The 287168-nt window shown below is 50.4% G+C and overlaps 2 protein-coding genes across 5 annotated transcripts; one reads left to right on the plus strand and one right to left on the minus strand.

The window, feature by feature from the left end:
* Nucleotides 1-255: 255 nt before the first annotated feature.
* Nucleotides 256-30673, plus strand: LOC141476587 (mothers against decapentaplegic homolog 7-like). The gene is given in 6 exon segments (XM_074165352.1): nucleotides 256-318; nucleotides 320-589; nucleotides 591-798; nucleotides 2198-2251; nucleotides 7497-7571; nucleotides 30135-30673. Coding segments are annotated over 6 exon segments (1209 nt in total).
* A 29374-nt stretch (nucleotides 30674-60047) lies between these two features.
* On the minus strand, nucleotides 60048-195622 carry LOC141476625 (CBP80/20-dependent translation initiation factor-like). Of its 4 annotated transcripts, none has more exons than XM_074165403.1 (12): nucleotides 195431-195622; nucleotides 189948-190031; nucleotides 178103-178225; nucleotides 171056-171129; nucleotides 169924-170028; nucleotides 166279-166354; nucleotides 135122-135198; nucleotides 105900-106341; nucleotides 103377-103706; nucleotides 79671-79826; nucleotides 62990-63043; nucleotides 60048-60573 (listed from the first exon to the last, which is right to left on the minus strand). In XM_074165403.1, exons 1-12 carry the CDS (start codon nucleotides 195608-195610, stop codon nucleotides 60358-60360), a joined length of 1917 nt encoding a protein of 638 aa, XP_074021504.1. In that variant the 5' UTR covers nucleotides 195611-195622; the 3' UTR covers nucleotides 60048-60357. The 4 variants fall into 4 exon arrangements, with proteins under 4 accessions (XP_074021504.1, XP_074021503.1, XP_074021502.1 ...); XM_074165402.1 differs by lacking the exon at nucleotides 178103-178225 and adding an exon at nucleotides 183674-183680 and having other exon boundaries at nucleotides 103377-103676; nucleotides 189967-190031; nucleotides 195431-195610; XM_074165401.1 differs by lacking the exon at nucleotides 178103-178225 and adding an exon at nucleotides 183674-183680 and having other exon boundaries at nucleotides 189967-190031; nucleotides 195431-195610.
* Nucleotides 195623-287168: the final 91546 nt, after the last annotated feature.

Below are 287168 nucleotides of genomic sequence, written 5' to 3' on the forward strand. Positions count from 1 at the left end.
CCCATCCCTCCGCCCCCCCCTCCCTCCGCGGGAGGCGGCGGGACCCGCGGCCCCCAGCGCGGAGACTGGCGCATGCCACAGCCCGCCTCGGCCCCGCCGCCGCCGCCGCCGCCTTCCCCCCGCCCGCCCGCCGCCGCCCGCCGCTGCCCCCCGCCGCCGCCGCTGCCGCCGCTGCCGCGTCCCGGCTCCCGGCCCCTTCATGCGCGGCGGACGACATGCCCGTTTTGTAGCCGGGGGCCCCTCCTCTCGTCCCGCATGTTCAGGACCAAACGCTCGGTGCTCGTTCGGCGGCTCTGGCGGAGCCGTGCGCCCGGCGGCGGGCGGCGAGGAGGAGGAGGAGGAGGCGGCGGCGGCTGTTGAAGCCGGCGCGGTGGCGGCGGCGGCCGAGGCCCGGGCTCACGTCTGCGGCGGCGGCGGCGGCGGGGGGCGCGGGTGCTGCTGCCCGGGCAAGGCGGGCCGCGGCGGCCGGGCTTCCGCGGGCGCGGAGGCGGAACTGAAGGCGCTGACCCACGCCGTGTTGAAGCGGCTGAAGGAGCGGCAGCTGGAAGGTTTGCTGCACGCCGTGGAGTCCCGCGGCGGAGCGCGGACCCCCCTGCCTGCTGCTGCCCGCCAAGGCCGACTCCCGGCTGGGCCAGCACTGGTACCCGCTGCCGGTGCTGCTCTGCAAGGTGTTCCGTTGGCCCGACCTCCGGCACTGCTCCGAAGTCAAGCGGTTATGTGGCTGTGAATCCTACGGCAAGGCTCACCCCGAGCTCGTCTGCTGCAACCCGCACCACCTCAGCCGGCTCTGCGAGCTCGGTAAGGCGGCGGCGGGAGGTGGGATGGATGGGGGGGGGGGGGGGGGGTGAGGGGACATACACACACACACACACACACCCCTCGGGGATACCGGGGGATGCGGGGGGATAGACACCCCGGGTTACCGAGGGATGCAGGGGGGGATACGCACCCCGGGATACCGGGGGATGCGGGGGGATAGACAACCCGGGATACCGGGGGGATGCAGGGGGGGATACGCACCCCAGGATACCGGGGGATGCAGGGGGATACGCACCCCGGGATACCGGGGGATGCAGGGGGGGATACGCACCCCAGGATACCGGGGGATGCAGGGGGGGATACGCACCCCGGGATACCGGGGGATGCGGGGGGATAGACACCCCGGGTTACCGAGGGATGCAGGGGGGGATACGCACCCCGGGATACCGGGGGATGCGGGGGGATAGACACCCCGGGTTACCGAGGGATGCAGGGGGGGATACGCACCCCGGGATACCGGGGGATGCAGGGGGGGATACGCACCCCGGGATACCGGGGGATGCGGGGGGATAGACAACCCGGGATACAGGGGGATGCGGGGGGATAGACAACCCGGGATGCCGGGGGATGCGGGGGGGGATACGCACCCCGGGATACCGGGGGATGCAGGGGGGGATACGCACCCCGGGATACCGGGGGATGCGGGGGGATAGACAACCCGGGATACTGGGGGATGCGGGGGGATAGACACCCCGGGATACCGAGGGATGCAGGGGGGGATACGCACCCCGGGATACCGAGGGATGCAGGGGGGGATACGCACCCCGGGATACCGGGGGATGCGGGGGGATGCTCGCCCACTCAACTTCCCCAACTCCCCTCCAACCCCCCCCCCCCCCCAAAAAAAAAAAAAAAAACCCAAACTTAACAGCGCTGTGCTTAACGTAGTATTTTTTTGATTAGGGGAGGGGGTGCACACACACACACACACCCCCCCACCTCCCCACCCCACCCCCTCCTCCCCTCTCCCATCCTCCGCCGCCCCCCTTCCCCGGTGCCTCCCCCGCCGGTGCCGGGGGATTAGGGGCCGCCTGGCGCGGCCGGCCCCCGTCCCCGCCGCTCCGCGGCTCCGCCGAGCCAAGGAGGCCCCGATCAGACAGCCCGAGCGGCAGATAGCAGGGAGACTGGCGCCAGACGGCCCCTTTTGTTTATCTGACAGCTAAATATCAAGGCAATCACCGCCTCGCTGCCCTGCCTCCAACCCCCAGAGCTAAGACAAACAGTTTTGCTAAAAGAATGCCACTGTTATCATAAGTTCCTATCTTTTTTTTTTTTTTTCCTTTTCTTTTCTTTTTTTTTTTTCTTTTTTTTTTTCCTTTCTTTCCCTTTTCTCATGGCTCTGCCTTTATTTTCTCTCTACTTTTTTTCTAATTTCCAGAGTCTCCCCCTCCGCCCTACTCCAGATATCCGATGGATTTTCTCAAACCAACCGGTAAGTGGACTTTTTCAATGCAGACTGCGGGGGGGTTTATTTATTTATTTATTATTATTATTATTATTTTATTTTATTTTATTTTTTTTTTAAAAAAAAAGGCCCTTTCTCAGGGGAAACGTCTCCTGCCTTTGTCACGCCGGGATGCGTTTCGCTTTTTGGGCTGTTCGCGTGCTTCTTTGTGCCTTCTGATACCCCCCCGGGTGAATGAAGATGTGATTTATCTTAGGCTCCAGAAAGTAGGATTTGAAAACTCTGGCAGGAAACTCTTGGGAGGGATTGGGATGTGGCCGCAGGCCTTTGCTGCTCCGTTCCTTTGGAAAGCTAGGAAAACCGTGCTTGTAAATGGCCCCGCTCTTCCACCCTTGGATGAATTTGTAGGGATTTAAGGTTGGGAGCCGGCGTCTCCCTGATGGCTGGGAATCCCAGCGGGCAACTGGGAGTTGGGAGAAACCTTGCTGTGTTTTTATAGGAGCCTGACCCCCGCCTTGTCAGGTTGAAAAACTCAGGAAAAGGGGTTGAAAAAACTTAGGAAAAGGGGTTGAAAAAACTTAGGAAAAGGGGTTGAAAAAACTTAGGAAAAGGGGTTGAAAAGTTTGTTGGGTTTTTTTTTCTCCCCCCTTTTTTTGTTGTTGTTCTTTTAGCACCGCTCTCTGTGCCTGTTGCTTGTAATTGAATGTCAGGGGTGCCAGGGGAGAAGCCCATTTGAGGCTGGCACCAGTTCTCTTTGCGGTCGTCTGCATAAACTCTGGGTTGGCAGCGAGCTCGCCGGGTGGGAGATAAATCGGGCTGGAAGACGGAGGAGAGGTGGGGAGAATGGGAAACGGTGGGGGGGACGACTTGAGCTCAGTCTTCAGAAGCTCAGGGAGGAGCAGCTCCCGGCTCCCCCCAGGATTTTGGGGATGGGGAGGGTTGGCTGGAGCGCGGTGGTGTCTGTGGTCGTGTCCCTTGGTCACAGCAAGCAGGGAGGCAAAGGATTTCTGAAGGCTGATACCAAGTCCCTTTTTTATTTTTTTAATTATGATTATTTTTTTAGGCCGAAAGAGCAGTTTCTGTAAAATTGCACCTCTTCGGTTTCTCAGGACTAAAAGAACCCCTCAAACTTGGAAGTTGCTTCGGAGACGTTGGGGTACCATTGTGGGGTCCCATCCTGCCATCGGAGGCTGGATTGGTTTTTCCTCCCCCCCCCCCTTAAGAGTAAACACCGATAACTCTTTTTTTATGCCTTGTGGAAATAAGCAAAGCTGTTTTGACAAACAAGCGGGTTGCAAAGCACGAAATATTTTGCCTCGGCCTGAAAAAACAGGAGATAAAGGCTCAGGAATGAAAGAGGGATATCGGGAGCGGGGTTCAGCGTATCCCGAGCACGTGCCGGGATGCAGAAGGGTCGGGCCATAATAAGACTCTTGAGGGTCTGCTGGGTCGCCAAGTTGTGTGCCTTTGGGTGAGATGGGCATCGTTTCGACTCCGTCCCTCCGGTGCTCCCCTATAAAAGTTGATATTTCTGCCTTTTTTTGGTTTTTGGGGTTTTTTGGGCTTTTCTTTCTACCCCACGGTGATGCCGGCGTGGGATGCAGAGGGGTTTGGGTGGAAGGGTTAAAACCTTGCCTTCGGTTTCCCGTAAAGATGTTAGGATAAATCTATTAGCAGGGTTTAAACATCCAATCTGCCTCTGCCAGGACCTCATTTTCAGTTAGCCGAGTGATATATTTATTCATTAGCAAGTGTTGACATAAGGTAGCAAAATGTGTGTAAACAGAAAAGCCGCAGAACATGAATGTGCCATTTCGAAAGGAAAAGTTATTCCTATCGGCCAATAGGAAGTGATTAACGCTGCCCATCGGAAACGCAAGAAACAACTGGGTTACTCACCAAAAAGTCGTCCTTTTTTTTTTTTTTTTTTTTTTTTTTTGGTGGGTTCCCCCCCCCCCCCATTTAAAAGAAAAAAAAAAAAAAAATCACTTTGGCAGCTGAACTCTTGACTAACGGGGCCGCGACAGGCGCGAGAGCGGAGCCTGGAAGTCTGTTGTTGCAGGTGGGTTTTGCAAGCTCAGGGTTTCTCGGCGTTTCCTCTGCGGAGGGACCGAGGGTTTCCCGTCTCCCGGCATTGGTGCCATCTCCTGCGGCGTTTTCCCAGCTGGATACTCCGGGATTGCTCGCCAGGGGCTGGCTAGATGGGGGAGAGGGACGGTGGGTGATGATGGGAAGGCGCGAAGCCGCCTGACTGGCTGATGAGCCACGGGACCTTGGGTGGGAATGGTCCCTCCGTTTAGATTTGGGCAACCGCGTCTGCCCATGGAGCTGGGAACGTGCATCCAGCAGGAAACTTCTGCTTTTCCATCGGGTGGTCATAAAAATATTGAAGCATTTAGTGCTACGTCTTCGAAGTGCTTCATATGGACAGGAATGCCTGGACCAGTACGGGCTCTGGCAGTGGTCGCCAGTGCCCATGATCATAGAACCATCGAATGGTTTGGATTGGAAGGGACCATTAAAGGCCATCTAGTCCAACCCTCCTGCTATCAGCAGGGACGCTTCAACAAGACCGGGTTGCTCAGAGCCTCGTCCAACCTGGCCTGGAATGTTTCCAGGGATGGGGCACCTCTCTGGGCAACCTGGGCCAGTGTCTCACCACCCTCACAGGAAATAATTTCTTCCTTATATCTAATCTTAATCTCTTCCCTATTTTAGTTTAGAACCATTATGATGGGGATTACATTTTCTGGGGAGGTGATGGAGGCTGAGACGGGCTGTGTCGCTGGCTGGAGGAAAGCGGGGATGGATGGACAGGGAGCTGGAGATCTGCTGTAGGCAATGAAATGTCCCATCAGACTGCGTGTTGGTAGGATCGATCTGGTATTTGTGCACTCACCGTAGAGCGGAAAGATCCGCCCTTGACAGCCCAGTTACCTGTAGAAGGCTCTTCAGTCCAGGCTGGCTTGTTTGTTCATCAAGGAGAGGACTTTTCCCTCTTCCTTAACGTGGGATGGTTGCAGGGATGGGCGATGGTGGCTTGTGCAGGGCTGGGCTCACCCTGCAATCCTGGAGGCGTGTGGGAACTTAGCATCCCCTATTCCTGTGTTGGAAGTGAGATGGATAGTAGTGTCCCCAGATCATTCGAGCAGATATTTTGACCCATCATTAAGTGGGACAAGGAGCTGCAAGTGGCTGTGCCCATCATGCTTCTGGGTGGCTGGTCATGGTGGTGCTGGAGTACGAGAGTGCATGAACCCTACGGAGATGTCGTTGCAGAGCCCGAATGCCCTCCTGTGGCATCGGGGAAGTTGGAGGTTTGGCACCTTCCAGGAACTTTTCGGCACCTCGCAAGGTTGGGCTGGTGGCCACCAGGGATAATTGTCTGTCTCTGTGATGGTTTTATATTGCAGGAGGGCAGTTTTGGGAGGAGATTCACACCCAGTAGGCTTGGGTAAACCTCTGATATTGTGACCACTTGGTGCTGAAAATAAAATGAGCCCAAGTATCCCCTATTAGCGAGAACCCTTGTCAGATCTGGGAGTGATGGGAAGAGCGCAAGGATGAAACCGGTCATGTGTAGTGCACAGAGCTCAGGAGGGTCCCACTTTTGGGCTTATCCCACACCTGACCATCATGCTTGGTCTAGAGTTGAGGTGCATCAGCTTTATGTCTTCTTAATGAGACTTCAGAAGGTAATTAATTGATGAAGGGAACTGGCTGTTGGATGATGGGACACGGGAAGGGAGCTGATGGCTGTGAAGAAGTCATGAAAGCCCATCACCCCATTGTGATCGTGCATTTTAAGTCGGGATAGGATTCTGTCCCATCATCCTGTCTGATGCGCTAACAGAGGATCTGGTCACGTATGATCCATCGAGTAAGACAACGCGGAAAAGGGCAAATTATGTCCTTTATCCCACAGGGACTCACCAGGGAGCTGTAACTGGGGGCAGACGGAGCCCAGCACAGGGCAGGGTGGTCCAGCCTCCGTTCAGAAAGCATCTGCAGCCCAACCAGTTGAAGAAGCCATCTCAGGGGAAGGGGGGCAGGGGGAATCTTCTCTCTGGAGTAGAAAGGGTTAAAAAAAAAAAAAAAGAAAAGAAAAAGCATAATTCTTTAAATCATAGAAAGCCCGAAAAGGCATTTAGAGAGCGTATCGTATACAGTATTTCACAAGTAAGTCTATTTCCTGTCTCCCCTATTGTTTTTGGTTTGATTAAGTGTATCCTGTTAAACTGTATATTCCTGTTAGGCCTTCTACTTTACTCTGATAAAATGAGGTTGTGCAGACAGGGATTTCTTTTTCGCTGGCATTTCAGGGATGAAATCTGGAAAACTGACTTCTATCACTAGGGAGAAAATGACCCTGTGTCTCCTGGTGGTGGCCCTTGAGCAAAGTGATGTCATCAGGGAGCCCAATGAAACCCAAAGTCCCCGAGAATCTGCTGAGGACCAGAAGTTTGTGTGAACTTCGTGGATCTTTTCAGGTGTGGAGAGTCCTGGAGCTTGTCTCCCACGTGGCAGTGGCCAAAAAGCTGGAGTTTGCCTGTAGGACCAGGGGATTGGTAGTGGCTCCTGGCTGTTGTCACCTGGAGGAGCAGGCTTGGGATGGAAAGGTCCAAACCTTGAGGTTGAACACCTCCATGAATCAGGAGAAACCTCTTAACGGGGTGGCCAGTCTTCCCTTGCCGTTGGCCTTTGGTGGTGCATGGAGGAGCGGATCCAGGAGGTGTCCCAGGAGGTGACAGCGAGGTGTAAGATCTGCCAGCAGCTGGCGGTGACAAAAATTGAGCTGGGGAACGCAAACGTAGACCGGTTGCCGCAAAAGGGCGGTGATGAGACATTTCCCTTTCGGTTCCCATTTCGGTGACCTACGGGTGTCGACTAAATTTGGGTGCGCAAAGCCACGATTTAAGCGTTTTTTGGGAGCTCGCTTACATCACGACGACGACAACCTTGATCTCGTTACCCGGTGACTGGGCCAGAGAGGTGGCAGCCAGTCTGTAATTTTTGCCGGTCTATAATCAGCGTTGGCTGGCGATGAAGCGCAGCGCGCAGCCTTGATTGAGGCGACGAGTTAGGGTGGATGCTTCTTGATGAACTACCGTCTCTGTGCGGACAATTAGTAATCGCTTCCTGCTAAACCCTTTGGAATGCGTGTTCTGCTCGCGGCGATGCCGGGAGCCTGCGAAGAACCGCCTATATACTGATTTTTTTTTTTTTTCTTCTTTCTTTTTTTTTTTTTTTTTTCTCTTTTCCTCCACTCCAGCAGATTGTCCAGACTCTGTGCCTTCCTCCACTGAAACAGGGGGAACTAATTGTCTAGCCCCTGGGGGGCTTTCAGGTAAGACATCTTCTCGTTGCTCTCTTGATTTTGGCCGCGAGTTGCGTTGACCCAGGGTCCCGGCGGAAAGGCGAAGTGATGCTGGGGGAGTTTTGGGGATGCGAGTTGTTGAGAAGAGGCGTGCTCGAAGGGGGAATTAGGTTTCGTTTCGGTAGCAGCCGCGTACCTCTCGTGCAGAGGATGTGTTGAAATCCCAGGCGAGGTTCTCCATCCCCGAAAGCCCGTATTTCCTTTGAATTCCAGCCTCACGCTCCATTAATTTTCGGAGCGAGGCAGGAAGAGGCGTGTTTGGGGAAGGCGAAGCGATGTCGGCCACCCGTTCGTTCGGATGCATGGATTATCGGAGCAGGTGCGGTTGTGCTTTGCAGAAGGATTTGGCGTCAAGCTCTCCTTGACTTGCCGGTGGTGGTGGTGGTGGTGGCACCTCTTGTCTCTGGGACGAGAGCCGTGCTTGGGCTTTGCTTCTGGTAGGGCAGCCAGCATCCGACATCTCATGCTTGAGGCTTGTGGTGCCTCGGGGAGGAAAGGTCACCCCGTTTTTTGCAGGAGATGTTGCAGAGGGAGTTGGACTCGATGATCTTCATGGGTCCCTTCATTGAGATATTGATATAACTTGAGATATTCTGCAATTCCCCTCATTTTCCCGTTTCCCATCTCCTTCAGCTTCCAGGTGCTGTTACAGGATGGGGGTTCAGAGGGTGGTTTCCTCACCCCTCTTGGGCTTTTCATAGAATCATAGAACGGTTTGGATATGGAAGAGACCTTTAAAGGTCATCTAGTCCAGATCCCAACACCTTTCCCAAGGTGTGATGCCTCCAGCACCTCCTCTCCTACCCTGGACTGGCCAACTCCGTGGCTGGGCTCTCTCTTTACTGGGATTAAAGCGTCTGAAACCGTGTACCTGCACGTCCTGGCTGATGTTTGAAGGTGCTTCCCTTTGTGGACGATTTATTCACCGCTCTGAAACTGGAATTTCGGAAATAGGTCGGCAACGGCCGCGCGTGCATCTGCCCCTGCCTCTCTCCAGGAATTGCGTTCGGTGTGGATGTCTTTAAGTGATCCTTGTTTGTTTTTCTTTGGGTGTAATATATACCCTGTCTGTTATTTGAGAGGGGAGCATATTGTTTGTTCGAAGGCCCTAATGAGAATTAATCAAAGGGAGGGGGAGAGGGAGCAGAGAAACTTGTCGCTGGCTTTTCTTTTTTTCTTTTTTTTTTTTTTTTTAAATGCAGAAGACTTTTGGGTTTTTCGTTATTTTTTTTGCTATTGGAACCTATAGCTTTAGGGAAGAAAAAAAAGACTGTAAAAAGAAAAAAGACAAGAAGCAAAACAACACAATAAGGATGTTGTTAGATCTTTTTTTTTTTTTTTTCTTTTTTTTCCTTTTTCCTCCTGAAATACACCCGTTGAGGAGGGGAGGAGAGAGTTCAGTTCCACAGGATACCACATGAAATAAGCAGAGGAAGTACTCGCTTTTAAAAGGGGGCTTTCTGTAAGGTTCAGCCTATTGATAACATCTCGTCTGGCTGCTCTGCTCCCGAAGGGGAAGGCGGGAGGTGGGGACTTGGGCTGCAGGAAATAACACGGCTCGTTCCTGGTGCCTCCCGAAGGGCCGCGGGAAGGGGAGCCCCAGCTCCCTGATAGACCCTCCTCCCCAAAAGAAAGCACGTTCCCCCCTGAAAATGCCTCCTTTTTTTTTTTTTTTTTTTTTTTTTTAATTTTATTATTTCATTGGATTGGATGGTTTTTTTTTTTTGTTGTTTTTCTTTTGGTCTTCCTTATCAAAGGTTTCCCCCTCCCACCCCTCAAAGCCTGGAAACAGAACCTTTTACGATCATTAAACCGCTTTTTTTTTTTTTTTTTTTTTTTTTTTTGCCTCCCCAAATGTAATTGTAGCCATTTAGTTTAATGAGGAGCTGATAGGAGAGTTGACTCATGAAGGGATACGGTTAGCTACCCAAGCCCTGAAACAAAGCCGAATGCCTCCACATGAAAGAGCATTTGTTTTGAATTTGCTCTGATTTACTGGCATCTCCCTTCCGCGCGCAGAAGTGCAGCCCTGAAAATTCCCAACTGGAGAGACCCAGTCGAGAAAGGAAAATAAACGCACTTTGCAGCAATCCTCCAAATCCCTCGCTTTTCCCTTCTTTTTTTTTTTTTTTTTTTCCTCTACCTCCCCCCTGCATATTTTAGTTAGCAGAAGAGTGTATTTGAAGAAGGCTTTGAGGAGTTATCGGCTTGGTCTTATCTAAGTTTGGGCAGACGGGCATCGATGATGCCGGGTGGAGAATCCAGCATCCCTCATCCTCTTCAGACCAGGGCTGTCCAGGCTGGATTTGTGGTTCCTTGATGAAAGGATGGCTTTAAGAAAGGCAAAAAAACCCCCCGATTTTGGTAGATTTGGAAGCTGGAGAAGGCATCGTGGGTGGAAGGTGGTGGTGGGTTCCTATACCATCGTGGGCAGGTTGCTTTGGCCGCCCAGCTCTGTAGGCTTTGGCCACCAGTGATAGACAGTGGATGCTGGTGTGGTAGCGGTCTTCGAAGTCAGTAGACCAGCCCTAACGTCTGGAAGCTGGAAGGGCAGGACTTAGTGAGGCGGATTGCTCTCGGCACTGAGAATTTGGGAACGGGGCCAGCCTGGGGTTCACAGCCACTCTGGCAGGGAAGCCACGTGGCGAGGGTTGAGAGGAGGATCGCGAGAAGAGCATTAAAATCGGCATGGCCCTTGTAGCTCTCCACGAGCATCCTTTGATGATGAGGAGTCTCAGGTCCAGCCACCACTGGGGTTGTAATCTCCTCCCGGAGGCTGAAGGCAGTTTCATTGATGGATACCAGAGGCGCTGGAGGATGTGGGAGGGGGAGCGGCGCAGCCGGGGGGATGGATGGGGAGTGTTTCCCTCTTGGAATAACAGATTTGAGTTGCTCTTTCCCTCCCGCCGGTTTCTGTTCTCCTTCCTGGCCCAGGAATGGAATATTGGGTAGTCCTTCACGCCGTGCAGGTGTCCTCTTGTCATCCCACCTCCACTATCTCTTCCCCAGCCATCCCCTTCTCCAGCTGGCGCACCCCTTGCTCTCCTGAGGTGCTGGCTCCGTATTCTTGCCTTTATTTATTTTCTTATGTCTTTATTTTTGTCAGTGGTCACTCCATGGGTAGGTCAGGACTCGTTGCTCGTGGTGTCTCCCACCGAGATGGTTGTGCTCAGGCATTACCAGTCCTGGTCCTTTGTGTCCTCGACGTGGTTAAAGAAGAGAGCAAAAATAACCCATTGGAGATAAAAATAATTTCCGTAAATAGGAGACAGAGGGTGGTTTTTCCTGTATTTTGAGCTGACTCGTTCCCAGTAGATGTGTTTGGTTATGACTCTTCTTTCAAACAAGCAAAGCCTTGCTTGGAGAACCTGGAGGTGACTGGCCTGCAGTCTGGTGGCGTCTGATCAGTGAGAGCAGAATTCCCCCTACAACCTATGGAGGAGCTCTGCTCCGAGGGTAGGAGTGAGCTGATGGTGCTTGGTGGTGTTGGTGCTGGGTCTCCATGAGATGCCCTCCACCCACCCCTGGACAATCTCCCCCTTGACCCATGTGTGGTGTAGGGCTGGTGGCTCTTGGCTGATGGAGAAGGTTGTGGGTGCCCACGGTAGGCGAGAAGGTGGCTCTCCTGCAGGACACATGAATGGTGCTGGATTAGCTCTCCAGGAAGCCCATCACGGCAGGGAAGCAAGATGAGCCGGCTTGTGGCCTCACCACCTCCGCTGCTTTTGTATTTATAGGGATTATTCATAAAATACCAAACCTGAGAGTTTACCCACATTTCAGCCCAATCCTGTTGACTTGTCCTGACTCTTGAAACCACCCCAGGGTCTCCTGGAGCCAGTGGACGTTGAGTGATGGTGCTTGGTGGGTGCCGGACCAAGGTTCTGCAAGGCTTGAGGCTGGGAGACCCACAAAGCTTTTCCGGAGCAAGCGCAACCTCAGTTTCTCCCTCCTAACTCTGTATGAAAAAGACGGGAAAAGACTTCCGGAGGTTGGAGAAACATCCAACATTGCTCCCTGTCCCAGCGGTGGGACCTCGTCTGGTTTAAGGGACCACTCAGCTGAGTGACATTTCATTCTGAAATCGCGGGCAGGCCGGGAATGTTTCACTATGCCTCTGATCCCCGCTGGTATCTGCTCGCCGGGGAAGAAGCACCTTGTCCAAATCCGGAGCTATTCGCCCCTCGAAGTGCTCCCCACCCCCACTCCCCACAACAGCCCCCCCAGTGTAAACAGGATCCCGTGCGGTTTCTCCGGCAGAGTCCTGCCCGTGTTTTCCCATTCCCCCCCCCCCCCCTTCCACCTCCCTCTCCTACAGAGTTTATAACCTCCTGTGAAATGCCTTTATTTACAAATTGGCATCCTATTATAATCTGAAATTGAGACATCTTCCTGTGGAACTAGGATTGTATATTTGTCCCAGGGATAAACAATTGCTTGGGAATTTTTTTTTTTATTTTTTTTTAAAGTCACTTATTCTTGGTTTATTTTTGAGCATACCTCCTTTTAATATCATTATTATTATTATTTTTTTTTTTTTAATTTGCTTTGAGCACCGCAAAGGCCTTGCCACCCTTTCCTTCCCAACCTCCTCGGAGATGCCAAACCCCAACAACCACCCCCTTCCCCTCCCGCCCCTACCCCGGTCCCTTACCTAAAAAAACGCCGTCCCCTCCTGGAAAGGACAAGGTTATCAGGGGTTAACGCCAAGATGACAGCACTGGAGCCTCTGGAGCAAAACAGGCTGCCTGCCAGACTAGGAGCCTCCCGGCTCGCCTCGCACATCATCTGACCGTGGCCGACGGGGAGGAGGGAGCCGGCGCTTGGCACCGACCCCGGGGCTCTTGGCTTGGCCACTCGCTCCGGCTCCTTCAGCCCTGTGAGGTTTTGTTTTTTTTTTTTAAGGGGGACCCCCCCCCCCAGGAGACACGGCCAGGATAGTCCCTGTGATGCCGTGGGGATGCTGGGGGTGTCCTCCTGCTGGCTCTTAGCTAATTAAAATCCCCCCAGAGCAAATAGGGACCCATTTAATAATTAGTTTTAAGTGCTCTACAGGCTTTTGATCCTTGCCTAGATACTCTCCTAGGATGGATTTGGAAATAAAAACAGGATGGTAGAGGTGCTCCCCCCATTAAATGTTTCAGTCCGTCCCTGTACGGTGGCACTAAATCCATTTTTCCGGGCGCCGCCGGATTTTCCCAACCAAACGGTGCCTTGAGAGCAGTTGAAAATAAAACACAGAAGACCCCGTCACCAGCAAGTCCTTCTTGATGGTAACTGACCATGATGGGGACCGTGGTGGGGACCACGATTGGGGACCACATGGTTTTTACCCCACAACCTGGTGTTTTTTTTAGGGGGAGGAATGAGGACGACAAGGGGAATTTTGGAAGTTAGGGTGCCGGTGAGGGATTCAGACGGTGCTCCGCTCCCGAAAGATATCCCGATGAGCGCCGGCAACTTGATCGTTTGGGGGGGACATTTAAAACTGGAGGGGACACAAACACTCGTAGAGGAGCAGCCCCGGGGCTGGCAGGGATGCGGGCTGCATCGTTTCCATCCCCGCTGCCTGCCAGCGGGTATCGCTTACACGAGAGGAACCAGTAACATTAACCACACGCATTTCCCCGCCGCCGGCATTTGGGGGGGGTGGGGGGGGTGATGGTGGTGGTGGGGGGGGAGGATGCCTATTCCCAACCGCGGCGGCCAAGACCGTAAACCTCGTTAAAACGAGGTACACCCCGTTTTTAGGGGGCAGAGGGGAAAAAAATGGGGAGGATTGAGCTTCCCCCCCCACCCCCCTACCCCCCAGCCCTAACGGGGTGCTTTGGGAGGGTGATGGGGCTTGGGGGGTGGGTGATGGGGTGGGTGGGTGCCAGCCCCACCGCCGTCCCCCCGCGCCGGCTTGAATGACCCACACCGCAGCCTGGCCGCCTGCCTACTGTCACAAAGGAGCTTCCTTTCCAGTTTATTTTCGGCGCTGGGATATTATTAACCGCTGAGGCACGGGCTCTGTTCTAAAACCACCCTCGCTTTTTGCCTAAATCGCTTTGTTTTCGCCCCGCCGCCCGGGCCGCCGGCTTGGCTCCGGTGCTGCCCGGGGTACCAGCTGCGTCACGGATGCTCTTGAGGAATGGGGAGGGCACGGAGAAGCGAGCGGCTTCATCCTGCACGGGGGCTGAGGTCGGGGAAGGGAAGGAGCTCGTCTCGGCGTCTCGCAGGATTTCCGCCCGCTGACTTTGGATTAGCCCCTTGGTTTGGGTTTTTTTTTTTTTTTTAATTTATTTTTTAACTTCTTCTTTTAAGGCAAGCAGCATCTTGGGTGTTGCCGGCTGCCTCTCTCTCTCTGCAGTTTATTTTATTTTATTTTATGCTATTTTAATTTTTTTTTATCTTTCTAACTTCTCTTCTCTTCTCTTCTCTTCTCTTCTCTTCTCTTCTCTTCTCTTCTCTTCTCTTCTCTTCTCTTCTCTTCTCTTCTCTTCTCTTCCCTCTTCCCTTCCCTTCCCTTCCCTTCCCTTCCCTTCCCTTCCCTTCCCTTCCCTTCCCTTCCCTTCCCTTCCCTTCCCTTCCCTTCCCTTCCCTTCCCTTCCCTTCCCTTCCCTTCCCTTCCCTTCCCTTCCCTTCCCTTCCCTTCCCTTCCCTTCCCTCTTCCCTTCCCTTCCCTTCCCTTCCCTTCCCTTCCCTTCCCTTCCCTTCCCTTCCCTTCCCTTCCCTTCCCTTCCCTTCCCTTCCCTTCCCTTCCCTTCCCTTCCCTTCCCTTCCCTTCCCTTCCCTTCCCTCTTCCCTTCCCTTCCCTCTTCCCTTTCCCCCTTCCTTTCCCCCTTCCTTTCCCCCTTCCCTTCCCTTCCCTTCCCTTCCCTTCCCTTCCCTTCCCTTCCCTTCCCTTCCCTTCCCTTCCCTTCCCTTCCCTTCCCTTCCCTTCCCTTCCCTTCCCTTCCCTTCCCTTCCCTTCCCTTCCCTTCCCTTCCCTTCCCTTCCCTTCCCTTCCCTTCCCTTCCCTTCCCTTCCCTCTCCTCATTTTCTTTACTTTTACTTTCCTAAGGCAAGAAAAGAGCTTTTCTGGGCAAGCATTGCAGGGATTTTCCATCCCCATCCAGGGAAGGGTGGGGGCTCGCATCCCCCATGCACAAACCTGGGTCCACAGGAGCCACCCTTGGGGGGGGGGGGTGTGTGTCTCTTTGCTGATGGCCTCAAGTTGTCCAGTCCAAAAAGCTTTTTCCAGGGTTTTTTTATGCGATGGGGGATGTGACGCGGTGTTTGCCAACAGACAGCCCTTCTCTCCCCTTTTCTTTTCTGTTTTCTTTTTTATTTTTCCCTTGTTTTTTCCGCCCCCCCCCCCCCCCCCCCTCTTTCGGGTAGCCATTTAAATGCGTGACGATAACTTTCACCCTGTTAATTAACAGGAAACATTGGGACAAGACAGGAAATTACATCAGTCTTTTATGAGGAAAGAGCCAAGAAAAAAAAAAAAAATACAAGAAAACATAGTTATTAGTGAAAGGAAAGAAAGTGCCGGGGGAGGAGGAGAAAGAAAAGGAGAAAAAAAAGGAAGAGAAACTCCCCCCCCTGTCCCGTGGGCTCTGCTTTTCCGAGGGAGGCTGCTCCGGGGCTTTTATTTTATTTTTATTATGTCGAAAAAATATTTGACTAGCGGGGTCACCTTTGCTTGAGCGCGACGCTCGAGCTTCCCCGGGAATCTTGGTTTTTTCGGTGGTTTTTTTTTGTTTTTTTTTTTTTTTTTCATGGCTTTTCTCAGCTTCCTTCCCCAAACTGTGAGGCCTAGGAAGCTCTTGGCCGGGAGACTAATTTTGGTTTGGCTGCTCAGCCCTTCAAATTGGTCCCCACCCAGTGTCATTATCTTGGTTTTAACTTGCAAGGGGAAAAAAAGAGAAAAAAAACACCCTGTAAGAGCTGGCTCAGCCCTTCTCTACCCTTTTAACCTCGCTGCATGAAAAAACCTACCCACTTTGGCTCCCCGGTTGAGTTGTGCCGGCAACGCCGAAGCACCGCGGGGTGGTTGGTTGCGGGAGGTCCTGGGGATGCTCTTCCATGTGCGATGGTGGGTACGCATCTCTGTGATCCTTCCTCATCCTCCCTTGGAGATGAAGGAGGATGCCTGGTGAGGTGGTTGCGGGAGGTCCTGGAGATGCTCTTCCATGTGCGATGGTGGGTACCCGGCTCTGTGATCCTTCCTCATCCTCCCTTGGAGATGAAGGAGGATGCCTGGTGAGGTGGTTGCAGGAGGTCCTGGGGATGCTCTTCCATTCCATGTGCGATGGTGGGTACGCATCTCTGTGATCCTTCCTCATCCTCCCTTGGAGATGAAGGAGGATGCCTGGTGAGGTGGTTGCGGGAGGTCCTGGGGATGCTCTTCCATTCCATGTGCGATGGTGGGTACGCATCTCTGTGATCCTTCCTCATCCTCCCTTGGAGATGAAGGAGGATGCCTGGTGAGGTGATTGCGGGAGGTCCTGGGGATGCTCTTCCATTCCATGTGCGATGGTGGGTACGCATCTCTGTGATCCTTCCTCATCCTCCCTTGGAGATGAAGGAGGATGCCTGGTGAGGTGGTTGCAGGAGGTCCTGGGGATGCTCTTCCATTCCATGTGCGATGGTGGGTACGCATCTCTGTGATCCTTCCTCATCCTCCCTTGGAGATGAAGGAGGATGCCTGGTGAGGTGGTTGCGGGAGGTCCTGGGGATGCTCTTCCATTCTATGTGCGATGGTGGGTACCCGGCTCTGTGATCCTTCCTCATCCTCCCTTGGAGATGAAGGAGGATGCCTGGTGAGGTGGTTGCGGGAGGTCTTGGAGATGCTCTTCCATGTGCGATGGTGGGTATGCATCTCTGTGATCCTTCCTCATCCTCCCTTGGAGATGAAGGAGGATGCCTGGTGAGGTGGTTGTGGGAGGTCCTGGAGATGCTCTTCCATGTGCGATGGTGGGTATGCATCTCTGTGATCCTTCCTCATCCTCCCTTGGAGATGAAGGAGGATGCCTGGTGAGGTGGTTGTGGGAGGTCCTGGAGATGCTCCTCCATGTGTGATGGTGGGTACCCGACTCTGTGATCCTTCCTCATCCTCCCTTGGAGATAAAGGAGGATGCCTGGTGAGGTGGTTGCAGGAGGTCCTGGTGATGCTCTTGGTGATGGTCCTCCATGTGTGATGGTGGGTACCTGGCTTTGTGGTCGTTCCTCATTATCCCTTGGAGATGAAGATGGCTGTTGGGTGGTTGCAGGAGGTCCTGGTGATGCTCCTCCCTGTGTGATGGTGGGTACGCATCTCTGTGGTCCTTCCTCATCCTCCCTCAGGGATGAAGTAAGATGGCCAGTGGGGTGGTTGCTGGTTGCAGGAGGTTTTGATGTGCCGTGGTGGGTACCCAGCTCTGTGGTCCTTCCTCATCCTCCCTTGGGGATGAAAGAAGATGTGCAGTGGGTGGTTGCAAGACGTCCTAGGGATGTGCTTGGTGATGCTCCTCCATGTGCAGTGGTGGGTACCCAGCTCTGTGGTCCTTCCTCATCCTCCCTTGGGGATGAAAGAAGATGTGCAGTGAGTGGTTGCAAGACGTCCTAGGAATGCGCTTGGTGATGCTCCTCCATGTGCAGTGGTGGGTACCCAGCTCTGTGGTCCTTCCTCATCCTCCCTTGGAGATGAAGGAAGATGCCTGGTGGGGTCATTGCAGGAGGTCCCAGTGACGCTCCTCCTGTACGATGGTGGCTACCCAGCTCTGTGGTCCTTTGTCATACTCCCTCAGGGATGAAGGAAGATGCCTGGGGCGGGGGGTTGCAGGAGGTCCTGGTGATGCTCCTCCCTGTGTGATGGTGGGTACCTGGCTCTGCAGTCCTTCCTCATCCTTCCTTGGGGATGAAGGAAGATGCCTGGTGAGGTGGTTGCAGGAGGTCCTGGTGATGCTCTTGGTGATGCTCCTCCCTGTGTGATGGCAGGTACCCAGCTCTGTGATCCTATGTCATCCTCCCTCAGCGATGAAGCAAGGTGCCTGGTGGGGTGGTTGCAGGAGGTCCTGGTGATGTTCTCAGTGATGCTCCTCATGTGCAGTGGCAGGTGCCCAGCTCTGCAGTCCTTCCTCATCCTCCCTCATCCTCCCTCAGGGATGAAGTAAGATGCCCAGTGGGGTCGTTGCAGGAGGTCCCAGTGATGCTCTTCTATGTGCGATGGAGAGTACCTGGCTCTGTGGGCCTTCCTCATTCTCCCTCAGGGATGAAATGAGATGCCTGGTGGGCTGGCTGAGCTTTGGTGAGCAGTCTCTGGGGTGAAGTCCTGGTTCGCGTGGGCTTTCCCAGCTTTTCCCTGAATACCTGGGTGGGTGGAAAGCACATTTCTCCATTAAATGAGTAACTCGGAACCCCTTGGGCTGTTCAGCCTTGTTGCAAGTATGTGTAGATAATAAGCGAGGCTACGGACGGTTATGTATTGATCAAAATCTATTCAACCTACAGATATGTATAGGTTGAACATAAATACATTGAATATATTCAAATATATATATTGAATATATTGAATATATATTATAATTATATATAGTACATGGATATATTCAATTTATGATGAATATATTCTCTCTATATAATTGTATATAGAACATACAGGTTGAATATTCAATATATTCACTATATATTATATTGAATTATATATAATATATATATTGATTGAATAGATTTTGTTTGCGGAGCCGCCAAAACGGCATTAATAAGGGCTGGTTTTGCATCAGAGAAACTCGGGTGTTGGGAAGGTGGGGAAAGCTCAAACATCCTTCACTTTTACAACCGGTGGAGTTGGCTCCAAATCCGGCGATTTTCGGTGGTGGAAACCAATGAGTTGAATTTATAGATGCTAAAAATTGCCGGGCATCACCGCCGAGGGGGAGCTCCCTCCACGGCGGGTGATACAAAATAATACTGATGAGATGGTGTATCTGTTTGCACCGTGGTGTGCAAGGTGAGGTTTTTCAGCAGAAAAGCAGGGAAAATGGCAAAATAGCCAAGAAATTTAACAGTGAGATGAGTTGCTGCTCGCCCACGCGGGACGGCTGCCGGTGACCCCGTGGCTGGGCTCCGGCGGCACCTTCCCAGGCAGAGCGGACGGAGTAAATAACTCCATAAAATCATCCTTCGAGCAGGCATCAAATAACAGGAGTTTTATTTGGAAAAGGAGTTGGGAGCCTGAAGTTACATCACTGCGTTTGAACTGATGAATTCATTTTCTTTGGAAGCCAGGCTGAGACTTTTTAGCTCATTATAAGGAACAAACCCATAAATCTTCATACGCGGAGGCCCGTAGTTTTCCTGTTCTTTGTCACAGCCGAGCATGGAAAATGTATCCCGGGTGTCAAGAGCACGAAACCTTGACACACCTGAGATGTTACACCAAGGTTTTTTTTTTTTTTCTGGAGCAGCCGGTGTGGTGGTGGGTTTGCTGAGCCCCAAATTCCCCACGGCTTTGTCCCCATGGGAGGATGCTGCTGGTTTTGGTGATGCCCACATCCCCTGGGCTTTGTCCCCATGGGGGAATGCTGCTGGGTCTTGGTGATGCCCAAATCTCCTGGGCTTTGCCACCATGGGAGGATGCTGCTAGGTCTTGCTGGTGCCCAAATCCCCTGGGCTTTGTCCCTGTGGGAGGATGCTGCTGGGTCTTGGTGATGCCCAGATCTCCTGGGCTTTGTCCCAGTGGGAGGATGCTGCTGGGTCTTGGTGATGCCCAGATCTCCTGGGCTTTGTCCCTGTGGGAGGATGCTGCTGGGTCTTGGTGATGCCCAGATCTCCTGGGCTTTGTCCCAGTGGGAGGATGCTGCTAGGTCTTGGTGATGCCCAGATTCCTTGGGCTTTGTCCCCACGGGAGGACGCTGCTGGGTCTTGGTGATGCCCAAATCTCCTGGGCTTTGTCTGCACGGGAGGACACTGCTGGGTCTTGGTGATGCCCAAATCTCCTGGGCTTTGTCTGCACGGGAGGACACTGCTGGGTCTTGGTGATGCCCAAATCCCCTGGGCTTTGTCCCCATGGGGGGATGCTGCTGGGTCTTGATGATGCCACCCCAGCTGAGGTGCGGTCCCTGCCTGGGACACAGCTCTGCCTCTGCCACCGAAAACAGGGTGGGATGAGTGCAAGGAGCTTTTTTAGGGTTTTTTTTAAAATCCACAGGATGCCGACCTGCCCCGTTTTATAGCCCAGGGCAAACCTCTGCCGGCCTCCGTCTGCGAAAGGGGGGTGCCAACTCCGCCGGAGTGCCGGGAGGGTTAATTACTTAATGAATGTAATATTCTCTATAATTGCTAAGCGTTATTAATCCAGAGCGAAGTGAGAGGCGAGGGGAGGGGTGGTGTGCGCCTGGCCAGGCTTGTGAACTCCATCCAAATGCTATCCATCCATCCATCCATCCATCCATCCCTTGCTTGCCCCCTACCCGGGTAGGGGCCGGTGCCGTCCGTCCGTCCGTCTGCCCGTCCGTCTGTCCGTCCGTCCCTGGGCGGCGACCCGGCCGGTACGTGAGCGTGCTTCGCCGCCTGCTCTTAGGAATAGGCGTGATTAGATTATGAAGGCAGACAGAAGTAATGATTAACTTTTTCAGTCTGCATGCTGTCTCCAGTCTGGCGCTGGGTGTTTTTTTTTCCCCCCTAAGTAAGCCCTGGCCCCGCGTCGACAGGGTATTAGGTTGTAAAGAAAGCCAGGAGGAATGAAGGCAAGGGAGGGGAAAGCAGGGGGGGGGGGAGGGAGCCTTTTCCATCGGATCCGGGACTGGAATTTATTGGCAGGAATGCAGTAAATGCTCCAAATGCCAGCCCAGCTAAACAGTTTTCATAATTGTTACGGAGCGGGGCACGACGGGCGTGAAAAGGACTTTTGTTCCAAGCCTGCTTTTTTTCCATGGGTTTACATCCCGGCGAAGGGATGCTGCTCTGGGAAAGGGAGCTGGGAGGGTGGGAGGAGGTGGTCTTTTTTTTTTTTTGCCGGGGGGGGGGGGTGGAGTGGGGGAAACCACATATTTACGTCTGTTTTCGGTCTTTGGGGAGAATTCTAGGTCGGTTGTACTGCGAGGAGAGGCTTTTTTCTTTTCTTTTTCGGTGTTGAAATGAGAGCGGCGGCGATGCCGCGTGTGTGCGCGTGGAATGCGTTTGGGGGGGGGGGGGTGGGGGGAGGAGGGAGGGAGGGAAGAAAGAAAAAAAAAAAAAAAAAAAAAGAAAATCCCAACACACATCTGGGTATTAGGTATCCGTTTGGAAATCCTAGACTGCTCTGCTTCAGTTTTTATTAAGGTCTTTACAAGGTTTTTTAACGTGTAACCCACATAGCGACATGTTGTCGGTGGAGAGCTGTGGCTTTCCTGGGGGGCCGTACCCCCGCCCTCCCCGGGGCATCGACGGGTACCAGGCGACCTCCCCCCCTTCTCCCCACCACCGCCCAGCTCCTTCATTTTTAATTGCAAAAGCTTTTTAAGGTCTTCGTCCTCTAAAACCAAGCGCGGTGGCTGCGTCGAGGGGGGCTGTGACCCCGGGGTTGGCCTGGTGGCCTCTGGTGGCTTCGGCATCCTCATCAGTGGCGTAACCCTGTGCTGGAAGAGGGTGATGGGCCAGGATGGTGTCGCGAAAGCCTCCAGCGCAACCCAAGCCAGGAGAGATATATTTTGGCAAGCTCATCCTCGGGTCTCATTTGCACCGTCGTTAAGTCCTTTGTGTGCTGGTTTCTCCTTCTCAGAAGGTTTCTGGTTAAAATCAGGGTTGGGTTTGGGTGGAGAAGAGGTGTGTCTTGGTGGCTGCTGAGGAACGTCTCCCAGGAGCTTGGGCTGGTACCAACCCCAGGGTTGCTTGAGGGTCGCATGGCATCATCTCATGAATGCTAGCTTGGGCTTCCTGCATTTTCCAGAGAAGCCTCTTGGCTGATTGTCATTAAAATGTCATTATTCCGGGTTGCTGCCAGGTGAGGGGAGGGGGATGGAGGGTCCTGTGATGCCTCCTGAGCCAGAAAGTCCTTCCAGGACATCTCCGTCAGGGCTGGAGAACAGACACAGAGACACAAACAGCAAAAATAGGGTTTCTGGGGGGGGGGGGGGGTTCCACGTGGACCTGGTGGCTGCGGCGGGGGCGGGGGGGGCGATTGTCTTAGAAACCCCATGGATGTTGGCAGCACCCCTCCGGAAGGATCTCCCCTCTTGAAGCATCCCGTGGTCCCACCCTACTGGGCCGGGTTGGAGCTTAGGGAAGGGATTCCCGTCCTACTGCTTTTTTGAAACAAGGGAAAAAAAGTTTTCCCACACCTTTGAGGGGTGCAGGAGGAGAGGCAGATAAAGAAGGTTCTTTAAATTAAAACTTCAAAAATAATTAGGCCGACTGTATACTAAACAACAGCAAAGAGGCCCATTTACTGTAAATATTATGAATGGATTTGGCTGCCTTCTTCATCCCCACCCTTCCTCTAAGGCTTTTCTCTGAGCTGAGTCGAAATTCGGCCTTCAGACAGCGTGGTACTCTATAATTTGCATGGCTGATGAGGCCCCAAGCCTGGTACGGAGGAAACTGGAGTCAGCTGGCTCCTCTCTAACCGCTGGAGACGGGCAGACAGGCATTTTTGGTGTGTGCCTGCGTGGTTGGTTTGTTGGTTGGTTTTTGGTTGGTTTTTTTTTTTTTTTTTCTCTCTCCCCTTGTAGCTCCAGCCTTGCTGGGCTTTGAAAGCAAATGGGCGCGCGCGCACGCGCACACACACACACACAAAAAAAAAAAAGAGGTTCATCTCTTCTCGAGTCGTTTTTAGCCGTGGTTATTGATTAATCACTGTAATTAGACAGGAGCGGTGACTAATAGGATGTTTATGAATCAAACTTCTGGGTTGGTGGACTCCATGAACTCAGCAGTTTCGCTTTGGTTCTTGCTTTGCCGTCCTTCGGCGCCGGGGACATGGGGGAGCTGGGCTTCCTTCCCACGTATATATTGATCACCCTATATTTTTCGAGCTTGGACTTTGCCATACTGGTTCTTGAGGCTTTGTAGGTCTGCAACAACATGCTTGCAGGAACCCTTTCTTGGTTTGTTTTCTTGAATTAACCCTCAAAAGTCAGGGCTGGATTCCAGGTTGGGAGAAGGTGGACTCCCAGCAAGTTGGGGTAGGAACCTTAGGGGATGTCCTCAGGGTTTGGTCATCTCCTCTACCCACCATCTAACCCGACCTCGTTTTTTTGTCTTGATTTCACAAGAGGTTTTCCCAGCCATGGTGAAGGTGATGGAAGTTCTTGGTTGAGTCACCAGGGGACCGAGCAGAGCACTCCCAAGCTCGTAGGTCACTGCTGATACGAGTCTGAACCAAAGCCTCTAGTTACAAATACCGGGAAATCCCAGACACTCCTTCCCTGGTGGCTTCTGCCTCATTTTATCCTCTGTGTCCCCATCAGACTCTCAAGTTTTCAAATCTGGTGGCAACATCTCGGCTTCTGGACACCGAACCTTAAAAAACTTCAGCAAATTGAAGTCTTGGGGGGAAACTCAGGGGGGACGTTTATTTTCCTGCAAGGTTGCCTTATTTCGCGAGGAGCAAGGAGCCATTCGAGTGGTTGGGTGGACAACTTGTTAATGAATTAAAGAAATAATCTTAAGGCTCTTTAGCCTGCATGACTACTGTACGTGTTGAGTAATAAGAGCTGCCTAATTAGACATAGACACAAATTTATGGTCTAGCCTGTCAATCTGCGGATTAAGGGCTCCATAAGTACCTACTGACACGATGGGCTGTAATGGCTCCTAAAGAGATGTTATGGTCTATCGTGTGAATAATCCACAGATTAAGGGCTCCCTAAGTATGTGTTGACGTGACCCACTGTCCCGGCTCTTTGGGGGGCTCTTGTGTTGGCACGGTGGAGGGACCCCACGGGCCACCTTGGCACGGTGGCATCCCTGCAGTAGGTAAAGGTTTTATTTTCTCTGCAAACAACAGGAGCTTAACGCACGACCATCCTCTAAATCAGTCTTTCAGAAACCATCCCAGCCATCAAAAGCCGGGGCGGGGGGGGGACAGAGGGGGTGGTTGAGGAAGCTGAAGCCGTCTGGCCCTTGTGTGTGTGTGTGGGAGGGGGGGGGATATAAAAAGTTTGGGGCAAACATTGCCGTGGGTGGTGTCTCCAGGCTGCCCACAAACTCCGTTAAAGGCACAAAGACCCTATTCTGCAGCAGGATATATCCTTTAATTTAAATTTTTTTTTTTTTTTTTTTTTGCTTTGCTTTTGCAAAGCAGACCTGGAAATCTGGCTTGGAAGGATTTTTCTTGGGGTTTGGTTTTTTTTTTTTTTGTTTTGTTTGTTCCCCCACCCAAGTAGCCTGTAAATTACCCGAGAGACTAGAAAGGAAGGAAAATTTCCCGTTTTGTTGCCCGTTTTTCTTTGCTTGGATGAGCTGTATGGTTGCACGTCATGCTAGGTGTTCTCCTCACCGTGATGTAATGCCTGGTGGCTTCTTGAGTAAGAGTTCAGGGCAGTGTTTTTCCTGAAGTCCTGCAAAAAACAGCCCTTGCCAGTAACACAAGGGGCAAAACTGCAAGTGGAGTGCCCCGAGCTGCCCTGAGGACCCTCAAGATCCGGAAAAAACCCATAAAAAGCTCTGGGATTTGTGTCTCCGTCTCTTCCATCTCGACAAGCAGGAGAAGATGATGGGTATTGGCTCTGCCCCGGCCTCGCAAATGCCGCTTAAGGTCAGCCAAGAGAGATTACCGGGCGCGAGACGCGCTGAGCTTGGTCTCAGCCATGGCCCTGGCTAGACGACACGTTGTGCTGACACCAGTCCAGCCAATTTTTTTTTTTTTTGTAAGCACAGATGCCCTCCACGTGCGTTGACGGATAAAGGAGGAAGGACCACGGGTTCATCTGCTCATCGGCAGTGCCCACATTTTCCAGCAGAAAGCTGGCTCCTGGGAAGCCAGGCAGGGATCTCACCACCTTTCCAGGTCTCTTTGCTGCCCCAGAAGTTTACGTCTGGGTCCTGGTGCTTCTAGGAAAGGTCCATAAGCCCAACCTCCTTTTGGTGCTATGACTTCTTGGTGGACATCTACATAAATTTATCCGTTGCCTTTGCCCATTGTGTTGGGTTATCGGTAGTGCGTGCAGTGTCACCTCCGCAAGTGGCCCAGGTGAAAGTACCACAAAACCTGAGCAACCTGATCTGGTTGAATGTGTCCCTGCTCATTGCAGGGGGAGTTGGACTTGATGACCTTTAAAGGTCCATTTTAACCCAGACCATTTCGATGGTTCTTTATTATTTTGGGACTCCTTATCAGGGAGGGGAGCCATAGGACGAGGGGTAACGGTTTTAAGTTGAAAGAGGGGAGATTGAGATGACATCTCAGGAAGAAATTCTTTGCTGTGAGGGTGGTGAGACCCTGGCCCAGGTTGCCCAGAGAAGCTGTGGCTGCCCCATCTCTGGAGGTGTTCAAGGCCAGGTAGGACGGGGCTTTGATCAACCTGGTCTGGTGGGAGGTGTCCCTGCCCATGGCAGGGGGTTGGAACTGGATGGTCTTTTAAGGTCCCTTCCAACCCAAACCGTTCTATGATTCTATGAAAATGAGGAGACTTTTTGTTAGAGGTTCAAGGTAGATGATGCTGTGGTGAGTTTTGTGTCAGGGTTGATGTTTGGTGCGAAATCCATCCCCAGGGATCACAGGAATGAGGGAGAGGAGGGGGTGTTGATGGTGAGAACTTTGGGAAGAGCACAAGAAGATGCTTTGGGTCAAAGCTACTCTTAAATAAGTTATCTATAAATGTACATATCTTAAAAAAGTATAAATACGTAGGTTGAAACACTTCTACAGCTGAATAAATTAATTTGCGTCTAGTCCTAAGATCGTTGAGGAAAGATCCAATTACAGACTTTTAAAAACCTAATCAGGAGCGCAGTTGTATTCCCGTTTTCAGCGCCGGGTTGTTATTATCGCAGATCTCAGTGACAACTGAGATAGCTCTTGACTTGCTCGGGACAGATGGGAGTAGTCCCGGCGGGTGAGATGGCTCAGTGTGTGCTAAACTTGCTGTTTTCTTTAGAAGTCGGTTGATTACAGGAAAACCTTTAGCTATGTCAAAACAAAACAAGGCAAAACAAAAGATCCCCAGCCCACCTCCCCTCTACGTTCATGAACTTGGCACCGGGACAAGGCTGAGCTCCAAAAGCCAGCCGGGAGCTGCGTTGGGTTTTAATTTTTAGATTTTTTTTTTATTTTTTTTTGGTAATAAATTCAGTTTTGTTGAAATGTTTCGGTTCTTCCTGAATGAGGGGGAGGGGGGACAAAAAAAAAAAAAAAAGAACTTTTTCTTCCCGAGCTCCTAATAAAACTGCCGGAGCTCAGAAAGAAAAAGTACAGATGATATGGTTTCATCATCTTAAAAGTGGAGAGAAGCCAGACCAGAAATTTTCTGCCACTTCAGGTGATGCGGGATGTGAGTCCTCCTGCCACAGCCTGGGAGAACCAAGCGTGGGGCCATAACTGGTAAATTTGGGTATTTCCATGGTGTGAATCTCCCATATCCACCTTCAGCTGGACCTTCTTGGTTTCAGCAGCTTTTCATTTTCTGAGGTTATTACTCCTGTGTCTCATCCTCCAGGATTTCTGTATGGATGTAGCATTTTCTGCAGCATCCTTCCCTGGAGCAGAATGGTGCCCTGAGCCCACGGGCAGCCTGTGCACACCCAAAAATCCTGGCTGTGGCCTTGTATTGAGCAATTTTGGGCAGGACTTGATGTTCGTAAGGGTCAAGGCAGGTGGTGGGAAACCTTACGGCCTCTGAAGCTGGTTGGTGTGTTGGGGAGTAGCTGGGATGATGCTTTTGTGGAGGACACTCCCTCTTCTCCAAGGGATGCACTGGTAAAAGTCAGGACAGCCCTTTAGGAAGGTGTAAAAAATACGGAAAAATCAGTTTTTCAATGGGAACGTGATGCTGAATAATGTGGTTTTTCTGGGGCATCACTGTCTTCACCACCATCCACACCAAGCTTCCAAAATGTTGCCTCGGAAGATTTGAGGTATCGAGTTATTGCCTTGATGTCTCCCCTCCATGCAAAAATGTGCCCTGCTTCAGGCGCCCGTTCTCCGTAGACCCAACTTTGTGATCAATATGACTTAATTCTCTAAATTCCTGAGGCTAGACCTCGCTTTATTTTCAGTTATTTATATATATTTTTTTTTTTCCTTTTTTTTTTTTCTTTCCCCACAATAAGCTTGCACAATGCGCTGGGGGGGGGGGGGGGGGAGCCTGACGGAGCCCCTAGGCGGGCTGTAATGCAAACCATGGAAGAGAAGAATAAACCGATGAGAGCAGCAAATGGAGGGATGCTTAATAATGAAATAATAGCGCGGATGTTTATAGCATTAAACATTATCATTGTTTGCTGGAATACGGGAACGCTCCCAGTTTGCTGGGAGTTTTCCAGGCGTTCAGAAAGGGATGTGTTTGCTCCCAGGAGCTCATGAAAATGATGCTTTTAACTCAAAAAAGAAGAATCCCAAAGTGTTTCTCTGCCGTTTCTGGGCTGTCGCACACGAGGACACGTTGAGGGTGATGTGGCTGCAGATTTCCTGGGATCTGGGTTTCTGTGTGGGTTTGCGGCAGGCGGAGGCTGGAGTTGGATGGTGGGTCCAGATGAACCCGGCAGGGCATTTACGGCGCAAAACCCACCTGGTTTGCTTCATTTGCCCAGACCTATGGTCATTACCACCAAAAAAGCCTTTTGGGGGAAAAAAAAATTCTCCATCCCTGTAGGAAGCATCTCTGCGTCATTTTTTCCTCCTCTCCTGCAACCTCTCTGCTCCTGGCTCCGGCACCCGAATGATGCCACCGGCTTTTCCCACCCCTTTTCCCGGCGGATGCCAGGAGGGTGGGAGCAGGGAGGCTCCGCCGGGGTCCCAACAGCCGTGAAAAGCGGCTTTGGTGGCGGCTGGCAGGGAGGCCTGATCCTGTTTATGCGAGCTCAGGCCTTATATTCTCATGGCTTTTTGACTAGACATCCAGTCAACAGCCGAATCCCGCAAACGGAAGAGGCTCTGGCATATTTATACTGTGTGCTGGCATTGGCTCCTTAAAAATAAAAAAAAAAAAAAAGAAAAGAAAAAAAATATCCTGGATTACCTAAGACTTGTCCTTGAGGTCTGGTCACCCCATGCCATTGAAAAACCTAGTGGGATTCATTCATGAACTTCCAGCCCTCCATAAAGGTCTGTTCATTCATAGCCAAGGCAGTTTTCTTTTTTTTTTTATTTCTTTTTTTTTTTTTTTTTCAGTTGGTTGTTTTTTTTTTTTTTTTTTAATGGGCTGGCAATTAAATAAGTCTTTGTAAGCGGCAACGAGCTACTCGCTAAGTGGTCTTCACTAATGCAAGCACAAATATCAGGTGAAAAAGTCTTCCCCCCCCCCCCGCCTCCTGAAAGGGATGCTTTTATGTTCAAACGAATAAAAACCTGTAGGAATTTCAGCGCGGCTCAATGGCCGTTGCTCCAAAATTCCCTCAACTGCTGTAAAACAAGACCCAAGGAGCTCTGAGCATCGCTGGTGGGGAGGGTGCAGCAGAGGGGGGCGATGGGTGGGTGAGATGGGGATGGATCCAAGAGCATCATCTGCCTGGATCCAGGAGCATCCTCCCTCTGGATCCAGGAGCGTCCCCCCAAAATCCTCTATTTCCCTGGCATCCCCCGAGGAGGGGGGGGGGGGGGGGAATGCCATCCTGGGGGTGTTACTGCCCCCCTGGGTGCTCCCTCGGGTGGGGGGAGTACCCCATTTGGGGTTTCACCCGGGAGCGAGGGTCTCCGTTTTGGGGCGTACGCAGTCAGGCCCATTTTTAGTAGCTGCCTCCAGCAACTGGAGAAATATTTTCCTCGCTGGCATAGAAATGAGGAAATTAAAAGTGTGTGGCTGGGCTTTTTTTTTTTGCCTTTTTTTTTTTTTTTGCCTTTTTTTTTTTTTTTTTTTTTCTTAAAAGCACAGCGCAGGGCTCGAAGCGCAACTCGGGAGACGGGAGAAAAAAAACGCTCGCGTTGGGAAAACGGGCTTATTAAGAGCCAAAAATCTAGAAAACAGGGCGGCCAGCCTGCTGTGCCCATTGATCGTGCTGGGGGCGGTTGGGGGGGGGGGGGACACGACTGGGGGGGCTGTTAAGGTGATGCAGGGAGAACTTTGGGGTGCTGGGTCACCCACCATCCCCGCTCCCGTACCTTCTCCCGTGGTGCGGAGCGGGGGGGGTGTATTTTGGTAGCCCTCCCTAACTCACATTCCCGGCTTGATTTTTTTTTTTTTTTTTTTAAATTTATTTAATATATATATTTTTTTTTTTTTAAAATACAATTATAGAGATGAATAGTTCCCAGGTCTTAACATGCCTGCCGAGGCTGGAAGGAATTACCCGCTGAGCAGTGCCGGGCTGCTAGGGATCCTCCGTCAGGAAAGGGGGGCTTTTTCACATTTCTCAGCGTCCCCCCCCCTTGCTTTTTCCTCCTACGTCGTATCCTCACTGCTCGCAGGGGCGAGGGAGCAAAAGAAGGGCTACAGGATTGAATTTTTTGGGCTTTTCGAGCTTTCTTTCGGCCATTTGTTTAATAAGCACAAGTTTTCTGGTCCCCACCATGCTGCCGTATCGTGGTGCTTTCTCATGAGTTGGGGCTTCGTCCGACATCTCCATCCTCTCCATCACCCAGGCTCTGCTTGAAGGCAGGGAAAAGCCCCATGAACTAGAGCGGGCGAGTCCTTGTCCCCTCCGGTCCCATGGGATGACCTTCAATGTGTTTTTCTTAGCAGCATCTCATGCTGCCCAGAGAGGTGGTGGAAACAGGCTGCCCAGGGAGGTGGTGGAGCCTCCATCTCTGGAGACATTCAAAACCCACCTGGACGCGCTCCTGTCCAGCCTGCTCTGGGTGGACCTGCTTTAGCAGGGGGTTGGACTAGATGGTTTCCAGAGGTCCCTTCCAACCCCTGCTATTCTGTGATTCTGATTCTGTGATTTATTTTTTTTTTTGGCATCTGTGCACAGTAGGTAGTTACTCATGGAAATGGATCCATCGTCTGGTGGGTGCAAATAAGGGGCTTTAGCATGTTCGGTCTTGCTGGATGCAGCTGGCTGGAGTATCTCATCTCTCCTGTTGGCACTGGTGGTGGTCTTAGTGATGGTTGGGGTGAGGGATGCCTGCGCCAGGGGTGCTGCTGGTGGGTCTCAAGCCGCTTCTGAAGGTGGACTCGGGTGATTCAGGACCTGTAACTGCTACCTACATCTCTAACCAGAACTAGGCAGTGAAGCAGCACAGTTGACCCAAGTCAAACCTGGGTGAACTTAAATGGTCTTAATGGTGGCCTGGAGTTGACCCAAACCTGGGTCAACTTAAATGGTCTTAATGGTGGCCTTAAGACATGGCTTTTGGAAACGGTGGATGTGCTATGGGCGTTTGGTGTGTGTGTGGAGAGCATCATGAAGCCATGGGCAGGCAAGGACCTGCTAGCATTGTGTCACTTTCGGGTCATGTTAGCCCCATAATGTTCAATTTCTCCTTTTTTTTTTTCTCCTGGTCTGTAGATTCCCAAGTTCTTCAGGAGCCGGGGGATCGGTCACACTGGTGCGTGGTGGCATACTGGGAAGAGAAAACGCGCGTGGGTCGGCTGTACTCTGTCCAAGAGCCCTCCCTGGATATCTTCTATGATCTACCTCAGGGGAATGGTTTCTGCCTCGGACAGCTCAACTCGGACAACAAAAGCCAACTGGTGCAGAAGGTCCGCAGCAAGATCGGCTACGGCATCCAGCTCACCAAGGAAGTGGACGGCGTGTGGGTGTACAACCGCAGCAGTTACCCCATCTTCATCAAGTCGGCCACACTGGACAACCCCGACTCCAGGACGTTGCTGGTTCACAAAGTATTCCCGGGTTTTTCCATCAAGGCTTTTGACTACGAGAAGGCGTACAGCTTGCAGAGACCCAATGACCACGAGTTCATGCAGCAGCCATGGACCGGATTTACTGTTCAGATCAGCTTTGTGAAAGGCTGGGGCCAGTGCTACACGAGACAGTTTATCAGCAGTTGCCCGTGCTGGTTGGAGGTTATTTTTAATAACCGATGACTCGAGACAGAGTGGACTCATGACATTTATACTACTTTGCTGCTATTATTTCCTTCTGAGTGCTTGCTTTTCATGCAAACTTTTTGTTTTTGTTTTGTTTTGTTTGTTCCCCCCACCTGTTTTGAGAAATAGCTTATGGAAAGATATTTTTGGGTGGTTTTTTTTTGTTTGTTTGTTTCTTTTTTTGTTTGTTTGTTTGTTTGTTTTTGCCTTGGGGTATTTTGATAAATATATCTATTTTTTCAAAAAGTGTGAATGACCAATAACTCAGAAGGGTGCGGGGGGGGGGGGGGAATGGATCGCATGCGATAATTATTTCGCGCCTCTGAAAGGATTATCCTATGTGATCGGTGGATTCGGAAGCCACTTGCTCTATGTTACAGCTCCTTCTCTTGGATAAAAACAACAAGATACCTGTATTTTTGACGCACCACCTTCCTTCCCCTTGCCGCCAGCTGTCCCCGGTGACGGTGACACCGAGACCCCTTCCCCAGCGGTGCTAACCCCACGTTGCCGCCGAAGGATGGTGCGAAACCTTCCCAACCAGGTCTTTTACCCACCCTTTTTATTTTTTTTTTTTTTTTCTTTTTTCCTCTCGTTGCTGGGTTCACGTCTTGTCACTGTGTTCATCCTTCCACTGCTTTTATTATTTTTCGCGGTCATGGATTGATGCAAGGGGGAGAAAAACGACGGCGGAGAAACCTCGTGCATGGCCCGTGCTTCTTTATAATTTGAGCTGAGATGCGAAGCGACAGAAGCCTAAGCCTAAAAAACAAAAACAAAAAGAAGACAAAACAAAAGAAAAACAAATGGGAAAAAAAAACAAAAACAAAAACAAAAACAAAAGAAAAAAGTGTTCACGATAGTTGGTCTGTTGTAACCTGCTCCGATCAGGTTATCCCGGTACCATCCTATCTGGAAATGCAGTTGTGCTTTCATTTCTTCTTGAATTCATACACGAGTATGATACTTTTACACTGTTCTTAGCTCAATGAGCATGTTTAGACCTTAACATAAGCTATTTTTCTAAATATAAAGGTTTAAATGAACAAGAGAGCATTCTCATTGGAACTTTAGCATCGTAGTGCTTTGGAAATAAAACACACACAGGAAAAAAAAAAAAAGGACTCCTTAAAAAAAAAAAAACCCTGAGATTTATTAAAGAAAAAAAAATGTATTTTATGTTATATATAAATATATTATTACTTGTAAATATAAAGACGTTTTATAAGCATCATTATTTATGTATTGTGCAATGTGTATAAACGAGAAAAAAAATAAGAAAGATGCACTTTGCTTTAATATAAATGCAAATAACAAATGCCAAATTAAAAAAAAAAAAAAAAAAAAGAACACGAGATTGGTGTTTTTTTCTATGGGTGTTATCATCCAGATGAATGTTTTTTCTAAAGGAGTTTTATGTTCCATTAAAAAATAAAAACCTACACTTGATCTCAGGCTGTGCCGAGTGGCTTTTTTAGTGGTGGGGATGAGGCAGGGAGGAGAGATGCTGCTCCCAAGAGGGTATGATGGGGGGGGGTGTTGGTGGTGGGGCCACCCACCCCAGCCCTGTGTGGGACCCCTCTGGTGTGGGTGGCACCCAGATAGGGTCACTCTTGAACTTCAGGGTTCCGTTGGGCTTTGGTCCACATGGCTCTGGGCTCCCCGGTTTGGATGCACCCAAGCAGCCCAAGTCTGGAGGGGCTGGATGGATCCGGGCGGGTTGCACAGAGGTTCCCTGCTCCCTGCCCAAAATCTGCTGGAGTTATTTGTGGTGTTATTCCTGTTTCTCGTCATTTTAACGTGAAAGAACCCCCATGCCAGCGACCCAGCTCCCATTCGACACTGTCCCAGCCCCTGAAATACCAGGGGAGGCCAAGCTTCTGCTCTGTGCTGGGACAGGGGTGGCCCATGCCACCAGGCGGGGAGGCAAATTTGAGGAGAAGAGGGGAAAACCAGTCCTCAGTGGGTTTTCCTCAACTATTTCCAGCCCTCTTCAATTCCCATGCCTCTGGAAATAAAGGTTATTTTCATTTTTGCCCCGCTCACCCTGCCTTCAGGTGTTCACTGCTCCACTCTCTCACATCCTGCTTGCACGTGTCCTCTGCCAGGGAGAAGGTACCTGCAGCTCCTTTCTGCCTTTTGTGAAGATGGACCTTGAGTGGAAACCACCGGAGTCCTGGAGACTGAAGGATTTGGAGACGTAAAAGGTCCAGATGGGCTTGTAAGCTCCTCGCTACCAAAGCGCCTGGACTCCAGGAATGTGACTTCCAGCCTCTGCTGTCCTTCACGTGGTTGATGGCCGTAGCAGTAGATCGGGCTTTGTGAGGCATCTGGACTGGGATTGCTCAACACTGTGTTTTTCTATTCAATGGAGATGTGCCCAACCCAGAGGGATTTATTGAGATACAGTGTTTGGTTTGCTCTGAATGGACTGTGCCTTCGGTTGGATTCATGTCACCGAGCCCACAAACCAGCTTCAAAATGGCTTTTGATCATGTGTGAGATTTGCATGGGAGTTTTGTTTCCAAGCTTTCACCCTTCAGTTGGGAGTCAGCATCGAAGGCTGAGGGCGTGGTGGATGATTGATATGCACTAAGAGACACCTGGAAGGGCATATGTTGGGATAAGGTCATCTACACCACAATTTGGCTCATTTCCTTTCCATTCTGCACCAGCAGACTTGAAATATCCAATCATCACATCATACCTTCATGGACCAGCTTCATCAGGAGCTCCTGCCTGTGTCCTCGAGAACCACCCAGGCAACACAGCATCAGAGGCTCTGCAGATGAAGGAGACAACTTTATTACAAAACCAACTCTTGACTCTTCAGAGCTATTGTAGTGTTTATCTACAGGAGCACGGCTGTGCAGGGAGGAACCTGGGGTTAGAAAGACTCCCTCCAAGTCTAGGAGCCAGTGGTCACACTAGGGTTACGGTCAGCTGGCTGAGAAGTAGGCTTTTACCCTGTAGTAACCAAAAGACAGGGAATATTGGGTTCACTTATACTTCTTCCACCTCCAAGCTGTTGTGCTGATGGCTGGGACTGGGTCTTTACCAAGAAGAGATGACGTGGTAGTTTTGTCCCGGATGTACGACACCGAAGTAGCAATGAGCCACACGGGCACACCAGAGGACTCAAGGCCAGGTTGGATGTGGCTTTGAGCAACCTGGTCTGGTGGGAGGTGTCCCTGCCCAGGGCAGGGGGTTGGAACTCAATGATCTTTAAGGTCCCTTCCAACCCAAACCATTCTATGATTCTATGACTCTGCATTTCAGAGATATTTTGCAGATATTTTCACCTTGTCCCATGAGGTACGTACCATATCCTGGTGGTTAAAGCCCTGAAGCCAAATTGTAGCGTAGATCATGTTGTCTTTAGAACCGGGATCTGGGTTCTTGTCTTCCCTCATCGCTCCACGAGATGTGACCGAATCATTTAACCTTGCTGTTGCTCAGGATTTCCACTTGTGAGATGCAGAGGCTACAGACTGTTGTTCCTCCTGAGAGCTGAAAGCAGAGGGTGTAAATAGCGTACCCCTAAACGAACACTCTTCACAGCATAAGGACCATGAAGATGATCCGAGGGCTGGAGCCCCTCTGCTGTGAGAACAGGCTGAAAGAATTGGGGGGGGTTCAGCCTGGAGAAGAGAAGGCTCCGGGGAGACCTTCAAGCCCCTTCCAGTCCCTAAAGGGGGCTTAGGAGAAAGATAGGAAGGGACTTTTTAGCAGGGCCTGTTGCAATAGGACATGGGGTAATGGTTTAAAACTAAAAGAAGACAGATTTAGACTAGAAGGAATATATATTTAGAATATAAGGAAGAAATACTTCATGGTGAGGGTGGTGAAACACTGGCCCAGGTTGCCCAGAGAGGTGGTAGATGCCCCATCCCTGGAAACATTTGAGGTCAGGTTGGAAGGGGGTTTGAGCAAGCTGGTCTGGTGGGAGGTGTCCCTGCCCATGGCAGGGGGTTTGAACTGGATGATCTTTAAGATCCCTTCCAACTCAAACCATTCTATGATTCCATGATAATGCAAAGATCCAGCAAAGCCCAGAGGCTGGCTGCGGAGGTGTCCCTGTGACGGGTGCAGTGGTGGTGGGCTTTTGTATCACTTGCAAGGTGCAGCGAGGGCTCTGCTGGGCCTGGGATATCCTCCACACACCCCCATTTCACACCCCATCTGACATGACTACCCCTGGACGTGGCTGGAGACATGTTGAGCCAGCTGGACCTTCAGCTGGACCTGGCTTTCCAGGTCAAATCTTAGTGATTGTCTGGAGAATGAGCTGAAACACCTTGCGGAGCACTTTATTTTATGGGGATTTTTACTTGCATTCATCTGTCAAAATAAAAGACTGGGCAACGCTGCTTGCAGTAAGAAAGCTGGGAAATAATCAGGAAAACTCTGGCTTTTCAATACTACGGCAGCTTTAGCTAAAATGTTCCAGTCCTCACCTCCTGCTGAGCTAATTTTAGCCCTCATTCAATGCAAAAAAAAAAAAAAAAAAAAGAGAGAGAAATGAAAAAAGAACATGAAAGAAGGATGCTGAGCACCAGCTCATATGTGTCCCCATTCACCCAGAACTTGTTCAGCTCTAAACCTGGTAGATGCAGGGTGGGAAGTAATCTGAAGGTTAAAATAATCATAGAATCATGGTTTGGGCTGGAAGGGACCTTAAAGACCATCCAGTTCCAACCCCCCTGCCCTGGGCGGGGACACCTCCCACCAGACCAGGTTGCTCAAAGCCCCCTCCAACCTGGCCTTGAACCCCTCCAGGGATGGGGCAGCCACAGCTTCTCTGGGCAACCTGGGCCAGGGTCTCACCACCCTCACAGCAAAGAAGTTCTTCCCCAGATCTCATCTCAATTTCCCCTCTTTCAGTGTCAAACCCATCATCCTATGGCTCCCCTCCCTGATCAAGACTCCCTCCCCGTCTCTCCTGGAGCCCACTTTAGGTATTGGAAGGCCACTATAAGGTCTCCTGGGAGCCTTCTCCAGGCTGAAGAACCCCAACTCTCTCAGCCTGTCCTCATAGGAGAGGGGCTCCAGCCCCCTGATCATCTTTGTGGCCCTCCGCTGGACCCGTTCCAACAGGTCCATGTCCTTCCTGTGTTGAGGACTTCAAAGCTGGACTCAGTACTCCAGGTGGGGGTCTCACCAGAGTGGAGTAGAGCGGCAGAATCACCTCCCTGGACCCGCTGGCCACACTTCTTCTGATGCAGAAAATAGAGGTTGGAGGTAAAAGTGAGGAAGCATTTCCCCTTGGCTCGGGTTTGCCGATGCTGTAAATCCATCTTTACAGCTCCGGAAAGCTGCAGCCACAGAAAGCAAAGTGCTGACCTGGTATAAACCCTGTCTGATGCGGTCCTGCTGGCCGGAGCACTACTGGAGACTTCATCTGGTCCTACCATGCTCACTTGAGGTGAATCCCTCTGCTGCTGGCCCGAGGCCAGGCTGAAACACATGCACTTACAGAAACCCTGAGTGCTGGAGGAGGTAATTTGTCAGAAATGCAGTTATGTGGCCACTCTTGATCTAGTCAAATTGGGCTGAGCCAGTAATGCCCGGATTAAGAAGGAGAACCACAGCCCCAACCTGCCCTTGGATAGAGGAGCTTTGGGCCAGAGCAGAGCCGGCTCCATCCCAAATGAAAATGCTGATGTCCAGCCTCCAGGTCACTCCTGGCCAGCAACATGATGTCCTCCTTGCTCCACGCAAGCACTTAAATTCAGGCACCTCCCCAAGTATGAGCACTCCCAGCTCCATGGACATCCATGGACATCCTCCAACAGAGCAGCAGTGGCCCTGGGACCTCACATATCATCATGCTCTGTATGGCTTAGCTGTGGTTTCCACTCTTCCCTCCTTGGAAATCACCTTACAGAAATCTCATTCACTTAAGAGGCTCAGACATTAGCTGGTTGAGACAGTCTGAAGTCCTGATTTCCCAGTGGACAGTGAGACACATGTCCCTCCTCTCCTCCTTTTGAAAGGATTTCTCTGGGAATTTGGGATGTCTGAAATCAATCTGTTCTAGTTAACTATATGCTTGCTTTGGTCCACGGCTCCAGCTCAATCAGTGCAAATCTTCTAATTATACACTGCGACACAGTAAATTACAGCACGGTTGGGCCTTTTCTCCCCAATGTTGCTGAGCGGTGATTGAAAAGTGCAATAAAGAAGGGTCAAACGATGTAACTTTGCTACTAAATCAGACATGAAATACTCTCAGATAGTCAACTGCTGATAAAAGATAGTGTCTATAATGGCTGATGCACTGCAAGGGAAGGAGGTACAACTCCACCATCTTGAGATCATGGTTTTTCGCAGGGGAAAACTGCTTGCAAATGGATTTCCACTGGGACCATGGTGCAGGGTCATGACCCCAGTCTCATGTGGGTGATGCTCAGCATCTGACTGGTTCCCCATCTACTCCAAGGCATCGCTAGGCTCTTGTTTTGCAGTTTGCATGCAAGCCCATTAGGTGAATGGACCCTTCTGTCCAGGCAGGACAATGTGTTGGTTATGGGCTGGTGGCTCCACACACTTCAAAGAGTGAGTCCTTGGAAAAATGTTTGCTTTATGCCGGTTGTACTTTGCTGTCAGTGTTTACTGATGTAAAGTTGGCCCAGTGGAGCTTAACTCAGTTTGCGGCCAGTAGCTCAGTTGGGTCTATGTGTGTATTCATGTCCTGGTCTGCCAGGGCTTCTGGAGGCAAAGTGGTGAAGAAATGGCCTAAGATGAATTAATAAAAACTACCGGTACGTGGAAACAGAATTTGCTTTGTGTTGTCTACATGTGTTTAAAAATGTGTTCTGGTTTACTGGGCACAGGATTGGAGACAAGATGTCATGATGGGGATACATCTCTGGTGGTGCGAGGGAGGAGATGAACGTGGTGGGCTGGGACAACCGAGAGACATGTTCACAGCAAGAAGCAATGGACGGAGCTATTCCTGTGGCATTTTTTTGTGCAGTAACAGGGATTCATATGGGGTCGTGACCCTTCTTGGGCCGCATTGTAATGAAAAAGACCTTGCCCCAAGCAGCCTATGCATGAGAGGCAATGAGAGGTGCTCTGCTGGAGATGACAGCAAGGCCAAGATCAGATCCAACCCCCGAGTCCATGGTGGGAGAGGTCCATCCCTTGTGACCCCATTGTGTCATCAGGCTTTGGCAGGAGGGCGTCCTTGCCCAGCCTTTGCATATTTGTGCAAGGGAGTCAGAGGGACATCCCTGGGCACTCCAGTGAGTCATTGTACAACTTTCTGGGTGGCTTAAAGAGGAAATGAAACAAAAACTGAAACACTTGAGAGGCTCAGGTAGCTCTTGTGGTTAACAAGGAAGTCACCACTGTGTCACGTTTACCAGCCAAAGTCCTTGTCATCTGTTTTGGTGGAAAATCCCAGGATGTTTCCTCTTTGTCATGCTGATTGGACCAGCATCATAAACTGCCAAATTACTCCTGGTGATGAACCTGACCATCCGCTTTTTTTTTTTTAAACACTCTGATTCCTGAAAGCTAAGATTCTCCAATGCCCACATGTCCATCTGGCCATCAGCTGCACACCCAGTAACTCCTGAACCTTGTGACAACGTCATCAGATCTGAAAGTGTCGTGGAAATCTTGGGGTGGAATTCAGTTCTGTTTCCAGAAATGAAAAATGTTGGGTGGAGGCAGAAGACCTACATTAGCATCTGTCCTGGAGTAGAGGCAGGTCAAGCTGTGCCATGACTTGTCCTCCTTGAAGGGCCCTGTGGTGAGAACAAGGGTGTGCTTTGCTGTCTGGGCTGGAGCAGTGGTCCTTTGGTGTCCACGCTTTTGAGATGCTCATCAGATCAGGGAGCAAGGACCAGCAGGACTGAGCAGAAGCAGGACTCCAGCTCAGTGATTAAGACATCCTGTGGGAAGGGACATTGATGTCCCCGTCCCAGCCCCGGCGTGTGCGTGGTGTCACATGCAACAATAAGATATTTATTGCAGAGGATGGGAACTCCGTGCACTCTCCCTCCTGTAAACGCACACCCATTTGAGCTGAAACAAGAGGGGGGTTCCCCTTACACCTTCCACCCACCCAACCACCCAAAGCTCAGTCTGTAGGCACCATGGGGCACCGTGGGGGCTCTGAGATCCTTCAGTCAAGAAGAGCTGAGCCTCCTTGAGCCTGGTTGAGCCTGATGGCGTGGGCAGATCCTCAAAACTCTTGGCTCCATCACTTGCGGTCTTGCATCTGAGCAGGGTTAGGCCTAAAGGAAGGGAGGTTGAGGCCCGTTGGGTGTTAGAGCAGCTCTGAGAGTAAAATCTGGCTGGTTTCATCAGCTTTTGGTGATGGTGAAGTGTTCTCAGTCTTTCTTCGTATCAGACAGGAACAAAGCAGCGTAAGTCAGAGTATGAGATGGGTGCTGTCGGTTACCAGGGTTACAACACACGTGGGAAAAAGGAAAAAAAAATCTCATATATTGCAAGGAACTAGCGATTAATTTTACTGTAGTCACAATACTTAGGACTGGCATTGCCATGGATGTATTTATATCCACTGTCCTGTCAAAAATATGTAAGTTATTCTGAGGCATGTGCGTACCCTGAGCTGGAGCTGGGCCACCAGAGACCTCTGGGGAGCTGTTGTGCGAGAGCTGAGGGAGTCCCCAGTTATTCCCTACAGCTTCCCAGACAAGAATGCCAATCTGAATACGCTTAAAATTAGGAAAAAAAATGACATTCTAGCCCCAAAGGTATCTGTTTCGCACAAGGCACCCTGCAAAGAAAGGAGTAGGACAGCTCGGGGTCCCATCTTTCAACCAGTGAAGGGGCATAACTGGTGCCCAGTACCACACCTATTGAAGCTTGTTAGCTCAGCTTAAAGCCAACATCCTGTGGAAAATGGGTCAGAAAACAAGTTATGCCTCCCATCAGCAAGAGAAGCCAAGGCTGAGAGCTTGCAAGAGGAGGAAAACAGAAAACAAAGCTGTTGTAAAAGGGGTCTGGTGAAAGAAAGCAGAAACCAAGTGTCAAGGCATTTGTTACAGCCCAATGGAGGTGACAGAAGGGCAACCAACCTTCTTTCGAACTTGACAGGATCTTGATCTTGATCCTGAGGGCAGCTGAGAGGGTGGTGGGGCCCCACACAACTATAGGTGGGAAGGATGCCTGGCTGAGATGACCATGGGAGCCAAGGATCATTGGTGCCAACAAAACCAACCCCCTGGAGATGCCCCAGCGCCCCAAAACACCCCACTGGAAGAGGTTTTTACTCCTTCCCCTGGAAGCGTAGACCCTGTGGTTTGATTTTTCCAGCCCGGCACGCCGTGGGGAAGCTGGGATGAATTTCATGGTCGGAGGATTTTCTGCTTTTAATAATTGATCAAGAGCGAGCTGGGGGACAGAAAGGCTTCGTGCAGTGACTCGCTGCCTGTGGGCTCCCCGGCCCCACTGCTTCCAGTAGGGAGACGAAGCTGAGCGGGGCTGGAGGCCCGGCATTGCCTCCGCAGGACGGGCTATTAAGGGCTTAGTGCCTCCAGAACCAGGCGAAGGAGATTGCTTTCATCTTCCTGCCTGCAACATCTGGAGCCTGGACTCGTAAAACTTTCATTGTTACTTTAACCCTTTTTCTTTAGGATTTTTTTTTTTGGGGGGGGGGGGGATGTGAGGTTGCAGTTGGTGGAGCCCTAAGCCCATGCAGCAGCATCACTCGTTGGAGGCACTGCCAGCTCCATCTGGAGAGAGGTACAGTGGGACTTCAAGCCACAACTGGGATCACCCCCTGGAGATTTCAGAAAGAAATTCTTTACTGTGAGGGTGGTGAGACCCTGGCCCAGGTTGCCCAGAGAAGCTGGGGCTGCCCCATCCCTGGAGGGGTTCAAGGCCAGGTTGGATGGGGCTTTGATCAACCTGGTCTGGTGGGAGGTGTCCCTGCCCATGGCAGGAGATGGTTCTGGATGGGCTTTAAGGTCCCTTCCAACCCAAACCAATCTATAAGTCTATGATCTCTGGCCTGAGAGAAGCTGTTGGGCCAGACCCCTAGCAGGCCAGATACCTAGCAGGGGGTATCCTATAAAACTGACATTTCTTTGGACTTCTGAGGTGTTCTGTAGGGATGCATCACTACTCTTGGCAGCACAGCTCCAGTTTTGGATTGATTTTCAGCACAGTCAACCCTGATGCTCCTAATCCAAAGCCTTTCAGCTCTTGGAGGTCACGCTGAGTTCAGGAGGTAAATTTCTCACCTGGGGCATATTCTGGTTGCAGGAAAACAGATTTCCAGATAGGGACCTGCTTTGTTACAGGAAACCGATCTCCAGATACAGACCTGCTCACGGCTTGGGAAATTTCAGGAAGACGGAGACAGGGCGATTTTGGTGTTCAGAGCTCAGAAGGTTCAAATACATTCACCTCCTTCCAGTGGAGATGGACAGTCTAGTAAAACAACCTCAGCTGAAGCAATAAGGGGCACAGGATCATGATAAGGTAGAATTCGAGGATCATCTAAAATGGGCCTGAAAGTGGAGATGGTGGACATGAAGAGCAGAAAACCACAGGGAACAGCAGATCTTGGTCATAAGTTTCTACCCCAAAGTCTCAGCTGCTGTTTTAAGCTCGGTGCAGGGTTCCCCACACATGAGCTCTGCTTGGTGGCTCCTGGGTGTCTACCAGCCATTTTTTTTAATAGTTGGGTTGGTGGGGCTTGGCTGGGCTCTGGGACTCCCAATGGCAGTAGCTGAGGGACAGCCCCAGGCTGTTTCAGGCACTGAAACCTCCTGACCTGAAGGACGTGAGAGACTCGTCTGGTCCAAGTGAGCTGCTCTGGGCTGAGTGATGGGGGAGGAGGAAATATGGGAGACCTTACACAGAGACAAGAAGTCACACTGGATATGGATATATCCTCCCATAACCACCATCTCTTGAGGCAACATATTTCTGCCCCTCTGCGGTGTTGCTTTAAATGGTTATACTTCAGGGTCTGCCCCTAAAAGCTGGACTTTAAGCTTGGCTTTTGGTAACTGGCCCATGGGTGTGATCTCTCCCGTGTATCTCATGGTTATGCAGTGGTCCGTGGTCCATGGTAGCCTCGCTCTGCTAGGTCTTCCCACTGCTGCAGCCCTTCGGATGCATCCCTAAGCTTGTCACATGCCAGAAATGCTCTGAACGACCTCGGGCAAGCTACTGCTGCCTCAGTTTCCCCTTCTATCAGCCTCTGTGCCTTTGACGGCATCGTGGGTGACTTTCTTCCACCAGCAGAAGTTTTATTTTGGAGGCCAGTGACGGTCTATTTATACACCTCTTGCCCAACTGAGTGCTGGAGACGAAAGCCGCGTGGCTTCCCGAAGGAGAACGCGCCATGGGAAGGGTAGATGCAGCAGGAACATTAGTGCAGCCGCCGCCGCTGCCGGTGTTTGTAAAACCTCCACGCCAGGAGACATCAAAGAGGGTATGGCACCCTCGGCTCCCAGGCAGCGGGGAGGTGAGATGCCCTTCCAGTTCAGGCATGCCTCAGCCTTCGCTTAAAAAAAAAAAACAAACCAAAACCACACACAAAAAAAACCCCCACTTCTTATTAATCTGTGATTGAAACTGTAATTATGTCATCGCTCTCAACAACACCATCGACAAGTCCGGGCACGGGGAGAGCCTGAACGGTCGAGGCTGGTGAGCTGTGAGCCGTGCATAGCCCAGCTTGGCCTCCTCTTCTCCTGTGCTTGCTCTTGGGGTTGTTTGGGCTGGCTGACTCCACCGTGGTCCATGGTGCCCTCTCCAGTAGGCCCAAAACGTGTATCAGGGTCCTGGGGGGGGGGTGGTGTCAAAGCCGCTCGTGGGAGGTGTGATGGACTCAGGTGGTGCATGGTCACTGTCCCCCCTGCACCACTGCTGTAGTCTCATGGTTGTCCCCACTCTCGTGCCACAAATCTGGGTGCCCATCTGTCACCACCCTGCCTTCACCGAGGTTGGCTTCTTCCATTTTTGTGCCTGAATTGGCATCTCTTTGCAAATGCTCAACATCTTCTGCAGGCTGTTTAGTACAGACAGAGACCCTCAACACACCCAGCACCTTGGCTTCAGGGTGCCCAGGTGCCAAAAACCCCTCAATTTCTGGTCCTGCTGGTGTCACACCTTCCTAAATGTCACCTCATGAAGCTCTTGGTGTCCCCCCACACCACGCACAGTCCCAGGACCCAGCACACACAGGGCATCTCTCATCCCTGGGATGCTCAGTCCTTCTTCCACCCCCAAAACCACATCTCTGAGCTTTTGTCTCCCCAGGAGCTAACACCTCTTCAGGTGCCCCTCCTCCCCCGGGGAAGCCAAACCTTCTCCCCCAGCCCCACACTTGCCTCTGTTTGCTCCGAAAATGCCGGTTTCAGCTTTCATTGCTCTCAGATGTTTTTTGGACCTTATTAAATAACATCGCAAACGCTGATGTTAATTAAAATTCCTCCTAACCTCTCCCTGCTCACCCTCGTCTCGTAACCCCTCCTTAAAACCTCATTCATTTTTGGGACCTTCCCAAGCCGAGGCTCTCCAGACCCAGCTTTAATTCCGAGTGTTTCTTTCTGTACCATGTGCCTCCTCCGTTAAAAAGCCCTGAGATGTAAAGCACCCTCTGCTTTTTCTTCCTCACCATCTCACTATCATTTCGTCTGTCCTTGGAGCTTCAGCTTGAGGAACATCAAAAGGATTTATCGTGCTTACGCTGGTCTTTATCTGGGCCAGGAACGCAAGAGCCTGCACTATCGACAGATGCGTAACATCTCATGGGAACAAGTCTTCATCACCCGCGTGCAGGGTTAGTACTTGTGTACGTCTCTCTGAAAGATGACATTTAAGGAACCGAGCTCCCATCTGTTCAGCACTGGACCTTAGACATCCAGAAAAACGTCTACTAAATCCCTGGGGTTTGCCCTTAGTAATCTCTGCTCTAGGTTTTTTGGCCCCCTACGTGTGCGGGGTGGGGATTTGTTAGCCTTGCTGGAGGAGAAGACGTCTTTGCCCTAGGAAGACTGGTCTGCAGACAAGGGAGACAAATGCTCAAGTGAGACATTTCCTTAAATTTCCAAATGCAACCCAATCGAGGACGAAAAATAAACTGAATAATAGAAAATGGGGCTGGAAGAGAGCGCTGAAAATCAACTATCTACCCCTAAACCCAAGGGCAATTCAGCTGTCCTCACGCCACCTGTGATAGGTGTTTTTTTTCCAACCTGATCTTCAAAAACCTCAGGTGCAGCTCTACTATTTTTTCAGGCGGTTTTGCCAGGCCTTAATTATCCCCTCCCCTGGCAAACTGCCCTCTGTCACCCAGGCGGCATCTTCCTTCCCGCCGTTTAAGCCCGTGACTTCTTAGCCCTTCCTCTGTGATTACGAAGAGCTTATTTCCTTTCTTTCAGTAGCTATATTTTAAGATTTACTATGTCCCCTTGCTGTTTTTTGGTGTTTTTTTTGGGGGGGGGGTTTCTTTTTTTTTTTTTTTTTTTCTTCTCTAGACTAAACAACCCCAGGTCCTTCAAGTTTCCTTTTTGGGATATCTTTTAATTTTCTCAGCACTTTATACTCTCTCCTCCAGACTCCTTCTATTACTAGTTCACCGCCTTTATTACCAAACCATTATCTAGCGTTCATTAGGTATTACTTACTCGGGTAAATGCTATTTATTAGAATATCTTTATTCTTCTCATTATTATAGACTATAATAGCTGTTTTTCGGCCATCTGCCGGCTCTTTATGGCTTTGAAGAGGTGAAGGACGGGTGTGTTAAGAGCTGTTATTCTCAGCACCAAACTGGAATAGGGAGCTTGGGGGGGGGGTGTTTAATGAGATGTTCTCGCTCAGCAGTTCCCAACCATCGCTCAGACATGCTCCAGGACCCCGTCCCCAAAGGGGTGAGAAACATCACCAGGAATCTGTGGTTCCTCTCGAGGTCTACGTGGGTTTGGGGGACCCCGGGGCTGGTCCTTGGAGGGTTCCGTGGAAAATCAGGGTGAAGCCCCCAGATTTGTGCGGGACAGGGAGGAGCACAGCAGCCCGGGCAGGCGTTATATGCAAGCTGGGACAAACCCACTGCTTCTTATCCGTTTTAAAACGATGTTTTTCCCCACAAAGACATTTCGATAAGAAAAAGTATTTTGCGTTATTTATTGCAATTAGCTCTGAGTATACAGTTGACTCCACTGCAGATAAGGACCCTGGAACTGCAGAAAAGGCATCACCGGTGAGATAAGGAACAGCCATCAGCGCACAGCGGGTTTCCACTGCAGATGGAGGACGTCAGACCCCCCGCTAGAATAAAAACCTCCAGCCCTACCCAAACACCCGCAGCTAGAAATATTTTTTTCCAGTTGAATCTGTACAATATCTGGCCTGGAATCTGTACGATAAAGCAGCAAATTGTTGGGCGTCCCCTGCATGTCTGCTAAGGATGTTTTGAGAGCAAAAAGGGACTTTGAAACAACACAGTGCAATTTTTTTTTTTTTTTTGGTGTCTGCTTGAAAGGTATGTTTTCGGTGGAGATGTCTGCATTCATCGTAGAGGTTTTGGTCAAAGATCCCCATTTACTTTCTTGCAGATTTTAATTCAGGCCATTTGAGACTAAAATCCACACTAAAATGCATCTAACTTCGTCTTCACTGGCGTTTTTGATGGTGTCAGCTCCATCAAGGGTGATGAACCCAAATCAAACTTTCAGAGGCTCGGTTTCAAGCCCACCATTGCTCAAAGAGGTGGGAGGAGGTGAGGTGTCCATGGAGGAGACATCACTCTGGAGTTGAGGTACCTCTGCTAATGATGGGAAGAGCGTTGAATTGCTCCCAAAGCCCTGCTCTCCAGAGAAAACACCTTGGATCTGGGAAGGGGTGGCTCCCAGGGGAGTTTGGACGTTTGAGATGTTTAGTTGTGTCCTGTGAGCCCATTACTTGAGAGGGAGAAGATGCTCTGGTGTTATGGAAATGGAGGGGGAACATGGGGAGCTGGGAAGGGAGGCATGAATTACTCTGGGAGATCCTGATGGCTTTATCACTCCTTGCTTCACCTTCCTCTTCTTTTTTACCTTCTTTCTCTTTCCCTCAGGCCAGAACAAGATCTTTTCTTTTATACATTCCAGGTACCCTTGTGGAGTGACCCTTAGACCAGGTCGTTTTAGGTGAGCAAAGCCCCTGCCAGCCGCTGCCGATTAATTATTACTTCCATCCTCCTGCTTCTCAACCTTGGGAAACTGCTCTGTATTGGGTAATTCCTCTTTTTTTTTTTTTTTTTTTTTTTTCCCCCCCACAAATGGACAACAGTCAAAATATAACTCGCCCCAGGCTTAAAAAAAAAACCTGCCAAACGACCATAACTGCAGGTGGGAGACAAGAGACCCCCTTTGAAAAGGGGTCCATGGATGGAGGGCTGCCCGTGGGGATGTCCCACCTCAGAGGCAGAGGTTGATCTGCACCAGGGCAGCAGTATTCGGGAGCAAGACTTCACGGTGATGTTAGTGGCCTGGCAAAGGGACGCGGCGGAGGCTGGCTCTTACGACACTGAGCGCTCCAGCCCTCGGCACGATTTCCATTGGCACCTGCGTCGGGAGCCAAGCGGGAGACCTTTGCTCAGCTTCCGATTAACCGTTTAGTTTTAATTAAAGGCATTCACCAGTCAGCTGTCACTGACCAGCTGGGAGAGTAAATGGGTGGTCCCTGACCGTCACGTCCACCTATTTTGTTGTTTTTTGGTTTGGTTTTTTTTTTTTTTTTTCCCCACAAATCTGGTCATTTTTGCTATTACAGAGGAGGGGAGGAGGTGGGTGCAAAACGGGTGCTTAGGAAAAGAGTTGTGAGGTTGCCCTGGAGGTTTTGGGGAAGAATGGGAGGAAAACCTTGAATTATCAGGTGCCCAGGGACGAAAGACCCAGCCACGCAAAAGTCCCCTTAGTCCAGCCTGAACTTGAACCTTCCCCCTGTGTATTGCTGTCAATGGCCAGTTTTGGGTGGGGACACCCATGAAGGAGGGTGAACGCTTCACCCCAATCTCCCCCAAGTGCATTCACCCCGATCTCCCCCAAGTGAGGGAGATGCCACCCAGCTGTCCCAAAGGGTTGGGGACCTCTCCATGCCCACCCACCGGCCGCAAGGCTGCAAGCGCTGCTCCGAGGATGTCCCCGTGTCCCCCCCGGCACTGACATCTGTCCCCTGTGAGTCCAGAGTTGGGGGGACAGCAGCAGGGTGACCAGGCTGCAGGCCAGCCCTTATCTCCTTCCTCTGCCTTGTCTGCTTCCAGTAGAAATTGGATTGGGAACGGGCGCCCCGGGAGCGAGGCGGGGAGCTCGAAATGGAGCGGCCCGATGGGGGCGGCTGATAACGGCGTTTCCTGGAGACGGAGCACTTGGGCAAGGACTCCTAGAAACAGCTTGCAGAGAAGCTGAGATGGGGGAGATTAAAACAAAACAAAACAAAACAAAAAAAACCCCCAAAACAACAAAAAAAAAACCCCTCTGCAGCACCAGATCCCTCATCTGCCTGCAAAACAGCCGGCGCCGAGATCCTATCTCACACCTCGGAGACGAAACAAAGCGGCGCGAGACCCTGAGGACCTGGGATGACCCCCGCGAGGCTGGGGAGGATGGAGGATGCTGGTGGCCAAAGCTGCAGTGAACTGGGAGGGAACAGGGCGGCTCGAGCGCCCGAAGCAAAGCAACGCAGGAAAGTGGGTCATGGCTGGAGAGCAAGGTTTGTCCTAAAAAACCCCCCCCGAGGCAGCAGGGTCAGGTAACTGGCCGTGGGGCGAGCGATGTGGGTCAAGCCGTGGTAAATACCCCTTCGTAGGCAAGCACAGGTAGGGTCCCCTGGGACCGGCGACGCAGACATGGGAGGGATTTGCAGCAAGGGCAACCCACCGCCACGTGCCTTCATCCCATACATCCCACGTGGTGGGGTGCGAATCACACCCCCCCCACACCCACCCCCGGCCAGACCTTGGACCGGTATGGGCTTGGGAGTTTGCACACACAAGGGTGACAGCAAGGGACAGAGGCCACCGGTTGTCCTCTGGAGACCCCGGCTGAGCGCCCTGGGTGGAAAGCGCGGCGGTGCCCTGCCGTCTGGGCTCCCTTCCAGGCTCGTCATGGGACTCCCAGCAAATCCCCTGGGGCAATCCGATCTCCGGGCCGGGCCGGGCACCTATCCCTCCCTCCGGCACCATGTCGGGTTTTCCACGGTTTAAGGTGCCAAAGTTCATTGACGACGACCGAGCGGGTCCTGGCGGCTGGGGCACACCCCACAGCCCGTGCCACCCTTCGTGGGTGACAACGCAGGGCACCCAGCGAGGAGGAGGAAGAGGAGGAGGAGGAGGAAAGAAAACAAGGTGCAACAGGGGTGAAGGCACTTTGCACCCGAATATAAAACCTTGGCAAAAAAAAAAAAAAAAAAAAAATTAAATATAAATCACCCTCGTGACACATCCTACGTAAACACCAGAGGTTATATCGCCGCTAGTAGATTTTTAGCCGGTTTTATTTCACGGAGCAGTCAGACTTGATGATGAAACTCTGTCTGAAGCTTCATGGAGACAAATGACACATGTTTCCCAGTAGTCCTTGAATGGCTATCAAATGTGTCATAGTTAGGAGCCAGCCTGGAGGGACTTTTTCTCCAGTAGCTCTTATTCCAGGAAATGAGTCTGCCCTGTGCATACCCTAAATTTGTCAGTGATCTAGGAGGCATCTTTGTTAAAATTAGAAGGCCCGTTTTGGTAAAGTTTCTACTAACTCTTGAGTAATTTAGGAGGTGAAATAACCATGTGGTAAAAGTCTCCCGTCTGTTCTGGGAAGAGACGATCGGCTCGTTGGGAAACACGGGGAGTGATGAGGTGCCGTTGTCCCTTTACAGCTCTGCCAGGGGTTCGACGTGATGAAACCCTCGCGACCACGTCCTTGTGCTGCTGCTTGCACCGGGCTCCCGTGGCCTGGAGGGGACCGTCACCTCCCCCACACTCCCCCCCCCCGCCCCGAGGGAGGTGTGCAGTCCCCTACGTGCTCTCTACACCACCCACACACCTTCACATGGATGCCAGCAGCTTGCACAACCCGCGGGGCCGGGGTCAGCGGTGTGGAGCACGACTCCGGCTCCCAGGTCCCCTGGCCCCTGTCCAGGCGAGCAAATTCAGCTCCACAACAGGGTGGCCATGTGAAAACTGAGGATTAGCAACAATGTCAGGTCCATACGAGCCCCATGGAGATGCTGGAAGGTTGCCTGGAAGTCCTAGGGAGTTGGCACGGGACAAAAAGGAAGAAATTTTTACGCTGAGGGTGGTGATACCCTGGCCCAGGTTGCCCAGAGAGGTGGGAGATGCCCCATCCCTGGAACCATTCCAGGTCAGGTTGGACAGGGTTATGAGCAACCTGATCTGGTTGAAGATGCCCCTTCTCATCGCAGGGGGGTTGGACTAGATGGCCTTGAAAGGTCCTTTCCAACCCAAACCACCCTATGATCCTATGAAAACCATGCCAAAAAGCCCTCAAAGCATCTATAGCGTGGTCCTTTCGCACAGTGTGGTATCCACCAAAACCACTTCAGTTTCCCCCTTTGCCTTCCCATCCTGGGCTGGGCTGGGACAGACCCAGGGCTGAGCCAAGGGCAGCACGGGGAAGGTTTGGTCAGCCCTGCGCTATCCCACCCCCAAATATCTGACATGAAATAAATGACCGTGGCAGTATTTGAGCCACCACATCACCACCTCGAACTGGAAATAGCGCGAGAAGAGCTTTTCCTTGCAGATGAGGCAGTCAAACGCCAGCAAAATCACAGAAAGAGCAAGTTTAGGAAAAAAAACCAGTGCTCCCCCCACCCGCTTTGCCTCCCTCCCCATGAACTCTTTTGAACTTGGAAAAACCAAACCAAAACAAAACTGAGTTCAGCCTCAGTTCAAGTCATAGATAAAGTTCAACCTACTTCTAATTTTATCCCGATGGTTCCCACCAGAAAATAGGCTCCGGCACAGCACTGTGGGGGTAAACCATCCTCACCCCCCCACACCCCTCTGCCAGCCCCCCTGGGTGTCCCCAAAACCCCCTGCCCACCAGCTGCGACGACAAGCAGGAGACCACATGCTCCAGCCACCCCATGGGAGCATCTCCTGGAGGTGACCATGGTGCACCATCATCCCATGGGACTGGTTGTCCCCCGCCGTGTCCAACCAGGGCCACCCTGGGCTGGGCAAGGACTCCACATGACAACTGCTGTCGGACTTGCCTTTTCTCAGAGTTCCCCTGGGTTTGTTTTTTTGTCGTTTCTTCTCTTAGGAGCGGTGCTTTGATCCAGCGCCATGGGGGCAATTAGGTGAAGTGGAGGAGAGGGTAATTAGAGGAGGAATTGGGAGGCGATGGGTTGTGCATGGAGGAGCAGGGGGACATGAGGCTCCCTGCAACCTCCTTGCAGCATTTCCATGGGTGACCTCAATGCACATGGGTGGTGGTGACTGCTGGTGGGACTTCTGGGATGCAAACCTAGCATGACCCAAGCATGATGTTTGCAGGAGCAGAAAGGGCTAAAAAAAGGGCGAAAGCCCTTGTGCAAGGTGCTGGAGGGGTCTAAATTGGAGATGTAGGGACCAGGGATGGTCGCCTATTCCCAAGGACACCTCATCATCCCCAAGGAGGCGGCATCCTTGGCTGTGGAAAGGGAGCCGAGGTGGCCAAATGTGACTGCACAAAGCTTGAGAGGGGAAGGAGCCCTGTCTGCAAACATAGAGGGGACAGCAAAGAGAGATTTAACTTACAGGACAGGGAGAAAATGGGAAAAAAGATGGGTGAACTGGGCTGAAAAGTAGAACCCAAGCAGCAGAGCTGGGTTATTTGGGCTTAGCCCCCCTGGGAGAGCAGTGAGCCCCCGCGGCACCGCTTTTGAAGGCGTTCACAGAAGCAACAGAAATGTAATTTTATATAAAGAATATACACAGGACAATAAAACCATGCAATGGTTGTGAAAACCTCAAGGGAGACGAGCACTTGCAGTCTCTACACGCCGCACAATCCCTCTCCCAAATGCTTCACGGCCCCCCCCCCCCCAAAAATAAGACTGCATTTATCTTTAGGAAATCGGTAAAAATCCTTGTTTTCTAACAAATGCATCGCATTTTTATGCTTTAAAAGAAGAGCAGAGCAGATCTGCGAATGGGACGGGGCGGGGGGGTGGGGGGGGAGGGTTGGTTTCTCGCAGGAGTTGTAAAATACAGCCCCGGGGGTAGAAGTTACCTTCGCTGTAAAACAATCCACCAACTGGATTTCACAACCTTTGTCGTCTTTCTCTCCCCAGAGCGATCTTTTACGGTGTTTGCCCTCAAACCAGTTCTTCGTCAGAGGACACGTGTAATTACCACCAGACAGGTTTTTGGTAACCCATCTCCCGACGCAGGTTTTCCCTCCCACCCTCACGCTGCGTAGCTGCTGCTTGAAAGGTGAATTTGAGCTCTTTCGGGGCCCAAAATTTAAAAATATCAACCAATGTAATTTCAAAATTGATCTCGGAGCTCAAAGGGTGACATTAACTACTCGGAGACGTGGTGTTGCTTCTCTGTCCATGGGGCTGGTGGATGAGGAGAAAAGCCTGGAGGTTTCTGTAGGATCAAGGGTTGGGTTTGGAGTTTTTGGGAGGAACAAGCCCCAGCTGTGGTCCTTGGTTGTCCGGAAGGGTTTGGAGAGGACATGGTAGGTGAAAAGGATGGTCCTGCAACGCACACCCAGGCAACCTGCTCTAGTGGAGGTGCCCATGGCAGGGGGGGTTGGAACTAGATGATCTTTAAGGTCCCTTCCAACTCTAACCATTCTATGATTCTATGATTCTATGACAATGGTGTCCCCACACCTGGTCTTTTCCCTACTGACACAGCCACCAAGCCAAGGAGGTTGTCAAGGCCTACCAAGCAGCATTACTCGTGACATGGGGCATCACCTCATCCATCCTTCTGCCCCAGTGCAGGACCAACCATACCAGCAACCTTTGGGAGAGCTGGCCCAACCTGGTCATAAAACCTCTGGTAATGGAGGGCAGACTAGCTGTTGTACCCCCAAAACATCTTGTGATGGATGATGGGGTCGTTCCTGGATGTTTGCAAAGGGCTAAAAAGTAGAAATATATATAAAACCCCCCCTGTTTAGTCCTTCTCTGGACAACCACCCGGCCTTACTTTAGGTTATTTTGATGACAGCGCAGTGGAAAACACTAAGCTGGTTCGTGCCATCTGCTGCCGAAAAGCCGATCCAGTAGGGACTGGTTTTGTCATGTTATTTCTAGTTGTTCCTGGGTCCTTCCCAGAATTTGTGCTGCTGCAGCAGCTGGGTGGGAGCTTTGCAGCAAGCGAGACAAATCACTGTTGGTAACCGAGGGATAAGGACACCCAAATCTCTCTTCCAAAGCTACCCCTTTCCAGGACCCATCCCTAAACCCCGCCATGAACCACCCTGGCCTACAGCCAGAGCTGTTATGGGTCTGCTGGAGCCGGAGATTGGCTTGATCCACCAAATCCCAGTTTGTGAGCATCCACACCACCTTCAGAAGGGTCTTATCAACAGCAGGGTTGGGCTGGGAGCAGCCAAGCCAAGAGCAGGGATGGTCCCTGGGCTCCCGTGACCACCAAGATATAATAAATGAGAAAATAACCTGCAGCAAAGATTAAAAGCACCTGCAGGGAGATTTTGGAGCAGATGGATGGGCATTGCCGCAGATCTGGAGCTTTCAAGATGCAAGGATATTTCTGTGAATTCCTCGTGGCTGCCAAAAACCCAGGGATCAGAGTAAGTTTGCTCGGCTTTCCGAAAACACGGCAAACCTGCAAATCGCCAGGACGTTCTTCTCGTCCAGCAGCTCCGCTTCTAATCCTGGGTGACGAGGGGAGTTTCTAAATGCCCGTGGTGGTGGCAAAATGGGTAACAAAGATAAATCTAAGGGGCAAAGCCAGTTCACGATTAACGTATGGAATCGTAGAATCATTTAGGTTGGAAAAGGCTCTTAAGATCATCGGGTCCAACCGTAAGCCAAGCGATAGCACGGTAACAGCGTTGCTGCCGCGGTGGCAAGCTGAAATGTAGCTTAAATGATCGTTGTTTTGGGTGCAACAAGAACGACAGCATTAAAGCAATAACGCACAAGACGATGTGGCCTCTTCCTTTAGGATCCTGTGCTGCGATCGCTAATTATGGAGCCAGACGTTCATGTGGCTTAACTTTATGTCTGTCCCACTCCTCAGGATTTCTCTGAATTAATTCCCAGAGCTGTATTTCTGAAAAAAGCATCCCATCCTTGGGCTATAATTTAACGATTTAACCACTTCCAGGGATGCAGACGCCGCTCTGGTTATTGTGGCCGTTAAAGATGAGCGCGGGGTCTCCAGGATGGATGGTCCCAGGACAGGCCACCAAACGGGAGCCTTCTTAAGGATTTTTTGGCTTCCTCTGCCCCATGGAAAGGCACTTCTCCTCTCGGAGCTGCAGCCTTCCAGGGGGATACAGTGGTGTTGTGGACTGGGCTGCATAGGGAAGAGTGTGGCCAGTAGGTCGAGGGAAGTCATTCTCCCCCTCTACTCTGCACTGGTGAGGCCACAACTGGAATACTGCATCCAGTTCTGGGCTCCCCAATTCAAGAGGGATAGGGAACTACTGGAAAGAGTCCAGCGAAGGGCAACAAAGATGATTAAGGGATTGGAGCACCTCCCTTATGAGGAAAGGCTGAGAGAGCTGGGACTCTTTAGCCTGGAGAAGAGAAGGCTGAGGGGAGACCTTATCAATGCTTATAAGTATCTGAAGGGTGGGTTGAAGGAGGAGGGAGCCAGACTCTTTTCAGTGGTTCCCAGTGACAGGACAAGGGGCAACGGGCACAAGCTGGAACATAGGAGGTTCCACTTGAATATGAGGAAGAATTTCTTCACGGTGAGGGTGCCAGAGCCCTGGAACAGGCTGCCCAGGGAGGTTGTGGAGTCCCCTTCTTTGGAGATTTTCAAGACCCGCCTGGATGCAGTCCTGAGTAGCATTCTCTAAGCAATCCTGCTTCAGCAGGGGAGTTAGACTAGATGATCTATATGGTCCCTTCCAACTCTAAAAAAATTCAGTGAAATTCAGTGAAATTCAGTGTTCCAAAGGGAAAGGCCTCGGGGGTGTCGGACGCTGAGCCGATGCCTCATCCCACACCATCATCAAAGCCGGCTCACCATTTCCCATCGGTCACAGAGTTAATGGGGAAAAAATGCAAAGTCCCTCTCAAGAGAAACGCCGAGATTTCAAAATTCCATTCTGTCCTAAATCGGTTGAGTTTTTCACCAAACAAAGCATTGTGTTTCAACGTATGTTATGTTGCTGTAGCAATAACATTTAAACAAAGTGTTTGGACTTTATTAGCGCAGACCTTTTCAAGAGCTTCCCATCGAGCTTCCCCGTGAAAAGTTTCCACTTTGGGATAAGCGATGCCAGGAGGCGGCGAAGGTCTGATGGGAGCCATCACCTCCACCGCACGTTGCGTGGTCATGGGCTTGCTTCAGCCTCTGCGCCTCTTCTCCTGGCCCCGCTGGAGGGAAATGTGCTGGTTTTTAACATCTGTCCCCACATGTGTCCTTCTTAGGTGTCCAAATGTGTGATGTGAACATGTGGCCTCGCAGCCAAGGCAGGGAGGGAGCTGCACGGACCCTGCTGGTGCTGCTGGTGACCCCATGGTGGTCATTGATGATGGAGCTGCAAGAAGAATCCCTAGAAGTGTTCAAGGCCCCATCCCTGGAGGTGTTCAAGCCAGGCTGGATGGGGTTTTGAGCAACCTGGTCTAGTAGGAGGTGTCCCTGCCCATGGCGGGGGGGGTGGAACTGGATGGTCTTTAAGGTCCCTTCCAACCCAAACCATTCTGTGATTCTAACTCAGGAAGCATTTAATAAAGCCGAGGCTCTTTCCCTCAGCAAACATCACAGAATCATAGAATGGCTTGGCTTGGAAGGGACCTTAAGGACCATCCAGTTCCAACCCCACTGCCATGGGCAGGGACACCTCCCACCAGACCAGGTTGATCAAAGCCCCCTCCAACCTGGCCTTGAACCCCTCCAGGGATGGGGCAGCCACAGCTTCTCGGGGCAACCTGGGCCAGGGTCTCACCACCCTCACAGCAAAGAAGTTCTTCCCATGATCTCATCTCAATCTCCCCTCTTTCAGTGTCAAACCCTTCCCCCTCGTCCTATGGCTCCCCTCCCTGATCAAGAGTCCCTCCCCAGCTTTCCTGGAGCCCCTTGAGGGACTGGAAGGGGGTCTCAGGTCTCCCCGGAGCCTTCTCTTCTCCAGGCTGAACCCCCCCAACTCTCTCAGGCTATCAAAGATACGGGTTTGTGTGGAGCACTGGGTGACTTGCGCTGGTTGCAAGTGGCCTGCGCCTCATTTTAACATCTCACCTATTTATTCATGGCCTTACAGCCATGAGCTGAACCTCCAGCCAGCTGGAAGGGGTCCCTCTGCCACGGCCTCACCTTCTTCCACGTCCTTTTTATATTTATTTTGCAGCTCGGCTGCGTTGCAGTGAGCTCCGAGTGCACGGTCACGTAGGGCATTTCACAAGAACAACTTCTTCAAAAGCAGGAACCTTTTCACCTCCAATTTTCTGGCCGGAGCCCGATGACACACGGGCACAAACCGCTCACCTCCAGTGACCGGCGTGGCTTCCTGGACCAATGCACGTATTTCAGTTAGCCCAAAATTAATTGGCTTGGGCCAGAGAAGGGTTTTCCAGAGGAAACTTCTTAGAAAAACTGCTTTTTTATTTATTTATTTTTTTTTAAAAGGAGGTTGAATGCGATAAAAGGCAGAAGTGGTTTGTAAACCCTGGTCGCTGCTGCGTGGTGGAGCGTTGGGTGAAGTGGAGATGATGATGAATGGGGGAGTCCTCCAACAGACCCCCCCAAGTCCGGATGAGGTAGGACACAAATAGATGGGTAATTCCCTTGGGAGAGAGGCTGGGGAGGAGGGGAGCGGGTCCAATCCATCACCCATGGACCTCCGAGCCCTTTGCACCGCTCCCATGGCCTTCATCCCCCGTGAGAAGCGACGGGGAGAGGGACCAAGGACCAACCCCAACCGGAGCTGCAGAACTGGGCAGGATTTGACCCAGGGCCAGGACCACGCATGGTCTGAGCGATCCCCGCCGAGGGAAGGATCACTCCCTGTGCTACATCTCCAAGCAGACACCGCTAGAAATACTTCTTCCTCCCCCTCCTTTTCTTCTTTTTCTTCCATCCTACAGAAAGGGAAGGTCTCTCCTCCCTCCCAGAGCAGCACAAGCGACAGCGCGTACCCACAGAGAGATGGGGAAATGTCAAGCTTTAAACATTTATTACTCAGATGATGCGTTTTATAGCATACAGTGGGTCTGGATGTTCTATAAACAAAGACTGAATTGCCACAAAGAGTTATCATCTCCCTTGTTTTAACAGTCTCTGAAATGCTGAAAACGATGAATTTGTGTTTTCTCTAGTACGAATATCTAATCTTTATTCTCCCCAAAACCTTTTTCCTTTTTATTAATTTTTTTTCTTTTTTTTTGTTGTTGTTTTTAAAGCGCTTAGTTTAACAAATATGATTAAATTAAAAATGTCGCTTTTTCAAATGCAAATAAATACATTAAAAAAAAAAAAATAATAATGATAACGAATCGCTAGCGTTAACTCTGTGTTCTGCAGGACACCGCAGCTCCCTTGGCTATCGACAGTGGACTTCGCAACCCTTAGTGTCTTTTCTCCTGAAAAAATACTGAAAGTATCACCGGGACCGGCTAATAGCTAACACCAAAAAAAGAGCAAAATTAGTGTAAAGCCATAAAATACCCAGCAGGGAAATTATAAAAAAAAAAAAAAAAAATCAATCATATTGAAGATTTTGAGAGACTTCCAAATGAGGGATGTTATAAAAATAAGCATGAAAATAAATCATAAGTTATTCTGACAAGTTTTCCTTCAAAGCCATCAATCATGCCAAGAATAGATACTAATTAATCTCCTTCGGGGGAAGAGGGGAATCAAGCAAATCGCTTACTTTTCCTTCCCCCCCCCCCCCCAAGCAATTTCGTTTCACCTCCACATACATGAGACTTCTCCAAAGAGGGGGGAAACGGAGCGAGTCGCTCCGGGGGGAACAAAAAATCTTCAGTTTGGACATAATTTCACCGGGAATGAGGTGAATGAGATGCTGGGGAGTCAGGCAGGGAAGCAGCAAAACTGCTCTGCATCCGAGGCGGGGGGGGGACGGACACCGGCGCGGCGGCAGCGACGTAGAGCATCCCTCCTCTGCGGATGCTTCAGCCACTCGCCTTGACACCAGCCCGAGGTTTGGCCCCACACGTAATTTGGCCCGAAGAGGTTATTTTTCCACCCCCCCCCCCCCCTTTGCTGATGTAGGGAAAACATATTAAACCCTTCCTTTTACCGTGCAGCGAAGATCGAATCTGGCTAATTTGGGGAGACGTAGCTGGTGGCTTCACGCCTTCAAAAATGCAGGTTGAAGAATCACGCTCTTTGGCGACCGTTTTCTAAGGAAAGCCAAAAAAAAAAAAAAAAGAGAAGAAAATACTCGGTGACATCCCTAAGTGTTCTCCCGAGGAATCCCAGACACTTCCCAGCGTTGCTCCCCATCCTGCTCCATCAAACGCCCTGGTGGTACCTCTTTTCCCAACACGGTACCAGGGTTAACGACGCCACGTTCCCGCCGGCTTCCGACTGACGGACTTCAGGAAGATACCAGCGGCTGCACGTAATTTTGGGGGGAAACCTTTCCCCCCCCGCCTCCAGTTTTTGGTCAACGTTTTGATCCTCACGTCTGAACGGAGCGACTGACGTACCGAAGGGGTTAACGGCTGGACAAACGTATGTTAAGAGCAGAGACGAATGGCAAGACATTAAAAATCCGACGGATTTCACATAAAAGTTCTTCTGGGGGAGAAATCCCGGTGTTGGAGGGGAAAGTCATGGGCCGAGCCCAGTCGGTGGGGGTTGCAGGACTGCACCCCAAAGCGGGGAAAATTGAATAAACCCTCACGGCTGATAGGGGTAGAGAAATGCTTAAGCAGAAATACTGCCACGTGGCTTACACTTCGCCTCCGAACCCCTCCTGATGAGTGAAAATCCAGGTTTTTAGATGCAAAATCTCCAATTTTCCAGGGTTTTCTTGGGTTTTCTTTTTTTTTTTTTCCTTCTTTCACTATATCCCGAGAGCATATTTTGGGGGAAGGGGAAGGGAGAAGCTGCAGGGGCCGTAGCGGTGGTCTGGATGGTTACCAGACCCCCTCAGGTGATGGGTGTTAAATCCCTTTCTCCTCCGCTCCCCGAGAAATCAGGGAGCAGGAAAAGCCAAGAGCAACGGGCGCAACCCTGAGCCTTGTAATACTGATGGGCTTTGCCGCCTTAATCAAGTTCAGCTGCTCATTAATACTACCGAACCCCATTGCTACTAACGAAGCCGACCCAAGGCAAGGCTCCGACACGGCGCGAAGCTCCCGGCCTCGAATCCACGAAGCAGAAATTAATTTTTCCAGGCAAGTCCAGCGCATCCACCAAGAATTTTGCTGCCTCCTGGGCAGCCAGGAAAATGGAAGCTCCTGTTTCCGGCTCGCTCCTCTCGCTTCACGTGCTGATTAGAAGCTGCGTCAGCCGACAAACAGATGAAAAGTCAAATAATATTGAACCGCAGCATCAGGATTCTCATCTCCCGCAACGCATTTTCTGCTGGAAATTCCCGCCCTTTCAATTCTGCAGCGAAAGCTTCCTCCCCATCGCGGACACACCAACACATTCCTAAGGCACCCGAGAACACACCGCACATCCAAAGAGGTTGGGGTGAAATCTCTCTTCTCTAGAAGCCACCAGAAATTCAACGTTTTGCTTGGAAAAATGGGTTTGAGCTGCTGAGTTCAGACCCAGCCTGCTCGGGCCGGGGGCCGTGCGTGCCGGCGCCGCGGCATAAATTCTCTTCTTATCACCGGGAAAGGAAACGAAATGGAATAAAGGGAAGAAAACAGGACGGGCTGCCGGCATCGTGCCTTCCTTGGCTCCTCTTCCACTGCGCAGACGAGACGGGGCAGCTCGCACCCCCAGTAGGCTTCACCGAAATAAGCACCAGCAGTGATTTAGTAGGTAACAATCATGGCTAAATGAGAAAATAAGGAGACCACCAAGTCTTGTTCATGGTTCGGGGAGTGATGCAACAGCGCAGTGTGTCCCTCCGTACCACTTTCCTCACCCTCCGGGCATTTCCTTGCCCAAACGCCCTCTCTCCCTCGGGATGCTGCAGCACGGAGCAAGCCGGGGATCCCCGAGCAAACTCTCCCCCACCGAAGGCATCACCCATCCCTCGAGGACACGATGCCACCTCGACCCACTGCGGGACAGAACCGCTCCTGCACACTGCACACACAGGATAGCAAATTCAACTAGTGAGAAGCCAGGCTCAAAATCTCTATTTTTGGCTTTTCCTATTTTTTCCTCTTTTTTTTTTTTTCCTCCTTTTGACAATTCACATCTTGTCTTCTCTTTACCAGTCTCCGTAGAAAAACGGCAAACCTTCATTTCTCCCTCGCCCTGTCCATTATTAGGCCTGACCATAACAGGCGCGGATTTAAATGTATAATTACAACCATGACAGTAATTACAATAAAGCACTCCTTCAATGGAAACAAAGGAAAAAAAAAAAAAATTAGAACAAAAAAAATTTAAATGGGTTAGAGTGGCTGAAGGGTAGCGGCAACTTGAACAGCAAGAGCCGCAGAATCCCCGTGTTCTTAGAGCCCCCAGCTCAGGCTGAGGACTCCTTTCTCAATCCATGGAGGAGGTCACTGGCAAGACAACGGTGGCTACGTTACTTCTGCAGTGGCTTGTGGACTCCTTTAAGATACTCCTTCTGCTTCAGCATCTTCACGTAAACCATCAGTCAGCTCGGGGGAAGGCCTTGCCTTCCCCATCTCCGAGCCGCTCGCAATTGTCCGTTCAAGGATACAATAAAATAAGAAGAAAATACAAACGCTCGAGGAAAAGAAAAACCCAGTGCAAATAAGAAAGTCGTCCCGCTCTCCCATCCGCTTCCGAAGGGTTGGCGAGTAGGGGCTGGGGAGGGGGCGGGGAAGGAGCACACACAGAAAGTCGAAGACGAGAGGAGGAGGGGAGAGGTGGTGGTGGTGGTGGGGAAAGAACCTAACGTAAGCCCCGCTCGACAAAAGCCATCAATTATGAGCGTCTGGTGTGGTGTGTGTCTGGCTTTGTCCTCCCGAGACATCTGCTGCCTGCTGTCTCCTGCCAGTTGGCCGGGGCAAGGCAGGAGGACGGCGTGAAAACAATACTAGCCCCCACTCGGATACGCGGTGGGTTGTTTTTTCTTTCTCTTTTTCTCTTTTTTTTTTTTTTTTTCTGCCCCAAATTCTCCGTCTTCTTTCGAAAGCCAAACAATAACCCGGCGGGATGCGTTGCTGCCGCTTGAGCAATGAGTTCGGAAAAAGAAAAACCCCCTAAAACAAAACCACGGCGGGGGGAAGAGGGGTGGCACTTGGCGACGCGGCTGAAAAAGGAACATGCTTCTCCCTCCCCACCCCACGAACGTTATTCTCGAGCATGCTGGGGTTTGGTCTGCTGGGGGGTTTAAATGGGAAAAGCTCTTGCTGGAGCCCGTCAAGGTGCACGTCTTCTTCTCGTCCCTTCCCACCCCGCCTTGCCCTGCCCCTCAAGCCGTCAGTTTTTGGATGGTCTTGTTGTAGTACTGCGTGATGGTGGGCGTCAGGGGGTTCCAGTTGTTGGCGTGCAGCTCGATGACCTCCAGCAGCAGGGACCGCGTCAGCATGGACTCAGAGGGACACAGCATCTTGTCGCGTGCTATCGCCAACAGCTCCGTCATCATCTCGGGCAGCTGCTCCTCCAGCAGCCGGCCGGTGCTCTGCAGCTGTCAGGAGAAGAAGAGGTCAACCATGGCATATTGATCCTTAGGGGTCCCTTCCAACTTGAGGTGTTTTACGATTATCATAGAATTATAGAATGGTTTGGGTTGGAAGGGACCTTAAAGATCATCTCGTTCCAACCCCCCTGCCATGGGCAGGGACACCTCCCACTAGACTAGGTTGATCAAAGCCCCATCCAACCTGGCCTTGAACCCCTCCAGGGAATGGGGCAGCCACAGCTTCTCTGGGCAACCTGGGCCAGGGTCTCACCACACTCACAGCAAAGAAGTTCTTCCCCAGATCTCATCTCAATCTCCCCTCTTTCAGTGTCAAACCCTTCCTCCTCGTCCTATAGCTCCCCTCCCTGATCATGAGTCCCTCCCCAGCTTTCCTGGAGCCCCTTGAGGGACTGGAAGGGGCTCTAAGGTCTCCCCGGAGCCTTCTCTTCTCCAGGCTGAACCCCCCCAACTCTCTCAGCCTGTCCTCACAGCAGAGGGGCTCCAGCCCTCGGAGCATCTCCGTGGCCTCCAGAATCACCTCCCTCGCCCCACCGGCCACGCTTCTTGTGACGCAGCCCAGGGCAGGGTTGGCTTTCGGGGCCGATTCTATGACTCTGTGATATTAAAACACCGCGCTGGCTTTCGTAGCCACTCTCCACCCTTCCAGCCCTCCCCTGTTTGATGCGGCGGGGCGGGCGGGCAGGCAAGGTGAAAGGCGTCACGGCTTTGGAGAAACCAAAACCACCCGGCAGCCGGCTCCGAGAGCTGAACGCGAAGGGCGAGGTTTTCAAAAGCCGGGCTGCTGGCGGAGCGAACGGTTCAGCTCCCACTGACTTCAAAGGCGGCAGCGCCGGATTGCTTTTTTTAAAAAACAACAAAAAAAAAAACACAAACCAAACCAAACCAAAATAAAAAAAAAAAAAAGAGAAGAAAAAAATCCCACCTTAAAAAAAAAAAAAAATCAAAAAAAAATCACGCTGTTGTCAAAACAAAGGGCAGGCTGTGATGTGGTCTCCCTGCCTTCTACCTGGCCCTTCATTTACTCGCTGATTCACAGCTGCCAGCGACTCCCAGTCATTAATGGGGATGAGCAGAGCTCTCCTGTATGCATAACAAATCCTGCCCCGCCGAGATCGGCGTTTATACCCGTCGTGCCGCTTCCCTGAGGACGGCCAAGGTTTTTTTTTTTTTTTTCTTTTAAAACAATTACTCCTTGGGGAGCCTCCACGGAGCAGCGCAAGCCCTCGGTGGTCTCAGAGAGGAGAAGGGCCAAGCTTGGAGTGGACAGAGATGAGTCCACCATCACGGGAGGCCCGTGGGGCTTGCGCACAGAGGTCCCCGAAGTCTAACCTTAAAAACGCAAGTTCTCCTCCTCCTCGGTTGCCTGTCGCTTTGCTGAATTTCAAGCATTCAGGGTGCGCTTTCAACTGCTCTCTGCAAGGAGAGTATCCATCCCCATGGGTCGATCACTTCCCAAAGGCAAAGTTAATGAAACTCTGCTGTATTTGTACCCGCGTTTCTCTGCAAAGCTGCTGCTGAGCACAGCAAACCTCTCCGTGCAAGCCACGGGGCAGCTTTTGCTCCAATACGGGCGTTTTTGTGCTTGAAAAATAAACACAGGGTGAGATTTGAAGGAACCAGGATGATATAATTTTGTGGTGGGACCCCAGCTACCAAACTTTTCGCTTTCCTTCGCATGCGTTAAAAGTCCAGTGGTAAGACCCTCAAGGGCCATCTCTTATCTCACGGTGATGCCTCCTCCGCTCTGGAGAGACCCCCCTGCAGTGCTGCCTCCAGCTCTGGGGCCACCAACATCAGAAGGACATGGACCTGTTGGAGAGGGGCCAGAGGAGGCTACGGAGATGCTGCGAAGGCTGGAACCCCTCTGCTGCGAGGACAGGCTGAGAGAGGTGGGGGGGTTCAGCCTGGAGAAGAGAAAGCTCCGGGAAGACCTTATTGCGGCCTTTCAACACTTAAAGGAGGCTTAGAAGAAAGATGGGGAGAGAGTTTTTAGAAGGGCCTGTTGTGATAGGACAAGGGGTAATGGGTTTAAGCTAAAAGAGGGGAGATTCAGACTAGATAGAAGGAAGAAATGTTTTACGCTGAGGGTGGTGAGACCCTGGCCCAGGTTGCCCAGAGAGGTGGGAGATGCCCCATCCCTGGAACCATTCCAGGTCAGGTTAGACCGGGCTCTGAGCAACCTGATCTAGTTGAAGATGTCCCTTCTCATGGCAGGGGGGTTGGACTAGGTGGCCTTTAAAGATCCCTTCCAACCCAAACCGTTCTCTGATTCCATAATGCAAAGAGGCAACAGGGCTGTTTGGGTTTGGAAATATCTAATAGGTGCCTGGCACTTACACGGCCAAGGACAAAAGGGACAAAGCCATGAGGACGAGGGAGGGTGGTGCAGGTGCTTCCCTACCTCCATGGAGCAGCAAAGCACAGCGTCTTCCTTCACATCCTGAGATTGCAACAACTGCAAAAGAGAAAAGACAGAGGCGGTGAGAAATGCGTGACCTCCTCCTCCTCCTTTATGACCCTTCTTCCATCTCTTCGTCCTACTTGGCTTATACCACCTCCAGGAGGAAAGGACAGAAAATCAGAAAAAGGGGAGGAAAGAGATTATGAAATTAAGTATTAAGTGATAAAACACGGGGTAAAGTGTATCACCAAGCGTATCCACTGCTGAGAGCCTGCAAGCGGGACAGAATATAGATCATTTAGATGAATAGCTTTCAGAAGCAATTTTATTTAGGTTAAATCACTTTTTTAATCCCATGGCATGAGAAAATGCACTCGTTTCACATGTGGCGATGAAATACGACCATCAGGTGACAGCATCCAAGCAGCAGAGCCCTGGGAAGGGAAGGGCTCTGCCGGAGAGGCAGCCACCCACCACTGAACCTCTCCATCCCCGTGGGGACACCTCTAACAGCCACAAAATTACCTGATGGGAAAGTGTTACATCCAATGCACCGTAATTAATATGGCTCCTTCTAGACTGATTATATAGCGGTGCGAGGGCCATGGGTTGCAGCGAAACTACGGTGTCTTGGGTGCACCAACCCCAACCCTGCTCGGCTCTCCGTGGACTTTGGATGACAAACATGAGCTTGAGAGCAGGAGGAACTTCCAAGAGAGACCCAAAACGTCGCTGTGCATGGAATGGGGTCAGACCTGTGGCATGTCCACTGACAGCAGCCCTGAGGTGAAGGACTTGGGAGGTGCTGGTGGATGAGAAGCTCAACAGGAGTTGGTAACGTGCGCTGGCAGCCCAGAAAGCCAACCACATCCTGGGCTGCATCAAAAGAAGCGTAACTAGCAGGGCAAGGGAGGTGATTCTACTCCTCTGCTCTGCTCTGGGGAGACCCCACCTGGAGTACTGTGTCCAGCTCTGGAGTCCTCAGCACAAGAAAGACATGGACCTGTTGGAACGAGTCCAGTGGAGGGCCACGAAGAGGGGCTGAAGCCCCTCTGCTGTGAGGACAGGCTGAGAGAGTTGGGGGGGTTCAGCCTGGAGAAGAGAAGGCTCCGGGGAGACCTTAGAGCCCCTTCCAGTCCCTCAAGGGGCTCCAGGAGAGATGGGGAGGGACTCTTGGTCAGGGAGGGGAGCCATAGGACCAGAGGGAAGGGTTTGACACTGAAAGAGGGGAGATTGAGATGAGATGTGGGGAAGAACTTCTTTGCCGTGAGGGTGGTGAGACCCTGGCCCAGGTTGCCCAGAGAAGCTGTGGCTGCCCCATTCCCTGGAGGGGTTCAAGGCCAGGCTGGATGGGGCTTTGATCAACGTGGTCTGGTGGGAGGTGTCCCTGCCCATGGCAGGGGGTTGGAACTGGATGGTCTTTAAGGTCCCTTCCAACCCAAACCGTTCTACGATTCCATGCAGTGAGGGTCAATGGCTCTACCTGGCCATGGCAAAGCGTAGCAGCTCAGCACGTCTCACCCCCACAAACCTTGAAACCACGAGCAAGGACCCTCGAAACCCAATCAAAAAATACACATTTTTTACTTCGTTTTCATATTTACGACTTTGTCACGCGCACAGCGACGCCGTTTCAGGCTTTTTGCGAAAACCACAAGAGAAAGCACAGGTTTCTGGTTGTTTTTCAAGCAGATAAAAAAATACTGAGATTCTCCATCGGCCAAGAAAGTGAGCTGGAGCGTTCAGTGTACCGTGAGGTGGCTGATAAAAATCACTGTTTCTGGCAACACTTGAAGCTACGGCCGCTTCCACTCCATCACCTTGGGTTGAACGAGCCTTGCTGGCCCCGAGCTAATCCCTGCACGCAGCGGGGAGCTGGGTGCGTGGTCCTAAACACTGGGAAAAAGGAGAAAACCTGGGAAAACTGGCTTCATCAGTATCTGAAATTTATCAGGGCAAGGCAAACTTCGGAAAAGCGGCTGGACTAATTAAAACTGCCCATACGAAAATGGCTCGGCGTAACTAAATGTGCTCCGGAGTCACATCCTTTAGTTGAAATCACAATTCTGATTCTCAGCCTCATCATCTCTCCTTCCCCCTCTCGTTTTTTTCATGTTTCCTTTTCTTTACAAATAAACGCCTATTTGTTTACCAGCTCCCCAACCGCTGGAAAAATAGCTCGGAAAAAAAAAAAAGAGGTAATTCAAGGAATTCTCATCGCTCTCAAAGTTTTGTCTTCCCCCTCTTCTGTTTCCAGCAGAGAGCAGTTTGTTTGCTTTGAAGACGGTGTTTACAGCGTCTCGATGAGCGTGTGGTCCATCGGTTTTTATCTCGCCAAAGCTTCAGCCAGGGTTTTGAATACATGCAAGTCCCGTCCCCCCCCCCCCCCCCCCCCCCCAGTTTATCTTTCTGCTGAGTTGTTTGGAAAATGTTAGTTAAGCCCCAGCCGCACGCTCTGAGATAAGTTCTCACAAACAGTTCACAGATTCTTTGCAAAAAAACCATGAGATTACTTTAAACCCAACAACAACAACAAGGAAAAAAAAATAATTATCAATTAGGGACAAATATAAGCAGTCCAAAAATTCACTCCTGGGGTGAATGAGCATGGCACAAAGTAGGGCTGCAAATTAAAGGTATATTCACTTTTCCTATTTTTGCTATTCTTTAGTAAACGGGAAATACACAATGTGAAAATTAAAGCAAGAAAAGCGGAGTTAGGATTGATTAGGAAGGACCTACGGTGGCCCGATTCCAGCCCTTCCTCTGCCGTGGTCTCCTCGATGATCCTGCTCGCTGCCGGGGTGACATGGTCAGGGAAAGGGCTGCAACTTCACTTGGGCTTTCCTTACCCCAGCTTCCCACCCGCAGAGTTGGGACGCTCTTCTCTACCTCAAAAGGTGGTTGTGAGGGTGAATAAGTCACTGTCAAGTGCTTGGATATTTGGCTAATGAGGAATAGTCTTATCTACCGGTGGTGAAACAGAGACTACATCCTACCCCCAGACTTGGGCAGGCACCTTCTACCTTCATGCTGCCCTCCTGGACCTCATCTGATGTGACTTGGCTGAACATGAAGAATGCATGTGCTCCACCTCACCCATGAGGGCACCGTGTGCTCCACTGCTCCATCGAGGCACCATGTACTCCACCTTATCCATCCAAGCACCACATTCCCCATTGCTCCATCTAGATACCATGTGCTCTACCTTGTCCATCCAGGCACCATGTGCCCCACCTTGTTCACTGAGGCACCATGTGCTCCACCTCATCCATCCGAGCACCACGTGCTCCACTGTTCCATCAAAGTACCATGTGCTCCACCTCATCCATCTGAGCACCACGTGCTCCACTGCTCCATCTAGACACCATGTGCTCCACCTTGTCCATCCAGGCACCTTGTCCACTGAGGCACCATGTGCTCCACTGCTCTATTGAGGCATCATGTGCTTGATCGTGTCCATCCAGGCACCATGTGCCCCACCTCACCCATCCAGGCACCATATGCTCCAACTGCTCCATCGAAGCATCAAGAGATACCAGTCCCAAGGGCCACAGTTCAACCTCTGCCTGTAATACATGGTTTGGGGGGAGCCACAACCTGCCCACCAAACTCAGTATGACCCTTTGCAGCAGAGCAGGGCCCAGCAGGCAGATCTGCTGGTGCTCCAGGAACCAGAGTCCCAAGTCCATGGCCACAGATCGTTGTCAGCCACCTGCATTGGTGCATTGATCTGAATTCAGAAGGCTCAGAAAGATGTCACCATCTCCCTGCGTGTTCCTGATCATAACTATGTTTCTAGCATGCTGGAGGGGGGGGCTGGATCTTCCCTGGGGTGTAGGCACCAAAGGGTGCTTCATCCCCACCCACGGCTGCCCCATGTGAGCACCCCAAAGCAGTGAGGTGGTTACTTCGGCAAGAGCACAGTGTTTCCCAGAGCTCTTTGACCCCCGTGTCACCAGCTGTGACAGCACTGCAAAAAAAAAGGGTGCAAATGCTTTGAGACCTCCAGAGAAAAAATGACAACCCTGAAGTCCTGGCACTTGCGTGACCATAAACCTGAACCCAACCAATCGCAATCATCGCTTGCAATCTAATTCATATGTACTTTAAATATTTTAATGTAAACACACTATACCCATTAAATTGGCACTCCCATGTCAGAATTATTATTTATTTAACTATTTATAACTGCTCCTCCCCGCTGCGTGCATCTGCCCGGATCCCACCACGGGCACCATCCCGTCCCATCCCATCCCATCCTTCTCCACCGGCTTCCCACACGGTTCAAACTGGCTGATGAAGGTTGGATGAGGGAGTGGAAAAAAGGAGCGCGGGGCAGACAGTGGGGCAGGTGAGCTGAGACTCACACACGCTTCTTGGTTTTAACCTGTAAATAATCTCCTGGAGGCTGAGGCTCTCTGCGAGAAGAACTTCCCTTTGCTCTCCAGCCGGTTTCCCCCATATCGGGCGAAGCCGGGGCCATGAAAGCAGCAGTTCCTGCTGGAAAGCAGACAAAGAGTCTGCTTGATTTCCTAAGAGAGGAGGCTGCATGCCAGAATCTGCCCGGCCATTCGTATAATACCCAACCTCAGTTGCGAAAGGCTTCTCGCTTTTGTTTCTGGTGCTGGACTAGCAGCTTTGCAGACTGGTGGACTCCCTTTCCACCATCGGGCTCCTCCTCTTCCAAATTTCTCTGTCCTGCTGAAAGATGGAGCACTGGGAAAGGTCCTCTGCCCAGGTGGGGACCGGGTGCTAAATATTTTCATAAGTAACGCAAAATAAATTGTAGCTTCTGCTCCTGGAAGTGCTGTGTGGTGGGAGAGCTGCAGTGGTGGCTCTTGAGTGCAACTGGTTTCCGTGACGTGCTACTGGGACCGCTCTCCCCTGACCTCAGTGGCCTCAAAATCTGCTCTTTACACCTTTGCAGAGGTAAACATCATAAGCCCCATGGGGTGGGCACGCAACAGTGGTTGAGGGGGCAAAGAAACCCCAAAACTGCAGCTGTGCTTCATCATGGAGAGAACCAGCTTGGTCCTCCTGAACAGCAATGGACACACATCCACGCGGTGCAGACCACCAGGAGCAAACCAGAGCACTAAGCTGATGGGATTCACATACCCATGAATATTTGGGTTTATTATCTGCTTGCTGAGATTACCTGGGCTGCTGAGAAGCTAAATTGCTTACTTGGGATTCTCAGGGGTGCCCACGCCACGAGCAGGACCGGAGAACCTGCCCCACCGTCCCTTATCACCAAACCGCGCAGGTTTAATCGTGTTCCTCAGCAACTTCTCCCCAGGAGATGGAGTGGGAGCAGCCCAACGCATACATTATTACCCTTTCCAGCCACAGCGACATTTCTCCTGCGAGGCACAGCGCTAATTATTGCGTATGATATCGCTTGCAAAACGACATCCAAGCAACGCTTGCCACAAACTACCTCTTAGCATGCAGTGTTTGCTGACGCTTTGGTGATGACTCCAGCGGGGAAAGCAAGGAAAGCTTGGAATCATCCACCCAGAGCCACGGAGAGGTTGGGACATCCCTGAGACCCAGTGAAAGCTGGACCGACCGCAGCCCACACGCCGCTTGCCCCAGCGGGCAGCTCAGGTTCATCCATCCAGGTGGCAACACGCATGGACATCCAGACGGCCTTGGGGCGTGAAGCTCCAGCCTGGGAACCTCGGTCCTTGCCCACAGGTATGCTTTTCATCCAACGTGTAGGTCACGGGGAGGTGCCTGCTGGTATTCCCTCTGGGGAGTGGGGACCACGACCGCAGAGGAACCAACGTGGTGTGGACGTATCATCCGGGTGTAGCAACCAGCTCACCAGTGCACAATGATGCAATGGGTGAAAACGGAGACACATTTTGATTAGGAAAAAGGAAAAAAAACCAGCTAATTGTGCCACCTGGAGCTTAAGTAGAATGAATATGTCATATTTGAAAGGATGCAGGAGAGATGGTGGTTCCCAGTCCTGATTTTAACCAGAGGAGAGCTTGGGAAGGGCCATGGTGGACTTTCTCCTCAACAAGATGGATTTGTTCTACCTTTGAGGTCAGGATGGTCATGGACATCCCCTCATAAGGGGACTTATAAGAAAGATGGGGACAGACATTTTAGTGGGACCTGTTGCCACAGGACAAGGGAGAACGGTTCTAAACTAAAAGAGGGGAGATTCAGGCGAGATATAAGGAAGAAATTTTTTACAATGAAGGTGGTGAAACCCAGGCCCAGGTTGCCCAGAGAGGTGGTAGATGCCCCATCCCTGGAAACATTCCAGGTCAGGTTGGACAGGGCTCTGAGCAACCTGATCTGGTTGAAGATGTCCCTTCTCATGGCAGAGGGGCGTGGACTAGATGGTCTTTAAAGGTCTCTTCCAACCCAAACCATTCTGTGATTCCGTGGTTTTATGATCATCCCCTACAACCAGGAGGGCTCTTACGGCGCAGGGTGTGCTGTCCCACTGACACGGCTCTGCAGGCACTCTTGGTGGTCTAATGGACCGCAGTTGGGGAACTCCTGCCCCCCAAACCTCCTGGAAGCCCCATGGTCTGCTAGATGGGTCCTCCTGGGAGCAGAAGCCAGTTCTACTGCACTTCACAGGCTCTCTGCAGAAAGACATCAATAGTCGTTTTCTGCTTTTCCAGCGGCCCCTTATCGACCTTCTGTCGCAAGTCTTGAAGGAAGATGCCTGAGATAAGATCCATGGGACCGCTTGGCTGCTCTGCATGGGGAGAGTCACGCACTTGTCTGAGCTCCAAGCAATTGCTACAACTCCCCTTTTCTTCTTGTCGCAAGGCGCGGGGTGGTGAAAACAGCCAAGACTGGGGAAAATGCAAAGTACAAACGAGGGTGTGGGGGATGAGGAATTACGAAACGCTCCACCAGCAAAGCCAGTTTCAGGATTTCTTCAATCTGCTCCCATTAGAAGTATCTGCTCCTCAACCCAGGACATCAGAAGGTCAGCTGGGCTGATCCTGCACCCACCAACAAGCTGTGCCAGTGCCACCCTCTCTAAAGGGGTACCGAGTCCCATACCCTGGGAGCTAAGGAAGTCAGGTGAGACCTCTCCCTAGAGAAGAAACAAGTGAGCATTTGGAAACAGAAGCCCTTTAGATGTCCACAGGCATAAGTGGCATCTTCTCTGTTCCCCCATTTGATGCTAAGGTTGCCCAAACACAAAGTTTTGGGAAAAACCTTTCCCTTATGGAGCTGCCTGTACTGATCTCTGCGTGAGGCACAGGTTCTGCTGTGCTCCAAAATCTTATTTGTTGGGTTCTGAAAACCCAGCTGAGCTGGGAGAGGTGGCTGTGTCAGGCTGCATCCACTAGCAATGGTCCTTCTCTCTCCATGGCCTTCTACTCATCCCTCCCAGGAGATCTGGTGAAGTCTTCAAGCTCGCTGAAGACGTACAAGGTGCCACCAGCCCATGCACCTCATAGAGGGATCCCTCTTCCCAGTTCCCTGACTGGGGTGGCCTGGTCTCAGCCTGGGTGAGAACATGCTGACAGCAACTCACGCTGCTCCCGTAGGAAGAAGCCACTGGTATGGGTCACTGCTGGTCCCATAAACAGCTGCTCAGATGAGGTGGCATAGGGGGAAAGGAGCTCTGGGCTGGAGCTGCTCCCACCAGCACGATTGTGTCCAAAGCTGTGTCCATAGGAGGCACCTCCCCTAATGTATTTTGGACAACTTGAAGGAGTCTATTTGGTGGCACCTACTCCTTTTACAGCGAGGTGGTGCTCTCAGCTGAGGAGGAGACTTCCATTCTCCTATTACCCAACCAGGACTCCCTGGGAGGATGGTAAGAAGAGATTAGTTTGTTTATCGCATCCAGTAAACGAAAATGTTGGTTATCCTCCTTGTCAGGCTCCTGAGGAACCCAGAGATACTTAACAGCAAATTGAATTAAAGGCCAGAGGAACAAAATCCTGTAGCCAGTCGTGGGAAACTCCTCCTACTCCTTTCCACTGTAGACAAGGGAAACCATGAAACATGACTCTCTCTCCCCAGATCTGGAACAGCAGAAGGGATTCCTGCGAAGATGGAAACCATTAAGAGGCAATTACTGGAGACAATGATGAAGAAAATCTGGTCACTCATCAATCCAGACACTGCAATCCAACAGTAGCCTGGTGGTTACACATCCCCTGACTGGAGGTGGATCTTCAGGACCCGAAGGTGGTTGAGACAGAGGGATAGAGCCACCCAGTCTGCACGCACAGGGAGACCCAGCCACCCAGACGGCCGGCTTCATCCTGCCTGGCCCGAAGACATAATAACCCCGGGAGAGGAGGATGTGATCTCATCCCAAGGGTCCCTGGGAAACACAAAACATGGAAAGAAGGAGCAGCGAGAGACCATCGCAGTTGATTGCGATGGGCTCCACCCTGGCTCGCCCGGACGCTCTCCGCTTTCCTGGCTCCGTGGAGAAAGCGAGCACCCGGCGGCAGACGCAAATAGTGGTGTTTACATCCCATTGAAAGGGTTTTTTGGGAACTAACAATGCCTGGTACGGAGGGCGAAGGAGAAAAACAAAACCACGCGAGGAGGAGGGACCATCCTGTGAGATGGTATCTGGCTTCGTTTCTTTATCTGCCCTAATTGCTTCCTCTGCCTTCTCCACGGGTCTCAGAGAAACAAGGCTGGCATTTCCCCTCCCCTATTTAAAATATGGCCATTATAGTTTTAATGCTGGGACTAAACGAGTTGCGTAGCTTTCCAAGAATCCATGTTTCTGCACATGAAACGCTCAACAGAGTACCCGGCCTCAAAGGCATCATCGGTGCTGCCCACCTTGTTTTGGTCTGTCCTCATCCGCTCCCACGTATCACCTGTTCTCCTTCACCTCAACTCCGCCCTTTGACTGAAACGATGCTGATTAAAGGGAATTTTTTCCCTGCCAGGAGCTTGGTCCTACAGACAGACACGTGCTCATCCCTCCTCTTTGCAGACCCTGCTCCCGCACGTGACCTCCTGCCACGGCTCCGAAGGTCCACATCGCCCCAGGCATCAGTGTACCCTGCCCGCTCCAAATCCCAGCTTTTCCAGGTCCTCAATCCTCCTTTTCTGGATTCCCAGGACATTTCCCCACTTGTTTGCTCTCCCCATTTCTCCTTCCTTCTCCCATGTCTCTGACTCCCAGTCTCCTCTTCCTCCCTCCTTCGCCTGCATCCCTCATCTCTCCTCCATCCTTTCCCCCTACAAACCACTTCCCAGTTTGCCCCAGTCCTACCAGATCGGAGACCAAACCACTGCTCTTTGCAGAAACACAGGGGGAGGACCAGAAGGGGACTTCTATGAGGAAATAAATCCCCTTCTTCACAAAGGACTTATTTTCTCTGGTCAGATCTGGCTTCATGGAGCGACCTGGGTGGAAGGGTGGCACAGGGTCAGGGTCCTTTGGTGCCTTTGGTCCCTTGGTGCCTTTGCTCATTCAATAAAGGAAAAATTCTGTCCCATTCTCTGACTAGGAGCCTAATCTTAAAAAATCCTAGCATCTCATTATACTGTCAAAGACCCTTTTTTTTTTTTGACTCAATAGGCTGATGCTTTTTAAAAGTGAGAGTGATTAAAAAAAAAAAAAAGAAAAAAAAAATAAAAGAAAAAACCCAACACGTTAAAAGATACAATTTTCTTTTCCAAACAGCACCACCCTCCTCGCTCGTCTGACTGCAGCCGGGAAGGTTTTCCTCTCTCTTCCTCTGAAGGAGACAGTGAAAAGGCAGTGCCCTCTTGAAGTTCAGACGTTAATTACCGTGTTAGAATATTTTGCTAAATTACACAGCATGGCCCCAGGAGATAACAGGCGCTAAGAGAAGGGAGGGGAGTGGATACCCGTCTACGCGCTGCACCGCAGACTCAGACGTGGGGGAAAGGCAATTAGACAGGGAGTATTTATCCTCCCTGCACCAACCCCCCCCGAGGCTCTCAGTCAGCAGCGCCTACCAAAGGCAGGGAAGCGATGGGAGCGTGCCAAGATTTTAAACGATGCTGAAACGGGACCGTCTCTGCCAACCAGACTGGAGGTAGGAGACAAGTCCTGCAGAGGAGCAACTGTCCTGCCTGCTGCCAGCCTGCCGGCTCTGCTCCCCACGGCCTCTGTGGGGCTGATTCACCACTCCTGGGGGTGTCTATCCTGGGATCTGCCCTGTTTAGCATCCTTATCCATGAATCTGGAGGAGGTGAGGAGCACGTTCTTGTGAAGTTTGGAGATGACACCAAGTTGGAGGGACCTGGGCGCTGCCCTCAGTCCCTCAGGGTTGGTAATGAGACTATAAAAGCATCTGTCTTGGAGTCAGGTCAATGCCCACATCTCCCTTATGGGTGGTGATGCTCAGGGTGACACCCTCAGGGTACCCACCCAGCCCCAGCAGCAATAACCCCCTCAAGGTGGAGAGGCCTCTGTGAAGTGGTCCTGCAGCCACAGCCTCCTGCACGGAGGAGTTTTGCACTTTAATTAGTCTCTCTGTGATGAGCTGCTTCCCGGAGTTTGCTCTGCACTTGCCCCAACAGACCCGTTCGATGCACCCATGGGTGCTCAGAGTGGGACGGTGCCCTGTCACCCCTGGAATCCAATCCCCTTGTATCTAAGCTAGGACATAACAGGTGGACAACCAGATGGGTAAAAAACCTGGTGGGATGGTTGGACTCAGAGGGCTGTAGCTATTGGGTTACAACCCAACTCTGCCTGGAGGCCAGTGATGAGGAGAACTGAGGTGTCTGTCTCAGGACCTGCCCTGTTTAGCATCCTTATGATGACCTGGAGGAGTTGAGGAGCACACTCTTGTGAAGTTTGGAGATGACACAAAGTTGGAGGAACCACTCAATGTGCTCGAGGAGCTGCCATCCAGAGGGACCTCAGCAGGCTGGAGAAAGGAGTCAAGAAGAACCTTAAACATTGAACAGGAAAGAAGCCCTGCGCAGGAGAAGAGCACAGGGGAAGGGGTAAGGGCTGGGATAGGGTTATTATCGGGGGTGAGAGGGGGCAGAGCCCACCCTGTGGGACCCCAATTGGTAAGGTGCCTTGAGGAGACCACAGTGACATTGCCACCTGGCATCTTCTAGAGCTTTAGGTCCCGCAAGCCAGTTTTTCCACCTCCTCGCTCTGCTGCTGTAGGCAACTGCTCAGGTTACCTGACTGCTGAATGGCGTCATAAAAATAAACAAATGCATCCAAAGCAGCCCTCGCCACCAACCACCTTGACTGCAATTGGTTGGCGGAGGGTAGAGGGCTGGCAGGAAGGTGGCAGTTCCCAGGCCCAGAGGCATCTCCTGGGTTGGCATACCAGCAATGTCTGCCAAGATCGAGACACAAGAGCCAAACCTCCCGACACCATTCACAGAATCACAGAATGATAGGAGTTGGAAAGGACCTCTGGAGATCATCTAGTCCAACCGCCCTGCCAGAGCAGGGTCACCCAGAGCAGGTTGCACAGGAACGTGTCCAGGCGGGTTTTGAATGTCTCCAGAGACAGAGACTCCACCACCTCTCTGGGCAGCCTCTTCCAGGGCTCTGCCACACTCAAAGCAGCAAAGAAGTTCCTCCTCAGGTTTAGATGGAACTTTCTATGTTAAAGTTTGTGCCTGTTCTGTCTTGTCCTGTCACCAGGCACCACTGAAAAAAGACTGGCCCCATCCTCCTGACATTCACCCTTGAAGTATTTATAAGTGTTGATCAGATCCCCCCTCATTCTTCTCTTCTCCAGACCAAAAAGACGCAAGTCCCTCAGCCTTTCCTCGTAAGAGAGATGCTCCAGGCCTCCAATCATCTTTGTAGCCCTTTGCTGTCTCCTCTCCAGCAGTTCCCTGTCCTTCTTGAACTAGCAAGCCCAGAACTGGACACAGTGCTCCAGATGGGGACTCACCAGGGCAGAGAAGAGGGGGAAGATGACCTCCCTCGACCTGCTGGTCACACTTTTCTTGATGGACCCCAGGATGCCATTGGCCTTCTTGGCCACAAGGGCACATTGCTGACTCATCTGTCCCTGCTTCTGCAGAGCATGACCGTGGCTCCAAGCTGGCTACAATCCTTCCTTCCCTGCAGACCTCAGCCACCACCAAGAGCTGCGCCACGTCCCTCAGGACCCAGTCCTAACACATCTTCTCCCCAGCAGCACCAGGGGATGAAGAGGGGAGGGCAGTGAGCTGGACTGGCCCATGCCAACCCCGTTGACACACACGTAGCCGTGGGCAGCACGGAGCTGGATGAAGACCAGCCAGCTCCAACCATGCTTAGGAAAGAGCTAGGAAAGGCCAAAGTGGTGATAATCAGCGAACAATAGATGGCAAATAATATTATTTATTATCTCCATGTCTTCAGTAGCCACGGGGCACTTGTTGCACCAAGCACAGAGCTCTGGAGTGCTCCTGTCCCACTGATGGTTCAATTGACATCTGCTGGTCCCAACCCATTTTCTACATTTTGCTGACTCTGCTGAAGGCCACAGAAAAGAAGAAAGATGGCCAGGCTGCAGGAACTAAAGTCCCTTGGTTGTCCTCCTGCTTTTAGTTGGTTCTGGGGGACGTGCAACGTGAAGTATTGTTGGAGCAGGGTTGAACGTGGTCCTTGGTGTTTGGGCATGGGGCAGAGGCTTTGGGACAGCAAGGATGTCAGTGTGTTCACTCCCCACCATCCTGGAGGGGTAGAAGATGTACAGGGACAAATTTGCTGTGGTTTTGCGAAATAAAGTGAGGCCAGAGTTGAGAGCATGTGGGCTGGGAGAAGACAGTGGGACATGCCTCTTGCTTAGACCATCAAGCGCGGGAGCCAGGACAACTTCCTAAAAGTGCTAAAAGCGTTTTCATCGAGCCCGATAAAAGACTCAGGGAGGAACGCGGTCCTGGAAGATGCCACCACTGGTCCTATGTGAGGACAGGCAGGGCTGGAAGCAGGCAAGGGCTAAGCCCGCGGTGCTCTGTCTGCAGCACAACCATCCCCAGGGAAAGCCTTTCCCCAGGAACAATGCCCTCTTCCAGCTCGCCCTCAATTCCCCGAAGCTCCAAGGGAAGAATAGGAGGAAAGCTCTTTCTTTTGTTTCTATTTAACTTCTCTCCTTTGTTATTCTTTTCCCAGGCTCCCCAGATTTGACGGCAGCAGTAGTCCTCTGGTTCTCATCTGCAAAGCCTGTCTCCTCTGCTCACCGTAAAAATCCCTCCTTAGCCCTGAGAATCTTCGATGCCATTCTTTGGGCTGGGCTTGGGCATCCCATTTCCCTTCTCTAACTTAAACTACGCAATATTCCGAACAGAAAAACATGTTTCAATCTAAAGCACCACCCAAACTCACCATGCTCCATCAAAACACTTTGAGGAGAGCTGGACCCACCTTTAACTTCTCTCGGCAAACCACCTCTTTGCCTAAAATCCCAATGTTGACCCCACCAGACCTTGTTGAGAAGACACTCTCTGCCTGCACAAATATCACCCCCACTCACAGAATGGTTCTGGAAACTAAACTTTTTCATTCTTTGGGTATCCAGCTCCTGGGAGAGGCAGTCACCATCTCAGGCATGGTGGCAGACCCTTCCTTCTCCCCCCACCCTGTTTTCTAGCAGGCACCTCAAGCAATGGGCGCAGAGGAGGATCATAGAATGGTTTGGGTTGGAAGGGACCTTCAAGATCATCCAGTTCCAACCCCCCTGCCCTGGGCAGGGACACCTCCCACCAGACCACGTTGATCAAAGCCCCCTCCAACCTGGCCTTGAACCCCTCCAGGGATGGGGCAGCCACAGCTTCTCTGGGCAACCTGGGCCAGGGTCTCACCACCCTCACAGCAAAGAAGTTCTTCCCCAGATCTCATCTCAATCTCCCCCCTTTCAGTGTCAAACCCTTCCCCCTCGTCCTATGGCTCCCCTCCCTGATCCAGAGTCCCTCCCCAGCTTTCCTGGAGCCCCTTGAGGGACCGGATGCGGCAGAGTTCCCTGGGATGGGGGTACAGCGTGGACCACATTTGTGCCAAGGGGCACAGCCACTCCTTTGGCTCCCAAAACACTGCCTGGGAGAGGCGGCAGCTCTGACCCAAATTTCCTTTGCTGGGATTAAACACCCGTTGCCGTGGCTGACCTGAAAACGCAGCAGTCTGCCCGCTTCCCCGAGGATGGTGATGAACGCCCGTTCGATTAACCAGCAAACCCCAGCATTTATCACTCCGGCCTCGCCTGAAATGAACTTCTCTTTTGATTTATTTTTTTTTTTTTCCCCCCAGCCCACAAACCCAACCCATCCACACCGCTCAATAAATAACACCGGCGCTGCCACCCGATGCCCCAGCCATGTCCCCGGCTCCTCCTCATCGGACCACCCAGCACGGGTGTCCTCGCTGCCATCCTCGCTTCCTCCCACCTGGCCCAGCTCCGCAATTAATGATGGTGTTAATAACCTTTTACTAGGAGTGATTGGTGGGGCGGGAGGAAGAAAAGGAGCTGGAGAGAGGAAGCTTTGCAGGGGGAAGGGAAGAGACGTTCCTGCCTTGGTCATCAGGCAACTTTCCCCTTCCTCCTGCTCACTCCCTCGCTGACCTTTTGCGGAGTTTGGCAAAGCTACAAAGGAAAAGGGAAAAAGGGGAAAAAAAATAAGAGAGAGAAACTAAAAAGCAAGAGGAGCTGGAAGGACAGGCAGAGGGAGAGGTGTTACCTTGCCTCTTGTAATGATTTATCGTCAAAGGTTGGGTGGATGGAGACAGAGGGAGCACAGAGGGGCTTTGCTGGGGGACACACAAGAGGGAAGGAGTTAGGAGTGAGGGGCTGAGATTGTACACAGGGAAGGGTAAAAAACCTATAATGAGCCCTACTACACCTTGTGAACCTGTCCCGAGGCACATGAAGGTCCCAAACCTTACAGGCCATAGTGGCACCTCCTCCTGCCCTGGGACACCAGCCCATGTGCTTTATGAAGCTCGCCAAGGGATGAGCACTCTGCAGGATTAGGGAGTTTCCACCATCTCAGGAACACCTGGCAGGGCCAACCTGCGCCAATGTCCCTGTCCTCTCCTGGGTGCAGCTGGAAGAGCTCATCACTACCTCCTTGGCTGTGTCTACTGCCTGGCTTTGGCTCTGACAACCGTCTCAGTGCCTGGCACCTCTCACTGCTGCTATATAGGTGGTCCTGGTCTCCTGGGTTGGGCCTGTGCGTCAGGATTAGCCAATGGTGGCAAAAAATGGTGGCAAGATGAAAGCCCATCCCAGACCCACAGGTCACAGACTCCCGCAGAGCGAGGAGTCACACATCAACCATTTTGGGGTAGGAGAGTTGGAAGGCCCAGGTTCACCCATGCCAGCTAAGCTAAGAGTCTTCTTCTCTGACATAGGACACCATTGGGACAGAGCTGTCCTGCTAAGGAGCAGAGAGATGTATTTTTAAGAAGCAAATTTATGCATGACGTCTTGATATAATTAGTAAAGGCTTTTTATGGAGCTGCCCTGCAGCAAGAAAATATCCCTGATACATGAAATTCATGTCCTTCTGCACACCTCTAGATCGCCACCGTGTCCCCACATACCGGCGAGGTGACAAGAGGGACCGTGATGGCACGGCAAGGGCAGACAGGAGTGGGCAGGGAAAAATCCTGGCAGAATCGGGGCTGGGATGTGTCATGATTGTGATGGAAAGCGGAGGGGAACGGGGACTTTGCCAGACGCCGAGATCTTCCCCGTAAGGTGACACATACCGCCGTGGGCAGGGATTTTGGGGAAGTTAGGCTATTCTTAGCGTCCTTCTCCCACCTCCTCCTCTGGATATGTGTGCCTCATCACGATGCCTGGACTCTTTCTCACCGCTACAGTCACCGTCTGCGAACCCTACCCACAATATAACTGCGAAGAGAAAATGTTTATGATGTGTTTGCATTCAGAGGAAACTTCCCATACGTGTAAAAAAAGTCATCACCGGCACTTTCTTTATCCTTCCCTTGCCCGAGGTCTAGGGGAGAACTTATTTTACAGTGAGTTATTTATGGCCCGACAGAAGCTCTAGTGACAATTTGAGATTCACAGCTCCAACCCTGGGCAAGGAAGCTGAATTTTTCTGAGAAAGTCTTCTCCAGACAGCAGCAGGAGACAAAACCGTCTTTAGAACAGCATGGGGGAAAGCCCTCTCCTGCTCTATCAAACATTAACACTTGAGTTGCCCTTTCTGACGGTCCTCACTGAGGTTTCTGCCACCACCTTGAACCGTGGGGAGCTCAGGCTCTGAAATGAGCTCATCAGGAGCTCAGGTTTTGCAATGTCCCCAGCCCTGCTGGCAGGGCTGGCTTTCTGCTGCACTAGGTGGGGAGTAAGGACAAATGGGACCTCATTGCTCTTCCTCTTTCCTCCCTTCCGTCTGTTTCATCTATTCAGGTGGCTTCACCTGCTTTTTAGAAGCTTTTTAGCCACTTCAGTGGGGATTTTTGCAACATTGGGATTTGCAAACTCAAAGGTTGGGTTTGCAATCCCAACACTTGGGCTCTGCAAACCCTTGGAGAAAGGGGTCTTGCTTGGAGCACATGCTGTTAAGTAGCAGAAACACAATATGCAGGAAAAACCCAAAAGACGTAGGTCCTTTTGAGCTGGGAAGTGTTGATGGTGGCAAAGCAAACCTCTAGGAATCCTAAAGCAAACATCTGTGGATCATGGGCACCTCAGCAATGGCTTGGAGAGGAGAAAGGTGGAGAAGGAGAAACTCTGAAGCCATTTACCTCCCTGAGGCAGGTATAAATGGGGCAGACGAGGACTCGAAAGGGTTCTCCGGTGCTGCTCCTCATGGTGCCGAAGACCTCGCAGAGAAAGGTGATGAACCCCAGCCAGCGCTCCACGTCCCGCTGCTGCAACTCCTCCCGCATGGTGAAATCCTTCTGCAAGAGGGACAGAGACAACAGGCTGCATCAGCAAAACCGCATCGCCATGGGAGAGGCAACGGCCATCTAGAGAGAGAGAATTAGGAGGAAATTGAAACTCGGGGTGGGGGTGGGGGGGGAGAGGAAGACAGACAGACAGACTGACTCTTTAGTAACAGCGGGGAGATTACTCAACGCCCGCGGAGCGGCTGGAATTTCAACACAGCAAAGCCACCAGAAAGCAGGTACTGTAGAAATATCACCAACCCCTGCAATAACTGTCACAGCTTGCGCTAGAGACGGTGTCCCCCGTGCCCTGCCCTCTCCCTCGGACAGACACGGGGGACTCTTTTGCATACACACAGCAAAGATCATATAAAAGCAGCAACAAAGAGGTTAAATCACAGAATGATAGAATTGTCCAGGTTGGAAGGGACATTTAAGATCATCGAGTCCAACCATCATCCCAACACTGACAAAAACCACCACTAAACCCCTCAGCACCATGTATGCCTGGGTTTTAAATACCTCCAGGGATGGTGACTCCACCACTTCCCTGGGCAGCCTCTTCCAAGGCTTGACAACCCTCTCAGTGAAGAAATTTTTCCTAATACCCATCCTAAACCCTCCCCTGGTGCAACAACCTGAGGCTGTTTCCTCTTGTCCTGTTCCCTGGGAGAAGAGACCGACCCCCCCTGGCTACACCCTCCTTTCAGGGAGTTGTAGAGAGCAAGAAGGTCTCCCCTCAGCCTCCTTTTCTCCAGGATGAACACCTCCAGCTCCCTTGCCCTTCTCTGGACGTGCTCTAGCACCTCAATGTCTTTCTTGTAGTGACGGGTCCAAAACGAAATGCAGAGGAAACTCAATGAAAGCTGGTGGCCTTGCTGGACTTGGTGCTCCAGGTGGACCTGCCCAGCCTGCTCATTCCCTTATCTTCAGCAGACCCATCTGGGGGCATCCTAATGGCCTGGCTGCTCCCTGGGGTCTCACAAAGTTACGGCAGAGACTGGCTCCCTGCCCGACCAGAAGAAGATCAGGGCAGCCTGGGCTTGGCATTAAAAGGTCACCCTGCTCCTGAGCTGACGGTTGCCATGACCGAGGATTATGCGAATGACGTGATTTATGGAGCAACATCAAGAAGAAGCACGCAGGGAGACAGAAGCGTGGGGAGAAAAAAAAGGGTTTGCCCGAAGGTAGGATGTGAAAGGGGATGTGTGTGTTGGGAATGGGCAGCAAAGAGCGAGGGGCAACACAGAAAAGCGAATTAAAAACTTTCTTTCTGGAGGATGGCACGAGAGAGTGCATCGCACTCAGAGCCAAGAGGGTTTTTCCCTGGGCTCTCGGTGACGCTGCAGAGCTTCTTGCAAGATGCCCCGCGCGATTTTGCTTGTCTGTCTCCATAGTGACCTCTCCTCGGCATTAAAAATCAGTAGACACCGAGCAGGGGAAAAAGAAAGAACGGGACAAGTTCGTTCTCAACACCGTACGTTCCCAGTGCGGGTTGCACAACGTTCAAAATCCGGCAACTCTAATAAATGATCTTTTATCTTTGTCATCTGGGTTTATTCCTACTGCTTGAGAAGAAGGGCTTTGCTGCTGAGAACCAACACCACCACCACCACCCCCCCCCACCATCCCTCTGCAAAGCCAGGGAGAGAGAGAGAGAAAAGCCACCGCACCGAAGTTCGCTCTCACGGCCCGGCCAAACACCCGGGAGGATCTTTCTTTTGAAGCAAAGGTAAGTAAAGCAGCTGCTAAAGAAATCCAGGCAAAAAAAAACCCGTGAGGATTATTTTCACGGCCCGACCGTACGCACAGAAGATCCAAGACGGGAGCTCTCGATATGTTTCATTACAAAAGGGAAAAAAAAAACAAAAAAAAAAAAAGAAAAAGAAAAAAATCATCTCTTTGCATATGCAGGAAAAGGACTTGTAAAATAACTGAGGCACTTGTTAACCAAACAGTGATGACTAATTCTTCTCTACACCCGTTTCTATAAGGCAATTGCCCAACTGTGTCTGCGACTCCGGAATCAACCTGTAGCCAAATCCTGCTGGGTCTTTGCAGACTCTCCGGGGGAGTTTGCAGGGTTTGTCCTTTCTTTCTCCAGCCAGTCCCCCAGGGCGGTGACGGAGGAGAGAGTTATTTGCCAGCTCAGGTTATCACCCCAGGGTTACCAAATTACTCGTACTGGAGTTTTCACTTGAATTTTACTTTAAAAAAAAAAAAGAGTCAAAGGCAAATGACAAACCTGAACATAGGAAGTTCCATCTAAACATGAGGAGGAACTTCCTTCCTTTGAGGGTGGCAGAGCCCTGGAAGAGGCTGCCCAGAGAGGTGGTGGAGTCTCCTTCTCTGGAGACATTCAAAACCTGCCTGGACGTCATCCTGTCCAGCCTGCTCTGGGTGACCCTGCTCTGGCAGGGCGGTTGGACTGGATGATCTCCAGAGGTCCCTTCCAACCCCTGCCTGTCTGTGATTCTGTGACCTCCTGACTATTGAGAAATAGTCCAAAGACCAAGCAAGAGCATCCCATGCCCCTTATCTGCACCATCAGGGATCTCCAGCCTCACCCATAGAGGTCACCCACTGGCCACTTCCACCCTGGGACAAAAAGCACCCTTTGAACCCTGGAGCTCTTCCTTGATGCTCCGAGACCTCTCCATCTCCTGGCACCAAGCTATCTCCTGCATCTCATGCAGCATCCCACCCGTCTCCAGCCCCCGGGCCATCCTGCCCCTCCTGGGCTGGATGCCTACCAGCAGCCCTCTTGTCCTGCCTGGCAAGGTCCATGCTGATGTGCCCGGGGAACTGGGCCATATTTTGGGATTCCTGGGGCATGCTGGGAAATTCCTAGCAGCTTGGGATAAACGTATGGGCTCTGTGGTCCCAGATTACTGGGAAAGAAAAAAAAAACCACCGCAGGAAACCCTCCTCCTTCCTGTTCCTGTTTCAAACATATCGCCCTGCTCCACAGCTTTGTAAGAGAGAAAACTGACTCTTCAAGTTTTTCTCTTAAAAAAAATATTTTCTGTAAAAAAACCCCATCAAACCAACCAACCAACCAACCAACCAAAAAATGTCCATAAAACAACCACCAAACCAAACTCAGCAGTCCTGGGTCAGGAGCTGGAGAGGGAGTGATGCCACTACCCAGCACCCTCTTTTTTTCATCCTACAGCACCCAGTGGGTGATGCCACCCAGCGGAGCCATCAATAAACGCTCTGCCCCCAACTTTGTAGCTGAAGAAGACCCCTGCAAAAGAAAAGGGACTGCTGTCTTCTCCCACCCCCCTCCTCAAGTCATGAAAAAGCTTGTGCAGACTTTGATGGACCCCCATGAAGGATGGAACACGGGATGGATGCAGAGGTCACCAGGAACATTTTCACCCAGAATGTGATACTGCGGAGGGAATAGTTTTGTTCCATTTGCAACCTCCGGTTGGGCCAAACTTCACAAAAGCAGATTGTTTGCATGTACTCTGCCAAAGGGGGGAGTGACACTGATTCCTTTGACAAAGTAGGAAAAGCGCCTTGCCAGAGGTAGGAATTGTGGTTTTTGGACCATGTCTGCTTACGGGCAAGAGTTGGGCTTGCCAGGAGCTGAATCTCCATGGTAGCCAGACTTGCAGTGCCAGGGGTCTCCTGAAGCAGCCTGAAAGACCCATCCGCTTTGGTCCTGCAAGGTGGTGCTACACCAGTGTCATGGCGAGCACAAGGAAGGTGGCCTGGGGAGCTTTGTCCTTACATTTGGCCTTCAGACAGCAGGTTTGACCACAACCATGGCACGCATAGATGGGCAAGCCAACATGAATGCCACCCATGCAGAAGTGTCCCACCTCCCTCAGGGTGCCCACATTTGAGGAGACCACTGCTGTCATCAAGTTGGTCAATGGAGTTACGGGTGCCGTTCACCTGGCTGCACGTCAGCCACGCTCCCAGCAGGACCCATCATGCTGGGCATGGAGAACGTGGAGAGCAACTCAATCGCTTCTCCAAAGGGTGTGCAACCAAAACGGATGAGCCAAACCAACAGCGTGAGAGAGGTGAAGAGCTAGCCGGTAGTGAATAGCGTCTCGGCAGAGAACAAAATCCATGTCCCGCGTGCCCAGGGGACATCCGATGGAGCCATGCCCTGACACACAGACCTCCACACCACTGATGAGAAGCCTTTGAGGAGGCTGAAGAGCGCTGAAACCAGACGGCCGGGTCACTGCCCTGCCCAGTGAACTTTTATTTGCTCTGGAAATGCCTCACGGAGTTATATAAAAATAACCTGTGGATTGGCTTGCCCCATGCTTAGGTGGTGATGTCAGGGCAGTAAGCAAATTATCTTTCATCAGTTTGGCTGTATTTTTAAACACAAATTGTATTACTAATTTGGGGGTGCCATGGCCTGTAGATAATCTGGGCGCATTTACTGGATGACCTTCCTTCAGCGCCGATAGTTTAAAATAAAATGTATTTATACCAGGTAGGAGGGTTGACCTCTCTTCTCTGCCTGGTTTGGGAGAAGAGTTCATCGGGAAACCACGCTGCAAGTGGGGGGATGCCAAGGAGACCTCTAAAGAGGTCTCATACAGGACAAGTTTGGGGCATAAACCTGAAGGCCAAGCATGCTCATCACGTTGGGCCTCATATGGTGTCCCCAGCACAGGAAGGACACGGACCTGTTGGAACGAGTACAGCGGAGGTCCACAAAGATGATCAGAGGACTGGAGCCCCTCTCCTATGAGGAGAGGCTGAGAGAGCTGGGGGGTTCATCCTGGAGCCCCTTCCAGTCCCTAAAGGAGGGCTCTAGGAGAAATAAGGAGGGACTCTTTATGAGGGAGGGGAGCCAAAGGACAAGGGGGAAAGGTTTTAAACTGAAAGAGGGGAGATTGAGATGAGATCTGGGGAAGAACTTCTTTGCTGTGAGGGTGGTGAGAGCCTGGCCCAGGTTGCCCAGAGAAGCTGTGGCTGCCCCATCCCTGGAGGGGTTCAAGGCCAGGCTGGATGGGGCTTTGAGCAACCTGGTCTGGCGGGAGGTGTCCCTGCCCAGGGCAGGGGGGTTGGAACTGGATGATCTTTAAGGTCCCTTCCAACCCAAACCATTCTACGATTCTATGGGTAGGTCAGGGGTGGCCCATGTTCATGCATGATAGATGGGCCATGGCTCAGCCTACCCTCTGATGTCCCCCGTTGGACACTTTCTAAGCTTGGCTGAAGCTCCTCATCTCAGTGTAGGTGCAGCTCATGCAACGCTATCCCTTCTTGGCCCAGACACGAGACCTCATCAAGACCAGGACCAAGCCAGAAGAGCCAAAAGGACTGGCTACTCCATGGGAGAGGAGGAAAATCCATCCTCTACCATTTTTGGTGGGCAGCAGAGCCAAGTGGGACCAGAAGGAGCATTTTGCCATCGGATCTAAGCCCTTGCTCCAGCCCAGACAGCTGCGGCCGAAAATTCATCCCTTGGGAGTTCACCACGCTATTTTTTTTTAAGACGAGTCCCAAATAACTTTTCCCCAGATCTGGGCCCACCGGCTTATGGCTGACTCCGTCAGCAGCGCGTTAGAGGGCAAAAGTTTAGCGTGGGCTAAAAAGGAGGGTTAATTTAAGCATCGCCACCTTCTGATGGAAAAAAAAAAAAAAAAAAAAAGAAGACAAAGTTGGGCTTGTTGCTCTGTAAACACAAGGGCTCTTCCTCCGGCAGCTCCGCTGTCCCCTGGTCTGCTGTTTATTCAGTCAGCGTCAAGGAGGCAGGAAATACTGAGTCAGAAATACTGGGCAAAAAGAAATATATAACGCTTAGATATCAGTGCTAGGCGCTATATAAAAAGCTGTGTTAAATACTTGATCTTACTGGCAACGTGCTACAAAAGGCTGGAGCCTTAAATGGCTCTTTGGAAAGGACCGAAGAGAAATAAAATGGGTTGGAGGAGGGAGGTGGTGGGTAGAGGCTGGGACAGCATCCATCCCTTGTGGCTGTCCTGGAGGAGGACACCCTCCTCCCCAACCCTTCCTAGAAAGTGCTCCAATAAATGACATTTTGTACACTTAACATTGCTGCATTATCAGGGAATCACAGAATGGGAGGGGTTGGAAGGGACCTCTGGAGATCATCCAGTCCAATCCCCTGTCAAAGCAGGTCCACCCAGAGCAGGTTGCACAGGAACGTGTCCAGGTGGGTTTTGAACGTCTCCAGAGATGGAAACTCCACACCCTCTCTGGGCAGCCTCTTCCAGGGCTCTGCCACCCTCACAGGAAAGAAGTTCCTCCTCATGTTTAAGTGGAACTTCCCATGTTCAAGTTTGTGCCTGTTCCCTCTTGTCCTGTCCCTGGGCACCACTGAAAAAAGACTGGCCCCATCCTCCTGACACCCACCCTTGAAGTATTTATAGGCGTTGATCAGATCCCCCCTCAGTCTTCTCTTCTCCAGACTAAAAGACCCAAGTCCCTCAGCCTTTCCACATCAGAGAGATGTTCTAGTCCCCTCATCATCTTCGTAGCCTTATTATTCCCCGTTTATAATTTAAATAATTCTTGTGTTTAGGTCCTGGCGTGGAGGAGGCTCTGGAGCATGGCTTTGCCTTCTGGGGAGTATAACCCAGTGAGATGAGTAGTTTAGAGCACTGATGTTCAGAAGAAGCTCAAGAGGTGCTGGAGAAACCTGTGGCAGCACCAGGGAGTGATCAAACACATCCTCCCATGGATGTCCAGGGTCTCACTGAACATCTCAAAGCAGAGCTACCACCCACAGCCTCATCGGGAACATCTCACTCCACATGGACACCACTACACAAGTTCCTTCACTGTGCTAAAGCACTGGAGAAGGTGAGACACGAGGTGGGACCATCAGCTCTTCCATGGGCTCTGCTCTTCCTCCAACCACCCACAGCAACACTCCCAGTACTGCATTGACACTCCCTGAGGCGTGAACCATACCGAGACCCCACCACCCCATCCCTGTCCATGCTACTGCCACCACAGGGACAATAAGACAAAGCAGAGTAAGACGATGATAGAAACCCTGCTTTGCGCCAACAGCTTCCACGCAGGAAACAGCAGCGCAGGAGACTGAGGTTTGTTTCCAGTCCTGTGGGGGCTCCCATCACCTCTGTACCCTGATTTCCCAGCTGGCAAACGGGAACGATTTACTCACCTTCCTCTGCAAAGTGCTTTGGGGCGTGTGACTGAGACACGCAAATCACGGCAGTTATTATTACTCCAACAAAGGAGCTATTGACATTTAAAGCAGATAAAGCTTTTAAATTACAGATGACACCCTGTGCCCAGCCTTCGCAAAGGTCCCGGCTTCACCCACCCATGAGGCATTTCACTCCCACAGACTTTCATCACGCCGTTTCCTCCAAGCTGGATCTGTACCAGATGAAGGTGCAGCGGCTTCTTCTCGGGGTCACTTTGGGAAGTGCAGCAAATCCTACCAGTGGCCTTCAGCGTGGACTTGGTTTCACGATGGCCACAGCTTGGTGAAGGTTTCTAATCACAGAGGTCTCCAAAATGCGTCGCATGGTGAAGGTCCAGGTTACCAGGACTGTGACCACTGCCCTGTGGGCACCTACCACCCATCAGCCGACCACCAGATGATCTATAACTTGCATTAAATGCCACTGACTGATTCTACAAGAACAACTCACCAGAGATCTTGCAGCCATCGGACAGACACAAATAGTGCTTATTCTTCTCAAAAGGATTTGGGCAGGAAGGCGAAAGTAAGGTCAGAAAACTCCTGGTTCTTCTAAAGGAGATGCCAAGGAAATTCCCAAGATTAGGAACATCCATGAATTTCAAAATCCTCATGTTTGGGTAACCGAGTCAGCTGACAACCAGAGCCAACAGGAGCTGTGGGTACTTCCTGTGTCTCCAAACACCCTGAGGTGACCAAGCGGGTGGTCACTTGAACTTCCTGCCCCCTGGTCTCACCACGACCTCACCGTCTGGCTCCAAATCTGGGATCGAGAGCAACGACCCACCCAACGTGGGCGTCTCACGGCTTGACCCAGCAATGTCTCCGAGGTCCTCAGAGGCTGCAGAGGCGCAAGCAGTTAATTATTGATTTAGTTGAGGTTTAAAGTGCCCTGGTGGGGACATAATGATGGATGTGCCAACAGAAAAGCAATGGTGATAACCTAGCAGTTTCTAGAGATCTTGGAGCACTGTCTCAGTGGAAGCTCTGAGATGACCAGGAGGGTGAAGCAGCATGGTCTGCACACCACAAACACCATTTTGTCTTGGTGTAAAAATCTTCTTTAATGACCCTCTGAGTGCAGAGAAAGCAGAGTGAGGAGAAGAGGCAGCTCAAAGGAAACCCCCTGGTCTCCTGTTATCTCCTTCTCCTTTTCTCTTGTGGAGGGGAAGCATCAGAATTGAGATGTGGCCACATCCTGGGAAGACCAGAAGACCTGTCCCACAGGTCAGCAGAGTTTACCGTTCAATTGGAGCAAACCTCATTTCCACCAGAACACATTCGCCTCTCTGCTGAGTTACCAACACTTATCCCATGTTATCCATGTTTCTCCAAGTAATTTTCAAGTAGGACAATACACAGAGCAGAAATACTCTGGAAAAGAGAGTGGGATGCTCTGGGAGCTCTAGTTGCTTCACCGGAGGATGTCTGCCAGCACCTCCTCCACCAGTACCTAGGTGACAGAGTTGTCTTCCTCCTTACTTCACTTTTTATTGCTGCCTTTCCTATCTAGCACCTTCCCGGATTCCCAAACACGTGCCAGGGTGTCAGCTCGGCTGGATAACAGCACTTTATCACCACTTTAAAGCCCTGTTATCCCAGGAACCCAGACACAACCGCACAGCAAAACGTCATCGCCTGCCCCGGCCAGATCCTACAGCGAGCAGAGGGACACGGACCAACAGGAGGACACACGGACACAGGGAGCTAATGATACCCTTTGAGAGCCAGAAGCCAACCTCTCAGTCCTGTGGAGAGGAACTGGTGGAAAAACAAGGGGCCACGAAGAAATACAAATTAATTTTCTTGCTGGGTTGTCGTCAGAATAGCAAGGACCCAGTTCGACCCAGTTCAACCCAGTTCGACCCAGCCCTGCAGACACACCATGGCTGTAATGCCCGGAGGAGGCAGCTCCCACTCGGCAGGTTGGCTCCTCCGGAGTGTTGCAGAAGATCCTCATTATATTTGTTTATAATGAGTCCCGGTGCTGCGGGAACCCTGAGGCAGCGACGTGGCCTTTGCCTTTGTGAGCGCGCGTGGGAAAACCTCGGGCCACCTTCGGATGTTGGGACAGGTTGTGAATCCTCTCCCGGGCAGTCATGCCCTGAGATGGGGACAAAGCATCCGTGTCCCAAGAGCATCCCGTCACCAGGTCAGCAATCCCTTCCCTGCTACACGGAGGTGGTGGGAAGAGAGGGAATCAAGCACAGTGGATCCCTGCCCATCCCAGCATCCCCAGCATGGAAAAATATATTAATATAAATGTCCTTGCCCACAGGCCACGTTCCCCAAAGCATGAGCTCAGCATAAAACCATGCTGGTTTGAAGAAAACCCCCCAAAAAGTGTGTAGGGGATGTTTTATATGGGTGGGAATGGTTTGATGGGCAGTTTTCAAGCCCTTCCCAGCATCAGGGCAAGGTCTGAGCCTCGACACCATCCCCAGCATCTACTCAGAGGCCACTTCTGTCCCTGATAAAATGTCCATCCCATGCCCAATGTCAACTTGGGATGACAACGAGGACCTCGATGGAGCCTGATGGATGGATCCTGCTTGCAAATGCCACATGGACGTGCTGAGGGGTCTACGGGGACAGGCCAAGTTTGCAAACAGGGATATAAGAGGAGGAAAAAGTGGCCGTGGAGGCAGGTGCTGCATCATCCAGGCACTGTGGCTGGATCATCACAGAATCACAGGATGATGTGTGGTTGGAAGGGACCGCTGGAGATCATCTAGTCCAACCCTCCTGCCAAAGCAGGTCCATCCAGAGCAGGTTACACAGGAACGCACCAAGGCGTGTTTCGAATACCTCCAGAGAACGATCTCTCTGGGCAGCCTCTTCCAGGGCTCTGCCACCCTCAAAGGGAAGAAGTTCCTCCTCATGTTCAGATGGAACTTCCTATGGTCAAGTTTGTGCCCGTTAGCTCTTGTCCTGTCACTAGGCACCACGTTCCTGGGTGTCTGGGAGCTAGCAGCAGGATGCTTTCCCTGTGGGATGCTAAGACCTTTCTCACGAGTCAGTGATTGGTGGTGCTTCACCATGGAGTGGGACCATCAATCTGCTGAACTGGCTGGGGAGTGTAAGACACCAAGGCTTGACCTCTGCTTCTCTGCAAGCCAGGACCTATCGATGAATGAAGCCCTGGTAGCCTCCCCCATCTCCAAAACCTGCCCCTAAGGTGGAAGCCCCCGAGCTGGTTGGTGCAGGAAAGCAGACAACCTTTGGGTGGACCTCAATGCACACAGATGGCTACAAACACGTCCCAAGAGGCATGAGGCATTATAGAATTGAATGTTTTGGGTTGGAAGGGACCTTTAAAGGCCCTCTAGTCCAACCCCCCTGCCATGGGCAGGGACATCAACTAGATCAGGTTGCTCAGAGCCTCATCCAAACTGGCCTTGAATGTTTCCAGGGATGGAGCATCTACCACCTCTCTGGGCAACCTGGGCCCATCTTTCTTCTAAGCCCCCTTTAGGGACTGGAAGGGGCTCTATGATATCCCCGGAGCCTTCTCTTCTCCAGGCTGATCAACCCCAACTCTCTCAGCCTGTCCTCACAGCAGAGGGGCTCCAGCCCTCGGAGCGTCTTTGTGGCCTCCTCTAGACCTGCTCCAACAGGTCCATGTCTTTCCTGAACTGAGAACTCCAGAGCTCCCTTATGGGCCAGAATTCTTGGCTTTCTCCTTTAAAAGAAAGCGAAAAAAAAGGGAGATGGATGCATGAAAATGCAGCGGGTGGGAGAGCACGGGGGGTCCTGCAGGCAACCGGCCAGATTCACTGTGGGATGGGCTTCTTCTCTTCATCTGCCCAGAGATTGAACCGCAAAGGCGAGGAGGGAATCGGAGGAGTTAACAGCCTCGCAGCCAGAGATATTCGTGGCACCCAGAGTTCATGTAAAGTTTCATACCGGGACCCTTTTCTAAATTCTTTTGGTCATGGGAGAAAACATTGCAACTGTTTAGTCTGCAGGGAGGTGGTGGCTCTGGCCCAGCACTCAACGTCGCTGGGCAAACACGCCGGAAAACAAAGGGGCTGACAACCCTCTTATCTCCTCCTCCTGCTTTTCACCCCGTCGCTCCCACCGCCGTGGCCAAGCATCCCGTGGGCATCGGGTGCCAGAGCTCCCCGCTGGAAACGCAGCTCTGGGCTCCCTGGGATGGGGGACAAGCCACCACGGAAAGCCACCACCTGGAGGTGAAGTACCAGCCTGCTAAAAAAAGCTATTTACACAAAAGAGCTCAGAAAATCTTTCTCAGGGGTTAATATTTACAAATCCTATGAAGCCAGGGAGCTTCTGCTATAGCAAATATTGTATTTGGCTATTTTTTTAATATTTTTTTAAATGGATGTAAAAAGTGCATTCATCTTTTCTGAAGATGGAGGTACGGAGTGCGCACTACACGCCCTGCAACGCCTCCGAAGCTGCCCGTCCGCGCTGGAAAAGCTGGGATTACGGAATGGAGTTGCAGAAAACAACATTAACCTGCAAAACCCCCTCGATCCACTCCCCGCCCCCCCCCCCCCCCCCCCAAATTTCCATCTCTAAAGGGATGCTCGTGATTTCCACGGTATATTTTCCAGCATATTGGCAGACTGCGAGCGTCACCACGTAAAACCACCGGACGGCACGGGCTGGAATATTAAAGAGGCTCAAAAAAACACACCTTACTCTTATTTTAACGAAGCAGAAATGGAAAGGTTTTGTTTTTCAAGGTTTTGACACTATTTCTTTAGCCGGCGCACATTTTGCTCTCGCTGTCTTCGATTCCAGTTCCTGCTGCTCCTGGACTGGAAGCCACATCGCTGGGGTCCCAGCGCTGCCAGAGATGTTCCTCCTAACCTCTCTTTATTCAAAAAATAATATGTGGAGCAAATAATTAAAAAAAGAAAAAAAAAAACCCAAAAGAAAGTCGGAGGGATTTATCACTGGGAGGGGAAAAGGAAAGCTTCCTTTGGTTTTGGATGCAAAGGTTTTGGATGCTTGGTAAGGGGGGAGAGCATGGGGGGGACCCCATGGGTGGCAGCACCGTTGATGAGACCAGAGGATGTATCACGATGGGGTGGCATCATCCAGCCAGGCATCATCTGGTCCTGTCCTCAAGACTCGGACGCTGTGTTTCGTACCGGTATCAGCCCTGGCCAGGTGTGGGACAAGGATCCGAAACAATCCTCACGTGTCCCATTCCTCACACCCAGCGTATCCTCTGGCTCCTCCGCTCCCGGGGACCGGTCCCACCAAAGCCACTTCACGTCATCGTTTTGCATCTGCTTGTTTAAATGTCAGCAGCAGGAAAAGATGCGGCTGTGCCAAACGATACCCTCGGGGGGAGGTAAAGGGGACGTGGACTCCAGGGCAGCACTGATCCTCCCGATCCAGATTTTGACAGGTAGGTCCACACAAAAATATCCAGCAGTGAAAAAAATTAAGCCTAAGCCTGGCTGGGGGATGCCGAGGGTACCCACGCTGCGACACCCACGCTGCAGGTCCCACGGGACCGTCCCTCCAGGGTGCCACCGCAGCTGTAAAGACCAGCCAAAATCCGCCCGGGGCAGGATGTGCTGGAGCATGTCAATCAAACCCACTCAGCAGGAAACCGAATTTGGTACAAATTCTTGTGGCGCAGTTAGAAATCCTTAAAAAAAAGAGATTTCCTGCTTTTGAGCACAAGAGCATCCCCCACGTATTCCATGTGCCCGTGCCCGAGTGATGCCAGGGATGGGCAAAGCACAACCTATCCCATTTTCCCCCCCTTCCCAAGAAAGAAAAAGAGGTGCTGCCCTCTCCAACGTCCTTCTGCCCAAACCCCAGCTCTGGGCTGACGCTGGCGCCTGTGTCTGCTCTGGCCTTGGCTCAGGAGGTGATGTCCCTGGCACCAGCCTGCTCCTCTGCCAGAAGGATGCTTCATCCCCTGGAGATGTGGGATGGGTCCCAGGCAGGGTGATGCATCCCCGGGTCCCAATGAGCTTCCAAAAATCCTGTTCCCAGGCGAAGGGAACCAGCTAAGGGCAGGGCTGGGGATGGCAGGGTGGCAGCAGGGCTCTTCCAACCCCGCAGCATCCCAAAATCCCTACCTCGGGGCGGCGGCAGCAGCCTGAGCCGGATTTATGCTGGAGCAGATGGTCTGGCAGGAGGGTGCCTTAGGCCGGCTGAGTCCCTGGGCTGGCAGGAACGTGCTCCTGCATCCTGGGGTAGGATTTGAGCCTTTCGGGAGAAAACAGAGAGCCGGAGCTGATGCCTGTCCAGTCGGGTCTGAGGGGATCTCAACACTGAAGTGCCCCCCCCGCCTTAGTTCAGTGGGTGGAGGGGGGTCCTCAGGCATTTCCAGGCATTTCCTCCCCTCTCAGTCAATGGATAAATGGATTTTGAGGCTGTTTTTTTTTTTCCTGCCTCTCCTGTGAAAGCCCCAGGGGGACCCTGCGTGGCCCTGAGCATCCTCACCCACCAGCAATGGTTGGGTGCAGCTAGAAGCCCACCCTGCCGGTAGTCCGCTGCCTGGATCTGGCCCAGAGCTGCAGGCAGGGTGCAGGCAGGGTGCAGGCAGGCTGCACAGTCTGCAGTCTCCACCTAGAGCCCGGCTGAGCCTCTGCTCCACAGCAGAAACAGGCAGCAGAAACAGGCAGCAGCTCAGCCAGGGATGCTCCTGACATTCCTCGCCACCACCCTACGGGACCAAGAGGAACCTCCGCTGAGTCCCACCACCGCTGGAAGATGGCCAGGTAGGGCATCCACTGGCCAGAAGAGATGACGGGACACCAAGTACCATCCCTGAGGTCACACCACGTGCTGGAGCAGGGTCTGGTCCCCACCATGGGAGCCTCCAGGGTTAAAAAGTGCCAGAAGAAACCACACGCAACTTATTTACAGAGTGATGGCTATTTTTTCACGACACACTTGAGCATTGCAATATAAGATCTTACCAGCACATTGAACTAAACACCTTTTCCATGCAGAGATGTGAGCACGGCTGCGTTGGATGGACTCCAGCCCCCAGGGCAGTGGGGACAACGCCTTGGAATCCCCGGTGATGCCCTGTGGCCACCTCCAACTGCAACTCAGCTTCTCAAGGGGCTGCAAGCCCTGAAAGCCATCCCTGGGCTTGGGCTGAGGACTGATGTTCAGTATAAACATGCAGCTGATTTAATTTGGGGTCAAGCTGAGCTTTTCCCAGCTTGGAGGGCTCCGTGTGCTTGTGGGGCACAGCTCCTGGCCCCATCCCCTCCTTCCTGTTGGTGGGAAATTGTTGCCTTTTTGTTTGCACTCCATTAAAACCCCAGATCTTGGGTTAAATCCCTTTTTGCGTTCCATTAAACACCTCCTCATCTCACCACCAACCTCTGAGGAGGCGATGCCCAACCCTCCCTCACCCCTGCCACATTCCTGTGTCATAGAATCATAGAACCATAGAACGGTTTGAGTTGGAAGGGACCTTAAAGACCATCCAGTTCCAGCCCCCTGCCCTGGGCAGGGACACCTCCCACCAGACCAGGTTGCTCAAAGCCCCATCCAGCCTGGCCTTGAACCCCTCCAGGGAATGGGGCAGCCACAGCTTCTCTGGGCAACCTGGGCCAGGGTCTCAACACCCTCACAGCAAAGAAGTTCTTCCCCACATCTCATCTCAATCTCCCCTCTTTCAGTGTCAAACCCTTCCCCTTCATCCTATGGCTCCCCTCCCTGATCAAGAGTCCCTCCCCAGCTTTCCTGGAGCCCCTTGAGGGACTGGAAGGGGCTCTAAGGTCTCCCCAGAGCCTTCTCTTCTCCAGGCTGAACCCCCCCCAACTCTCTCAGCCTGTCAGGGAAAGGCTGCGAAGGAGCTGGATGGCACCTACAGCCATGGCTCCGCTTGGGAAAAGCGGCGAGTTTAAAGCTTGTAGCTCGATATTTAATCCGGGGCTCTCCAATAACTCCCAGACCCGCATGGGACCCGTCTGCCAGCGGCTCCCGTAATCTCCACGGCGAAGCCGAGCGAGTGTTATTACTACTCGGACGGGTGGCGATGGCTTGGCCAGACTCACGGGTAACGACGGGGCCAGAACTAATTGATGCCCGGCTCTGCCCTTCACCTGCCAGGGGGCGGGCAGGGTGCCAGCCCCCCTCCCCTGGCTCCCTCTCCTGCCCGCTGCCCACACTTGCACGGGTTACGTTTGGCCCCGGATAACTACGGTAAAGAATAGAAAAAATTGTAATAAAATATTAAAAATATAAAACGATTAAATACAATAAAGGAGAAAAATATAAATACAAACCGACAGAATTATTAAAAATTAAATAATAATAAAACCACGATAATTAATAATCTGTTTCAGAATTACAGAGCATCTTCAGAGATACAATTGGGGTCAAACGCGAGGAAACAGGTCTCCTTCCTGCTCCTCCTTTTCGCGGTGTGTGAGAGCAGGAGGATGCAGGCAGCTGGGGATGCTCCTCAGAGCCACCCACGGAGCTGCTCTCCCTGTCTCCCTCCTAGGCCGTATATATTCTATGTATATATGTGTGTGCATGAATTTAGAATTGTCTTTGAATTCCTTCAGTGTACAGAAAATAAATCGCATCTGCAAAGGTGCATTTTGCAGGTGAGTCCCACCACGGTTTACAAAACCAGGACAGAGCTGTCAGCATGGAGTACTGTGTCCAGCTCTGGAGTCCTCAGCACAAGAAGGACATGGACCTGTTGGAATGGGGCCAGAGGAGGCCATCAAGATGCTGCGAGGGCTGGAGCCCCTCTGCTGTGAGGACAGGCTGAGAGAGTTGGGGGGGTTCAGCCTGGAGAAGAGAAGGCTCCAGCGAGAACTTAGAGCCCCTTCCAGTCCCTAAAGGGGCTCCAGGAAAGCTAGGGAGGGACTCTTGATCATGGAGGGGAGCCATAGGATGAGGGGGAATGATTTCAAACTGAAAGAGGGGAGATTGAGATGAGATCTCGGGAAGAAATTCTTTGCTGTGAGGGTGGTGAGACCCTGGCCCAGGTGTCCCAGAGAAGCTGTGGCTGCCCCGTCCCTGGAGGGGTTCAAGGCCGGGTTGGATGGGGCTTGGAGCAACCTGGTCTAGTTGGAAGTGTCCCTGCCCAGGGCAGGGGGATTGGAACGAGATGATCTTTAAGGTCCCTTCCAACCCAAACCATTCTATGATTCTGTGATTCTATTTCTGGCCTTGGGTTTTGCTCCAGGGACCTTGGGACCTCTTCTTCCCCTTAAATGCTATCTATCAGTGAAGCAACCAACCTCTCTCATGTCTCTAGGGCAATGTCTTTTCCAAGACAAGCAGTACCACTGTTTTCTGTGCACAGACTGGACCATCTCTAATTAAATTAAATTAAAAACAGCCACGGAAATAGGGTTGATGGGTTTTGCACTCAATGCTGGACATGGTATACAGGTCAGATGCTCTCCAGTCACGCTCAGATCCTCCTGCTGCCACCACTGTCAAACCACAAACCGTTCCTCGGCGAAGACCCAGACCTTAGTCATGTTAAGGGGGAAAAAAATATGCCTTTCAGCATTAGCCACGTGTATCTTCCATGTCCCAATTCCGACAGTGTCCACTCACATTACCACCCTTGGTGTCTTCATCCTCAGAACCCCTACAATGCAGAAACACCCTGATTTATTGAAAGGAATCAATCAATTCTCCAGTACCTAATCCCACAACATCTACACCCCATGAAGGGGTTCAACCTAGACTTTCCTCTTCCATCCTCTACCTGGACTGACGACAACAGAGTTTTGGCCACCTTCCTGGTTGAGAACCTCCAGAAGTAGTCACCCCAACAATCTCAAACCCAACTGAGTCCACCAAAACCCGAGTGCAGCCTCTACCAAAAACCCCGGGATTCATAGAATGGTTTGGGTTGGAAGGGACCTTGAAGATCATCCAGTCCCAATCCCCTGCCCTGGGCAGGGACACCTCCCACTAGACCAGGCTGCTCAAAGCCCCATCCAACCTGGCCTTGAACACTTTAGGGCATGAATTAAGGTGTGCCATAGGGTATGCAATAGTAAATGCAATAGGGTATTCAATAGGCCACATATTAGGGTATACCATAGGGTGTGCATTAGGGTATGGATTAGGGTATGCAATAGGGTATGCCATAAGGTACGCACTGGGGTGTGAATTAGGGCATGGATTAGGGTATAGATAGGGTATACCATAAGGTATGCATTAGGGTATGGATTAGGGTGTGCCATAGGGTATGCAATAGGAAATGCAGTAGCGTATGCAATAAGGTATGCATTAGGGTATGCATTAGGATATACCATAGGGTATGTAATAGGGAATGCAATAGGGTATGCAATAGGGTATGCATTAGGGTATACCATAGGGAATGCATTAGGGTGTGCATTAGGGTATGCATTAGGGTGTGCATTAGGGTATTCAACGGGGTATGCAATAGGATATGCATTAGGGTATGCAATTTGGTATACATTAGGGTATGAGTTAGGGTGTGCCATAGAGTATCCAGTAGAGTATCCAACTAGGTATCCAATAGGGTTTGCTGTAGGGTATGCCATAGGGTATCCAATGGCGTATTCAATAGGGTATGCCATAGGGTATACTGTAGGGTATCCAATGCTATTAAATAGGGTACACTGCAGGGTACGCCGTAGGGTATCCAGTAGAGTGTCCAATAGGATATTCAATAGGGTATGCTGTAGGGTATCCAAATGGATATTCAATAGGGTATGCCACAGGGTATCCTGTAGGTTACCCAGTAGAGTATCCAACAGGATATTCAATAGAGTATGCCATAGAGTATACTGTAGGGTATCCAATAGAATATCCAATAGGATATTCAATAGGGTATGTCATAGGGTATCCAATAGGATATTCAATAGGGTGTGCCACAGGGTATACTGTAGGGTATCCAATAGGATATTCAATAGGGTATGCTGTAGGGTATGCCATAGGGTATACTGTAAGGTATCCAATAGGATATTCAATAGGGTACGCTGCAGGGTATGCCATAGGGTATCCAGTAGAGTGTCCAATAGGATATTCAATAGGGTATGCTATAGGGTATCCAGAAGGATATTCAATAGGATATACCATAGGGTATGCTGTAGGGTATCCAACAGAATATCCAATAGGATATTCAATAGGGTACGTCATAGGGTATCCAATAGGATATTCAATCGGGAATGACATAGGGTATGCCATAATGTATCCAACAGAGTATCCAATAGGATATTCAATAGGGTATGCCATAGGGTATGCTGTAGGGTATCCAATAGGATATTCAATAGGGTATGCATAAGGGTATGCTGTAGGGTATCCAATAGGATATTCAATAGGGTATGCTGTAGGGTATGCCATAGGGTATCCAATAGAGTATCCAATAGGATATTCAATAGGGTATGCATTAGGGTATGCTGAAGGGTACCCAGTAGACTAGCCAATAGGATATTCAATAGGTTATGCCATAGGGTATGCTGCAGGGTATCCAACAGGGTGTGCACCAGAAATAGCCCTTCTCCATCGGCACCGAGGCGTTTCCAACCGCGGGGATGCAGCAGGCGCTGGCTCTGGCTACAGGCCAGCGGCGTGCCCTGCTGCGGGGGCTCTGCCGCTCTTGTGTCGAGATGTGCATTTCCTGGCGGTGTGGGGTTGTGGTGTGGTTTTTTTTTTTTTCTTTTTTTATTTTTATTAAAAGAAGGTATCAGCCTTCTGTTTGATGTGCTGTTGGCCGCGGTTGCTAAGGGGAGCAGTGTACAATTACAGCCCCGGTGATGTCCACTCTAATAATACCCTTGGCTCTGCATAGCTCGGATGCAGACACAGCTCTGCTATAAAGAGCACGGCCGTTTCAACAGAGGAATACGCCAACTTATGTTACATGCGAAGGGTTTGGGGCACGTTGCTTAACACCCCCCCCCACTGAAAAATAAAAAAAAAAAAAGGCAACTCAGCCTGGACATGCCAGTGAGTGAAACTATGACAAGGAAAAACCTCTTTCAGGAGACTTACTTTCAATTTATTAATTAAGAAGGAATTTCTAGAAGGGTTATGAAACCATGTTATGTATCCACCAAGATGTTCTTGTTCCATCCTCCCAAGTTCAGAATCACAGAATCACAGAATCTTCTAGGTTGGAAGGGACCTTCAAGATCATCTTGTCCAACCATCAACCTAACTGACAAAAATAAACACCCACGAAACAACAAAATGCAACACCGTCACTAAACCGTATCTCCCAGCACCATGTCAACCTGTCTTTTGAACACTTCCAGGGATGGCGCCTCAACCACCTCCCCGGGCAGCCAATTCAGCCAGGTCCATCCCAAGGGCTTGGGCAGCCCAAAACAGCTCCTTGTACCAAACTCAATGAGCAGAAAATCAAACCCAATTAACCCCCACCCAGTGCCGAGCTCTTGTGTGGCAGCATCTCCCTGAGCTTGACCAGTTGCTCACCCCAGGACTCCCCTTTCTGCCTCTCCCTTCAGCATCCTGAAAGGTTTGCAGCACCCAAATTCAAGCCTCAGCCAAGATTTGGGACCAAAACAAAGAAGGAGGGATAAATTCAAAGAGAATTTTCCCCAATAGGTCCCTTTAGAGCCTGAAATGGTGTAACCCCGGCCGGGGGGATGCTCTGCAGAGGAAGATGCCAGCAGGGAGAGGGGTGACGTTATGGCATTCCTACGCCGCGGCGCTGGCATCTGTTTTGGGATCAAAACAAGTCCCCTGAGTTAAGCTGCAAAGACGTGCACCCCGAGTGCGAGCACCTCGTCAAACAGCTGAAAATATAAGAGGAGCCAGGTTAAAAGGAGAGTTTATTGCCTATTCTACGGGAAGAATCCTTGCTGGATATAGGGATGCTGTCTATAGGTACCGGGATGCTGGTGGGGTGGCTCAACGAGTTAATATATTAATTTATGAGATCCCCCGGTGGGGCTGAGCCGTTGCCATCGCAGTCCCAAGAGAAAGGGACAAACAAGCCCCTACAAAACAGGAGCATCTGCCGGGAGCAGATGGGGGGGGGGGGGGCGAGCGGTCCAGCCCCAGGCGCCAGCAGCGCAAGGGGAGGGAGGGAAGGGGGGGGGATCACGTTGATCCCGATTTATCACACCCCGGCAGAGTAATTCCCCAGCTCGCCGGTGGCCAGCAAGCCGAGCTCCTTACGTCCGGGGATCAGATTAGTCTGAAAGGTGCTAGAGAGACATAAATCCAGCTCTAGAGCAAGCGTTTTATTAAAAGTTTCTTCTTTTTTTTTTTTTTTTTTTTTTTTTCTTTTTAATTAATGGTAAATATTATGGTTGGACTAGATGATCTTAAAGGTCCCTTCCAACCTAGACAATTCTATGATTCTAAATTACCTAGGAATGGCTGATGGGAAATATCTGAGAGCGGAGGGGCCGGGACTGGAATTGGGCGATGTTATATCATCAACCATATATATCAATCTATCATATTGATATTGAAATATCAACATTGTATCATCAACCATATATCAATATATTATATTAATACATGAATACATCGAGATGATATCCATATTGCTCCAAAAATCCGTATTTTATCTAAAACACCCATATGTTATCCGATAGTGCGTACTCCTATCGATAATATATCATCAAGCAATACCATCAACCCCCTTATTTCACATCAAGGCAACTGCGATGAGTATTTTGGGCTTCAAACCCGGGTCTGTCTCCAGTCAAGGGTTATCAAGCCTGAACGTAACACCAAAATTCCCAGTTTACGGCTCGACCAAAGCATTGCATGAATCTGCGTGAATGCATCCGATGTTTTTGCCTGGAAAAAGAAACCGCGCTTGGAGACAGTCAAAAACCTTTTCTATCAGAAAGGAAACGTTAAATTATTTAATTTCACGCAGCACTTTGCTTTTGACCTGCAGTGATCTGTCACCTTTTGCCCCGTCGAGATATTTTTAATAGATGTGCAATTTGGGGCTGAGTAAATCCCTTTCGCATATTTTTTCTACGCTCCAGCGCTTGAACTCGGTCTCACCCCTGCTCAGTCTTTGCATTTCATTTCTTCCCAGCTTTCCACAACGGACGCCATGGTCCCATCACGCCGAGACTGGTTACGTGTTCCTGGAAAGCACTTTGGGGCTCTCTGGAGATATGAGATATATTATTTATCCTTCATTCATGCTATGAGGAGGTGAATGTGAAGCCAGTTGTTATTGCACATGATGCTACAGTGGAAGTAGGTCTACTGGGTCAGTTTGGAGGGGTGGAAATGCTGGGACAAGAGAAGAAAACAAGTTGGAAGACTATTCCCTAACCCAGAAGGACTTCCATCACCCTCAATTTTTGGATAACGCCCTGCTGTTCCCTGGCCATCGCTCCTGGACTTTATTTTGGATTTCTTAGCATTGCTCAGTCAAATGGGGGAAGATACAGGAATGACCTGGCATGGGAAAAGCGGGATGTACGGAGGGTTTGGAGCTCACTCCAGTCCCTTGCTGCTAAATCTGGGACTGATGCTGATGGCAATTCGTCTCCTCCTGCTTTATAGATAGGAAAAGTCACTGCCTAGGACATGTAATGGGCAGATGTGTCTGCTGCCCAAGGACTGGTGGATGAGAAGCTCAACATGAGCCAGCAAAGTGCACTGGCAGCCCAGAAAGCCAACCGCATCCTGGGCTGCATCCCCAGCAGCGTGGCCAGCAGGGCCAGGGGGGGATTCTGCCCCTCTGCTCCGCTCTGGGGAGACACCCCTGCAGTGCTGCCTCCAGCTCTGGGGCCACCAACAGCAGAAGGACATGGACCTGTTGGAATGGGGCCAGAGGAGGCTACGTAGATGTTCCGAGGGCTGGAGCCCCTCTGCTGTGAGGACAGGCTGAGAGAGTTGGGGGGGTTCAGCCTGGAGAAGAGGAGGCTCCAGGGAGACCTTAGAGCCCCTTCCAGTCCCTAAAGGGGCTCCAGGAAAGCTGGGGAGGGACTCTTGATCAGGGAGGGGAGCACTAGGACGAGGGGGAAGGGTTTGACACTGAAGGAGGGGAGATTGAGATGAGATCTGGGGAAGAACTTCTTTGCTTGTGAGGGTGGTGAGAGCCTGGCCCAGGTTGCCCCGAGAAGCTGTGGCTGCCCCATCCCTGGAGGGGTTCAAGGCCAGGCTGGATGGGGCTTTGAGCAACCTGGTCTGGTGGGAGGTGTCCCTGACTGTAGCAGGGGCGTTGGAAAAAGATGATCTTCAAGGTCCCTTCCAACCTGATTTTATCACTGATTCTGTGATACAATGACTTTGCAGGGGAGTAGAGAAGGAGCGGGCACAGGGAGAGGTGCTGGGTTTGATACAAACCCAGAGCAATGAGAGAAGCAAAACCGGACCAGTGACTTTGCAGAATTATCTTATGGTATGTTAAATATTGATTTACATTATTTTATTTTTCCTTAATTTATATTATTTATTTTTCCCTTCTTGCTGTGTTGCCTGAAAGTCAACCCAGCCCACACGAGGTACCGGCAGCCAGAACCAGCATTCAAGGGATGATCCCCAGCAAGAAGGGCAAGAAGACGTGTCAAAACCTGGAGCGACCCCGTGCACTAAATGTGTGGAGAACAGAGAAATGAAAGGAGAGCTTTGTACGTGTCGCAGATGATATGTGTGGGTGAAGGAATGGCCAAACGGAATCACATATTAAATTAAAGATGGAAATTCATGGTTTCAGCCTTAAATGTCCCATCTCCAGAGAGGTAGAAAGATGTAGGTCCATGTGACACCCTCCCCAGAAAGCAGCTCCCTTTTTGATGGTGGCACTACAGTAAAACACACTGTCCCCCAGCAGATCATGGGCAGTTGAGGACAGTCCCGTTTCCCGATCATCCATTGTTAGCATGGACCATTTATCAGAGCCACTGCTTTTATCTCCCCCCCCCCGAATCTGCTGTTGCTGACAGTTTTGGAGCAGAACAATCAACCAGTGCTGAGTAATTACCCGGAATAATTAGCAAATACAGAAATTATTTGTTTGGGTTGCAATCAGAAACCAGGAGCGAGCCCTTCAGCCAGGTTACACAACCAACAGCCTACTCAGGGACCATGACTTGACCTGATGGAGACGGACTTCAGCCGAAAGACCTTCCACTCTGAGACCCTCCATGTCCACTTCTCTTCATGCCATGGGGATGCTGCCACAAGCAACCCACCTATTTCACAGATGGGCCCTGGTGTGAGATACCATAATTCCACATACAGCTCAAGAAATGGGACTGAAGAGCAACTTGACAATGCCCCCAGTGCCACGTTATCTATGGTAACCACTAAAGATGTGCACAGACAAAATTAGCAGGTACATTTCTCTTGTCCTCTCATCAACCGGCTTCAAAATGAACTTGGTAACAGCTCAGCTCCTGACCAAATGCATGGTAAGATCAGGTGGGGTGAAGCTGCAGGCATCTACCCAACTAATTTTATCTCATTACCTGCAACATGTTGAGGAGCAGACTCCGGAATTTGGTTCCTTCCACCATGAAAAGGGCCATTTTGTCACAGAGCTTGGCTGCCGTGGAAGCAAAGCTGCGGTCCGTCACCGCTTTCTGGTAGATGGTCTTGACTATCTCCCCCAGCATCTCCTCAGAGTTGGTAGAGTTCTGGGCTTCCTCCATGAAGGTGGTGAGCTTGGAGTCAACGTCACTGCTGTTGTTCCTCATGCTGTTGAGGATTTCAATTAATTTGTCCATTTTGTTCTTTTCGGGATTGGTGGTTTCCACCGTGACTTCGTCCTGGTCCGTGAAAAGGGAAAGACAAGGCATCTGTTACACAAGGAAAAAACAGATATATCAGCCCTTGTCCTTCCACAAACAGCAAAGGGGGAAGGGGATTGGGGAGACATATAAACAGACAGAGAAAAATCAAAGCATCATTTAAAGCACTGAAACCCACAAGTGAATGAGTCCCGCCCCAGAAATGTTCTCTTTCTCCAGTTCCCACAGTACTTAATCCCAGAGTCCTCCTCCTCGGCTCAAGGAGAAGACGTCCTTGATGGTCCTTAGCCGGGATGCCAAGGTCAGACCACTCTCGACTGCCTTTGGCATCTTGGACAGGGTTCTGTCTGCACCATGGTGACAGTGGACATTTTTTCGTCTCTATTTTGAAAGTGCACTGATGTTTGCGAAAATATCTACTTTTTAAATACATATTTAACATTCTAAATTGAGATCAAAGGTGTCACATGATCCCGCCATTAGAAAAACTTTAACTTTTCCACCTCTTGACTGTGACACTTCTTGCTTCACCTCACTACCCTGGAATTTATTGCTTCTTTTCAATATTTAATTATGCATTTGTCCTTTTCCCCCAGCGTACAGCATGCAACCTGCTTATTATGGTCTGCTCCTTTCCCTTCTCCTAGTTCAATCTTAAAATGTTCTATACAATACAAACCTGTAACAATTTTTTTGGACAACCCCAATGCCAGTTGGAATTGTCCAAAACACCGATCAGGAGACCGGTTGCGTTGACTACACCCGCCCAAGAGTGGGTGCTTATGTGATGTGTTTCTTATAAGACTATAAATTCACAGGGCCGGCGTTAAAATGAATACTCTGAAAGTCTCTGCGATACTCCCATTGCTTTAAAGAACATAAAAATAACTTACAAAATCTTTTCCTCCCCCTCATGCCACACACATAAATAGTAAGTGCACATGCATCCAAAGGTATACATTTCTAACATGCACTCCCATGGAATTGTATATGTTCAGGTTATTTTTGCTCTGTATTTTGGAAATCTCATTGGAGATACCCCCACGGGCGCATTTTCCAGTCTGACAGAAGAATCTCCAGAGAAAGGATCTGAGTTTCACAGGGGGCAAATGCAGATATCATCTCCGAATTCCTCACAAATCTGCGGCTGAATATTGTTTCCAAAAAGGATTTCTCCTCCGTCACTTGCATGTAATAGTTTTGTTATTGTTGGGTTGTTGGAAGGAAGGGGGAGAGATAAGGGCGTTTCGATTCATTGCTGAGATAAATGGATATCAACTTTTAAGTAGCTGACTCGGACTATTCAGCACTCAAAAGTCAAAGCTCTATAATTGTGGAGACAAATTGCCTTTTTTAGGCCTCCTTGAAAAGCAGATGAGCTCTGCAGACCAGGAGGAAGTCAGTTTGGATCCACTGTTGGAGAAGGAGCACCCGCGTTGCAGCTCACGTGTTCACCAGCCTTCCCCAAGGGTCTTTTTATGGGTAGGGGGAGAGTTCCCAGTCCTTTTTGGAGAAGGACATGGACCTGTTGGAATGGGTCCAGCAGAGGGCCACGAAAATGATCAGAGGGCTGGAGCACCTCTCCTGTGAGGACAGGCTGAGAGAGTTGGGGTTGTTCAGCCTGGAGAAGAGAAGGCTCCGTGGAGACCTTATAATGGCTTTCCAGTCCCTAAAGGGGGCCTGCAGGAGAGATGGGGAGGGACTCCTGATCAGGGAGGGAGGAGAGCCATTGGACGAGGGGGAATGGTTTTAAACTGAAAGATGGGAGATTGAGAAGAGATACTAGAAAGAAATTGTTTACTGTGAGGGTGGTGAGACACTGGCCAAGGTTGCCCAGAGAAGTTGTGAATGCCCCATCCCTGGAGGGGTTCAAGTCCAGGTAGGATGGGGCTTTGAGCAACCTAGACTAGTGGGAGGTGTCCCTGCCCATGACAGAGGGGTTTGAACTCGATGATCTTTAAGGTCCCTTCCAACTCTAACCATTCTATGATTCTATGAACTCAAGATAGTAGCAACTTCAACCAAGAAGTCAAGCTAAGAACCTTAGTGATGTGTCGGATAAAAGGCCTCCTGAAGAAGCACAAAGACACTTCAAGAGAAGTGTTGACACTGGGAGACTAAGGTAAGTTGGGTGCCTTCATGGAAAGGTCCCTTGAGCCCACCCTACCCTTTGTATGGAGAATGGCCAACAGCCAGACTCTTGGAAAAAGGGAAACTCAACATTTCCCTAAGAAATAATACCTTCTCTTTTAGTCTCCTCCGCAGCCTGTCTTTGGAAGACTGAAGCAAATTGATCTTGGGTCTTTCCCCAATGCGCTCATGAATACTGTCTTTCCGCTTGGTCTCTGGCTCCTGGATGTACTGCTGAGACTGTTTCTCCACAGCCTCTGGGCCTCGGTGCGTCTCCACAGGAATATGCACCGTGCAGACAGAGGTGTCCTCGATTTTCAAATTCTCAGTCTCTTTGGCGTTTCTGTGCGTTTCTTTGTCGTTAGGTGAGTGTTTCTGGTTGTGGTGCCATCTCCGGTTTTGGCTGTAGCCGTGGTGGCCCGTCCTGCCTGAGGAGTGAGGGGCCTGGCCTCCTTGGTAGAGTTTCTGGTGGTCCCTGTTGTGCTTGGTGCCACCTTGCTGATGATCTGCGTGCTGTTGAGGCTTGTTCCCACCGGGAAGTCTCTGCTGTCTCCTGGAAAGTCAAAGGAAGTTGTTAGTACACCCTTTCCTGCATGGTCCTGTTTGGTCAACACATGTCCCACCAAAGACCCTGGCCCTTGGTGGGTGAGCTCTGTGGGTCTCCCTATCATAAAAGGGGAGCCCATTTCTTGGTATCTAACACAACCTAGTACCAAATCATGCCTCAACCTCTTTTGATAACAGGCATATTCCAGCTGAAAGTTTTCATGAATGGTTAGACAACGTGTCTTTGGTTCCCAGGAAAATCTCTCCCAGGTTTCTGTGTTGCTTCCACGTTAAACCAGGGAAGACCTGGCTAGTGCCAGCAATGAGAAGTCACGCAGGCAAGAAATATCAGGAGATACTTTTCCCTTAAGATCTAAAGAACTCCTAATATACCTGGCCTGCAGCACTGCTTGCTCCTCTTACTTGTCACCTCTGCTGTACCAACACGGCATTGGTTTCCAGATCACCATTTTAAGTGTACTGGGAATTTCTAAGAGAGCAAAAAAAGCTAAAAAGCAAATTACCAAGTAAAAGAGGTGCCCACACCAAATGGTTTTGTTTGGCCTTTCTTTATGCGTGTCCTTCATCATTGCTACACTGGAATAGGACAAGTACATGGATGAAGAAGCTGAGGACCACATGTGGCTCAGGTAGCCCAGGGAGCCAAGACCATTACCTCCGCATAGGAGGCTGGGTGAATATGGCTCGAAGTGGGTAACATGGAAATTCCACAGGCACAAAGAGGAGGAATTGCCCACAAATGGTTTGCTCAAGATACTACAGCGGCTCAAAAGGGGTGAGGAAGCCCCTGTGTGCTGGTCGTAACCGGTAGGTGAGATGGCAGGTCCCCAAAAAACAATAGTTGAATGGAAGAAATCGTAGAATGGTTTGGGTTGGAAGGGACCTTAAGGACCATCCAGTTCCGATCCCCCTGTGATGGGCAGGGACACCTCCCACCACACCAGGTTGATCAAAGCCCCATCCAACCTGGCCTTGAACCCCTCCAGGGACGGGGCAGCCACAGCTTCTCTGGGCAACCTGGGCCAGGGTCTCACCACACTCACAGCAAAGACGTTCTTCCCCAGATCTCATCTCAATCTCCCCTCTTGCAGTTTAAAACCGTTCCCCCTCGTCCTAGTGCTCCCCTCCCTGATCAAGAGTCCCTCCCCAGCTTTCCTGGGGCCCCTTTAAGGGACTGGAAAGGGCTCTAAGGTCTCCCCGGAGCCTTCTCTTCTCATTATTGAGGATGCAGTTAAGATGGAGATGGAGATCCATCCATGGAGATGGTCTCCATTAAGATGGAGATGGGCTCCCTTCACCTGGGACGGCGCAGGGTCAGCGGCAGCTCCCTGTATGTTTGCTGCCTCTTTAACACTCAGTATTGGCTCTGAGAGCACAGGGCTCCTTACAGGCTTCCTTAACTCCCAGCTCCTTACAAGGCTGCTGGGAGCAGCGCTGGAGGCTCGCAAGGGACATGTCCTCATCATTGTCCCCTGAAACAGGGAAACAACCGTGAGTGCTGCGGTGACCACACCAGTCTGCACCCACTATAATCCCCCTGCTCAGCTTCATCCCTTACCCCAAACCCCCTCTTCCATTTGGATAAAGAGCAGCGTTTATTTAAAACCCGTCGCGTAGCAATTAATTTTATTTTCATCATCTCCACCGCTCGGCTGAAACACATTCAGACGAAGGAAGTGGCCATTCACAAATCCATTTCAATGGTCAGCGGCTAAACAGTCTCCAGCCTCGCCTGCCAAAGCCATCTGCCCATCAAATCTGTGTTCCTTGGCATCCCCAGGAGTTAAAACCTATTTTCCGAGGCCAACTGGCTCTTAACCATAAAGAACGAGGGCTCGTGTTTGGCCAACGCGGGACCAAGAGGCTTGTTCGTGGTGGCAGTGGAAGGAATTTGTGTTTAGTCTCAGACCACTGGATCCGGTTTTCTGAGATATTCAACATGCTTTTTTGGTTTTGTTTTTTTTTTATTTATTTTTTTACAAGCTGAGTGGCGGGGAATTAAAAAAAAAAATATATATATAAGGAGATGGGGGAAGCTTTCCCGTTTGCTGGAGCTTACGAGCATTTTATGAGGACGGATTCTCCTCATCAAGTTTTCCTGGCATTTCTTTTGTTTCCTCTCAGTAACGCAATCACACAAACCGCTTTGTAAAGAGCGACGCTTATTAAAAGGGGCATGTCAAAATAAAAGTTAGTTAAAACCTTTATCTAAGCACTGAGCCCTTACACTCTTCAGGTTTTGCTGATATAATTCCGCGTTTGCTTTCTGTGGTTTTCCTCTTCTCTCCTCACAGGCACCCGGATTTAACCGTTTGGATGCAATTTCAGCCTTGGGTTTATAAGCCCAGAGAGGCTGCTACTTTATTTAAGTGGCAAAGATGGCACAGAAACGGGAAAAGCTGCAAAGAGACACAGCTTTAATTTAAGCAGGGGGAAGGCAAACCGCCTGGAAATGAGCTGGGAACCAACCTCCTGCAAGGTTTCCTGCAAAAAATTTTCCTGCAAAAAATTCCTGCGGGAATTCCTGCAAGAAACGCAGGCAGGGACGTGGTTTGTTTTTTTTTTTTTCCTAAAGATCATGATGATATTATAAACCAAACTGTTTCTGTTTGAAAGAATAACAATATATATATTAATTAATTATTAATACTAATTAATATTAATTATTAATATATATTAATATAATAATAATAATAATAATAAAGGTTTACGATTAAAAAAAACAAACCACTTAAACCAACGTGGAATGTGTAAGATGGTACAAGTACCTAAAGGGTGGGTTGAAGGATGATGGAGCTGGACTCTTTTCAGTGGTTGCCAGCGATAGGACATGGGGCAACGGGCACAAGCTGGAACATAGGAAGTTCCATTTAAATATGAGGAGAAACTTCTTTCCGGTGAGGGTGCCAGAGCCCTGGAACAGGCTGCCCAGGGAGGTCGTGGAGTCCCCTTCTCTGGAGATCTTCAAGACCTGCCTTGATGCAGTCCTGAGTGATGTGCTCTGGGCAACCCTGCTTCAGCAGGGGAGTTGGACTAGATGATCTCTAGAGGTCCCTTCCAATTCTGACAATTCCGTGATTCCGTGATTCTGTTGGGTTTGGGGTTGTTGCAATAAGAGGGGGGGAGAGGACGGGCAGCTCTGTCCCCATAAAGGACAGCGAAAAGGCACCGTCCCCATGGCAAGGGACAGAGCAAACACAAAGCGAAGCTCTGCAAGTCACTGACCACAGGATAGAAAACAAGAAAAAAAGGCAAGAAATAAAAGGCAAAGGAAGGAGAATGGCAAACAAGAAGCAACGTCCGTGACTTGGCAGAAGGCAGGGGTCTAGAGGAGCATCCAGCATTCAGGCAAAGACTTGTTGTGGGCTTTTATCTTCCCAACACCCCAGCGAAGAAGAAAAGCCAAGAAGAAATAGGACTCTGCAGCGAAGAAGAGCAAAAGCTGGGAGAACAGAGCCCAGATCTTAAAACTTTTTTCACTGCATCACAAAGCCAGGCAGATTGGGATGTCCTCTCCCTGAGGAGAAGGACTTGGGGGTGTTGGTGGATGAGAAGCTCAACACGCTCCAGCAGCGTGCGCTGGCAGCCCAGAAAGCCCCCCACATCCTGAGCTGCATCCAGGGAGGGGAATCTGCCCCTCTGCTCTGCTCTGGGGAGACACCCCTGCAATGCTGCCTCCAGCTCTGGGGCCACCAACAGCAGAAGGACACGGACCTGTTGGAACGGGTCCAGAGGAGGCCACGGAGATGCTCCGAGGGCTGGAGCCCCTCTGCTGTGAGGACAGGCTGAGAGAGTTGGGGGGGTTCAGCCTGGAGAAGAGAAGGCTCCAGCGAGAACTTAGAGCCCCTTCCAGTCCCTCAAGGGGCTCCAGGAAAGCTGGGGAGGGACTCTTGATCAGGGAGGGGAGCACTAGGACGAGGGGGAACAGTTTTAAACTGAAAGAGGGGAGATTGAGATGAGATGTGGGGAAGAACTTCTTTGCTGTGAGGGTGGTGAGAGCCTGGCCCAGGTTGCCCAGAGAAGCTGTGGCTGCCCCATCCCTGGAGGTGTTCAAGGCCAGGCTGGAGAGGGCTTTGATCAACCTGGTCTGGTGGGAGGTGTCCCTGTCCAGGTCAGGGGGTCAGAACTGGATGGTCTTTAAGGTTCCTTCCTTCCAACCCAAACCATTCTATGATTCTCTGTCCCATCCTTGCTCTCAGGTGTGACTGAGATGCTGGGGATATGAAGAGCCCCAGGAAGGGGCAAGATGGGGACCAGGTCACCCCACTGCTCACACCCACTGTGGGTTGAGTTGATAGAAACAACCTTGTGCTTGCTCAAGGGCAGGAGAGCCGGGATGGTGGCTTGGGGTGACATTGTAGGAACCCAAAGGCACTTCCCAGCCCAGAGTTTTTGGCCTGCGATGCCAAAGGGAGGAACGGCTGAAGCTTGAATCACACAGCGAAATCTTCGAGAAAAGGAAGAATTCATCCCTTGGGGAGACCTCATAGCGGCCTTCCAGTCCCTGAGGGGGGCTACAGGAAGGCTGGGGAGGGTCTGTTTACAAAGGCCTGCAGTGACAGGACGAGGGGCAATGGCTTTAAGTTGGAGAAGGGGAGATTTAGATTGGATATTAGGAAATAGTTATTTACCATGAGGGTGGTGGAACACTGGAACAGGTTGCCCAGGGAGGTGGTTGAGGCCCCTTCCCTTGAGAGATTCAAGGTGAAGCTCGACGAGGCCCTGGGCAACCTGGTCTAGTTGGGGGTGTCCCTGCTGACTGCGGGGAGGTCGGACTAGATGACCTTTGGAGGTCCCTTCCGGCCTGGACCAATCTATGAAGCTATGAATCCCAGATAAATGCCACAGCTACTGGGAAATCCTTCGTCTGTCCCCTGTCCCTGTATGCTCACCCTTTGCTGTAAAGATGTGACACCTTGCAGAGGACCCTAGTTCAGCTACAAGAAAAAGTATCTCGACAGCACAACGGTCTCTTAATTCTTGGCTCCATTTAATGTTCAATAACTATTTTCACTTCAAAGGCCAAATTCTGAATCAGTTCAAAACTCTCCCTGACTTCAGTGGGACATGGGATTTGGCCGTCGGTCAACGTGGAAACTAAAGAGACATTCGGAGTCACAAGGAAACTGCAGAAGCACTAAAAACCAAGGGGAGACAGTTCAGGGTTGGCCAAGCTGGAAATAGGATGGTATCGCTTCTGCTATCGTTTCTCCACCGATTTTTTTTTTTTTTTATTAGTATTATTATTATTTAATTAACTAAACGAGATACCTTTCAACAGAAGTTAGATCTGACAAACGGCTGCCCTGTCGGAGGAGCCTACGTAAACAAATCTAAGGCTTCAGCTGTCTCGGTGATTATCAGCCTACGTGCTCCGAAATATGGGATTCCTGCAAGTTTTTACTACATCGTTTGGTCCCGAGGAAAGGGGCTGGAAGGCACAAGGCTGGGGAAAATAACTCCAGACACGTGGACAGCTGTGGTCTAAAACACAGTTGCTCCGTCCCGTCAGCCCTGCTCATATCCCCCCGAGCGAGATAAGTCCTCTGAAAGCCCCCACCATTTGTCTGGCATGTGGAGAGCCGGAGGACAACGCGGGGTTACATTCTCCTGGTGGTTGTGGGGAGATTTGGTTAGGTAATCCCTGAAAATACCGAGAAGTATGGAGCTACATCTCCAATGGCACTCGAGACATTTACCCCATGGTGCAGAGCATCCATCCGGCCAAACAGACTAAGATCCCATCCGTGGGCTCAGGAACTGAGTGCTCCGGACATCCTGGCTCTTGCTTTTGAAGAACCTTCCTGGACACCACACTTGTCCTCAGTCCCAGGCAACTCTCCCATGGGACAAACCCTCCTGAGCACACTAAGCTCCTCAGAGGGGAGGAATGTGGGTTTTGTCCTGCTTTCACGCAGAGCCTGACACCTGGTGGACATGGCCAGGGCCACCCAGCAATTAACAACTAATATGGACTTGCAGCCACTTGGGCAAGAAGTTGAGAAGAAAGAGCTGTGCCATAGCCAAGGTCAAACAATCTGCATCCCCTTCATCCTTCTGATGCTTGAATGAAAACATTCCTCACTGCATTTTGCTGACAGAGTTTCTCTCCATTCTTTCTTCTGCCCAGGTAGGATCTCATCTCTGTGCCAGGGTCAGCCCCAGGAATATGATGCTAAGTCTCAGGAGTATCCCACAATCAGCTTTGCTATTACTATGCCTGTAATTAATTAGCAATTGTCGTTACAAGGGACAGATTAAGATCTGCTGCAGAAATGGACACTGTGGAACCTTCCACCTCCATGAGGACCACAGATCCCACTGATTCATGGCATCTCCCAAAGCTGGAGGAGCAGAACACCCCCAAAACACACGGTGATGGCAATGGCAAACGGAGGACTGGTGGAGCTGGCTCTATGGGATGAAGGGCCACCTCTCCCCACCATCTTTTTGAAAATCCCACCGTAATTTTTCACTGAGAGGGAGGGAAATTAAATAAAACTCTTAGAGTCACCCCTGAAAGAGGTAAATTCACAGAGATGCACAGCAATGGGGTTCTTCCTTGCTGTACTAGTTACCCGCCCAGGATACTCAGCCTGAAAAGGAAAGCAAAGTCCTCTGGAACATCCCCTGAACCAATCAACTTCTCCAGGCACAGCCTTTCTGAACAAAACATATTCCAGCCGGACCAGTTGCTTCACTTTGCGTGATGCAGCTCCACAAATAACTGGAGTGGAACCCCCGAGCAGGAGCTGCCGGAGGGGTCTGGGCACGGCAGTGGTGCTGTGGTCAAAACCACCCATCACCACTAGCTTTGGGCATCTAAGGGACATTGTGGTCCAAACTGGAGGGCCTCAAGGATCCCAGTTAGGAGCTGGTGGAATTTTACAGCAGCTAACGTGGTCCTGGAGGTCTAATTCTGCTCTGGGAGGTCAATGGGAACATTGCTATTAATATAATGAGGAGGAAGGTCTGAATTTCTATTCTAGAGGCCTGACTTCCCCCCAAAGTATTCTTCACCAAACCTACGTCCATCAAAGGGATCCTGATGTCTTACGTACATGTATAATGACAACTCAGCGTTGCTTCGGTGCAGGGAGCACCACAGCCCAGCCATGGCCGTTTTCTACCCTCGCTACGATTGAGAGTGGGAAACAACCAAATAAGCTTGACGGTTCCACACAATTTAATCAAAAGACCTCAAAGCCCCACAGAGAAGCAACAACCACCAGCTCCGGGGACGAAGAACACAGGACTTGTGTTGTGTTTTCCCTTTGGCTTTCTCTCTCAAACTGGTTTCGCTTGGCTCCAGTTTTTGTTTGCATTTTTTTCAGATGAGAAGGGAACAAGATGTCATGTTCGCTCCTCAAAACAAAAATGAAATTATTCACACTTCTTTTATGCCTTTCCGTTCCTAGGGTTAAAGTCCATCCCGATCACCAGACCCAGCCTGTGCGTCTGGACGGACACAGCATTTTGGAAGTGTAGAAAATCAACCTGTCAAAATGGTGATGATCAGGACCTAAAATCATCTTTGAACAGTTGAGACATAATAGGTCTTACACGTACGCATCCCTGACAACATATAACGAACTCTAGAAGACAAGCACAGCCAACAAAAACAATACTATGAGGGTAGAGATGGTTTTGATGAGGCTCACAGCGTCTGGCTGCTGGGAAAAGCGTTATGAAACCTTCACATGAGCTGCCTACCTGGGAACAAATCCTCTCGTCATCGCCTTGGTCTTGGGATGCAGCCGCTGCAGATAACCCTCCCCTGGGCCTGGACATCATATCTGTCTTTGTTTGCTAGAGATGATTTCGTTTGGCCCTTACAACACAATCGGACCCACTATAAACCAACAGGGTAGCAATGATTTTCATGGTGAAAGTGGTGAAACCCAGGCCCAGGTTGCCCAGAGAGGTGTGAGATGCTCCATCTCTGGAAACATTCAAGATCAGGTTGGACGGGGCTCTGAGCAACCTGATCTAGTTGAAGATGCCCCTGCTCATCATAGGGAGGTTGGCCTAGATGGCCTTTAATCATAGAATGGTTTGAGTTGGAAGGGACCTTAGATCATTGAGTTCCAACCCCCCTGCCATGGGCAGGGACACCTCCCACCAGACCAGGTTGATCAAAGCCCCATCCAACCTGGCCTTGAACCCCTCCAGGGACGGGGCAGCCACAGCTTCTCGGGGCAACCTGGGCCAGGGTCTCACCACCCTCACAGCAAAGAAGTTCTTCCCCACATCTCATCTCAATCTCCCCTCTTTCAGTGTCAAACCCTTCCCCCTCATCCTATGGCTCCCCTCCCTGATCAAGAATCCCTCCCCAGCTTTCCTGGAGCCCCTTGAGGGACTGGAAGGGGCTCTAAGGTCTCCCTGGAGCCTTCTCTTCTCCAGGCTGAACCCCCCCAACTCTCTCAGCCTGTCCTCACAGCAGAGGGGCTCCAGCCCTCGCAGCATCTCCATGGCCTCCTCTGGCTGCGCTCCAACAGGTCCGTGTCCTTCTTACGTTGGGGACTCGATGGTCCCCAGCATAAAGGTCCCCAACTTTAAAGGTCCCTTCCAACCTAAACCATTCTATGATTCAATGATTGAAGGGCTTCACACAGAGACACCCAAGGTGCTCACGCAGTAACCCATCCAAAAAAGGGGTGTAGTATTGACACAAAGCATGGTTCACCATGGGATGCACTACCTTCTCCTATGGGATGCTGGGTGATTTGACCTTCCCAAACACAGCAACGGGCCTGATTTCTCCCTGTGCCTTCCTGCAGCATCACTTCACACCATCGGTGTCCACTACTTCCCACGCCACAGTGATGGACACTCACAGGACCACCAGATGAGCGCCCAGTCTGCAGGCAGGAGCAGAGACAGTGCTGTTGGGCTGAAAGGACACGGCACAAAGTCCATCAGCACAGACTAAGCGAAGCATTGAAGAGCAAACGTCTCCTGCCGAAGTCCAACGAAAGTCCTCACATACTGCAACGCCTGGCCGCACAGGCTGCCTGAGTCAGCTTATTTTCTTCTAAGCTTCATGGAAATGAATCTTCAGGAGGAATTTAAGTAGCTGTTTTGCAACACCAGCTTGGGAAAGACATCCCAAGTACAGATGGCATGCGAGAGATCTCCAAAACAGCTCTTTAAACCCTTTGCTGGATCTCCCACAAATCATTAGGGATGTCCAGATGGAGGCCCCTGTTGCACAGACCGGGCAACCAGTTAGGAAGACACCCCCTGGACTTCAAGGCTGGTTGCCCAGACTGGTGGAGAAATCACTGCAGTGATTTCATGTAGAAATTGCTTGGAAATGGTTCTCTTCGTAAACTACATTGCTTGGAATGATGTTTTTTGGATTCTTAGCGTACTGTAAACACGATTGCAAAAATTACATGAAAACCATAGGAAAATACAGTGACAAGGAACTGATTCCAGTTTAGTCGAAATAGTTTAACGCTGGAAGACACAACCGTGGTACGTGACGTTTCCCAAACATCTGCTGAGTGCAAATACACACGGATCCTGGACTACTGGTAAGAATGCGAATGGAGTGAATCAAGAATCATCTTTTACTACTTTGCAATAAAAGAGCTTAAATCGCAGACTCCAGGCTGCCTCCTTTAAAAATACACCAAGGCCGCTCAGTTATCCCGAGATCTGATAATCCTCCAAGAGATATAAACTTTAAACTCGTGCCAAGATGCACAGACACAGCCCACCACTGTCCCTCTGTGGTCCTGTCCCTCAAGAGACATCCTAAATAGTACGTACGAGCCCCCACCTGCTGCCTTTTGGTTCAGCTGTCTTCCTTTAGACCTCTGTGACTCTTTGACCTGCAAGCCAGGAGACATCCTAGGGTTTTTTTTTTTTTTTCCCATATCCTATTTATACCGGTGCTTTCTAGTGAAGAAATAAATGTCTTTTCTGTAGAAGCTAAGGCAAGATTTGACAGGATCTCCTAACAGCTGTCCAGACACATGAGCTGACCCAAAGTCAACGGCAAGCAATAACTTCCGACACTGGGATCTGCTAAAACACCAACCCAAGGAGCAGAGATGCTTTGGACTTGTGTGTGCCAGAAGCCTTTATCAAATAGATTTTATTAAATAAACTGCTTTAAAAATGATGCAGCATTTAGCATAGAGCTTTGGGAGCTGGGACTGATCTGCACATTGACTTATTGCAAGCCAGTGACAATCCCTGGAGGTGTTCAAGGTCAGGTTGGACGGGGCTTGGAGCAACCTGGTCTAGTGGGAGGTGTCCCTGCCCAGGGTAGGGGGTTGGAACTGGATGATCTTTAAGGTCCCTTTCAACCCAAACCATTCTATGATTCTATGATTCTATGAATCCTAAGTGGTTCCCCAAATGTTTACCTAAGTCCATCTCACTGTCAAAAGAAGAGCTGTCTCCTCTTGACCCCATTCCTGCCTCCTCTCTCCATGCAAAGTCTCACATGGATGTGAGCTATGCCAGGGTCTGAACTACTCCAAAAATTTATTTTCTCTTGGGTAAGTTGCCACTCATCAGTTTGGATGGGAACACGCTGCCCGGGTGGAGGCAAGGTCACCTTCTGCAGCTCCATGTAGCTGCTGGCTCTTGCTCCTTGGGGACCAGCACCACCCCCCCAGCTTTAATCGGGAAGTCGAGATGATCCAGAGCATCTGCACAACGCTGGGAATGGATGGAGCAATGTTAGTTTAAAGGAAATAAAGCAGCCTGTTGTCCACTCATGCCCTGGAGGCTGTCACGCTAAATAAAGACATTATCAGAGAAAGAGCAGATACTTCAGCGCCTTCATGCCTGTTAATGACCCCGGCACCTTCCGAATCAATCTAGGGACTGGCTTTCCCACAGATGGTCCCTTGGAGACAGACTGCTGTGGCTTTAGTCGGAATAAATGGAAACAAAACAGTTAACAAATATCCAAAAATAGAGCGTAGTTAACTTCTTTCTTTTTTTTTTTTTTTTTTTGTTTTTTTAATACGGAGATGAAAAATCCCTGGGTGATTTACGTGCCAGCAGAGATATTAACTGCATATAATAGATGCAATATTTTTAATACTAATATTTTGGGCTGAGACAAGAGCGGGAATGGAAAGTATTTCCAGTGCCTTGACTTCTTTATTTTGCAAACATCAGTTGCTAACTGGGGTCAGACAGAAATATTGTTTCTGCAACAAGAGCCCAAACAGCTCGAGCTGGCAACTTCTTCACGCACTAACCATGCCAGGAGGCCCTGCAGAGCTTCAGCGTGTTGCTCCCTCCCAGGTCTTTGGGGCCAAAGTCCCCAACTTGGGCTTGCAGGGAGAAGGAGAGGGTGGTAAACGTCATCCTGCAGAGGGGATGGCTACTTGCCGTGGCCAAAAATTGGAAGTCACCTGTGAAACCATATAGTCACACTGTCATAGTGCTGCTGGGCTTCCTCAAATGGGCCAGGTCTCATGGAAAGACCTCGTGTGACACGGGGGATGCCATAAGACCTTTTTTTACCCATCAAAACATTGCCCTCTGCTCGCCCTTACTTCTCAGCTCAGTTGCCTGGAGAGCAATCTGGTGGCATAAAGCCCTCAGTGCTCGTTCCAAGCGATCATCAGCAAGGGCACATTTACATTCGAGGATTGAGAGCAGGAGAAAAAAACAAGTTATTTCACTTCATATCCACTCCAGCGACCAGCTGCTGACAACACCTCCATGAACTCTTGCTGGAAAACAACGTGTAGATGGATAAACCCGTTTCCAGTCCTGAGGAGCCATGCAGGAAACACTCCACCAAAGAGAAAACCATTTCAATAACAGATTGGTTTCCTAGCGCAGAGGAACCTGTCGCTATATTTCCTTCCCTCAATTCTGGCCGGCTGAAATAGCATCACGTAGACAGTTGTGTTTTGCACTACACGACACCAAAAGAGCAGCCTTGAAGAACGGTCTCATGGGTGACGGGGTTCGCACATACAAGGATCTGGTGGCCACAGGTTCACTGCAAGGTCTGTGATGGGGGAAGGTCCAACTACAGCCCTTTCCAACCTTTCTGCCTCGGTTCCCTCGCAGGGGAAGGGGGTTGTTGAGAGCAGCCTTTAGCCAAAAAGCACTTTGAGGTTGAGGGACAACAAAACACCGCAGCGTTGTTTCATCTTTGGCTGTCTTCCAGTCAAGAGCTGTCAAGAGCTGGGGACAGCTCTTGAATTGCTCCCCTGTAGCTCTTCCTACAGCTGATTGACCCAACAGCACCCTACGCTTTGCCCACGTGATGAGGACTTTCCCTGCCAGGTTGGTAAAAAATAAATGCCACGTCATCAGCCTCTAAAACACCACCCATGCAACCACGATGACCAAGGTGCCCTGGGTGGAGGCCACAAAAATGATCCAAGAGCTGGAACACCTCTCCTGTGAGGACAGGCTGATGGAGTTGGGGTGCTCAGCCTGGAGAAGAGAAGGCTCCGGGGAAACCTTATTGTGGCCTTTCAATAATAAAAGGGGGCCTAGAAGAAAGATGGGGATGGACTTTTTTGTAGGGCCTGTTATGACAGGACAAGGGATGATGGCTTTAAACTAAAAGAAGGGAGATTTAGACAAGATAGAAGGAAGAAATTCTTTAGTCTGAGGGTGGTGAAACCCTGGTCCAGGTTGCCCAGAGAGGTGGGAAATGTCCCATCTCCTGGAAACATTCAAGACCAGGTTGGACGGGGCTCTGAGCAACCTGATCTAGTTGAAGATGTCCCTGCTCACGGCAGGGGGATTAGACTAGATGGCCTTTAAAGGCCCCTTCCAAACCATTCTATGATTCCACAGTAGGCACTGTTGAATGCTTCTGTTGATGGTTTTGCTTTCAAAACTCCAAAACCTGCTTTAAATGCTGACTCCCACTTGGCTGAACACAATCGAAGAGCTAAGGTAGCGTTCAAAAGGCACTGAGTCTGCAGTCACAGCCACATGACCACTTTAACTCTCACGACATGAAACGAAGGATGGTTCAAAATAAGCAAAAAGTTCTTCACATAACGCACAGTTGAACTGTGGAGCTATGCTATAGGAGACGCGAGCACCAGGAGTTTAAAGGGGTTCAAAAAGCACATTGCCAAATTCATGAAAGGAAAATCCATCAAGGGGCTACTGGGCACAAAAGTGAGCAAATGTGGTCCCGGCAGATCCGCAAAGTGTAAATTCCTGGAGAATCACAGAATCATTTTGGTTGGAAAGGAACTTTAAGATAATTGAGTCCAACTGTTAAGAAGATGAGAGCACTGCTGGAAAGCAGCATTACATGTACACCATGTTCTTCTCACGCTCCTCCTGGTGTAATAGAATCATAGAATGGTTTGGGTTGGAAGGGACCTTAAAGACCATCCAGTTCCAACCCCCTGCCATGGGCAGGGACACCTCCCACCAGACCAGGTTGATCAAAGCCCCCTCCAAACTGGCCTTGAATGGCCAGGGGCGGGGCAGCCACAACTTCTCTGGGCAACCTGGGCCAGGGTCTCACCACCCTCCCAGCAAAGAATTTCCTCCTGAGATCTCATCTCAATCTCCGCTCTTTCAGTTTAAAACTGTTCCCCTTTGTCCTATGGCTCCCCTCCCTGATCAAGAGTCCCTCCCCATCTCTCCTGTAGGCCCCCTTTAGGTATTGGAAGGCTGCTGTAAGGTCCATTGCTGGTCACCAGGCCAAGTGGTCTGGTCTGACCCACCACAGCTCTCCCCCAGCTCTTACTGATCTCCTGACGAGCTCCAGTGCACCACCAGAACATTTTCTTGCAAATGAAAAACTCCTGGCCCTCTACTGATGCAGGATGGCGTGGCAACCATAAGATAAGGTGACTTATCTCCCAGCTGGGTGGAGGGGTTGCAGCGTAAGGCACTCTGCACGCAAAGGCAATTACCACCGCCCAGCTCACGTGCCATAATTCATTAAGCCGCAATAACGCAATCACCCAGCTGAGCCCTTTTAGGAACAAACCGCCGAGACAATATTGCCCTCTGGGGACCTGCAGTTCGGAGAATTAATTTAGTGTAATAACTCCTGGCGATGTTGCGGACAATCAAACTGAAAGAAATGATGATCTGTCTCTAAATTGCCTGGAACCAACCCCTCGGCTGATGCCCTGTGACCGCTGGTGAGGTCAAGTGCGTACTGTTTGTTCAGGACTTTTATGCCTATGAACACTTAATCCTTGAGGAACCTCATTGTGAAGGATCAACACTTCAACAAGGAGTTCTTCACCTTGTTCTCTGGGATGCTCAGCTTCAGCCGGCACAGCTTTCTTAGTCTCAGGGTTCAGTTTTAGGTAGTCCTGTGAGGACCAGGGAGTTGGACTCAATGATTCTTATGGGAGCCTTCCAACTAGACATATTATACAATTCCTTTCTGTGATGCACCTTTAGAATCATAGAACTGTCCAGGTTGGAAGGGACCTTTCAGATCGTCGAGTCCAACCATCAACCCAACACTGACAAAACCCACCACTAAACCATGTCTCTCAGAGCCATTTCTGCCCGGCTTTTAAATACCTCCAGGGATGGTGACTCCACCACTGCCCTGGGCAGCCTGGTCCAATCCTTGGATAACCCCTTCCATGAAGAAATTTTTCCTAATATCCATCCTAAACCTCCCCTGGCGCAACCAGGAGGCCATTTCCTCTTGTCTCATCGCCTGTTCCTTGGGAGAAGAAACCGACCCCCCCTGGCTACATCCTCCTTTCAGGGAGTTGTAGAGAGCGAGAAGGTCTCCCCTCAGCCTCCTTTTCTCCAGGCTGAACACCCCCAGCTCCCTCAGTCTTTCCTCACAAGACTTGTTCTCCAGACCCCTCACCAGCTCCGGTGCCCTTCTCTGGACCCGCTCCAGCCCCTCAATGTCTTTTTTGCAGTGAGGAGTTGTTAAAAAGTTCCTGTTAGTTCAGTTATTCCTGAAAACGTGGCCTGTTCTTCACCACTAGTCCAAAGTTTCTAAACCTTAAGGAAAAAAATTATTGGTCCTGAGTTTGCTCAGGAGAAGAGCTTTTTGCAGCCACAGTTACACTGGCTCAACTCCTCTGCACCCTGCTCAGCATGGCACAAATCCAGTCTGGGCGGAGAATGGATGGAGACAGCCCTGAGGAGAAGGACTTGGGGGTGCTGGTGGATGAGAAGCTCAACACGAGCTGGCAACGTGCACTGGCAGCCCAGAAAGCCAACCGCATCCTCGGCTGCATCCCAGCAGCGTGGCCAGCAGAGCCAGGGGGGGATTCTGCCCCTCTGCTCTGCTCTGGGGAGACACCCCTGCAGGGCAGCCTCCAGCTCTGGGGCCACCAACAGCAGAAGGACATGGACCTGTTGGAGCAGGGCCAGAGGAGGCCAAAGAGATGCTCCAAGGGCTGGAGCCCCTCTGCTGTGAGGACAGGCTGAGAGAGTTGGGGGGGTTCAGCCCGGAGAAGAGAAGGCTCCAGGGAGACCTTAGAGCCCCTTCCAGTCCCTCAAGGGGCTCCAGGAAAGCTGGGGAGGGACTCTTGATCAGGGAGGGGAGCCATAGGATGAGGGGGAAGGGTTTGACACTGAAAGAGGGGAGACTGAGATGAGATCTGGGGAAGAACTTCTTTGCTGTGAGGGTGGTGAGAGCCTGGCCCAGGTTGCCCAGAGAAGCTGTGGCTGCCCCATCCCTGGAGGGGTTCAAGGCCAGGCTGGATGGGGCTTTGAGCAACCTGGTCTGGTGGGAGGTGTCCCTGCCCATGGCAGGGGGGTTGGAACTCGATGGTCTTTAAGGTCCCTTCCAACTTGAACTATCCTATGATTCTATGATCCCTGGTGGGTTTGGGATGTTCCCTCTGTGACCCCAAAGTGAGACTTTGTGGTGGCTCCGGTAACCCCCATCAGCTCCCAAGAGGGCATAGAGAAGACAGGAATATAAAGAGGAGGATAAAAACCTGATTTCCAGATGCTGCTTCAGGGGTTCAGATCCACGTGCCATCAAACCTGATTAATTTGACTTGGAAATCCTACTGAGAAGGAAAAGGGTGTTTCAGCCTTTTCAATTCCTTCCCTTCCTCTCTCTTTCTCCTGTTTCAACACCATTTATTGAGGTCCCTAAAAACACTGCAAATCATTTTGCTCCACGCTAGTTTTCAGCAAGTACCCAGTCCATCCCAAACATTTCGTTTTGTTCCAGCCAGGAACAGCACCCGGGCACTAAAATAACGTCTCGATATTGTTGCTTTCTTTAATAAACATCCTCTCCTCTCACTGCAAAGCTCTCAGTAAATGACCCTGGAAGAACAAAAGACGTTTCTGTATTGTTTTAAGTTCTCTTCCTTTCTGAAAACCTCAATTAAAACGGTGAAAAAGCAAACGCGTCGTTACTATACTCTGTAATTATGAACTCATTTCTATTCACTCGCCCAGCAGGAGAGGTTTGTCCCGGTGACCTCTGAGAACAGGTTTCGAAGGCTTTTCCAAAATTTCACAGCCTTAAAACCGACACGTTCGTGTCGGCCATAAAACACGTTCACTTTCGCCTTCACCCAAAATAACTCGCAATCTTAAAATCCAGGGTGAGGGCCATTCCTGTGACTATTTTTATTTGGGAAAGGAGCCCTAGCGCTGGCCATGAATAGATCGGCATGGGAAGGGCTCTGGAAATAGTGCAGCCCTTCAAGGCAGCGTGGAAGTTGCATGAACACGGCCTGTCAGCTTATTGTAAAGAGTTTTCAGGGCTACGACGATGATGAGGGGACTAGAAGATCTCTCTGATGAGGAAAGGCTGAGGGACTTGGGTCTTTTTAGTCTGGAGAAGACTGAGGGGGGATCTGATCAAGGCCTATAAATACTTCAAGGGTGGGTGTCAGGAGGATGGGGTCAGGCTTTTTTTCAGTGGTGCCCAGGGACAGGACAAGAGGAAATGGGCACAAACCTGAACATAAGAAGTTCCACCTAAACATGCGGAGGAACTTCTTTGCTGTGAGGGTGGCAGAGCCCTGGAAGAGGCTGCCCAGAGAGGTGGTGGAATCTCTGTCTCTGGAGACATTCAAACCCCGCCTGGATGGGTTCCTGTCCAACCTGCTCTGGGTGACCCTGCTTTGGCAGGGGGTTGGACCAGATGATCTCCAGAGGTCCCTTCCAACCCCTACCATTCTGTGATTCTGCGAATTTTCAAATAAATACCTTGCATGACATGCTCCTGAGTGATTTTTAGGCTTTTCTTAGCAATCTTCCCTGCACAAAAACTACCTGGCCTGAAGAGGACTCCTGCCATTGCCATCCCAACCTCTTGACTTGCCCATGCGATGCGTGGACTTCTCTTTTGGAAAAGTCCCACTGAAAAAATATCTTTTGAGACAAAATGCTGTGACAACTTGGATATATATGTATATATCTTGGTTATATATGTGTATATATATAGGAAGCACATGGACCTGTTGGAACAGGTCCAGAGGAGGCCACGAAGATGCTGTGAGGGCTGGAGCCCCTCTGCTGTGAGGACAGGCTGAGAGAGTTGGGGGGGTTCAGCCTGGAGAAGAGAAGGCTCCGGGGAGACCTTAGAGCCCCTTCCAGTCCCTCAAGGGGCTCCAGGAAAGCTGGGGAGGGACTCTTGATCAGGGAGGGGAGCCATAGGACAAGGGGGAAGGGTTTGACACTGAAGGAGGGGAGATTGAGATGAGATCTGGGGAAGAACTTCTTTGCTGTGAGGGTGGTGAGACCCTGGCCCAGGTTGCCCAGAGAAGCTGTGGCTGCCCCATCCCTGGAGGGGTTCAAGGCCAGGTTGGATGGGGCTTTGAGCAACCTGGTCTGGTGGGAGATGTCCCTGCCCATGGCAGGGGGTTGGAACTGGATGGTCTTTAAGGCCCGTTCCAACTCAAACCATTCTATCATTCTATGATATATATCTTTAAGGAGAGAGTGAAAGATAATGAGGGTAAACAAGAGAGAAAACCATTTTTTTTAATAAGAGATGAAACAGTGGACAGCAAGATGATGCCTGACAAATCAGAATCAGATAATAACAAATGCAGAATAGCTGATTCTGACATAAAATAAAATAATATTGTCCTTTAAATGCAAGCTAGAAAATAGCTTTAAATTTACATACAGGACTACAAGCCACACTGATTTAGAATCATAGAAGCATTGAATGGTTTAGATTAGAGGGGACCTTAAAGATCGTCTAGTTCCACCCCCCTGCCATGGGCAGGGACACCTCCCACTAGACCAGATTGCTCAAAGCCCCATCCAGTCTGGTCTTGTAACCAGCTTTAGGGTCCATTCCTGATCCTCCCATGATTTCACATGCCCATGACATATATATTTCTTTTCACTTAACATTTAGGACAAAATCCAAAGGAGCATGTATACATCCACAACACAACTTAGGCAGAGCTGAGGACACTACATCTCATCAACCAAGTCAGCTCAACTCCCAAAATCTCACCCAACCCCAAGGGTTTGGGTCAGCTGATGTTTTGTCTGAAATATAAGTGCCAAAAGCATTGCTGCCGTGCACGTCCTGAGATGCCACCATCTCCTCAGAGACCCCCTCCCAGTTCAACCAGTTCCTGTCTTCGGACATAACAGATTCATCAACTGAGCATAAACCCACCAGAAGAAACCTTCTAGAAGAAGGTGCAAATTGTCAATTGAAGTTAAAACAAATTAACGGTTGTAGCAAGAGTTGGCAATGCCTTCAAAGGGCTCAGGGCCAAATGCTTCACAGACTCACAAAATGATATGGGGTTGGAAGGGACCTCTGGAGATCATCTAGTCCAATCCCTTGTCAGAACAGGTCCACCTAGAGCAGGTTGGACAGGAACATGTCCAGGTGGGTTTTGAATGTCTCCAGAGACGGAGACTCTACCACCTCTCTGGGCAGCCTCTTCCAGTGCTCTGCCACTTGTGACGACAACAGTTTGCTCTGTCGGCACCTGTTTATGAAAAACTAAGGGCAAAAATAGTCAACTATGCACTTCACCCAGGCTGCTGAAACACCAGTAGCTGGTGTCAACCCCTGCTCATTAGCAGCACCAAGCCAACTTGGCTGGTAGGCCTTGGTAGGGTCTATCTACCCAGCTGATAGGTAAGGAGGGCTCGCTCTGGCCAGTGAAGCCAGGGATCCTCAACAAGGGGTTGAGCTAAATGTGGGTTAGAGATTTCATCAGCCATGGGCATCTTCCACGTACAGATACAAGCACATTTTCTTCAGACACCAGAAATACTTATGGCAAGCATGGTCTCAAGTGGAGACTGCTGTTCCCAAAGCTTCTCAAGAAGTGCTAAGGCAACACCCTCTGCGAATGTGAAAATGTCCTGGTGGGAACCTTGCTTTCCTCGGCTGAGAAGAGATCTCCCCTCCATGAGATGGCAGAGAACGGGATGCCCAGTCTCAAGTCTTTGTTCTTGCTGAAGAGAGCCCAGAAACAAACCCCCATGCCAGAACTTCCTCTGGTGCGAGGTGTTTTGGCTCAACTCCTCCCACAGCTCTTTGTTTTTCAGACTTCCTTGGTTCTGGTCAACATGAGAAAGTGAAATAAAGCAAGGAAACCTGATCTCGTAAGACGGCCAGATTAGTTTTTCTTATGTGGGGGCCAGAAGATCTCAGCGAGAAGTTCTCCAGGGCTCTCCAAGCACCTGTGATGGTGACCTTTGGCAATTCCCACCTTGCGCAAGGGGAAGGGGAATCCTCCCTCTTCTCCACACAGATTATTGTAGGGTTGCTCACAAAGTTCAGTCTTGTGCAGGACTTGGTGGAGCCATTGTGGAGACCCTCAGGCCCCGCGTATAAATGATTAGCTAACAGAACCATAGAATGGTTTGGGTTGGAAGGGACCTTAAAGACCATTGAGTTCCAGATGAGAACAGGAGAACAACTGTTCCTCAAAGAGTTTACAGCATCGAGATGCATTTAACATATGGAGAACATAGGCATGGGGAGGAGGTTACACAGCATCATGCAGAGGGTGCATTCAATTTGCCCCATTGTAGGTGTTTGCGATGTCAGAGGCCAAACGTGAGGTGGGGGTTTAAACTCCATGGCAGCCCAACCAGCTACAGATGCTGAAGACTGGGGAGGGAGTCACGTGGCTTCACGCTGAGGTGAACCATCCTCCAAACTCCACTGACTACCTCCACTTCGAGTGTAACAGGAACTTTGGCACCCAGTAGCTCATATGTGGTCAACATAGTTATGGACACGTGGTGCGATTCAGAGGGTGGTGTCACTGGAGGTGCTGTATGGCACCTTGTTTGGTTCCCACCCCATTATGGTGCAGGTTTCACAAGGTCTGGTGTCTGCTAGCTCCTTGCATGGATGTCACGATATGCTAGGACATCCGAAATAGCACCTATGATGATGGAGGTGATGGAGGTGATGATGGAGGAACTGAAATGAGGTTCCCCCCTCAGACCCTTGGACACAAGAGCAGTTGCTTGTCTAAACCTTCTCATAGTTGTACAGCCACCACAACCTCCTGCTCCCCGTTCCCTCATGCTCACGAGAGTGGGCAGCAGAAAAAAAAGGAGTGAAGAGCTGTTGGTGTCAACAACTCGCTGTTCTCCAGCCCAGCCCCTGCTGTCACACAGGAGAAAGATACCTACTAAACGCTGAGTTTCGATGAAATCAAGTGTCCCTCTACCACAGGCACACGCTGAAGTTCTCCTGGATTTTTTGCCGGAGCAATTATTTTGCTTTCTGTGAAGTAACATCACAAGACCCTGAGCTTATCCAGCAGGACGTTACGTTTCTATTGAGGTTTCATAACAGTGAAATGTTTTGCCGGTGGTACATAAAGTCTTTCAATCAGCTGCAGAGATGGAGAAAAACAACCTGCAAAAGCCTCCTGATGCCACAGAGTCTCCTGGAAGCCTGGCGGTTCAGGTTAAATTTAGTCGGCAGGACAGGGGTCACTTCAGTCACCAAGATCATAAAAAAAAAAAAAAATATAAAAAATAAAAGGGAATAAAAAGTCTTGTGTTGCCGAGTTTTTATGTAAGGACAAAGCCGCTCTCAATAGAGAGGTGGCAACCCTGCGGCTGGGAAACGCACCCGGCTCTCTCCTGCCACTGCCTCCTGGCATGAAAAAAAAGAAACAATGAAAGGAAAGGATTAAATTTACTTAGATGAGTATCTTTTAACCCTTCTGCACCCTGCCTTTAGTGAGGCACACAAGGAGGACGGAACAGATACGGAGAACGGTGATGGATACGCATCTCCTGAAGTCCTGCTCATGTGGAGCGTGTCCTGTTGAACTCACAAAGGTTTTATCTTTCTCTTTACGTTAGTCTGGAGCCCACAGAGAGCTCCGATATTGCGAGAAATATGTTTTCCCCCCATCACATGAAACGCAAAATCCTCTCGGTGGTTGCCAGCGTCGGGAAAGGAGCAGCGAAAATACGGCATCGCCTTCCGTGGTGTGTTTTGCCGGCGAGATCGTGGCCACCATCTGCCTTCAGGGGTGACTCACAGCTTGGGCATATTTTCAGTGACACCCTCAAGCGCGTAAGGGCTTAACGTCGATCACAACGGCAGAAACAGGAACAGCTGGATGGAAAAGCCCTACTCGCCCCGCCACAGCTTGAGGCACGGGTGACAGGCAAAACAAACTGCCCGATGGATGCTCAATGCCAACTGGTCCACCTTAGTGCGACTGGTGTTCCACACGGACCGTTCGGATAATGGGAAGACCCTACACACAGAATCATGGAATCATAGAATGGTTTGGGTTGGAAGGGACCTTAAAGCTCGAGTTCCAAACCCTCTGCCACGAGCAGGGACATCTCCCACCACACCAGGTTGCTCAAAGCCCCATCCAGCCTGGCCTTGAACACCTCCAGGGATGGAGCAGCCACGGCTTCTCTGGGCAACCTTGGCCAGGCTCTCACCACCCTCACAGCAAAGAAGTTCTTCCCCACATCTCATCTCAATCTCCCCTCTTGCAGTTTGAAACCGTTCTCCCTTGTCCTGTGGCTCCCCTCCCTGACCAAGAGTCCCTCCCCAGCTTTCCTGGAGCCCCTTGAGGGACTGGAAGGGGCTCTAAGGTCTCCCTGGAGCCTTCTCTTCTCCAGGCTGAACCCCCCCAACTCTCTCAGCCTGTCCTCACAGCAGAGGGGCTCCAGCCCTCGGAGCATCTCCGTGGCCTCCTCTGGACCCGTTCCAACAGGTCCATGTCCTTCTTACGCTGAGGACTCCAGAGCTGGACACAGTACTCCAGGTGGGGTCTCACTAGAGCAGAGTAGAGGGGTAGAATCATCTCCCTCGCCCTGCTGGCCACACTTCTTTTGATGCAGCCCAGTATGCGGTGCTGGCGGGGGGCTTTCTGGGCTGGAAGTGCACATATTAACAAACAGCAAAAAAAAAAAGGCAGAAAACTTTTGCTTTATCCCTCATCTCATCTCAAATCCCCCCCCCCCCCCCCATTAATCGCTCCATCTCATTCCAGCATCGTTTCATCCTGCAACTCCCACCCGACCCCATCCCTCCTCATGGAATGAGGAGATCTTGCCCTTGAAGGAGCAAGCTGGGCAAAGCTGGTTCCTGTGATGTTTTATGACTGGGTAAAGTGGTAGAGTGCCCTTTATGGTGTTTTGAAAGGAAATTGTACAGGAACAATGTCCCGAGCAGCGTGGCTATTGAAAACCCTTCACAAAAGGAGTTTGCCACAAGAGGAAAAGCAGCTTAATCAGTCGAACTAATCACTGTAGGTGGTTGAGTGTCCCCGAGGGTCTGTAAAATCAAATATAATGGGAAAAGAAATATATCACAGTTTGCCTACGCTCCTCGGCGGAGCCGCCGGCAGATCTGGGACGTTCCCTGCCTGGCTCCGAGCCCGCCGTGACTGTCCTTTGGGCCGTCCCTACACAGGACCACGCTTGCCTCCCTGCGAGATCCTGACAGGGGCCACCTGGGTGGGCCGGGATGAGCCTCTGGAGGTCACTCAGCAACGTGAACTCCGATGGGAGACATAGGACAGGAGTGGCCACCCCCGTGCGGTAACCCCAGTTAACCCGGTTCTCGGCGTGGGCGCGAGAAGGGGGGGGTCAGCGGCGCTTACACAACCCTCCTGCTTCAGGAAGAGGAAACCGTCCCTGACAGCCACCCAGGGCTCTCCGGGGAAGGAGGATATTTCTACCTCCCCCAGCTCTGAATCTAATTAAAACCAGAAAACAACACACAGACACACACAAAATAATCCAGACTGTTTTTTTCCTGATCATTTAAGTGTAAAGCCAAGTTAACGGTAGGAAGCAAATTGGGACAACACAAGGGAAAACTTGGTGACATTTCTCTAATCCTGTTGTCAAAAGCCATAAGTGTTGGGGGCACGTTGAAGGGAGATGGGGAAAGCACACAAGCCTCTTTGCTCCAACCCCTTCTCTCCATGTACAAGCCAGGAGGACCTACCAAGTCTTCTGCTCCACCTCTTTATCTCTGCACAAGGGCTTTATGAAGGATGGATAGCCCAGGTGGAGAAATGCCCCCCTTAAACCTCCATCCAACAGCAAAAGGAGGAGATGGCACGAAGCTCAGCCACAGTTAAGGGTGATGGTCCTTCACCCAAGGTCAGCCCTGGTCACCAAGAGCCCTGGCAGAGACAGAGCAGCCCCCTGTGGCTCTGGTCATTCCAAAGCCTGGAGGCACATCAGCTGTGCATGGAGGAGGCACCAAGGATCCACACCTTTTTCTGTTGAAAAGAGGAATTTGGATGCCTTTTGGAAGGAGGGGACTAATTTTTTAGGCCTTTGCTCCATCCTCTCTGGGCCATGGGGCTGTGCTTCCCTCTCTAATCATCTCCTGTCCCATAGACTGACCACCAAAAGCCCCATGAGATACCAGCGAGTATCTATGCACACATGAGGATTTCCTTTTGGTAAGGAATTTGGCCTGATTTGACTTTTGCATCCAACAAGATGTGATCGAACCAATATAATTACGATGGTGCAAACTTTTTAAGACTTCCCTAGCAACCTATTCCTGGTCCTCACCAAAACTGTCCCGTTCCTTAGGTGGCACAGAACAAATAACCAGAAGATCAAGAAACTTAAGAAAAAAAAACCACTTAAAAAGTGGCATTTTTTAGCAACTTTTTGAAAAACAAGGGGCCAAACTTAGAGCCTACCTGCCCAAGGAGACTACATCCCAGCACAGCTTGTGGTCCGCCAGCAGAAAGGCAGTGGGGTGGGAAGGAAGAAGGAGAAGACTTGAGGAATGGGTTCCAGAGTATTTCTTTTCTCTTGACTACTTGCATGAGATAAAGGCAGAAGAGGTCCTGCCACCACCCAGGGAAAACCCCTCCTTCACTAGAGGTAGTTGCTTATGGGAGGTCAAACCAAGTTGCCCTTGGTGATATCTAGGGAGGGTGGGTCTTCTGTGGCAGCAAACAGCAGATTTGGGCAATAAAACCTATTGATGTTCAACACTTGCTCACATGGACATCTGTGAAAAACCTAGCCTCTGCTGCTCTCCATCAGTTGTCCCATCAAGCGGTGATGTCCTCCATCACCCTCATCAGGAGGTGATAGTTACACCTCATGTGTCCCAACCCACAGAGAAAACACCAAGTGTGGATTTTCTGCTGGGTGATGTTGGGAGGCTGATACCTCTCCCTGGCCTCCTGCCCTGATTGTAAGCTCTTCGCAGCAAGGACCTCACCACCTCCTGCAGGCTCTTCCAACACCTTGTGCAACCACAACCAAACCCTCCAACAGATGTGATGCTGATTGCTACTACCAAAAACATGTCCAACAGACCAACAGTAGTCCTTAACTGGGAAAGTTGAAGCCTGGTTTAATGACACCTTTAATCTGCTCTTCGTTTCTATATTATACGAAAAATGAAGCATGCATCCCATGGAAAAATCATGGAATCACAGAACCATAGAATGGTTTGGGTTGGAAGGGACCTTCAAGATCATCGAGTTCCAACCACCCTGCCATGGGCAGGGACACCTCCCACCAGACCAGGTTGATCAAAGCCCCCTCCAACCTGGCCTTGAACACCTCCAGGGATGGAGCAGCCACGGCTTCTCTGGGCAACCTGGGCCAGAGTCTCACCACCCCCACAGCAAAGAAGTTCTTCCCCACATCTCATCTCAATCTCCCCTCTTGCAGTTTAAAACCGTTCTCCCTCATCCTGTGGCTCCCCTCCCTGATCAAGAGTCCCTCCTCAGCTTTCCTGGAGCCCCTTGAGGGACTGGAAGGGGCTCTAAGGTCTCCCCGGAGCCTTCTCTTCTCCAGGCTGAACCCCCCCAGCTCTCTCAGCCTGTCCTTACAGTAGAGGGGCTCCAGCCCTCATAGCATCTCTTTGGCCCTTCGTGACTCATGGAACATAAAAATGTATGATATATACAGGGAGAAAGCAATGGTTGCACACCCACAGAGGTGCTTTCCCCCCTCCCGGGAGTGAAAGGTGCACGGCAGAGATGTCAGGGTAGGTGAGCCGCGTTCCTCCGTAACGCAGTGACAGCATTTCCCGAGGAAAGGTGACAGGAAGGAAGCAGGGACGGGCGCTATTTATAGCACGGCCGGACGTCAGCGTCGTTTCGCACAAGAAACAAAAGGTGCTTCGGCAGCCCAAGACGTGGCCTCTTTGGAATGTCACCGTCAGGGAGGGGAGAGGAGCCCGCACAAGCACTGGGGAACAACCAGTATCATTTATGAGACCAGCTAAAAAACAGACAGATTTCTGGGTGTTGATGTGCTTTATCAGCTCTTTTATAAGCCAACCTGAAGGTCAGCTACAACCAGGCAAGACCAGTTAGACCTGTGTCTGGTGCAGAGGTCAGCCTGGGGGTTGACGCCCTGACCCAAACTGGATGTCCCCTTGTGGACATGGCAGAAGGATGCCCACCGTGGTCACCTGTGTGACCATACTTCTTGGATGTGCCATCCTTCTTGGATGAGCCAGGTCCTGGGCAGGGTGAGCTGGTGCACCATGGACAAATATTGCTTGGTGCCAAGTGCTTATCACCTTCAGGAGAAGACCAAAAGCTGCCTGATGAAAACCAGACCCAGCTGCACCAGATCTTTGGAGCCACACCTGCTTCTAACCAATGGAGCAGGACAATCCCGTTTCTTCTTGCAAATCCACCGCGTGTCAACCCTACTCCCACCCCTGGCTGCTCCCAATCCCTTTCTAAGAAACCAGCTCTTCTTCCCTTGGGTTAGGGCATCCAGAATTGCTTCCTAACACCCCTCCCACGCCATGCACCACCAAAGTGCTTAGAGATATGGTTAGTGGTGGTTTTTGTCAGTGTTGGGTTGATGGTTGGACTCGATGACCTGAAAGGTCCCTTCCAACCTAGATAATTCTATGGTTCTATGATTCTAACCGGTCCCGCTCAGCCTCTCCCAAGCCTCGCTGCCTCCGATGCCCCATCCAAGATCTTGCAATTTTGAGTGTCTCCGTATACAGAGATCCATGTCCATTTAAACCAAAAAGCTCCTAACTCCCAACTGCTTTGCTAGCCATAAAATCTCATCCACAGGGTTGTTTATACCACCTGTGTGGCTCCACCAGCTCTGAAATGAAGCTTTTCTCCCCCAGAACGATGCCTGGGACATTAAGATAATAATATTGCAATTAAGTGTGAACAGCTTTGTAACCTGTTTGTGCTCCAATACAGTGGGTATTCTCTCCCCCCCCCCCCCCCTATTCCTACCATGTTTTTCTCATAAAATAACCATTCTGAGACCTCACTTACTGCTAGAAATTAATTTTAAGAAGTGAGTGCTCTCTGGGGGGCATCTCAAATAGCACTAGAAGGACTAAAACTCCCCTCCTAGTCCCAAATGCACTGCGGAGGCAGGGGCACCCTGAGAACCCCCAGCATCAAACCATGTGGTGCAGAGAGAGAGGGGCTGCTGAGGTCCTCAGCTGATGTCTAGGGGATGGGACCAGGCCTTTTCTGCTTAAATAATTATTTAAGAGATTGTTGTTTCACTCCACTCTCTCAACCTGGGATTCTTAGCTTTTTTTGCAATTAAAATAAATATGTTCTTCTATCTAAGCTTGGACACCAGCATGAATATCTGTGGAGGAATTCAGGCAGGACCGCATCCCCTCCGCTCATTCCATTTTATTTCATTTCTGACTGCTTAGGGCTGAAACGATCCCATATCTTTTATCACATGATGTCATATCAACTGGATTTTAAGGCTTCTGTCTCTCCTCCTAGGATATTATCCCAGTGCTACGTGGTCTGGGCCGTATCTCACCCCACAATCTTCCAACCCCAGCCCAAGGCAGGTTTTTTTTCCTATTTCTCCTCGCCATCTGTGAAGGAGGGAGGGATGTCCCAGGCGGGCTAAATGTTTCTGTCTGCTGAGGGTTTATCTGAAGGGACCAGAAAGAAAAAGAAATGAAAATACACATCCGGCATGATCCTGGTTTTTCAGATGGGAAGGAAGAACCAACAGGCGGTTCCATGGCTCTGGTCCAGGATTTGGCCATGGGGCTTCAGGCAGGAGACCCCTTGGCTCTTCAGGTCTCCTGCAGCATCAGGTACTCTTTGGATGGTGGAGGACGACCCACTCAGTGAACTGGGACGCTCCCAACATCCACTGGGATTTCTGAAGGAGCCCTCAGCTTGGTTTTAACCACATTTCGGTGATCACAGGACTGCAACGTAGCTCAAATAAGCCTTTTTTTTTTTTTGTTTTCCCTAAATCACAAAACGAAATTGTCTTTTAAAGTGCGGACAGGAAAAAGGAGGGAGCCCCAAAGAGGAGAGAAAAAGGAGTTTGCTGCTGACGGACAGCCCTGCCCACAGAAGAATGTTTCTAGGACGCCTGAACAAAGTCTTTTCAGCTGTTTTTTTGGTCACTCGGTAAAATTTAAGAAAACCAGTGCAAGCACAGAATTAACTACACCAGGGCTGTTCATGAGTCAAGAAGTGATGGGGACATTTGAGGACATATTCCAACTGCTAAAGGTGTCTGCAGGATTCCCCCCAAAATCCCCCCGTGAGGCATCGCAGCTCAGGCACAGATTTCAGATCATTCTAGGAGGAAAGACGGACCACTTTTTCTCCTGTTAAATAATATTAACCTCGCAAAATCCTGGTTTTAGTAAAGCTTTATTGCCCCAGTTGGGTTGTCTCAGCCACAGCAGAACACACCAGCAGCAATAAAGCTGCATCTACAACTAACTCCTTCATTCCCTGCTTATTTTCACATTTACCCATAGTCATGATTCCTAGCAAGGACTCTAGATGCCCTCATATAATTAAATATGCAATTTACACAATTAAATATCCAATCGACCCAATTCAATTAACCCAGCGGATTGAAATCACCAATGCCACCAAAGCTGCCTGCTGAGCACATCCCCTCCTTCACGGGGACAGGCATCCGACGCTCGCTGCAAACCCCTCTCAACCGTACCCGCTTTTGCAGGCGACCCTGAAAATCAGCAAATTTTGCTTTTCGACAGAAAGGGAGGAAATAAGTCACAAGGACTCAGAGCTTTTACAGATAATACCTTGCCAGCTGCCTCTTCAAATACAAGTGCGGGGCGGGGGGGAATCTGGTTCTGCTGGAATGAGTATAAGGAGAAGAGGAGGTCCTTAAGATACTCCTGGATCTCCAGGATACTCCTGGATCCTCCAGATTTCAAAGACAAACCAAGGGGATGGCACAGATTTTGCATTTTCAGGACGTTACTGCTCAAATAAGGGTTTATGCATTAACTCAACGCCGGCAGCTGTTCAACTGCAGTTTTGTCCAAAGACACTCCATGAGATGGGGGAGGGGAAGATGGGCAACGAGGAAGAGAAGATTTAAAAAAAAACACATTAAAGAGAGGTTTCACCTACCTCCGGTCGTTTCTTCTCCTTCTGAACAGTTTTTTGGTGTGTGCGATTTCAGCTTCATGAGGCAACGGATGGTAACCCTGTGAAAGAGAGGGAAGAGCAGCGATCAGCTCCGAGATACAGGAGGCATCGATTTGGAGCCCCTCTGCTGTGAGGACAAGCTGAGAGAGTTGGGGGGGTTCAGCCTGGAGAAGAGAAGGCTCCAGCGAGAACTTAGAGCCCCTTCCAGTCCCTCAAGGGGCTCCAGGAAAGCTGGGGAGGGACTCTTGATCAGGGAGGGGAGCCATAGGACAAAGGGGAATGGTTTTAAACTGAAAGAGGGGAGATTGAGATGAGATGTGGGGAAGAACTTCTTTGCTGTGAGGGTGGTGAGCCCCTGGCCCAGGTTGCCCAGAGAAGCTGTGGCTGCCCCATCCCTGGAGGGGTTCAAGGCCAGGTTGGAGGGGGCTTGGAGCAACCTGGTCTGGTGGGAGGTGTCCCTGCCCATGGCAGGGGGGTGGAACTGGATGGTCTTTAAGGTCCTTTCCAACCTGAACCATTCTATGACTCTATAATATGGAAGGGGTGAGAGTGAGACAGAGCTGTACACCCAACATGTGAGCAGGTTAAAAGAAACAGTTTCCATCCAAATATGCTTCCAACATTTCAGACCCTATAGAAGCAGGTCTGGAAATCCACAGACTTGTTATTCTCTCTCAGGGCTGTTGCAGTGAGCAGAGAATGAAGTTATCTGTGATTTCTGTATGAGAGAAACCACACGGAGCAAATAACGGCACGATGTATGGATGGATCCCAATATACACCATCTACAGGAAACTCACCCACGTTACACACGACACATGATACTGGTGCATCTAAACCATCCACTTTCACCGGGTTGTTTCCTTCAGTTTTATTTATTTATGTAAAACCCAGCTGTAAAAGTGCCTATAAAGGGATGATGCTCAGCAGCAACCTGGAACTGGTTGCCCAAAGAAGTTGTGGATGCCCCATCCCTAGAGGTCTTCAAGACCCAGCTGGATGGCGCTTTGAGCAACCTGGTCTAGTGGAAGGTGTCCCTGCCCATGGCAGGGGGGTGGGACTTGATGATCTTCAAGGTCCCTTCCAACCCAAACCATTCTACGATTCTATGATTTTGAGGATACTGGGGTAAGGCAACACAAGCCATAGCTGGCGAGTCTGCTGGAGATGTGGCCTCATGCCTTTAGCAAGTCAACGACCACATCATGAGCCTGCCCACCATGACCTAGTCAACCCACGCCACTCCTGGGAAAGGGACAGGTGGCATCTACCTACTGGAAACAACTGAGATGACCAGGGCATTAAATGATTTGCCCAGGTTATGTCAGTGGAAGAGCTGTGTATGTACAAGCTGGTGTTTTGTCCTCCTTACACCGAAGGTGCTGACACTCTGACTTGGTATGTTCATCTGATAAGGGGGATGCTGTATTTATCATCCTACTATGGGCATCGTGAGGCTTCGTTGATTCTGAGGTTCCTGGACGAAAGGCACTATGTAAGTGCAAAGTATTATTTATTTTCCAGGGACCACAGTGCTGTCATAACCATAATGATTTTTATTTATGCAGCACTGCGCTTCCCCGGCTGGCAATAAAAGCCCTGTAAAAGTCACTCCTTGTATTTCCATCGCAATCTATCTCAGGCTCAGAGCTCCAGCTGCTGCTGATGAATCACCACGCGTGAGGGGCCACGAGGGAGCAGCCTGGGCAAGGGCAAGGGCTGGGTGGGAACGTGTCTCCTGGAGCAGCAGCTTTGTCACATTGGCATGACAACATAACACACCGACTTAAAAAATACCCTCCCTCTCTCTCTCTGCATGAAGAGCCTTAGAAATGAGCAGTTAATTTTAGCAGCGGTTACTGAGATAACAGTATTTTGAGTTCCTCTGGTGGAAGATGTAGTGGAGGAGAAAAGTTGCTGGGGGCGGTAATGAATTTAGGCTTGCAGACCAGAGAGTACTTGGACCCCTAGTCCAAGACCAACGGGGTTTATTGTCACCATCCATCCTGGCCATCTGCAAAGAACCTGGAGAAACTGCTACTGCAGCAACCCTACAGCTCCCACAGCAGTTGGGAGACCAGCCTCGGGGACCTTCACTCTTCAAAACTTCAAGCAATGAAGAAGTCTCCAAGCCCCTAGGTAAGTCCTGCTGCTGGCTACCACGTCCCCATTTGAACCTTGCTTTGGCTGCAGTTTTCAAGGTGGCTCCTGAGAAGGTAGTTTCCCTTTTAACTTTCTTCTTCACTTTTAACTCTTTTAGAGAAAACTGGATGCACCATGATTTAGCACAGGCATTAGAAAGCATGTTCAAAAGTAGTACCCGTTCTTGGTTACCAAATTATCCTTCTCTCCCACTAAAATATCCTTAACATCTAAAGGTACCACACCAGCCACAGTATCAGACATGATACTGTGATACTCATGACAGACATGATACTCAGAGCAGTGGTAGAGAGGCCACTTGTTACATGCAGTTGCCTTCTTGATGATGATCTTGATGATCTTGAGCTAGATCTGCTCATCCAGTGAGGATCTGCTCAGCGGTGCACGTTTTTCTGTGGTCTTCTGCTCATGTGCCTGCACCCAGCACTAGAAAGAGGTCTCCTCATCCCCCCTAGATCTCATCTCACCGCTCAAACATAGCCCATCTTTGACTAAGAAGAGGTATTTTGGGAGTAGGGAAAGCTGGCAGCCTGCTCTTCTGGGGTTGTGGTTGGGTTATCACCCAGTTAACCAGGTCTGACTTGGGCTTCTCCTGCAGCTAAACACCTCACAGTGGAATCTTTGATGTCTGATAGCTTAAAATCACACTGAACCTTCTTCATTACTGGGGGTTCGAGTCTTCCTCATCTACTTCACCACTGAAGGCACAGGAGGAGCTTAATATCTCTGAGATTTCCATTCCTCTGGAAATTTGGTGGAAATTGGCCAATGGGTACCAATGAGAAGAGGAAGGGAAGGAGCAGACACACACACAGCCTGATCGCATCAGCCGGGCTCGTTTAGGAAATCAGGCTAAAAATAGTACAATACTCAGTGAGGCTGTTTCCAAACGTTGTGCTACCACAGCAGGCAAAAGCTTGGGGTATTTTTAAGAATTTAAGCTGCATTGCAGACACACATGCAAATACAATTACCCTGGAAGAAATGAAACCATCTCTGCAGAACACAAGGACTTAAAGCACCGATTTCCTCCTGGCGAAGCCTTCGTGAAGTCTCAGGAGCTGCCTTTCTGCTCTTTCCAACTAGAAACCATGTGTATGGTGGTGCGTTACTGCATGTCCTCCTTGCAGAGCATCCCTGTGCTTCCTCACACCAGCAGCAGACAGCATCGGGGTGAGAGATGGATTAATTCCATGGGAATAAGGCTCCTAATCCAAGGACCATGCCTATGACTGAACAGAGGAGAACTTCGTGTCCTCATCAGGAAAATCAAGCATCTCCCTTCTGCAGCCGAGCGATTCCCTTCCTTAGTCCTAGTCATGAGACAATGTTTTGGAAAAAAACAGTCACCGGTCCCTACTCTGGTCTATTTTGGTGTCTAAACTTTAGCTCTTTGGAGCTAAATTTGGAAGGGAGAAAACTTGACTTCTTTTGTGCAACAAGCTGATGTAAAAGGAAATCTCGGCAACTTGCAAGAAGGGCGGAGTGGCTGGAGAAGACCGAGAGTGCTGGGTGGGTGGGGACAGGACAAGAGGTAACAGGCACAAACTGGAACATAGGAAGTTCCATCTAAACATGAGGAAGAACTTCTTTCCTTTGATGGTGGCAGAGTCCTGGAAGAGGCTGCCCAGAGAGGTGGTAGAGTCTCCGTCTCTGGAGACATTCAAAACCCGCCTGGACACGTTCCTGTGCAACCTGCTCTAGACGGACCTGCTCTGGCAGGGGGTTGGACTAGATGATCTCAAGAGGTCCCTTCCAACCCCACATCATTCTGTGATTCTGTGATTCTGTGACAGGCCAGAGTCCCAAGGGCACGGTGAGCACCTTGATGACTTGGCTCTTGGGTTTGTCTGGAGGCTTCTCCCTGCCATGGGTCCTGCAGGACAGCAATGGAAGTGCCTTCAGTAGAGCTGGCTCACCGAGGACAACATGGATCTGGAATGCAGCTGCTCCATTTCTCAGTGGACACACTCTTTATGAAGATGAAATCCCTGAAGAGAGCCGAAGGGATATGTCTTGCAAGGTAGAAGACCACCCTCTGCTCCACAATGGCCCTAAAAGAAGACCTAAAAGAGGGGTGGTTTTTGCTCCTGCTTGGGCCAGAAGACACCATAAAGCCCAGGTACTCATGGTTTTCTCGGGCAGGTTTGCATCTTCTCATTGGGCAGCAAAATCGCACTTGGTCTCTCTCCTACATTGGTTTTATTTTGGTATTTATTCACAGGTGGCTCAAGGAGAACGTAACAAAACAACATTTCAGCGCTGCTGGTTCTGGAAGAAAAGGGTGTGGGAAAAGCAAAGAACAAGGAGCCTGTGGTCTCCAGAAGGATCGTTAACAGGGGTCATTTTGGAGCTAAACACTCTGCAGTTTACACGGTGGGAAGCTTGGAGGAGAACTTGAGAAGCCCATGGGACTTCTAACGCATGTTACGTTTAAATCATAAACATGCACGGTCTGAAAAGAAAGGCCAATAGGTCTGGAAAAGAAGAAGTCTTCAGGACTGGTCTGCTCTCCAGGCAAGTCCCCTAGAGATCAGCTGTGTTGTGATGTGCGTATTCCTTTTTAGATGTTTTGGGGAAAGCAGCTCTTGGAGAAGGGAAGGTGATGTCTGGCAAGCTTAGGTGACTGTCACATGGCCAGCTAATCTATGCCAAGGGACATCTGTCATCTACCGAACTTGCTGCAAACAGACAGCAGAGGAGAGCAGGTTTGATGCCCACGTGCCTTCTTTTTGTGCTTTACCTTCCTAATGAAGGTGTCTACACCTCAACTTCAACCTTGTCCACCTGCCCATGGGAATCCAGAAAGCTGGCAGCTCCTCTCTGCTGTCCCAGACCCATTTACATCAAAGTTTAATGAAAGAACATATAAAAAGCTTTCAAGATCTTGTTGGCAATCTGCAACAACCCAAGAGCTGATACTTGCCCCTCTCCAGCAACATCCCTCTCCTGAGCCATCCCACCCCACATCTAAGCCCAGTAACCTGTGGGATACTGGCCTGGGAGGGACACGTGGAAGAAGGGCAGGACCAGAGGAGAGAAATTGTTGGTTTTTGAGCCGCCCTGGTATGAGCAGGAGCTTTGCTATCTTTTTTCTTACGCCTCCTCTGCATCAGCTGAGGATGCTGGAGACGCTTTGTCTCTTTTACTGGTGGTGGTAAATCACAGGACAAATCCCAAGGAGGTAAGCAGAAACAAGGCAGGGTTTTTGCTGCTGCTGGTCCTTCTGTGACCACCCTTGATCCCAGAGACTCCTTCAGCATCTGACAACCACCGCCTTATAAAGGGGATGGTCCTATTTGGGACCAACCCGTACCCTCCCTCCTTCACCTCCACTTCTGCACTTCGCAACTGTTGCCTGGGGTGGCCAAATTCATGGGCGCTTCACAAAGACTCTATGAGAGGTTGGAGTTCATTGCTCCATCCTCATGGTCTTCACGTCTAATGCATCCTGACTTTCAGATGTGAAACCTCACCCCACAAAGTGACTGCCTTCACTCATACCCACTCATTCAGCCTCTTCTAGACGTTCCCCATAAAGCAGAAATGCTCCCAGCTTCTGATGGTCAAGCAGGTGAAGATGCCTGCAGGCCAAACAGCAACACTGAAGCCCCAAGAACAAAGGTTGAGAAAAACAACTGGACCGATGGAAAAACCCAGCACTGGGGGTGATGAGAGAAGGAAAAGAAATGATCCGGCCGTATCATAGGATCAGTCCACATGAGCTTTATCTCGAGAGCCTTTTGTGCCCTCAAGAAACATCTCCGCCCTCGCTTATCTTAAACAAATGGTTGCAGAAGGCCTGAACTGAACAAACAGGTTATTAGGCCTGCGGTAGGTGCTGGGAGTTTCGTTCAATTTTATTGCACACAAAGTTCAGGGTGGGATTTATTTTCTGGGGAGGTGGGAAGGGTGAAGTGGGGCTGGGCTCATGGCAGCCCTGAAGACGCCCCATCTGCCTGCGCAAAGGCAACAACAGAAATACCGAGGTTGGAGGAAGCTTGGAAAAAGAAATGTATTGTGGTTTCAGAAATGATCCACAAAAACCAACCCAGTGACTCGTAACACCCTGTGATATGGCTTTCATCTGCCTATAGGATGGATTATCCATGGCAGGAAAGTCCGGGACAGCACAGAGCTGCAGATATATTTAACTTTTATTGTGCCGGTCCCACACTCATCGTGTGGACATGGGACGTGGCAAAGGCGCCGCTACTTCCCCACCGGCATCATCCCCATCACCTCTACCCACCCAAGACCAGCATTTATCGACACGCCTAAGTCCTGCGGGCACTTCCAGCAGAACCATCTCCTTGGAGGCCACTTGCCGTTGCTTCTTCCCCTTCCAGGAACTCCCACGGCGCTTGTCTGCCACCAGCTCTCCTCTTTTACACGAGGGGAATTTTTTAGCTCTTGAAAGGAGAGGGCTGAAGCACAAACCAAAGCCTTGACCTGCTTCAGAAGCCATGGAAGAAATCCCAAACAATGTCAGGAAGCCGCCTGGAAATGATTTCCTCTCTGTTAAAATTTAAGTGATAAATCTGTTCCTTCAAATTGCAAGCTATTCATTTTTCCTGGAAGGTGCTTATAATAATAGTTGCTTCTGAATAAGGAATCAGTCGTTGCCCAACATCAATGGAATAGAAAGCGCAACGGTTTTACAAAATACTCCTCGCCCAAGATAAAAGGCGGGTAAATCCTTACAGCACTTCACGGTTGTGACTCTCCCAGTGCTCCTCACCCACAATAGGGCACACATGGGTCCTGGCAACCTCCAAGGATACTTTCTTCAACCTTGATCACATGTATCACAGAATCATAGAAAGATTCTGATTGGAAGGGACCTTAAAGATCTTCAAGTTCCAACACCTCCTGCCCTGGGCAGGGACACCTCCCACCACACCAGGTTGATCAAAGTCCCGTCCAACCTGGCCTTGAACCCCTCCAGGGATGAGGCAGCCACAGCTTCTCTGGGCAACCTGGGCCAGGGTCTCACCACCCTCACAGCAAAGAAGTTCTTCCTAATATCCCTTCTTTCAGTTGAAACTGTTCCCTCTCATCCTGTGGCTCCCCTCCCTGATCAAGAGTCCCTCCCCATCTCTCCTGGAGCCCCTTGAGGGACTGGAAGGGGCTCTAAGGTCTCCCTGGAGCCTTCTCTTCTCCAGGCTGAACCCCCCCAACTCTCTCAGCCTGTCCTCACAGCAGAGGGGCTCCAGCCCTCAGACCATCTTCGTGGTCTCCTCTGGACCTGTTCCAACAGGTCCATCTCCTTCCTGTGCTGAGGACTCCAGAGCTGGACACAGTATTCCAGGTGGGGTCTTACAAGAGTGGACTAGAGGGGTGGTCTAATGCTGGTCTATACATCCTCTCTCATGAAATAGTGAGCGTTTTAATGAATTATAGACTCTATACATGCAGACCTAGACCCAAAGAAGTATTGAGACCCTTTACTTCCCACTGCCTTTCCTTGGCATTTGCTATCGGCTTCTGGCAGACAGCGGACACCCAGCTAGAGGGAAGACAGTCATTAAAATCATATTAAATACTTGGTGGCAGCTAAGCTGTCCCACCTCATCCCTCTGCAGCCAGCTCTGGGATGAAACAAAAGACACAGAGAATGGCAGAACAACCCAGCGTGAAACTCCCCGTGCGGGGCTGAAGGATGCAAATGCAATTAAAGCTTTAGAATAATTAGGCAAAGCATCCCAAGTGAAACGTACCCTGAACCTTCCTCGGTGCCTTCTGCTGATTACCGACAGTGAGTTTTTCCGGGCTCTATTTTTAACTCTCAGCCCCACAGCTCCTGAATTATACATAATTCAGAGATAATAAAACTTTAAAATCCAGGACAAAGTCTCCTAGGAGGAACTGCCTCTGCAAACACACGTGTGCACATCACTACAACCACAAAGAAAAGGCTCAACCAGTGCCACCAAGCCCTGGCTGAGCCACCCAGATTGGGGGACAAGGCTGGAAAGGCTGCTCCGGGCTCTTCTCGTTGCGTTGGAACAGGGAGCTCCAGACACACGGACACGCGGTGCCATAGGAAGAGTATAAATAACAGACAAAAGAAATCCCCTTTTTGTTACAAGAATCCGCAAATCCAGACTCAGTTACAAGCTGACTTAGGAAACGGAGCTTTTTTTCCCATGTTATAGCAAAATGGGAACAATACTTCACGAGTGGAAGTAACTCTAATTGTTTTAACTGATGTTATTTTAGTGTTGTTTAGGTTTATTGTTTATTTGTATGTATTTCCTCTACGCCGGGTCAGGCTTAAAAACAAACCTTACTGTCAGCAGTAAGGTGTCCCATCCATAAATAAATACATTTATCCAGTAAATATAGATATAACCACACCATTGCTTGGAGTCCTTAAATGCAGAATATTTAAAGAATCGTTAAAATAAATAGCGTTGGTGACTTGGGTTTGTTCTCCCCTGGAAAAGGCAGCCTTTTTCAGCTAATATTGGGAATAAATACCGCCCGCATCACTTGGGACCATGAGGCACCACAGCTGGTATTTGGTTTGCGGTCCGTCCAGGTAGCCCAAGCTCATCCCGAGAAAGGGCTGTGATGCTCTGAGAAGCTTTTCCTACATTTTTCCTTGGCTTCTGCCAGTTTTGGGGGTGAGGGAGGAATTGCCTTAGCCGGGGCTTACAGTGTTATGAGGTTGCTATGGGAATATTTGTAATCTGAGTTATTTCAGTCCCTCTGGGACCTCATATTTCTTTAAAATATACTTTTCCTCTATATTTTTCACGTTCCCCAGTCTGGTTTTCCTCCGTCTCTTGTCCCCTTCAAAGCCTACCAACCACAGTTTGTGCACCTCAACGTGCCATCTGACCATGCCTCTCCAGCTGAGATGAAGAGGGTAGGTGAGATGGCAGGAGGACATTTCATCCAGCGTCCACCCTCGAGACCTCCTCATCATGCCATCGTGGTGGACAGTGTCACGAGGACAAGACCTGCAGGCAAAATAGGGACATCCCTGATGAATTTTTAAGGTTACCTATAAGCAGAGCCCATAGGACATCAGGGAGGACATCAGAGCCCACGTCACCCTGTAAGCTGGAGGGTCTCTTGACCCTCTGTGCAATTATCAGCCTCCTCTGGCTGGGTGTGCTCCACCCCAACCTCAGCATCGCTCTCAACAGGAGGTAAAGGCTGTTTCCAAGTTTATTTTCATTTCACCCTTATTATTAATAAAAGATTGCACGTTTTTCTTGTGCATTTGTGCAGTCCCTCAGCACCAAGCCCTCACAAATCTCCCCTTGGGTGGACTGGAGTTTCAGCCCATAGGAGCTCCAGCTCATGCAAGCTCCCAGGAATTGGGATGGTCCAACAGCCATGAAACCCCTTATTTGCAGAGTGATAACTCCATAACCTCACAAACAAGAGGTGGCTTCTCTTTTCTTTCAACATGGATCGATCCAGAGGCACTAGGAGAACCTTCTCACTGCTCGGCCCTTGGCACTTCCCATTGGAGACCTTCCAAGTGCACGAAGTTTCGCAACACCCGAAGATCGCAGGCAATAGTTAATAAGTCAACGAGCATTTTTTGCCACAATCCACATCACTGTGATCCCTACACGGCACCACCGAAGCAAAAGGGAATTTTGCCACCAACTTTAATGGGGTCATGGTGGAGACAGCCCCTTTTGGTCCACCAGTGGACCAAATAGATATTCCTGTTCGCAATTGGCTGAAGATACAGCCAAGACATTTTCTCCCAGACTATACAACAAAGAAATGGTTTTTTTTCTCCTTTCAAGCAAAGTTGCCATGTCACAGGCACCCCCGCTCGGAAAACACCCCAATGATCAGAGGGCTGGAGCACCTCTCCTATGAAGACCCGCTGAGAGAGTTGGGGGTGTTCAGTCCGGAGAAGAGAAGGCTCCAGGGAGACCTCATAGCAGCCTTCCAATACCTAAAGGGGGCCTACAGGAGAGATGGGGAGGGACTCTTGATCAGGGAGTGGAGCCATAGGACGAGGGGAAATGGTTTTAAACTGAAAGAAGGGAGATTGAGATATTAGGAAGAAATTCTTTGCTGTGAGGGTGGTGAGACCCTGGCCCAGGTTGCCCAGAGAAGCTGTGGCTGCCCCATCCCTGGAGGGGTTCGAGGCCAGGTTGGACGGGGCTTGGAGCAACCTGGTCTGGTGGGAGGTGTCCCTGACCAGGGCAGTGGGGTTGGAACTGGATGATCTTTAAGGTCCCTTCCAACCTGAACAATTCTATGATTCTGTGATGCAAACGTCAATTTAGTCTTATAAAAACCACATTTTTTCCCTTTGAAAAGCCCCATTTCTTTGCAGGAATGTGGCCTGTGAAACGCAAGGGCCTACTTTCTCCTTGCCAGGTTCTGGGCAGTTTGTACCTGGGTAGAAGAAACCGCTTCTTGAGTGTCTGTCTGTTCCCTCCCAGGACTTTCCTTTTATGCCTCGAGGACTAAGATTCCTCCTGCTGTAATGGGTTTTAACGCAGGGACAAACACAGAAAACATTATGCACTTGCCACAGAGTATCCATCATATCACATCATGTATTAATTAAGCAGGTGGTTTTTCACCAGTGCTTCGCAGACCTTCTGGGAGCCATGGACTACTTTGAACAATAAAATGAGGACGAGTAAGAAAAGCAAGTTTGCAGCTGCTTTACAGCAGTCTCCAAATGTGAGATTTGGAAACGGATCTGGCATTTTCACCAAAAATAAAATCCTGAAAAACTGCTTTTTATCCAAAAGTTGCTACAGGACAGGCGGTGAGATGGTCGTATCTGCTCTCCCGTGTCTTTCGGAGGTTGAACCTCAACCACGACAACTCCAAAGACACGGGCATCATTCAAATATCATCCCTCCTGCCAGTGAAAGCATGAGTTATGGCTGCTTTTGTGATGACTGCCAGGACCTGGGTGAAGCCCCTTCATTTCATTTCACATCAGCTGAGAGGATGAACCTTCAGGTGTTTCATCAGAACCAAGTGGGACAAAGGAGAACCTCAACAAACCAACCCAACTTCTGGATATTTTCATGTGCCAAGTGACCAGCACCCAAGACCTTGATTACTGGGATGTATCAGGTCATGTTGCCCCCTCTCGCTAGGGCTTTTTTAGCTCCTTTCTCCTTTCCTTGGTGCCCTTCTTACTGATTGTGCTGATGTAATGGGGTCAGCTACAGAAGATGGGAAGGGTCTGAGACAGTGGTCACCAAGAGCGGTATGACAAGCAGAAAGGGGCACGATGAAAAGACCGCAAATGCACTGCATTATGAGTAACTCCTAAGTGTTCATCAAAATGCTTGCTACCAGAGAGAGATGGGAATTTTGGCAACCAGCACATCACCCACGTCTGTTCAGCCAGCTCCCTTCTCTGTCCAGGACCCCTGCCTGCCACCATCAGCACCACAGCCATAAGCATCCTACAGATGCGACGTCTTCATGGTGGCTCTGAAGTCAAGCAGGGATCCGACGGCAGCCCTGGGATGCAAAACAAGGTCTCTCACGCTCCACTCCTTCCTCATAGAATCACAGAATTGTCTGGGTTGGGAGGAACTTTTCAGATCATCAAGTCCAACTTAACACTGACAAAACCCACCACTAACCCATGTCCCTCAGCACCATGTCTGCCCGGCTTTTAAATACTTCCAGGGATGGTGACTCCACCACTTCCCGGGACAGCCTCTTCCAATGCTTGACAATCCTTTCGGTGAAGAAATTTTTCCTAATATCCATCCTAAACCTCCCCTGGTGCAACCAAGAGGCTGTTTCCTCTTGTCCGATTGCCTGTTCCTTGGGAGAAGAGACCAATCCCCAGCTCTTCAGAAGCTTCTTTCAGGGAGTTGTAGAAAGTGAGAAGGTCTCCCCTCAGCCTCCTTTTCTCCAGGCTAAACACCCCCAGCTCCCTCAGCCACTCCTCACAAGACTTGTGCTCCAGATCCCTCACCAGCTCCGTTGCCCTTCTCTGGACATGCTCCAGCACCTCAATGTCTTTCTTGTCGTGATGGGCCCAAAAGTGGACACAGTATTTGAGGTGGAAGGTGCTCACCTGGGTAGCTCTCCTATGGGTCTACCTACAACTTAAATTAGGTAGCCAAGTACCTTACCGAAAGTGGTTTTAGACATCCTGGACTGCATATTGGTCCTTGCCCACTGTATATAGCTAAACCCACGTACAAGATGCTAAAGACAGACAGGGTCCTTCACAGAATCATAGACTGGTTTGGGTTGGAAGGGACCTTAAAGACCATCGAGTTCCAAACCCCCCTGCCCTGGGCAGGGACACCTCCCACCACACCAGGTTGATCAAAGCCCCCGTCCAACCTGGCCTTGAACCCCTCCAGGGATGGGGCAGCCACAGCTTCTCTGGGCAACCTGGGCCAGGGTCTCACCACCCTCACAGCAAAGAAGTTCTTCCCCAGATCTCATCTCAATCTCCCCTCTTTCGGTTTAAAACCATTTCCCCTCGTCCTATGGCTCCACTCCCTGAACAAGAGTCCCTCCCCATCTCTCCTGTAGGAGAGGGCGTTTTTTTCCTCCTGCCTGCATGTCTGCCGGGGTCGGAGACAGCCCAGCGAAGAGGGATGGCTCAAGCCTGCCCTTCCCGAAATCAAGTCATCAGACGCCCGCGTCTCTACGCTTGGCAGCCTCAGCCTTTCTCTTCTCTTATCAACGTCAAAAGTTACTCATTTCACATCCATGGCCTTTCGCCAGCAAGAACGCCGTGCGAGGAGCAGAACCGTCTCCTCCGCTCTGCTCCTCTGACAAACCCAAGCAACAAAACCGAGCCTCTTCCTCATGCAAGGAAAAAAAAAAAAAAAAAGAAAAAGAAGAATTAAAAAAAAATTCCCACCAGCTAAGAAAAGCTGGAGGTTAATATAAATTCCATGGGTTTGAGGGGGAAACGGAGCTGCATTCAAAGACTCGATGGCTAACCGCGCTTCCTTCGTCTGGCAACTGCCCGCTCCCCCAGCAGAGAGTTATTGAGGAAGTGAAGACGAGCCCTGTATTTGTTCCAGCTGCAGATTTCCCTTAACCCCTCGTAGTGGTGTTTTTCAAAAATCCCACCGATCTTGTTTTCTGATGGTGGCTTTTCATTTTCACGTGTGCCACAGCTACAGTTATTAGCTTTAAGTGCTGTCATTCATAGATTAAAAATAAAGGGAATAAACCCCACCTTTGCCATTCTAAGAAGTCCAGGCTGGATGAACAAAAGGGGGATTAAAAGTAGGCTTTCAGGAATTAACTTGGAACGGGAAAGAAGAAGATAAAGCCATTATAAAAGCTTGTGCTAATACAGGAGTCCTTTTTGTTGTAAGTGTTAATGCAGCCACGCAAATTCCTATGAAGATTTATTAGTCAGGTCATATAATCCCCTCTCCTTCCTCTTCTGATGATAAAATCAAGGCTATTTTCCTCCACTAAAACGTTCCTCTCTCTCCATTAAGAGGAAAAACATTCTACTTTTCTATTTTTTTTTTTCCACGATTGTGTTTGTGGGATGCACAAGGTTACCTGTGAGGCTGACGCCTTCAGAACAGTGAAACAGAGACACTGAAATTAATGTACTCGTTTAAAGACTACACGATTAGGATGGTCTCTGTAAGGCGAGAAGAGCCCCAGGTCCGTGCTACCCGATGCCGAAGAACTCGACGGAGCTGGGATGTGCAGCACCGTCTCCTGCCATCATCCCCGACCTGCTACAGCATCCCCTGTCCCACGGGACTCCAGTCCAGTAAAGAATTTATTTTACGCGAATCTGCTCCTAAGTCTACTATTTGCCTTGGCCCCCAGCCAGCCAAGCACTTAGGCACATGCTTAAAGTTAAGCACAAGAGTAAACAGATTGAAGTCAGGGGGACTTAAAATTAAGCACATATTTCAAGGATTTGCTGGATAAGGGCCTTAACCCCGGTGTGCAGCGTTTAACTGGGATGATTCCCAGCTGATTAGCTCCCCCCTTTCCCCGACCTCCCTTCCATCGGACCAGGCAACAAATGGTTTCTGTTTTGCCACCACGCTAAAGGCTTGGCTTTAAAGGAACCTTGTGTAGCCTCCAGGCAAAGCATGTCTTTCTTTAATTATACCTGCCTGTGAAATACCTTCCAGAAATCCCCACCCAAACAAAGCCTCAGGAAAGGAAATAACGGAAATTCTTGATGGTTTCCACTGGGGAAACGATCCTAACCAGTGAGACGAGGAGCACGTAAGATGAGGCTGATCACTGTTCCTACTGTACACGGCTTCCAACCCGGAGAGACTCCTTAAAGCTCCACCAGAACCCCCCAGACACCAAAGTCCTCATCTCCCCAGGAAGAAGCCTCCTTGAACCTGGCCCCTGGATGTGTCTCTCTGCACGTGTTAAGATCTGAAAAGCCTTTTGGTGGACAAGCAGGGGAGGAAGAGACATGTGGCAACACAAAATCCATAAAACCACCATGCTCTCCTCCATAGCAAAGTGCAGCACCCAATGTGGAGGTCCATCCAAAAGGCCACACAGCTTCTGAAGGGCTGGAGGTCATCTGCATGTCCTTATTTTTGCCTTGCATGTCCTTTCATATGAGCTTTTTAACCTTATTTCAATTATATCTGCTCATACTAGGATCTCGGTGGCTGTGGGTACGTGTGCAGGTCTCACAGAGCAAAAGCCCTCCTGCACAGAGAGGCAATCACTCAAACCAGTGGATGCCCCATCCCTGGAAGTGTTCAAGACCAGGCTGGATGGGGCTTTGAGCAACCCGCTCTAGTGGGAGGTGTCCCTGCACGTGGCAGGGGGTTGGACCTAGATGATCTTCAAGGTCCCTTCCAACACAAACCATTCTATGATTCTATGAAACCAGGCAGCCCAGGCAAGACTTGGAAGATAAGGACAAAACAGATGAGGAGAAGACTGGAAACCTGGACACAGAAGAAGATTTGCTTTTGGTTCCTCCAGAAACAGAACTGCTCTCATCAAGGAGCAGCAACCTGCCCAGATTTGACAGTGGACTAATGGAACATCACCAAGTCCCACTCCCATCCCTTACCCGCCCCCATCCAACTCACTTTGAACCATCCCCTGCTGCATTATCATCTGCTCCTGAACAGACAGTCCTTCCCATCAGGGCATGAACATCTGATTTGCCCATGCTACACGTAAAAATGGCACTAAATAATCAAGTACCTTTGGAAAAGGATCTGTGAAAGATGCCTGAATTAGTCCATCCAAACTGCAAACCACTCTCGGCCACCGCTAGATCATCAATTTTCACTGCAGCACACACAGAAAGACTTCTGTGCTGCCAAAACACAATCTTTGGATCCAGCTTCATGTCAGGAAAGCTACCTTAGACCTCCCAGAAGAAGGGCACGGCCACCAGCTGCTGCACTGAAGCCTTGCCCTTCCTGAACCAACAACTCTCAGAAGCTGAGGAGTGGCAGAAGAAATTCAGGTCCTGTCTTGTAGGCAAATCGCACCATGAAAAGACACGAAGCCAAACAAGGTGATCTGCTTCCATCTGAGACAGGAACAGCAGGATGGTCAAGTAGTCAAGGAGCTCCACCTCTAATGCAGCAGGTTCCCAGCCTCACGTGCACTTGCAACCCCTGGAGCTATTTGCGATATATTTTGGTGGCCTCGCTGGCTGTGGGCAACTGGATGCTATTTCTTCTTCTAGACAAGGAAGAGCAGCAAAGGAGCTGTAGTCTGGAAGTCTGTCACACGTCACCTGCCCTCCTCCTCAACATAGTCCATGTAATATCATTTATTACCTGCTTGAAAACACCACCAGAATCCTGGAACTAGACGCTGTATGCAGAGATCAGAATCACAGAATAACTGAATTGTAGGGGTTGGAAGGGACCTCAGGAGATCATCCAGTCCAGCCCCCTGCCAAAGCAGGTCCACCCAGAGCAGGTTGCACAGGAACCCATCCAGGCGAGGTTTGAATGTCTCCAGAGAAGGAGACTCCACACCTTCTCTGGGCAGATTCTTCCAGGGCTCTACCACCCTCAAACGAAAGAAGTTCCTCCTCATGTTGAGACGGAATTTCCCATGTTCCAGTTTGTGCCCGTTGCCCCTTGTCCTGTCACTGGGCACCACTAAGAAGAGCCTGACCCTGTCTTCTTTACACCCACCCTTTATATATTGCTCAGCATTGGTGAGGTCTCCTCTCCGCCTTCTCTTTCCCAGGCTGAACAGCCCCAGGTCCCTCAGCCTTTCCTCAGCAGAGAGATGCTCCAGTCCCTTCATCATCTTTGTAGCCTCTGCTGGACTCTCTCCAGTAGTTCCCTGTCCAAACTGCCCAGAACTGGACCCAGTGCTCCAGAAAGCTCCTCCAGCACCAGGAGAAAAACAGTGTCATACCAAGGCTGAAAGAGGAACTCACAGCTTGCTTGCTTTTACCTTCAAACACAGGCATTTGAAAAAAAATATGAGTTTAAATAACAAATGTTTGCCTAAACATTTTATAAGTTGAACTAAAAAGAGTTTTCCCTTCAACTTAAGGATGCTCATAGTGTGTGTAGTTCCCACACCAGCATTGCAAGACGTGTGGGTGCGAGACCCCATATTTCTCCCCGGCCATGAGTGTTCCCACCATCCCCTTGAAATTTCAGGCAAGACATGGGACTATTCTCCCTCATCTCCTTTGATGGAGTCTCTGATGGTTTCCATAACCAGGTTTAGTCTTGCTTCAGCATTTGCAGAAGAAGAGGAGTTCCCACCCGTCCGTGCTGACAAAGCAGATGAGGGAAAAGAGGAGCCACCGCCGTGCTCTTCGGATCATGTCAGGTCGCACGTACGTTTGAAGTTGGCCACCCAGTTCTCAGCAGCCAGGAGCAAGCAATCTCCTAACGGCTACTTCCTCCACCGCTGGCGGAGCTGATCTTCAGGAAAGCTCTGCAGCACGAGGAAATCCTGACCATCGCCACCACAGCGTTATCGACACGGCGAGGAGATAATAACGACAGGAACTGCCTTACGGCAAAATCACCATCATGATTCATGCGACTGCTTGGTGCCAAGGTCCAACAAGCTGTAACACGGCGAGAAGAGGTCACACATTCCATTAGCTAGTTATTGTGTAAAAATAAAAGGGAAAAAAAAAAAGAAAAATGAAAAAAAGAGGTGGGTTCCTACAATTTGATGAGCATCATCCACTCTCCCTCTGGCAACTGAATCAGGAATTCAGAGCACGGTACAGTGAATCGGGTCTTCAGAACACAATACAGCTTCTCATAGAAGGCCACAGGTCCCATCTTCTCCTTTGGGTAGGTAGGTAGCATCTAGCCTGGCAGATAAGAAACGCCACCTGGAAAAAGTAGCACCATTCATGGTGGCAGAACCCAGCGTGGTCTGCAAGTTTCGTGACTGCTCTGGATTCATGAGAAGGATGACAGAAACAACAGCAGCCCTCTGATCCACGTAAAACATCCCCCAACAGAGAAATGAAGGTTGCTTTGATGATGGACAGGACCAGCGGGCAAACCACTATGGGTCAGGGCCTGCAGAACTTCTCCCAAGACCTTTTACTTCAGTAATTGATGGCTCAGACCATCATGATATGTGATAAACATTGGAGGAGTAGCAGGCACGTCATGAAACGTGCCACCTTGAAAACCTGGATGCTGCCAGATGGTGGTCAATCCCTGGAGCAAGCACAATACGGCAAGCAGCCGCACCTCCTTCAACCCCATCCTTGCTGGAAACCACACACCACCAGCTCACACACTTTGCATGTGCACTACAAGAGCACTAGAAATTCCCCAACTTAGACAACAAGAGAAAAGGAGGAGGTCAAGGACTGGCGAGACAGAAGGGCTCACCTACCCTCTGTGGCGATTTGGCCACATGTTGAGCAGATGCTCAGCCTGGAGAAGAGAAGGTTCTGGGAAGACCTTAGAGCCCCTTCCAGTCCCTCAAGGGGCTCCAGGAAAGCTGGGGAGGGACTCTTGATCAGGGAGGGGAGCCATAGGACGAGGGGGAAGGGTTTGACACTGAAAGAGGGGAGATTGAGATGAGATCTGGGGAAGAACTTCTTTGCTGTGAGGGTGGTGAGACACTGGCCCAGGTTGCCCAGAGAAGGCTGCCCCATCCCTGGAGGGGTTCAAGGCCAGGTTGGAGGGGGCTTGGAGCAACCTGGTCTGGTGGGAGGTGTCCCTGCCCAGGGCAGGGGATCGGAACTGGATGGTCTTTAAGGTCCTTTGCAACCCAAACCATTCTATGATTCTATGCTGGGGAAGATGTTGCCGTGGCATCGTGGATGAGACAGCAAATTGGATTTTCCCCCACCACGAGAACACCCATGGGTACCTTCTCCAAGCACAATGCTACATCAGAAATAGAGCACCCCAGAGATTTCATTTTATTTTTTCTTTCCTTTTTTTTTCTTTTCCTCTTTTCTTTTCGCAGCTATGGATTACTGGAGTTCGCAGAGTCTCTCTTTAACGTCACATGTGCAGCTCAGGTCCCTCAGGCCCCAGCAGAAGCAGCCTGGGATATTTGCACAGACCCCTCACAATGGAAGGAAGAGGGTGTAGGAGGGAGGATCAGGCTGCTGACCCCTTTATTGTTCTTGGGCCAGAAGAAAGCTTCCTTCTGGCTTAAGAACCACGGCGCTGAAAAAGTTTTCCAGCCAAAACGAGTCAGATGGAGTCACTGGGTGGTGGTTTTTATTTTTATTTTTTATTTTTTTTTGTCTCTCTCCTTCCCCTGCCTCCCCCTTCGGCCGAGCGACGGGGAGTCACAGGGTTGCGCTCCATTCACAAAATACCTGCTGCACATCACGTAGTCCTTCCCCCCGACGGCGGGGAAAGGCGCTGTAACCCAAGCAAACGAAAATAAACCTTTTTTTTTTTTTTTTTTCCTTTCTCCACAGATTTGAAAAAAAAATAAAAATTAAATAGAAAGGAAGAAAGGACCCTGCTCCCAGACTGACGCCTCCAACGTGCGGCCGCCGGGGAAGGGGTAGGCGGCGGTGGGGGGGAAACAAGGAGGGGGGGGAAGCGAGACGACTATATGAAAGAAAACAAAACCAGCAAATTCTGCTCCAAAAGGATTAAATGGAGGTTTTCCAAAAAACCACCCCACCATTATATAATGAGGCTTAACTGGGAGTCACCGGGGTCACACGATGCAGCAGACTGGAAAAACCAAAGCGCAGCGTAGCCTTTGAATTGTTAAGCCAACCATTAAAATAAAATAAAATAAAAATTAAATTAAATTAAAATAGAAAAACGATATTGTGATCGCACGACGAAGGTGGCCACTCACACACTAATGGTCGGGGGCGGGGGGGGCATATCTTTTTTACCCCCTTTGCTCTTTTCGGCTGAAATACCGTTTTAGCGTGAGTTCGACTCCTCGTCTTTCTGCTTATCGGGGTGGTGACCTGTTTTGCCGGGACGCTGTTGGCGCCGGGCAGCGATGCCATGGGGAGCACGGGGACCACAGCAGCTCCTGAAGCTTTAAGGTCTACAGGGCTGATTTGTGGACCGAAAGCAAAATAAAGCACAAGTGGAAACTTTACCCCAACAATCCAGATATCAAAACCCATCACTGACTTTCCAGATCAAAATTTGCATGCAAGGAGATGACTTTTTAGCATCTACAAGTTGCATCTACAAGTCCAACCATGGCTCATGCCCATCTAGCCCGAGGTTGAGTTGGTTGTACAACCACGGGCACCCTTGAAGCTCCTCCATCCTTGGTGTCTCCCAGCGCTGTCTGCACCAGAGGTCCCAGCTGCAGGGCTGAACAAGCTCCACAGACGCAGTGGGGTGGATGGGAACAACCCAAATGAGAAGAAAGCTTTAAAAAAGCCCACCTGCTTTTGGAAAACCAAACTTTCATTGACCACAGGCCCACCAGCTGGAGCACACTGGCCACCATGGCATGCCCAGGAAGTCCACCTGCAGCGGTGGGACCTGCCAGTACCCTCAGGCTAGAAACCTGGAGACCATCCTGGGTCCGTGTTTTCTTTTACATTACAACAAATGCAAATTTGTTCTTCATATCAGACTCTTAAAAACTGGCTTCGGTCCAGATTATCGTTGCAGAATGACCATGAAACAGGGCATCTCACATCTCCCACTGTTGCTTCAAACCACTTCCACGCAACTAGTGACCCCAAACCTTTTTATTCTTATCTAGTAAATATGCAGCAATCCAAACTTGAGGAACTTTGTGGAGTATTTATTCAGAGTCCCAAGAGCCAATGCTGGCCAAATGATGGCGTACGCAGCCCACCAGCTTTATCGAATAATGTCCCTTACAGGTGTGGGATGAAGTGAGTGTTGGTGGCCCCTCCCCAGGACCAATCATAGAATCATAGAATGGTTTGGGTTGGAAAGGACCTTAAAGACCATTGAGTTCCACTCCCCTGCCATGGGCAGGGACACCTCCCACCAGACCAGGTTGATCAAAGCCCCCTCCAACCTGGCCTTGAACACCTCCAGGGATGGGGCAGCCACAGCTTCTCTGGGCAACCTGGGCCAGGGTCTCACCACCCTCACAGCAAAGAACTTCTTCCCCACATCTCATCTCAATCTCCCCTCTTTCAGTTTAAAACCCTTCCCCCTCATCCTATGGCTCCCCTCCCTGATCAAGAGTCCTTCCCCAGCTTTCCTGGAGCCCCTTGAGGGACTGGAAGGGGCTCTAAGGTCTCCCCGGAGCCTTCTCTTCTCCAGGCTGAACACCCCCAACTATTTCAGCACCAGTGAGCAGAAACAATCAGTATCTTACGTGATACCTGCTAATTTTGCCCAGCCAAAGGGTCTTATTTTGCCCAGCCAAGGGGAAACAAACGGTTCCTATAAGCAAACATATTTTCTTTCCGTTCGGACAAGGCGCCTCAAAAGAATATACAATGAGAAATGAAATAATCAAGCGGGTCACAAAAGCAGGAAGAAATGAAGCTTTATCATTCTCCAGTGGTTTCTCTGCTCATACATTACAGGAATTTAAAAAAAAAAAAAAAAGAAAAAAGAAAAAAAGATAATTAAAATGAAAGGAAGCCAACAATGAGTTTCTCCATGGTGGAACCAGCAGGTGAGGTGAGGAGTGGAGCAGAATAACCCTTGGTGACGTGGACACTGGGGAGCATCGTGTGGTCAAAGGCATGGACACCACGTTCCTCTTGCTATTTCTATTAGCCCCAACGAAATCCTTCAAACCCAACGACCAGCAAAAGTGTTTTGGGGATTCACAGCTTCATAGATTGGTCCAGGCCGGAAGGGACCTCCAAAGGTCATCTAGTCCGACCTCCCCGCAGTCAGCAGGGACACCCCCAACTACACCAGGTTGCCCAGGGCCTCGTCGAGCTTCACCTTGAATCTCTCAAGGGAAGGGGCCTCAACCACCTCCCTGGGCAACCTGTTCCAGTGTTCCACCACCCTCATGGTAAAGAACTTTTTCCTAATATCCAATCTAAATCTCCCCTTCTCCAGCTTAAAACCATTGCCCCTCGTCCTGTCACTGCAGGCCTTTGTAAACAGACCCTCCCCAGCCTTCCTGTAGGCCCCCCTCAGGTACTGGAAGGCCGCTATGAGGTCTCCCCGGAGCCTCCTTTTCTCCAAGCTGAACAACCCCAGCTCCCTCAGTCTGTCCTCATAGGAGAGGTGCTCCAGCCCCCTGATCATTTTGGTGGCCCTCCTCTGGACCCGCTCCATCAGGTCCATGTCCTTTCTATATTGAGGGCTCCAGACCTGCACACAGTACTCCAGGTGAGGTCTCACCAGAGCAGAGTAAAGTGGCAGAATCACCTCTCTGGATCTGCTGGCAACACTGGGATGGCACAAGAGCTTTCTTTCACTGACCATGCAACAGCCGAGCGCTTGCCATTTTTAGAGCCGGCAGAAAAGTTCATGAAGTATCTTAAAAAAACCAAAACCAACCCCCAAAAGGTATTTTAAAAAACCATCAAGTGAGGGACAATCCAAAGGTGGGACTAGAAAGGACCTCTGGGTTACAGAGCTTGGTCTGCTACCGCAGGCGAGGACATCATCTAATTCCCTTCATAACCAGTCTCTATTTTCCCCACGGAAGAGACATCCAGGCGTCGTGTGCAGCAGTAAATTTCCCACTTAAAAGGACAATCTTTGACCGAACCACCTTGGATTGCAATAAACACTTCTGCCACTAAATACCTATATTTACACCCATAACTATATATTTATATATACACACATATATATATATATCTCCCCAAACTGGATGGGATTCACTTACCTGCTGCCTCCGGGCAGGAAATTCGTATTTTAAGAACTTCTGGTCTCATTTATTGTATCGGTTGCTATTTCCATAACATCAGAGGAAAAGCAGCAGAAAGAGGCGGGGGTGGGGGGAGCATCTTCTGGTTAAGAAGACATTTTTAAATGCGACAGGAAACATTAACTTCATATTTTGTCAGACAAGGGACAAGGACATCTCCCGTTAGCGGGATTTTTAGAGCGCGATGTGTTTCTAGGCTTTGTAGGTCCCTCCACCAACGGGGACGAACGCACGTCTCTTCTCCGGTCCTGCCGTACACCTACTTTTTTTTTTATTTTTTTTTTATTTTAGAGAGATATTCCTTCCTTCCCTTCATGTTATTAAAAATTCAGATCTTTCACAGGGAACGGGTAAGATGCGGAAATATCCAAGGCAGCAGAAATAGCTGCTTGACCAAAGAGACACTAAGTTGTTACTTGGGCTCTTTAGAAATCTGGATTTTTTTTTTTTCCTCTGCTACTTTTAATAACTTTTTTTTTTTTTTTTTTAAACTTAATCGTTACTCCACAACCGGCTTCAGGAATATATTCAGCTAATTCAAGGGTATGCAGCAAAAGCCCTCTTGGATTTCTAATGAATTCTCTGGGAAAACAAGGAGGAAAAAGATGTAACTCTATTCGGAAGTTAAAATTCAGGCAGGATTTGGGGGTGGAGGGTGTGTCACAGTCTATAGAAAGGACTGGGAAAAAAAACAAACCAAAACCTTTTGGATTTGCTTTGGATATTATAGAGCTGCACAACAACAAACCTTTTTGAAAGGGAAGCCAACTATAAGGCTGAGAAATGCCCGTCTTGTTCTCTGGTGCGTTTAAGCCAGGGCTCAATGTGGTGACATTTTTGAGCCCCAAACACCTATCGAGTTGTTATTTATATCCCAGTACAAATCCTCATATCCAAATCATTTAATTTCCCAGAAAACATCAGTTCTCAGGGCTAAAACTACTTGTGAAATCCTTAAAAGCAAAATAAAGGATTTTTTTTCACCACCCTCCCAGGAGCAGACTTGCCCATCCAGTTCTCCCATCCTCTTTCCTCATCTCCTCATGGTTCCTGGCCATGAATCCAAAACCCACCACCTACTATTGGTAAGCCCAGCCTAGTCCTGCTGCTTCGTGTCTACATCTCCACTAGCTTCACCCAAGGAAAAGCTGCAAAGCAGCCAAAATCCCATTATTTGTATTTTTATTTTTTTTTTTAATACAAACCAGTGCCTGGCAAACTGGGATCTAAGGAACAGAGACAGTCCAGCAGTGGACACCACCACGGTCCTCATCTCCCTCCTGCGGAAGCTGACATGTCTTTCAACGTGGGTTGATGGGAGACAGGGACAGATGGACAAATGGGAATGTGGGTGTTCAGAAGAATATCCCACATTTGATGGGGCAGCAGCATCTTCAGGAGAAAGGGAGGACCCCACAGCACATCTGGCACGGCTCCTTCATGTGTGGAGCATTGCTTGGGAGCGAGCCCAGCCGGAGCATCCCATAGGAGCAGGGTTGAGGATTACTACATTTACAAAAGTGGAATTTCCAAGAGGAGATGGGGAGGTGTCATGATGCAAATGAGGGAGACCTGGGCTGTGGGGCATGTCCAAGCACCAGATGCCCTCAGGATTGTGCTGCTTGGATAAAGCAACCACAGAGGGGTTCACAGATACCTTCAGTTTGGATCCCGCTCTGCTCAGGGCTTCCATCAGGGCTTTGAGGCTCAGTTCCAACCAAATTCAGTCTCAGGTGCAGAGAAACACCTTCCCTCTCTGCAAGCCCCGGGGTCCCCCATGCTGGTGGTGCACTCCAAGCCCAAGGTGGGCGCACTGGGACAGAGAGCGGCATGACCCGGTGAAGGACAGTGTGAGACGCAGCTGCTTCGGGGTGAGGTTTCTGCTTGGAAAGAGCCTTTAGAAAAAGCTTCCTCTTCGTGTTTCCTCTGCGCAGATCCCTGTTTCGGGGCTGTGCAGTGAGGTCGCAGTGCCCTCTAGTGCTGCAGGGCTCCCCTCTGCCACCAGCCCTGTCCCCTCAGCCACCAAGCCAGCCTTCAGAGCTACAACGTAAGCCACCCTTTCCCTTTCCACTCACCCTCCCTGCACACCACAAACCCGTATCTCTGAATCCAGATGACCCAATCGGGGTGTGAGAGCCCCCCAACACCTCCCATCCTGGCAAGAGCTTTCTATAGCATCATAGAATGATTTGGGTTGGAAGGGACCTTAAAGACCATCCAGTTCCAACCCCCCTGCCATGGGCAGGGACATCTCCCACCAGACCAGGTTGATCAAAGCCCCATCCAACCTGGCCTTGAACACCTCCAGGGATGGGGCAGCCACAGCTTCTCTGGGCAACCTGGGCCAGGGTCTCACCACCCTCACAGCAAAGAAGTTCTTCCCCAGATCTCATCTCAATCTCCCCTCTTGCAGTTTAAAACCTTTACCCCTTGTCCTATGGCTCCCCTCCCTGATCAAGAGTCCTTCCTTATCTCTCCTGGAGCCCCTTGAGGGACTGGAAGGGGCTCTAAGGTCTCCCTGGAGCCTTCTCTTCTCCGGACTGAACACCCCCAACTCTCTCAGCCTGTCCTCACAGTAGAGGTGCTCCAGCCCTTGGAGTGTCTTCATGACCCTCCACTGGACCACCATTCTCCAAACAATGGGTCCCAAACCTGCCCAGCTGACCAGTACCAGCTCCAGGAACCACAACAAAAAAAAAGGCATCTCCATTCCCACCAGGTTGGGAAGACACTCCCATGAATTATAAGCCACCATTGCTAAGTCTGTTTGAACTGGCTGATAATGATGATGGCAGAAATGTCAAAGCTCTTGGCCATTTCCCTGGTGTTTCCTTTGTGGAGTGAATAAGCCTATTATATGGTATGAAGAATATCATAATCTGAAAAACCCACTGGAAGATCTCTTTTCTGCACGTCTGATAAAAACCATGGGGTTCATCAACTGGTTCAGGGCTCACAGCGACTGTGCTTACTGCCAAAACTCAGGCTTGGGCCTTGCAAGAACCTGTGAGCTGGTGACCTGCGTGGAAGATAAGCTAGCCTTGGTCCAGACCTCTCCTCTCCAGTGCTTTGGAGATGGCAACGGTCTCATCTGCCTTCCTTGGTCAACGGTGACCTTAAGTCTAACATGGGAGTGATGCTGAAGGGGTTACAGGTGACCATGGCAGTTTGCCCTCTCAGATGGTCATTGTCATGACCCTTCCATTGGTCCAAGGAAATGGTCATTGTCAGTTGGGTTAAATGCCACAAAAAAAAACCAGACCACAGAAAGACCATATCTTACTGGAAGTCATGGCAAAACAAAAGCTTTTTACTCAGCAATGGAGATCTAACTCCCAATATGTTGTGACCTATACTCAAGTAAATCTTGGCTCTTTGACAGGGACTTTCCACAGTGGTTTTAGCGGTTACAGTGTTGGAAAGACCCTTGGGATGAGGGAAGTTGGCTTGTTAGATGAGAAACCTTCTCTGAAAGCAATGCCATGCCTACATGCTCTGGATGGAGTCCAGCAGGATCTGGGGGCGGGGAGAAGAAATTCCCCTTGTTTAGGACTCCTAGGAAGCCACCACGACTTGCTCATAAGTGTCTGGTGGACACCCAAGGGACGTCAGGGTTAGACCTTGAGAATGGCAGGAGGGACATACGGCACATGGGGCACACCACCTGGTCACTTCCAGTGGGAGGGGATGCCAGACAGGGATGAGCCCACCCCAGCTCCACTGGTGCAGAAGAGCCTACTGAGAGAGTGCCACATTGTTGTCACCAAGGCTCTGAAAAGGGAGGCATCTGGGCTGGGTAATGAGGTGGCTAAAACGAGAACTGCCCAACCCTGTAGTGCAGAAAGAGCAGGATGTGGAGAGGATGAGGACTCTGTATGGTGACAGCAAATAACACCACCCCACCAAAGAGCTGTCCTTGAGCTCCAGAGAGATGTGTCCCCCTGCCACCGCCACCCTAGAAGGGTCAGCGATCTGTAGGGTCCAGGAGCAAGCCCTCACACCAGTGCTAGACACCGACCTCCTCCCCTTGCAAGGAGAGTGACAGCAGAGGGGATGCTCGGCCACCATATACCCTTCTCTCCCTGGACACCTGGGTTGGCTTCATCTCTCTTAAGGAACCTACCATGTTGGAACAAGCCCTGGTGTTAGCTGGTCCCTCTGGGCTCCTTGCAGAGCTGACAGGGAAAGGACATGGGTATCTTCAGATGGGAATCATCCAACCTTCTCTAGACTTTTACACTGAGATGCAACAAAACATGTTTTAGTGATGTTTTTTGTCAGTGTTAGGTTGATGGTTGGACTAGATGATCTGAAAGGTCCTTTCCAACCCAGACAATTCTATGATTCTATGTCCATGCTTCTCCTACAGCAGGAATCCCAAGTGACCAGCCCACGCACTTGTTCCACCTTTACTCACATGAACTCTACACTGAATTGTAATGTCTGACTTGAAAACCCTTGTCAATGAGGAGGGGTCCCAAGGAGAATTTGGGCCTGTTGGGTGCCTAAAGTCAGGAATCCCAGTGCTTCTAAGCCTGTTTGGACAAGGTCAGGAATATGGTGGTGCCGAGAGAAACATGAACAACTTAAAAGAGTCTGTCTTTCTCCTAAAGAGCTGCTCCCTTGTTTCTCATCCAACAAGGAAGCTGGATGACGACCGTAGCCAGAAGAGAAACAAGCAGTTTATTGTAAATCCCAGCATATGACAAAAAGGGTCAAAAATCAGTAAGGAAACAGGAGATGAGCTACAAGGTGATTAAGACGCCAAACCAAATTATATCAGTGCTGTCTTCCAAGTTCATCCCATAGCACCAGTAAAGCCCAGCATGCCTTTCAAAAGTGCCACATAATTTCTACCTCCTAAAACACAAGACAAGGAGCCGCTTGCCAGTGAAGGCATGGCCACGCTGTTCAGAGGAGGCCAGGCCCATCCTGAGGGCACAAGTCCAGCAAACTGAAAGCCAACAGCTGCAAGATGCCAGCCCAGAAACCACTTGGGATGCGTCCCAAAAACTCTCTGTTCATGTCTCCTGCATCCTTCATGAGCTTCCTAGGGAGGATGGAGGGCATCTTGGCAGGACGTGACCCATTGGGTTGTTTTCTCTGGTAGTTGTAGAGTTTGTCCAGGGCTCGTGGTCTGAAGACCGTATCTAGGACTGGGGTATTCGGCCGTGACACATCCAAGCCTGAAAGCCTTTTTGAGAGTTTGCCAAAGGGAGGAAAAGCAGAATGCACTGACTCAGCCCTCCCCGTGACGTCTTTGTGACACCAAAACGGTTACACGGTCTCCCTCCAACAAACCAGCTGAGGTGCAAACGGAGAGGATGATGAAGATTGGCTCTGCATCTGAGCTGCGCCTCTCTACCGCAGCAGACAACCCATCCTCCCTAGCGTGCAATAAAAAGCAGATCTTATGAATGAGGGACACTTATCTTCAAAAGATTATTTTCTTCCCAAGTCACTTTTTGGCAGCACTGAGGTGAATCAGTGCCCAAATCCAACTACAGACTCCTGTGAGTGAGGAAAGATGAAGAGGTTACGGCTCGCGAGTGGAGCCAAAGCAATGACCTCATGAGCTCCTTGCCGTGAAGCTTTCAAAACAAAGCCTATTCACCAGTAAAAACCAGCACCCCAGACGAGTTTTGAAAAGATGGCGCAGGAGGAGGCTTCAAAATACCAGTTGTAGCGAGGGAATTGCTCCCAACGCCAAAGCGGAGCCGGATTTTCCTGCCTGTTCGTGTCCACAAGATGGCAGAGCCGTGCTGTGGAGCATCTCCGAGGAGCAGGATGCAGGAATTCTCCGATTTCAAAACAAGGCTGGCGAAATGCATTTTTCCCTCAGCCAGCTATGATGAAAGAGGGTTTTTGGGGGAGGTTGTTTTGGTTTTTGTGCATTTTTTCACCTTTTAATTGTCAAATAGTCATAGGCTTCCCTTGCAATATTTCGTTAAAATACAAAATAGATAGATCCCAGCAGCAAAAATCAAATATATAATATATCACTGTCCAGATATCCAGAATATTCTGCTTAACCCATTAGGGGGAGTCACTGTATCTCTCTGCAAAGATACACATACAGACCTGGATGTACACTGGAAAATAGTTCTAGCTTCATGTCCTATGTCCATCCTACTTTACCATCAAAGGAACCCAAATTTCCAAAGCAGCCTCCGATTAAGACTCACTACCTCTCTCAAACTTGGTGCTCTTAACCCCGTTACAGCTGCTGAAGCACGTTCAGCAGCAAAACATATGGATTTGAGTCGTGCTGGAGGATGCTCGGAGCAGCCCCAGGCGTGCTGAAGGATGCTCGGACCATCTTCAGTTGTGCTGAAGGATGCTTGGACCGGTCCCCGGTGTGCTGGAGGATGCTCAGATCAGCACCAGTCACACTGGAAGATGCTCAGCCCAGTCCAGTCGCACTAGAGGACGTTCAGAGCGGCCCCAGTCGCACTGGAGGACTCTCAGGGCAGCCCCAGTCGCACTGGAAGGTGCTCAGACTGGCCCCAGTCACACCAGAGGATGCTCAGAGCAGCCCCTCGGCTGCCGTAAGCAACCCGTGAGGTCTTAAACACAGACAGAACAAGAGTTAATGTATTTCCAACCTGAAAAGCCTCTTCTTCAGGATTATGACACAAACATAACTGCAGTGTGGGGAAGCCCCGTGGAAGGTGAAAGATTTTTTCTTCCAGATATTTTCCCTTATTCCCCCATGCACTGTGCTCCATAAAGCCATTTAAAACAAGGGATAAAGACCAGCAAAATCACCGTCGGCAGCGCACGATCACAAGCAAATCCAGTTAACAATGATACGTTGGGATTAAACCAGCTGTCTGCAAGTATTTCACTTGTCAACGCCGAACACGATAAATCCTCACCCAGAACTACCCGGGCTCCCGGTTCCCACAGGCACATATCACTGTACATGCGAAGGTGAGTCTCCAAAATAACATAGTATTGCATAAGTCTGCCCAGAGGCACAAACAAAACCCCAAATCCAGCACTTCCACTAGGTGTTCCAACTTAAGAGTTGCCCCACGAAGAATTAAGTTAGATATTAAGGTATATATCGATATTAATCCACTGGAGTCAATGGACTCAACCTGGTGTTACGACAGGATGAGATGACAACCAGAGCAGGAGGGACTTGGCTTATTTAATAGCTGTCAATTCTAAAAGAAGTTTAACGCTAGAGAAGAACATCAGCTCCTCCCACCACAGATGGTTTGATTCCCCACTTCCAATTATTCCCCAGGGAAAAGAACCTTATTTTGCAGAATTACAGGGGTCTGTATCAGTTGAACCTGATGTTTTCTCACTGTGACCTAAAGTCCAGACATACAAGGCGTGGAAAAAACTGAGCAGAAAGCAGCTGCAGGCAGCGTTCCTCCCTGCCAAAGTCAGCAGCAATTCTCCGTTCTTTCCACTGGTTCACATACTTGGTGCCAGTTAGCTCACCCGAAAGAAATAATAAGATCATCACATGGTTTGCAGGATGAGCAAGGCTTTTCTTCACATGATGCATGAGCAAGAAGCCCGGGGAGTTCTTTATTCAAGCAATGAAAAGGGAAACACTACCACAGCACGTGAGATGTCTCCGTCCTTCCTTCTAGAGGCAAAGAGGAGACTTCAGCAAAAACACGTTGAGCATCCTCAGAAACCTGCCCAGCCCAGGACACTCAGCTCCTTTGAGGACTAGGGCTCTGGAAAGTGAAAAATTATACAATGCTGACCTATAAATTGACCTATTCAATGGTGGTTTGTTTTTTTTTTAAACTGAGGGTTAAATACTGAGGTTTAACTGAGGTTTTTCAACCTGCCGTTCCCCAACATCCAAGCATCAAAAGTCCTTTAACCAGAACTACCAAAACTCAGATGTAGAGATAGATCTGGAGGAGAAACAGGCTGGAGAAAACATATATATAGATGACCACTGCATATAAACATGCACGCACCCCATAGGGGAAACATGTGAGTCAGAAAACCATCACTGCTGGCTTCCTAGAAGGAATTTATTTTGGAGCGGTGAGGAGGCTTGGTGCTTTTCAGAACCTCCTTTCATAGAATCACAGAATGGTTTGGGTTGGAAGGGACCTTAAAATACCATCCAGCCCCAACCCCTGCCGTGAGCAGGGACACCTCCCACCACACCAGGTTGCTCAAAGCCCCCTCCAACCTGGCCTTGAACCCCTCCAGGGATGGGGCAGCCACAGCTTCTCTGGGCAACCTGGGCCAGGGTCTCACCACCCTCACAGCAAAGAATTTCATTCTAATCTCTAATCGAAATCTCCCCTCTTTCAGTTTAAAACCCTTCCCCCTCGTCCTATGGCTCCCCCCCTGATCAAGAGTCCCTCCTCATCTCTGTTGTAGCCCCTTTAGGGACTGGAAGGCTGCTATAAGGTCTCCCGGGAGTGTTTTCCAGGCTGAATACCCACAACTCTCTCAGTCTGTTCTCATAGAATAGGTGCTCCAGACCTCTGAGCATCTTTCCTAAAATACATGAGCCCTGTGTCCATGTACATATATATATGTGTGCATGTAAACATATACTATCCTCAACGTTTCACGTCCCAACGAACTCTCTGCAGTAACCACAGACAATTCTCCATCACAAACCCCACAGGAATATCCAGGCCAGGCTTTCCCGCTTCTGGGGAGGGTTTCCTAAGGAAAGGTAAGGCAAGGAGCTCCTGGTCTCCACCATACCATGGGTAGAAGATGTCCTCATCACCTACCTGCCACACTGGAAGGACCTTCTCTATGTCGTTCAAGTTGATGCCGTCACCATCCTCGTATTTCCCTTTTCCGAGCCTGTGGGAGGAAGAAAACAAAAACAAAACCGAGTGAAATATCGCTGCAACTAAAGTTAATTTTCTATTATGGCACATGGGGAAGACTAGTTCTTACTGCAGAGGACCCTCATGAAAACAAAGAGGCTCTCCGAAGTGAGTGAGCTGCGCCTCCAAACCACTCCCACGCGGGCAACAAAGCCGTTAATACAAAATTAAATGCTTTTCCCAGTCCTTTCCACCTGAACCATCCACCACCGCGTTCAAACGCTTGTGGTAATAGCAGCAGAGAGAAAACAGTCAGTTCTGAGCAGTGGCATTGGGGGATTCAATTCCCAGCCCAAGCGAAACCGAAAGGAACAGCCCACCTGGACAAAAAAAAAAAAAGAAAAAAGATGAGGATACAAAAATGTAATGAAAAATGTTTCCTTTGGAAGTGCTGCTCATTTGTTGGTCTCCGCAGGAACTCCCGTTCCCCTGCGGAGAAAGGTGTCGGCGAACAAGCAGGAACGTACATCTCCGACAGCAACCAGCAACCGATATAAAGACAAAACATACCATTTAAATCACCAAAAAAATGGAGCGAGAAGCCAAGCACTGACAGACCCGAGAACATAAAGCTGGCAGCTGAAGGACTTTCTTGTACCAAGAAAGGAAAAAAAAGATAAAAAAATCCAAAGATAATTACTACCTGGATGCAGAGAGTTTGTAATGATACAGAAGAAGAAAAAATGGGTCAATAAATATTATCCTTCTGCATTTATAAACAACTGAAGTCATCTGTTTTTATTACGCAAGACTGGTAATTATTTTTTTTTTTTGTCAATTAGTGACAAGATATTGTTAAATAACATATATTAGACAGAAACTTTGATAGCAGCAGGTCCAGGTAATCAGTGGCTAGAAGTCAGAGAACAACAGATAGTGGTGGAATTACAGCAAATGGGGTAAAAACTGCAGAAAAATAAAATGTTGTAAAGCACCAGACTTGAAATGAAGTTGGTTTTCAGAGGGCTGGAGCCCCTCTGCTGTGAGGACAGGCTGAGAGAGTTGGGGGGGTTCAGCCTGGAGAAGAGAAGGCTCCGGGGAGACCTTAGAGCTCCTTCCAGTCCCTAAAGGGGCTCCAGGGAAGTTGGGGAGGGACTCTTGATCAGGGAGGGAAGCCACAGGACAAGGGGGAATGATTTCAAACTGCAAGAGCGGAGATTGAGATGAGATCTGGGGAAGAACTTCTTTGCTGTGAGGGTGGTGAGACCCTGGCCCAGGTTGCCCAGAGAAGCTGTGGCTGCCCCATCCCTGGAGGTGTTCAAGGCCGGGTTGGACAGGACTTTGAGCAACCTGGTCTGGTGGGAGGTGTCCCCTACCCATGGCAGGGGGGTTGGAACTGGATGGTCTTTAAGACCCCTTCCAACTTAAACCATTCTATGAAGACTTGATGCAGCTCTGAGCTACTGCTCCAGGATTTTACCCACCTCTGGTGGGAGGTGTCCCTGCCCATGGCAGGGGGTTGGAACTGGATGGTCTTCAATGTCCCTTCCAGCCCGAACCATTCTATGATTAGGGTGATGAAGGCAGCTTTCCTCTACAGGCAGCACAGCTGAGCCTGAACCACAGGCATCTCAGGCAGTCAAGTTTCAAAGAGGTGGCTGAGAAATTTCTTACAGTACGGGAAAAACTAAAGCGATACGTGGGCTTGGGAGATACCTGGAAGGAAGAGAAAATACCACCTACAAAAGGCTGTTTGAACTGGAAGAGCAAAAGAACAGCAAGGGCTAACGCTGGAAATTAAAGGTAGACAAATTCAGGTCAGAAACAAGGTAGGGTTCCCTGGTTTTCCTTCAACACTCCACTTTGATTATTCAGCATAGCACCAAACTCAGTATCTGCATAAAATCAGACATCTTTCCGGAGGAAAACTCTTCAACCAAGCAAAAAGACACTTGAGGTCAATCAACTGGATGCAACCTTGGCCAAGTGGCCAACCTTGGGCAAGTAATCAGGAACAAAAAGGTCTCTTTGGCACTTAAAGCGTAGAAAACATGTTTTGAACAGCATCTTTCCCTTTTTTTTTTTTTCCTAGTAGATATTTCATCGCACACTCAAGTAAGAGGGAAAACGCCTAGTGAGCATGGCTAGGTCGAGGTTCTTGGAGGTTCAGCCAGCTGAATCACGCTCAGCAAGGTTCGGCTTGGAGAGCTGATGAACGCACAACAGACACAACTTTAAAAATTAACAAATTAAAAAAGAAAAGCAATTTTTGTCTGTGCTTCCTCTATTCTACTGCGGATTATTTATAGGACCTGCATTTTGGGAGATGCACTGCTTGTGGTGATGGAATCTAACTTTTCTGCATAGACACTAATTCTTATTTCATTTTTACAGCTGTAATATTTAAAAATAATTAAGTGTCTCATTTTTATACTGTCTTCTCTACCTGTTTGCACCCTGGGTGTTAACAGTTGCACCAGGAACTGGAGACAAAGCAGACCCTGCTGCATTCTCCTCATATGTAGATGTCATCTCTGGTAGGATCATCTGGCAAGTGCCATCAACCAGGGAGCCTTTACTTCGGCAAAACCAACTTACCAACAGAAAAACGTCTCTGAGAGACGATTTCCGTCCCTACATACAACGTGGCAACGAGAAGTCACCTGCAATCTTCTCAACCCCATCTTTTAGGCCCGTTCTAAATATTTCTTCCTTCCTCTACGGGCAGGAAATGATTAATGACGAGGAAAAAAAATGACTAAAATTGGATGGGATAAAATGTGGTTATGGAGTTATTACTCTATTTTTTTTCTTTAGCAGAGATTTTGCAGTGAGTTTTGTCAGGGATGAGTTGAAACCTTGTCATAATTTGGGATAACAGGACAGGTAATACAGTCTGGAGTTGTTTAATGAAGATATTTTACTGCTAGCAGAGAGGAGATGAACACTTGGATCTACACTCATCCAGCTGATGCTCCCTCCTCCCCTGAAGTCTTGCTGGGGAAAAGAAGCCCTGTCACTTGTGGGAACTCTAACTGGGATCATCACTAAGCCAGGATCTTTCCTCCAGTGTTGAGATGTTTAAATGTAGAAGACTTGGATCCAGGAGGCTTGGATCCAGCATGGTTTAAAGACTGAATTCTACCAAGCAATGCAAAATACAGTGAGCAGCTCTTCTCCAGCCCAGAACTGGATGACAGAGGAGCCAGGGAAACTGATCACAGTGTCCCCCAAACCTCGTACATGGTCCAGCTCCTCTTAGAATCATAGAATGGTTTGGGTTGGAAGGGACCTTGAAGATCATCCAGTGCTAACCCCCTGCCATGGGCAGGGACACCTCCCACCAGACCAGGTCGATCAAAGCCCCATCCAACCTGGCCTTGAACCCCTCCAGGGATGGGGCAGCCACAGCTTCTCTGGGCAACCCGGGCCAGGGTCTCACCACCCTCACAGCAAAGAATTTCTTTCTAAGTAAAGAATTTCTTCTTAAATTCTCTTCCCCACATCCTCCACTTGAGTCATGCCACCAAACTAGCATTCCCTCTGCAAAGAAGAAGTTAGAGACCTTGCTGGAGAGCTTGGTACCACACGCACGACACTCACCCTTCTCTGTCTATGTGAGGCAGCGGGTGTTTTGAGGTGTTTCGCAGTTTCCTGTGAAATTGGGTGAAATCTAGTTTTTCAGGCTGCAAGTCCCACGTCGCACCACTAGGAGAGAAAAACACGGAAAGACAAAGAAAGAAAGTCCACTGCTAATTAAACACCAACAGGCTGAAGAGCAGAGGGCACATCGGAGCCTGCAGTCAAGAGAAGCTGGTACTTCTGGAAGAACCAGTCCCTGCTGCAGAGCATGCGGTTGGGGGCCTCCAACCTTCATGCTGTTGCATCACGTTTCTTTTAATTCCTCTGGGTTTTTTTGGAGATGCTGAGCACTCGTTGGTTGCTCTAAACCCATAACTTCAATGTATGATGCAGCATGATGCAGCACACACCTTGCTAGCTATACTTGCACTCTGCTTCACGACATGCAGTGGTCTGGTCCATGCAATAGAGATGTTCTCTCTGGTCCTACACAACCTGCCCGCTCCAACGGCATGGAGCAAGTCCCAGGTGGGAACTCAACCCCTGCAGACACTTGCAGTGCTCCAGAAACAGAGACAAATATGCATAAAACTGGACAGAGAGCGTATTTCACCACCGTCCCCATGTTGAAGCAGCAGCTGAAGAGCTCTTCCCAGCAGCAGCGAAGTCAATGCATGACTGCACCGGCAATTAATGGAAGAGTACAATCCTGGAGCAGTAGCTCAGAGCTGCATCAAGTCTTCATAGAATGGTTTAAGTTGGAAGGGGTCTTAAAGACCATCCAGTTCCAACCCCCTGCCATGGGCAGGGACACCACTAGACCAGGTTGCTCAAAGCCTCATCCAACCTGGCCTCGAACACCTCCAGGGATGGGGCAGCCACAGCTTCTCTGGTCTTGCCTGTGCAGTTTTCGGATGATTACAAGTACTGGTTTCAGATTTTTGGATTGCAAATCCATCCATGGCCTCTCCTAAGCACGTGGGATACTTTAAGCAGATTGATTGTGCTTAGTGTCCATGGGCTAAAAGGAGGAGGAGCATTGACATGAGTTTCGGCAGGAGACTCACTGGTACTTGGGTACCGGCAGGACAGACATGCGGGCAAAGGCTAAGAGAGGCCATCTCTCTCGTAGAGCATTTTAAAACCAGCTTACCTGAAGGACTCAAAGGTGTTGGCAGCCCAGATGTCCGTGCCCAGCATGTCAAGGGAGCTCTCCTTGTTGCCATTCTAGGAGGGAGGGAAAGGCGGTTACTTGCCAGAAGGCACGCAGGGCTTTCTGGACCACGGCACAGGCCAGCACAGCCTCTCCCGTCACCAGCCTTGGAGGTGAACCAGCTCTGTGCATGGGCTTCTCCGCTCCCCTGTGAATCCATGCTCACTGCAACGCAGAGTCCCCTCGCCCGCTGCAAAAGCACACCGTGAAGGCAAGGAGTGACACAGTTTCGGCCTTGGGGACACAAAGCTGTGGACAACATGGAGCAGACAATACATAGGCTCAGCTCTGACTCTAGCCCTGTTCTCCTACCCCACCGGCCACAACCTCCAAGACCCACCAAGCTCCAGTGGGCAGGTTGACATCCAGGCCATGAAGACACCCAACTTCAGAGTCACAGACCACTTGAGGTGGGAAGGGACCTCTGAAGCTCATCTGGTTCAACCCTCCTGCTCAAGCAGGGCCACCTACAACCAGGTGCTCAGGACCACATCCATGGATGGAGATACTCTTCACCAGCAGCTACCAAAGCCTGTTGTCACCAAGAAGGATGAGGAAAGCCGTCCTGCTTCTTCAAGGAGTCATGGTGGCATGACTTCTCCTTGCTCTAACAACAGCTGAGGGACCTCAGAATGCTGCACTGTGCCACCTCTGCCGTGCACACCAGCAAACGAGTTCACACGGTTATTCTCATATGTGTCCCACCAACACTAAGCTGACGGTTCCTTCCCTCCAGAAGGAAAAGCATCACAGCATAATCTGGTGGGAATTAGGAGAAACCTCCTGTAAACTGCAAAGCACCTTGAATTTTGCTGCGCAGTTGCTTTTGGAAGTGACCCGAAGCAAAAGTATCTCAAGCAAAAGACTTCACACATCTCCTTCATGGCCCCTTTACTGTCATCAGCCTACACATGTCCTCCCCACAGAAAGAGGACTGCCCTCTCCACCCTTCAGAGGTGGAGAAGTAAACGAGGTTGGATTTTGCTGGGACCATTTAAGAAAGACTTGACTTAGACTTTTTCCCCCAACATTTCTTATATATATTCAGATTATTTAAGTATTTCAGCCCAAATGGTCCCACTCTGGTAAAACAAGTGCTGGAGATGGTGCCTCCCATATATTCCCCATCCTATAATTTCTGCCATTTTCAAATATTATTAATAATAACCACTGAGACACTAAAAACTCATAAAAATGTGCTTATTTCTTAATGAAGGGCCAGACCCTGGTCGGCCAGTGAAGTGATCAGTGGTTTCCCAATGAGCAGGACACGCATCCTCGGTGCACGGTTGGACTTCACAGCCTATTCCCAGCACAACAACCAATTCAGACACCAGATACTCCCAAAACACCACGTCGCTCCCTTTTCTGTCTCCTCCAAGGGCTCCATGGAATACCGTTTTGCACCTCCGGGGGATCTGCAGGTCAACGTGTTTCTGCAGCAGAAAGAAACTACCAGAAATATATAAAATTCCCACGCTCGGGTACGGAAGCGGAGCTTTTAATTTTAGGCAAATGTAAGCGAAATTTTCTCCCACCAAAGAGAGAAATTAGTTTTCTGAATACTTAGAAGCATCCTCCTGCAGTAAAATGAAAATACACACGTGGGGGTCTTTATAGCTATCACCCAAAGGAGAGACACCTCTTCTTGCAGACAGATCCATTTCTCTTGGGATATTTCGATGGAATATTTTAAGTACCTGTCAAGGAGCCGGCTACAATAGGGGTCCCGAAGAGTAAAGTATTTGGGTTCAGGGAGGAGGAACGGGAACACATAACCAGTCGCAATGCAGATGAGACAGATCAGCAGCACAGATAGTAAATAACAAAAATTTAAGATAAAGTGGGATCCTAATGCAACAGGTTGTATCTTAAAATGGTTGCCCACATGTAGCTTGGACCAGGGTTTCTGAAAAGCCCCTTCTTAAGCCCTGAAATCAAGGGTCTAGGGTTTACTGTCTGATGCTCGGCTTGAATCATAGAACGGTTGGAGTTGGAAGGGACCTTAAAGATCATCGAGTTCCAACCCCCCTGCCGTGGGCAGGGACACCTCCCACTAAACCAGGTTGCTCAAAGCCCCATCTAGCATGGCCTTGAATGCTTCCAGGGACGGGGCATCCACAACTTCTCTGGCAACCTGGACCAGTGTCTCACCACCCTCACAGGAAAGAATTTCTTTGAAATCCGTTTGGATGTGGCACCGACACCTCCTAATCTGCAGAGTAAGCGTAGGCAGCACAAGTTGTCCCACCCAGCCACCCCACATCTCCTTGGTGCTCTGGGGGTGAGCACAAGGCGGATCAACCCCAGAACTAATCCCAGCCATTAGGGGAAACCACAGCCATGGTGCAGGAGGTCAGAGGGGTGCAAGCTTCTACGCAGCGGTTGGATTCTCCCACCCAAACCAGGATGCAACTCCTGGTCCTCCTAAATGATGTCCCCAGGACCTCTCGGAGACGCTCCAAGCATTGGCCAGACTTTGGAAAGATGGCGCCGGGACCAAATGATAACACAGCCTTATCATTAAGTCAAGAGTCCCTAACGTGGTTCTGAGAATTCATTTCGGTTTTTGATGACAATCACAGAATCATAGAATCACATGGGGTTGGAAGGGACCTCTGGAGATCATCTAGTCCAACCCCCCTGCCAAAGCAGGGTCACCCAGAGCAGGTTGCACAGGAACGTGTCCAGGTGGGGTTGGAATGTCTCCAGAGAAGGAGACTCCACACCCTCTCTGGGCAGCCTCCTCCAGGGCTCTGCCACCCTCAAAGTGAAGAAGTTCCTCCTCATGTTTAGGTGGAACTTCTTATATTTAAGTTTGTGCCCATTTCCTCTTGTCCTGTCCCTGGGCACCACTGAAAAAAGACTGGCCCCATCCTCCTGACACCCACCCTTGAAGCATTTATAAGCATTGATCAGATCCCCCCTCAGTCTTCTCTTCTCCAGACTCAAAAGACACAAATCCCTCAGCCTCTCCTTGTAAGAGAGATGCTCCAGGCCCCTACTCAGCTTTGTAGCCCTCTGTTGTACCCTGTCCAGCAGTTCCCTGTCCTTCTTGAACTGGGGAGCCCAGAACTGGACACAGTGCTCCAGATAGGGCCTCCCCTGGGCAGAGCAGAGGGGGAGAATGACCTCCCTCCACCTGCTGGTCACACTCTTCCTGATGCACCCCAGGATGCCATTGGCCTTCTTGGCCACAAGGGCACATTGCTGGCTCGTGGTCATCCTATTGTCCACCAGCACTCCTAGGTCTTTCTCCTCAGAGCTGCTCTCCAGCAGGTCACCCCCCAACCTGTCCTGGTGCAGGGGGTTATTCCTCCCCAGGTGCAGCACCCTACACTTGCCTTTGTTGAAGTTCATCAGGTTCCTCTCTGCCCAACTCTCCAGCCTGTCCAGGTCTCGCTGGATGGCGGCACAGCCCTCCATCGTGTCAACCACCCCTCCCAGTTTTGTATCGTCAGCGAACTTGCTGAGGGTATGTTCCATCCCTTCATCCAGGTCATTGATGAATATATTGAAGAGGACTGGACCCATCTTTAGAACTGGTTTCTGTCTCGACTCACAAGGCAGGGAACGTGCTTCCTGCCCAAGCGAACCTGCGCTGCAGGGCTCTTACTAAAGTGCTCACAGCACGCTACCAAGACTTAATAATATGACTTTAAAAAAGCCAATTCTCAAGTCCAGGGACAAAAAGAAAAACCCCAAATTGCATGTATTTAAGAAAAGAAGTGATTTGCTGTCAGTTCCCCCAGGACTGCAATTATAACCATAAGGAGTTTTAACCTGAAGCTCCCAATGACCCAACCCTCAGCTTTAGATAATAATTTTCGACCGCGAAGGGGTTAGTACTGCTGAAAATTAATTAAGTCACCAGGAAAGCTGATTGAGAGACACACTGACGAGAACGAGATAAATAACCAGAATGGTAAGAGATCCGGTAAAGCCGATCCTACACCCAGAAATGTCTAAACGCAGGTCCATAACCTCTGTCCCTGTGAGCACACACCACCTCCATCCACCGTGGTCCAACTCCTGTAGCTGCCTGCACAAACGCAGGGATGGACCACGCCACCGCCTGTGTGGACTCTAGCTGTTTATCCATGGATGCAGCTTCAGCAAATTCCCCAAAGTCAGCATTTGCATGCCCGCAGCAGCTTTTTCAAAGCCCAGCTCAGCGTTCCACCGGTTCCTCTCGCCGCTCTTCATTACCAGCCTCCAGCAAACCACGACAAATACAAAATTGTGCTCTTCGTCACGTGATTGCGACAGCATCAGCTCATCGCTGTGCTTGGCATAAACGTAGAATGATGCCACGTAGTCGGCTGAGTCCGTGGTATAAATTCAGGAATCATCCCGTGTCATATCTTACTTCTTAAGAATTTTTCAGTCCTACGTTCGAGAAGGTTCCCCCAACTTTCCTGCTTCTCAGCCGCCTACAACCTCTGACTGCGCTTTGAGAAGACTCCCCCACCTCTCTTCTTTCTCAAAGAATCACAGAATGGTAGGGGTTGGAAGGGACCTCTGGAGACCAACTAGTCTAACCCCTGCAAAAAGCAGGTCCACCCAGAGCAGGCTGCACAGGAACGTGTCCAGGAGGGTTTTGAATGTCTCCAGAGAAGAAGACTCTACCACCTCTCTGGGCAGCCTCTTCCAGGGCTCTGACACCCTCACAGGAAAGAAGTTCCTCCTCATGTTGAGATGGAACTTCTTATGTTCCAGTTTGTGCCTGTTACCTCTTGTCCTGTCACTGGACACCAAAGAAAAAAGACTGGTCCCATCCTCTTGACACCCACCCCTTCAGTACTGATAAGCATTCATAGAATGATAGAATCATAGACTGGTTTGGGTTGGAAGGGACCTTAAAGATCATCGAGTTCCAACCCCCGTGACATGGGCAGGGATACCTCCCACCAGACCCGGTTGCTCAAAGCCCCATCCAGCCTGGTCTTGTAAGATCATTGATCAGATCCCCCCTCAGTCTTCTCTTCTCCAGACTCAAAAGACACAAGTCCCTCAGCCTCTCCTCATCAGAGAGATGTTCTCATCCCCTAATCATCTTTGTAGCCCTTTGCTGTACCCTCTCCAGTAGTTCCCTGTCCTTCTTGAACTGGGGAGCCCAGAACTGGACCCAGTGCTCCAGATGGGGCCTCACCAGGGCAGAGAAGAGGGGGAGGATGACCTCCTTCTACCTGCTGGCCACACTCTCTCAGCTGCCTACAACTCCTGGCTGAGCTTTAGTATCATAGAATCATAGAATGATTAGAGTTGGAAGGGACCTTAAAGATCCTCGAGTTCCAACCCCCCTGCCATGGGCAGGGACACCTCCACTAGTCCAGGTTGCTCAAAGCCCCATCTAGCCTGGCCTTAAACACTTCCAGGGATGGGGCATCCATAGAAAACAGAAAGGATAGACAGATATTGAACTGTCTGAAAAGGCTCTGAATAAAAGTTTTCTTGTTGAAAAGGTCAAGTTTTCATAAGAAAAATATAGATATTTTGAGGAAGACATTATTATCCTTGCTCAAAGACAAAGATATGTTGAATCTCGCTCCTCCAGAAAGGACCGTCACTTCCCAGCAATGACATGGTTCTGCAGGTCCTCTCCCACCATAGCATGGTTCAGGAGGACAGATATTTCCCCAAGCTCTCCAGAATGGATTAGATGGATGAATGGATCAGGACTTTGACCACTTGTCCCAAATCTCCCAGAGCCCATCCTCCACTTCTGGCACAACCAATGCTCATGTGTGCAGAAGTAGAGCAACTCCAAGAGGAGAGACGAGGACAGAGACTGACTAAAACATGCAGAAGAGGTCCCTGCTCTGAGTTCAAGGAATGGACCTAAACCTAAATCAAAAGCAAATTCATGGAATCATAGAATTGTCTGGGTTGGAAGGGACCTTTCAGATCATCGAGTCCAACCATCAACCCAACAATGACAAAAACCACCACTAACCCATGTCCCTCAGCACCACGTCTGCCCAGCTTTTAAATACCTCCAGGGATGGTGACTCCACTACTGCCCTGGGAAGCCTGGTCCAAGGCTTGACAACCCTCTCGGTGAAGAAATTTTTCCTGATATCCATCCTAAACCTCCCCTGGTGCAACTTGAGGCCGTTTCCTCTTGTCCTATCACCTGTTCCTTGGGAGAAGAGACCGACCCCCCATGGCTACACCCTCCTTTCAGGGAGTTGTAGAGAGCGAGAAGGTCTCCCCTCAGCCTCCTTTTCTCCAGGCTGAACACCTCCAGCTCCCTCAGCCGCTCCTCACAAGACTTGTGCTCCAGACCCCTCACCAGCTCCGTTGCCCTTCTCTGGACACGCTCCAGCACCTCAATGTCCTTCTTGTGGTGAGAGGCCCAGAACTGGACACAGCACTCAAGGTGGGGCTTCACCATGCCCAGTACAGGGGGATGGTCACCTTCTGAGTCCTGCTCACTGTGCTATTCCTGATACAGGCCAGGATGCTCTTGGCCTTCTTGGCCACCAATTCTTAAAGTCTTTGCAGGGAGGAAGGAAACTCTCCATTTAGCCCAGCTGATGGCTCCCACAGAAAGCAGCTGAACTCAAGATCACCATTTAACACCATCTCTGTGGTATCCACTCACATATCAACTTCTAATGAAGACTCGCCAAAAAATAATTACACACACCTCTTAATTTCTCAAAATTAAAATACTCCAAGACTTCAAATAAAGAAAAAACCCTAATTTCCTTTGAACTAAACCAGCTGACTAGGGGCTTCTTTCCCAATATTAAGGCACTCGACACACCTCAACAGATGTCTTGAGGCAGAGGAACAGCTACAGCCCTCAGCAGCCAAGTCACACATTATGCGTGAATTAATTAGAACTCTGAGGTGTCCTTCATAATTGACATGCACTCACACCCTACATGTAGACACACACACAAAGCACGTCATTAAGAAGATGCCTCCCATAAACAGCAAGCAAAGGACATGACTTCAGCACGTCGCTACCAGATATACCTTGGTTGATTGCCTGAACTGGCTGCTTCTCCCGCGGCTGCCAGACCTGGATCCAGACCCACGCCTGGAGCCTGATCCCGGCCGGGATCCTGCGCTCCCACTGCTGCTGTGATCCCACTCTTCCTGGAAACAACAAACAGCTCACTTTAGTCAAAGGCAACGCTGTTCCGCACCCACAAAAACCACTGATTCGGTGATCCAGGAGAGCTCCAGCTCCCAGACTACACATGCAAGCACCTACAAAACCATGGCCACGCCCAACACCCTGGTTTTGGGGCTTTCTTGGAGCCCTTCAACATGTTCTATTTACACATTGCAAAGGGATGACACTGTGAGAGGCTTCAAGAAAGGTAAGATTTGGCTCTAGTGCTCTAGTCTATATGCATGGGGAAAAATACTTACCTCCTCTGTCTTCACGAGGATAATTATGCATATTCAGGAATGCCACATTCTCTAAAACTGCTTAAGGGCACTTGGACAATGCCCTTAACAATGCACTTCAACTTTTCATCAGCCCTGAATTGGTCAGGCAGTTGGACTAGATGATCGTTGTAGGCCCCTTCCAACTGAAACAGTTCTATTCTATTCTATTCTATTCTATTCTACTCTATTCTATTCTACTCTATTCTATTCTACTCTATTCTATTCTATGCCCCATCCCTGGAGGGGTTCAAGGCCAGGTTGGACGGGGCTTTGAGCAACCTGGTCTGGTGGGACGTGTCCCTGCCCTTGGCAGGGGGTTGGAACTAGATGACCTTTAAGGTCCCTTCCAATCCAAACCACTCTATAATTCTATTCCATTCTATTCCCTTAATTCCCCTCCCAAGGCCAAATCAACTTCTCGGTCAGTTTTTCCCTCTGCTTAGCCCACTGTTGGGAGTCCAGCTACTCACATACCAGAAAACACTTGGAGTTCACCAGGAGACACATTTCACAAATAACTATTTTCACCTTTTAAGGTGCTGTGCCCAATTATTCTCCTTTATTTTCCTAACACTTCTGTTCCACTGTCAAGCAACCCACAGGTTCCTTGTTCAGCTGGCAGCCCTCAGGGCAAGATGAGTCATCTGAAAACCAGAAAAACTCACCCAACCAGTCCTATCTACCCAAACATCCCACAAGGTGCTTGGGGAGAAAGGTGGATATTGTCAGGGTAATTGCTCCAAAAGGTTTGCTTAGAGGCTTGGGAAAGACCTTTGAAGTGACCTAAAATGATTTTAAAAAACACTAGATCTCAGAGTGCAGAATATTCACCTCTTTCAATACTCTGAAAATCTGGGAAATATAAAGGGGAGCTTCAGGTCTGGTGTTGAGATGACACTTAAGGAGGGCTTCTCATGTCTCAGGTATCCTTGTGGGGCTACGTGAGGACCTGAGGACACTGCCATGGACTAAGACAAGGGCAGAGCCACCTTGGCCAAAAGGACTCAGCAGCAAAGCAGACAACAGCCAAGTCCAGGTCGCTAATTTGGGGGCACAGACCAGGCCTCACCTCCACCCCTGCCACCTGGGTTGGATGGGGCATGGAGACAGCTGCCCAGCAGACCCTAAGGTGATGCTACCTGGTGGTCCAGCATGGACCTTAGCACATGTGAAACATGAAAGTATTTACTTAACACAAGGGACTAAAAGCAAAATGCATCAGTACTGGTTTCTGCCTTTCTCCAGCTGCATGTTCTCCATCTTCAAACCCAGCAAGGCTCAAGCAAGCTCAAATATATTGTGGTTGCTGTAGCCTAAAATCATATTGACTTCAAAAAAGGACGTCAACTGGTCTTCAAGTTGTATATAGATGAAATTTGAGAGGTTGTGATTATTCCCATCACACGTTACAACCGCAGAAAGCAGCTTCTTCCCTCCTCATCACACTGTGACCTGAATTTTCCAATGGCTGAGAAAAACTGAGTGGCACAAAGTTTAGGGATTTGTTAAATTGGTGTGAAGAGAAACGAAATTTCATCGATGCTCCTTGGTAGACATGGGCAGGTGGCCACTTTGGGAAGCCTTGGGGAAGAGGCAAGTCTTGCAGGCATCCTGAGAAATCTTCATTTGACGTAGGAAAGATGGGCACCAACTGAAAAAGCGGTTGGGAGAAAGGAACCTTCAAAGGATTAATTACCAGTTGACTGTATCCTACACACTGAACATCTTGTTCATCCACATATGAAAATTTTTTCCCAAACACTACAGTGGGACCAAGTCATGCACTCTTCACTTTAAAAGAGACATTGAAAATAAACATCATCCCTTGGTTAAATTTGGTTGACCCAACTCTTGGTCATCGTTGCCTGTGGACAACCTGAGGTTATGCTAATTCCAGAAACGTGGCTGGCCACAACAAAACCCTTGTGAGAAACAGGGAGATTGGTACCATCATCAATGTCCAAACTCACCGAGACAAACCAGCAGATACGGCATGAACCAGCTAGCTAAAAATCACAGATACTCTTTTACTAGATCATAGAATGGTTTGGAAGGGACCTTAAGGATCATCCAGTTCCAACCGCCTGTCCTGGGCAGGGACACCTCCCACCAGACCAGGTTGCTCAAAGCCACCAGGGATGGGGCATCCACAGCTTCTCTGGGCAACCTGGGCCAGTGTCTTATCACCCTTACAGGAAAGATTAACTTGTCTCCTGGCTCTAACTCATGGCCTGAGGTCTCTTTTCTGTTCATGTTCCTTATCTTTATCACACCCTATTAATAAATATTTATATTTAAAACCAAATTATTTTAAAAATAAAATACGTTGAACCAAAAATTGTTGAAACTTCTGTTGAAGCTGAAACAGTTCAACCGAGTATGGACTAAATTCACTGACGTTCAAACTCACCAGCACAGTCAAGCTCAATATTTTACCTGAATTTCGGACTAATTGCCAAAGATGAACAACTTTTTACTGCTACCTTACTGAGGGGACTTCTCCGGAACTGAAATAGATCTACTAGAAACTCTCCAAGATGTTTCTGGTGGCTTTGTGTCCTCTAATAAAGCCCTTTTGTGCAAAAACGAACCCTCTCTGAAGACCCCCTTCCTGCAAGAGCAGGGAAGTTCACACCAAACTCATGGGTGATGATCGATGGCTGAGAATATGCAGGTAATGATCACTCCTTAATAAACAACCACCGAGCAACAAAAACTCTCCACCAGCATCATCACAAAAAACATTAAAACCTGATCCCAAATTCATACAGGTAGCTGGATCTCAGCAGAAAGCTGAGGTTTTGTGGTGGTGGGACACGGCGCTGCTCACCCTCCATCCCACAGCATGGCCACCTACATGTCTCCCCCATGGTGGTCTTCTGAAATTAATTCAACATGTTGCAGGAACAGATTTGTCCACAGCTTTACAAAAGCTGAACAAACAGTTGTAATGGCATGAAGTTCTCCATCCCTTGCCCTTGTCTCCTGTCAACCCAATCCCCCATCATCTAGATCCATTACTCAAAAGACCAATACTCTCCTAGTCTCTCCCAACATCCCAAACCATCCTTGAACTCTTCTTCCCAGCTCTTATTTAGGCTCCTCCACCTACCATTCATGGTCGACCCTCACCAGCAGGAGATGGGACCTCTGAGCCACACTTTGAGGCTTGGAGGAAAATGTCACCTCCTCCGGAGATTCATTCCCAGCCACTGCTTTCATCCCTGACAATCCTTCTGGCCACCAAAGCTCTACACCCTCTTGGGAACAGCAAGGCTTGTGCGCATTAACGCTGCCAGCCACCCTCCTTCGGAAACTAGCTGTCAAATCTAACATTTGCATTTTAATTAGCGATAATCATATGTTTCACTTACACTGCAATTTTCACCTTCGCAGCCAGCTCTTTGAGGCATGAACTAATTAATCCCGCTCCCTTTGCCAGCTTCAAGAGTTAATATTTTCTGCTGCTTCAGTGCAAGTTTGAAAATCCCATTTGCAGAAAAAGGAGATAACTCGCCAGAATCACAAAATGGTTCAGGTTGGAAGGGACCTTAAGGATCATCGAGTTCCAACCCTCTGTCACGGGCAGGGACACCTCCCACCAGACCAGGTTGATCAAAGCCCCCTCCAACCTGGCCTTGAACACCTCCAGGGATGGGGCAGCCACAGCTTCTCTGGGCAACCTGGGCCAGGCTCTCACCACCCTCACAGCAAAGAAGTTCTTCCCCAGATCTCATCTCAATCTCCCCTCTTTCAGTTTAAAACCCTTCCCCCTCCTTCTATGGCTCCCCTCCCTGATCAAGAGTCCCTCCCCAGCTTTCCTGGAGCCCCTTGAGGGACTGGAAGGGGCTCTAAGGTCTCCCTGGAGCCTTCTCTTCTCCAAGCTGAACCCCCCCAACTCTCTCCGAGCTGAACCCCCCAACTCTGGTTGCCCTCAGTGACTATAAGTATGGGTGAAGTTGGCTATGTTGGTAGAGGTGTAGACCAACCATGTCAATACCACAAGCTTTAAGCGGCCCAAAGACACCAGTGGTCGCTTGATGGGATTCATGTTCAATTTTATGTAAAAATCTCAATATTCGGTGTACAGTCTAGGGTGGGCCAGAGAAAAAGGAAAAACAACAGAAAGCTAGAGGACTTCTCAGGACACAAAAGCCTCTCTGATTTCCACCAGCATTAACAATGGTCTCACCACTGCACCTACAAGGAGCTCCCTAGGCCAAGTTGTGGAGTTTCCTTCAAATTACTCCCAAATTTTGAGTGTTAAATCCTGGTCAGAACAGGAGAAGGTCCTTTTGGAGGTTTTTGTTCTCTGCAGGAGAGGTTTTCACACACCCACTTTGTGCTGCAGCTAAATCTTCCAGTTATGCAGAATTTTGACACGGGATTCCAAGTATCTCCATGCTCTTCTAGATCTATTCAAGAACAAGCACTTCAATTTTTCTATGGAAAAATCAGGATTTAATTATTTTAATAATTTAAAATGCACCTTTTAAGAAAAAAACATATGCATTTTAGGAGGGATAAATGTCCAGCTTCTTTCTTCACAATGTATTGCATAAAGCTATGAAAAAAACAGAAAACTTACCCTTGGAACTAGATGACCTTTAAGGTCCCTTCCAACTCTAACAATTCTATGATTCTATTAAAATATCATGCAGAAAAACAAATAACTTTAGCTCTGCTCCTTCCCTCCCCAGGTCCATGTCCACCTTCCCCAGCCCTCTCCAATCTGGTACAGTACCTGCTCAGTGCTTTGGTAAAGGCACAGCTGAAGGGTCACCAAACATTACTTGGAGCTCTTCTCCCACCCCAGGAAAAGTAAGGTTCCACCTATGCCTGGGCCACAATACAGGACCAAAGGACCTGATGGGCCTGGAAGCTGGAGGTTAAGCCCATGAGATCTTTCTGGACTTCCCAGGAAAAGGCCAAGGCTGTGTGGTTGTGTTCCTCCTGGACAACATCAGAAGAAACCTGTGAGCCAAGGATGTGCTAGACAGTTCGTTTACACATAAGGATGAAGACGAAGAACACTGAGAGCACTCAAAATGACACTGAGAACTTCAGTTGTGCCATAGAAACCCAGCAGCAAGCCCCTGCCCAGGCCTTGAAGGAAAGGGCTTACGTCATCCCTTTCCTGCCAAGAACTTGTTGACTTATTCAACCAAGTCTGGAAGAAGAATGGAGACCTCAAAGGTAACTTGGCTACCTCAAGTTTCACAAAACTGGAGCGTGGGAAGCTCTCCTTTCAGTGGACAGACTGGCATCACAATGTTCTCTCCACACAAATGGAAACTGATGGTGATGAGACCTCCTCCCATGTGAGTCACTAGTGACACCAGGCCTAGAAGACACCTTCCTCCATCCTCAGTAAACAGCAGCAGTTCTTCTAAATCAGGCAGCAAAGCAGTGAAGCATTTCGCTCCCAGGTCTTCAGACCCTCAAGAGGTGGCTGCTTCACAAGGGGTGCTGCTTCTTCATGAGGCGTATCCCAAACAGAAGTCCCAGAGAAAGTTAAACCCATACATTAGCTAAAGGACTTGATTTCTTTCCCAGCAGTTCTCTCCAACCACAACTGAACAGGGCTGCATTCACTACACGGAGGGAGTGTCACCCAGCAATTACAGGCAGAAAACCATTAAGCAACTGGTATTTTCAGAGTTGGTCTTTGATCATGGGCAGGTCACCTCAGTTAAAGATTTAAGTTCTTCCTCCATCAGGTAGGGCTACACCAACCTGTATTCACTGGCAAAGCCTCAAAGTAACTCCCTCTCTTTTGCTTTCTCTTTTGGAAATGAGACAACGGTGACTGTAGCATCTGCCAGCACCCATTCGTCCCGACAGGTCTTCAGCGTGGTGGCCAACCTCAACCAAATTCAGTGTAGAAACCATGACACAAGTGGGTTGGTGAGATGGAAAACCCCAACTTGCCCCCAGGATCATCCCTCGCCTTTTGCTGAGCAAGAAAAATCACTGCGCTTCAGATCCAGACCCAAGGACGGGCAACTGAAGCCAGACACGGGTTGTCTAATCAGCATGGGGAAACGAATTACACCTTTAGTGGAGACATCCTTCCGGTCTCTTCTCAAGCAGTGTCCACCCACTCTCCAGCACTGATCTGGTCAGCCAAGGATTTGGGCATTACACGCTGCCTGCTGATGTCAGCGGATTTAAGCTGGTAAGCGGACAACTTCACCGCCAACTCAAGAAGTCTACATGACGGTCACAGGAGCCTGAGTCCAACTCTGGCCCTAGTGACGTGGCCACCACCTCAGACCATGATCCTTTCCCGTCGCCCTCCACAGCATCCATTGGGGAGGATTTCCTTGTGTTTGACCCCAGGGGGTCCAATAGCAGTGATGCCAGCAAAAAAAAATTCTCTGGAACGGCAAGAGAAATCTGCACTAATGCTCTGTTTTTGGCGCTTTCTGTAAAATTCAGGTTTATTGCGCTTTGAAATCTGCTCTTCTCCAAGAGACAGCCTTTACACGTCGCCCCATCCCTACGTTGCCTTTGCTTTGGCAACGTACCAGCTTTTCCAGCCATGACTTCAAAGGGTTGGAAGCCTAGTGCTCAGCATCAGAGAGGGGTTTGAGGTTCAGGTGAGAAACATGAAAGCAGGACCTGAGAGTTTTGAGTGGATCTGCTCTGATCCCACCCCACTCACAGCAGTCATAGAATCATGGGATGGTTTGGCTTGGAAGGGACCTTAAAGATCATCAAGTTCCAACCTCCCTGCTATGGGCACGGACACCTCCCACTAGATCAGGTTGCTCAAAGCCCTGTGCAGCCCGATCTTGAGTCAAAGACACCTGCCCAGATGCAGGCAGGTCAGATGTCCTCTGCCTACAGCCTGAGTTCACACAACCAGAAGCATCTCCTGCCTGGGAACATTTTGGCACTAGCACAGCACTGTGGTTCTTTGAGTCATGGAGACGCAGAACATAGTTTCAGGTGATATTAGCTTTGATTTTGTGGGAACTTCTCACGGTTTCCTCACCAGCAAGGCTTGGGTTCAGACATCCTTTGGCAGGAGGTGCCAGGCTTGGTGACAATGGCACACCCTCCCTGCAAAGGCCCCTATATCTCCACGATGTTGAACAGCATGGGACACTCGACATCTTACACTGTTAACTTGCCAGTGCAGCCCTTGGGATGCTCTTGACCCTGGCCATCTAGTCCTCTCCAATCATTGCCCAAGAGTGGAAACCCACCACAGGTGTACTGCTGTTTCTACTAGCTTAATGGGAAGGCAAACCAAGTCATCTCCTCCACCACCAGCTCCTCGTGGATGACAGCAGAAGGGTGGTACTACCAGGGTGTAGGAAAATCCAGATGCGATCCACACACCCTCCCTGCTCCTTCAGTGCTCAGGAGATAAGGCAACATGACCATCAACTGGAGAAACATCTGAGGTCCCAACCATGCAACAGGCACAAGAAAAATATGTGCTTCTTGGAGGAGATCCAGAGGAGGCCATGGAGATGCTACGAGGGCTGGAGCCCCTCTGCTGTGAGGACAGGCTGAGAGAGTTGGGATTGTTCAGCCTGGAGAAGAGAAGGCTCCAGGGAGACCTTAGAGCCCCTTCCGGTACCTGAAGGGGGCCTACAAGAGATGGGGAGGGACTCTCGATCAGGGAGGGGAGCCATAGGACGAGGGGGAACGATTTCAAACTGAAAGAGGAGAGATTGAGATGAGATCTGGGGAAGAACTTCTTTGCTGTGAGGGTGGTGAGACCCTGGCCCAGGTTGCCCAGAGAAGCTGTGGCTGCCCCATCCCTGGAGGGGTTCAAGGCCAGGCTGGAGGGGGCTTTGAGCAACCTGGTCTGGTGGGAGGTGTCCCTGCCCAGGGCAGGGGGTTGGAACTGGATGGTCTTTAAGGTCCCTTCCAACCCAAACCATTCTATGATTCCAAGTCCCTGATGCAGCCGGTGGGACATGGACACACACGCAAATAAGCAGTCAAATCAATTGCAGTCCCATTTGCTGCCAACAACGCAGGCTTTTGCTTGGTGACGATGGGTAACAGCCAGCCACCACGGGGGAAGGGATGGACTTGGCCAGGAAGAAGGATTTTCAACTCGCTCTCCCCCACCGCCTGGAGAAATAGGACAAACCCGCACAGTCACTCTGGATTTTTTTAATGCCCTTTCCATAAGGGGAGCTTGGGATGGAGCTTCTGCCAGGCCTTTAGTGTACCAAGAGCTCCGCTGGCTCTCGAAACACGTACCATACCAGAAGTCTCTCACTTAATGAATTGCTCTTAGAAATATATCAAAGAGCTTCCTACTTCCAACAGCCTCACAAGGGGAATGCAAATAAAGTATTATATAAAATCTTCCCACTGGGTCTTTTGAGAAAAAAAATAAATAAATTAAATCCAAACATAGAAAGATTTAAAATGATTCCATTATCGAAATTCTCCTCATTTATAGAGGCAATAAGGTGCTCAGATAGTATCTTGTGTACGTCGATGGAGTGGTCTTCACACACCAGAGGCTCAGCCGGTGCTAGAAGACCTTCTGGGGGGTATCGCTCAAATGCAGGGGGGGCTTAACGGGGCACGGCAGCGAACAAAAGCGTTCGCGGTAGGAAACAAGGAGAATTATAGATGAGCTCAATGTAATTAGGAGGCCGGGATTTTTCTCAGAGCACCAGGAGTTCAGGAAATGTGTCCCACGAGACCCTCCACATCTTCTCACAGCCACGTGCCCAGAGAATTGGCAAAACCAGAGTAAAAGGTTTCCAGGAGAAATCTCCATTTTTTTTTTTCTCCGTCATCTGGGATGCGCAGTGCCATCCTACAGGCACTGACCCCCATACAGTCTCCCACAGCTGCTAATTGCAGATGTCTCATCAAGGAGTGTAAGAGCAGGGCAAGTACAGGGTGGTCTTTCCCAGAGATACCCGGCAACGTCGGAAAAACAGCAATTCAGGAATTTCCTGGACAGCAGGTTGCATAAAGACACCTTATATTTACCCTTAAATTTACACTATCCAGGAATCGCTCTCAGCCCCACACTTATACGACGTCTTGTGGATGCTTACATACACACATATTATATATAAATGCCTATATAAACACATAATACACCTATTAAAAAAAAAAAAAAATCTTTATTTTTTTTTGGCTGGATCCTACAGCCAAGAACTTCAAAGGCATCAGGTACTTGGGAATGCAGAGGGGGATTTTCAGGTGTGGGAAAGTCAGCTTCAATCTGGGCTCCCCTACAACCTTGAAGAAACCAATTATTTTTGAAAAGGTGGCCCTGAACTACTCTGCCTTCGCAGAAAAGGAACCAGATGCCGAATATATTTTCCAGGACTAACCTGGAATTTCCATAGAAATGCCCTTTCTGATTTTGAGGTTCGAACTGCGTGAGGCGTATCATGGTGACTGATACATAAACTACATTTTCACGGTAGCTGAAGTCAGCAGAAATCTCACATCCAAGCATTTTTCAATTCCACAACCAGCAAGGCAGAAATCTCAGCTGGAAATAAAACAGGAGAAACAGGAATTCGATTTTTCCAACCAAACCCCTCAAAATCCATACAAAATTGCACCAAAAATAAAACCCAACCCCCGGCAACATCCCTTGGGAAATAATTAGCCGGCTTTTTCCTTAGCAGGTTTGAAGAGGGGATTGATAATTTACAGGCAAGACAAACACCTTATTTATTTATTTATTTATTAATTAATGTTTAAAGCTACTAGTGAAAAATCAACAGCCAGAAACGGTAATAAACTGAGCCCCTAATTCTCACCAGCAGCGTTTCACTCATATATCAGTAAAAGCAAGAGAAACGCTTGCTTGGACAGAAGAACAATAGCTCGCAGCTCCTCTTTGGTGCCAAGGAAAATTTGTTACTCGCTGTTAAAGGAAGCCCAACACGGAGAGGGATAATTATTAGCTCGGCTGCAGGCTGGGAGAGAGCCCAAACGCAGGGAAAACAGCTTTGGGCATCGGCGAATGTTATTTGTACATAGAAAACAAGCTCCGTGCTGGTGGAGATCAAACAGGTTTAATTCCCAGGGAAAAAACAAAAAAAAAAAACCAAGAAAAAAACCCCTGTAAATTGAAACAAAAGAGAACACGGCACCAGGCAGATGGAAGATGTCAGGGCTGCGCTGATTTGAGTCGGGAAAGCATCACTCATGTGTGATTCCTCCATCCTCCCGTGATACCCACCAGAGACATCAGCTGAGCCCTTGGGGGAAGAGCCAGGGACCTTCTGCCCCAAAGAAAAAGGATCTGGTCCTGCTAAAAACCCCAAGCGACCCAAGGAGGCTCGATGGAAACGTCCAGCCTCCCAGTTGAATTTCAAGCAGCTGTGATGGTGGTGGGATGGAGCCCAGCCGGGGTTTTGCTGTTGAATATTTCAGAGCAGATCAAAGCTATCATAAATTAAATCCACAATGCCGTCTGCTACCTTCAGAGGTTCATCTGAAGGAGCGCCTCCCTACACCACCTTCCTACACAACAAGACCTTGCCTTTGTTCTGTGCTGGTGTTTGTATAGATGGTCCCAGCATCCTTACAAATACACACTGCTCAGATGGGCACGGCCTCTTGGACCACCCTACAAGGGGCTCCCAGACTTCTCATGGATCCCACACGTGGGACTGAAGCCTGGAGGACCTCAAGCAGCGCAAGAGCACCAAAACCACCAGCCTGAAGCCCCTTCTCCAGGTGGGACATCCATCAGCCCCAGTAACTGCTAATGCCACTTCGGTCTCATAACTCCTTGAGCAACTGCTGCTCTTACAAACTTGATGGTCCCATGGTGGCACAGCAGCTCCTCAACCAGGTGAGAACAGTCAAACCCATGTCTCTGTCCTTGCCAACCCTCTCCCATGCCAGTGTTCACACAGAGGAGGGACAGCCACCTCCAACAATGCCAGCAGCGCTTGGTAAATACACTTCATTGGTGCTCACACCACAGACAACCACCAAAACCGACTCACACCTGGCTTCTGTCATTGCAAACCCAACACAGGCTCTCAGCATGTGCAATTTTGGTTCTTCTCCCACTTCTCCTCTTCCCTGCAACACCATCCTCGTGCTGCAGCACAAAACCATGAAGCGCAGCTACACAAAGCTCCCTCATCCCAGCTACATCCCATACTTCCAAAGTCAGCTTTGATGCTCCAAATAGGTGGCAATAAGAAGTTCTTCAGGAATAAATTGGACACTCCACATTCCCTCCCCTTCCCTCCCGCCTTTATCGCAGGTCGGGATGTTGCGCATCTCCCATGGTTTTGGCGGGAGTGAGCTTTCAGATGCTGAGAAGAGGGAGAGGGCATCTCCCCTTCCATGGGAGAGGAAAGCTGGCAGCACGGGCGGGCTCCACGCTGCCAGATGAGGCAGAACAAGAAGAAAAGCAAAAGTTTGTTGAGGAAGAGCTAAACGCAACCCCTACCTGATTGTGTTCGTGAGACGACGAGCCCTTCCCTCGGGATGGGGAACAGCTGCCGTCAAGCTGCTCGCTACAATCCGCCGTCCACTGTAAAAAGGATAAAAAAAAAAAAAAAAAAGGGGATTGTGTAAAATAATAGCCAGGCTGGGAAAAAAACGCTGTGTCAGTCCACAGCACGCAGCAAACACCCTCCGGCTGTGGGCATCGCTGTACACGTGCCGCCTCCCCCTTATCGAGGATGATCCCAAAGGCTTTGGCTCGGAAATGCTCCACCCGCCGACACTGAGCAGAGGGAAGATGCGGGAACAATTGCAGGAAGGCACCTGAAATGATGCTTTGCCATAAAAACCACCCCCAGTATTTCCTTGCAGACTCCAGCGGTGTTCGGTATCCCAGGCGTGTGGCAGGCAGCAGGACAGCTTGACTTGATTACACTTTTCCATGGAAAGTTGGGAATTTTCTGCTTTTCCCAACTCTGTTTGCTTCAGGGACAGATATGAGTCCTGAGCTGCCAAAAATCTGTGGTTTTATTTTAAACCAAGCAGAAAACAGAGCTCAAAGCTGCAGGTTTGGCCGTTGCCATATGTTGCAGCTGTGAAACGCAGCCTGGATGGCAGCCCCACTGTCACACCAGCTTCTCCCCATGGTGAAGGACGTGGGCACTGGGGGACCTCCCAGTAACAGAGGGAGGACGGCAGGGTAGCAGAGGCCAGAGCAGAGCAGCTCTGGAATATGACCTGCTGGTTCCCCCAAGGTTTGACAGCAAGGTGTATCCACCAAAATAATTCAATTTGGGGTCTTTTCCCCCCAATGAAATGAAGGGTTGCATCGTAGTGGGGAAAAAAATAAAATAAAAATAATCAAGCAAACAAACATAAATGATAATCCTAAAGTCATTTTGTTGTCCCTCCCCCAAAGTTGAGACTGAACCTTGGTGACCTGTTCCATTTTTGAGGTCTTTCATCCCGGAAGCATCTGGCTGCTCCAGAAATCCCTTGGATGCCATCACCAAGGCTGATGCCCCAACAAAACATACAAACAGCAACTACCTGAGACCTTCTTGACCTTCCTCACAAATAAGAGGAAGAGCCACCACTAGAACTGCTCACCATCCCTGCACAGCTCTGCCCTCACGGGAGAGCCCATGGTAGCTCAACCAGATGGAAAACAGCAGCCTCACCTTTAATGAGCTCTTTAACGAGCTGCCCATCGCTCTCCTGCCACCTCTGCTGACCTACCTGGAGAAGCTCATGATGCTACCACCCTCGAGAGCCTTCTGCTAGACCTATGCATATCTCCTTTAACAATTTTGAGTGCAACCACGTGCCTGGAAAGTTCTCTCAAGCTACAGCTCACCCATTATTATGTCCACAGCTGAAAGAAAACGGCATTTTCCCTGTGACTTTCCTCTTTTTTTTCTGGTGGGAGCAAGGCTGGAGACACTCCCACGATGGAAATGTCCACACTCTGGGATTCTCTAGACTGGAGATGGATTCAGCTCCCCTGCAAGTGGTGTGGAGCATGGAGGAGCGTACAATGTGCCCGCCCTTCCTTCCCCCTGCAAGAACAGCAGTTATTTGGGGCTGTTCTAGGGGAGGTGCCCCTGCCCATGGCAGGGGGGTTGGAACTCGATGATCTTTAAGGTCCCTTCCAACTCTAACCATTCTATGATTCTACGATATGGTACCTTCCGAGCATCTCACACACGTGGGTGAGAGGATTTATCCTCTCTCAGGCAGGGAAAACATTATTACAGCCACAAGGAAACGAACTGCAGAGAGATTAAGGAACTTGCCCAGCACTAAAGATTAAGTTGCTGGCAAAACCTTGCAGTTAAAACCAATTTTCTTAGTCTCAGTCCAGTGCCTTCCCCCTAAACCCACCCTTTTTCCTCCAGCTCTCATTAAGAGGGAACACGTCACCTTCCATCAGGCTGGCTTCCACCAGGGTTACTCCAGCGAGCTGCAGGATGTGTGCATGTTTATTCCTTGCTTTGATAAGAATTGATCAGGAAGAGAAAATCAGAAAGAAAAATTCCTGATTATTTCTTATAAAAATCTCACAGAATGGTTTGGGTTGGAAGGGACCTTAAAGATCATCCAGTTCCAAACCCCCCTGCCATGGGCAGGGACACCTCCCACCAGACCAGGTTGATCAAAGCCCCCTCCAACCTGGCCTTGAACCCCTCCAGGGATGGGGCAGCCACAGCTTCTCTGGGCAACCTGGGCCAGGGTCTCACCACCCTCACAGCAAAGAATTTCTTCCCCAGATCTCATCTCAATCTCCAGTTTAAAATGAAGGTATGAAGCGGGAAAACTAGTATCTTTGGGAGACAACAGATAATTCCTTCCTAACGCATCCCTGAAGACATGGCTCCATAAAAGCAGGTGACCTATGAAAAAGCCCATCCTCACTTCTTGTCCCATATTTAGCCCTAAAAACATGAAACACTGCATTTTGCTGGAGTTTCAGAGAGAAATCCTTATTAAACTTATACACCGATGGTCTGGGATACAACCACATTTAGTTGCTTAATTTGAGACGCCACTAAAAGGGGTCTAATTAAAAGATTCAACATTCAGGTCTTCTGTTATTATTAATTTTTCTTTTAAAATAAAATCTGACCGTCTTTAAAGGCAGCGTTCCCAGAACTGACGTTAAAAACCCAGCAGGTCCTTTTTTTTTTTTTTTTTTTCCAGGGTAGGCCAGGGATGAGGAAAGCTAAAATCCCATTTCCACAACTGGAAGATGGATTTGGTTGTTGCAACTAAGGATCTTAATGCAAAAATTGTACACGGGGCTGCCACCAGAATTAGCAGCTTTTGTCCTGAGGATGGGCAGAGGCGTGGACAGGCTCCAAGTGGTTGTAAAACTTTGACTCATAATTTATTTCTAATTCAATAGTATTTCTAAACTTGGCACGTTAAATAAAGCAGCACTTGCTGGTTTCACCTGAAGCCCCTCCAAAGCGTCACTTCAAATACAGCCATTTTCCAGCCTTAGGTTAAAAAAAAAATGCACTATAAAGTACTTTAAATCACTTGATTTTTAAATTTAGTTTCTCCCACTTCTAACAGCTTTAATCCTCAAATTGTAAAACACCTCTTCAGCAAAATCTGTTCTTAAAAAGATTCCTTTGATTGGTAATTTCTTTACACTGAGCTAATGTATGAAGGGTGCAAAGCTCTGGATTGGATCCTCAGCTCCAGCAAACCTGCACAGCTCAGATAAATCAGATAAAACCAGCTGATATCAGGTAAGGATGGGATCCTTCATATATAGAATCACAGAACAGTTTGGGTTGGAAGGAACCTTAAAGACCATCCAGTTCCAACCCCCTGCCATGGGCAGGGACACCTCCCACTAGACCAGGTTGCTCAAAGCCCCCTCCAACCTGGCCTTGAACCCCTCCAGGGATGGGGCAACCACAGCTTCTCTGGGCAACCTGGGCCAGGGTCTCACCACCCTCACAGCAAAGAATTTCTTCCTTATGTCCAGTCTAAATCTGCTCTTTTTCAGTTTAAAACCATTGCCCCTTGTCCTGTCACTCCAGGCCTTGGTAAAAAGTCTGCCCCCATCTTTCTTCTAAGCCCCCTTTGTATCCTGAAAGACTGCAATAAGGTCTCCCTGGAGCCTTCTCTTCTCCAGGCTGAACAACCTCAACTCTCTCAGCCTTCATAGCAGAGGTTCTCCAGCCCTCTGACCATTTCTATGGCCCCCTCTGGACCCTCTCCAACAGGTCCCTGTCTTTCTTGATTGAAGTTGCACACAGTACTCCAGGTGGGGTCTCTGGGAGTGGAGAAGAACCACCTTCCTTGACGTGCTGGCCACGCTTCCTGTGATACAACCCAGGATACACTTGGCTTTCTGGGCTGCAAGCGCACACTGCCAGCTCATGCCTAATTTGTCACCCACCGGTGTCCCCAGGTCCTTTTTTGCGGGGCTGCTCTCAACTCATCCATCCCCAAGTCTGCAATGCTACGGGGGATTTCCCCAACCCAGGTGTAGGACCTTGCACTTGGCCTTGTTGAACTTCATGAGGTTCACATGGGAGAGCAAACTCCTTTCTGCTGGACTTGGGGACATTGGCTTTTGCACGCTGAGGTGCATGGGGTAGGGGATGGGAGAAGGTGGCACCTCTGGAACCCGCCCTCGCTACCCCAACCACTCCTCTCAATTTAAAGGCAAAACAAAGCCCTAGGGAGGCAGGGCCTCATTTGTAAGCAATTAATAAACTTGAGCATGAAATGAGAGACAAAACAACCTGCAACAAAACTCTGCGTTGGTGGAGGACGTCATGGGTCCTGAACAAACCCTGCCTGGACTCTGCCCTTCTCCCCATCATCGTACCTCCAGCTTGGCTTTGCCACACAATCTCGTTAGCAGTTAAGCTAATGTTAAGGCTTAATGAGAAGTGTTTTGGGGATCTCTGCTCAGGATCAGTCTCCCTTGCACCTCACATAAAGAGATGTAGACCCAAATCAGACCAGCAGACCCCTCCAACAGCTCAAACACATCTCAGCTCTCCAACAACTTCAGTATCCTTACTCTTATGACCCTTCAGTCTTATTATTCGTATTTTGCCCTCAGAACCAGCATGTAAGTGGTCTCTAACCTAAATATTTTATCCCACAGGGAGCCCTGCAGGGTTGGAAAGCACCTCTGTCACAGATGGAGGATCACAGCAGCTTTACAAGCCCAAGATCACCACTCCCTGCACCATGGGCTCCTTATTCCTTCAACAGTTCACGCCTTCAGTACGAATCTGCCACACCATGGCACCAGAATACAAATTATTTCCCTCCAAAACCAACAACAACAGTTTGGGAGGTTTTGTTTCTCCTTGTGTTGGACCTAAACTTGCCATTTTTGGAACAAACCTAACTAGGACCGTGTCATTCCTAATGACACCACCAAACCACGTCCTCTGAAATACAGCCATCTCCTTCCCTGACAAAACAACCATGAAACAAGTAACCAAGTTATTACACATATTAAAATGCCCACAAGAACCACACTTCTGGGGCTTTTGATTGACCTTCTGGTCTTGGTTGTTGCATGGACACCACTGTGCATACGGACAGGAGCACCTCTCACTACTGAGCATCCCCCCAACTGCAGCCCCAGCAGCTCTTCCCTATCCCTCCAGGATTTTTCCACCCCGCCGAAGCAGCATGCTGTTTGGGATGGAGAGGGACACGCTTAATTAATAAATAAAATGTCCTTCATTTATAAATGGGAACCTTGGAAAAGTCAAAAAGCTTCAGGGCACGCACCTTGAGACCATGGAAAAACAAAACCCAGTTGGGTGGAAACCTCAGATCCAGCTGAACAAGCAAGATGCCCCAAATTCAGGTTTTTATTATGTCTTGCTTTACACCGCTTAAAAAGGTGTTTCAACTGGACATGCATCCCCAACCCAGGTGACAAGCCACCAGCGGTGTCCCCCAGGCCCTCTCCCACCCCACACTGTGCTCACTGCCCACCTGGGAGATGTGGGACTGCGTCTTCTCGCTCTCGCCGTCCCCCTCCGTTTTATCGGTCAGGAGTCCCTGGACCTGATACTCCAGGACGTAGCTGTCGATGAAACGCTCCAGCTCCTCTATCTCCTGAGAGCGGCTGCTCCCTGCCTCCGAGGAGGCCGATGCCACCGACGAGTTCTCCATCCCTTCAGGAGAGACGCCGAGAACGGAGGGGGCCTGAGAAAGTAAAATAAAAAAAAAAAAAAAGGCAAGAAATGATTTACCAGTAATTATTAAAAAAATTTAAACAACAGTAACCAAGGGTTATCAGCTACTGCAGGCAGGATACTTTTGCTGTACATCCAATAATATTTATAATAATCTTAGGTGGTCACATTTCGAGTTTCCATGTGTGCACAAACTAAATGGTTGGACTTGATGATCTTAAAGGTCCCTTCCAAGCTAGATGATTCTACGATTTTATGAAAAAGAAAAAATCCCATTTCTCTGATATTCCTACATATAAAAACAACAACAGACATTTTGCTGATCCTCCTCTTCTTAAAACCCAAACTACCGAAGAACCCAAACTACTGGAGAAACTACAAACTACCGGAGAAAGAATCCAGAACCCAAACTGCTGCCCAGAGAAGCTGTGGCTGCCCCATCCCTGGAGGGGTTCAAGGCCAGGTTGGATGGGGCTTTGAGCAACCTGGTCTGGTGGGAGAGTGTCCCTGCCCATGGCAGGGGGGTTGGAACTGGATGATCTTTAAGGTCCCTTCCAAGCCAAACCATTCTATAGTTCTATGAAAGCCTCCAGAGAGGCACATGCACAAGAGAAAACCCCAAATTAAAATGCTTAATTTAAAAAGCCCAGAGCATTCGCTGTGCTGGATAAGGGTGATAAGCTGGAGGTGATGGGCAGGGGTGTGAGGAAGAGGATGCTCTAGGACAGCAGCAGTAAATGATGCTGAGACAACGGCGTGACTGTTAAATGGTCCAGCGAGGAGGTATGCACGTGGAGGTGAAACAGAGATTGCACCAGAATTTATTTTTAAAACTTCTCCTTGTTAAAAATGGATTAGAAAGAGTAAAAAAAAAAAAAAAAAAGGGGAAACCCCTGCAAAACAACAAAAGCATGTTCTGCTCTGAACGATCCTATGCCTCCAGCTGAGCTCCGAGCCAGCACAGTCCCATGCCCCTGACACAGCGAAGGTGTCACCTACATGAAGGCTCAAGCCCACGTTCATCTTGACCAGACACAGAATCATAAAGCGGTTAGAGCTGGAAGGGACCTTAAATATCATCCAGTTCCAACCCCCCTGCCATGGGCAGGGACACCTCCCACTAGACCAGGTTGCTCAAAGTCCCGTCCAGCCTGGCCTTGAACACTTCCAGGGACGGGGCATCCACAACATAGGTCCTTCTTCTCCCAAACCCAGTCTTACTCTGCCAGACTACCAAGCACCGTGGATCCATGGTTTTGCTGGTGGGACACGTCAACAGCTGACATCCATATCATCAGAAGATGTGCATCTGATGAAGAAAAGCTGATGAAACCTCAAATGCAGCATTGCCAGTAGCCCTAATGATGTTCAGTTGGATGCTCCTGCGATCGCTGTGTGCACCTACCCAGCACATCCATCCCAGATAACACTCCTTTGAAAGTTGACCATTGTTGTCCTCCAACAACACGACATATTCCAACAACATTTCAGTGACACGAAGGGGATGCCATTTCCTCTGGTCAAGAACAGGGTATCTCCACAAACCACACCATCACAAGGGACAGAAATGAAAGGTAAATGAAAGGTACCCTCCACAGGCAAGCAAAAGGCATGGAGAGGTCCTCCTGTGGTCTCCTAAGATGGAAATAGCACCAGAAGACCTTCACCCCGACCATAGATGCTTCTTCAAACAAGACTTACGATTAAAAGACTCCCAAAGCCCAGGTTGGAGCAAGAAGCCACAGTTTGTAAATCTAACAGTGGTTGCACATCATATGGTCAACACAAGAGCTTCCACGAGTGCAACACATCTGGTCATGCGAGCAAGGACAGGTACAGTTTGCTCTGAGGAGGGGACTGCCACCACCCAAACCACCCTCTCCCATGGTCCTCTCCCCTGCCCAGGCCTGGGGTGCCTAGGGACACAGAGCGGGAAGTGGGGACTGTGCCAGCTGCAAACATCTGCAGATGATGCTCTTCAAGCCCCACACTTCAGCACACATCACGGGATTTCCTGGGAGGTCTCTCCTCAAGGTACTGACCCAAGCAGGAGCCCCTTGGTTTGTAAACATGGGCTGAACCCACAGGAGCAAGAAGGACAAGAAGAGCCATCAAAACTAAGGATTTTCCATGTGACATAAAAGCTCTGAGACTCATTGCTATGGGAGATGGGACCATTCTGAGAGGGGTTACACCCCTTCTTTGGCCATCAGTCAGGTGCTGGCCCCGAGTTCACCTCAAGCACCACATCCTCTCATCCAGAGAAGCTGGGATGAGTGATGGGGAGGGAGCTCAGCATCTTTATAGTCCCCCACCTAACCACTGTGGAGGGAGCTTGGACCAACCCCTCTCCTCCTGCCTATTCCTCCATGGCTGAATGTCACTCACACCTTAAAGAGAAGAAACCATCGATTCCTCTACCTGGGCTGGACATGTTTGCACGTGAATTGGACTAGATAATATCCAGAGGTCCCTTCCAACCTCTACAAATCTGTGATTCTGTACTTCAGCTCTGCACCAGGGTCACGTGGTAAGACTTATACTCCTCCTTCCCTGAGATTGGGAGGGAAAAGACACAGGAGATCCCACCACATTGCAGGATGTCAAAACTTCGTCCCTCTCCTTCACCGAGAACTGGTACTTACACTCTGTTTTGAGACAAGTATAAAATTACCAAGTAAATTTGGAGTGAGTCACATGCCATCCGGAAGGGAAGGAGGAGAAAAAAAAAAACCAAAAAACAACAACCACCATAATCTGTTCCCAGCTCCTGAACTATTTCTCATCTGTCACTTCTGAACAATTGTGGCTTCATTTGGAAACTGCTGAGAACGAGCAGTTCTGGCCTAAGGATTTCATCTGCTCAAGGAATTATTCCCAAATGTGCCCAGACTGTCAAAAAGGCTCATTATGTAGATCAATATCACACATTAACTCCCGAACAAAAATCATGTGGCGTATTAAAAAGGAGAAAGAAAAAAGTAAGATGAAAGAAAAAATAAAAAGACGAGCCCCAGAGAGCATGGAGAAGGGCATGCCTCTCCCCTTTTAGCTAATTAGTGCCAATTACCATATGGAAAGCACCAATTAATAAATAGAAATCGCTAAAGAAAAAAAAGAAAGAGCTGGGAGAATAGGTGGCTGCAACAAGTCCTGGAGGGCATGATGGCACGTGGGGAGGTGACGGCATGAGGTAAGGGACAGCTGATACAGGTGGCATCACTCGGGATGAAGTATGTAGGGTATCCTCCATCCCCTGGGGCCACAAAACACAAACCCAAAGGGGATTTTTGCCTATTTTTTTATTATTATGGGGTTTTTTTAAGGTGGCACTGGAGGAAATCAAGGCCAGGGCACTGCCCTGGGGATGCTCCCCCTTGAAGACCTGTCATAAAGCAGAGCAAGGGCTAACACATGACTCCACTTTTGGGGTGCTCACCACCAGCATTTTGCTGGTTAGCAACAGGAGAGACGGTGGACTGAAAGGGAATGGGTTTGGCAAAAGTCACCAGGTCCAGCAAAGGAGCACAAACCACGTATTTGAGATATTTCTGGATCTCTAGTAGGAAACTCCAAACCCCAGTCCATCTTGGAGCACCTTCACCTCTCTCTAAAGGAAACCAGAACTTTCCAGGAAGAAAACTCCCCTGTGTTTAACGGCGACAAGTTACCACGTACACCTGAGATAGGATCATCTAGAGCAGATGTCCAGGCATGGACAGCAAGTTGGTCAGCACCCAACCCTTATAATAAGTTGAAAGACTAAGAAGTCATGGTCTATAATCTTCTTTATATGCTTAGTCTGCACAGCGTCGGTGTGAATCACGTAATGACACAAAGACCGGCCAACTGATGTAGACATCTCAACGTGCTGGCTGTGCTGAGGCCACTGCTGATGTGTCTCCATCACCCGACACAGGGCATCAATAAAGAGGCTCAAGAAGCAGAGGAACTTCTTTACTTTGTGGCATGTCCTGGCACTCTCCCCACTAGAAACCAGCTCCGGGTTTTCTATATTTGTCCTTTGAAGTCCTCTTCTGACCACGCTCCCACATTCATGGTTGGGACCACGTGTCCCTGATCACTACAGTAGTGGGGTGAAACCCAACCTTGATGCTGACCCTTCAAACAAGTGGTTAGACTAAAGACTTTCTGAGGTCTTCTCCAACCTGAAAGGTTTTATGACTCCATGAGATGATGTTCAAGCACTTCACCGCTTAAGAAAGCCTCCTCTGCTCTCTCAGCCTACTTTCCATACTTCATTCTGGGAAGTCTCACCCATTTTAGATGAGTCTTTCCCAGATATGATGCAATTGCCTTTCCCCAGCCTGCCCAGAGATGTCCCAACGCTCAGATACGGGTTGTTTTGGTCACCATCTTCCAGAAGCTTTTTCAAGGCAGGGCTTTTTCAGCTGTTACTCCTTGTTTTCTGGGCTCTACCTAATTCTAGCAAGCGTGAGATGCACATATATAAAATGTACCTGACAAAACAAAACCAAGACAATCACAGGTTTAGAAGCCCATTTTCTGGGTCCTGCAAACTGGTTCCTGGTTCAAGCAGCCTGGCCCTTCAAGAAGAATAGATTTTGGAGCATAAACGGTGGTCACACCATGGGAATGGAAGCAGCCAGCTAGATTCAGACCAATTCAAGCTCACCCATGAAGGTTCATCCTCCATACTAATGCTAAATCTTCTCTCCCTTTCCAAAATTAACCCTCTCCACCAGTAAGGTGGGATGGGCTGGATGGTCTCCTGCTCTTCTTGGTGCCACATGCCATGAAACCTCTGTGCCTGGAGCAGGTTTCCCACCTCACTTCACCCTCAAAACATGTACAAACAACAGATTTTCAAACAAAAACCCAAACATACATTTAAGCATCAAAGCGGCTGATGCCTTCCTAAACTAAGCAAACGCATGTTCTTGAGAGCTCTTCAGGAAGCGGTTATCCCTTGGATCTGTGTTTGCATAGAGCCTACCACCAAGGGTTCCCAGACCCCAGATAATTAATGATGATTAATAGAGATCAATCTCAAATCTATATTCTTTTTCCTGTCCCCCACTCCTCTCCCTACTTTGTCAAAGCACAAATTCTGCAAGTTTTGGGGATCTGAAAATTATCTTCCAAACCTTTCTACAAAGCCTATGCTGTGCTCATTACTATGATCATAAAACATGGATCCAGAAAAAGTCAAGAGGTGTGCAAACTGCTTATTAGAACTTAGTAATTATCAGCATTACTGTAATTTATTATTATTAATAGCTGTTATTTTGAAGAGTGATCTAAATCACAGAATCACAGAATGATATGGGCTTGGAAGGGACCTCTGAAGATCAACTAGTCCAACCGCCCTGTCAAAGCAGGTTTACCCAGAGAAGGTTGCACAGGAACCCGTCCAGGTGAGGTTTGAATGTCTCCAGAGATGGAGACTCCATCACCTCTCTGGGCAGCCTCTTCCAGGGCTCTGCCACCCTCACAGCAAAGAAGTTCCTCCTCATGTTGAGATGGAACTTCCCATGTTCAAGTTTGTGCCTGTTACCTCTTGTCCTGTCCCTGGGCACCACTGAAAAAAGCCTGGCCCCTTCCTCCTGACACCCACCCTTGAAGTATTTATAGGTGTTAATCAAATCCCCCCTCAGTCTTCTCTTCTCCAGCAAATGGGGTTCTTGCTTTAGCAAGTTTATACAGTTTATGGCAATTATACAGTTTTACCCTTAATCAGCAAAAGACCTCAATAAGAACAAGCAATTTTTACGACATTTGTGTGTTCATCCAGTAGATGGAGGGTGGAAGCAGCACCCACACAACAGATCAGCCCACCCTGAGGGCCTGCCCATGGCTCATCAGTATGTCAAGCCCAACATGCACCCCACCTCCAAAGGTCCTCCAGATTTGTGTTGAACTTGAGGAACCAAGTGGTGAGTCTGATAGGTGAAGAGCAGCAATGGAGAAGGAAACCAGCTTGGACTAGATGGGTGGAACACAACAGTACAGGGGAACTTGCAACTAAAATGATATAAGAAAAGGACGGTGGGTCCATGGTGAGAAGACAGACACGTAGGGATGGGAATGCATTTCCATCATGCTCACTGTGGCCCAGGTGTGAGGATCTCACACGTTTGTCCTCCCCCAGGGCAGATGCTCCAGTCATCCTCTCTCCAGCACACCAGAACAAAGCTTCTCCAAAACCTGGTCTGCAGCAGCCTGGCCATGCCAAGGCAGCACCACAGGGCAGCTGCACACAGCTCTTTACCTGGGATGGGACCCACTTGTGTCCCAGCCATCCCAAGGGAGCAGGAACTCCAGCCTCATACAAACATCGTTCCCTGAAGCAAAGAGAGTGGGGTCTTCTGGTCCGAAACACGTTGACACGGCAACCTTGTCAGCAAGACTGCTGCCCATGAAGAGATCTTCCTCAAACAACTCTTGCTCCAACTCAGCAAGACGAACCAACATCCTAACCTACCATAACATCTGCACACCTTCCTCAGGTCCAACCTGGTTGGGCATCAGCAAAGGAAACAAAATAAAGAGGTTGATTTTGCCACTTTCTTTCCTTCCATTGGATGGATGTGGAAAGCCTAAAATGCTTTCTCACACACAACAAGTTTCTTTGAAGGTTGTGGCCTTCAAAGACAGGAGAACCAGAAGCACCACGCTACGACACGCACCCAAATAGCCAGAGTTGGAAATGGACTTACCCCCTCAACTACACTGCCAGGACTCAATGCTAACATCTAGGTACGATGATTGGAAAAGATCTCTAAAATACAGAGTTCAGCTGCTTAATGCAGTGCTTAGCATCAAGCTTCTCCAGATTTAGGCACCTGCATCAAAGTTCAATTATCAAAAGGTCAAACGACCACCAAATCCCAGTAAACGGGAAGCTCCCAGTCCATCTTTTCAACCACCTAGCTTCAGCTGTTTAGATAGGGGTTTAAATGACTCATTTAAGACATTCCAGTTGGAGAACTTGTGTCTCTTCCTTACTTATCCTCCAGTTAAATGCTGAAAAAGTTCCCATGCCAGTCCTCTGTTCCTCCACGATTCCAACATAGGGCAAGAGGAACGTGGAGCAGCCTCTCTCTGCAGAAGATTTATTCCCCAGCAATGCCACCAGAGAGGCAGGCTGTGACGGGCTCCAGACCTACCCTGACAGATCACCAAGAGCCTTTTTCTTGCCGTATGGGATTTATCATCCCAGGTTTTCCCAGGAACAAGAGATGCTTCCTATAAAAGGCAGCCGCGGTGCAAATTCTTTATGTACTGACACAGCCACCTCCTTCCAGAGCCTTCTGTGGTAGGACATCCAGTGTCCTCTCGCGTTTGCTCTCCCTGGGGAGTTTATAATAAATAAATTTTAAATACTGCCGTGATCCAGCAGGTCCCTTCTGCTATGAAACACCTGGAACATGAACCAAGAAGCACCTCAGCAGCCCACAGATCTATTTATCTGTGCCTGCATGGGATGATGGTAAAACCAAACTGAAGAAACGCCCCCCCCAGCAAGACCCAGGGAGAAGCTCCAGCCCAGCGCCAGCCAGCAGACACCACATCCTGCAGACACCACATCCTATCCCGTGAGCAACCAACACCAATTTTCACATTTCTTGTCCAGTCTCCAAAACCCACCCCATTGCTCTCCACTCCCTGCAGTGAAGACCTGTTAGACATCACCTCTCGGTGAGATGACACCCTCATCTGCTTGGTGCCTATCTGGGGCTAAGCAGAGAGGAACGGCATGTGGTCAAACCCTCCATCATCACCTCCTTCACACTGCTTGCCTGCTATCTTCTCCAAGCTGGCCTTTGCAAAGCCATGGGGAAGGAGGTCCCTTCAGCCCCAGCTGAAGGAGGTGAGGAACGCCTTGACTGTATGGCCTAAGTGGTGCAGGCCAACTCTCCTACTTCTTATCAGTGCCTTCAGGTCAGGTGAAACCTTCCACGTGCTTTAACTCTGCAAATAACCATCTGCCAGCTTACACTCTGGCAGCTCTACAGGCAGAAGGACCTTTGACCGTCTGCGTTTGGGGTTTGACCTCCTGCCTATCAGCATGGCCATGGCCGGTGGGTGGCCGGCTCGCTTCCCAGCATCTCCTTTTAATGAGCTCCTTCAGCAGCAATATTTTCTCTCTCCTAATCCAGCCGATTTCCAACAAGAAGTAATTAGCAACGTGTATTTCTAAAGCGGTGAGAGCATCTCAGGGAATGAAAGGAGCAGCTTATCTTTATCGCCGGCGGCAATATCCAGCTTTCGTACCCAGCAAACGGCAGGAACAGTTACTATGGAAAATGAAAGCAATCGAGGTGAACCATGACTCCCTCCATCCAGGTATTACCGCGTCTCCACGAGCACAGATGAAGCACCACATGGCCAGTTTGGATTTGCTGCTCCACAGCCGCTATTTTTTCCATATGCCAAAACATCAAGCGCAGCAATATAAATTATTACATCCTGGATCTGATCCTATTCTAATTAAAACGTAAACACCTTTGAAAACCACATCGAGAGTCTGTTGCTGGCACCAGCCTTGGGCTTTTCAGATACTGATGCATTCATGGCTGGCTGAGCATTTTATAGATTTCATCATCCCTCCAGTCTCAGGTCTGGTTTCTGGTACCTGGTGATGCAGAAAAACCCAAGTGACAGGAAAATAGCCCAACAGCTGCCACGTTGCAGTACCATCCACGAGCCTGGCATGCCACAGAGCGGGCGAACGCCACAGCGCATCAAAACAGAGCTATTAAAATAAACACAGAAATACATCAGGGGGAGGAAAAAACAAAGGAGAGAGCCAGGAGACAACCAAGTGCAAAAGGCCACAGAATCCAACCCAAAGCAGCCGCCTTGACCCAGAGATCCAGCAAGGAAGGGAGAGAATTAACCGGAAAGCCAGAAATCCCTTGTTCTTAGCCAGATAATAATTTATTACGTAGCTTGCTTCACTGCAATAAGGGTTGGGTTTTTTTGTGTTTGGGAGGTGAATTTGTTTTTTTTCTTTAAAAAAAAAAAAAAAACAAACCACAAAGCCTCGTCACCTTTAGAAACACAAAGTCGTTTTGTGTGTCAAATCTGTGCACGAGGTTGGAGCAGTTTCCCTCCAGATGGGCTTCCCTGCCTGAGGCCGGGGTGGAGGGGGGGGGGGGGCGCGGGGAAGATGTTACCTTTGGCTTGCGATGGATGTTGCCAAGAAAAAGAAAGGAAAAACCAGCACACAGCTAATAAAACCATCGTCTCAACTTCAGGAGGTGGGATTATGGCCCATCTCACGGACATCAGTCCCATCCCGTGGTGGGATGCTCCGCTACGTGGGATGCCAGGGCAGGAGGTCTGCTGGAGCATCACTCCGGCTGCAGCACAACAGCAAAGCACGCTCCCCGTTCCCTGATTTTTATACAAATTCGATCCATGGAAATACATCAGCATTTCTAGAAATAAAACCTGAAACAGGTCATAAAAAACCCGCAACCACCAACCCCTGAATCAAGAACAGCCTGAGTTTTACAACCTATTTCTAAATTGGCTGATACTACAAACTGTGACTTTAGTCAGACTTAATCCCTTTTCACATTCCCCCGCTTCTACTAAAAGCTAATGAAACGAGAGCCCCCATTATGTCTTCTCCTTTTTACTTCTCACCTTTCCAAAGGAAACATCAAGAAGTAAAAATATTTGAGGAAATAATAGCCAAAAAATGCAGATTTCACATGTGCTCCACGATCTCCTCTTCGGAGTTGTACTGTTTCTCCTTTGAGAGCAGGAATTCTTAGAATAATAGAATGGTTTGGGTTGGAAGGGACCTTAAAGACCATCCAGTTCCAACCCCCTGCCCTGGGCAGGGACACCTCCCACCAGACCAGGTTGATCAAAGCCCCATCCAACCTGGCCTTGAACACCTCCAGGGATGGGGCAGCCACGGCTTCTCTGGGCAACCTGGGCCAGGGTCTCACCACCCTCACAGCAAAGAAGTTCTTCCCGAGATCTCATCTCCATCTCCCCTCTTTCAGTTTAAAACCCTTCCCCCTCGTCCTATGGCTCCCCTCCCTGATCAAGAGTCCCTTCCCAGCTTTCCTGGAGCCCCTTGAGGGACTAGAAGGGGCTCTAAGGTCTCCCTGGAGCCTTCTCTTCTCCAGGCTGAACCTCCCCAACTCTCTCAGCCTGTCCTCACAGCTGAGGGGCTCCAGCCCTCGCAGCATCTCCATGGCCTCCTCTGAATTATGCTAGAAGACATAAACGAAGGGTGTTCTCCTGCCAAGAGAGCTTGCACACACGTGTGCCCCCCTACACGCATGCAGTGAGTAGCAATCCTCAGGCAGCCAACGCCTGCATTTTGCCCAGCTCCTCCGCAATCCCGGGGGATGAGCAGCAGCCCGTGGAATCCCATGGAAGCAGCAGCCAGGGAGCAAAACTCCCTGTGCAGGCAGCGCTCCGCAGGCAAAGAGCACAGCCCACGTCCTAACTAAAAGCATTAAAATAACCAGCTGATCCATACACTTTGCAGCCGCACGTTTCGCCGGCGCTTTCGCACGCCGGCGCCGGTTGCCACGTACCGTTCTTTTACAAATAACCAAAGGGAAACCATTATCGGAAAGTAAATCTTTTCTTTCCAGGCATCCAGGCAATATAATGGGCACTTGGGCTGTGAAAAGCCCTGTAATCCTAAAAGACACAGCCAACTCTAAGTTGAGATGTCAACCCGCTGAAGTAATCCATCCCGTGGGTCGCTGCCGGCAGGGAGAGATGGGGCGGGAGCGGCATCCCCCGGTCAGCAGCAGGGCAGGCGCCGAGGGTGTTTAATCCCTATTAAACCGTGCCCGTAGTTTGCTGGCAAAGAGCATTTTTGCATCTGTACCCTGGCTTTTACCAGCATTCAGAGGACATACCTCGGCCACCAGCCAAAAATCCAGGGCTGTCACTCGGAATGGATGGAGGGGTGTTAATGCTAGGAGGAGCCAGCTGGTCGTCTCCTCCTGGGAATCGTAGGTTTGGGTTGGAAGGGACCTTAAAAATGATCTGTTTCTAACTCCCCCTGCCATGGGCAAGGACACCTCCCACCAGACCAGGTTGCTCAAAGCCCTGTCCAACCTGGCCTTGAACACCTCCAGGGATGGGGCAGCCACAGCTTCTCTGGGCAACCTGGGCCAGTGTCTCACCACCCTCAGCATAAAATATTTCTTCCTTGTATCTAATCTAAATCTCCCTTATTTTAATTTAAAATCATTAACCCTTGTTCGATCGCTACAGGCCCTGCTAAAAAGTTTGTCCCCATCTTTCTTATATGCCTCATTTAAGTACTGAAAGGCCACAATAAGGTCTTCCCGGAGCCTCCTCTTCTCCAGGCTGAACCCCCCCAACTCTCTCAGCCTGTCCTCACAGCAGAGGGGCTCCAGCCCTCGCAGCATCTCTGTGGCCTCCTCTGGCCCTGCTCCAACAGGTCCATGTCCTTCTGCTGTTGGTGGCCCCAGAGCTGGAGGCAGCACTGTAGGGGGATTACCCCAGAGAGGAGCAGAGGGGCAGAATTCCACCCCCTCCCTTGCCCTGCTGGCCACGCTGCTGGGAATGCAGCCCAGGATGCAGGGGGCTTTCTAGGCTGCCAGCACACACTGTCAGCTCATACCCAGCTTTTCATCCACCAGTACCCCCAAGTCCTTCTCAGCAGAGCTTCTCTCCACCCCCTCATCCTCCAGCCTGTATTGATCCAGGGGTAAGATCTTGCACTTGGCCTGGTTGAACCTCAAGAGATTCACATCCTCATGGAATCTCACCTCCATCCCCACCGACTCCTTCCCTTCATCACGGCTTTCTTCTTTTCTGGAAATGAAGCTCTTCTGTGTGACGAGGCTGGGAGCAGGAGAGCCTCAAGGTGCCCCCCTTCTTCAAGGTCTTTGAAAAGTGAAATGGAAGAATGATGCTTTTTGCAGCATCAGCCACCTGCTGCACCTCAGAGAATAGCAAATTATCCCTGGATTCCTGCTGCTCTGAACAAGGGGAACAACCCTTCCCGGCCTCGGATCTGGCGACGTTTGGGCTTGGGCTACATGAGCAAAGCAAGGAAGAGATTTCAAGGAGAGATAATTCCCTACGACCCATGCCTGGCTCGCTCATAGAGGATCCCTGTGCCTTCTGCCCAACACGAGCTGCTCAGCTGGAACTGGGAAGAAATATAATCCAGTAAAACTCTGCCATTTTGCAGAAGAAAGGGAAAATAAACAACTTACCATGCCCCTCGCTGAGCTAAACTCATCTGAACAACTCCATGAACAGATAAATATATTCAGAGATTTTTCTGAATTTTTAATTACCTTCAGTGCTAAAAAAAACCCCCCAAAAAAACCAAACCAACCTAAAAAACCCCACTCAACAACACCCACAAACAAATAAAATTTCCAAAAAACTGCCTTTGGATCCTGGACCCCCGGCTCCTCCACCCGCATTCAAATGTTCAGATTATAAAATAAGCAGCAGATTGGCTTTTACATCACAGCCACCCCGGGAGCATCAGTCGTGGACCTTATCAGTTCCCAAACAGGCAGCATCCACGGCACTGCCGTCGATGAGATCTTCTAAATATTCTAGTGGAAAAGAACAAGAATTTGGGAAATCGGCAATTCTGTACGTGCAGAAGGAAAAGAAGTCCCCTTCCTCATAATGAATTTGGTCTAATAATAATAAATTAAGAGGTCGGGAAGCAAACAAAGCCCTGGGGAAGCAAAAGGGGACAGGGAACCCTGTGGGGTTGGTGTTCAACACCTCACCAGCAGGTCCACTGTGACAAGGAACGGGGACATCAGCATCATGAAAGCTGAGCTTTCCAGGATGCTGTCCCTGCTTCTCGATTCTTCCAGATTTAAATATACTAATAAAAGAGGTGCAGCCGCTTGCAAAAACGAGGAAAAAACCACGAGCAGCATCTACAACGTCCTATCTACTTGTTGAACCTTCTCCTTGGGAAAGAAGGACAGAGCCCAACATACACCCCAGCAAGGTGTCCAACCGTCACACATTAAATGACAGGTTTTTGACCCAGGACCGAGTCGATTGCCAAAGCTTTCCCCTCCCATGGAGGACATGGCTGTCCTCCTTAGCTCCTGCTCCTGGCCACGTGGACTGGATGTGGTCTAGACAGTGGGTTTCCAACCACTGCATTATGGAAAAGTGATTCTCACTTTTCCCCAACCAGAGGGACCATCCGAATTAAACCTGGCTCTCTGAGATTGCTGTGGGCAAAGGGCATCATCTAAGACAGCTCTCACAGCTTAGGAAGATGCCCTCGCAGACCCTAAATCCATTTTTCAGCCTACAAGGGTCTCCTGCGTGTTCTGATAGTGATGGGCTCCAGCTCACTGTGGACCCACCACGCTGGCCAAAGCCCCAGCAGCAGGTGATGCTCAACCCTGGATGGGGTGTGATCAGGCCCTTCCCAAGCTTCGCTTTGCCCCATCAGTGTGGGCTGAGCCCACGGGCTCAACCCTCCTCTAAATTCCATCCTCAGCTTTTAGCTCCTTCCAGCAGCTCATGGGACAGCTTGAACCAATTCACCAGGATAATGCACTTCCCTCAAGGAACCGGCCAGCAAATACCAAGGAAAGCACCTCCCCAGACAGGAATTTTCGGGAGTTACTGGCCAACCACCAGCCTCCTTTTTTGAGGCTTGAAGTGCATTTTTTCACAATCACTCCCAGACTATCACTCTGCTCTCCGGACACAGCCGCAAGTCTCCCCAAAAGCCCTTCCCGGGTGGCCCCACTCCCTTTTCAGTTATTTCCCCCCTAAGATGGTTGGACTCGATGATCCCAAGGGTCTCTTCCAACCTGGATGATTCTATGATTCTAAATCGCAGCAGGTCATGAGGGGTGATGAGAAACCAGCAATGGGGATGGGAAGAAGAGGAACCTGCCAAACCCCAGGGGGTAAAGATGCTGCAAGTATTTGCGCAGCTACATTTATGGCCCAGGGGACCGCTGGGTTTAATTAATAAGAGGTAAATGAAGCAGCTCAGCTGTGCTGAGCCCCGGCAGGCAGGAGGAGGACAGGGAGTTTTTCTTTAACACAAAGCAAATGAAGAGACAGGTACTTCCAGGACACGATAGTTGACCTATTTTGAGATGAACATGAGATCAAGCGAGCTTTGGGAGTGTCTATTTACCTGCACCACCAGCAACGACAGTCTAGACAACTGGCCCAGATCAAGACAGCTGACATTCAGCCTTGGGATCCACCAACCCCGTGTCCTAACGTGCCCTGCTGACAGTGTCCTTGGCGTCAGTCCTTCTGCAAACCCCAGCTCTCGGGTGCCCCACTGAGCCCTGGCAAAAGCAGGGACAAGAACCTCAAGTTCATCCCAAAATCTCCTCAAGCTGCTCCTTGTGTCCAAATGTTCCATCCATCATGGACCCAAGTGTGCCATGCGCTGCATGTGTGATTGGGATATCTCACTGGCTCCTCCACCATGCCTTGCTTCTCCCTCTTGTAAAACACGACAAGCCCTCACAGGACTTAGGCCACAAAGATGCTCCGAGGGCTGGAGCCCCTCTGCTGTGAGGACAGGCTGAGAGAGTTGGGTTGGAGTTCAGCCTGGAGAAGAGAAGGCTCCAGGGAGACCTTATTGTGGCCTTTCAGTCCCTAAAAGGGGCTCCAGGGAAGCTGGGGAGGGACTCTTGATCAGGGAGGGGAGCCATAGGATGAGGAGGAAGGGTTTTAAACTGAAAGAGGGGAGATTGAGATGAGATCTGGGGAAGAACTTCTTTGCTGTGAGGATGGTGAGACACAGGCCCAGGTTGTGCAGAGAAGCTGTGGCTGCTCCATCCCTGAAGGTGTTCAAGGCCAGGTTGGAGGGGGCTTTGAGCAACCTGGTCCGGTGGGAGGTGTCCCTGCCCACAGCAGGGGTTTGGAAATTCATGATCTTTAAGGCCCCTTCCAACCCAAACCATTCTATGATTCTATGATCTTCAATGTTTGGCTTTCTCTTCCAGCTTGGGGAGGACAAAAGAGGTCTTGGACCTTCAAGGTGCTACTGCAGGGAAGGCATCACAGGTCTAGAGGGTCTTTGATGAGCATCGGAAGTTTGGCCTTGGTTTTCAGAACGCCTCTGGGGTGACTGCATTGAATAAATACCAGCATCTCAGGAAACCAGGCCAAAAAGGCACCAAGAGCAGCTTTTTCTCCCCAGATACAGCCTGGTCAAGGATAGTGCCAAAAATACTTATTTCGATATGTTTGCCTCCTGACCCAAAAGGAGATGCTGTTCCTACAGGACTGGATGACAACTGGAGGACCCAGGACCACCTGCAGACATCAAAGACCAAGAGGATCCATCTTTCAGGACAGCTGTGTCTACCCTAAGATCCCACTTAACAGTGGAAAACCCACCAGCCATGTCCAGTACTGCCCCTCCCCACAGCAACTGGGGGACCTGCAGGCATAAGGCCAACCCAAAAACGCATCCATGATTGAGTTTTACACCATTTTTTTGTTCTTTTGTTGAAGGATCCTTCACGTTCATCATTAAGATCTTTCCACCACGACATCCACCATGTGGCAACCCCGTCGAATATGGCTGCGGGGACCTAAGAAGCTCATGCCAGGCTACGTCAGCATCTAAGAAAGTCCCCTCCTGCACCTCCCTGCACTGGTGAACCTCTGCTTACACACAAGGGATTAACAGCCCCAAGTTAATCATACCAAGAACATGGGAGGGAGGACTGTAATTGCAGCAAAGAGGAGCAGCATCAGCAGTTCCAGCAGAAACACCATCACAGGATGCCCCCTGTTCACATACCTTTGACCTCAGAGACGCAAATAAAGAGCCCAAACTATTTAACTTTGGGGAAGAGGCAAGGGAGAATTTGATTAATTAAGAGACTGTGTAACGCTATAGACCCAGATGGTATCTCACATTAAGGGGTCTTGCAGGTGGAAGCCCATCGTTGCCAGCTCTTGGCTGCCTGTACAGCGCAGGTCAGATGAGGGCATCTGAGGGATCTTTATGACCCACCAATTAATTAAGCAGTCGAGTTTAACAAGGGACTGGAAAAGGCACTTCTGGAATAAATTATACAATATGAACGATCAAGAAAATAAATCCGCACCTAACCCTGAGTTACTGTGAGCACTTGAGGACTTCAGAGGAAGATGCAACCACTGCTAAAATAACCACAAAAGGCTGAGGCTTTCCCTGCTCCCACCGGAATTTTCTTCAGGGCTTTTCCCTCCCAGAGAGAGCTTGAAGACCACCTGTGCTTGGTTGAGAAACCCTTGGTCCACAGGGACACTCTGCTGCTGGTGAGCATCCCCACACATCCACAACGCCCAGAAGGAGCCCAATGCCTTCCAGCTCCAGGAATGGGATGTGAGACCTGGCACTCAAGTCCTATGTGTCCCCTCCTCCAGCGTGGGACAAGGGTCACGTACCTCCCCTACCTGAATTCATCCGAGGAACTGAATCCCCTTTAAAAGGCCGAACCCATTAAATAATAATAATTTTTTTAAAAATAAATCACTTGTTTGCCAACAGCCCAACTTTGGCTTGGTGAATTTTAAATACTTTTGGTCAAATCACTGCAGCCAAAATTCTGGGAAGAAAATGCTGGAAAAAGTTCTTTCAGGGTTTTTATTTTTTTTTAGGGTTTGGTATTTTTAAACAAAGGAGTTTTATTTCAGTGACGTATGCTAAATTTCTGCAGCCTTCCATCAGGGTGTAAAATACTTAACAACATATTTCACTTTGGATCGAACAAAGCATATTTGACTTGACTTTTATTTTCTTTCCTGTTTTAATGAAATAAAAATACCTCCTCTGATTCACCCCAGCTAAAAATCCTCTTATCCCCCACAACTATCGTTATGATTTTTCTACAGGCTAATTAACTGAAAAAAAAAATAATACAGTTAGCAACAATTATTTTTTCTATGGGCTGATATTTAGGGATATTCAGAATATCTAAGGATAATTTGGGGTATCCACCAGGACACCCTCCAGGAAAGAGCACATGATTTAAAGTGTTACTGTAATTAACGTATATATTAGAAACTCATAGGAATCTCAGGAAAGTGTTGCATATATCGCTTTTTTTTTTTTTTAAAGAAGAGGGAAATAAGGAAAATAGGAAGCTGCATCCCCCCAAAGAGAGGGGGGACCACTGTAGCCCTAATTCTCCAGGTAAAGTGCGACATGAGGCACAACCCCGCCGCCAGCCCTTTCAGGCTTTATCCTCCCAGCGCTGCCTTTGCTCTGGCTTGTTCCCAGCTCCTCCACGGGCTGCTCTGCCCCAGGAGAAAATATTTACTCTCCGGAGACTATCAGTCCTTGTACAAGATAACACCCAGGGCTGCAGAAACCCCAACGCAGATAAAGCCTCGCTGATGCCTGGGTGATGCCCTGCTGCATCCTTTCCCCTTCCCTTTCCTTTCAGGTCAAACTGGATCTTCTACATGACAAGGGGGATACAAAAAAAAAAACCAACAGGTTTTCAGGATAATGCCACTGACTTGTTGTTTTTCAAGCCCTCTGCCACCAAGCCCCTGCGGTGCTGCTAACCTCTGCTGATCCCATCAGGTGGTTTAACTGGGAGCTTAGTGGTAAGCCTTGTCCCTGCAAGGAGGCACCGAGTTATATTAGGGTTATTCCCTGCCCAACCGGGACCGCAGAGGCTTTCAGACAGCACGGGGATAATTCCCAACTTCAATTTTCAGGAAGAAAATTAAGTTTATGAATGGAGGGAACTCACCCCGAGATGCAATGTTTTGTTGTTGGGTTGGGTTTTTTTTTCTCTCCTAGGCTTTATTTTATTTATGTTGAAGTAGCTGTTAAATCCTGTTAACATGCTGCAAATCCCTGTCTAGCTGAAAAAAGAATTTGGCGCCTTTAAAAGGTAACTGGTCTATATCTGTATCCAAATAAACCCATTATGGAAAGGAAAGGTAGGGAAGGGAGGGCAGGTAGGGAAAGGAGAATCCGCAGCAGGGAGAGCCGGGCAGCAGGAGGGGTCTGGTAGAAGGAAGGAAAAATGGGATAGGGAGTGAAAAAGTGAAATAGGGAACCAAAAAAAAAAAGTATCAAAAAAACTAAAGGGGTAGGGAGGCAAACCCAGCAGGATGGCCATCAGAGCAGGAATTGCTCTGTATTGCATTATATCTGGCTAAAAACCTTATTCTCTGGACTTATCTAACCTGACAAATGAACAATATTATTAAAAGCCAGACGAGAAATCAAACAGCAGGTTGGAGAAACCAGGGAAGCCTCCTGAGAGCCAAGGAAACCTGCACTATCTAGGGAAGAGCGAGATTATAATAATTAGGTCAGTTGGCGATAAGCCTTCTCAGCGCACACGGGTGCCACTGCCCTGCTAGAAAGTGGTGATGTTCTGGAGGAGCTGAAAAACCCACCAGCAACATTCCAGCAGCATGGAAAAGACCGGCAGCAGAAAGCCTTCTCCAGCTGCAAACCACAGCAGCTGCTTCCCTCAAGGTTTGAGGATCGGTAGCTGCAGTGTGGGAAATTCCGATGGGATATTAGAAAATTCCTTCACTGGCAGAGTGGTTCAGCACCCAACAGGTGACCCAAGGGGGTGTGCGATCTCCATCCTTGGAAACAGCGTCAAGACTCAGCTGGAGGAGGCCCTGAGCAGGCAGGTTTGACACAGAAGCTGGCCCTGTGCTGGACCAGAGGACCTCCAGACCTTACCAGAATAACTCCAGGATCTTGCCTAGGGGGACCTTCTCTTAGCCCGGACTTCCAGGACAAAGCTACCAGGTCTGAGCTCCAGCTTAATCAGAGCCAGAATAAACTTCTTCCCAGCGGCAAGTGGCCTAGAAGTCCAGGCTGACCCTTAGGAGAGGTAACAGAAGTTGACGTGAAGCTCAAATTCACAATAATCACAACGAGCAAAGTCTTCTGCTCCAGGAGCCAAAGAGGATGGTCCCACACAGGAAGTACTCTATATATGCACTTTTCCCTGTAAAAAGGAAGCTGGAGGCTTTCTATTCCCCATCTCCTCCTTCCCAGTTGGTTTAACATCAGTTCTGCCCATCCTGGAAGCCTCAGGGCTCAAGGACTTGAACGAGCCACAGCCCCTGAGCAGGAGCTGGACTGAGCTCACATCCAGATGTTTGACACTGGACCAAGCAAACAGGAAAGGGAGACCAAAGAGGAGGATGTGCTCACTGCCCTGACCCCTCCTCCCTCTCTTCCTCCCCACCTGAATCACACCAGAGCCACCATCTGCCTCCAATTTGGCCATCCAACACCGGGGCCCGACCTCCATTCCAGAAGACACCTATTGCTTGGTCTTCAGGGTCTCCCTTTGGATGGTGACTTAAATCAAACCCCCACCTTCCAAAAACCACTCGCTTTTGTTAACAATGAGGGCAGATAATCCTTTCACTGGTCTCTCCAAATTTTTTTCTGAGGTTCGTCTTTGCAAACACCTCACCAGTATTCCCACTTGCCCCTACAACCCACATCAGCTCCCTGGATGGCTCAGGTCAACCCACACACCAACCAATGGCATGAGAAGCTCTTGTGGAGCCTCATGCTTTCAGACCACACCTCCAGCAAGGTGTGTTGATACCAGCAAGCTTTTCCCACCAGCCAACTGCTGAGTACTCCACCAATACATGAAGTTCTTCAGGACATAAGTACTTCACAGACTGATTGATAACAGTTAAACCCAATCTTCACGTAAGAAGAGCATCCTACAGACTCAACTGTACTGTACGTGCTTCATGCAACCATGAAGTTCCTGCAGTCAGGAGCTCACTCACCAAAAACCATCACACACACAACCCCCCTTAAATATACACAAATATTTTTGGTGGATGAGAAGTTCAACATGAGCCGGTAACATGCACCTGCAGCCCAACCACAGCTGCATCAAAAGAAGTGTGGTCAGTAGGTTGAGGGAGGTGATTTTGCCACTCTGCTCTGGGGAGACCTCACCTGTAGTACTGCATCCAGCTCTGGAGTCCTCAGCACAGGAAGGACATGAACTTGTTGGAACGGATCCAGAGGAGGCCACAAAGATGATCAGAGGGCTGGAGCACCTCTCCAATGAAGACAGGCTGAGAGAGCTGGGGTTGTTTAGCCTGGAGAAGAGAAGGCTCCAGGGAGACCTTTGAGCCCCTTCCAGTCCCTAAACGGGGCTACAGAAGAGATGGGGAGGGACTCTTGATCAGGGAGGGGAGCAACAGGATGAGGGGGAATGGTTTTAAACTGAAAGAAGGGAGATATTTAGATGAGATATTAGGAAGAAATTCTTTGCTGTGAGGGTGGTGAGACCCTGGCCCAGGTTGCCCAGAGAAGCTGTGGCTGCCCCATCCCTGGAGGGGTTCAAGGCCAGGTTGGGCGGGGCTTGGAGCAACCTGGTCTGGTGGGAGGTGTCCCTGCCCATGACAGGGGGCGCTGGAACTGGATGGTCTTTAAGGTCCCTTCCAACCCAAACCATTCTAGGATTCTATGATTTTTCCATAGTCCTAGGTCATGCAGAAGACCTCATGCAGGATGCTCACGTTCAGACAGCTAACTCCTCTCATTAGCTTCCCAACCGATGCTCTCATTTGGTTGGATACTCTGACGTCCCTCCTGCACACCAGAAAACAGCAGCCACAGTTTCTCACGCGCTTTGAATCAAAGTTCACCACTTTCCTGTTAAAATAATTAGCTAATCAAACCCATTGCTTCCAAGCTGACACTCCTCCTAATGCTTTAATCAATAGACAGAGATGCTCAGAAGAGAACTAACATGGCCTGAATTGAGTGTAGGTGCTGCCAGGACAACACTTTTCATTCATGTCACTGGATCATGTGGGAGAGACTCAAGAAGAGGGAATCTGGAAGCACACAATGGACTTGTCTACTGTAATAAAGTGGATAAACAGATAGAATTAAGGAAATAAGTGGAAAACTTTAGGTTGAGGCTTATTATATATATTTGGATGTCCCATCCCTAGAAGCGTTCAAGGCCAAGCTGGATGGGGCTTTGAGCAACCTGGTCTAGTGGGAGGTGTCCCTGCCCACTGGTCTTGGCCCAACTGAATGGTCTTTAAGGTTCCTTCCAACTCAAACCATTCTGTGATGTTATGATAATTAACCTGTGGAAAGAAGGAGAGAAAGGCTTTACGGGCTGACACTTCCTGTGAAGCTCAGTGTAGCGCTTGTAGACAAGAGGAAAAGTTGGGAAGCACTAAGGGAGGGAGAGGAGGACTTGCCAACAGATCCACCTCTTGACTTCCACCTAGATGGATCTGAGAGTCACACCACCAGATGCTTAGCAACCACCTCTCTCGTTAACTAACAGCCTCTGACAGGTTGGATTTCTTAAATGAAAAAGAAAAAAAGGTGAACACAAGCAAGCAAGACCCAAGTTGGGTTACTGAGGCATTTCTAGGTGATGACCAACTTCAGACTTCCCAGAAAACCCCACCACTTCCACACAAATATTCACCTCAGCTGCTAAATTGCCACAATCCCTCAATTATGAGTTTTTCCACAACTTCAGCCACCACCTTATCATGAAGCAAATTTAAACCACTTCCCATAAAACTTGACTTTAATGCCCGTAGTGTCTCACAGCAGCCAGAACCGGCCAGAAAAGGCAATGTGATGTCACCAGTGTGGTCCACCTGCTGTAACAGGCTGGCCCAAGGCAAGGACCAAGAGACTCAAGGAAGAAGACATGTGATCTGACATGGGTATTAGAAGAAGCAATAGGCTTCATTTTCTGGGGTTTCTGGAAATTCTCAGAGTTTACATTTACTTACCACAGACAGCTTAACCACCATCCCCATCAGCGCACCACCATATTTGTTGACTACCAGACCAAAGAGATGGCTTCCATACAAAATGCCTCTTTCATCTTTTCAACCGGACTCCTTCCTCATGTATTTATGGTTGGCAGTGCCTGGAGAGAGCCTCCTCCACACACTTTCTATGGCAAACAGCTCCTCAAGTAAGTAACGTGAGGGGCAGGTGAAACCTCCCTCCTGCAAGCTTGTCCAGCCATCTGGCTGAACTGGACGGGTCTGATTCAACAGATATCCCAAAAAAGATCAGACATAACTTCTGGGTCCTGGGCTCTTTGTTCTTTACCCCAAGATCTTGGGCTACTCAAGGCCCTGATTTGGAGCACTTAACAAGATACCTTTGCTACGAGCAGATCACACTCGTTGTTCTATATGAGGACTCCTAGGTAGACCTTAGGTACTTGGAGGTACCTTGGAGGTGCTCCAGCCACACCGCAGAAGCTTGGTCTAGCCCTGCTGAGCAAACATAGTACTGCTAAGCTATTAAAAGCTCTGCTGGCACCAATCCCACAACATAAGACTACCACCCGCCGTGCCAAAAGGCCTTGCTTGTCAGTTCTTCTCAAGCCTCTGGCACAACAGGGTCATGATGAAGGTCTGTATCGAGCGCTACAATCTTTGGTGCCAAATGAGGCATTGACATGCACAAAAGAAAACCCTTGAAACTTGTGACCACCAGAGAAGTCCTTGCTCACAGCACACGAGCTTCGGTAAGGCTGTGTCTGGAGTTACTGAGGTTCTACCAAAGGCTTGTGGAACCTTAAAATTCACCACTCGCTGAAATTCAGCCACGTCAAAGTGGGATCAAACTCTGCTGCATGCACCATAAAGACCAAGAGTGAGGATTTGTTACGAAGCACTGGTAGCCCTATTACCATAAGCTACCAGAGAAACACTGCACAACATCTCCAAACCTTCAGCAACACACAATCAGAAGACATTGCTCCCAGCCAGAGCCAACCAGGGAGCTAAAGGACCACCCAGGAGAGCCAACCATCAGTGAAGGAGAGCAAAGGCACGGGACTGCTGCCACGAAGGTAAGACCTCCTCAGCAAGAATCCCATCACAGGATCACAGAATGATATGGGGTTGGAAGGGACCTCTGGAGATCATCTAGTCCAACTCCCCTGCCAAAGCAGGTCCATCTAGAGAAGGTTGCACAGGAATGTGTCCAGGTGGGTTTTGAACGTGTCCAGAGAAGGAGACTCCACCACCTCTCTGGGCAGCCTCCTCCAGGGCTCTGCCACCCTCACAGGAAGGAAGTTTCTCCTCATGTTCAGGTGGAACTTCTTATATTTAAGTTTGTGCCCATTTCCTCTTGTCCTGTCCCTGGGCACCACTGAAAAAAGACTAGCCCCACACTCTTGACATCCACCCTTTAAGTATTTATAAGCATTGATCAGATCCCCCCTCAGTCTTCTCTTCTCCAGACTAAAAAGACCCAAGTCCCTCAGCCTCTCCTCATAAGAGAGGTGCCTCAGGCCCCTAATCATCTTTGTAGCCCTCTGCTGCACCCTCTCCAGCAGTTGCCTGTCCTTCTTGAACTGGGGAGCCCAGAACTGGACCCTCCAGACTGTGTCCAGTCATCATCTATCACCTACGTCCTCAGCAAGGATCCCATCACCTACAAATGATTACTCCTGGGAGTAATATTTTGAGAGAAGATAAAATTTGAGAGAAGAATCATTTGAGACAAAGGTAATTTCTACCCCAACAACTTTATAAAACAAAGGAATAAGTGGCGCATGTTGGAATTTCCTGAACAGATGAAAACTGCTTTCAGGGTTTTAGTCTCTCAGGGTTTTGGAGGGGGAGAGGGAGGGTTCTGGAGGGCTTGGGAGCTTCTTATTATTATTATTTTCCCTCGTCCCTTTTAGAAAAGAGAGCTTGCAGTCAGCTGTGCCGGCTTCCAGAAGAGGAGAACAATTAACCTGAAAGTAATGCACTTGTTTTTAATACAGTACGTGGCACGCCAAATGCCTGGTATCGCTTCGAGTGGCAGATGATTTAATGACTCCTTCGCTGAGCAGCAGCGTCTGAAAGCCCCGCGGAGCGCAAGCGATGCTGCCTCCCTGGTATTTAGCAACTGGTTCAGCTCTGCCGTGAAAGGCAAGCTGGCAGTGGTCCTGCACAGAGCCAGCGTCATCATCCATCCATCATCCGTGCAGACCTCTCCCATCAGTGCCCGGGTGAGCATGGCATCCTCCAGCAGAGTAATCCTTACTCTCCTCTCCCTGGTCAGTCCGTGCCATCAAATTTCATCAATTTTTTTTTTTTATAGTGTGACTAGTCTAGCCCCCAAAATTTCATTTGGCTGGACTCGCCTGCCTCTCTGCAGGCGTCCGTGCTCACGGATGGGGAGCAGAGCAGGAGACCTGGACCTGCTGCAGGTCTGGCAGCGTGTCCTCCTCGTTGCGTTCCTCCTGGCAGAGGGAAAGCTCCTGCTAATGGCTCTTCCTCCCCCACCAAAACGTGCGGGGAGGAGACAGACGGGCTCCTGCTGAATGGAGCGAACGTAACTGAAGGTGCTCAAGGAAAACCTCGGCAAAGCGGGCAAGGGATGACTGTGCAAACCCGAGCAGGGGAAAGGCTGAGTCACTTCCTCCCCCAGAGCCCTAAATAGAGAAGAGCGTAAGGAAAATCATTCTCTGAGCTGACAAAAAAGGAAGAGAATCCCCTGTTTAAAAAAATAAAAATAAATCAAAGCGCATATAGTGACAGCAGAAGGGGAAGGGAGAGAAAAGGCAGCCTCGTGCTGCAGCTGGAATGGGAAAGGCTGTCAGGAGCAGAGAGGGGCAGAACATCATTCCCAGCTCCTTTGGGAACTGGGGGGGGTCACTTAATCACTTTTAACAGCAGCTCCAGCTGCAAGGCAAGTTCACAGACCATCGATGGTGCCGAAAAGCCACCGTGCTGCTGCCTCGTCTCCTCCAGGCGATGCTGCCAGCTGTGACCTCTCGATGGGAAACACCAGAGAGCCTGGGCAGCGCCTGGCCAAGCTTTTGGGGATGGATTTTATCCACTCCCCAGTGTAGAAACGCTCTACATGAGCTTCTAGGTGGCAGCACGTGAAATGCCACTATTAGGAGCAGTAACACCATAATACCCGATTATCCATCCCAGCAGGTATGCGGAGAGGCTAAGCTCAGGGCTGGAAAACCCTTTTGAACTGCGGGATACCAGTACAGGCAGGAGAGTGGAGAGGAATCAGCCATCAGCTTCTCTCTGTGAGCTTGGCGGTCATGCACAAGCATAAAGTTCTGGGACAACAGCATGGCAGCATAAAATAGAATAGTTTGAGTTGGAAGGAACCTTTATAGGTCATGTCCATCACACTCACCCAGCCAGCTCCTCCTTCCCCATGTTCAAGGTGATTTAGGTCATTTCCTTCAAGAAAATTTAGTTAATTACAGGTCCAGAGGAGGCCACGGAGATGCTCCAAGGGCTGGAGCCCCTCTGCTGTGAGGACAGGCTGAGAGAGTTGGAGGGGTTCAGCCTGGAGAAGAGAAGGCTGCGGGGAGACCTTAGAGCCCCTTCCAGTCCCTCAAGGGGCTCCAGGAAAGCTGGGAAGGGACTCTTGATCAGGGAGGGGAGCCATAGGACAAGGGAGAACGGTTTCAAACTGCAAGAGGGGAGATGGAGATGAGATGTGGGGAAGAACTTCTTTGCTGTGAGGGTGGTGAGACCCTGGCCCAGGTTGCCCAGAGAAGCTGTGGCTGCCCCATCCCTGGAGGTGTTCGAGGCCAGGTTGGAGGGGGCTTTGATCAACCTGGTCTGGTGGGAGGTGTCCCTGCCCATGGCAGGGGGGGTTGGAACTGGATGATCTTTAAGGTCCCTTCCAACTTGAACCACTCTGTGATTCTATGATTTTATGAATTACTAAAGCCCCTTCTGAGTCAACCGACCTGCTCACAGCCAGACAGCTAATATTTAAACTGACGATTGCAGCCGCCTCTCCTTGTAGGATTTCCCTTTTCCACCCTCTTTATTACAGCCTGTGAGTTCTTATTTTTGAGACCTGCACTCCTCTGTCAAATTTGGCTGAAATTAGGCCCTGGGTTAAAAAAAGCTTCTGAAGAAATAGTGAGTGACATGCAGTCTGAGTGCTTAAGCCTCATTTCTGTAAATTAAAAAAAAAAAAAAAGCACAGAAATCCAGAGAAGAAGCTTCAAAGTGGCTGTTCGCAGTTGATAAATAAATCTTTCACCCCATGTAATGCAAATATATTAAAAAGAAAAGCCATGCAAATATCCTTTCTTGGAACCGATTCCGATAAAGACAATGTGTGCTCTGCAGATGCTCCCAAATCCAGGATGGAGGGAGAAGGACCAGCACCCTGAGGTGAATTTTTGAATTAAAAGCATCTGAGCAGGGAAGGATGCTGCGGCTCTGCTGACAACCAGTGCTCCATAGGGCTCCGATGTCCTGCCTGCTCCGAGCATCCTCACAGGCAGGAAAAAACGCTCCACTGCCTTCGCCAGGCCAGCATAGGGATGGAGAGAGCAGGGATGCAGGGAGGGATGGAAAACTCGCTGTTCCCCAGAAGAGCTTTCCAGACGCGTGCGTTTCATTTCGGAGCTGTCATCGCAACGTGAGAAACTGCTGGTCCCGAAACAAGGGGAAAAAAGCCTTTGGAGAAAGCCATACATCACCTCGTCACAGCTGCTCCCTTGCAGCTCTTCAGTCTCTTCATCCACATCTGTGGCCTCCTCTTCCTCTAGATGCATCCATAGCCTTTGTTGCGAGATCCACAGCTCCTGAAAACTCCACCTAACTCACCTACTGCCTTGCAATGATGAGACACGCACGTGGCAAGAAAAATGAAGAAATCATTTCCAAAAGCACCCTGAGCCTCCACGTCCCTGCTGTGAAGCCTCCAGCTGCAAAAATTATTGCTGCAAGCTTTAGGATCGCCAGCCAGGCTTCCTGAGCTGGAGAAAAATGTAATCAAAGGCGCCTCCAAGCCAATCGCTTGGCTGGGAAGAGGCATTCCTTGGATCACCGATATGCCCTGATGTAAAGGAATACGGCTCCCGTGGGTACAGGCAGCCACCTCTGCCTCTTCTCACCGTGCAAAGCAAACACCACCTTAAACGTAACACATTTCTCCGTTATTAAACTCCAGCTGACAACCACAGCACAAACACAACCCTTCCTGCTTTCTTCTCCTCTCTTGCCCAGATACCCAAGATGGTAGTTTTGTCGGCACGTTATTAAAATCCCCTCTGGCTCTGTAGCAGCCGGACGCGGCACCTAAGAGTCCTCTGATCCAGGGGTTTGCTTCTGGCCAGGTGATGCAGGGAGATGCCAGCACCCAAAAGCAAAGCAGCTTTTGCAGATGATTGTTTTGGGTTGGCTTGGTTGGACCTAGAGTAAACCAAAGTCCCACCAGTGACCAGAGTGCATACTTCTTTACAGGACAAAAAAAGAAAAAATAAACCTTTAAAATTCACCCCATGATTATTCCTGCAAGATTTGCCCATAAGCAAACACCAAGATGTGTTTTCACACACCTGAACACCTGGCAGAGCCACCTGCGGAAGCTGGTGGTCCCAAAACAACATCTCCATGGACCACGTAGCAGAAGGAGCAGCTCACGGCCACGGGCAAGCCCAGCTCTGCAAAGGAGTTGCCCCAGCCCTGATCTCACTGGTGGCTCTGCAACCTGTGTCCAGCTCCATGCCACTCTTCCTACGCCAGCTACCACCCAACACAACCGGTGACAGCTCGGTTGTGGACACCAGCTTCTCCTGAGCTTCTCCCAGGTTTCTCCCAAGGTCCTGGTGAACGCTAGCCAAGCAACACGGCTCCTCCAGGATTTCATGAGTTCAAAAGCATTTTTCAGAATTAATTACAAACCCCGTTAGTGGTTCCCTGTCGCAGGTGGCTGGGGAAGCTGGTGGCAGCTGTGTGCCTTCCTGTAGCTTCTGCTTTGGTGCAGGGCAGGCTCCAGCAGTGGTGAAGACTTCCTAGGGCAGTGCAGTTGTACAAACCAGTCCCAGCAAGACCAGTCAGATCCAGAGGGAGGGGGAAGGTTGGTTGGGGTTTTTTCTTTTTGCATTAAGGCCAATTAAAATCGCTGGTGAGAAACGAGAAGCTTGTGGGCACCCACATGCATCCTCAGATCACCCAGGCATGACATGACGCCAAGGGATGGGGCACACCACACAGCCGCCCACCTCCGCTCCCCATCCCAGGCACATCCCCACCACAGATACGTCATCCCACCCATAACCCTTCCCGTCCTGCCACCTGAAAGATGCAAGTGACATCCACCACCACCCAGTGGCATGGTGGACACAACCACGCTGGGGAAGAAGGTGAAGCTGAGCTAGGGCTGGTGGCCACAGAGGAGACGCCCTTGATAAATTGCTGCACGTTGTGAAATTGTCCTGCGGCATGCTCCTGGCCGACAGGCATGGCAGGATTTGGTCCTGCAGAGATAGCAGAGGCAGAAGTTTAGTTGTGTCACCACAGCTTCCCCTACCACCTAAGGAAACAGGTTTTTCTTCTCCTCTACCATGACTGCTACGTGCTTGGGGGACAGGGGAAGGCAAGGGTTGTCTCTGTAGGAGAGGAGACAGGAGAAATGGCTTTTCTGAAGTAAGCACAAGACTGCTCCTCTCCAACCTGTGGTTCCTAAAGCCTCAGAGGTCCCCAAAGGGGTCTCCAAAAGCTAACTTGAAACAGCAAAGATCTCAAATCCATTATAGAGACACCAACCCCACTCCTGGCCACTTCTCGGATACCTCTACGTTGCAGAAGACTAACAATGACCACGCAGAATCCAGCAAGCCAAGACCTAACCATGGCACAGCCCAAGGCAGACGTGGAAGAAACAAAACTTCTCTTTTCAGCAGGAAAGTTGACGGTTAAATACACAAAAGCTTTGAGAACACCCAGCGTCATCCCTTTTTCAGTCTGAACTGAGGAGGAAACATATTTCTCTTAGCATCCACATCAAGGCGTCTATGTTGTAAATGACTATATATATAAAGGTATATACATATGCATACATATATATAAATAAATAAAAATAGCCAGTCCTTCAAACAAACAGAAAATGATTGGTTAGCTACGCTAGCCCTTTATTTCGGGTGACTCAGTAATGTGCTAATTATACTAAGGCAGCAGAACTGCACCTTCTCCGAGGAGTTTCACAAGAACATCCCGAAGCATTTATGGAGATTACTTGTCCAGAAGCTTCAACGCTTCCAAATTTTCGAGACAGGTACAGTTGTCCTTTCCCCAACCTGATGAAGACCATGAGCTACAGAGCAGCAGACTGTTAACTCTGAAACTTAACAATGGCATGGGTAATGAAATGTCTTAGTACTTCCACCAAACTGAAGAACAATGAAATCATTAGCAATATTTAATTGCTCCATTGAAACAGTCAAGCAATATGCTAAATATGCCCCAAACAGCTCCCGAAATAGCTCATCTGCTGACTCTGACTTCCATAGAAACCATGGGGTCTTGCTATACTTTTAAGGTATAGCTCCTCACAAACACACAGGACCCCAAAGACTCACTTGACCAGCAAGAACACAAAATTAAATAAGGTCCAAGAAGGGTTTTCTTGATGCTCTGCAGAGACCTAACGGCAAAAACTCAACCAGGGATAACTACCCCAAGTTCACACCGCTCCTTCTGGGGAAAGACCAAGCAGCGGCAAGGATGGCCGCAAGGAGAAACAGGAGAGAGAGACCCAAAATAAAAAGGAAAGGAAAAGTCAGCGTAGCAAAAGTTGTACCACGGTAGAGTGAACTCATCAGTGAGGATGCTCAGAGAGCAAAAAGAGAGGATTTTTCTCACCCAAGACCGAGTGCTGAAGGAGGGACATCTGGAGATAAAGCTCAGCACCTTGTCATCTTCCCTTTCACAGTCTGGATCAAGGGCTAACAACTATCAAGTATGTTTTCACGCTTTGCACATTATTTTTCACAACTCTCAGGAGCCCTCCCCAAACCATTCCCATCCTATTTGTGCTTGAGGTTGACTTAAGTGAGGGAAAAAGATGTCAAAATCCAGCCAAGCCCCTAAGGTAGCTTATTCCTCTCCCAAATCCCATTGCAAAGGCAGAGCTGGTGTTCAGTTCATCTCCACAAATGGTTTCTCCATCTCCTGTCAGCTAGGGAGCTCCTGAGTGCTGGGCTTTACCTTCCAGCTCACCTGAGACAAGTCGCTTCCCCATATCATCACCTTCACCTCCAGCATCCAACTGCTGCTCATCTGCTTTCCTTTAAAAGCAACCTAAGATCTTACAAATGATAAAAAAAAAGAAAATGCTTCCTAAGAGCTGGACGAGTCCCACAGCACTTTAACCACGACACCTGAAATGCACAGAGCCCACCGATGCAGTACCCACATCGCAAGGAGGGCTCAGGCAGTGCTCAGAGGGCAAGAGCTTCACATACAAGCACAGCCTGAGCTTCCCAAAACAGTCACTGCTCGTCTCTCTGCCAAAGATAACACACTTAACGCAGGGAAGCCACAGCCTACAAATTTTACTCAAGGCTCGAGGGAATAAAATCCAGCGCAAGGTTCTGCTCTTGGACTGCAGGATCAGCAAGGACAGAGCAAAGCCTTTGCGGTCCTTATGGGGAAAAATAACGTGGATCGGCACAATAATATGGGTTTTTTCCACTAGTTGGAGACAAAGTGTGAATACTTGCTTGTCACGGTCACAGAAGCCATAAGCAGCGCGGGATGCTTCCCTATCCATCCTGCCTGGCAACCCCCTGCCAGTGTCTGGTTGCTCAGAGGATGGTCCACCATCAAAAAGCCTTCCTAGATTTTGGAGAGGAGGGACTATTAAATCACCTGGCCTTATTTTGGTATCTTTGGGTTGAAAGAAACAACGTGAAAGCTCAGTGTATCTTCTGCTTCCTCCCATCTCTTTTGTTTCTGTTAACAAGGCCGTGACTTCAAGCTTCATCCTATACCTGCCTGAGTGGTGGAGGAAGAGTAGCATGGATTAATGAAGCAAGAGTGAAGGTGGAACAGATGGACGCGTGGAAATGGCCTATTTCAGGTGACCTACCAGGTCTCCGGAGAGGCCCAGGGCACCTCAGCCCTTCTCCTCATGGTGGGAAACTGCACCTGCCCCTTTCCAGTCTAATGGGATTCCTACCTCATCCAGCGTGGGGTCCTACTGGTGGGGAGGTTCACCCCTTCCAGAGGAGCTAGACACAGGGAACAGCCCCAGGAGATGAATCATGGTCTCATTTTATGGAAAAACAACTCCAAGGACCAAGTTTTAAGGCACCAGGATGCCAGGGACATATAGCAACTGTGCCTCCAGGCTTTGCTAGGGGCAGCTGTGGCAAAAAACATCCCAGGACTGCCGGTTCCTCTGCTGCCACTAACATCTGTTGTCCCCTACTGGTACCCACAGTCCCCGAGACCACGTGCAGCCAGAGTGACTCTGCAGGAAACCGATAATCATAAAATAACAACAAAACGTAGCCGCTGGCGAGCCCTCGCTTGCTACACCCGAACCCAACCCTGCATCCAGGATGGGGAATGCAGTTCCTGGGAGGTGGGAGATGCTCCCGCCTCTGGACCACACAGCAGTGGACATCCCACCGGGGATGTCCCCCCTGTACAGATGCTGGGGGTGAAACCAGGTGGTACCTTTGTGCCTGCAGGATGCTGCCGCCACTCTCATCCTCCCAACCCCAGCTTTTGCTGCAAAAGGGATAACGATGAACGACGCTAACTGCATCTGAGGGGTTGTCCTTCTCCTTATTGTCCGTGGCGGGGCTCGCCGGGGGAGATGGAGTAAGAGGCCAGCCATGCCCTTCGTTAGGGCTAACGAAGCGGTCTGGGAAGCTTCCAGAGGCCGAGAGCCGGACCCGAATGCGGCCCCACACCTCCATCGTCCCCGTTACCGCCCTTCCCGCCGCTAAGAGGGAACTATGGGGGGGGTGGGGTGGGGGGAATAGGGCAGGGGGGTGCCCCACATCCAGACACGAATTGTCAGGGAAAGGAAGCGGAAAAACCCCCACACGGGACGAGGCCACCGAGAGGCCGAACCCCCACCCCCCCGCCTCCCTCTGCAAAAAATTACCCCCCAACCAGCCACGCTCTTCGCAGCCCAGAGCGCACCCACGCGTGGGGTTTGGTGTGGGGGTTTTATTATTATTATTATTATTATTTCTGAGGGAGACAAAAGGCGGGACGTGCGCCCCCCCACACTACTCCACCCCCCCCCCAACCCCCCCCCCCCAACCCGGCTGCTGTGTCATCGGCCCCCCCGCCCCGGCCTTACCGTGCTGCGGTGCCGGGCGGTGTCAGACCCCCGCCGGGAGGCTCATGGGCGCCGGGGGAAGGTGAGGAGGGGACGAGGAGGGGACAGAGAGACAGACACAGGCACCCGGGGCGCCGCCCGCCCGTGAGGAGACACCCGGCTCCGGCTGGGGCGGAGGGACGGGACGGGGCGGCCGGAGAGTGACGCGGCCGCCGCCGCCCCGCCCGGCCCGGCCCCCGCCGCTGACTCCTCCGCCGCCGGCCCTGACGGGAGATGTAGTCCGTGCCCGGCCTGCCCGCCTCCCCAGCACCACCGGTGTCCTTCATCACCCCATTCCCCGGCACCCCCGAGCCCACCCACCACGGCTCTTAAAGCGCCCAGATTTCGGGCAGGCTTTTGTGGCGTTTTTCCCCTCCCCTCTCCCCGCGTTGAAGAAGGTAATTCACATTTTCGGACCATCTCCCCCACCAGAAAAGCTGCATCCTTCGGAATTCAGCCCAAAAACCCCCATCTTCTCCCAGCCCTCCTCCTCCAGGGCCAGCAGCACCCAACCAGGCTTTAGGCAAGGGGGGGGTGTGTTAAGCTGAGCTTAAAAAGAAGGAAACTGCAAGGGTTTCCACATAAATCATAGAATCATGGAATGGTTTGGGTTGGAAGGGACCTTCAAGACCATCCAGTTCCAACCCCTGGAAGGGACCTTCAAGACCATCCAGTTCCAACCCTTGGAAGGGACCTTAAAGCCCATCTAGTTCCAACCCCCTGCCGTAGGCAGGGACACCTCCCACCAGACCAGGTTGATCAAAGCCCCCTCCAACCTGGCCTTGAACCCCTCCAGGGATGGGGCAGCCACAGCTTCTCTGGGCAACCTGGGCCAGGGTCTCACCACCCTCACAGCAAAAAATTTCTTCCCCAGATCTCATCTCAATCTCCCCTCTTCCAGTTTTATATGGAAACGCCGGCTTTGAGCAACCTGGTCTGGTGGGAGGTGTCCCTGCCCAGGGCAGGGGGGTTGGAACTTCATGATCTTTAAGGTCCCTTCCAACCCAAACCATTCTATGATCTATGATTCTATGAAATACACAAAACTCTGAGTCCAGAAATGTAAAACACAGAATATAAACACCTTTAAAACCCCCTCCTTGCCAGCTGGATCCGTTCAGTCCCTTCAGGCCTGCTTGAAGCCACCACTTGGAGATGTCCCTACAAGCGACTTAAACCACCTTCTCCTCACCCCGTCGGGCTCTCGAAAACCTCAACCCGCCTCATCGTTCCCCATTTCTTGTCGTTTGGGTTATTATTCAAGAGGTAACTTTATTTCTAGCCGTGGATCCTTGGTTGCTCTCCCTCTGGTTTGGGCCGGAACATTCAGCCCGGGTAAATGGATCACGTTAACGAGCATCAACGGAAGAACCTCCACCATAAATTAGCCAGAAGAGCTGGCCTCTGAAGAAACCTTAATTCTACTTGGACGGCAAAACCGGATTCGAAAGATCTCTCTCTCCCCGCTGTGCTTTATTTTTGGCCGTATCATTTGCTGGGCAGGTTGCCATGACAACCTTATATTCACCGGAGGGTGGCTATAATTGGGAGAGCACATTGTTAATTTAGCTCCAGCTTTTTATTTATTTTTTTTTATTATTATTATTATTTATTATTATTTGGTCGTATTTTAAGCAAAGGGGAAATGCCTGGATTTTTCGTATTTTTTTATCTATGATTATACTAGGGTTTAATTATTAATCCGAGCGCCAGTAGCGTCGCTCCGGCGAAGGCTGAGCTGCCGAGCGGAGCTCACCGGGGCAGGCGATGGCTCTGCCCGCATCCCGTTTCCCCGCCTCGTCCCCTCCTCCAGCCCCACCAGAATCCCCTCCAGCTCCCCCCGGAATCCCTCCCCAGCCCCCCAGAATCCCCTCCATCCCCCTTGAGAGCCCCCCCCCAGGATTTCCCAGGGATGCTCCCGGTTTACGAGAGCAGGGTTAGGGGGAAAAAAAGAAGGTAGGATCCGCTCTTGCATTAATGAGCATTTTTTTGAAATGCCAGTGCCATCGGGATCACAGAATCACAGAATATTTTTGGTTGGATGGGACCTTTGAGATCATTGAGTCCAACCAACATCAACAAAAAAAAAAACCAAACCAAACCAAACCACCAAAAACAAAAAAAACCCCAAAAAATCCCAGAACACCAAACACCAAAACCAAACCAAACCAAACGCCCACAACCACACCCCACCCCACCCACAAACAGACACAACCCCACAATCTCGGGCACTAGAGCATGCCCTGAAGTGCCACGTCTACACGTTTCTTGAATACCTCCAGGGATGGCGACTCCACCACCTCCCTGGGCAGGCTGTTCCAGTGCCTGACCACCCTCTCACTAAAGTAATTCTTCCTGATATCTAATCTAAACCTCCCCTGCCCCAACTTCAGACCATTTCCTCTGGTCCTGTCATTATTCCCTTGGGAGAAGAGGCCAACACCCACCTCTCTACAACCTCCTTTCAGGTAGTTGTAGAGGGCAATGAGGTCTCAGCCTCCTCTTCTCCAAACTAAACATGCCCAGTTCCCTCAGCCTCTCCTCATATGACTTGTTCTCTAGCTCCCTCACCAGCTTGGTGGCTCTCCTCTGGACACGCTCCAGCAGCTCCATGTCCTTCCTGGAGTGAGGGGCCCAGAACTGAACACAGCACTCGAGGTGAGGCCTCACCAGTGCCCAGTCCAGAGGCACCATCACTGCCCTCCTCCTGCTGGCCACGCTGTTCCTGATACAGGCCAGGATGCTGTTGGCCTTCTTGGCCACCTGGGCACACTGCTGGCTCATGTTCAGCCGGCTGTCCACCAACACCCCCAGGTCCTTTTCTGCCGGGCAGCTTTCCAGCCACTCTTCCTCGAGCCTGTAGCGTTGCCTGGGGTTGTTGTGACCAAAATTCAGGACCCGGCACTTGGCCTGATTGAACCTCATCCCATTGGCCTTGGCCCATCGATCCAACCTGTCCAGGTCCCTCTGTAGAGCCTTCCGACCCTCAAGCAGATCAACACTCCCACCTAGTTTGGTGTCATCTGCAAACTTACTGAGGGTGCACTCAATCCCCTTATCCAGGTCATCAATAAAGATATTAAACAAGACTGGCCCCAAAACTGAGCCCTGAGGGACACCACTGGTGACCGGCCACCAACAAGATTTCACCCCATTAATCACAACTCTCCGGGCACGGCCACCCAGCCAGTTTTTTACCCAGTGAAGAGTACACTTGTCTATGCCATGATTCGCCAGCTTCTCCAGGAGAACGCTGTGGGGGACGGTGTCAAAGGCCTCACCAAAGTCCAGGTAGACAACGTCCACAGCCCTCCCTGCATCGAGAAGGCGGGTCACATGGTCATAGAAAGAGATCAAGTTGGTTAAGCAGGACCTCCCTTTCATAAACCCATGCTGGCTGGCCCTGATCCCTCGGCTGCCCTGCACTTGCCTTGAGAGCTCACTCAAGATGATCCTCTCCATGATCTTTCCCGGTACCGAGGTCAGACTGACAGGCCTGTAGTTTCCCGGATCATCCTTCTGGCCCTTCTTGTAGATGGGCGTCACATTGGCCACCCTCCAGTCATCTGGTACCTCTCCTGTTGACCAGGATTGTTGATAGATAATGGAGAGAGGCTTGGTGAGCTCTCCCGCCAGCTCCCTGAGTACCCTTGAGTGAATCCCATCCGGCCCCATGGACTTATGCGTGTCCAGGTGCAGAAGCAAATCATTAACTACTTCCTCCTGGATTATGGGGGGGGTTGTTCTGCTCTCCATCCTTATCTTCCAGTTCAGGAGGCTGAACACCCTGGGGGTAGCTGGTCCGACTATTGAAGATCGTCAACTTTAACCTGACAACGGTTCGTCTCAGCTCGTTATTAATAGCAAATCACCCTTTTTGGAGAACATCGGCCTGTAGGAGTGATATTAATGGTGTGAACATGTTGGCATGTGTGAAGTCCTGCTCCCGGGTGGACACGTCAGGTCCTGGCGTGGTAGGACCTCTCCAAGAATCCCGCTCCTGTCCCAACCTGCTCAAGGCACCCCTGACCCGGTGACATCTCAAAGTGTCACCGGGCGCTCACCTCCATCCTTGCTGGGAGCAGAAAGGTGGCTGGGGACAGGGTGCTTTGGTCCAGGAGCCCAGGTGGGCGCTGGATCAGGGCACACAACCTCCAGCCTGAGATTTTTGGTGCCATCTCTGCCGTCTCACGCCCACCCTCACGTGGGTTTGAAGCTCCACGGTCACCCTGGTCATGGTGTTTGTTATTAAGCCGTCCCAGCAGGAAGAAAGTGCAGCTTTACAGTATCCGGGGACTTTTCTCCGGGAGCTGGCGCGGCTCCAGGTCCAAAGAGCAAAGCGGAGCTGCTGGTCCCGTCCCTGCGTGGGTGCAGCCCCTGCGATGCGCACGCTCAGCCTCCTCCTTTTATCCCGGCTTCTGGCTTCATCCCCTTGGAGGGAAACGGGGAAAGGAGAGGGTTTCCACTTAAAAGGGAAAAAAAAAAAAAGGAAAAAAAGAGAGGAGTTGTGAAAAGCCGTGGACGGAGGAGGGAGTGGAAACATCCTTCTTTCAAGGAAAAGATGCTGTGGCTGCTGTTCTGGGTACCATACGCCAGGTAATAACACGAGATGACTCAGTGCTTGGGAAATTAAATCGGCTCTTTATTAAAAGCGCGTATTTAGGGAGGTGGTGAGGTGTCAGGGGACTTCCTCCGTCGCCGGAGCAGAAGGATTTGAGGCAGGATGCCCGGCTTCTTGTGCTGCTGAGCACAGAGTCCACAGGATGCCAGGACCCACGCCGGCAGGACCGTATCCTGCCTCAGCATCCTCCCAGGGCTGCTCCCGGGAAAGCGCCGAGCATCTCCGGGAAGACATTAAGAGCCTCCCTCAGCTCTTTCCCAGTTCAGTGGGAACTGGTGGATCTCTGCCAGTGGGAAATGCTCCAACCTCAGGATTTTTGTCCCAGGAAAATAGCAAGAGAGGGAAAAGAGGAGCCGGGGATGCAAAGATATTTGAGAGAGCGAAAGATGCCGTGCCGAGCTCTGCCCTCGCCCGGGCAATACCTTTTAAAATGGCTCAGCAATAGTGGGAACCTGCTGCTTTGAGGGGAAAATATAGAATATTTACAAAGCACCTCGCTCGTAGCTGCGGTGAGCCGGTAGCTTGGTGCTCCCTCACCAGCTTGGAGCAAATCTTGGCTTCACAGAGCGTAGCTGAAGGCAAAATTCACCGTCCTGTGTTCTGCTCAAATTATACATCCCCTGTGTGGAAAGCTCAGTTGTACACACAGACCGGCACTGAAAACACAAACTAAAGAAGGAGGGAACTCCTGTCTCCTTCCCCACGTACTTCTGGCATAGGTGGGATGATGGGGATGTCTCCCAGGAAGGAGACACGCTGATGCCCTCAGCAGGTTTCTAAGAAGTGGCCTGCAAAATACCCACCGTGGCCATCGAGTCCTTGGATGCTCCATCTGGGACTCCGACATGAAAATAAACCCTTAAAGGAGTTGGGTGAACAATCTTCCTGCCAGAGTGAGAGAGATCATTATTCCGGCTGGGGCCGCGGTTGAGTTGAAAGCAAATAGGCCTCCTTTAAAAACCCAAATAATAGATCTACTGTAGAAGCAAGGACTGGAGACAGACGAGGTCTTTATTCCCATCCTGACAGAGCCTGAGAGAGGGGTCTTCCCTCCTTCCCGAGTGTGGAGACGTCTGTCCATGCCTGGGGGGGCTGGTGGTGTTGGACATGGGGCTCCAGCAGTTCCTCCTCCACCCAAACCTTCTGGGGTGAGATAACCTGAGAGAAACTGAGGTGATGGGATCAGCCAGGACATTTGTGGCAAAAGGGGCAACACAAAGCTGTCAAGACTCTCTCCTATATATATATATATAAATCAAATTTCGGAGCGGGTACCCACGGGTGAAGCAACGCTTTGCTATGGCAAGAAGAGAAGCCGGTTTTGAAACGTCGAGCGCGGGGACAGGCTCCTTCCCCCAGTTCTCAGTTATTTTTAGAAGGGCATTTGGATCCAGCGCAGTGATGGGTGCCAAGGCTGTTTTCAAGTCAAGGCTAAATTCCCTGCTATTTGGCGGAGGTCTGGAGCAGGATGGGTCCGGGGCTCCTGGAAAGCTGGGCTTACGAAGGCTGCTTTGCTGCAGACGGGTTGAAATCCAGCTCTGATGCCACTTTCCGTACTGCCCATGAGAAGATGTAACGCAGAACATTGGGATTTTTTCCTTGACCTCCTGTGTCTCTTAAATAATATCCCTAATTTCCTGTATTTCGCATAACTCAGCTGCAGAATGGGGCTACCTGGACGTAATTCATGGCTTTCTTCCCTTGATTTAATTCACAGCTACCTCTTTCGATTAAAGAGGCCTTAGAAATGCAAAGTATGATTACCCGGGTAAGAATAAATCACCGAATTAAAGGATTGCCACTATTCTAGCCCCGAGGAAACACGTGGGCATTTGCAAAGGTCGAGCTGCTGAGGAGGCCGAGCCAAGAGCTGGCAGACGCGTCGCAAGGTCTTGGGATGGGTGATGAAAGACGTCCTTCCACACCAGGCAAGGCAGATCTTGTCAGATGCCTCCTCAGGGTGACAGAAAGCATCTCGGACAGGGACATCAATAAATCTGGGTTTGCTGGAGGACATAGTCAAATTAACCATTGACAAGCACGTTTTGCAGAGGCACGGCTGGCCGGGAAATATTCCAATAACCCAGAAATCTCTCTCTCTTCCCTTGCTTGCAAATTGGCTTTTTTTTTTTTTTTTTTTTTTTTTTTTCCCCCGTAATCCCTTATTATGGGTATTAATTGCATCAGAGGATTGTGACGCTGCTTAGAGGGGTGCAGCGGGAGGGAACCGCTGGTCGGTGGGGTGGGAGAAGCAGCAGGGGAATCTCACTGGTGTTAGGGCGAGGGGTGTGAGAAATCCAGGGCGCTGGATGGAGGAGGACAGGAGGACACCCTTCCAGTTCAAGCCTCTGGGGAGACCTTATTGCGGCCTTTCAATTCTCGAAAGGGGCTTATAAGAAAGATGGGGACAGTGGGACCCGTTTTTTAGTAGGACCTGTAGCGACAGGACACGGGGTAATGGCTTTAACCTGAAAGAGGGGAGATTCAGACTAGATAGAAGGAAGAAATGTTTTACGCTGAGGGTGGTGAGACACTGGCCCAGGTTGCCCAGAGAGGTGGTAGATGCCCCATCCCTAGAAACATTCCAGGTCAGGTTGGATGGGGCTCTGAGCAACCTGGTCTAGTTGAAGATGTCCCTTCTCATGGAAGGGGGTTTGGACCAGGTGGCCTTTAAAGGTCCCTTCCAACCCAAACCATTTTATTATTCTATGACTTGACCATTTCATCACTCAATATTATATTCCATCCAGGCAATTTATCGACACCATTGACTTTTAAGCAAGTCATAGCCCCAAAAGACTACCTGGAATGAGGTAGTTGCAAAAAGGAGACTAAAACTAAGAGGCTTTGGAGGAAAACCATGCTTTTGGCAAGCTGGAGATCTGGCACTCTGGTCCTGGGAATACTTTTCATCAGAAACAAGGAGCAGGCTGGGCACCAGGACGAGTTGTGACGGCTGCACTACATGAGCCAGCTCTGCCAGAGCCAGGGCAGGTACGGCTGCGGGGCTGGTGGCCCAACCCTTGGCTGGAGAGGGGTGGAAGGCATCATGACTCAATGGGTTTGGATGACCTGGGCTCTGCCACTGGTGATGACAGATGAAAGCCTTCAGTTCTCGGCTTCGGTTTTCCTCCCCTGAAATGGGCACGGCTTTACTTACCCTTGTTGGTAAAGTACTTTGTGAATCATAGAATCATAGACTCATTTGGGTTGGAAGGGACCTTAATGATCATCAAGTCAGCTTTCACCAGGTGTAAGTGGCCACCAGCCTTTGTAGAGCTTCCAGCAGCCCCAAGGACTGAGAAGGACTCTTCGAACATCTCTCTCTGGTCCTCAGGACAAAGTCCTAGGAGAAAATCTTCCTCTTTGGGTAACTGAGAAGCATCTCGGGGTGTTACAGGCTTGTGCCTCATCTCCTTCAAGGTGGTAGCAGCTTCCTTGCCTGACCCTGGGTTACGCCAGGATCCAGTGGGGAAGAGCACGGAGCCCACCAAGGTGGCTGTTCACCACACACCAACTCACACCAGCTTCTTGTTTCTCCTGCTTCTGGGAGCCCACATCCTCTGCAGTCACCTTCCTGCAGCCTCTGTTATCTCCCACACATCTTCTAATGGTGCCTTTCCTGGCCCTGACTCACCTGCTGGTATGGAGATCCTCCCTTTCCCCCCAAATTCTCTCTTATCTCCACATCCCAGCAGAACCACCACAAACAGGAAGGAGGGTTGGCAGCGAACATCACTCCAGCACCCATGAAGCACGGGTGAGCTCAGAAATGATATATATTTTTGTCAGATAAGTATAGTTTACATATTATGTGCAATGGAGAAACTATCTGGGTCGCTCAGACTCCGTTCCTTCGAGGGGGAGGACTTACACACCTCCCTCCACCAAGGAGATGGGATGTCTCAGGGCACCTGGGTCTTTCATCCTCTTTTTCCCGCTGGGCATCTCCACGCTATGAAACGATAGTCCTAAACCACATAATAAAAGCCTACTCTGGACAAGGCAACTCGTGGTTTCCCCACACCAGCAGGTCAGGCCGAGCAATGATGAGAGCCCAGGATTTATCCTTGGTCTGCTCATAAAATAAACAGGCTTATCTTCACGCGGGCTTTGCTCCTTATCACATCGCTTCGGTAAAAAATACACCCGGCTGAAGTCCTCCCCTCCCTTCCCCAGCAGGTGCTGAGGGCTGGCACCCCAGTTTGGACCCCTTGGCCTTTCCCAGTAGGGTGACTGGGGAGGAAAGGGAAAGATTTTTTACTCCCTGCTGGCTGCAAGAGGTGTTAGAAGAAAAGGGCTCGACGCCCTCCCGCTTTTGATAGGAGGAAAAATAAAAAAGGAGATAACGGTATCAAACCACCAACGCGCCGGGCGTACGGCAGGCGTTTCATCACCGCTGTGGCCTTCGGGAACCAGAGCGGGGCAGATTTATATGATCCGTGCTGGGACAGAAATATATCCACGCGAGAGGTCTCCTCACGTAGCAGATAGAGGCGAGATGGAAACCTGCAGCTGCTGAATAACCAACAACGTGAAGGTACCTACTGACCCGCTCAACACAAGTTAGTCATCCCCTCCAGGAACAGGCAGTGGTTAAAGATTTGGCCGGTTGAGAGCAAAAGTTCTATTTATTTGCCCCAAAATACACAGTGCACGAAGCCTGAAATAACAAAAATAACAAAAGATCTTTCTGTCTGGGTCCAATCAACACTTTTCTCCCCCCGTGAGCTGGAGGGTGTCCCTGCAGCTCAGGCAACAGAAGGACCAGAGGGGCTGGGGGAGCTTCCTGCTTCCCCATCACCCCTGGGTGCTGCTGGATACCCACCCCTTCTTCTGGTGGCTCAGCAGCACCCTGCCATCTGGCCGTCTGGAACATTTTAATTTGTTTTCCAAGCTACCAGCCTCCCTTAGCACTCTTCACTGCTCTCACCAGAGGTATCTTACCTGTAACCTTTCTTTTTTCCTAGCTCTTCCCCCCAAAACCTCATTTGATCCCACGCCATGGCTAACACCTGGAAGAGAATCGGAGATATTTACAATAGTCATTAAAAAGCAGTACCTAGGGCTCCCTGCATCTCCACCTTGGTGGGTAGAATCATAGAATGGTTTGGGTTGGAAGGGACCTTAAAGACCATCCAGTCCAACCCCCCCCTGCCATGGGCAGGGACACCTCCCACCAGACCAGGTTGATCAAAGCCCCATCCAACCTGGCCTTGAACACCTCCAGGGATGGGGCAGCCACAGCTTCTCTGGGCAACCTGAGCCAGGGTCTCACCACCCTCACAGCAAATAAGTTCTTCCTGAGATCTCACCTAAATCTCCCTCTTTCATAGAATCATAGAATCATCCAGGTTGGAAGAGACCCTTGGGATCATCGAGTCCAACCATCTACCCTACACTACAAAGTTCTCCCCTATACCATATCCCCCAACACCACATCTAAACAGCTCTTAAACACACCCAGGGATGGTGACTCAACCCCCTCCCTGGGCAGCCTGTTCCAATGCCCGACCACTCTTTCTCTGAAAAATTCTTTCCTAATGTTCAGTCTAAACCTACCCCGTTGGAGCTTGAAGCCATTCCCTCTCGTTCTGTCATTAGTTACCTGTGCGAAGAGACCAGCACCAACCTCTCTACAGTGTCCTTTCAAGTAGTTGTAGAGAGTGATGAGGTCTCCCCTCAGCCTCCTCTTCCTCATACTAAACAGTCCCAGCTCCTTCAACCGCTCTTCATAGGATTTGTTTTCCAGGCCCTTCACCAGCTTCGTTGCCCTCCTCTGCACTCGCTCCAGCACCTCCATATCTCTCTTGGATTGAGGTGCCCAAAACTGGACACAATACTCCAGGTGTGGCCTCACCAGTGCTGAGTACAGGGGCACAATCACCTCCCTACTTCTGCTGGTCATGCTGTTTCTAATACAAGCCAGGATGCCGTTGGCTTTCTTGGCCACCTGGGCACACTGCCGGCTCATATTCAGCCGCTTGTCAATTAGAACCCCCAGGTCTCTTTCTTCCAGGCAGCTTTCCAGCCACACTTCCCCAAGCCTGTAGCAATGCACGGGGTTGTTGTGGCCCAAGTGCAGAACCTGGCACTTGCCCTTGTTGAAACTCATGCCATTGATGTTGGCCCAATGCTCCAATCTATCTAGGTCTCTCTGTAGAGCTTCCCTATCCTCCTGGGAATCAACACTCCTGCTTAGCTTGGTGTCATCTGCGAACTTGCTGATGATACACCCTATGTCCTTGTCGAGATCATCAATAAAGACGTTAAACAGAAATGGTCCTAACACTGAGCCCTGAGGCACACCACTTGTGACCGGCCGCCAGCTGGATTTAAATCCATTGAGCACCACTCTTTGGGACCTTCCAGTCAGCCATTGCTTGACCCAGCAGATCGTATGCTCATCCAGGCCGTGTGAAGCCAGTTTTTCCACGAGAATTGTATGGGGGACAGTATCGAATGCTTTTCAAAAGTCCGGGTATACAATATCAACAGCCTTTCCCCCATCCAATAATCTGGTTGTTTCAGAACAGCTTTCAGTTTAAAGCCGTTCCCCCTCATCCTATGGCTCCCCTCCCTGATCAAGAGTCCCTCCCCAGCTTTCCTGGAGCCCCTTGAGGGACTGGAAGGGGCTCTAAGGTCTCCCCGCAGCCTTCTCTTCTCCAGGCTGAACCCCCCCAACTCTCTCAGCCTGTCCTCACAGCAGAGGGGCTCCAGCCCGCAGAGCATCTTTGTGGCCCTCCTCTGGACCTGTTCCAACAGGTCCATGTCCTTTCTGTGCTGAAGGTAGCTTTTGCCTCAGAGCCTCAGCAGTTCATTAACATATTGTGGTTTAGCTAAATCAGGTTGTTTTACCCGAATCTCCTCAAACCATCCCATTGTGCTGGCTGGAGGAGATAGGAGGAGCTCTGTGCCTGGGGGATGGCTTCCAGGATGCTGGGCTGGGAATTCTCAGGAACATGAGGACCACCAGGAGCCTTCATCTCCAGGTACCTTTTTTTCATCTCTCTGTCGCCATCAGCCAAGGACAACAGATGAGCTCCAGGTGCCTGGTGGCAAATCCAGCACCCCCAAGGCTTTCCCATGCTTGAATTTCATGCCCAGGGAGGATGCCCACATCCCTTCTCCCCTCTCCTGCCTCTCCCTCCATCACCAGCACCTCCAAGTTGCCTGTTTCCCAGGTTTCTGGTAAGACGAAGATGGGTGAAGGACCACCACCATCAGATCACTGCAAATCGAACCAATCCCCAGCTGTTCTTGGGATGTTTGGACTCACACGGTTGATAAAGAAAACTCCCTGCGTTGAGTGAGGAAATTCCCTTTGTTTCGGAAGTGACAGTAAAATCTGGGAAGATGCTGAGTTCATCTCTCCTGAGCTTTGCTTCCATGAATAAATATCAGCAGGTCTTTGGAGTTAGACCAGGGATGAACAGGCTCAGCCCTTCAGTCAGGAGTTATTCCAGTGTCCTCTCTTCTTCTGCTGTGGAAATGAAATGTTTAATTTAACTTCATTTCTGAATTATCCTAATTAAAAAGGGCTAGCAACACAATTAAGCGCGCTCCGCAGAGAGAAACTGCTTTCTTGAAAAGAAAGTAATAATGAAAGACCTGCTTTTGGACTCCAGATAATATAGTTTCCAGCAGATAATGTTTAATTTCTGTGTAATAAACCCATGTTCCCCAGCTGGGCTTTGTTCACATGGGCTGGAGTGCAGACGGTCGGAGTAATAGTAGGCTTAAACCTTGGTTGGCATCTTTCAGGTCCTGGAGCTGAGAAAAAACCTTATTGATTAGAAGTCCATGACGTTTGCAAGGTGCTCCTGACCATTTGAAGAAGCGGAGTATCATAAAGCCAAGCTCCTCAAAGTCCTCAGCATCTTCAGAAAAAACATGAGATTTTGAGTTCTAGAATAGAATAGTTCAGTTGGAAGGAACCTACAATGATCATCTTGTCCAACTCTCCTGCCCAAGTTCTGGAGCGCTCAGCAGCTCCACCAGATAAAATCTTTCTTAATGATCATATAATCATAGAATGGTTAGAGTTGGAAGGGACCTTAAGGATCATCTCATTCCAACCGCCCTGCCCTGGGCAGGGACACCTCCCACCAGACCAGGTTGCTCAAAGCCCCATCCAACCTGGCCTTGAACCCCTCCAGGGATGGGGCAGCCACAGCTTCTCTGGGCAACCTGGTCCAGGGTCTCACCACCCTCACAGCAAAGAAGTTCTTCCCCACATCTCATCTCAATCTCCCCTCTTCCAGTGTCAAACCCTTCCCCCTCATCCTATGGCTCCCCTCCCTGATCACGAGTCCCTCCCCAGCTTTCCTGGAGCCCCTTGAGGGACTGGAAGGGGCTCTAAGGTCTCCCTGGAGCCTTCTCTTCTCCAGGCTGAACCCCCCCAACTCTCTCAGCCTGTCCTCACAGCAGAGGGGCTCCAGCCCTCGAAACATCTTCATGGCCTCCTCTGGATCCATTCCAACAGGTCCATGTCCTTCCTGTGCTGAGGGCTCCAGAGCAGGACACAGTACTCCAGGTGGTATGATATATTTGTTGCCTTTTTGGATTCTGGCGAGTTGTAAGAAGAGACACAGCAGCTATTGCCAGAGTCATGGCGTAAATCACGGGAGAACAAAGTGGTAGGAAATTATTTTCTCCAGTTTTAAAGAAAAAAAAAAAAAAAAAGCCTGGTCACCTCTGCCAAGTGACGCATTCTCCGAGGAAAAACTGGACTTCAGAAAGGGTTGAACTTTGCTACAAAGGTAGCCCTGAATAAATCTCCTTCTCTTCATTCTCTCCAGGACACAGAGATTATAATTGATGAGAAATCATCAAGGAACACAGGGACGCATGGCAGGACATGAAAGATGGACAAATTTAGTCCAAGACAAATTGCAAGCATTTAACCGGGAAGGTAATTAAGGGTGTGGGACCTGGGGCTGTGGTGGATTCCTCATCAGCCAGAGTCTTTAATCAAAGTTGTTTCTTTTTTTTTTTTTCTGTGTGTGAATTTAATAGAGGCTTCTAAAATACTTTGCTAGGGCTTAAGCAAAATGGTGGACGTTGTTTGGGGATTAGAGGGTGCGGTCCTTTGGGCTGCATAAGAGAGGGCATCAGAGGAGACCATCCCTTTTGGCCTGGAGCTCAGCATGTCTATTCCTGCTCGCCTTGGGAAAGATCCACAGGCAGACATCGCCTCAGAAATCCCGGATAAATTATTTGGGTGTGCGCAGATGCAAAGGGAAGTGTCAAACCTCGTGGCATCTCTGGATGGGACAGGGCTGTGACCATCCTGCGAGGACACCGGGGAGAAAACACATGAAGTACCCCACCTGGAGTACTGCGTCCAGCTCTGGAGCCCTCAACACAGGAAGGGCATGGACCTGTTGGAATGAGCCAGAGGAAGCCATGAAGATGCTCTGAGGGCTGGAGCCCCTCTGCTGTGAGGACAGGCTGAGAGAGTTGGGGGGGTCCAGCCTGGAGAAGAAAAGGCTGCGGGGAGACCTTAGAGCCCCTTCCAGTCCCTCAAGGGGCTCCAGGAAAGCTGGGGAGGGACTCTTGATCAGGGAGGGGAGCCATAGGACGAGAGGGAACGGTTTTAAACTGCAAGAGGGGAGATGGAGATGAGATCTGGGGAAGAACTTCTTTGCTGTGAGGGTGGTGAGACCCTGGCCCAGGTGTCCCAGAGAAGCTGTGGCTGCCCCATCCCTGGAGGGGTTCAAGGCCAGGTTGGATGGGGCTTGGAGCAACCTGGTCTGGTGGGAGGTGTCCCTGCCCATGGCAGGGGGGTTGGAACTGGATGATCTTTAAGGTCCCTTCCAACCTGAACCATTCTATGATTCCATGGTTCTATGATTCTCTGATTCTAAAGAATATATCTCTGGAGAGAGAAGAGTTTTGGGTTTTAAAAGATTTGTGTTGGTATGAATTAAAGGGGCTCTTTGGAAAGGATTTAGCCATCAACCAGACCTCAGGCACCAAGATACTTCACAGTGCTGCAAGCCTGAAGATCAGAAAATATATCTGATGGCCCCAAGTAGCTGAGATACCTCCAACATATATAAGGAGGCTTCTATTTCCCATTTTCAGCATTTAATTATTGTTTGTGCATGCCTTTGCCTTCCATTGTCTGACTCCCATGGGGTCAGAGGGCTTAGAAGAGGTGTTGATGAAACCACATCTGCATAATATAAGGGAATATGCTCTTCTTCATAATAACCATAGAATCATAGAATTCTCCAGGTTTGAAGGGGCCTTTCAGACCATCAAGTCCAAACATCAACCCAACATTGAGAAAAACCACCACTAACCCATGCCCCTCAGCACCACGTCTGCTCGGCTTTTAAATACCTCCAGGGATGGTGACTTCACCACTGCCCTGGGCAGCCTCTTCCAAGGCTTGACAACCCTTTTGCTGAAGAATTTTTTCCCAATATCCATCCTAAACCTCCCCTGGAGAAACTTGAGGCCGTTTCCTCTTGTCCTATTGCCTGTTCCTTGGGAGAAGAGACCGACCCCCCCCGGCTACACCCTCATTTCAAGGGAGTTGTAGAGAGTGAGAAGGTCTCCCCTCAGCCTCCTTTCCTCCAGGCTGAACACCCCCAGCTCCCTCAGCCGCATATATAATTCCCCATGATATATAGGAATATATTATTCCCCATAATAATGAGAATATATAATTCCCTAAAATATATGGGACTTGTGGGAGGACATCTCAGAGCAGCAGAGGTGTCCTTTCTGTCCCTGGGGTCATGACACCTTCACCAAGGACCAGACTGAGGAGCTCTTCCGTGGTCTCACTGCACTCCGTAACTAGTCCCACGTCAAGCGTGTGTCCTCCAGACCCACAGCCCCACCTTTCCCCATCCCCTTCCCTCCTCTCAACATCAGGAGGTCTTGGAGATGAGAGCTGGGACGTGACTTCTTCCTCCTGCACCACATCCAACACCGCATCCAAAGGCAGCTCCAGCTTTGAACGTCGGCGCAGACAAAGCAGCCTTTGAAACCACCGCCCTGGGCCTCTGTTGAAGTTCATGGCAGGTGAAAGGTGGCAGCAAAGTTTACATAAAGCGTCGTCAAACAGAGTCATTGGCCCCAGCAGCTGATATTTTGTTGGTTTTTTTTTAATGGATTTCATGCAATAGTTGGTCACATGGAGAACAAATTCCAGCTCGTGACCACGGTGAGAATAGGTTCTCACCACCACGACCCTGATAAACCAGTCGCCTGCTTTTCCCAGCCCTTTCTCCACACCTGAGCCTTTGCTGGCAGCAGTCAAGCTCCAGGGCAACCTGAGTCAGGTCCTGAACAGCCACCGAGAGGTGTTGGCAGCCTTCTCCTGCGGTTCCACAGCTTGTTCCAGCCTTGGACATTTGCTGCTCGTGAGATGGAGGTGTTTGCTGACGTGGGTTATTCCTCTTCACCGCTGTCCTGGTTTGAGTGACACAGGGGTAAGTTCTCTCCTAACGCTTGGGAAAACTGCACTTTTAGATGACTCGAGAGTCTGAATTTGTGAAAATATTTACTTTATAGCCAGCTGTGGTGCACGGGTTTCAAGGTCTCAGTGCTGGCCACACTGTTCCTGATACAGGCCAGGATGCTGTTGGCCTTCTTGGCCACCTGGGCCATGCTGCTGGCTCATGTTCAGCCGACAGTCGACCAACATCCCCAGGTCCTTTTCTGCCAGGAAGCTCCAGCCACGCTGCCACACACCTGGAACGTCCATGGGGTTGGTGTGACCCAACTGCAAGACCTGGCCCTTGGCCTTGTTGAACCTCACACCATTGGCCTTGGCCCATCCATCCATCCTATCCAGATCCCTCTGTAGAGCCTTCCTGCCCTCAAGGAGATCAACACTCCCACCCAACTTGGTGTCCTCTGCGAACTGACTGAGAAGCAGGCTCCTCCGTTGGGAGGAGCGAGCCTCTCTCCGTAGAGACCCGGGAGAGGATTAGACACCCACGGAGCTCCTCTGTTGTTTGCCTGCCATGGAGCTCCCTGCCCCTTTGACCTCGTCAAGCTTTAGCATCGGAGACACACCAAGTCAGCTGAATCCTTTCACATCCCAAATGCCCGGACCCCCTCCCGACTATGTTAACAGCAGCACTATCACACAGTTGTTTCCAAAAGCTTCACAAAGCCCAAAGCCTAAGGTTTATTGTTTTACCCTACCTACAAGTTAGGGGGAGAGAAAAAGCAGGAAAGGGAAAAATGGAAAAAACAAGCTCCAATATTCAGGTTTTTAACACTGAGTAGTCAAAGAGCAGGAAGAAGCCTATCTTATTTTAAGTAAAAAGTCCACGCTTCTCCATGAGTCTGCCCTTGAACAGAAGATGGGATTAAAAATACAATTAAATGTAGAAATGGTATATGTGTATATGAGATAATACTTAATGCAAATGTTAGAGATTAGAAAAAAAGGTCACCAAGCCAACCGGTGCCTTCAGGAGAGGTTGCCGGTAACTCCTACACTGAATTGAATGATCTCTTCTTTGAATGATCTTGAATGATCACGTCCTTGGGGAATTCAGAACAAGCAGATCTCACGCTCAACCCTCTCAGTCTTGACTTAAAACCAACCTCGTGCTTCCCTGGTCTTTCAGCTCTCAAATGGTTGCCTTATGGAAGGCAGGGACGTGTTCTCTCTGTCGTCTAAGGAAGCCACCGCCGTCAGACCTGGGTACGTCAAACCCTGGCCTGAGGCTGAGCCATCTCGGGTCCGCTCTTCTGCAGCAACTTCTGCAGCAAACAGGCTCCGCTGCCACAACGGATACAAGATAAACCAGACAAATGGATATTAAGCTAAATACTTACCTCCCATCTGAAACAGTTTTGTCTTAGGAAAGACCCTAGCGTGCTACTTAAGCCACACTGCATCTTATATTTACGGCTCATATATAAGATTAAGTCTGTATTTATGACGCTGTATTTCATAGAATCAATCACAGAATCATAGAATCATAGAATGGTTCAGGTTGGAAGGGACCTTAAAGACCATCGAGTTCCAACCCCCTGCCACGGGCAGGGACACCTCCCACCAGACCAGGCTGCTCAAAGCCCCGTCCAGCCTGGCCTTGAACCCCTCCAGGGATGGGGCAGCCACAGCTTCTCTGGGCAACCTGGGCCAGGGTCTCACCACCCTCACAGCAAAGAAGTTCTTCCCCAGATCTCATCTCAATCTCCCCTCTTGCAGTTTAAAACTGTTCCCTCTCGTCCTATGGCTCCCCTCCCTGATCAAGAGTCCCTCCCCAGCTTTCCTGGATCCCCTTTAGGGACTGGAAGGGGCTCTAAGGTCTCCCTGGGGTCTTCTCTTCTCCAGGCTGAACCTTCCCAACTCTCTCAGCCTGTCCTCACAGCAGAGGGGCTCCAGCCCTCGCAGCATCTTCATGGCCTCCTCTCAACTCATTCTAACAGGTCCATGTCCTTCCTGTGCTGAGGGCTCCAGAGTTGGACACAGTACTCCAGGTGGGGTCTCACCAGGGCGGAGCAGAGGGGCAGAATCACCTCCCTTGACCTGCTGGCCACGCTTGTTTTGATGCAGCCCAGGATGTGGTTGGCTTTCCATCCCAATCTGGAATGTTATCCTGAAAACAGGGTGGTCCTCTTTGCTTCATCTTCCTGCAACAATTAAATCTATAGTTTTGCATCTCTCTGTGCCTTGTCAACCTACTGAGAATGTCAAGAGTCACGACATATTTTCAACCTGCTGAAGGAAGAGCTATCTCTAGTGGGTTTTCTTTGGTGTGAAGCTGCAAGAGCCTCACAGAGCATCTTTCCCGAGTGTCGGTGGCCTGCTGGATCTGCTCTTGGTGGATCTGCACTCATGCAGGCAGTGAGTGTGGGAGATACTCAGACCACTTTGCCATGTGAAGGGCCAGCTCTCCTCCTTGCAAGCCCCCATTCAGCAGCCAGAACTCCTGGGAGCTCAGGAGGCTCAGTGGCAGCAGGAGAGCTTTCACAGCAGCCACCTTCCCATCCCATCCCATCCCATCCCATCCCATCCCATCCCATCCCATCCCATCCCATCCCATGGGCTTGTGTCTGGTGCTCCCCCAGCCTGGTGTTCCTCCATCCCGGTGCTCCTGCAATCCAGCAGCCTCCCCCCATCCTGATGCTCCACGTCCTGGTGCTCCTGCACCTCTGTAAACCCACCCATCCCAGTGCTTCTGCATCCCGCTGTGGTTGCACCCCAATATCCTCCTGCATCCTGGTACCTGGCCTATGCTGGTCCCCATCCCAGTACCCTCCTCTGCCATCCTGATATCACACATCCCGGGTGCCCCCACCCCAATACCCACATCCTGGTGCCCACATCCCAGTAACCCCATTCCAGTGCTCTCATCCCGATGTTCCCATCCCGGTAACCTCCAACCTGGTACTCCTCAGCCCAGCACTCCCATCCTAGTGTTCTCATCCCAGTACCCCCACCGCGACACCCCCATCCCAGGATCCCCATCCCAATATCCCAGATTCTGGTGCTCCTCAGCCCTGCATCCCTATCCCCGTACCCCCATCCCGGTACCCCCACCCCAGTGATCTTATCTGGTTGTTCCCATCTCGGTACCCCCATCCCGGTAACCCCATCCCGGTACCCCCATCCCAAAGCCCTCCATCCCGGTACTCCCCCTTCCAGCCCCCTCTCCTCCCGGCAGCGCCGGGCCGTGACGCTGCGGCGCCCCCTGGTGGCGACGGGCGCGGACTGCGGGCAGCGCCTCTGCCTGCACCCACCAAATCACCTGCCTGCACCCCACTAATCCCCTGCCTTCATCCCCCTGAATCCCTGCCTGAACTCCCCTGAAACCCTGGCTGCACCCCCTTAATCCCCTGCCTGCACACCCCTAATCCCCTGTCTGCACCCACTGAATCCCCTGGTTGCACCCCCCTAATCCCCTGCCTGCACTCCCCCAAACCTCTCCCTGCACACCCCCAATCCCCTGCCTGCAGCCAACAGAACCGCTGCCTGCACCCCTAGCTGCACCCTCCAAATCCACTGTCTTCACTCCCCTGACCCCTGCCTGCACCCCCTCCAATCCCCTGCCTGCACCCCAATAATCCCATGCCTGCACTCACTGAATCCCCTGCCTGCACACGCCTAATCTCCTGCCTGCCCCCCTGAACCCCTGCCTGCACCCACCGAATCCCCTGCCTGCACCCACCAAACCCCTGCCTGCAGCCAATGAAACCCATGCCTGCACCCATCGAATCCCATGCCTGTACGCTCTGCACCTCTGCCTGCACCCTCCTAATCCCCTGCCTGCACCCACCGAATCCCCTGCCTGCACCCACCAGGACCCCTGCCTGCACCCCCTGGAACCGCTGCCTGCACCCCCTGAATCCCCTGCCTGCATCCCCTGAATCCCTGCCTGCACCCCCGATCCCCTGCCTGCACCCCCAGTCCCCTGCCTGCAACGCAATAATCCACTGCCTGCACCCCCAGTCCCCTGCCTGCAACGCAATAATCCACTGCCTGCACCCCCAGTCCCCTGCCTGCAATGCAATAATCCACTGCCTGCACCCCCAATCCCCTGCCTGCACCCCTCTAATCCCCTGCCTGCACCCCAATAATCCCATACCTGCACCCCCCTGAACGCCTGCCTGCACCCTCCTAATCTCCTGCCTACACCCACTGAATCTCCTGCCTGCACCAACCATCTTCCTCTTCCAGTCCATGGGGCCCAGGGGGGTCCTTTCCTGCCTCCCTGCCTGCACACCCACAGCTCCATGTGCAATGAGAGGACACGGGGGGACCCTTCCCACCTCACCCCATGCAAGGCATCTCCCAAACCTTCTCCTACAGCACCATGGAGTGGCACAGGTGGCACAGAGGGGCCTGGTCACCTTATGGAGCACCCCATGGAAAGGGAGGAGAGCAGGAGGGATGCTGAGGGTGGTGGGGATGGGAGCTCAGCAGGTTGGTCTGCGGTGAAGGACCATGTCCACAATCTGCTAAAGTTCAGCCCTCACATGCTGCAGTTCCCACCCACCACATCTCCTCCACCCACCACATCTCCTCCACCCAGCCACATCCAGGGAGGAGGATGGGAACCATCATGCTGCTGTCCTGGCCACGAGAAGGCCACCGATGGCCCCACAAGCTGCTGTGAGGGACCATCTGGGACAGGTTGTCTCATCATATTGTGTTAGCCACCGCATTCCCTGGCCGCCCGCAGCCCCTTGTCCTGCTCTCAAACCAGATCCGTGAGATCTTCTGCTCTTGCAGCCCTTCCTCAGGTCACCTGTCCTTCCCTGCCCAGGCTCTTGCACAAGATGAAGTTTTGCCCTTGCTCCTTGGAGCCAATGAAGAGGGACAGTGTGTTCCCAGCTGTCCACAAGGTTGTCCCTTACCCCAGTGATCCACCACAGGGCCTCATGGCTGTGACAAGCAGCCGGGTCCTTCTGCCATCTCAGTGGCAGACCATCCTGGCAAGGTTCCTACAGGATCAGAGGAAGATTTTAAGGTTTCTTGCTTGGAGGTCCATCAGGAAGCTCTGCTCTGGGGAGGGAAATGGTCAGCAGGTAAAAAGCACTGGTTGATGATGGAGATGGGGACACCAGAAAAGGCCACAGCACCTGTTCCCATCCCAGCTACCACACATGGCAGGATGGATTTCCCACTGGTTGCCTGGCAAAGCCGTTTTTCATCTGGACTGGAGATGCCAGCTGCTGAGGGTGCTCCTGTCACTGCAGAGATGTTCACCACTGAGATACTGGTGCCCAGGCAGGGTCCTGAGCTGGGACCTCCCACCAAGAGAAGTTTGGGAGTCGTTTTCCCTGCCTGAAAGCATCCTGAGGCTGAAGACATCCTTATGAGATCCCTCCAACCATGGTCAAACCCACTCCAGACCTGGTGTCAGCCTGGCTCAGGGTGGTAGAGCAAGCTCTGATCCCACCGTGGGGACACGTGTCATTTCCCAACCCTTTTGGGATGGAGATTGCTTGGGGAAATGCTGCCAGGAACAGCATGGTAAGAAGTGACCCACCCAGTTAAAGGTGGGAACTGGATGCAGCTCCCAAGAAGATGCAGAAGCTCTGGTTTCTTCTAACCAGCCCTTCCCCTGGGAATACAGCTCAGGGCCTTCCTGAAGCCAGGGTTGGAGATGAAAAGGCAGAGACAACCTGCAGCAGGAAGTCCAATGGCTGCATCTTTGCAAGAAGATACTTTAATGTTTGTTTTAACTTGCTCCTTGACCTCCTTTGGGTGCTGTCTTGTTCTTCTCCTGGAAGTAATGAGTATTTTGGTCTCCAGAGGCCATTTCCACATCCGTATGTGACTGTATCTTCTCTGCTCTCAGTCTTTGGATTTCATGGGCACAGCTTGAGACCTGCTCCTCATCTCTGAACATCATTTGCATTGGGGAAAGTGCTACCAGGGTTAGTTGGGGCTGCAGCTTATTTCAATTAATGACAATTTGAAAGTACAGGAGAACTGGACTCAGGTATGAAGGTCTGGTGGGACACCAGGAAGTTCTTCCATGCACAGGAGAAAGTCTAGGGCTGTGTCTATTCAGAGCTGGCCTCCCTGCTGGAGAAGCTGGCTGTGTCTCAGAGATGCAGCTCAGTACTGGGAAGGATCTCACCCAGGAGATCACAGAATCCTAGAATGGTTTGGCTTGGAAGGGACCATATAGATCATCCAGTTCCAATCCCCTGCCATGGGCCAGGACTACTCCCACCAGACCACGTTGCTCAAAGCCCTGTCCAACCTGATCTTGAACACCATCCCCAACTTCTCTGGGCAAATCTCCTGGGTCTCTCCTGTGTTCCTCTGCATCCACCCCACAACCCAAAAGCACAAGGGCCTTTGATTTTAGGATCAGGACTTCACCTCTGCCCATGACTGATGAAGCTTGCTTAGCACCAGCTGGTGGCCTGCTGGGTGCTGACAGGCCTGCTCTGCTTGGCCCAGATGCCCTCTCAGCGGCCATGGTGCCACGCAGAGTGTAGCATTTGGTGGCACTGAAGTGGCACTGAGCCCACTGCCATCTTTTTCTCCAAATGCATCTGAGCTCTAAGGTTGGAACTAGATGACCTTTAAGGTCCCTTCCAACCTAAAGAACCATTCTATGGTTCTATGATTCTATGATCTACACTCTCCACCATTTGGAGAAGAGTCTGTCCAGGCTCCTCTTGCTCCTGCCCATCACCTGCCTGAGCATGGCAGCTCCATGGCTGTCCACACGTGGCCCACTCCACATGCCCACAGTGTCCCTGCACATGGCCCAGGAGACACTGATGTTTGTAAGGACCAGCCCTGCTCCCACCTATGGTCAGCACTTGTCCAGAGACAAGAAATCTGGGTCCTGCTTCCAACTCTGACACCTTTGCATGGTGGGTCTGACCCCTCCAAGTGCTTTCCCACCTCTCCCAAGAGGCACAATGAGGGGTATGAAGCCGGGTTGGGGAAAATCCACCTTTTCCGAGTTTCCTAGGAATGGAAATTAAATCGGGGGGTAGATTGGGGAGGAAATGTAATGAGAGGGATGGGTTAAACATCAGGATGAGCTGGAGGCCAGATGAACGAGGGTGGAAGGAGGTCCTCCCTTCTCGGAGCACCATGCTGGAGAACACTGCCTCCAAGCCAGGTCCCATGGTAGCAGGGTCTCGCTCTCCTGCTTGGATCTGGTGATGGGGGCAGGGGAACTGGATAGGGACTGGAAGGTTTCAGGGACACCCTGACCTTGGATAGGAGTGGGGGGGTCAGTCCTCTGCAGAGCTTCCCACCCACAGTGCCTGGCTGTGCTTCCCGATGCCGGCCCGGTCATGGGCAGCACTGGAGTGGTATTTTAGGTTATTTTTGGTTTCTTAGTTGTTTACCAAGGAAGTAATTTTGGGGGGGACTGGACAAGCTGTCACCATAAGCTCTCTCTGTAGATACAGTTTGTATCTCCAACGGACAGCAGTCAATCAGCGTAAAAAAGCTCATTTTCTTGCTCCCCTACCCCAGATGTAGGAAGACAGCAGAGAAGGTCCACCCTGGCTGTGCCCAGGCACTGAAACCCAAAAGCCTGGTCCCTTCCTTAACGCTTTGCTTCAGGTGCCCAGGTCCATGACGACCACCTGGACCTGCATGGAGGGCAAAAGGGCTCCCATCTTTCTCATCGACTTGCTGGCTCCACAGGACAGGGTTTAACCTCCCCTGTAGACCCTTTGGAAATGCTCCCCTGGTTTTTCCGCTTGCCCCTCTGGGCTGTGATTGTGGAGGTGGCCACACAGGGGTGCCAGAGACTGCCTGTCTGCAGCCATCCTTCCCTCTGCCAGGCACCAAATCCATCACAGGCAGCGCTCTCCTCCTGTTGCAGCCCACCAAACTGTCCTCTCAGGAACATGGACCAGCATCCTGGACTCTGCAGGTCCTTCAGATCCTGCAGGCTGTGACAGCCAAGCATGCAACGCTGCTTGCAGCATCAGAGTTACGGTCTGCTGTGAGTCTGGGGTGCATTAAAAAGAGTGTGTCCAGCAGGTGGAGGGAGGTCATCCTCCCCCTCTGCTCTGCCCTGGGGAGGCCACAGCTGGAGCACTGGGTCCAGTTCTGGGTCCCCCAGTTCAAGAAGGACAGGCAACTGCTGGAGAGGGGACAGCGGAGGCTACAAAAATGATCAAGGGACTGGAGCATCTCTCTGCTGAGGAAAGGCTGAGGGACCTGGGGCTGTTCAGCCGGAGAAGAGAAGGATGAGAGGGGACCTCATCACTGCTGAGCAATATCTAATGGGTGGGGGGCCAGAGGATGGGGTCAGACTCTTCTCAGTGGTGCCCAGTGACAGGACAAGGGGCAATGGGCACAAACTGGAACACGGGAAATTCCATCTCAACGTGAAGAAAAACTTCTTTCCTTTGAGGGTGGCAGAGCCCTGGAAGAGGCTGCCCAGAGAGGGTGTGGAGTCTCCTTCTCTGGAGACATTCAAACCCCACCTGCCTGTGTTCCTATCTAACCTGCTCTGGGTGACCCTGCTTTGGCAGGGGGTTGGACTAGATGATCTCCAGAGGTCCCTTCCAACCCCTACAACTTTGTGATTGTGTGATTCTCAGCGCAGGGCAGGATGGGGACTACTAGGATCCTCTGCAATAGCCCATGGTACTTGCAAGGCTTCACATAATCCAGGAATAAAGGAAGAATGATGCTAAATGCTGTTTACCCAAGTTCTGTCCCTTTGGAGTAACATTTTCCTGTTGTGATATCAGCAGGCAGTAAGTATCTGCAGGTAAAAAGACTCATATAGGGCTTAGAGGAAGTCCTAAGGAGCAACCCGTGGCTTGGAGGAAATCCTCAGCCCCAAACCCTGATCTTCAGGGGGGCCTGAGGATGACCAGAACAGGTTTTTTTTTTGGTCTTCCATGAGGAGATATAAGATACAAGAGAAGAACCCTGGGATGAAGCTGGTTTTAAAGCCCGTTGTACAAATGTAGGCTGGAAATCCCTCAGCTGCAAGCGTGGTGCGTTTCGTGTGGCTGAGAGACGTGGCAGGATTCAGTAGATTCAGGTGCGCTGCATCCTGGTAGATGCTCTTCCTTTACTCAAAGAACTTGCTGGGTGCCCCTTGGCCTCCTCTCGCTTGTCTTCCTCTCTGCTTCCTTTCCCCTGAAAGCATCAGAGGAAAAAAAAAAAAAACCAACATTCCCTGGTCCACATTTATTAAAATGTACTGATCTTAATGAGCATTTAGGATGCGAAGTTGCTGCTGCAGCGAGCGCGTAGCCGGCCAAAAGCGTGTTTGAGCAGAGGCATTGCATAAGGCAAGGAAGAGCAGAGTCAGCCGGAGGAGCTCAGGATAGGGGAGAACAGCTGTAACAGCTGGATGAACACGGAGGGCTCGCTGGGAGGCAGAGACAGGGGTGTTTTTATAAGCTAAACATGCATCCACAAATCACAGAACTCCTGCCAGTACCTTGACCTCTTGTGTTAATGACAAGGCAAGATCCGCGGGCAATTAAATAAGGAGCTAGACTGACGCGCTGCCAAATCACCCAAATTTAGCCTAAGTCACATAATAACGTCCCTTAGGGCCCTGCTCCAGGGATTTAGAGCATCGCATCTCCTCCTCCTTTTAGAAATAGCCCCCTTCAGCCGAAAACCAGTCAAGTTTCCAGCCCTTCTAAAAGGTGGGGGAGAAGAGGAGTGGAGGAACCTGGAAAATATGAACCGCGTTTAAACTCACAGTTCAAAAATAAAAACAACCCAGAAAGGAAAGGAGAGTTGGAAGAGTTGGGGGGGGGACGACCGGGGGGGCTGACTCATGATATTTGAATGCTTGGGGTTGGCAGCGCTGCCTGTGGCATTTCTGCTCGAGTCCAGCCCATGAAATCCTGGAGGTTTTGCAAGACGCTGTTAGATGATTTCTAGACCAAAACTATGCTTCGGTTCGGAGACTCTGCCCAGCTCTTGCTCCGACTGTGGCTTGTGACATTGATTTTTCGACCTCTGCTCATGAACTGAGGGGAAGGACAACTGAAGACTTGATCCCTGCCATTACCCTGGTTCTCCAGCCAGCGTTGGGGACCCAGAGCAGTGTGTTGGAGTTCACCAAAGATGAATAGCCAATTTTCTAGCACACCAGCAGCTCCAAAGGCCACGCAGTCATCTCAGGCACGGTCTGATTTGGGGACAAATCCACAGGAAGTTTCTGTCCCCCTCAGCACTTGTGGCACGTTGATAACAACTTCCTTCTTTACAGGATGGAGGAAAACTGTGGGTTCCACAAGGGCAGGAAGAAGCTCCTCTGTGTGGATCTCGCGATGCAGGCAGTGCAGGGGGGCAGGAGTGGGACGCAGACACCGTGGTGGGATGAGCAGAGGGATGAGGTCACTTCCAAAGCCTTGGAGCAAGGCTAGGATTATGCCAAGAGCACAGCTTGGAGATCTCCACGCTGTGAGGTTGGGGCAGGGTCCCACAGCCACCAGCGGGGACCATCAGGAGAAGGTGGAGGCACCAGCCAGTGGGAACAAGATGTGCTGGAGAGAAATTACCGAGCATGGGCTAGTTATTGGCATAGGGAATGGCTCAGAGCCAGCCAATTAGATCTGGAGATGCAGGTCTCCTAACGCTACTGTCTTGAGTTGTTTTGCTGACCCAAGGCAGCCAAAAATAAAGGCAAGGAGACAAATCATCGCCTGTTCTCCTGACAAAGCACATTAGTAACTAAGGCTGGCCTCAGAGAACCAGATTAGTGTGGCACAGCTGGATGCTCTGCAGCCTGCCCGACGCTTGTCCTGAAGCCAACGGCTTCCATAATGCTGTTGTGACCTAGTGATGTCTCAGGGACCTCCCCTGACAGCTTTCCCTTCACTGGGGCACCGAGAAGATCTTTCTCTTTCACCTGCACCTTTTTTCCACCTAAGACATAAGTGTATCTTTGGGATTTCTAACGCTTTGTCAGCTTGAAATACATCTAATAGTTTTAGAGGGGACACAGGCAGAATAACATCATAGAATAGAATCATAGAATGGTTTGGGTTGGAAGGAACCTTAAAGACCATCTAGTTCCACCCCCTACCATGGGCAGGGACACCTCCCACCAGACCAGGTTGCTCCAAGCCCCCTCCAACCTGGCCTTGAACCCCTCCAGGGATGGGGCAGCCACAGCTTCTCTGGGCAACCTGGGCCAGGGTCTCACCACCCCCATAGTGAAAAATTTCTTCCTGATATCGCATCTAAATCTCCCCCCTTTCAGTTTCAAACCATTCCCCTGTCCTATCACTACATGCCCCTGCAAAAAGTCCCTCTCCTCTTTAACCCCTACCTTCTGCCCCACAATAAATGAATAACGATGGGAAAACACATCACTACGGAGCCCCAGGACACTCCCAGCATCCTTTCCAACACCACATTTATCAGGTTTAGGCGAGACACCAGCACAGCTCTCGGCCACTGACCCTCGGAAGATGGAGAGGTAATTTATAGCAACCTGCTCTTTCTTCCACCAGACTTTGCTCTTCTCCTGCTCCTGGGGGACCACAGGGCTCTCCACTGCCTTTCTGCAGAAATGGGGAAGCTGCCCAAGACCTAAGGGGCTCCTGAAAAGCCAATGACAGTAAAACCTCCTTCTGCCAGGCTCAGAAACTGGCCTCTGCTGAGCCTTGTCCTCAGCCAGAGCAGCCCTTCTCTTCCCCTTCTCTCTCCAATTATGCATCTCTTCTTTATTCCTCTCTCTTTTTGCTCCTCCTGGGTCTCCTCCTCCAGTCCAGGGCTGCAATTAAAAGTCCAGGTCTCTTCCGTTTCCCATGGAGAGAGTCGCAGAGAGTCAGCCCTGCCAGAGGGGGGATTTCAAACCTTCCTCTGTGATGTGTCTCACCTCCAGTCCTTGGCCTTGCCTAAACTTTCCCAGCCCTTTCTTGTGGCTAGGAGGAGAACTCTTCTTAGGATGCATCATCAAGAGACTTGGGTAAATCTGGAATGCAGGTGCCGTTTCCAGCAGTCTGTGTTTCCCTGGAGCATTTGGCTGCTTCCTAATGGGAAAATTGTCTGCTAGGATGAATCCAAGAGCCCAAAGCTCTGAGCTCTTTGAAAAACATTACGCCCGAGTCTACCATTTGAGGCAGGTGAGTCTACCATTTGAGGGTTTGGGTTTGGGTTGTTTCGGTGGAAAAATAACCAGGGTTACAAAGACCCCAAGCTACACAACATAACCATAGCAAAATTTTAGGTATCTCCCAGGCTTCTGTCATCCTTTCCCATTTCTTCCTGCTGCCCTACAGAAAGGCTGTGGGCAGCTGGAATACAGCTCTCGTGAAAGATGCTGTGTGTAACATCCTCGCGCTGCACACCAGCACTCGCCAATGTGACCTTGGTTAAAATTGGAAGCCATCCCAGATCTTTCTCCTTCGCTAATATATTTAGAAGCCTTTGCTGAGCCTGGCAGAGCAGCACTAAACCTGCGCGCTCACAGGGTGTCGGAATAAATGTGCTGTGATAGATAGCTGAGGAATCACAAGGCTACAGGAGAGCAGCAGGCACAGAACTGGAGTGGGTGTGAGAATCATAGCAGCCCCTTCCAGTCCCTCAAGGGGCTCCAGGAAAGCTGGGGAGGGACTCTTGATCAGGGAGGGGGGCCAAAGGATGAGGGGGAATGGGTTTGACACTGAAAGAGGGGAGACTGAGATGAGATCTGGGGAAGAACTTCTTTGCTGTGAGGGTGGTGAGACCCTGGCCCAGGTTGCCCAGAGAAGCTGTGGCTGCCCCATCCCTGGAGGGGTTCAAGGCCAGGTTGGAGGGGGCTTTGAGCAACCTAGTCTGGTGGGAGGTGTCCCTGCCCAGGGCAGGGGGTTGGAACTGGATGATCTTTAAGGTCCCTTCCAACCCAAACCATTCTATGATTCTATGATTCCATGCTTCTATGATTCTGTGATCCAAGAGTCATCATCTGGACCTTGAGCAAAGGCTCACTGAGAAATAAATGATGTACTGCCCATCCCAGAGCCCAGCCAGGGATGCGTATGCTGCGTTTGAGGGAGTCTAAGTTACTCCTGCTGGTGGGAACTGCTCAAAGACACCTTTCTCAGTTGTACATGCTCAGGTTTTTGAAGCCTTGCCGCGATGAATGCCAGGATTGGCCTCTCTTGTGCACTTCCCAAATCTCTTTGCCACCGGAGAGAAATATCTCAGCAGGAGATTACTTCTCTTTCGGAAGGGTGAGAGCTGGGAGCAGCAAGCAGGGAGTTTGCTGGGGGAGGTCTTCCCACCCTGGCTATTCTGGAAGTGCCTGATAATAGTTAGGAGTTATAACACTTCAGATTATCAGGACTCAGGGGAAGCCTTCAGGTGACAGACACAAGGACTGTCACCACCTCCTACCAAGACAGATAAATCTGTGCATCACCTTCCTAAACCTGGCTCAGGGTAGATACCAGTTGAAAAGAGGAGAGCTTCTCTCACCTACTTCTCCAGCCCCTTCTGGTCCAACGACCATTTAAACAGGAATATATAGGTGTGATATATCCATACATGCAGGGTAGCTATGTATAAAATAAGGAAGCTGAGAGCACAGGGATAGCTAATTAGAGAAGCTTAATGACATCCTCCCACAGCAGAGCAGCTGTAACTGTCGTCATGCATGATCTGAACCCACAACAAGGTATTTCAACCTACTAACTAGTGGTCACTAACTGGAGGGAAACCACAGCTCTACCAGTGAATGAGAACTTGTGTATCTCAATCATAGAATCGTAGAATGGTTTGGATTGGAGGGGACCTTAAAGACCATCTAGTTCCAATGCCCTGCCACGGGCAGGGACAACTCCCACCAGACCAGGTTGATCAAAGCCCCATCCAACCTGGCCTTGAACCCCTCCAGGGATGGGGCAGCCACAGCTTCTCTGGACAACCCAGGCCAGGGTCTCACCACCCTCAGAGTGAAAAATTTCTTCCTGATATCGCATCTAAATCTCCCCTCTTCCAGCTTGAAGCCATTATACCTTGTCCTATCATTACATGCTCTTGTAAAAAGTCCCTCTCTGACACTTAATCCTTTTCACTCTCAGAGGTGTGCAAGCTTAAAATCACTCAAGGTGCTGTCTCCTTCTACAACCTCACCAATAACTGCTAAGAACTCTACCTGTAGTCACTGGTGGTATGATCATTTATGGATAAGCTCAGAAGACTCCTCCCTGAACACGGTCTAGCTGGGTGAGTAGGGATAACTGAAACTAATTAATTTTGAGTCCATATGAAGTAGGTTCGCAGAGGTCGTTCTGTACATGGTGATGGGAGGTATCAGCCTAGTCCAGGCTTCATGGGGTTGTATTTGCTGTGTTCAACCTTGAAGAACCACCTCAAAGCTCAAGGTGTTCAGTTTCTATGCTGGTTTTGTCCCTGGGCCTTTTTTACAGCAGTGTTAATCTCCAACTCAAACCGCTCACTGTATTATTAGTCTGTTCCTGTTTTGAACCAGTGACCAAGCCCTCACAGGCACCTGACAACTGGTAGCAGTGCTCATCTGGTTGCTGCTATCCAGTGGCTGGTTCTATCTGGTCTTCAACTCGCATCTACAACAGGTTGCCCAGAGAAGTTGTGGATGTCCTATGCCTGGAGGGGTTCAAGGCGAGGTTGGACGGGGCTTTGAGCAACCTGGTCTAGTGGGAGGTGTCCCTGGCCATGGCAGGGGGGTTGGAACTGGATGATCTTTAAGGTCCCTTCCAACTCAAACCATTCTATGATTCTATGATCTGATCATCGACATCCAAGAGAGGACTTGCAGAACTGTTTGCACCAAGAAGATCTTTGGCTGACATCTTCTTGCGCTGGGGTAGCGCGACATCCCACTGCAGTGAGGCAGGACTGAGAAAGTGACACCAGCGATAATATGCTTTACAATGAGTCATTAATAAAGAGAAAAGTGCTCAGAGGTGACAAAGTTCCTATTAAGCTTAACAGCACTAGGCCTGTTTAGTTAAGTTTAAGAGATAATTGCTATAGTGACATGTTCACATTTCTAAAGTACAAAAACAATAGTTCCTTTTTGCAAATGTTAGGACTTTTCTCTTGGAAAAGAGAAGGGAGGGAGGAGTGAAGGAATATCAGCTTGAGGAAACGAAGGCACATGCATCACTGAAGAAAAAAAAGCCTCCTGAGGATTTTAATTTGAAGCACATTTAAAAATAGAAACAGGAAAAAAATATTCAGAGATCTACTCTGTAGGAGGTCATGCTCCTGCTGGACGAAAGGGCTGCCCACTGCAGCCAGCCCTGCTTGGGAGGGCTTTGGTACCTCTGCTGCAGAGATAACTCTCCTGAGCATGTTATCAGGTGTTGGAAACCACAAGGTCACAGCTGCCAGCCCAGGCACCCTGTCAATGCCTCGTAAGAACCTTGAAGGATCTCTCCATGGCAGCTTAAGCTGATGGAAGGGGTTGCTGCTGCAGTCCCACCCTTGACCATAAGCCAGTCAGAGATGAGATGTCATGGAGCGAGTCAGAAGCTAATTCAGTCCAAAAAAAAGAATCACTTAAATATTATAGAATCATAGAATAGTTTGGGTTGGAAGTGACCTTAAAGATCATCCAGTCCAACCCCCCCTGCCCTGGGCAGGGACACCTCCCACCAGACCAGATTGCTCAAAGCCCCCTCCAACCTGGCCTTGAACACCTCCAGGGATGGGGCAGCCACAGCTTCTCTGGGCAACCTGGGCCAGGGTCTCACCACCCTCACAGCAACGAAGTTCTTCCCCAGATCTCATCTCAATCTCCCCTCTTTCAGTGTCAAACCCATTCCCCCTCATCCTATGGCTCCCCTCCCTGATCAAGAGTCCCTCCCCAGATTTCCTGGAGCCCCTTTAGGGGCTCTAAGGTCTCCCTGGAGCCTTCTTTTCTCCAGGCTGAACACCCCCTCAACTCTCTCAGCCTGTTCTCACAGAAGAGGGGCTCCAGCCCTCGCAGCATCTCTGTGGCCTGCTCTGGACTCGCTCCAGATAAAGAGTCATAGAATCATAGAATTGTCCAGGTTGGAAGAGACCTTTAAGATCATCTAGTCCAATCATCAACCTAACTCTGATAAAAAGCCATCACTAAGCCATGTCACTAAGCACTATGTCAACCCATCTTTTAAATACCTCCAGGGATGGTGCCTCAACCGCTTCCCTGGGCAGCCCATTCCAACGCTTAATAACCCTTTCAGTGTGAAAATTTTTCCTAATATCCAATCTGAACCTCCCCTGGAAGAACTTGAGGTCATTTCCTCTTGTCCTATTGCCTGTGACTTGGGAGAAGAGTCCCTCCCCATCTTTCCTGTAGTCCCCCTTTAAATACTGGAAGGCCACTATAAGGTCTCCCTTAGAGTCTTTATGCCAAGCCAACCCACCAGACACTTAGCTCAGGGTTGTCCTAGCCAACAACTTACCTCTCCCCACCTTCTACCCCACTCTGTCCCTCCTACAACATCTCATGCACCTCCCGTCTTCAGGTGGCCCAGATATTTCCCTGGCCTGAAGAAGGGTTTGTGCGCCTGAGAGCTCATCTAGTTTTTCTGACTCTACCAGTTGGCCTAATAAAAAGAAAGATAGCATCTCTCCACACACACCGCTGACTTCAAGGAGACCTCGCATGTAGCTGGTTCTGCCCAAGATAACCTGTCACTCCTCCGGCTTTGTGCTTATCTGTGGGAACGGGGCGTGTGGGGCCGGAGCCTCTCCTGGGTCTCCGGGTTTCCCTCCCTCTTCTGCACCTGAATGCACTTATTGTTTGTGCGCCTTTGTCAGTCGGAGGGGAAGAAGGAGGCCTTAAATGAATTGGGTCAAACAAGTTTTTCAGCTGCATGCAGGTTAGGAGAGGCCACAAGAAAAGAACCACGGCCCTTTGAAGTCAAGCTGCTCCTTTTCTTTTTCACGGGCTGTTTTTTACATCTGACAGTGAGTGATACTTTCTCAGATGGAGATCAATTCACCCAACACAAGAACAAAGGCTCTCTAAACACACCACTATCTAGGGGCTCGCATCGCAATGACATATCATTGATGGAAGGCCAGGAGGCAGCTCCAGCTAAATCATGTTTATAATAAGGGCAAACCTTTCCTCCTGGGCCTTTCATTCTAAAAAACGCAAGAACTGGGCAAAAATGGGGGCATCTCTCCATTCCCAAGGAAGGAATCCTCTATCAATAGATGTTAGTCTTATCATTTGTATTTAGATATCAAGGTGGCAGGTACTTTTGAAACAGCTGGCCATGTTGGTGATGTTCAATCCATGAAAAGACTTAGGCCCCAAGGTCCACAACTGAGATACGTGGTCTCCACGTTTCCCTGATCCCTGAGCAGTGACGCTGAGGAGGCCACCATTGACCTGGAAACTCCATGCTCATCTCTCCTCGTTAGTTTTGATTTAACTTTCTGGTTTCCTTTGGGTACAAAGAAGGTTCTTGGGAAGTCCGTGGACTTATGTGCAGTTTTCTATTTAATTTAAACAGTCTTAAGAACAGGGACTAGGTCTTCCCCTTCTAGACAAATGCCTAGGCAATGAGCTGTAAACTCACATGTTCTCTCTGTCTCTCTCTCTCTCCCAGTTAATTATTTTATACAAAACAGAGAAAGAAGCTGAACAAGCCCCACTTCAGAATAACTTGCCAGATGGCAAATCTCCTCAAAGCTGGGAAGGGGTCTTCAAGGCCTCCTCAAGGACTTTCAGATGGGCACTCTAACTCATTGGTTATCGAGTAAAAAGGCACAGCTTCCCCATGGCACTATTTGGCAAGAAAGGATTAGTTTGTACATTAATCTGCAAGAGATGGTCCAGCACAGACCCCTCAGAGGAGCAAGCACCTCCTTGCTGAGTGTTTTTCACTTGCTCCCCATGGTCTCATCATCTCCTTCCAGCCAGCTCATGACTACGTGATCAATGAAGAACTGGTCTCAAGGTTAGATTTGCGCACTGTCCTTGCTGCAAATGCTCAAGCTTGGACTAAGACGACATTAGGCTGATCTCTGAAGCTCTTCCCCTTGTGGTTGCCCAGCTTTGCTCATGCAGACCATCTTATTTGGGACTGAAGGTCTTCTACAAATGTGGTGCAGCAATGCTGAGCTCTCTTCTAAAACATTTTCATGTATGCAAATGAAGCTCTGCAGTCATAGCTTGACACAGGCTGAAGAGTTGGCATCACAAAACTCGGATTTCTTCCAAACTGCCACTGGGCCTCCCTATGGACGTTTTGGAAATGCCAGGACACCTCCTTGGGGTTTTGAAAGAGCCTTTCTGGGATGAGTAACAGAACCTGCAGAAAGGTTACCATCAAAATAGCTGTGGAGCAAGAGCATCTGCAGGGGAGGCGTAGCCAAGGGTTGAGTGTCACCGGTTCTGTGCAGCTGTCCTATGGCTAATGTGAAAGTCTGTATTCTGAAAAGGTCAAAAAGGCAATTAAAGAGACAAAAGACCAGCCCTTTCCAGCACTGAAGCAGATGCTCAGCCAAAACATTTGCCTGTAAGATTGTATTTCCTTAAGGTTTATTAACCATTAAGTGTTTTTAGGGACGGGATCATAAAGATAATGAACTGAAGGACAAGTATAGTCAGGATTCCTTCGCAAATTATTCCCGTTGGGTTAGACAAGCGTTTGAAAAGCAAAATGCTTTGTTATGATTTTACAACAGGAGACCCCGAGCTCGTCCCTGGCAGCTTGTCTCCGGCAGCTCGTCTCCACTTTGACTTGCTGGTGAAGCCAGGTAAGCTGCTGGGTTAAGGGAAAGCCGAGCAGAGCAGCCACAGCAAACCTCCAGCAGGATGATTTGCGAGGACTTTCTTCCTTGTGGCAACGCCAGCTGGAAAAAAAATTCCGCTCTCCCCACCCTGACCAGTCACCGCATCACCCCGTGCTCCTCAGTTGTCCTGGCACTACAGCAGATCAGCGAAATGATCCAGGTTAGAAGCGAAGAGTGAGGGGTTTTGGGGTGGGGTCTGGTGCCAAGAGCAGTTTCAATCAAATCACCTAAATTTCCATATACGGTCACGTTTGAAAACGTTATTTTTAATCTTGTTGTGCAGTAAGAACTCTTTCCCCCTCGCCCCCACAGGGCATTTACTAGTAACTATTAAAATATGCTGCTTTCCAACTAAATATAACATTTTACTAGGTTTTGGTTAGTAAGTGGGTACGTGATCAAAGCGGAGGCTGTGGGATTTCCATCACTGGAGACCAGGAAGAACACGCGAGAGGAAAACAACGCCAGAAATCACAGCTAACCTTGTCTTGGGGGTAGGGAACGGATGAGCTGAACAGCCGAGGTCCCTCCCAGCTCTGTTTTGCTACGACTCTAGGACAGAAACACATATTTATGTCACCATAAAAATGAATACCCATTTTTTTCAGTTTTCACACTTCAATGTTTTACATTAGAGAACAATGGGTGTTGCACATGTATTTACTTGTTTGTACCAAATCATAGAATTTAATGAAATTTAACTACAATGCCGTGGAGAAATGAATTATTAATGAGTTTATTCAAATTTATTCGCATGGACCTGAGACCCGTGCCCTGGCAAGCAGTTTGTAGAGGGGCCACCTTGTTTTGAAGGATAAGAGAGTCTAACAACATGGACAGGGGTTGCTCTGGCCAGAGCTCTCAGGGACAAAGCCTAAATGTGTTGGATAAATCAGGGAAACATCAGTTTGTTTAAAACCAACTTAAAAGAAGAAAGTCCTGTTGTCGGTGACCTGACTTGACAGATGTACATAGTGACCAGAAACAAGATTTTTAGAACGAGTGGATTTTCACACCTCATTTTTTTATTCCTGGAGGGTTAAAACACACTTTGTTGCTTATTTCAATTGCCAATTCTCTTCTGAGTCCTGGATGAAGAAGTCATTGAGCTAAGTTAGGGAAGGAAATGGAAATGAAGTAAATAGTCACCCTGCATCTGTGGAAAAGTTGGCTTCTGTCAAAAGGTGCATTAGTTCCTCAAGAAACCAGGGCTTCATGTGCTTCGCCTTGACTGTGCCTGCTCCACTGATCTGGTAGCATTTGCAAATTTGGTAATTAAGGAAATTTAATAGAGTGTAATAAGCCTAGGACTTTCAAGAAGCTGTAATCCTTTATTTTTAAAGGTGTATGTAATTTAAATACAAAAAGCCCCTGCTCTAAGTGAAAACCATTAAAAGAGATTCATTTTGGTCTCCATCCTGCTGGCTTAAAGCATCTCAAGTAGGAAATGGGGATGTCTGATCTGTGTACAGGGGAGGTCAAAGTCCAGTGGGAAAAATGAGGCTTGTTCTGCTCCTTGACCTGGATCTTGGGGCCATCATCTGCCCCGGTGAAGCTCTGGAGCCCTCTGGGAAGGGGCGGCTGAATATACCCACCACCTTCTCATGGCGCACTCATCCAGGTAGCCTGGCTGAATGGAGAACCCAAGAAAGTTATTGCTGAGCTGAGCAGTGGGAATGTCACGTCTCAGGACAACCTGCGTGCAGAGTGAAAGTCAAGGGCTCAATTCAGTTGCCTAAACGTAGCTAGGTCTCCAATGCCACGTGAGATCATAGAATCATAGAATGGTTTGGGTTGGAAGGGACCTTAAAGATCATCCAGTTCCAACCCCCTGCCATGGGCAGAGACACCTCCCACTAGACCAGGTTGCTCAAAGCCCCATCCAGCCTGGCCTTGAAGACCTCCAGGGATGGGGCATCCACAGCTTCTCTGGGCAACCCGGGCCAGTGTCTCACCATCCTCACAGGAATGTCTTCCTAATTTCTTCCTTTCTACCCAGATGCTCTAGGTACTGAGATGGAGCCGGATGGGCATGACACAGGGCTTAGAGGAGACATGTCATGGAGTGGTGGCTGAAGGCAAGGCCAGAGATTGCCTCAAACATCTCAGCTAACACAGGAGGCCCTCGTTTAGGCAACCGAAGAGGACCATGGGCCTGAGCTGCAGCTATGCTCCTCTCCAGTGAGGATGGGAGCCATATGGGTCATGAGACTCCAGTCATTGTACCTATTCCAGTTCACTCTTCCCCTTGCAGGGCAAACAAACCCGAAACCTGAAGGACTCCTGGGCAAAGCAGCTGGATGGAGCCAACAGAGAAGCCCCCAGGACCTCTCAGTTAGAGTAGACCTCGCCTGGCTCCTGCCTCATCCACCACCCAGACCCAGGGGCAGGGATGCATCCAGGGCAGCAGGGGCTGGGCAGGGTGTAGGGCTGGAAGCTCTTTGTACTCTGATTGTTCCCAGATACCGCGTGATGCATTAAAATACTTGGCACGGTGGGGAACATGGGCTTGTGTTTGCAAAGCTGGGAGCATGGAGAGAGTAGTTATCCTGGTCTCTGCCTTCCTCTCCTCCCCACCAGGGAGATGCCGTTCAATCAGCTCAGGCTACTTCATACAAGCAAATTAAATCCATGGGCCCCTCCTGCCTCTCTGCCCCCACATCTATATGTCTTGATTGTACCTGCTACCGGCAGCTTTTGCTACACCCAAGGAAAGGCCAGTAACAAGCCCATCCGAGGAACTGGCACCCATCCCTTTGCGTGGATGAGCTTAGGAGGGACTCTCGGCAGAGCTCTTTTTCTCCTGCAGGCAAAATCCTCATTCCCAAAGTACGCTGCAGCCAATTTACCCTGGCCCAGAGCCTGGGAACAAGAGACTATTGCTAAACTCAGACAGCCTCTTGAACTAGGGATGCTGCTCCGTGCCATTTCCCCCAAAGGCACTTTGTGTCAACGCCTCCGCTCTTTAACAACCTTGCCTCCACTGGATGGCAAAAGTACCTTTTTGGCATCTGGTTTGCAGCGTTATAAAGGAAGAAGACAATCTTCTTGCCAGGACAAGAGGGAGTCAGATGCTATCTGCGCCCCAGTCCACGGGGCACGCTGTGGGGCTGTGTCCAGACACCCAGTGCAAGCTTTAGATGTCAGAGGCGAGGTGCCGGGAGGAGAAGCCCAGAGCTCCAAGTCAGCTTGCCCTGCGTCTCTGCAATGCCACGGCAAACGCTCCCATGGACACTCCGGCTCAGTCAGCGCATCTCCATCGCATGCCAGCCGAAAGTCCTCTAGACATGCTCCTCAGGCATCCCTGCTTTCCCTCAGAAATTGCCCCCGGGATGACGGCACCACAACCAAACTCTGAATCTCTTACTGTAGCAGCTATGAGAAGAAACTCTTCCAGCATGGGAAGGTTGCTTAGCTCAGGAGGTGACCCAGTGCTGAGGGCACCAGTCCCTCCTGTCCCTGCCACCAAGGGGAAGAGCTTCTGGAGGAGCAGGGAGATGGTCCCTGGTCCTGTACCTCTCAGGGGAGCTTCTTCATCATCATTCTTTCTAGGCCAGCTTGTGTTGTCCCTCTCATGAAGAGATCTCCAACAGCACCTACCCACTTCTGACCCCATCCCAACACCTTCCACACTCACCTCTGAACCTCTCTGCTCTCCCCAGCTTTCCTCACTTCCCCAAGTTCTTATTTCCAGCGCTGGAAGCACCCATTTCGTACTCAAGCCTTTGGAGCGGGTGCTGGAGTGGGCCTGCTTCAGAGAGTCCTCGGAGAACAGAGTTGTTAATCTGTGACTGGATCTGTTGAGCACAAGAAAACCATAATTTGCAGAGTTTATAACTAATTCAAAATTAAACAAACTTTCCTGGAAGTGGCAAATGGCACTTTTTGACAGCTGGACCAAATTTCATGCTCTTTCTTCAATGTGTGGAGGCTTTTCTCTTTCTTACAGCAGTTTTATGGAATTATTTATTTTTCAAAATCTGGGCAAAAGACTGCGCTTTCCCCTCCTTCTTGGAAATGGTCAAAATCGTTTGGCTGAAACTCTCCAGAGAACTTCAGCCTAAGGCAGACATCTGGCATGGAAAATTTTTTGCCCAAACAATTACAGTTTGACGAAACTAGAAGCCGAATTACCGGCGCCTGAAGTGCTGGGGTCTGGTAGCTCTTGATATACTGGGGACTTGCACCGACCATGAGCACGGTCTGCAAAAATCATGAAGCTTTAGGGTCTTCTGCTCTAGGAAAAGGTAGGGGAGAGCGTAGCCACGAGAGGGAGTGCAATTCCTTATTCTCACCCTGCAGCACTGCCCCGCTGCTGCCAAACACACTGGCCCTCGGGCTACAAGCTGCGTTTCAGCTGTGGATGGGTTCTGGTTGCAGGCCCTGTGCTGCAATGAGTCTCACCCAGCAAGAATCATGAAGAAGGCAATGAAGATACGTTTGTGTCATGTCTAACAAACTGCCCACCCGCATGCCAGGCTGTTGCAACATCAGGGCATTCTGCTTCTGAAACCAAAAACAGTAGGTTAAAAAGTTACAAGGAGATTCAAAGAGGTCTCAGTGCTGGATCTCAACACGTGGATGGAGCCCAAGGGGACGTGGAGCACTGTGTATCTGTCCCTGCTCCTTGCAGCACCAAAGGAAGAGGGAATAGGAGGCCTTGATCTTGAATCATAGAATCACAGAATGATATGGGGTTGGAAAGGACTTCTGGAGATCATCTAGTCCAACCCCCTGCCAAAGCAGGGCCACCCAGAGCAGATCGCACAGGAATGTGTCCAGGTGGGGTTTGAATGTCTCCAGAGAAGGAGACTTCACCACCTCTCTGGGCAGCCTCTTCCAGTGCTCTGTCACCCTCAAAGGAAAGAAGTTCCTCCTCATGTTTAGATGGAACTTCCTGTGTTCAAGTTTGTGCCCATTACTTCTTGTCCTGTCCCTGGGGACCACTGAAAAAAAGACTGGCCCCGTCCTCCTGACACCCACCCTGTAAGTATTTATAAGCGTTGATCAGATCCCTCCTCAGTCTTCTCCAGACTAAAAAGGCCCAAGTCCCTCAGCCTTTCCTCATAAGAGAGATGTTCTAGGCCCCTCATCATCCACTGGCCACCTGACATTTCAATCTGCAAAGATCCTGGCCTCCCCGAAGACACTAGGGAGTTGATGGGTGAGCTCGGGGGGATCAGATCCCCACACCAAGGTTCTCAACCTAAGTACCACTAGATGAACACTGGCTTCAGTGTCATTTCCAAAGTGACCTACTCAGTGAGGTCAGAACCGCAATGGACTTTTTGCTCCACAGGAGATGGACAGGGGAATGTTCAGGGGACCTATTTGCATCCAAGCAACACTGCAATCACTACTCCAAGAGTGTTTTATTCACTCAGGGCTCTGGCCAAATCAGAGACATGCCATCAGATGTGACCAAGTAATTGTAATATAACAAGTTACGGCCCACAAGCTGGGCTGCTAAACCGTTCCTGCGTGTGCTCATGGCCTGCCCATGTGGAGAAGGAAAATGCGTCAGATGAACTTGCCATGAGTGTGGTTTAAACCACGGGTTTTCCTTCAGAACGGGAGGATTTTAAGAGCTTGTTAAGAGCTTACACAAGGTCAGCAGCTCCAAGACAGGTTGGTAACTCAGGCTGCTGGGGTAACAGTCAACAGGAGATGTTTGAGCTGACGGACTTTATCTTGCAATTTGGGTTGTCTTCTCCTATGCACCTGGACAGGCTTTGACCTGTAGGTCCCTGTGAACCTTATGAAGCTCAACCAAGCCAAGTACAAGGTCCTGCACCTGGGTCATGGCAACACCAGGCACAAATACAGGTTGGGTGGAGAATGGCTGGAGAGCAGCCCTGAGGAGAAGGACTTAGGAGTGTTTGTGGATGAGAAGCTCAACATGAGCCAGCAGTGAGCACTGGCAGCCCAGAAAGCCAACTGCATCCTGGGCTGTATCAAAAGAAGTGTGGCCAGCAGGGTGAGGGAGGTGATTTTGCCCCTCTGCTCTGCTCTGGGGAGACCTCACCTGGAGCACTGTGTCCAGTCCTCAGAACAGGAAGGACATGGACCTGTTGGAACGGGTCCAGAGGAGGCCACAGTGATGCTGCGAGGGCTGGAGCCATTCTGCTGTGAGGAGAGGAGAGGACAGGAGAGAGTTGGGGTTGTTCAGCCTGGAGAAGAGAAGGCTCCAGGGACACGTTATAGTGGCCTTTCAATACCTTAAGGGGGCCTATAGGAGAGATATGGAGGGACTCTTGGTCAGGGAGGGGAGCCATAGGACGAGGGGGAACAGTTTTAAACTGAAAGAGGGGAGATTGAGATGAGATCACAGGAAGAACTTCTTTGCTGTGAGGGTGGTGAGACCCTGGCCCAGGTTGCCCAGAGAAGCTGTGGCTGCCCCATCCCTGGAGGGGTTCAACGCCAGGCTGGAGGGGGCTTGGAGCAACCTGGTCCGGTGGGAGGTGTCCCTGCCCATTGCAGGGGGGTGTGACTGAATGATCTTTAAGGTCCCTTCCAACCCAAACCATTCCGTGATTCTATGATTCTACGACAGTCACAGCAGCTCAGCTGAGGGACAAGTAACCTATGAAACCACCACGTTTCAGTGGCAGTGGTGCAGGAACATAAAGCCACTAAGCCTTGACAGGCACAGGTAGGGAAATTTTGCAGGCACTGGAGTAGCCACAAGAGGGGGATCACAGTGAATGCAAGAGATGCTGAAAACTGGAAAACGTACCAGAGCCCCAGATTTCAGGGGCACGGACCTCCCCGCTCTGACTGCTTCATCTCCCACTCAGAAACCAGTTTCCCCAACACCACCTGATACATCGCTTAAAACCACAGGTGAAGGAGAACTGCGCTTTGTCTGGAACTGGAAAAGCAAGACCATCTCTCTGTACTAAGAATTTCAAACGCAGCCTTTGAAAAACACGAACGTTTACAGTGGCCAAAGCATATGCGTGACTCTCACATCCTACCGTCAGGCCAGAAAACGCGCTTTATTCTCATATCCTGTGAATTTTATTACTGACCTACGGTCAAACCCATGAATGTCACACATGTGACCGCACGGGGACAGCCGTTGTGGCGAGGAGGATGGACTCCCAGGACTCGAGCTATCAAATAATCACCATTAGCTGCTGAGGGTACGGGGAAGATGCTGCCCAGCCAGGCAGGACCTGTTTTTTTTTCCCCCCTCTCGAAGGGGTGGCACACAGACACACTAGTCACGGCAACTGTCATCTGGGGTGCCATCAGCCAGGTTTTTAATTGGCTTGCAGATGTTGTGCCCTGGCCATATATATTATTTTCACTTAAGTTTCTGTCAGCAGGAACCGGAGTCGACTAAATTTATCCCCTGCGCTCCAGACTTAACTGTGCAGGCCTCCAAGGGTATTTTTAATAGGAGGTAAACCTCATCCCCAAACAGTCTCTCATTTCAAGCCTACAAATGAGATATTTTCCAGGCCAGTTTAACTCCAACCCTGCCCCTTCCTTCCACAAGCCCCAAATGACTGTTTTCTCCTGATTCTTTGGTCATTGTGTAAGTGTGATATCCCTTGGCAGAGCCTACAAAAGAGCCAGGGAGGAACATGGTTCCTGCCTATTTGGCTCCTTTTTAGGGTTAAAGCCAGGATGGGTTTTGGTGCCTAAAGCAACATCCTTCACGCAAATGCCAGGATAACATAAATTGTGCCGGGCTCAGAGGAGAAGCAAATGTCAAAAATTAAGTTATTCTTCTGCTTGACTCACAAATCCAAGTAGCATGCAAATAAAGAGGAGCCATCTGTTCAGTCCCTGGGCCGTTTCAAGCGAAGCATCCCAGGGAGTGCCAGCTTCAGGTTCCCAGTTACACTGGGTCAGCCCTGCTAGCCAGACCGCCTGTCACCGCGCAAGTGCCTGTAACCCTTCACGCTCCTCTTCAGCTCAGCTGGAATGTTGTCCCTGAAGCTGCTTCCAGCGGCTCACGCTCGGATGCAAGATTTCAGGTTTCAATTTTCAAGTTGCCCATGAGGCAGCAATGTGCCCTTGTGGCCAAGAAGGTCTCCTGGGGGACATGGAAAAGAGTGTGGCCAGCAGGTGGAGGGAGGTCATCCTCCCCCTCTGCTCTGCCCTGGGGAGGCCACAGCTGGAGCTCTGTGTCCAGTTCTGGGCCTCCCAGTTCAAGATGGACTGGGAACTACTGGAGAGAGTCCAGTGGAGGCTACAAAGATGATGAGGGGCCTGGAGCATCTCTCTGCTGAGGAAAGGCTGAGAGACCTGGGGCTGTTCAGCCTGGAGAAGAGAAGACTGAGAGGGGGCTTCATCAACACTGAGCACTATCTAAAGGGTGGGTGGCAAGAGGATGGGGTCAGACTCTTCTCAGTGGGGCCCGGTGACAGGACAAGGGGCAACAAACTGGAACACGGGAAATTCCATCTAAACATGAGGAGGAAGTTCTTTCCTTTGAGGGTGGCAGAGCCCTGGAAGAGGCTGCCCCGAGAGGGTGTGGAGTCTCCTTTTCTGAAGATATTCAAACCCTACCCAGACACATTCCTGTCCAACCTGCTCTGTGTGACCCTGCTTTGGCAGGGGTTGGACTTGATGATCTCTGAAGGTCCTGAGACCTGACCATACTGCAGATGGGTGCAGAGATCTTTAGTAAGCTGGCCATGACACCATCTTTAAGCATTATCTTGAGAGAATCATCATACCAGTGACAGGTCACCCTGGCAAAGCCTGGCTGCGTAGCTGGAGCTTGTATGTCCTGAAGGACATGGACTGTGTTAGGTCTACCAGCTTCACCATCCCAGCTCTGCCATTCACTGTGTGAGGCATACTCCAGTTGCAGGAATGATAGTGAAAACGATGCCCTGATGGAACAGGTTTTACTTCCACACATCAGGCTGAAGTCTACCAGGAATTAATTACCATGGTATAGCGAGGGGACTGGAGCTGTAGCTGTGAGCAGTATTTAAGGCTTGCAGGAGCTAGGATGAGGAGGGCTCTAGGCAGCTCCCACCAGACCAGGTTGCTCAGGACCCCATCCAGCCTGGCCTTGAACACCTCCAGGGATGGGGCAGCCACAGCTGCTCTGGGCAACCTGGGCCAGGGTCTCACCACCCTCACAGCAAAGAAGTTCTTCCTGTGATCTCATCTCAATCTCCCCTCTTTCAGTTTAAAACCCTTCCCCCTCGTCCTATGGCTCCCCTCCCTGATCAAGAGTCCCTCCCCAGCTTTCCTGGAACCCCTTTAGGGACTGGAAGGGGCTCTAAGGTCTCCCTGGAGCCTTCTCTTCTCCAGACTGAGCAACCCCAACTCTCTCAGCCTGTCCTCGCAGCAGAGGGGCTCCAGCCCTCACAGCATCTCCGTGGCCCTGAGAGTGTCTTCATCCTGCCAAGAGCCCCACACACGCTTTGGTGCTATCCCTCCAACGTCTGGGCTTAGGGATTTCCCTGACAGGGTCTTGAAAGCTTACAGAGATGGGATGGAGAATGGACACAGACACGCTGAAGCAACCATGACACACTTGCTGAAAGGTAGCACCAGGAGCTACCTGGAGAGCTTTTGCAATGTGAGTCACTCTCCGAGCTCCATCTCATGGCATGTTAAGCACTATGAATCAAAGATGGAAAATGCAGGGCATGTCTTGCCCTACAAAAACACCATTAACCACTTTACTTCTTAAGTAATGATTTGCTATTGATTATGTGCATGAAGATGAGGTAGCTCCCTCCCTCTCCTGCCAATTCCCACACTCTCAATCACATTACAAGGAAATACCAGAGTCGAGCCCGCTCTAACAGAGACCAGTTATGGCTCTTGGGAGGGGATAAACTGGACACGCCAGAAATCTCTGGGCAAATGCCCAAGGCTACTTGTGTTGACTGAAGACCTCCATAAGCACAAGTGGAACAAACATGGCAGGAAGATCATACAGTCATAGAAAGGTTAGAGTTGGAAGGGACCTTAAAGATCATTGAGTTCCAACCCCCTGCCATGGGCAGGGACACCTCCCACCAGACCAGGTTGCTCAAAGCCCCATCCAACCTGGTCTTGAACCCCTCCAGGGATGGGGCAGCCACAGCTTCTCTGGGCAACCTGGGCCAGGGTCTCACCACCCTCACAGTAAAGAATTTCTTCCTAAGATCTCATCTCAATCTCCCCACTGTCAGTGTAAAACCATTCCCCCTCATCTTATCACTATGTTCCCTGATCAAGAGTCCCTCCCCATCTCTCCTGGAGCCCCCTTTAGGTACTGGAAGGCCGTTATAAGGTCTCCCTGGAGCCTTCTCTTCTCCAGGCTGAACAACCCCAGCTTTCTCAGCCTGTCTTCATAGGAGAGGGGCTCCATCCCTCTGATCATCTTCGTGGCCCTCTGCTGGACCCGTTCCAACAGGTCCATGTCCTTCCTGTGTTGAGGACTCCAAAGCTGGACACAGTACTCCAGGTGGGGTCTCCCCAGAGCGGAGCAGAGGGGCAGAACCACCTCCTGCAACCTGCTGGCCACACTTCTTTTGATGCAGCCCAGGATGCAGGGGTTTTCTGGGCTGCCAGTGCACACTGCTGGCTCATGTTGAGCTTCTCATCCACGAGCACTCCCAAGCCCTTCTCCTCAGGGCTGCTCTCTAGCCATTCTCCGCCCAACCTGTATTTGTGCCTGGGACTGCCATGTCACAGGTGCAGACCGCGCACTTGGCTTGGTTGAACCTCATGAGGTTCACACAGGCCCACCTCTCAAGCCTGTCCAGGTCCCTCTGGATGGCATCCCTTCCCTCCAGTGTGTCGAGCGCGCCACACAGCTTGGTGTCATCGGCAAACTTGCTGAGCGTGCACTCTATCCCACTGTCCATGTCTAGGGGTGTTCAGAAAGGGGTGACCACGTCTTCCTGATCCTATAAACCACATGCCAAAGTCTTCACAAGTCCAACAGCCACAAGAGCTGCCAGACGTGCCTTGGAGAGCGAGGTAGGGAACGTGGTCTAGAAGCAAGGTGCTCATGCAACATGGTTCCCAGGTGCTGCAGTACGTTCACATTCAGTGATCCTTCCTGCCAAGGGAAGGTGAACCACGTGCCAAGGATGACCACAGCACAGGTGGTGTCCTCGCTGGCTGGGACAGAGGTCTGCCGCATCTGAAGAGGTTTGGCAGGGCCAGATGTTGGTAAAAAGGAATGACCAACAGTCCCAGGCAAGGTGAGGGGATGAACTGGGTCCTGGGTCCATTTAGGAAGAGCAGGAGAAGGACTGGGAATGACTGGGAACAAGGCTACAACGTAGGTCTGACACCGATCCAAGACACAGGACCCCAAGCAGGACTACAAATAGGTGCTCCTACAAGACAGCTCCAGGCAAGGTCCCCAGGAGCCTCTGGATTAATGAGTGGAGGATGCGTGGGTGGAAGTGAGGTCAGACAGGGCAATTAAGGCACTCAGGACCCTGACACAATTAGATGCAAAGTGGAGCAGGAAGTTATGTTTCTGTTTTATCCATTTCTAACCTCTGACCAAGGTCTTCTTTGGGTTGGTCCCACCTCCAGGTTGCCTGTGGCTGGGCAAGAGGAGAAGACCATCACATGTGGCACTTTCTACCACGTGACACACTGTGCCTAAAGCTGCCCTTCCTCGTAGCCTCTCGCCTGTCGCGCTGGTGAGTGTTTGCCAAATGAAGGCGTGCAGGAATCCTTAGGGCACGTCTGTCTCGTGTCATACACTCTCTCCAAGACGCTTGTGGCGGTGGTGGGTTTAGACGCTTAGGAAGGCAATAGTATCTCGGTGGATGTTTGAAGGCAGGACATGCCAGGGGAAGCACCACGTTGTTCCCGTCAGCGTGTTTTACACAAGCTTGTTATTTTAAAAATAATCAGGTGCTAACTCTGGACCTAGAGAACAAGATAAAGCGTGGGGGTTTTCCTTTGTCTCCTCCAGAGAGCTTCTGTAGCTGGACCTTCCTCTCCAAAACCAGGTGATACAGAGGAGTCATAGTTTTATCATGCAAAAGCTCCCTGCGGTTCTTTGAGGGTTGTCCCCAAATCCTGCCTCTGCTTTTTGTTGGGACACCAGCAGAGAAAAGTGACAGCAGCTGCACCTGTCTTTTCTAAATTAAACCTTCCCTTCAAATCAAAAAACTCACTAATAATGAAAGGTTTCCATTGAAATTGGAAGAGTTTTGAGTAAGTAATGCATTCAGAGTCAGATCCCAGGTTGGAGCAGCAGTTAGCAATGGTTACACTGGTTCGTAGAGCAGAGATCCCAGGCTGAATCGCAGCATCGCTGTGACAGGGTCCTCCATCTGAAACAGCTGGATTGCAGAACAAGGCACCCTAAAGGAACAGCTGGAAATGGTGTTGCATTGAAAACATTTGATGGAAGTTTGCTGCATCCACCACAGTCATCCTGGAAAAGAGAGCGCAAATACGCTGGAAATGTTCTAAATGCACATGGGAAGGCCACCCCCTCCAAATAACTGGTATTGAGGGTGAAGACTCAACTGCTTAAGGGTTTAAGCTGACAATGTTCTTCCATGACTCAGCATCGTGCCGACTGCGCTCAGGGACCCGGTGGGAAAGCACGGAAGCCTGATGACGGGGTAGGCTGCCAGAGGAAATAAAAACAAAACAAAACAAAAAATTCAAAAATCCCGAATACCCAAACCAACAGCCTGCCAAAGAAAACAGCCATTAACCCCCCACCCCCCGACCTGCTGTCAGGACCTCAATATTTCTTCCTTTGGAATCGCAGTTTTGGGACCAAGTTGATTAAATATATAAAGGAGGCTTCTGGTTATCCCAATTTCATGGAGTAAGCCGAATTTAGGCGCTCTCTTTGCCTGCTTTCTCTGCAAGTCAGATCCCATTCCCTTCCAGCCCAACCCTTAAGAGGGTGAGGAGTGATATGGAGATCATCCCCACGTTGTGTCAGGTTGGCTTCAGGGATGATGTAGGTATAACAAAGCACGGGGCAGGTGGCACCCTCAGCTTGTGACCCACATAAACATGGAAAACGATACTTTCAGTCAGTTTTGGTTTTTTTCCTCAGAAGAAAAACTTTTATCTTAAATCTCCTTTCCCAGTGCACTGGGGAACGCAGATGGATGGGGGCAATTAGGAAAGGGAGACAGAGAGGACCCAGACTTGCTGGATCCCCAGTAGGGAATGCGGTGGAGACATACCCGACTCCACCATGCTCTTGCCTGTGAGCGGGACCTGGGGGTCTCGCAGCGGGACGACAATGCTGGAGCATCTAAGGGTTTATTCTGCTGGAATTACCTAATAGTTCAGGACAGGACATGTCGCTTCCAGTCTTTCTCCAGAGGGCGTTGCATTTTGCCCTGCCAACCTCCCCAGCGGCGGCGAAGGCCGGTGACGGGTGGCAGCGGGGCTCAAGGCGGAAACCGGGCAGCTCCCCCTTCCCAAGGGCACCGGCTTCCCCCAACTCTGCCCGTTTGCCGCCGCAGACCCCGATGCCAGCCCGGCAAGGGACAGGCTCCCTCGGGTACCACCTCGGCGGAGCTGAGGGGATGGCGGTTCCACGGCCCTCCGCAGCCCCCACTCGCGTTGGTGGCCGTTACTCCCCCTCAGGGAGCCCCGGAGGGCCGTGAGGGGACGGCGGAGGACCGTGGGGGGGGAAGGCGGGCGGCCGTGAGGGGACGCCAGAGGGCTGTGAGGGGAGGGCGGGCGGCCGTGAGGGGACGCCGTAGGGCCGGAGACCCGCGAAGGGACAGCAGAGAATGGGACTCCCCAGTGATGGGAAGACGCAGCGCTGTGAGGGGACGGCGGGCGGGCAGCCGTGAGGGACAAGCCACCGCCGCCTCCCGCCGCCCCGTCCCTGAGGCGAATGGGCGCGGCCCCCTCCCCCCCCCCCCCCCCCGCCCCGCTCCGCTCCCCCTCAGGCAGCCGCTGGCCCCGCCCCCGCCTCCCTCCCATTGGCTGCGCCGCCCGCCCGTCCGCCGCCGTGGCTTTGGACCTGTCAACCCCGCCGCGGGGAGGGGGGGGGGCGCCTCTTCCCCCCCCCCCAGCCGGTCCCACGTGGCAGCGCCCGGCTCCTCGACGGGGCGGGCGGGACGGCGGGACGCCCCCTCACACCCCCCCCCTTCCCCCCCCCCCCCCCCCCTCCCGGTCGGTGACACCCCCACCCCCCCCAACGGCGGAGGACGGCGGGGGGGGGGGTGGGGGGGGGCGAAGCGAGCTGAGGGGAGGGAGCGGGCTACCGACATCCGGGCCCTTCGCTCGCCGCCGCCAGCCGCGGGTCAGCGCCGCCGCCGCCGGACGGGCAGGTGGGTCCGGCACCCGGGGTTGGGGGGGGGTGTGTGTGTGTGTGTGTGACCCGGGGGTCCCCCGCCGTCCCCAGCGCCCTCCTCCCGCCCCGCGGGGACCCCTTCTGCGTGGGGGAGGCGGCGGCGACGACGACAACCTTCCCTCCCTCCGCTCCATCCCTCCCTCCGCCGGACCGGGGCGGGGGAAGGTGCCGGGTTCTCCCGGAGGCGCCGCGGCACCGGCGGGTCCCCGAGCCGCGGCAGCACCTCTGTCACCGTCACCCCCGGCTCCCGGGTGTGCCATTTTCCCCTCCCTTTTTTTTTTTTTTTTTTTTTTTTTTTTTACCGCATAGTTATTCGTACTGGTTTTTATTATTTTTTTTTTTAATTCTTCTTTTTTTCCCTATTGTGGCAAAAAAAAAAAACTTTTCTTGCCGGAGTTGCTGCTGCAGCCGGCGCGATCCCGAGCGCTGCCGAGCGCCCGCCGACTTAATAAAGGATCAGCTTTGACTTGTAATTAAGGACGGGACAGAAAAGGGGGTGAGGGGTGGGGGGTGTCACCCCCTCTCAGCCCTTCTGTATTTCGGCGGGGACCCGGTGGCTCAGGGACAACCTCCATCCCCCCTCCTTCCCCCCCCCCCCCCCCCCCCATCCCCCGCTGCCGGGGAGCCCTCGGTGGGTTTTTATTTACCCGGTTATTTACCCGGCTGCTGCCTGAGCCCGTGGGAACTCGGAGGGGGCTGTGTGGGGTGGGGGGGGGGGGGGTCGTGGCTTAGGGTGGCACCTCGGGCGAGGCGTTGTCCCCGCTGATGCTGGCGGGCTTCACGCTGTGTCACCGTGTCACTTAGGTTTGCCTGGTGCAGGATCACCACCCCCACACCCCCCCCACACCCCCCCCCCCCCAACACACACACACCACCCCCCCCCGCCCCGCTCTCTCCGGATAACCCCTCGTCCTTGCCCTCCCCGGCGGCAGCACCGACCCCGGGCCGTGCGGTAAGTGCCGGCGTGGGCTCCGGCTGCGGGGGCGGGAGCGGGGCTGGCTGCCCCTCCGAGCGGGCTGCCCGGTGGAGAGGGACTTGGGGGGGTGCCCCCCACTGCCCAGGGACCCCTGGTGGCAAGCATCCCTGGGATGGGATCAGCTGCGGTGTAGGGAACGTGAGGCGAGCATCCCTGAGAGGTGCTCAGCTTCATGCCAGGACTGTGGGGCGAGCTTCCCTGGGGTGGGCTCAGTGTGGGGCGAGCATCCCTGGGATGGGCTCAGCCCCAGTGCCGGGAGTGTGGGGCGAGCATCCCTGGGATGAGCTCAGCCCCAGTGCCGGGAGTGTGGGGCGAACATCCCTGGGATGGGCTCAGCCCCAGTGCCGGGAGTGTGGGGCGAGCATCCCTGGGATGGGCTCAGCCCCAGTGCCGGGAGTGTGGGGCGAGCATCCCTGGGATGGGCTCAGCCCCAGTGCCGGGAGTGTGGGGCGAGCAGCCCTGGGATGAGCTCAGCCCCAGTGCCGGGAGTGTGGGGCGAGCATCCCTGGGATGGGCTCAGCCCTGGTGTGGGGAGCATGGAGTGAGCATCCCCGGGGTGGGCTCAGCGTGGGGCGAGCATCCCTGGGATGGGCTCAGCCCCAGTGCCGGGAGTGTGGGGCGAGCATCCCTGGGATAGGCTCAGCCCCAGTGCCGGGAGTGTGGGGCGAGCATCCCTGGGATGAGCTCAGCCCCAGTGCCGGGAGTGTGGGGCGAGCATCCCTGGGATGGGCTCAGCCCTGGTGTGGGGAGCATGGAGTGAGCATCCCCGGGGTGGGCTCAGCATGGGGCGAACATTCCTGGGATGGGCTCAGCTCCATGCCAGGAGTGTGTGGTGAGCATCCCTGGGATGGGATCAGCCCTCGTGCGGGGAGCGTGGGGTGAGCATCCCTGGAGTGGGCTCAGCGTGGGGCGAGCGTCCCTAGGATGGGCTCAGCCCCAGTGTGAGGAGCATGGGGTGAGCATGCCTGAGAGGTGCTCACCATGGGGCGAGCATCACTGGGATGGGCTTAGTGTGGGGCAAGCATCCCTGGGATGGAATCAGCCCAGATGTGGGGAGCATGGGGTGAGCATCCCTGGGATGGGATCAGCCCAGATGTGAGGAGCATGGGATGAGCATCCCTGGGATGGGATCAGCCCAGATGTAGGGAGTATGGGGTGAGCATCCCTGGGACATGCTTAGCCTCGGTGTGGGGAGCATGGGATGAGCATCCCTGGGATGGGATCAGCCCAGATGTAGGGAGCATGGGATGAGCATCCCTGGGATGGGATCAGCCCAGATGTGGGGAACACGGCGTGAGCATCCCTGGGATGGGATCAGCCCAGATGTAGGGAGCGTGGGGCAAGCATCCCTGGGGTGGGCTCAGTGTGGGGTGAGCATCCCTGGGAGGTCCCATGTGCTCTCTGGAGCCCCGGTGCTGGGAGTGTGGGGCGAGCATCTCTGGGGTGGTCTCAGCCCGGGTGTGGGGAGTGTGGGGTGAGCAACCCTGGGATGTGCTCAGTGTGGGGCGAGCATCCCTGGGATGTGCTCAGCCCCGGTGTGGGGAGAGTGGGGCGAGCATCCCAGCCGGTGTGGGTGCTTTGCCACCTCCCGCGCTGCTGGCGGGGGGGTGTCCTGGCATCCCCAAATGTCCCCGCTGTCCCCCGGCCGCACACGCCGTGCGGCAGGAGGGGGAGCTCGCACCGCGCCAGCGGGAGGGAGCCGTGCGGGACAGGGGAGAGGCCCGGCCTGTGCGGGGTCCCGGGAGCCCCCCTCTGCCCCCAGCAAGGGGAACCCACTTCCTCTGAACCCCCCCTTTCCGCAGCTCCGGCGCTGGATTTCCTCTGAGCCTTCCTGCCCGTATCGTGCTATCGATTGCTGAGCTGAACTTCCTCCCGAAATCATTAAAGCTTAAAAAATTGATGGCACAATAGAGCCCTTTATTAGCCACATAACTTTTCTGGCTTTCTTCCTTTCTTCTTAATTTCTTTCTTTCTTTTTATTTTATTATTATTTTTTTTTTTAATCAACACAAAAGGGCTGAGCCCGAGCTCAGATTTGTGTCCTGTGTCCCTCCCCCTCCTCCACCCCAGCCACCCATCAGCGCAGCTGTGCCGGGCTATTTATTAGGAAAAATGGCAAAGAAGGAATCGATATGTGCAGGTGGTTTGTTTTTCTTTTCTTTTCTTTTCTTCTTTTCTTTTCTTTTCTTTTCTTTTCTTTTCTTCTTTTCTTTTCTTTTCTTTTCTTTTCTTTTCTTTTCTTTTCTTTTCTTTTCTTTTCTTTTCTTTTCTTTTCTTTTCTTTTCTTTTCTTTTCTTTTCTTTTCTTTTCTTTTCTTTTCTTTTCTTTTTTCTTCTCCTCTCCTCTCCTCTCCTCTCCTCTCCTCTCCTCTCCTCTCCTCTCCTCTCCTCTCCTCTCCTCTCCTCTCCTCTCCTCTCCTTTCCTTTTCCTTTTCCTTTTCCTTTTCCTTTTCCTTTTCCTTTTCCTTTTCCTTTTCCTTTTCCTTTTCCTTTTCCTTTTCCTTTTCCTTTTCCTTTTCCTTTCTTTTCATCTCAGCCTCCTCTCTTTACAACCTGCAGATAGGTCTATTTATTTCTGCTCTTATAAATAAAAATATTTGAATGGGGACTGTAATATTTTATTCCCTGTCATGCCCATCCTTTGGTCTAACGGCAGCTGAGTTCTTGCTCGGTATTAACTTACCATTTTAGTAACAGTTGAGTTTTCCTGACGGAAATCCCTCCGGGCTGGTCATTACCGTGTGACTGTATAACACAGCAGAAAGATGGATTACCTGGATGGATCTCCTCCAGCGTGACTTCTCCAAGTGACAGACTTCAGCTAATTCATCCCCGCTCCCGTTACAATCATCGGGAGTGGGTTTCAGAGATTCTAGGAAATAATTGCGGTATCTCCCGGTGGCGCGGTTGTAACTACAGGCACTGATTTTCCAGGTGGGACTGTTGGCAGCATCCTGCAAAGCCCCAGCTCCTGCAGTCAAGTCACAGAATCACAAAATGATATGGGGTTGGAAGGGACCCCTGGAGATCATCTAGTCCAACCCCCTGCCAAAGCAGGTCCACCCAGAGCAGGTTGCACAGGAATGTGTCCAGGTGGGATTTGAATGTCTCCAGAGGAGACTCCACCACCTCCCTGGGCAGCCTGATCCAGGGCTCTGCCACCCTCAAAAGAAAGAAGTTCCTCCTCATGTTTAGGTGGAACTTCCTATGTTAAAGTTTGTGCCCATTTCCTCTTGTCCTGTCCCTGGGCACCACTGAAAAAAGACTGGCCCCATCCTCCTGACACCCACCCTTGAAGTATTTATAGGCCTTGATCAGATCCCCCCTCAGGCTTCTCTTCTTCAGACTCAAAAGACCCAAGTCCCTCAGCCTTTCCTCATCAGAGAGATGCTCCAGGCCCCTCATCATCTTTGTAGCCCTCTGCTGTCCCCTCTCCAGCAGTTGCCTGTCCTTCTTGAACCGGGGAGCCCAGAACTAGAAGTGAACCCCTTGTGACTTCTCCTTTAGTGGAGAAATACGAAGTTTTTTACTTCTTTTGCTTATTCAGAGAGGTTTTGAGAGTGCGTTTGGATAGAGGAGAAAGGAGGCCAAAAAAAAAAAAAAAAAGGTATATTTATATGTGTGGGTGGGTATGGGCATAAAATAAATCACCCGGTTTTGAAGCCAATATAACGTTTTTTTGGAAGGGTCCCTTAGTGTTCCTGTGCTGGAGTGAAAGTCACGTAGAGGGGACACTGCCTCGCTGCGTGGCCTTGGGCTGGTCATTCATCTTCTCTGCTGCAGCGTCGGTCTCTCAGGAGCGTGGCAGCCTGCGCTGCCCGTGTTTTCTGCTGCACACTCCTCCTCACCATAATTTTCACGTGGATCTTGCAGCCCGTTGTTTTTAGGGTGCTGTATCAGGGTGATAACCCTTGGGTGCAAAGCGCCCCCCTCTCCCCTCCCAAAATGCTTCCTTCCGAGGACAGGAGCCATTGGTGCATCCCTCTGTGGTCCTCGTTTCCTTGGTTCTGGGTAATGCTGACTGCCCTGATTGCCTCCCCCCCCCCCGGCATTTGTCATCACTACGGAATATTGCACGCTGCTGCCAAAAATGATGAAGCTGTAAAGCAAGACTAGCTCCGAGGGGTTTATGTTTGCAGATGACACCAAGCTGAGTGGTGGGGTGACAGGCCTGAGGGATGGGATGCCATCCAGAAGGACCTGGACAAGGTCGAGAAGTGGGCCCCCGTGAACCTCATGAGGTTCAACAAGTCCAAGCGCAGGGTCCTGCATGTGGGTCGAGGCAACCCCTGGTATCAGTAGAGGTGGATCTAGTCCCACCCCCTTCCATGGGCAGGGACACCTCCCACCAGACCAGGTTGCTCAAAGCACCGTCCAACCTGGCCTTGAACCCCTCCAGGGATGGGGCAGCCACAGCTTCTCTGGGCAACCTGGGCCAGGGTCTCACCACCCTCTCAGCAAAGATCTCATCTTCCCCAGATCTCATCTCAATCTCCCCTCTCTCAGTGTCAAACCCTTCCCCCTCATCCTATGGCTCCCCTCCCTGATCCAGAGTCCCTCCCCAGCTTTCCTGGAGCCCCTTGAGGGACTGGAAGGGGGTCTCAGGTCTCCCCGGAGCCTTCTCTTCTCCAGGCTGAACCCCCCCAACTCTCTCAGCCTGTCCTCACAGCAGAGGGGCTCCAGCCCTCGGAGCATCTCCGTAGCCTCCTCTGGCCCCGCTCCAACAGGTCCATGTCCTTCTGCTGTTGGTGGCCCCAGAGCTGGAGGCAGCCCTGCAGGGGGATCTCCCCGGAGCGGAGCAGAGGGATAATTACACCATAACGAAAGGGTCTGAGTTTGCCCAGACTGGAGCTTTGCCGTTACTGAAACCAGGTGCCCTGAAGAGTTATTTAAGCAGCTATATCTATGTGAAACCCTTCTCCTTCCTTCCTTGCCCAGGGTGTCCCTGCTGTCCCAGCCACCCTCCCACCGTAGCAGCCCTCTCTCCTCGGCCGCGAGGACTCTCCGTTCTCTTCTGCCACGCTCCAGAAGCTTATACAATTTTTTTGGCGCTTTTCCCCGAAGTCATTATTCTGGGTAACGTGGTTTGTTTGTTTATGCTTTTTTGGTTTTAATCATACATTTATTTATTTTATTTTTTCTTTTTTTTCTTATTTATTGTGTCATGAAGAGCTCCAGGGCTTCCTTTCCCCTCCCCGCTCCCAGATGGTCGCCTATAAAAAATAAAATAAAATAAAAAAAATTAAAAAAAAAAAAAAAAAGGAAATATTAGAATAAAAAAGGAAATAGTTCGGTTCTGTAATGAATGAAAGTTTGGCTTTTCCGGAGAGGATGTGGGAGAGAGAAAAAGGAAGGGGGGGGGGAAGTGTCAGGTGCGTTTGGAGGGAAGGGTGTGCCCTGCCGTGTATTTTAAGCTCCGCTGGGTCCGCGCCGCTCGTTTCACAGCGCTGGCGTGAAAAGGGATCCGGGTCTCGCTGTGCTTTTAACCTCACCGTGCCCGAGAAACAACCCTCCTCCTTCTTCTCAGCCTGTTTCATTTATTTAATTAGATTTTAGTCGTGTGTCCGTCCCCCGCCCCGCGTCGTCGATGTCGGGAGGAGGTGCGGGGGCTTGTTTACCTAAGCTGGTTGGCCTGAAAGGGTTTGCATTTTTTAATTTTTTGGAGGAGGAGGAGGAGGAGGAGGAGGAGGAGGAAGGAGCGGGCGGGTGGGGAGCGGTGGGGCTTGCCAAGCTGCTGGTTTCCTCTCCAGTGGATCTCCAGGAGCAAAGGGAGTTGCTCGAAGAGCGGGGCTCAGAAGAAAAACTTCAAAGGGCGAGATGACACTGCCTGTTCCTGGTGGGAAGGAGAACCAGGAGCCAGCTCTTGCCTCCATTGCAGATCACAGAATCCCAGAATGATATGGGGTTGAAAGGGACCTCTGGAGATCATCTAGTCCCACCCCCCTGACAAAGCAGGTCCACCTAGAGCAGGATGGTGGTGCAATTCCCAGGGGGCAGGACCAGGCTCTTGGCAGACCCCCATGTCTTGGAGGTCCAGCCCATCCTGGTGACTGTGATGCAGGTTGTGGTGGTTGTCCACATGTATGGTCCTTCATGGAGTGGGACAAACATCTGGCATGGATAGAGGAGGTGACACAGGGCCTGGCCACAGATGTGGAGTTAGCCCACACCCTCATGGGTCCCAGTGGGCCACGTCAACTTGTTTTTGGCCAATGTTGGTTTCGCCAAGGTCAAGCGTGGTGCAGATCTGCACCTTGCCAGAGCTGGGATAGTGCAAATCCACCTACCGCTTCTGCATTGCTCACCAGCAGCAGAGCTTGCACGCCGCCTCGGGGCACTTGTAGAGAAGAGGAGTGGTAGGGGCTGATAGCATCTCATGCTGCTGGTCCATACAAACCAGCACTGGAGCACGCGTTGGGTGTGCTTGTCATTCATACAGGGAAGCAAGTCTCTGGGATGGATAAGGAGGCTGTCCCAGCTAGGGCAGCTTTACCTGGGTCTGGCTTTGCAGAGGCGTGAGCTGATGGCCTTTAGTTACTCCAGGTGTTTTGGTGGGACACGTCTTGGTATGAAAGGTCTCTCTGAGACTCTTTCTGCCTGAGATGGGGCTTCTGGAAGTGTTCAAGACCAGGTTGGACGGGGCTTTGAGCAACCTGGTCTAGTGGGAGGTGTCCCTGCCCATGGCAGGAGGGTTGGAACGAGATGATCTTCTCTAACCATTCTATGATTCTATGATTCTGTGGTCCTCTTTGGGTTAAATGCTTAGATGGGTGGTGCTCTGTGGATCGGGGTTCTCTTTTTGTTCGTTTTGCTGGGGTTTTCCTAGGGATCTGAGGACATCACCTGGTGTTTCCTCTATTCCCCACCAACACCAGCCATGACATTTCCTTTTCTCCTGTGTGGTCTGTAGAGCTGGTGCTGTCTCTCGCTGCTGCTGTCAGGCTGCATATTGATAGCACGGCCTCAGTCACAGTTGGCACCTGAATGAATTACTGCAATACAAATAAATAAGAAAAAAAATAAGAGCATTTGCAAGAGCGAGGGGTTGGAGTTCTAACATCTATGCAGAGCCATTCATCAGAAATGACACCCAAATGTTCTATAAACCCTCACATGCACATAAAACGCTGCCCTCAGGCTTCGAGGCAACATCAGCCATTTAATAACAAAACTACACCCCCATTCAGGACCTGAAATGCAGAATTACTGCCTCCACTTGGAGCTCCAGGGAAGATTTGGGTCCACAAATAGGATGAACCCTACTGGAAACCGGCCAGGACACCTCCTATGAACATGACATTTAATTTATGTCTTCCAGTGGGCGAAACCAGGAGCTTTATGGCTCATCTCAAAGTTGTCACCTCTGCCAGCCAAGCACCCCCAAGAGGGACATGGGGCCTTTTGGGCTGTGGGGTGAACGATGCTCTAGATGCTCCTATGTAACCTTATGGGGTCCTGATTTGCCGAGGGAAGTGGTGTCTCCCAACCTGTTGTGGCTACTTCTTGCAGATTTTGGGTCTAATGCAGGTGAGATTCACCAGTCTGCAAGAAGACCTTTGGTCCTGCAGCACCTCTTGGGCTTTGTTCCTGGTGGAAGGATCCTTTTCAATGCTATCTGACCCTTCTCATTGCATCATTTTCAACGACATACAACACAGGAGGAGGTTGGGAGGGAGGAGAAAAGTTTACTTCTTGCCCTTTTTTTCCCCCAGTTTAATCCCTCAAATGATATTTTTATGTATTTATTGGCTCAGGCCTTCTCCTTTCGCCAGGCTTTGCCCAGCGTAAGCCCTGAAGATTTGCATGCTTGATCAAATCTGATGGGAGTAAACGAATTGGCATTAGCAAACGTATGGACCTTGAGCTAATTGGCCGGGTGATGAACTCCACGACTGCAACGAAGACGAGCCCTTCTGTAGGGCGTGTTGTACCTTGGCACAGGGACACGAGTAAGAAGCCACTGGCAACTTTTAACTATAAATCCCTTTGGGGGATTTATTTTTAGGCTGCCTGGCTTTGTGATGAACACACCATCAAAGTAAAACCAAAAAAGGGTGGGCAGGAGCAGGGTGACCTCAGCTGGGTCAGCAGGGAGCTTGAGGTTAAAGTCCAGAAGATTCGCTAAAATTGGTGATCGTTTGCAGCCTGAGAATTAAGTTCCAGAAGTTAATCACGGTGATGCAAGAGAAAACATTTCAGGGTATTCGTTGTCGCTGTTTAGGCATCTTGATTGTCAATTAAATAGCGGAGAAGGGAAACATGACTGATGACGGTCGCCGAAGTTGCTCAGCGGGGATTTGCAGGCAGCGCTGCTATTGCGTTGCCGTCTGCCGGCAGCGCTCCACTTGTCAGCCTTGCCTTTATAAATCGTCCTTTTTTGGATGTTTGCAGCTTGGAGGAGCTTTTTGGGGGGCTGGAATTTGGTACTGGGGGCCTTGGTCTTCTCTTCAACCCACAGGCACCAGGCGTTGGTGCCGACCTGGTGTCGGCCGGTGGCCTGGACTGATTAAATTTATCCCTCATATTCTGTTTTAAAGTCTTTTTTTTTATATTATTATTTCCCAAGAAGACAAACACTCCTTGGCCAGCCTGTTGAGAAGCATGGAGATGCTATGTGCAAGCCTAAGCGGGAGACAAGCAGCAGGGTTTCTTTAACGATCGCCGTTTCAAATGATAAGGTCACAAACGAGCCCTTTGATAATGTGCAATTAATATGACGATGCAGGAATTTACTGGCTTCAGGTTGTAAATTTAAAGTGACCTGTAATAATGACGGGCTTCCCAAAATAAACATCGAGCTGCAAATCAGTTTAGTGTCGGTTGAGAAATAACTCATTTTATGATTCCCCTTCAAAATCCGAAAAAGAGGGTGTTAACCTCATTTTTTGTGATGTTGATGCAACTTGAGTGTCTGACTCCGGCGGCTTCGTGTGTAAGGTGCACGGACGTGCTCCTGCGGCACCGCCTGTGATATTTTTTGATGCCTTTTTAAATGTCTTTTGTTATGGAGCGAGCTCGCAACGCTTCCAAGTGTGAGTGATTTTGCTCGCCTGGCTTGTCCATTGATTTCCGGAGCCGACCTCCTCCTGGGCTCCGCACGTGGGGTTATTCTAAGCCCTTTATCTTTCTCGGGCTTTGAATTGTAAAGAAATGCCCGGCCATCCTTGTAAAAATGCCTGTTTGTCCTTGGTTTGAGAGTGAAATCCCAGCCGAAGGCAAGAGGTAGAAAAACTATCGTGTTAAAACGCAGCGTATTTTAAACACAGCGTGTTTTAACCGTGCATCGGTCCAGGGAGAAGCAGGGAGGAGGAGGATGGTGCCTTCACAGCAGTTGCTGATGTGGCTTTGGAGGTCACCTTATTTACACCAACAGTTACCTGCAGATCTGAGACTTCTTTAGAGA

Source organism: Numenius arquata, chromosome W (genome assembly GCF_964106895.1).
Source record: "Numenius arquata chromosome W, bNumArq3.hap1.1, whole genome shotgun sequence".
In the NCBI taxonomy this organism is placed as follows: Eukaryota; Metazoa; Chordata; class Aves; order Charadriiformes; family Scolopacidae; genus Numenius; species Numenius arquata.

Bases quoted from the DNA above. Each gene is read 5' to 3' on its own strand.
- LOC141476625 (XM_074165403.1), bottom strand. From the start codon at position 195,610: ATGGAGAACTCGTCGGTGGCATCGGCCTCCTCGGAGGCAGGGAGCAGC. The intron at 190,032-195,430 runs GTGGGCAGTGAG...TCCTTTTTACAG, and splicing joins CGCAGTCCCACATCTCCCAG to TGGACGGCGGATTGTAGCGA. The intron at 170,029-171,055 runs GTAAGCTGGTTT...TTTCTCTCCTAG, and splicing joins AACACCTTTGAGTCCTTCAG to TGGTGCGACGTGGGACTTGC.